The 275,291-nt window shown below is 36.7% G+C and overlaps 16 protein-coding genes and 11 long non-coding RNA genes across 38 annotated transcripts; 9 read left to right on the forward strand and 18 right to left on the reverse strand.

The window, feature by feature from the left end:
• Nucleotides 1-31,354: 31,354 nt before the first annotated feature.
• LOC142235461 (uncharacterized) lies at nucleotides 31,355-34,736 on the reverse strand. The gene is made up of 5 exons (XM_075306717.1): nucleotides 34,297-34,736; nucleotides 34,029-34,222; nucleotides 33,872-33,960; nucleotides 31,863-33,612; nucleotides 31,355-31,791 (listed from the first exon to the last, which is right to left on the reverse strand). The coding sequence occupies exons 1-5, from the start codon at nucleotides 34,734-34,736 to the stop codon at nucleotides 31,355-31,357; spliced, it is 2,910 nt and encodes a 969-aa protein (XP_075162832.1).
• A 5,407-nt stretch (nucleotides 34,737-40,143) lies between these two features.
• Nucleotides 40,144-45,044, reverse strand: LOC142235462 (uncharacterized). The gene is made up of 4 exons (XM_075306718.1): nucleotides 42,718-45,044; nucleotides 42,361-42,621; nucleotides 41,818-42,253; nucleotides 40,144-40,485 (listed from the first exon to the last, which is right to left on the reverse strand). Exons 1-4 carry the CDS (start codon nucleotides 45,042-45,044, stop codon nucleotides 40,144-40,146), a joined length of 3,366 nt encoding a protein of 1,121 aa, XP_075162833.1.
• A 27,858-nt stretch (nucleotides 45,045-72,902) lies between these two features.
• Nucleotides 72,903-169,791, reverse strand: Alg11 (ALG11 alpha-1,2-mannosyltransferase). 2 transcript variants are annotated; one of them, XM_075305222.1, is made up of 6 exons: nucleotides 169,692-169,791; nucleotides 169,427-169,631; nucleotides 110,196-110,654; nucleotides 109,464-110,140; nucleotides 76,592-76,689; nucleotides 72,903-73,011 (listed from the first exon to the last, which is right to left on the reverse strand). In XM_075305222.1, exons 1-5 carry the CDS (start codon nucleotides 169,703-169,705, stop codon nucleotides 76,602-76,604), a joined length of 1,443 nt encoding a protein of 480 aa, XP_075161337.1. In that variant the 5' UTR covers nucleotides 169,706-169,791; the 3' UTR covers nucleotides 72,903-73,011; nucleotides 76,592-76,601. The 2 variants fall into 2 exon arrangements, with proteins under 2 accessions (XP_075161337.1, XP_075161336.1); XM_075305221.1 differs by lacking the exon at nucleotides 72,903-73,011 and having other exon boundaries at nucleotides 76,522-76,689.
• On the reverse strand, nucleotides 168,532-169,420 carry LOC142234140 (uncharacterized). The gene is made up of 2 exons (XR_012721573.1): nucleotides 169,104-169,420; nucleotides 168,532-168,992 (listed from the first exon to the last, which is right to left on the reverse strand). It is a non-coding gene; the product is annotated as an uncharacterized LOC142234140 (long non-coding RNA).
• A 586-nt stretch (nucleotides 169,792-170,377) lies between the features above and the next one.
• Nucleotides 170,378-170,906, reverse strand: LOC142237051 (uncharacterized). Its single transcript, XR_012722312.1, has 2 exons — nucleotides 170,655-170,906; nucleotides 170,378-170,587 (listed from the first exon to the last, which is right to left on the reverse strand). It is a non-coding gene; the product is annotated as an uncharacterized LOC142237051 (long non-coding RNA).
• Nucleotides 170,907-171,333: 427 nt separating this feature from the next.
• LOC142236910 (uncharacterized) lies at nucleotides 171,334-172,181 on the forward strand. Its single transcript, XR_012722255.1, has 2 exons — nucleotides 171,334-171,904; nucleotides 171,972-172,181. It is a non-coding gene; the product is annotated as an uncharacterized LOC142236910 (long non-coding RNA).
• A 1,661-nt stretch (nucleotides 172,182-173,842) lies between these two features.
• LOC142232921 (uncharacterized) lies at nucleotides 173,843-175,978 on the reverse strand. Its single transcript, XM_075303639.1, has 2 exons — nucleotides 174,019-175,978; nucleotides 173,843-173,914 (listed from the first exon to the last, which is right to left on the reverse strand). Exon 1 carries the CDS (start codon nucleotides 175,237-175,239, stop codon nucleotides 174,172-174,174), a length of 1,068 nt encoding a protein of 355 aa, XP_075159754.1. The 5' UTR covers nucleotides 175,240-175,978; the 3' UTR covers nucleotides 173,843-173,914; nucleotides 174,019-174,171.
• On the reverse strand, nucleotides 175,590-178,091 carry LOC142232920 (uncharacterized). 4 transcript variants are annotated; one of them, XR_012721251.1, is made up of 4 exons: nucleotides 177,268-178,091; nucleotides 176,137-176,332; nucleotides 175,850-176,069; nucleotides 175,590-175,704 (listed from the first exon to the last, which is right to left on the reverse strand). XR_012721251.1 is itself a non-coding variant. In XM_075303637.1 (3 exons), the coding sequence occupies exons 1-3, from the start codon at nucleotides 178,089-178,091 to the stop codon at nucleotides 175,998-176,000; spliced, it is 987 nt and encodes a 328-aa protein (XP_075159752.1). In that variant the 3' UTR covers nucleotides 175,590-175,997. The 4 variants fall into 4 exon arrangements, 3 of the variants coding, with proteins under 3 accessions (XP_075159752.1, XP_075159751.1, XP_075159753.1); XM_075303637.1 differs by having other exon boundaries at nucleotides 175,590-176,069; nucleotides 176,242-176,332; XM_075303636.1 differs by having other exon boundaries at nucleotides 175,590-176,069.
• A 346-nt stretch (nucleotides 178,092-178,437) lies between these two features.
• LOC142232919 (uncharacterized) lies at nucleotides 178,438-181,460 on the reverse strand. 2 transcript variants are annotated; one of them, XM_075303635.1, is made up of 2 exons: nucleotides 180,197-181,460; nucleotides 178,438-178,574 (listed from the first exon to the last, which is right to left on the reverse strand). In XM_075303635.1, the coding sequence occupies exons 1-2, from the start codon at nucleotides 181,458-181,460 to the stop codon at nucleotides 178,528-178,530; spliced, it is 1,311 nt and encodes a 436-aa protein (XP_075159750.1). In that variant the 3' UTR covers nucleotides 178,438-178,527. The 2 variants fall into 2 exon arrangements, 1 of the variants encoding a protein (XP_075159750.1); XR_012721250.1 differs by lacking the exon at nucleotides 178,438-178,574 and adding an exon at nucleotides 179,211-179,424 and having other exon boundaries at nucleotides 179,481-181,460.
• A 1,630-nt stretch (nucleotides 181,461-183,090) lies between these two features.
• LOC142233883 (uncharacterized) lies at nucleotides 183,091-192,243 on the forward strand. Its single transcript, XR_012721506.1, has 4 exons — nucleotides 183,091-183,315; nucleotides 189,952-190,059; nucleotides 191,529-192,124; nucleotides 192,193-192,243. It is a non-coding gene; the product is annotated as an uncharacterized LOC142233883 (long non-coding RNA).
• LOC142233882 (uncharacterized) lies at nucleotides 183,746-186,516 on the forward strand. Of its 2 annotated transcripts, XR_012721505.1 has the most exons (6): nucleotides 183,746-184,124; nucleotides 184,208-184,317; nucleotides 184,370-184,607; nucleotides 184,662-184,791; nucleotides 184,857-185,042; nucleotides 186,490-186,516. XR_012721505.1 is itself a non-coding variant. In XM_075304944.1 (5 exons), the coding sequence occupies exons 1-5, from the start codon at nucleotides 184,050-184,052 to the stop codon at nucleotides 184,955-184,957; spliced, it is 654 nt and encodes a 217-aa protein (XP_075161059.1). In that variant the 5' UTR covers nucleotides 183,746-184,049; the 3' UTR covers nucleotides 184,958-186,516. The 2 variants fall into 2 exon arrangements, 1 of the variants encoding a protein (XP_075161059.1); XM_075304944.1 differs by having other exon boundaries at nucleotides 184,857-186,516.
• On the reverse strand, nucleotides 191,206-192,807 carry LOC142233880 (uncharacterized). Its single transcript, XM_075304943.1, has 2 exons — nucleotides 191,742-192,807; nucleotides 191,206-191,674 (listed from the first exon to the last, which is right to left on the reverse strand). The coding sequence occupies exon 1, from the start codon at nucleotides 192,733-192,735 to the stop codon at nucleotides 191,911-191,913; it is 825 nt and encodes a 274-aa protein (XP_075161058.1). The 5' UTR covers nucleotides 192,736-192,807; the 3' UTR covers nucleotides 191,206-191,674; nucleotides 191,742-191,910.
• A 261-nt stretch (nucleotides 192,808-193,068) lies between these two features.
• Nucleotides 193,069-193,502, reverse strand: LOC142233884 (uncharacterized). Its single transcript, XR_012721507.1, has 2 exons — nucleotides 193,223-193,502; nucleotides 193,069-193,168 (listed from the first exon to the last, which is right to left on the reverse strand). It is a non-coding gene; the product is annotated as an uncharacterized LOC142233884 (long non-coding RNA).
• Nucleotides 193,503-193,755: 253 nt separating this feature from the next.
• On the forward strand, nucleotides 193,756-204,417 carry LOC142233867 (uncharacterized). Of its 4 annotated transcripts, XM_075304935.1 has the most exons (5): nucleotides 193,756-193,922; nucleotides 194,355-194,462; nucleotides 200,826-201,112; nucleotides 203,399-203,558; nucleotides 203,616-204,217. In XM_075304935.1, exons 3-5 carry the CDS (start codon nucleotides 200,843-200,845, stop codon nucleotides 203,726-203,728), a joined length of 543 nt encoding a protein of 180 aa, XP_075161050.1. In that variant the 5' UTR covers nucleotides 193,756-193,922; nucleotides 194,355-194,462; nucleotides 200,826-200,842; the 3' UTR covers nucleotides 203,729-204,217. The 4 variants fall into 4 exon arrangements, with proteins under 4 accessions (XP_075161050.1, XP_075161049.1, XP_075161047.1 ...); XM_075304934.1 differs by lacking the exons at nucleotides 193,756-193,922; nucleotides 194,355-194,462; nucleotides 203,616-204,217 and adding exons at nucleotides 196,008-196,163; nucleotides 204,309-204,417; XM_075304932.1 differs by lacking the exons at nucleotides 193,756-193,922; nucleotides 194,355-194,462 and adding an exon at nucleotides 196,031-196,163.
• On the reverse strand, nucleotides 196,544-198,313 carry LOC142233866 (uncharacterized). Its single transcript, XM_075304931.1, has 3 exons — nucleotides 198,179-198,313; nucleotides 197,080-198,117; nucleotides 196,544-197,012 (listed from the first exon to the last, which is right to left on the reverse strand). The coding sequence occupies exons 1-2, from the start codon at nucleotides 198,279-198,281 to the stop codon at nucleotides 197,249-197,251; spliced, it is 972 nt and encodes a 323-aa protein (XP_075161046.1). The 5' UTR covers nucleotides 198,282-198,313; the 3' UTR covers nucleotides 196,544-197,012; nucleotides 197,080-197,248.
• Nucleotides 204,418-206,579: 2,162 nt separating the features above from the next.
• On the reverse strand, nucleotides 206,580-207,106 carry LOC142236731 (uncharacterized). The gene is made up of 2 exons (XR_012722171.1): nucleotides 206,857-207,106; nucleotides 206,580-206,789 (listed from the first exon to the last, which is right to left on the reverse strand). It is a non-coding gene; the product is annotated as an uncharacterized LOC142236731 (long non-coding RNA).
• Nucleotides 207,107-214,813: 7,707 nt separating this feature from the next.
• On the forward strand, nucleotides 214,814-215,141 carry LOC142233101 (uncharacterized). The gene is made up of 2 exons (XR_012721316.1): nucleotides 214,814-214,894; nucleotides 214,956-215,141. It is a non-coding gene; the product is annotated as an uncharacterized LOC142233101 (long non-coding RNA).
• A 4,560-nt stretch (nucleotides 215,142-219,701) lies between these two features.
• On the reverse strand, nucleotides 219,702-221,017 carry LOC142235463 (uncharacterized). The gene is made up of 2 exons (XM_075306719.1): nucleotides 220,369-221,017; nucleotides 219,702-219,979 (listed from the first exon to the last, which is right to left on the reverse strand). Exons 1-2 carry the CDS (start codon nucleotides 221,015-221,017, stop codon nucleotides 219,702-219,704), a joined length of 927 nt encoding a protein of 308 aa, XP_075162834.1.
• An 8,261-nt stretch (nucleotides 221,018-229,278) lies between these two features.
• Nucleotides 229,279-230,162, reverse strand: LOC142234053 (large ribosomal subunit protein mL64-like). Its single transcript, XM_075305124.1, has one exon. It carries the CDS (start codon nucleotides 230,055-230,057, stop codon nucleotides 229,356-229,358), a length of 702 nt encoding a protein of 233 aa, XP_075161239.1. The 5' UTR covers nucleotides 230,058-230,162; the 3' UTR covers nucleotides 229,279-229,355.
• Nucleotides 230,163-235,155: 4,993 nt separating this feature from the next.
• Nucleotides 235,156-235,726, reverse strand: LOC142234528 (uncharacterized). The gene is made up of 2 exons (XR_012721638.1): nucleotides 235,427-235,726; nucleotides 235,156-235,369 (listed from the first exon to the last, which is right to left on the reverse strand). It is a non-coding gene; the product is annotated as an uncharacterized LOC142234528 (long non-coding RNA).
• Nucleotides 235,727-236,405: 679 nt separating this feature from the next.
• Nucleotides 236,406-237,827, reverse strand: LOC142235464 (uncharacterized). The gene is made up of 2 exons (XM_075306720.1): nucleotides 237,824-237,827; nucleotides 236,406-237,775 (listed from the first exon to the last, which is right to left on the reverse strand). The coding sequence occupies exons 1-2, from the start codon at nucleotides 237,825-237,827 to the stop codon at nucleotides 236,406-236,408; spliced, it is 1,374 nt and encodes a 457-aa protein (XP_075162835.1).
• A 186-nt stretch (nucleotides 237,828-238,013) lies between these two features.
• Nucleotides 238,014-240,192, reverse strand: LOC142235466 (uncharacterized). The gene is made up of 2 exons (XM_075306721.1): nucleotides 238,690-240,192; nucleotides 238,014-238,586 (listed from the first exon to the last, which is right to left on the reverse strand). The coding sequence occupies exons 1-2, from the start codon at nucleotides 240,190-240,192 to the stop codon at nucleotides 238,014-238,016; spliced, it is 2,076 nt and encodes a 691-aa protein (XP_075162836.1).
• Nucleotides 240,193-244,644: 4,452 nt separating this feature from the next.
• Nucleotides 244,645-253,407, reverse strand: LOC142233612 (uncharacterized). 3 transcript variants are annotated; one of them, XR_012721452.1, is made up of 4 exons: nucleotides 252,948-253,407; nucleotides 252,139-252,887; nucleotides 250,617-250,856; nucleotides 244,645-244,901 (listed from the first exon to the last, which is right to left on the reverse strand). XR_012721452.1 is itself a non-coding variant. In XM_075304602.1 (4 exons), the coding sequence occupies exons 1-4, from the start codon at nucleotides 253,100-253,102 to the stop codon at nucleotides 244,864-244,866; spliced, it is 435 nt and encodes a 144-aa protein (XP_075160717.1). In that variant the 5' UTR covers nucleotides 253,103-253,404; the 3' UTR covers nucleotides 244,645-244,863. The 3 variants fall into 3 exon arrangements, 2 of the variants coding, with proteins under 2 accessions (XP_075160717.1, XP_075160716.1); XM_075304602.1 differs by having other exon boundaries at nucleotides 250,617-250,704; nucleotides 252,734-252,887; nucleotides 252,948-253,404; XM_075304601.1 differs by having other exon boundaries at nucleotides 250,608-250,704; nucleotides 252,734-252,887; nucleotides 252,948-253,404.
• Nucleotides 253,408-253,700: 293 nt separating this feature from the next.
• On the forward strand, nucleotides 253,701-254,049 carry LOC142233613 (uncharacterized). Its single transcript, XR_012721453.1, has 2 exons — nucleotides 253,701-253,778; nucleotides 253,836-254,049. It is a non-coding gene; the product is annotated as an uncharacterized LOC142233613 (long non-coding RNA).
• A 4,004-nt stretch (nucleotides 254,050-258,053) lies between these two features.
• On the forward strand, nucleotides 258,054-258,990 carry LOC142235013 (uncharacterized). The gene is made up of 2 exons (XR_012721766.1): nucleotides 258,054-258,408; nucleotides 258,473-258,990. It is a non-coding gene; the product is annotated as an uncharacterized LOC142235013 (long non-coding RNA).
• Nucleotides 258,991-259,316: 326 nt separating this feature from the next.
• On the forward strand, nucleotides 259,317-259,786 carry LOC142235011 (uncharacterized). The gene is made up of 3 exons (XR_012721765.1): nucleotides 259,317-259,404; nucleotides 259,469-259,574; nucleotides 259,640-259,786. It is a non-coding gene; the product is annotated as an uncharacterized LOC142235011 (long non-coding RNA).
• A 7,850-nt stretch (nucleotides 259,787-267,636) lies between these two features.
• Nucleotides 267,637-268,621, forward strand: LOC142233025 (sorting nexin-33-like). Its single transcript, XM_075303797.1, has 2 exons — nucleotides 267,637-268,501; nucleotides 268,559-268,621. The coding sequence occupies exons 1-2, from the start codon at nucleotides 267,773-267,775 to the stop codon at nucleotides 268,604-268,606; spliced, it is 777 nt and encodes a 258-aa protein (XP_075159912.1). The 5' UTR covers nucleotides 267,637-267,772; the 3' UTR covers nucleotides 268,607-268,621.
• The last annotated feature ends 6,670 nt before the right edge of the window (nucleotides 268,622-275,291 follow it).

Raw genomic sequence — 275,291 nt, forward strand, 5'->3', positions numbered from 1 at the left:
TCCCGTGGATGGATGGTAGAGAGGTTATCCCTACGATACCTGTAAGTATCCTTATACGTACCAAGCAACACTATATTGTTTTTGTAGTTGAATGTTCTTAACAAACTGGATTTTTTAAAGGAAAAACAATACGATTTTTTTAGTGGCGTTCGTTTTGCTCGCAGTATTATGTGCACAGTGGTTGTTTCAAACTTGGTCCAAATTGAGGCACATCTTCCCAAATTCCAGGAGCCGATAGGTCTGGAAAATGTGTAGAAATATAAAAACTTATTTCGACCACGAACTTCATGGAGTTCAAATAACTTTTTTGCACTTTTACTCTCACTATATTGGATATATCAACGGAAGACATTAAATTGTGTACTACCAAGCAACGAAACCAATGGAAACTTCAAAAATGACAAATTCTTCCAAATAACGGTATTTTCTGAAAGGATGTTAGTGTTATTAATTGTTCCAAATACGAAAATCGCAATATCTTTACACTGCTTTTTAAACTGTGCTAAAACCACTAATGTAATTAGTAATAGGTCCCATTGGACCTCATCACGCAGAATCGCACTAAACTTTTTCAAATACCTATAAAAACCGATTTAATGATTCAATCACATAAAAATTTAAAGTTTTCAACTTAAAACACTTCAGTACAAGAAGTTATAAACCATCAAGCTGAAATTCATATAAAAGATAAAGTTATGTATGAATAAAAATCAAAAAGGTCCAGCGGGACCTCATCACGCACAGAAGATATATATATATATATATATATATATATATATATATATATATATATATATATATATATATATATATATATATATATATATATATATATATATATATATATATATATATATATATATATATATATATATATATATATATATATATATATATATATATATATATATATATATATATATATATATATATATATATATATATATATAAAATTTAATTCACACCGGAAAGAAAAACAAATTTATAACGTTCTTAACCATATGTTATTGCTAAAGACTATGGAGATTTTAGCATTTCAGTTGAATATATTAACTACATTAAAATAAAATGCGAAGTTATTGTGTAAAATTGGATCAAAAGCGGGAAAAAGTTCGCAGACAACTCGACAGATTTAATTTTGACAATAATGCTTGGTTTCAGGTCCTATCTAATTCATCGTTGGAAAAGAATATTGGAAAGAAAATTAACTGAAATATACAAAAATACAATATATACATTTATTTTAATATGGGGGTTATACCAAAACATGGACCTATACTCACCGTATTCGGCACACATATTTGTAGTCCTAAATTACCTTTAGATTTTAAATTTCAAGCAAATCGGATAAAAATTACGGTTTCTAGAAGCCCACGACCCCAAATATAGGAGCTATACAAAACCTGGACTGATATAGCCTAACTTTGAACTTGACCGGTCTGCTGACAAAAAACGTATCTGTGCCAAATTTCATGACGATAGCACCATTATTGAAGGCTGTAGCGTAATTACAACAGTCAGACGGACATGGTTATATCCTAGAATTTCTATTTGATCAAGAATACATATACTGTATATAGTTTGATATATCGATGTGTCACATACGGAATGACAAACGTATTATACGCCATTCTATGGTGGTGGGTATAAAAATATGAAACAGTATATTTTGACACGCTGCCTCGCACCCTGTATTGGGCAGGCGAGTCCAAAAATGGATTAGTCTTAAAGGTTTTGTCCTTTTGAATCAATGTTTAGAATATTTTGTTGTGACCAGAACAACCGCTGAAGCACTATGATTTTTAGCCAAAAAATTGGGGCCGCTAGACCATAGTGCGGTGGACCGGGTTTTCGTTTTGCACCGATTGTCGGTTTTGCATAAAATCCCATTTACGGTGGACCGGTAGAACCGGTGTTTTTAATATCATAAAAACCGGTTTTCGTTTTTTTTAATGTAAACTGAAATATAAAAACATCCCGAATGTATTTTCTGCGCACTTCCAACTCGTTTCTGAACACTTCCAACATAATATTCGCCCAAGATGTAAAACAAATACGTTGGTTTTCTAAAGAAATCCCAGAGATATTTCAACGAATTAAGCAAATCGTCCTTGTTCAATTAGGATTGAAATGTTTTCCCTTTATAAGCATTTCAAATCGAGTCTTTCTTCCCATACAAAAAATCAAGTTCAAAATACAAGTTTTCCTCCAAAACACGTCAATTTTATAATGCAAACGCTCCTAATATTGGAATATGCTCCGACTGAACATACTCTTTTCAAAATGTATGTCAAATTCTTACAATAAATTTCATAAAAAAAAAAACGAAAATATCTTTCATAGAAAAAAGGCTTTGAAGAACATAGGGACGTGAAAATAACTTAAAAAAATGTTTCCCTTTACGATCGCGGTATTTATTTGAACAAACGGTGCGTATATTTGAATTTAGAGTAAATGGGAATTTCGACTTTCCATGGCAACTGTCAAACTAAAACATCTCAACTCGGTGTGAACGGTGAAATGTTTCAGAAAAACGAATGAGGAAAACGAGTCAGTGGGAACATAACATTAATTTGATGTACCTTTCTGTAGAAAGCTCTGTTTGTGAATATTTTGAAAAACAACAAGCCAAATGCAGATGTAGAAGAAAATTTTTAGTTGTCGAGATTCTTCAACACCGTATTTAATATAACATTTCAGAAATATTCACAAAATGCAAATGGAATAAAAAAATCCAACATTTTAATGTTTATCTACGATATTGTTATTTCTTCTCCCTCTCTTTGTTGTTTTTGTTGCGTATTCTCCTTCGTGCTGTCCACAGTAGTTTGTTTGCATATGTAAGTTTGATATCCATTGTTGGGCGATCTTACACGGGGTTTACATATATGTTACTTCCACTCAGTTTTTTTGTTTGCATTCATAGAGTAATAAGAGCTTTCAGAAATCACAGTGAGTGAGGGTGAGAAATGAAATTTTCTCTCACAAGTATGGCACAAAAAAAATTGTTTGTGTTATGGGTGCATGTCTCCCTCTGACCAATTCTGCGAAGCGTTGTTTCTTCGTACAACTAGGCGCAAAATGGAAGATACGTAGTTTCACTTTCGTTCAAAGATACACTGGTAGAAATACGTGGACATTACCGTTTGGTATTGATAGATTGGTTCACGTTACCTATTAATTATTAATACCACTTTATATCAAATGATTTACATCCGGTATTATTATGGTATTAACTATCACATCCTTGTAACATATGATATGTCTCCGTTGATAAAAACTAATTGGTCGCCTTTGTAGTTTATTTGCTGCACATAAAGCAACTACAACCATAGAAAAAGTATTACCATACGGGCTCAAATCGATACCGTACGTTATTGATAGTTAGCCAACCCCGTATGGTACAATATCAATACAGAATGGTACAGGCGGTACGCAAAGCATGAAAGTACCGTTCGGTATTATGAAAGTACCAATATGGTATTGAAAATAATACCTAAGCGGTACTATTATTTATACCATAAAGGTATTGATGTATAAACAGTGCGGTATTACCAAATAATACCTAAATGGTATTGGTTTATTAATATTTAGTTTAATAAAACACACGTAAAGTGTCTTTGTTACGTACTTCATTTAATACATAACATACATAAAAAACCTAATCATTTCTCCATGCAAAGTTTTTCTCCCAATTCAGCTCCATGTCGCACTTCAGGCACTGCATCCCTCAAGTCATTTCTCCATGCAAAGTTTTTCCCCCAATTCAGTTCCATGTAGCAATTCAGGCAATGCATCCCTCAAGTCGTCTGTTGTTGTATTTGGAAGGTTTTTGTATGTCAGTTGCGCATCTAATTAAAGGATGATCGAATTAGAAAAAATAAATAATGCTAAAAAATATTATACTTACCTATACTTCGCTATATTCACTGAATTCACTTAATTTTCGTCATCTTATCCCAAACTATTGTTATTTACAAGCCGCATGAAAAAAACTAAACTACACCCATAGAAAAATTATTACCATACGGGCTCAAATCGATACCGTACGTTATTGATAGTTAGCCAACCCCGTATGGTACAATATCAATACCGAACGGTACAGGCGGTACGCACAGTATGAAAGTACCATACGGTATTATGAAAATACCGAAATGGTATTAAAAATAATACCTAAGCGGTATTAATATTTATACCAGTAAGTTATTGATGTATAAACAGTGTGGTATTACCAAATAATACCAAAACGGTATTGGGTTTAATACAAACCCGGTATTTATTGTTATAATACATATTAGTTCAATAAAACACACGTAACAATGACTTTTCCTTTAATACATTTATAAAATACATAGTACATACACTTTACCACTTTTTTCATGCAAAATTAATCTTTGAATTTTATATCCCATCACAGACTCTGCATGCCTCAAGCTGTCTGTTGTGAGATTCGGAAAGCTTTTGTATGTCTCTTACGTATCTAATGAGAGAATGGTTCCGAATTAGTAAACATTAATAATACTAAAACATTTTATACTTACGAATACTTCGCTATATCCACAAATTTAGTTTTTCAGTTATCATGTTTTCCAAGAAATATTGCAATTAAAGGTGGGTACTATGTTCGGTTTTCGAGTTGAAAACCACTTTATTTTCGCGATTACTTTTCCTCAAATAATTAAAATTATAAATGAAAACAAACTTATTCCTGTAAAGTCTTGTCGAAATCTAGAGAAACAAGAAACAGCGCATCAATTGAGTTAATTTATCTGCTTTATATTGAACTGTTTTAATAAGGTAACCACGAAAATTTCAACGCGAAAAGCGAACATAGTACTTACCTTAACGCGCCTATTTACTTTATGTGAACAAAATAAACTACTAAGGCGACAACTTAGTTTTTAGCAACGGCGACATATCATATGCTACGGGTACGTGCTGGTTAATACCATAATAATACCGGATGTAAATGATTTGATAGAAAGTGGTATCAAAATTAGAAGGTTACGTGAACCAATCAATTAATACCAAACGGTAATGGCCACGTACCGCCTTTTTTCTACCAGTGTACCAAGGCGACCAATTACAATTGATCGCAACGTCTACATATCATGTCTTACGACGTTGTGATAGTTAATACCACAATAATACCGGATGTAAATGATTTGATACAAAGTGGTGCCAAAATTAAAAGGTAACGTGAATCAATTTATTAATACCAAACGGTAATGGCCACATAACGCATTTTTTCTACCAGTGTAGGTTAGTAAATTACAAAATTTTTGAGAAATCAACGTAAACGTAAATTTGTGAACATAGCGAAGCATCGGTAAGTATAACATGTTTTAGCATTATTAATGTTTGCTAATTAAGAACCCTTCTCTCATTAGATGCATGCGAGACATATATAAGCTTTCCAAATCTCACTACAAACAACTTTACTGCATGCCTCAGTGCCTGCGATGGGACATATAATTTAGAGAATACCTTTGCATGAAAAACTGATGAGGTATATGTGTGTATTATTAAACTAAAATTAATTAATAAATTCCGGATTTTTATTAACCTCATTACCGTTTTGGTATTATTTGGTAATACCGCACTGTTTATACATTAATATCTTTATGGTATAAATATTTACCGCTTAAGTATTATTTTCAATACCATATTGGTATTTTCATAATACCGTATGGTACTTTCATGCTTTGCGTACCGCCTGCACAGTTCGGTATTGATATTGTACCATACGGGGTTGGCTAACTATCAAAAACGTACGGTATCGATTTGAGCCCGTATGGTAATAATGTTTCTATGGGTGTAGCTTCTCGGAGTGGATAAATATAGGTACGATGTACGTGGATGATGCATTGGTGCCCAATCATAATGGACTGAATAATCTGAGTGAGCCTGAAATATCGGGCTATCACTAAACGTATGTGACCATGCTGTTTCTGATGCTAGATAACCCAGAGATCAGCTCGTAAGGGCCTTAGCATACGCAGGTTTTGAGATGAGGAAACGGATATCAAATTCCAGGGAATTACTATCTGACATTTTCAACGAAGATCTACTTTGCGATGACTTTCTACAATTCGACGATCGGAGTCCGGCGAAAATAATTGTTTCTCTTGTTACATTGTGTGGACGTGTTTCTAAGCTGTTCCAAATAAAATTAAAATTCTTTGTGGATACACCGCTTGGTTGGTACTAAAACTGTGATAATTTGTGAATTGAAGCTTTTGCAATCTAATCGTAATATTCGTTTCGAGGTATTTTGTGCTGAAAGTTGCATTTTTTGCTGTTTTATAAAATAGCAAAACATTGAAAGCTAAACAAGTGATTCCAGTTTTTTTGTTGTTTCGTCTTGGTAAACAAAGAGAAAAGCAAAAGTCATCTTACTGAACACTCAAATGTTTCGGCTCTGCCTTTGCTTTATGATTTGATTAAGTCTCATTTCAAAAATTTACATTTGAATTCAAGTCTCAAATTAGTATACACATTTTAGTAAATCTTCAAATTATCTTGGAATCCATAATCTATGTTTGATATATTAAATAAATTTTTGAGATGACTTGCCCAATATCATCGTGTCGTATAACTAAATTAGATGAACAAATGATTTCTTGCTGGATTTGTTCAACAAATTTCCATTCAAAGTGTGCGCAATTGGTAGCACGTACCATATATAACTTATGTGAAGATAAGGGTCTTCGGTGGTGCTGTGAAAAGGGCAAACTGATTGATGGAGAGTTTTTTAACTTTTTTAAGAACTGTAGAGCTAGACTTGATGACATTGCAAATGATTTTGATTTACTGTCGGATCGCTTTAAAAGATTTAAGAACATTCTGGATAATTCATCTAACTTGGATTTGGCTTTACAATCACCAAATGAAAATTCTAGAAAAAGGAAGAAATCTAAAACTAATAAAAATTCGTCGAAAAGCGAAACTGAGACAATTTCTCCAGCACCATTGGATTCTAATACTATAACGGATTCAGATATTACCACTCCGATTAACAATACTGAAATTAATCCCTTAGCTGTTCCACCCATTATTATTATGTTACCCCATCACATTCTTCCACACTGAATAGTGGAGCAGTCATGACGTCAGCTACTGTGCCCACTGATACTAATACTTTCTATTCCCCTTTCAATACGCCCACAAATCAGTTACATGCTGGTACTGCACCAAAACCATTAAGAGTCTTACCGCCAATGAAAACTGTTTTTGCTGCTTGTTTTGCTCCTTAAACAACTGAGGATGATATTCAATTCTATATTAAATCTAAACTGAATGCAAATGTTGATGTCAAAGTATCTAAACTGCAATTTATGGAGAGAAAGAACAAATCATCATTTAAAATTTCTGTGCCTGAGGACATGTTTGATACTGTGGTAAATCCGTATTTCTGGCCGTACAGAGCTGTAGTTCATGAATTTGTTTTCAAAGATAGAGTTGCCCGTTTACCTCACCGTACTGTCGAGCCATCAAAAAAAACTGAATACAACAAATACTGAATACAATTGCTGTCTCTACAAAGTATATTTCGTCTAAACTTGATATTCCTAACAAACATCAAATTGAGTATTTGGGAGTGAAATTAAGGGCTACACATTTTTGTTTGTAACTTGCTCCTATATTCCTCCAGGTTCTTGTCACGATGTTTACAATGCTCATGGCCACTGCAAGATCCTCTGCTTTGATCGTTGTGTCAGGCGGTTTTAATCTTCCAACTATGTTATTTCATGGATTTTTTGTAAGGATATGAATCACTCTGTACCAAATATAAGTAACGGATTTCATTCTGAGTTTATCGAAAATCTATTAAAGGATGGTTTTTTTTCAAGTCAACAACATTCTAAATTATAAGAATAAATTATTGGATTTGATTCTAATGAACAAGATGTATTCCATTCACGCATCAACGCTATTGTGGAGCAACTGCAGTTTATGGGCCCCTGAATATATGTTATGTAGGTTAGTATGGTGATTCTAACAAGGTAATTTTTTCCCGGAAATGCCCGGGTCTTGAGATATAGCCCTCCACAGGGTCAATAAAAACTTGATATATCTCCTCTGCTTATTGTCCAATCTAAACAAACTTGAAAGCTTATTTAATGCACTTTTATACGCAAAATATATTTTTTAGTTTGGCAGACATGTAGCGTGATCATTCACACATCCCATTCATTTTTGTTGTTGTACATAAAATTGCATGTTAACATTCTAAACATTTTTAACATACGCTGCATCTGCACTTAACATGTTTACTATGTTGGTTCATCGATATACTTTGATATTCTATGACTGCATCAACATATGCATATGTCCAACTGACCTATGTATTATTGCCGTTCTTGTTACTCTTAAATAGAACATTGAACTAAGCAAGAATATAGGCAAATGGGTTCAAAGCAGAGCAAAGCTGCGCAGTCAGCATAAATGCAATTGTAACGTAAAAAGTGAAAGTAAGAATGAGAAACACATGTGTGTAAAATGTGTGTATAAAATATTTTTGTTTAATACAAAAACAGTTGTGTTGCAAGACGCACAAAATGATGGAAGATACTGCCAATACTATCCAGGCGGTCCAACCCACGCCGAGGGTTGTCGATTGGAACGAAATAAGGATCCAAGGTCAGGAAATGATACCAGAAAAAGGCAAAGGGATCCAAATCGCTAAAATATTAAAAGAAGACGAGGATCAAAACTATCAACAGCCAACAAACATTACTTGGAGACCAGGAATCGGATCAGAAAAACCAAACAAATACACAAAAAAAGAATTCATTAATATAACAAAAATATATAAAAATAATTAGTAGTTAGCTAAAAAAAAGGTTTGCATTCATCTGCAACCCAAGCGGCTAGAAGGCATTGCTGCTCTTAGCCAAGTTAGCTTAAAATAATAACTAATATATAAATAATAATGACATACAACTAGAGCCAAACAAAATTTAACATATTTAAACGAAACATACAACAGAAAATGTTAAACTTAAAAAAAAATACACTAATAAATAATATCCTATTTATAATAATAGTTAATAATACTTATAGTACAAAAATAATAACTATAATATAATTTGTCTTAGATGGAAAACAATGTATCATAAAAAAAATAATAATAAATATAATATAAAGCGATAATTTGATTAAAGTATATTGTAACAAAATTTGTAACAGAAAAATAGATTTAAGAATTCGGGTCACATGTGTATGGCAGATGTTTCTGATAAAAAAAAAATATCTATATATATTTATTAAAGAAATGAAAATAAATTTTTCAAGCAAAAATTAGATAAGAACATATTTAATTTATCCATACAACTAATTAAAAAATAATATAAGCTATGTTTACTAACATGTTTACTATGTTGGTTCATCGATATACTTTGATATTCTATGACTGCATCAACATATGCATATGTCCAACTGACCTATGTATTATTGCCGTTCTTGTTACTCTTAAATAGAACATTGAACTAAGCAAGAATATAGGCAAATGGGTTCAAAGCAGAGCAAAGCTGCGCAGTCAGCATAAATGCAATTGTAACGTAAAAAGTGAAAGTAAGAATGAGAAACACATGTGTGTAAAATGTGTGTATAAAATATTTTTGTTTAATACAAAAACAGTTGTGTTGCAAGACGCACAAAATGATGGAAGATACTGCCAATACTATCCAGGCGGTCCAACCCACGCCGAGGGTTGTCGATTGGAACGAAATAAGGATCCAAGGTCAGGAAATGATACCAGAAAAAGGCAAAGGGATCCAAATCGCTAAAATATTAAAAGAAGACGAGGATCAAAACTATCAACAGCCAACAAACATTACTTGGAGACCAGGAATCGGATCAGAAAAACCAAACAAATACACAAAAAAAGAATTCATTAATATAACAAAAATATATAAAAATAATTAGTAGTTAGCTAAAAAAAAGGTTTGCATTCATCTGCAACCCAAGCGGCTAGAAGGCATTGCTGCTCTTAGCCAAGTTAGCTTAAAATAATAACTAATATATAAATAATAATGACATACAACTAGAGCCAAACAAAATTTAACATATTTAAACGAAACATACAACAGAAAATGTTAAATTTAAAAAAAATACACTAATAAATAATATCCTATTTATAATAATAGTTAATAATACTTATAGTACAAAAATAATAACTATAATATAATTTGTCTTAGATGGAAAACAATGTATCATAAAAAAAATAATAATAAATATAATATAAAGCGATAATTTGATTAAAGTATATTGTAACAAAATTTGTAACAGAAAAATAGATTTAAGAATTCGGGTCACATGTGTATGGCAGATGTTTCTGATAAAAAAAAATATCTATATATATTTATTAAAGAAATGAAAATAAATTTTTCAAGCAAAAATTAGATAAGAACATATTTAATTTATCCATACAACTAATTAAAAAATAATATAAGCTATAAAAAAATAACGTAGGAAGCATTAAATTGGACATATGGACAACATAGATAATTAATATAACAAATCAAATTTTCAAAAACTAGTATCTGAAATATGAATTTACAATCTAAATGTTTAATATTGTGTTGATAGCTACACAATATATAAATTTTTGGACATAAACTATATTGGCCAAATAAAATTTGGGAGCGAAAATAAGATTTCCAATAAATTATAAGTCTTTCGAAACTGATCAGAATTGATTTCGCATTAGGTGTTATGTTATCACAGGAAATGATCCATCAAACCTGTTATCAACATTTGGGAAATTCAGATCTTTCATCCCTATATTCATAATACTGGCACTAATGCTCAAGATCATTAATAGCATTATTTTCACACAAAAATCCAAGTTCTAAATTAACTCGAATAAGGTTAGAATTATCTGATTATGATTTTAATATTATTTACAAAAAAGGGATAAACAATACAAACGCTGACGCACTTTCACGCATGCACGCATTGTTTGTTATTGTTGGCTTCGTTATTGTTGTTTTTCTGATCTCAGCTTAAAGCCATGCATTGACAAAACTACAAGTGTAGCTTAACCAACAGAGGAAAAGTATGCTTGTCAAATTTATTTGGGCAAAGCCCTATAGACTGCAAGATGGTTGAATGTACAGCTGTTTCGGAATTACCACATTCCTCATCAGCATCCTCTACTTGCAGCAAAACTATCAACCAATTATCAGAATAAATTCGGGTAATTCACTCAACCCAAAGTGAACTACACTTGAACTTCCCGAAAAAAAAAAAAAAAATATATATATATATATATATATATATATATATATATATATATATATATATATATATATATATATATATATATATATATATATATATATATATATATATATATATATATATATATATATATATATATATATATATATATATATATATATATATATATATATATATATATATATATATATATATATATATATATATATATATATATATATATATATATATATATATATATATATATATATATATATTCGATGACTGCATCAACATATGCATATGTCCAACTGACCTATATATTATTGCCGTTCTTGTTACTCTTAAATAGAACATTGAACTAAGCAAGAATATGGGCAAATGGGTTCAAAGCAGAGCAATGCTGCGCAGTCAGCATAAATGCAATTGTAACGTAAAAAGTGAAAGTAAGAATGAGAAACACATGTGTGTAAGAATGTGTGTAATCCATGACTTATCATTGGTCAATTCATAAATGTAAATATGTATTAGTAAATTTAAGACTGAAAAATAGTTTTAAAAAGAAATTAGTATAAAAGAGGGACCTTGAGCCCACAATAAACAGAATTGACTTAGACACAAAGTAATTCAGTTGTGTTTAATTTAACAACTTGATCAATTCCTCTACAGACATAATTTTATGTTATTTTCGTTTTTTATACATAGTTTGAAAGCATATACTCTGGCCTTGCAATTGATGTACAACATGGCTTTATGGGTCCACTTTTAGGAAAGTTATTGAGCTTTTATTCTGAGTAGGAACAAAAAGAATTGATTATTACTGAAATAATTTTTTATGTTGTAAGTATTAACCCAAGGGGGAAGAGTGGCCGGCCTTCGGCATGGGTTTAAGACTTTCTCCTAACATATGGACAGAGTCCAAAATAATAATCTTTTTATTTGTTCCTACTCAGAATTAAAGCTCAATAACTTTGCTAAAAGTTGACCTATAAAGATATGTTGTACACTAATCGAAAGGTCAGAGTATAGGCTTACAAACTATGTATAAAATAATCGAAACATTTTGAGATATAATCATTGATCTTCTTGATGACTTTATATGGGCCTTCCCACTGTGTTTGTAGTTTAGGACATAATCCTTTCTTTCGTTGCGGGTTGAATAGCAGAATCATTTGTCCTTCCTTAAAGCCCTCAGTGTTTGCTGCACGATCATATCTCGCCTTCATTCTGTTGCTAACCATTTTTATTTTGTTTCGCACTGATTCGTGAACTTTACCAAATGTGTTTGGTATATCATTACTGGTTTCTTCCATGGCGAGCTCATTAGGTGTAGCGCCGAATATCAAATCTCCGGGCAACTTCAATTCCGTTCCGAATAGAGCCGGTGTTCGGGACGTAGAATCGTGTATGGCTGATCTATACGACAGCAAAAACTTGGGTATATGCTCGTCCCAGTCTCGTTGGCCGTTATCTACCACCTTTCGAAGATGTTTTTCCAGGGTGCGATTAAACCTTTCTATCATGCCATCAGACTGTGGATGCCTCTTGGTTAGGAATGACATAAACTTCTGGCCACTTGCTGAAGTATTCCACGACCACAAGGACATATCGATTTCCAGAATCACTTATTGGGAAAGGGCCTGCAACGTCCATTGCTATTCTTTCAAAAGGCGGTCCTGGCCTATACTCTTGAATAAGACCTCTACTTTTTTGTCTTGGCCCTTTCGCCTTTATGCATTTTTCACAATTTGCCACCCATTCAGCAATTGATTTCTGGCATCCAACCCAGTAGAATCGTTGCTTCACTTTCTCTGCTGTTTTGGTTATTCCTAAGTGACCTCCACTAGGTCCATTGTGGAATTCCGTCAAAACATCCTTTACCTTGGAATCTGGCACGATTATAAAGTTACGGCTATTCTTGCCATCTTCACTTTCCCACTTACGTTGTAGGGTTCCGTTGACTAGACATAGACTGTCCCATTGAGCCCAGTATGATTTCATTAGTGGACTTTCGGCTGCGATGTCTTTCTTGCTAGGTTTCTTATCTTCTCAAGGTTGGGTCTTTGCGCTGTTCTGTTGGCCAGTCCGCTCCAGATTCGACGTGCAACAGCCGGATATCAACGATTTCTTCCTTATGTTCAGCTTTCGAGCAGTGTTTGCATTCGACATTACAAGGCGTCCGTGTTGCCATGTTTGCAACCTTTCCTATGCTCGATACTGAATTCATAGCTTTGGAGTCTTTCGATCCACTGTGCCAGCTGAGCTTCCGGATTCTTGAATTGAAGCAACCATCGTAGAGCTGAATGGTCAGTTCTTAGCAAGAAATTCTGTCCATACAAGTATTTGTGGTAATGCTTTACGCTTTCTATGACAGCAAACAGCTCTCTTCTTGTTACGCAATAGTTCTTCTCGGGCTTGGATAACGTTCGGCTAAAATATCCGATGACTTTTTCTTTACCGTCTATCTGTTGAGATAGCACACCACCAATTCCGTACGCACTAGCATCTGTATCCAAAACAAATTTTTCGCCAGGAATATGATACGCCAGAACAGGAGTTGAACATAAAAGTTCTTTTAGATGATGAAATGACTCTTCCTGTTCTTCACTCCACTGGAACTTCTGACCTTTTTGCCTCAATTTATGGAGACTAGCGGGTATGCTAGTCTCCATGCCTCTGAGATCTCTACTTGCCAATATCCACTCTGCAAATCAAGCGTGGAAAACCATGTTGTTCCGGCTAGTGTGTCCAACGTGTCATCAATGCGTGGAAGCGGATAACTGTCCTTTTTGGTAACATCATTCAATTTTCTGTAGTCCACGCAAAATCGGGTACTTCCATCTTTCTTTTTGACCAGCACAACTGGCGAGTACCAAGGACTTGATGATGGTTCGATCACACCACTTTCCGCCATTTCCTTAACGAGCTTTTGAACCTCATCTCGTTTTGCTAGAGGGACACTTCGTGGTGCCTGTTTTATGGGTCTTTCTTCTGTGGTATTTATTTCATGCTTCACCACAGATGTTCTCCCTTGATTTTTCTTCTCAATAGCAAAGGCGGAGGCATTTTTCCATAACAATTTCTTGGCTTTATTTTTCTCGGATGGTGATAGATGACGTGTCCAAGTTTCCACTGGATATGTCAAAAGCACCAACCGCTCAACCTCTGTTGCAAAGTCTTGTAGAGTCTCATTTGACTTCTGGACTCTTCGTCTTAATTCCATTCTGAAGATGTCTTGCTTATGTTCTCCGCCGTACTTACGTTGAAATGCCGCTATTACTTCATTATAATTATTTCTAGAGGCAGCGGGAATGCTTTGTATCACATCAGCGGCATTGCCCTTTAATGCCAATAGAAGTTCAATTGCTTTGTCATTGTCGTTCCATAAATTTCTAGAAGCAACCATTTCGAATTGGAATTTGAATACATCAAATGAAGTTGAGCCATCGAAAACAGGAGGTTTGGTTTTCGAGCCCTCGATAACGCGCACTGGTCTACCTTTAATTTCCAGCTCTGACATTTTTCTTTCAATGTTTCTACACATTCTCATCATGAACCATAATTTTCTCATCCACAGAAATAATCTTCTTATCCAGCTCCCCAATTTGGCTTTCGATATGGTCCACACGTTTTTACGTGCCTTCAGCAATTTGTTGAAGATTCTCATTTAGAATTCTAGAATTTTCTTCCATCTTTTTTGAATTTTCGTCGAATTTTTCTTCCAATTTTCTAGAAATAGCTTCCATCATTTTTCTAGAATTCTCTTGCATTTTTAGAGAATTGTCTTCCATCATTTTGCTCAAAATATTGACCATCGATGTGTAATCAACAACGTTAGAAGCTACAGATGGAGTTTCCAAGGCGCTGGCTACTACTGATTCGTAAAGATCTTCCTTATAATCGAACTCATGTGTTTCGATATCAATACTGCGCCGCTCGAACTCTTCCAGTAGTTGCTTTTGCAATTGAGCCTTGTTTCCTGTAGTCGGCTGCTCCAGTTTCTCAATTCCTTCTTCAAGTCTTCTACTCGAAGTTCATTAAACTTCATTTTCGATTTTTTTCGTTATTTCACTTCCGAAACCAATTGTTACGTTTTTATATTGAGGCGTATTTAATTACCCGATAATTAAAACACAGTTCTTTTCAAATAACGGCAATCCACAATTTATTTGTTTAACGGATTGGTTTCACTTATTTGCTCTACGATGTGTACTGTATAAACTTTAGCTTACGACTGACTTGACAGCTCTCTCCGCTAGGGGTTTATATACCGAGATATGACGATTTCGAATGTTCTCGCCAATTGGCCTACAACCTTCTAGATTAATCTACTACTGTCTGGTACGCACATATTTATCGGCTTATGTTCATTGTCTTTGCTATTTAGGACATTCTATAGGGCGTTATTGTACAGGTGATATGGCACACATACTTTTAGGCTTATGCTCATTGTCTTGGCTAATAATCTAGTGCATTCTACTATCTGGTAGATGTCGTGCAGGCATAACATAAGTGATTATGGTCATATTACTACAATAATAACAATAACATAAGTAAAACATAAGGCGTTACTTTTACAATAAACGATTGGAAAACTAAGAACACAAAAGATGTTTAGGAAAGTACTAGAAAATAAAGAAATGACTCTAACAAACTATGACGCAATTCCATCGTTACTATTTTGAAATTTAAATTAACGGAAACTAATTTAAATAAACTTAAATCTAGAAATATCACATTCGTAACAATATATTAAATTCAACGTATTCGGTGAGGGGCCCATAAACTGCAGTTTAGCCTCAATGTTACTAATTACACTGGTCCGCCCTGGAACAACAACAAATTAAGTAACTTAAAGAACAGGAAGAATAAACTTTACAAAAAGTACAAAAAATCTGGCTCAGCTACTGATTACCCAAATTACTCAATCGCTAGTTCGGAATATAGCTTGTGGAATAGACAATCATACAACAATTATCTATCAAAAATCAAAAATGAAATGAAACTTAATCCAAAATCATTTTACAAATTTGTTAATTCCAAACGTCAATCGAATGTTTATCCAAGAAATCCTCACTATGGTACTGTTGAGGCGGATGATAATGTATCTATATGTAATATGTTTTCCAAGTTCTTTGCAACAACATACTCCCATAAGAAGTTCAAGCAATCTGATGTGTACCCATATTAGATAAAGGAACATTCTACACTCTCCGCTCCTTTTATATATCCTAATATTGTGCAAAGTTATATGGAAAAGATAAAATGTTCTTTTCGTCAGGGGCCTGATGGGATCCCCAGTAATATACTAAAGTATTGTGCTCATTCTCTATCGACTGCTCTTTCTATTCTATTTAACGAATCTTTGCGTACTGGTCTCTTTCCCACTCTGTGGAAGGATTCAATTATCATTCCACTATTTAAAAGTGGAAACATGTTTGATATTACTAACTACAGAGGCATTGCTAAACTGAGTGCTATTCCGAAACTAATTGAGAATATTATATCATATATTTTGGTTCATCAAGTCTCCGTTTTTCTATCACCCAAACAACATGGCTTCCGTAAATCTTTTTCAACCATAACAAATGTCTTGGAACTGACTACAATGATTAATGAACGCTTTAGAGATCGTTTACAGACTGATGTCGTTTATAATGATTTTAGTAAAGCGTTTGACAAAGTAAAACAATCACTTCTACTGTACAAATTACATCGCATGGGTTTCAGTGACCTAATGGTATCCTGGTTTGAAAGTTATCTGACAAATCGCACTCAATGTGTAGTATTTGATAACATTATTTCGGAATCGATACATGTGCCTTCTGGTGTTCCTCAAGGCAGTCATCTTGGACTTTTATTGTTCTGTTTATTTATAAATGACCTTCCATCAGCAATTCGATTTGGTAATACACTTATGTATGCTGACGATGTTAAAATTATGAAAATTATCCGGAATAGTGGTGACCAAGCATTACTTCAATATGATCTAAACATATGTTCCCTAAATATGATGGAACTGAAAATAAGAAAATGCAAGCACATCTCTTTTTATAAATTGAACCACGTTGATACAAATTACTATAATAATAATATGCTTGAAACTGTTGAATCCTTTAAGGATCTCGGTATACTGTTCGATCGGAGGCTAGATTTTAGATCTCATATATCTATGACTATCTATGACCGTCAATAAATCATATGGATCACTTGGATTTGTCAAACGCTGGAGTAAGGAGTTTGCTGACCCATTTGTAACAAGGAATTTGTACACTTCACTTGTGCGTCCAATCCTTGAATATGGATTTGTAATATGGGGCCCACAGTATCAAATTCATTGCAACCGTGTTGTACAAAAGCAATTTCTACTGTTTTGTTTACGTCGGAACAACTGGACTCCTCAAACCTTGCCATCTTACAAGGAAAGACTTTCACTTGTCAAATTGCCTACACTGAAATAGACGTACTATGCTGAAAATCTGTTTTATGGTTGATGTTATTAATGTTAGATTTAAATTCCTTCCTAACAGTATTTCATTCAATATGCCGTCAAGACCTACTCGTAATTTTGAACTGTTTCGTATTCAGTACTTTCGCACAAACTTTGAAAATCACGATCCTGTTCGCCGATTATGTGAAGAGTTTAATAAATGGTATACATATTTTGATCTTTCAGAAGATAAATATAACATAAAAAGAAATATAACACTATTATTAAATACTTAGGCATAAGATGCCATTTGTAAATATTTTAGTATAGCTTTGTTAGTCTGTAGATGAATAATAAAAAAAAAAAACTTTGGGCATCCATTGGAATGCTATGTCCGACTCTTTTTACATTTTTCTCGCTCACTTATCAAGTACCATAACCTTTACTAATCGTAATGTTCTTTCGCAAATTTCGAAATTATTTGCTGTTTGGCTTTCCCCTTTTGTTGTTATTGCTAAGATTATTATGCAACAAATCTGGTTGGAAAAGACCGATTGGGATGAACCTATTTCCGATAAGATTTTGACCCAGTAGAAAACTTTTCAAGCCCATTATTTATCCATAAATTCCATAAAGATTCCACGCTGGTTCGGTTATAGCCCATATTGTAACATTCAGTTTCAGGGATTCTGTGACGCTTCGGAGAAAGCGTATGCGGCTGTCCTTTATGTACGTGTCGAATCGAATGACCCTGTGTCAACATCGTTAGTATTGTCCAAAACCAGGATTGCCCCCATTAAGACGTTATCTATTCCACGTTTGGAGTCGTGTGGAGTAACTATGTTAGCGGATGATCATATAGCATTTTTTTACGAGATGACGCTAACAATCAATCAAATTCCATGGATGAATAAATCTGTATCCTTATACATTTTTTTGTTGATAATTAATATAGTTTGTGTACAATAGAATACTAGGATGTATACAAATTTAAAGAGATTAGTCTTAGCGTCTTTGCAACTTGAATATTTACAAAAGATTTTGATATTACAATCAATAGTTTATAAATGAATAAACAATCAAAGGAAAAAGCGCAAAAAACCTTACAAACAAAAAAAGAGAAAAAAAAACTAAAAACTATCCTTATACATTATATATAATCATTCGTATAAAATATTTGTTATTCGTATATTATTCCCTTTCGAGACTGAAATGCTTTTCTTCCTTCTAATGCAAATAATCATGATTACTCTTGAATCTACTCTTATTCTTATTATTTATGGTCCCATATATGACAACTAACAACACTGGAAGTAGAGACTGTAACTTTCACATGATAAGAGTTCTTGCTAAAACGATCAGGGGTTTAGTATGTGCCGCTTCAGAGCTTGTATAAAAAGATTAATGAATTTAAATACTTAATAGAATACTCAGGAATCGATGCAGCCTGTGTATCTGAAACCTGGTTTCACAAAGAAATTACTGACACTGCTTACCATGTGTATATAATCTATTTAGAGCAGACAGACATTCTCATGGCGGAGGAGTTGTCATATACATAAAAAACATGTTCAAAGCGAAAGTAGTGTGTAGATCTGAAACATCATACGTCATGGAATATATATTTATTGAGATTCAGGGCGCTACGGGGAAGATGTTACTAGGGTGTGTATATCGGCCAAACTATAGAGCCACCGTCGTTCAATGGTTAGCATGCCCGCCTTGCATACACAAGGTCGTGGGTTCGATGCCTGCTTCGACCGCACACCAAAAAGTTTTTCAGCGGTGGATTATCCCACCTCAGTAATGCTGGTGACATTTCTGAAGGTTTCAAAGCTTATCTAAGTGGTTTCAATGCAATGTGGAACGCCGTTCGGACTCGGCTATAAAAAGGAGGTCCCTTTCATTGGGCTTAACATGGAATCGGGCAGCACTCAGTGATAAGAGAGAAGTTCACCAATGTGGTATCACAATGGACTGAATAGTCTAATGCTATGTTCCCACTGACTCGTATTCCTCATTCGTTTTTTGTTTTAGTTTGACAGTTACCATAGAAACTAGAAATTAACATTTACTCGAAATTCACATATATGCAACGTATGTTCAACGTATGTTATTTGGGGTACATTTCAAATTAGGTGGGTTCACATTCTAAAATTGACGTGTTTTTGAGGAAAACTTGATTTTGGACTTGATTTTTTATATGGGGAAAACGACTTGTTTTGAAATGATTATAAAGGGAAAACATTTCAAACCCCAAAACATGCTTGGTGAGAACGCCGTCTAAGTGAGCCTGATACATCGGGCTGCCACCTAACCTATCTTAACCTTACTGTAGAGTCAATTATGAACCACTGTTATCGAAATTGGAGCAGATTGGCGTGCTCTATAAAGATGTCCTGGAGATTTTAGCTATAACCTTTTGGTAGACAACAGTCTTATTTCAAGCATGGAATCATTAAATATGGCACCAGTCAATAAGACAATTCTAAAGCACTTCTCATCCACTGTAAATACTCTCCTCGTGGTTTTTTTGAGTCAGTTATTTGAATGATGTGTTAACTAAAGGGTGATATGGTCAAAATTTGGTCAATATAAACTTGACGTATTTCTTTCAATTTTGCATTTAAAAAACCTGAACACCACTCATTTTGAAGGTGTATGTGTGTAGAATGTTGCTCCTACTTTGATTTTGGAATTCACTCTTCAGTTGTCAAAATGCCGTCCAAGCAAGAAGAGCAGCGTATCAAAATTTTGCTCGCGCATCGCGAAAATCCGAGCTACTCTCACGCAAAGTTGGCAAAATCGCTAAAAGTTGCCAAATCAACCATTACAAATGTAATTAAAGTGTTTGGGGAACGTTTGTCGACAGCCAAGAAGTCTGGATCGGGGGGAAATCGAAAACCACAAGCCGCTGAGACGACAAAGAGAGTTGCCGGTAGTTTCAAGCGAAACCCTAACCTCTCTCTACGAGATGCCGCAAATAAGCTGGGTGTATCGTCTACAACCGTGCATCGAGCCAAAAAACGAGCCGGACTATCGACTTACAAGAAGGTAGTGACTCCAAATCGCGATGATAAACAAAATACGACGGCCAAAGCGCGATCCCGGAGGCTGTACACGATGATGCTGACGAAGTTTGACTGCGTGGTAATGGACGACGAAACCTACGTCAAAGCCGACTACAAGCAGCTTCCGGGACAGGAGTTTTATACGGCAAAAGGAAGGGGAAAGGTAGCAGATATTTTCAAGCACATAAAACTGTCAAAGTTCGCAAAGAAATATCTGGTTTGGCAAGCCATCTGTACCTGTGGTTTGAAAAGCAGCATTTTCATAGCTTCCGGAACTGTCAACCAAGAAATTTACGTGAAAGAGTGTTTGAATAAACGTCTGCTGCCTTTCCTGAAGAAACACGGTTGTTCCGTGCTGTTTTGGCCGGATTTGGCACCTTGCCATTACGGTAAAAAGGCCATGGAGTGGTACGCCGCCAACAAAGTGCAGGTGGTTCCCAAGGACAAGAACCCTCCCAACACGCCAGAGCTCCACCCAACTGAGAAATACTGGGCTATTGTCAAGCGGAACCTAAAGAAGATCAAAAAAACTGCTAAGGACGAGCAGCAGTTCAAGGCAAACTGGCTTTCTGCGGCGAAGAAGGTGGACAAGGTGGCTGTACAAAATCTGATGGCAGGTGTCAAGCGTGAGGCCCGGCAATTCGGATTTGGAAAAGCGAAAGCCTAACTGAATATTTTTCCTGAATTTTATACTAATTGAACTTGAAAAACAAATTTAATTTGATTTTTTAAATAAACGATTTCACCGATTTACACGCGTTTTCCCTTGACCAAATTTTGACCGTATCACCCTTTATGTGGCTTAGCATTTTCCAAACATGACATTATATTCACATCATACAATTGGCATTTCCAATTCACACAATTACATTCAGGGACTTTTAAATACAGAGCTTTTAAGAATATTGACATCACACGCTTGAAATCTGACATTTCATTAATGAACTGGTATAGTATTTATTCACTTGTAACTGTAGACGAAAAATAACGCTTTCTGAACACAAACCTAAAATTCCTATACGATAAGCACGTGAAACTGAAGTGTAAGCGAATTAAACACGAATCAAAACCATGGATCAATTCTGAGACTAAAACATTAATATCACGTCGTAACCATGCATACAACCTATGGAAGCGATATAAAATGCCTGAACATTAATAAGGTTTTAAAGCTGCGCGGCGTGCAGTTGTTTCCAAAATACAGAATGATAAAAGAACTTACTATGAACTTAAATTTGACAATGCTTTTACAAGTAAACAAAAGTGGAATGAAATCAAAAAAAATGGTGTACATAAACTAGTAAAGCAGGGTGTTAACATAAATCTTGATACTCTGAATGCACAATTTGTTAGTCCCTTGATGACTTGTAATGTCCAATCCGAATTTTTCTGTAAATACCCTAACAGCAATTTAAATATTGCTTTGATATTGACTCAAGAGTATGAGCAAGTTCTGGGACATAAGTTGAACCTAAGGTGGAAAAAAATTAAACATTTTTCGATATTCGATAGAGTCGATTGGGAGCCTTTTAAAAGCTGGCTAAATTTCGGGCGGGGGAGTTCGTGTCTCCATGAATGCCAATCGATACAACTTTAGGACATAAATAACTAATTATTATAGACTTCCGGTATAAAATAAAAAGAATGATAACAATAACTATTTGCCTAAATTATTTAATGAGCCGGTGCTAACCAGATTCCAAAATATAAATGCCCATTCTGGTTAGAAGTGTGTATAAAAACAAAAAAACTCAAAAGAGTCAATCTGTAACGGGGTTTAGTCGTCGGCTGAGGTAGACCAGGATCAACTTTAAGGTCCTACAAATTAAATTAAGAATACAATAATAGTAGTACGAACTTTATTTATTTGACCTTATATACGTACAATGCTTATGTTTGCAAGGTATGATGGGAGTCGGTGATTTATTATGTACCTTCTTAGTAAACATGTTGACGATTTGGTTGTTGACGATTTGGTTCGGCTAAAGTCGTTGATACGGTGTCAGTGATTGTTCGGTGACGATCGGTTGGTGATTCGGTTGATGGTTCGGGATTGTCGTTGACGACTCGGCGTCGTTGACTATTCGGTTGATGATTTGGTGGTGGTGATGGTGGACAGCTGGTCAGCCGTCGGTGGCTGTCCGGTGTCGATGAGTCGAAGGTGTTGGTTTGGTCGGCTGTCGGTGGTTGGCCGACGTTTATGATTCGAGTGATGCGTTGGTAGGTTGATGTTTCGGCGATATGTTGATGATGCGGCGATATGTTGATGATTCGGGTGATGCGGCGATTCAGTGTTGATAGTGTATGTTGATAATCCTGGTGATGTGGCGATTCGGTGTTGATTCTTGATTTGTTATTAGGTTAGTAACAAAACTACAAACTACTTGCCGAACCTACTAGTGGAAGCAAGCTAATAGCCGGAGCTATTAGTGCGGAAGCAAACTAATAGCCGAAGCTATTAGTGCGGAAGCAAGCTAATTCCCGAAACAATTAGTGCGGAAGCAAGCTAATAGCCGAAACTATTAGTGCGGAAGCAAGTTAATAGCCGAAGCTATTAACGTGGAAGCAAGCTAATAGCCAAAGCTATTGGTGCAGAAGTAAGCTAATCGTCGGGAAACGATTAGTGCGGAAGCAAGCTAATAGCCGAAACTATTAGTGCGGAAGCAAGCTAATAGCCGAAGCTATTAGTGCGGAAACAAGCTAATAGCCGAAACGATTAGCGCGGAAGCAAGCTAATAGCCGATCTATTAACCCTCGCTGAGGCGTTAGCCTGCGGGGAATAGAGTGCCGTATATATTTGTTTAATTCCTAGAGAAGTTAGCAAGGCATCATTGGCTCTGAACTGAGAGCCATTGTCACTAACCAAATATTCAGGGGTGCCGTATACATGAAATATTTTCCAATAAGAACTTTTGAATAACTTGGGAAGTAAACTTCCGTAAAGGTCACAACCAATGGAAATTTGTTAGGTGATCTAACACAATTACAAGACCAATAAGGCCATTCTTGGATCTAGGGTAGGGTCCAAGAATGTCTACACATAGTCGTTGAAAGGGCGTGTCGAAATGAGCGGGTTTACAATCTCAGGCTTCAATATCACGTTAGGGTGTTTCGTACTTTTGCAAATATCACAGTCTCTAACAAAATTTCTGACGTCAGTCAACAAGGCCAGTAAAAACTGCGACGAAGGAGCTCCACAGTTTTTTCCATACCACCGTGAGCTGTTATTGGTGAACAGTGGGCTCGATTCATAACTGCTTTTCGGAGATTTAAGGGAACCCATAGTTTCCAACTTGCCTCTTGCTGATTCGAATCCCCCGAATAGTGATTAGTTCGAATATAGACATATTGGTATAAAACTTTCATATCTGGGTATTTAGAAGAATTCTCAGATATTTTCGAAATTAACCGCAAATAATCAGGGTCTCTAAAAGACGTTGAGTTATGTTGATTTCCGGTTCACTTGGCTTTTGGTGAAAGTATGGCTGTAATTTAAACACCCAGCGGGCTAGTCGTCCCGTCAAATCCGGTTATTTCATAAGCCACTGTAAACAAGAGTGATCTGTGATGACCTCGACGGGTTGCAATTACAAAGAGCACCGGAAGCGTTTTATATCCTCAATCGCAGCAACCGAGTCAATGCGTCGGGCACCACATGATCTCTTCCTTTACGGTGGCTTATGGTGAAAGTATACTGCTGTAATTTAAACACCCAGCGGGCTAGTCGTCCCGTCAAATCCAGTCATTTCATAAGCTACTGTAAAGAAGAGTGATCTGTGGTGACCTCGAAGGGTTGCAATTCCAAATAGCACCGGAAGCGTTTTATAGCCTCAATCGCAGCTAAGCATTCCCTTTCGGTTACGCTATAATTGCGTTGCGCCGTGTTCAATTTCTTTGACATAAAGGCTATGGGCCTTTCTTCCCCATGCTCATCGAATTGAACGAGCACTGTTCGGATACCGTAATTGGATGCGTCGCAGTGCAAATAAAATTTCTGGGAAAAGTTGGGATTGGCAAGGACTGGTGCAGTGGTAAGACGTATCTTCACCTCATCGAAAGCAAATTGTGCCACCTTTGTCCACAAAAACTTTTTCTTCGATGACAAAGTTTCTGTAATGGGAAATGTGAGCGAAGAAAAGTTTTCGATGAAGCGTCTCACTCAACCTCACTTGCCAATATGCATCCTTAAGGTCAAGTTTGGTAATTATATTGGCCCCGGGTAGACGAGCAAAAATACCTTCAATGCTTGGCAGGGGTTAAGCATATTTCACCGTCACCTGGTTCAGACTCCTAGCGTCGAGACAAAGACGCACTTTATCCGGTTTTAAAACGAAACGCATTGGAGAGCTCCACGCCGAAATAGACGGCTTTATTACCCCCATATCCAACATCCTATCTATTTCCTGATACATCAATTTTTCTACACCTGGGGAAATAGGATAGAAACGTTGTTTCACGGGCTTAGCCTCCCCAACATCTGTCTCATGCTCAATCAGACTTGTTCTACCCAGTCCCTGTTTAGCAAAGTAGGGAAACATTTCCTTTATCACTTCCAGTTGATGGAGGGTGATTGCGTAGCAATAGAAACACAAAGGATTTAGTTTTCTTTTCAATATTCTTTCAATAAAACGTAATTTTATTGAATTTTGGGAGATTGATATTTACCTTTTTTACAAAATCGTTGTTACAAGGATGTAATCCAATAACGAATAATAACAAAAGCTTAGACGCCGAAAGACGGTAATGGCGCGACTCGTTAGAAAAATGTAACGAATTGTGCTGAAAGCACAGAGCTGCATCCAGAGCTTAGGGTACATTTTCTAACGAAGGGGAAATTGTCATTTTACAATAGTTTAAGTCCCCATCTAACGAATAAATTTTGATCATACGAATTTGAACTTAAACAGAGGGTATTTGTGAGCTTCACCAAGGGAATCAGACCGATTAGAATCAAAAATGGATTTGTCATCCTGTGTTAATATATTTAACACAGATTGCTCATCAAAGTAATCGTAGGGGAGTTTATTCGAGATTAGAGGAGATTCGAAAATGTGTTATCGGTACCCAGACCAAACGTCTTCCAAAAATCTAAAAATTACCCTTTGGGTAATGGATGTCATCTGTTTTCGAAATTCAACACTAACATCTAAACATCCCAATGTCCGCTGACTAGAACCATCCGCGTTTTTGACAATCGATTTCGAAGGAATATATTCTTCGTTTTCTAGAGCCAATTCATGAGATATTAGCGCCACTATCTAATAGACCACATTTCTTAAAATCAAAAATGTGAACTCGTGCATAATATCGTCGATCATCCGCATTATTAATAATGGCTGATACAACATATTTCGAATATAACTTCCGTCTTTTATAAAAGATTCGTAGGCGAATAGTTGACCGTTTAGGCCGTTTTTGTGAACAATTGAGAGAATCAACAGTAAAAATTTGATCGCGTTTCTTAACATACTATTGATATCTTATATGGTACGGAAGTAATGGATATAAGTTAGTTGCCGGCAATGATTTCTTGTCTGTATTGCGCTGCAAAATAGTAATTCCTTGTGAACAATTTGTGGGATTTTTGACACCATAAGCGGCATCTACTTCGACGAGAAATTTCGGAGATAACTTTCCTCCGAGAATAATTTCTCCCTAAGCTGCACTAAATTACGAAGATGAGGGATTGTTCATGGCTAATGGCGAATTTCTGGTCTTAAATTTCTTACCAGAATTTCTACCAGCTCCTCTTCTGGCAGCGGCTGACTCAATCTATCCAATATCGAACATTCTGGTCTTAAATTTCTTACCAGAATTTCTACCAGCTCCTCTTCTGGCAGCGGCTGACTCAATCTATCCAATATCGAACATACCGAATCATAAAAAGGCTCAAATGTCTCGCCCGACTTCATCTTCCGATTTCTAACCTCCTCTTTAATGTCAAAGTCCGACCGCATATCTGAGATTTCAGAGCGGCACAAAATGATGTCCATTCTATGGAGTCCCCTTGCTTGTGGCATCTCCAATACCAATCTCTAGCCTTGCCTGAGAGTATAATGGGAAGATTTCTGCATATAACACTAAAGTCTTCACCAAAATTCTCTCGTGCCAAAGTCCTTATCCGATACAAAAATTGATCAATTGCCAATCCAGAACTGTAACTATCAAACTTGATATTCCAATTTTGTATAATGGAAGTAAACTTTTCTGGTCTGATAATCATCATATGCCCCGTATGGTCCTGTAAACCAGCACTATTAGTGGGATTATTCGTATAAGAGTTGTTCGGATTTAATGGTGGTGTATTTGAACCTAATAAGTCGTGAGTATGATTCTGAGACATGCGAGGATTTCCTTGTAAATTCATATTCTGAAAATATCTAGCAATACTATTTCCAATGATATTGTGGATGTATTGGTTTGAATTTGGTTGCCCTCACTGGCGCTGATACGAGTTTTTTTTTTTTTTTTATTTTTATTTTCTATAGTCTATAGATTACAATATCCTTACAGACTAAAATATAAACGTTATGGATACATATTTACAAATTCTAGATTTATTGATAACATAATTCATTCATTCAAATATAGTATAATTTTACGCTTTAAAGAGCATCTATTTTCAGAAAGATCAATAAGGTGGTAGTACTTGTTGAAATCATAAAAGAGAAGACGAAGAGAGTCATGGTTAGCATAGTCTCTCTGAAAGTATGGAATAGCCAATAACGTAAAGTTTCTTATTGGTCTTAATGGAATATTAAAATACATACGACTTAAAATGAATTCCGAGATAATCGTACCCTTTAAAATGTTCATGATAAAGGTTACATTTAACATTTTTCTTCGACTGCTTAATGTAGGTAGTTTAACGATGGCAAGCCTATCTTTATATGAGGGGAGATTGTGATAAGTCCAGCCATTGCTTCGCAGACAAAAGAGAAGAAATTGCTTCTGAACTGCTTCTATTTTATTCGAGTAGATATTATATACGGGGTCCCAAACCACGGATCCATATTCTAGCGTACTTCGAACTAGAGAGATATATAATTTTTTCGAAATGGAATGGTCAGAAAATTCCTTAGCCCATCTTTTCATAAAACCCAGAGAACTACACGCTTTGTTTATCATCATCAAAATATGTTGCTTAAAGTTCAATCTTGCATCTAGAAGTATACCTAGATCAAGAAATTGGTCAACACGCACAAGTTCCTTTCCATTTATATAATAACTTGAATCCAAACGTTTACGTCTATAGAAGGACATATGTTTGCACTTAAGTAAATATGTTCAATTGCATGAGGTTTACATCACACCATTTACTGAAGACATCCAAATCAGATTGTAACAGAGTCTGTTCCAAAGGATCGTCGAACGTATGAAAAATTTTTACATCATCAGCATACATTAAAATATGAGAATGAGTAAAGATTGATGGCAAATCATTTATATATAAACAAAAAAGAACTGGACCAAGATGACTTCCCTGGGGGACACCCGAAGTTACATTAATTCGCATAGAAATTGTATCTCCTAACTTGACTTTCTGAACACGACCACTTAAATAAGACTTTATCCAGTTAATTAAGGAGGGACAAAAACCAATTTTAGAAAGTTTCATTAATAGAAGGCTATGATTGACTTTATCAAACGCTTTACTGAAATCTGTGTATATCACATCAGTCTGTCTTCCCTGTCTAAAACCATCGTTAACGAGTGTTGTTAACTCTAGTAAATTAGTAACAGTAGAACGGGATTTTCGAAAACCATGTTGATAATTCGATAAAACTGATGAAACTTGATGTGAAACACTATCTGTCAATATTTTCTCGAGAAGTTTAGGGATTGCGCTAAGCATTGCAATGCCTCTATAATTGGACACCACGTGTCTACTACCAGATTTAAACAATGGCATAATATAAGATTCTTTCCATATATAAGGGACATAACCAAGTAATAAAGACTTATTAAAAAGCTTCGTGAGAGGAACTTTGAGAGAGTTTGCACACTGCTTTAAGATAATAGGGGGGACACCATCCGGACCGGGTACACAAGAATCTTTTAGAGATTTTAAATTTTGAAAAACGTTATCAATTGACAGGTGTGTCATAGTTATTGGAGAAGAACCACTAATTACGTAAGGATAATTCGATTCGGTATTATGACTGCAAGAATACGTGGAGGCAAAAAAGTCAGCAAACATATTACAGATATCGATATCATTCTCAGCCACAATAGACCCATTCTTGAGATAATTCGGTAACGAGTTTGTTCTCCGCTTTGAATTTACAAAGTTGAAAAATGATTTCGGATTATGTCTAACCTTCTCTTTCATTGAATCCAAATACTGCCGGTAAAGGTATTTATTTTCAATGTTGTAGCGTGATCTCATACTAACATAACGAGAGAAATCAATTGAGGAACCAGATTTTTTGTATTTCTTAAATAAATTATTCTTCCTATTTTTCATCCTAGAAAGCACTTGATTATTCCATGGAGGGCCTGAAGATATAACTGATTTAGTCCAAGGGATTGATTTCGAAAAACAGAGAAATAAAACATCATAAAACTTTACAACTAAGGTTTCTAAATCATTTGAATTGAGTTGGGGTACTCAATTCTAAGTTGCCAGTGGGTTTATCCAAAATTTGAATTGGGGTTCCTGGTAGGCCAACATTATTATTTTCCTGAAATACCATTTTGTTTACATTTCTGGTTATGGGACGATTCCACAATTTCCCTCTGCCCTTTCCCCGAAATGAAGAGTTCTGTTTCTTATTCGATTCCGTCTGAATAGCAACTGCTGTATTATTATGCCTGTTGGGGCGCACCCCCAACCCAACGGCCTTTTTTATCTTTTGGTGTAGGCAACGATGGAGCTAGCCTGTCGCGCACTTTTCTTTGGGTGTACACCTCTTTTGTTTATTCTTTTGTCACCCTTATTATAGAGACACTGTAGAACAGGCGTTGGATTCACTCGCTTTGGATGGGACAATATTGGGGTGACAACCTTGCCACGGACACTTTCACTTGGTTTCACCTATCTGCCTTAAGGGGGCACCGAAGTGCCGATTAATTAGAAGACTTTGATTTAGACGATATTCCATACAATTATTAGGATTTATTGAGGTTTAATTTTTATAAATAATATTCATGCTTCTAATTCAATGTATAATAAATGCCCGATTGCCGCCTTGAATCAGTTAATTACGGCCACTATAGGTTTTTTGATTCGCACTCGCGCCGTTTTAAAACAAACAATTTATCAATACGCCTTATTGGTGGCTAGTTTATTCGGTTTTCCTTTTCACGATTAAGCTGTGTTTTCTATGACGAGGAAATCTTGTTGCGCACTCGATGCTTGTTGGTATTAGACCGACCAAAGAAAAAACGACGTCTTCTCTTCTCTCATTAGATATCGATGCAAGATTTCTTGTATTTCAACGGCGACAATCGGATGTGTTAACGGCCATACGTTCACTCATGCAGGGATGCCATTATCCGTGTTTGTTTTCCGATTTACATATGGCATATTCGCACCCCCGCATGCGTGAACATACCGCCCCCTTGCACCGTCAGTGCTAAACGTAAACTAGTAAATACTTAAATAAAATATCAATTCATAGATACGGTTAAAATATGAGATCTCTAGCTACGAATACAATCCACACGCAGTTTTGGCATGCAATCAATTAGAATTCATTGTTACTAAGTAATATAATATATTTGAGTCCTATCCTGAGGCAGTACCATGGTATATGAAAAAATAAATAGCGCCCACTCAGGGCCACCTCAATGTAATTTATATTTAAGATACAAATGGGATTGTTTCATGGTCCACTTCCATGCTTCCAAAAAACGCCCATCCAAAAATGGTATTTTGTATGTAGGGCATACCCTCTGTCTTTTCTGGCAGGCCTAGGTAAAGTTTATGCGCCACATCTCTTCCTAAAACCACCGAGCAACTCATCGGTAAATAAAAGGAGCAGTCTGCAACGTCCTCTATATCAAATTTTTTCCACACGGATGACGGATGAACCGGGCGAAGGGGCGTATATGGGGACGCCGCTATCTTTGGTTCTAATGTAACGGTCAACGTACGGACCGCATTGTGACGATCAATGAGGATAAATTCCGTTGGATATTCTTTCTCTGCTTCGAATACGGTAGGCAAATAATGGTTTGTCACATGGAAATAACTTGTAGGCGTATTTGGGTCCATCAAAACTCTAACCACCCTTGGCTCCTCTTTGACACGAGTGCGTCGCATTGACACTAGAGCTGTAATTTCCATCCACTGAAATTTCCGTTCGTTCACGGGGTGTAATATGGTATGATGACCGAACCAGCAGGTACGGCAAGGCCCGCTCTTACACTTGTCTATTTGATGTGAGATAGCTAAACAGTTCTCGCATACCTCATTCTTCGCAGCATATCTTGCCTTTTCCGTCGGCGGCAACACCAAAAAGCGACGACACAATCTGAGAGAATGCCGAGTGTCACATAGGAGGCAGCGATAATCTTCCTGGTAGTAAGCCATATCTGCAGAGAGACAAAAAATCTATTTTAACCCGTTAGCGAAGTGAGTGTGGAATAGAGACAGAAGACTGGCATTGGAAATGTTGTAATTTTATTGGGAGAGAGGTAACAGTACGAGTTTGTGAATGGGACGAGTTATTACACCCGTAGCCGTTCTTAGGTCAACCACTCTAACATGACCATCTGAGCCCGAGTATAATTTTATAACTCTGCCCAGTCGCCATCCAGGTTCTTGCCGCAGAACCACCATATCACCTAACTTGAGATCTACGGAGGGCCTTTGCCACTTATTCCTCTTGTGTAGCTCTTTAAGGTAGTCCGATTTCCATCTTCTACAAAATTCTTGTTGTACTTGCTTTAATCTACGCCACCTATTTAGGAGAGAAGTTTTTATTGGCAATTCCTCAGGTTCGGCGGGGGACAGTAAAGAGGCACCAATTAAGAAATGACCTGGAGTCAAAACTGCGAAATCGTCGTGGCTCTCTGACATGGGTGTAAGAGGACGTGAGTTGAGGCAGGATTCAATCGCTGCCAGTATAATACAAAACTCCTCATAGGTATGACGGATTTGTCCTGCAATTTTTTTAAGTGAGTCTTGCAGTTTTTGACACCTGCCTCCCACAATCCTCCCATGTGGGGAGCATCTGCAGGGATGAAGTGCCATTCCAGGCTTTGGTGGCCGTAACGCAAAGTGGCTTCCGACTTAAGTTCTGCTAATGACTTCCTCAAGTTGGCTTTTATCTCTTTGGCGGCACCCACAACGTTGCGACCGTTGTCAGAGTATATCCTATTGGGACAACCTCGACGCGAGACAAATCGAGTCAACGCGGCCAAGAAATCAGGTGTGGACAGATCGCTAACGGCTTCCAGGTGAATCGCCTTCGTGGCGAAACAGACATAGAGACAGATGTAACCTTTGGTAATACGACAGCCTCTTCCCGCGAAGTTTTTCAGGTCAAATGGACCTGCGAAGTCAACCCCGGTATTTGCAAACGGGCGACTGAAAGTTGTCCGTTCTGGGGGAAGGGCAGCCATTATTTGGACCTGTTTGGACCGACGTGCCAATACGCATTCTTTGCAAGAACGGACACAGGACTTGATGACATTTTTTGCTTTCAGAATCCAGCACTCAAGTCGTATTGTTGCCAGCATAAGTTGAGGTCCCCCATGTAGAGTCAGTCTATGGATAAACCGAATATAAAGCTTAGCAAACCAGCTCGTAGGAGAAAGAATGAATGGGTGCAACTCGTTAGACGTCAGTCGCAAGGTATCGTACTTTATTCTTCCTCTAGAGGCAGGGTGTGTAGCGTGGAAAAATCTAAACATATACGCAATTACGTGTAATGCCCTTGAGAGACACGAAAAACGTTCAAGCATGTCGTCCAATTCCGCTAATCTATCGACATGAAACTGCAATGGCTTCGCTTCAATGTTTGTTTCAGGAATAGTCCTACTTCCGGACCACAATCTATCCTCGTCTTTTAACCACGACGGTCCTGACCACCAAAGTGCGTTGTCCTTCAATTCTGAAGGAGTTACCCTCCGGGTTGCTAGATCAGCGGGATTGTCGTAAGTGGAGACATGACGCCAACAGCCCCCTACTATGTCTTGAATTTTGGCAACCCTGTTCGCCACAAAGGTGGTCCACGTATGTGATGGCTTTTTAAGCCATGCAAGTACTATTGTTGAGTCCGACCATAAGTATAGTGGACGATTAGTTACATCCATTTGAGGCAAAAATACATTTATCAACTCTGCTAGAAGCAAAGCTCCGCACAATTCTAGCCTAGGCAGAGACAGTTTTTTAATAGGCGCCACCCTCGACTTAGAAACAAGTAAACTTGTGTGTATCTCACTACCCCACTTCACCCTCGCGTATAATACAGCCGCATACGCAAGTTCCGAAGAGTCACAGAACCCGTGAAACTCGATTTCGGAGTCGGCTGTGTATCGAATCCACCGTGGTATATTTATTTGATCAATATAAACATAACTTCTAATAAACTGTCTCCACTTTATCAGAGATAGTTGCTTTAGGGAATCATCCCATCCAGTTTTATCCAGCCATAGCTGTTGCATCAATATCTTTGCCGTAACTATGACTGGAGATAACCATCCCAAAGGGTCAAAGAGTCGGGCTATGATTGATAGAACTTCCCTCTTGGTGAACGTTTCCTTGTTTTTCAACTTCTCAGAGACAAAATAAAAGGAATCCGTTTTGGCGTTCCACCTAATTCCTAGGGTTTTTGCCGAACTTTTATCGTCGAAATCTAAAAAATCTTCGCATAAGAGATTATCTCTATATTCTTCGTTTTCTAGAGCCAATTCATGAGATATTGGCGCCACTATCTAATAGACCACATTTCTTAAAATCAAAAATGTGAACTCGTGCATAATATCGTCGATCATCCGCATTATTAATAATGGCTGATACAACATATTTCGAATATAACTTCCGTCTTTTATAAAAGATTCGTAGGCGAATAGTTGACCGTTTAGGCCGTTTTTGTGAACAATTGAGAGAATCAACAGAAAAAATTTGATCGCGTTTCTTAACATACTATTGATATCTTATATGGTACGGAAGTAATGGATATAAGTTAGTTGCCGGCAATGATTTCTTGTCTGTATTGCGCTGCAAAATAGTAATTCCTTGTGAACAATTTGTGGGATTTTTGACACCATAAGCGGCATCTACTTCGACGAGAAATTTCGGAGATAACTTTCCTCGGAGAATAATTTCTCCCTAAGCTGCACTAAATTACGAAGATGAGGGATTGTAAACACGGGTACGTACAAGAGCTCATGGCGAATTTCTGGTCTTAAATTTCTTACCAGAATTTCTACCAGCTCCTCTTCTGGCAGCGGCTGACTCAATCTATCCAATATCGAACATTCTGGTCTTAAATTTCTTACCAGAATTTCTACCAGCTCCTCTTCTGGCAGCGGCTGACTCAATCTATCCAATATCGAACATACCGAATCATAAAAAGGCTCAAATGTCTCGCCCGACTTCATCTTCCGATTTCTAACCTCCTCTTTAATGTCAAAGTCCGACCGCATATCTGAGATTTCAGAGCGGCACAAAATGATGTCCATTCTATGGAGTCCACTTGCTTGTGGCATCTCCAATACCAATCTCTAGCCTTGCCTGAGAGTATAATGGGAAGATTTCTGCATATAACACTAAAGTCTTCACCAAAATTCTCTCGTGCCAAAGTCCTTATCCGATACAAAAATTGATCAATTGCCAATCCAGAACTGTAACTATCAAACTTGATATTCCAATTTTGTATAATGGAAGTAAACTTTTCTGGTCTGATAATCATCATATGCCCCGTATGGTCCTGTAAACCAGCACTATTAGTGGGATTATTCGTATAAGAGTTGTTCGGATTTAATGGTGCTGTATTTGAACCTAATAAGTCGTGAGTATGATTCTGAGACATGCGAGGATTTCCTTGTAAATTCATATTCTGAAAATATCTAGCAATACTATTTCCAATGATATTGTGGATGTATTGGTTTGAATTTGGTTGCCCTCACTGGCGCTGATACGAGTTGGGGTACTCAATTCTAAGTTGCCAGTGGGTTTATCCAAAATTTGAATTGGGGTTCCTGGTAGGCCAACATTATTATTTTCCTGAAATACCATTTTGTTTACATTTCTGGTTATGGGACGATTCCACAATGTCCCTCTGCCCTTTCCCCGAAATGAAGAGTTCTGTTTCTTATTCGATTCCGTCTGAATAGCAACTGCTGTATTATTATGCCTGTTGGGGCGCACCCCCAACCCAACGGCCTTTTTTATCTTTTGGTGTAGGCAACGATGGAGCTAGCCTGTCGCGCACTTTTCTTTGGGTGTACACCTCTTTTGTTTATTCTTTTGTCACCCTTATTATAGAGACACTGTAGAACAGGCGTTGGATTCACTCGCCTTGGATGGGACAATATTGGGGTGACAACCTTGCCACGGACACTTTCACTTGGTTTCACCTATCTGCCTTAAGGGGGCACCGAAGTGCCGATTAATTAGAAGACTTTGATTTAGACGATATTCAATACAATTATTAGGATTTATTGAGGTTTAATTTTTATAAATAATATTCATGCTTCTAATTTAATGTATAATAAATGCCCGATTGCCGCCTTGAATCAGTTAATTGCGGCCACTAGGTTTTTTGATTCGCACTCGCGCCGTTTTAAAACAAACAATTTATCAATACGCCTTATTGGTGGCTAGTTTATTCGGTTTTCCTTTTCACGATTAAGCTGTGTTTTCTATGACAAGGAAATCTTGTTGCGCGCTCGATGCTTGTGGGTATTAGACCGACCAAAGAAAAAACGACGTCTTCTCTTCTCTCATTAGATATCGATGCAAGATTTCTTGTATTTCAACGGCGACAATCGGATGTGTTAACGGCCATACGTTCACTCATGCAGGGATGCCATTATCCGTGTTTGTTTTCCGATTTACATATGGCATATTCGCACCCCCGCATGCGTGAACATACCGCCCCCCTTGCACCGTCAGTGCTAAACGTAAACTAGTAAATACTTAAATAAAATATCAATTCATAGATACGGTTAAAATATGAGATCTCTAGCTACGAATACAATCCACACGCAGTTTTGGCATGCAATCAATTAGAATTCATTGTTACTAAGTAATATAATATATTTGAGTCCTATCCTGAGGCAGTACCATGGTATATGAAAAAATAAATAGCGCCCACTCAGGGCCACCTCAATGTAATTTATATTTAAGATACAAATGGGATTGTTTCATGGTCCACTTCCATGCTTCCAAAAAACGCCCATCCAAAAATGGTATTTTGTATGTAGGGCATACCCTCTGTCTTTTCTGGCAGGCCTAGGTAAAGTTTATGCGCCACATCTCTTCCTAAAACCACCGAGCAACTCATCGGTTTGTGTAGTTTTGGAATCCGTATATGGCTTTGCAGCTTGGATTCGCCAAGAGAAAATAAATAAATAAATAAATAAATAAAAGGAGCAGTCTGCAACGTCCTCTATATCAAATTTTTTCCACACGGATGACGGATGAACCGGGCGAAGGGGCGTATATGGGGACGCCGCTATCTTTGGTTATAATGTAACGGTCAACGTACGGACCGCATTGTGACGATCAATGAGGATAAATTCCGTTGGATATTCTTTCTCTGCTTCGAATACGGTAGGCAAATAATGGTTTGTCACATGGAAATAACTTGTAGGCGTATTTGGGTCCATCAAAACTCTAACCACCCTTGGCTCCTCTTTGATACGAGTGCGTCGCATTGACACTAGAGCTGTCATTTCCATCCACTGAAATTTCCGTTCGTCCACGGGGTGTAATATGGTATGATGACCGAACCAGCAGGTACGGCAAGGCCGGCTCTTACACTTGTCTATTTGATGTGAGATAGCTAAACAGTTCTCGCATACCTCATTTTTCGCAACATATCTTGCCTTTTCCGTCGGCGGCAACACCAAAAAGCGACGACACAATCTGAGAGAATGCCGAGTGTCCATAGGAGGCAGCGATAATCTTCCTGGTAGTAAGCCATATCTGCAGAGAGACAAAAAATCTATTTTAACCCGTTAGCGAAGTGAGTGTGGAATAGAGACAGAAGACTGGCATTGGAAATGTTGTAATTTTATTGGGAGACAGGTAACAGTACGAGTTTGTGAATGGGACGAGTTATTACACCCGTAGCCGTTCTTAGGTCAACCACTCTAACATGACCATCTGAGCCCGAGTATAATTTTATAACTCTGCCCAGTCGCCATCCAGGTTCTTGCCGCAGAACCACCATATCACCTAACTTGAGATCTACGGAGGGCCTTTGCCACTTATTCCTCTTGTGTAGCTCTTTAAGGTAGTCCGATTTCCATCTTCTACAAAATTCTTGTTGTACTTGCTTTAATCTACGCCACCTATTTAGGAGAGAAGTTTTTATTGGCAATTCCTCAGGTTCGGCGGGGGACAATTTTTTTAAGTGAGTCTTTCAGCTTTTGACACCTGCCTCCCACAATCCTCCCATGTGGGGAGCATCTGCAGGGATGAAGTGCCATTCCCGGCTTTGGTGGCCGTAACGCAAAGTGGCTTCCGACTTAAGTTCTGCTAATGACTTCCTCAAGTTGGCTTTTATCTCTTTGGCGGCACCCACAAAGTTGCGACCGTTGTCAGAGTATATCCTATTGGGACAACCTCGACGCGAGACAAATCGAGTCAACGCGGCCAAGAAATCAGGTGTGGACAGATCGCTAACGGCTTCCAGGTGAATCGCCTTCGTGGCGAAACAGACAGAGAGACAGATGTAACCTTTGGTAATACGACAGCCTCTTCCCGCGAAGTTTTTCAGGTCAAATGGACCTGCGAAGTCAACCCCGGTATTTGCAAACGGGCGACTGAAAGTTGTCCGTTCTGGGGGAAGGGCAGCCATTATTTGGACCTGTTTGGACCGACGTGCCAATACGCATTCTTTGCAAGATCGGACACAGGACTTGATGACATTTTTTGCTTTCAGAATCCAGCACTCAAGTCGTATTGTTGCCAGCATAAGTTGAGGTCCCCCATGTAGAGTCAGTCTATGGATAAACCGAATATAAAGCTTAGCAAACCAGCTCGTAGGAGAAAGAATGAATGGGTGCAACTCGTTAGACGTCAGTCGCAAGGTATCGTACTTTATTCTTCCTCTAGAGGCAGGGTGTGTAGCGTGGAAAAATCTAAACATATACGCAATTACGTGTAATGCCCTTGAGAGACACGAAAAACGTTCAAGCATGTCGTCCAATTCCGCTAATCTATCGACATGAAACTGCAATGGCTTCGCTTCAATGTTTGTTTCAGGAATAGTCCTACTTCCGGACCACAATCTATCCTCGTCTTTTAACCACGACGGTCCTGACCACCAAAGTGCGTTGTCCTTCAATTCTGAAGGAGTTACCCTCCGGGTTGCTAGATCAGCGGGATTGTCGTAAGTGGAGACATGACGCCAACAGCCCCCTACTATGTCTTGAATTTTGGCAACCCTGTTCGCCACAAAGGTGGTCCACGTATGTGATGGCTTTTTAAGCCATGCAAGTACTATTGTTGAGTCCGACCATAAGTATAGTGGACGATTAGTTACATCCATTTGAGGCAAAAATACATTTATCAACTCTGCTAGAAGCAAAGCTCCGCACAATTCTAGCCTAGGCAGAGACAGTTTTTTAATAGGCGCCACCCTCGACTTAGAAACAAGTAAACTTGTGTGTATCTCACTACCCCACTTCACCCTCGCGTATAATACAGCCGCATACGCAAGTTCCGAAGAGTCACAGAACCCGTGAAACTCGATTTCGGAGTCGGCTGTGTATCGAATCCACCGTGGTATATTTATTTGATCAATATAAACATAACTTCTAATAAACTGTCTCCACTTTATCAGAGATAGTTGCTTTAGGGAATCATCCCATCCAGTTTTATCCAGCCATAGCTGTTGCATCAATATCTTTGCCGTAACTATGACTGGAGATAACCATCCCAAAGGGTCAAAGAGTCGGGCTATGATTGATAGAACTTCCCTCTTGGTGAACGTTTCCTTGTTTTTCAACTTCTCAGAGACAAAATAAAAGGAATCCGTTTTGGCGTTCCACCTAATTCCTAGGGTTTTTGCCGAACTTTTATCGTCGAAATCTAAAAAATCTTCGCATAAGAGATTATCTCTATATTCTTCGTTTTCTAGAGCCAATTCATGAGATATTGGCGCCACTATCTAATAGACCACATTTCTTAAAATCAAAAATGTGAACTCGTGCATAATATCGTCGATCATCCGCATTATTAATAATGGCTGATACAACATATTTCGAATATAACTTCCGTCTTTTATAAAAGATTCGTAGGCGAATAGTTGACCGTTTAGGCCGTTTTTGTGAACAATTGAGAGAATCAACAGAAAAATTTTGATCGCGTTTCTTAACATACTATTGATATCTTATATGGTACGGAAGTAATGGATATAAGTTAGTTGCCGGCAATGATTTCTTGTCTGTATTGCGCTGCAAAATAGTAATTCCTTGTGAACAATTTGTGGGATTTTTGACACCATAAGCGGCATCTACTTCGACGAGAAATTTCGGAGATAACTTTCCTCCGAGAATAATTTCTCCCTAAGCTGCACTAAATTACGAAGATGAGGGATTGTAAACACGGGTACGTACAAGAGCTCATGGCGAATTTCTGGTCTTAAATTTCTTACCAGAATTTCTACCAGCTCCTCTTCTGGCAGCGGCTGACTCAATCTATCCAATATCGAACATTCTGGTCTTAAATTTCTTACCAGAATTTCTACCAGCTCCTCTTCTGGCAGCGGCTGACTCAATCTATCCAATATCGAACATACCGAATCATAAAAAGGCTCAAATGTCTCGCCCGACTTCATCTTCCGATTTCTAACCTCCTCTTTAATGTCAAAGTCCGACCGCATATCTGAGATTTCAGAGCGGCACAAAATGATGTCCATTCTATGGAGTCCACTTGCTTGTGGCATCTCCAATACCAATCTCTAGCCTTGCCTGAGAGTATAATGGGAAGATTTCTGCATATAACACTAAAGTCTTCACCAAAATTCTCTCGTGCCAAAGTCCTTATCCGATACAAAAATTGATCAATTGCCAATCCAGAACTGTAACTATCAAACTTGATATTCCAATTTTGTATAATGGAAGTAAACTTTTCTGGTCTGATAATCATCATATGCCCCGTATGGTCCTGTAAACCAGCACTATTAGTGGGATTATTCGTATAAGAGTTGTTCGGATTTAATGGTGCTGTATTTGAACCTAATAAGTCGTGAGTATGATTCTGAGACATGCGAGGATTTCCTTGTAAATTCATATTCTGAAAATATCTAGCAATACTATTTCCAATGATATTGTGGATGTATTGGTTTGAATTTGGTTGCCCTCACTGGCGCTGATACGAGTTGGGGTACTCAATTCTAAGTTGCCAGTGGGTTTATCCAAAATTTGAATTGGGGTTCCTGGTAGGCCAACATTATTATTTTCCTGAAATACCATTTTGTTTACATTTCTGGTTATGGGACGATTCCACAATGTCCCTCTGCCCTTTCCCCGAAATGAAGAGTTCTGTTTCTTATTCGATTCCGTCTGAATAGCAACTGCTGTATTATTATGCCTGTTGGGGCGCACCCCCAACCCAACGGCCTTTTTTATCTTTTGGTGTAGGCAACGATGGAGCTAGCCTGTCGCGCACTTTTCTTTGGGTGTACACCTCTTTTGTTTATTCTTTTGTCACCCTTATTATAGAGACACTGTAGAACAGGCGTTGGATTCACTCGCCTTGGATGGGACAATATTGGGGTGACAACCTTGCCACGGACACTTTCACTTGGTTTCACCTATCTGCCTTAAGGGGGCACCGAAGTGCCGATTAATTAGAAGACTTTGATTTAGACGATATTCAATACAATTATTAGGATTTATTGAGGTTTAATTTTTATAAATAATATTCATGCTTCTAATTTAATGTATAATAAATGCCCGATTGCCGCCTTGAATCAGTTAATTGCGGCCACTATAGGTTTTTTGATTCGCACTCGCGCCGTTTTAAAACAAACAATTTATCAATACGCCTTATTGGTGGCTAGTTTATTCGGTTTTCCTTTTCACGATTAAGCTGTGTTTTCTATGACAAGGAAATCTTGTTGCGCGCTCGATGCTTGTGGGTATTAGACCGACCAAAGAAAAAACGACGTCTTCTCTTCTCTCATTAGATATCGATGCAAGATTTCTTGTATTTCAACGGCGACAATCGGATGTGTTAACGGCCATACGTTCACTCATGCAGGGATGCCATTATCCGTGTTTGTTTTCCGATTTACATATGGCATATTCGCACCCCCGCATGCGTGAACATACCGCCCCCCTTGCACCGTCAGTGCTAAACGTAAACTAGTAAATACTTAAATAAAATATCAATTCATAGATACGGTTAAAATATGAGATCTCTAGCTACGAATACAATCCACACGCAGTTTTGGCATGCAATCAATTAGAATTCATTGTTACTAAGTAATATAATATATTTGAGTCCTATCCTGAGGCAGTACCATGGTATATGAAAAAATAAATAGCGCCCACTCAGGGCCACCTCAATGTAATTTATATTTAAGATACAAATGGGATTGTTTCATGGTCCACTTCCATGCTTCCAAAAAACGCCCATCCAAAAATGGTATTTTGTATGTAGGGCATACCCTCTGTCTTTTCTGGCAGGCCTAGGTAAAGTTTATGCGCCACATCTCTTCCTAAAACCACCGAGCAACTCATCGGTTTGTGTAGTTTTGGAATCCGTATATGGCTTTGCAGCTTGGATTCGCCAAGAGAAAATAAATAAATAAATAAATAAATAAATAAATAAAAGGAGCAGTCTGCAACGTCCTCTATATCAAATTTTTTCCACACGGATGACGGATGAACCGGGCGAAGGGGTGTATATGGGGACGCCGCTATCTTTGGTTCTAATGTAACGGTCAACGTACGGACCGCATTGTGACGATCAATGAGGATAAATTCCGTTGGATATTCTTTCTCTGCTTCGAATACGGTAGGCAAATAATGGTTTGTCACATGGAAATAACTTGTAGGCGTATTTGGGTCCATCAAAACTCTAACCACCCTTGGCTCCTCTTTGATACGAGTGCGTCGCATTGACACTAGAGCTGTCATTTCCATCCACTGAAATTTCCGTTCGTCCACGGGGTGTAATATGGTATGATGACCGAACCAGCAGGTACGGCAAGGCCGGCTCTTACACTTGTCTATTTGATATGAGATAGCTAAAAAGTTCTCGCATACCTCATTTTTCGCAACATATCTTGCCTTTTCCGTCGGCGGCAACACCAAAAAGCGACGACACAATCTGAGAGAATGCCGAGTGTCCATAGGAGGCAGCGATAATCTTCCTGGTAGTAAGCCATATCTGCAGAGAGACAAAAAATCTATTTTAACCCGTTAGCGAAGTGAGTGTGGAATAGAGACAGAAGACTGGCATTGGAAATGTTGTAATTTTATTGGGAGACAGGTAACAGTACGAGTTTGTGAATGGGACGAGTTATTACACCCGCAGCCGTTCTTAGGTCAACCACTCTAACATGACCATCTGAGCCCGAGTATAATTTTATAACTCTGCCCAGTCGCCATCCAGGTTCTTGCCGCAGAACCACCATATCACCTAACTTGAGATCTACGGAGGGCCTTTGCCACTTATTCCTCTTGTGTAGCTCTTTAAGGTAGTCCGATTTCCATCTTCTACAAAATTCTTGTTGTACTTGCTTTAATCTACGCCACCTATTTAGGAGAGAAGTTTTTATTGGCAATTCCTCAGGTTCGGCGGGGGACAATTTTTTTAAGTGAGTCTTTCAGCTTTTGACACCTGCCTCCCACAATCCTCCCATGTGGGGAGCATCTGCAGGGATGAAGTGCCATTCCAGGCTTTGGTGGCCGTAACGCAAAGTGGCTTCCGACTTAAGTTCTGCTAATGACTTCCTCAAGTTGGCTTTTATCTCTTTGGCGGCACCCACAAAGTTGCGACCGTTGTCAGAGTATATCCTATTGGGACAACCTCGACGCGAGACAAATCGAGTCAACGCGGCCAAGAAATCAGGTGTGGACAGATCGCTAACGGCTTCCAGGTGAATCGCCTTCGTGGCGAAACAGACATAGAGACAGATGTAACCTTTGGTAATACGACAGCCTCTTCCCGCGAAGTTTTTCAGGTCAAATGGACCTGCGAAGTCAACCCCGGTATTTGCAAACGGGCGACTGAAAGTTATCCGTTCTGGGGGAAGGGCAGCCATTATTTGGACCTGTTTGGACCGACGTGCCAATACGCATTCTTTGCAAGATCGGACACAGGACTTGATGACATGTTTTGCTTTCAGAATCCAGCACTCAAGTCGTATTGTTGCCAGCATAAGTTGAGGTCCCCCATGTAGAGTCAGTCTATGGATAAACCGAATATAAAGCTTAGCAAACCAGCTCGTAGGAGAAAGAATGAATGGGTGCAACTCGTTAGACGTCAGTCGCAAGGTATCGTACTTTATTCTTCCTCTAGAGGCAGGGTGTGTAGCGTGGAAAAATCTAAACATATACGCAATTACGTGTAATGCCCTCGAGAGACACGAAAAACGTTCAAGCATGTCGTCCAATTCCGCTAATCTATCGACATGAACCTGCAATGGCTTCGCTTCAATGTTTGTTTCAGGAATAGTCCTACTTCCGGGCCACAATCTATCCTCGTCTTTTAACCACGACTGTCCTGACCTCCAAAGTGCGTTGTCCTTCAATTCTGCAGGAGTTACCCTCCGGGTTGCTAGATCAGCGGGATTGTCGTAAGTGGAGACATGACGCCAACAGCCCCCTACTATGTCTTGAATTTTGGCAACCCTGTTCGCCACAAAGGTGGTCCACGTATGTGATGGCTTTTTAAGCCATGCAAGTACTATTGTTGAGTCCGACCATAAGTATAGTGGACGATTAGTTACATCCATTTGAGGCAAAAATACATTTATCAACTCTGCTAGAAGCAAAGCTCCGCACAATTCTAGCCTAGGCAGAGACAGTTTTTTAATAGGCGCCACCCTCGACTTAGAAACAAGTAAACTTGTGTGTATCTCACTACCCCACTTCACCCTCGCGTATAATACAGCCGCATACGCAAGTTCCGAAGAGTCACAGAACCCGTGAAACTCGATTTCGGAGTCGGCTGTGTATCGAATCCACCGTGGTATATTTATTTTATCAATATCAACATAACTTCTAATAAACTGTCTCCACTTTATCGGAGATAGTTGCTTTAGGGAATCATCCCATCCAGTTTTATCCAGCCATAGCTGTTGCATCAATATCTTTGCCGTAACTATGACTGGAGATAACCATCCCAAAGGGTCAAAGAGTCGGGCTATGATTGATAGAACTTCCCTCTTGGTGAACGTTTCCTTGTTTTTCAACTTCTCAGAGACAAAATAAAAGGAATCCGTTTTGGCGTTCCACCTAATTCCTAGGGTTTTTGCCGAACTTTTATCGTCGAAATCTAAAAAATCTTCGCATAAGAGATTATCTCGGGGCAAATCCTCTAGAATTTGCTTCGCATTAGAAGTCCACTTGCGAAGTTCAAACCCGCCAGACAAAAGAATTCCATCTAATTCTTTCCTCGCACAAATTGCCTCAGAGACCGAGTGTGCACCAGCCAGCGCATCTTCAACATACATATTGTTTCTCAGAACCCTTGACCCTAGTGGAAATTTCCGTTCCTCATCATCCGCCAACTGGAGCAGGGTACGCAATGCCAAGTATGGCGCGCAGTTAACGCCGAACGTCACAGTTTTCAACTGGCAATCCCTAATCTCACTATCCGGATCCGATCGGTATAAAATCTTTTGATATCTGGCATGTTCTGGATTCACCAAGATTTGGCGATACATCTTGGTGATATCCGCATTGAAGACAAACCTGTACAATCTCCAATTCAAAACCAATGTCACAATGTCTTTCTGCAAGACAGGGCCCACATACAACAAGTCATTTAGACGTTTACCATTCGCCGAGGGACACGACGCGCTAAAAACTACTCTCAATTTCGTGGATACGCTATCGGGCTTATACACACCATGATGAGGCAGATAAAAACAGCTTTCTGATCCTCCCTTAGGAGCAGGCACCAGATACATATGCCCCAGAGACAAGTATTCATTAATGCCGTCATCATACATGACCTTTAGTTAAGGCTTTCGAGCCAGTGACTGTTCATTTCTTAGAAATTGACTTAGAGCCACGTACCTAAATATTTGAACTATTAAATGCACCCACCTTTGGGTCTGCTTTGAATGGGAGATCGACTATATACCTTCCCGCCGAATCTCTTTTCACCGTCGAGCGATATATATTTTCGCAGATCATGTCATCTTCACATATTGGACCTTCCCTTGGTAGTTCCTCGATTTCCCAAAACCGAGACAGCTGCTCATTTATCGATACCCTCGCACAATGAGCGACTCGAGACACATTCGTCGAATTCCTACCGGAATTTGGGCTAGTCACGATCCACCCGAAGACTGTTTTTTTGGGCTACCAGCGATTAGAATTAGTGGATATAAATTCCCTCCTATAAGGATATCCACAGGTCCACTTGCATAAAAATGTGGGTCAGCAAAATCCAAATTAGGCAACTGAGACATATAAAAATTTTTAAACGAATGTGTAGGGACACTTCCTGTTACATCAGGAACTACAAGCGCATCTATATCTATTGAGATCTTCGGATCAAACAGGGAACCTATGGTGAAAACTGCCAACTTTGTGCATTTCGTAAGGTGTTCTCCACCCAACCCAGATATATCCGCCGAAATATCTTTTGTAGGTAACTTCAGCATTTTCCTCAATTTCTCAGAGACAAATGAATCATCTGCACATGGGTCAATCAGCGCTCGCGCTTTATGAGATTGCCCATCTTTGAGATCGGTAACCCATGCAGTCGCTAACATGGTTTTGGTAGAAACCGGTTTTGGTAGAAACCTGACGTTCGCCGACGTTGACGCTGAAGGTTGCTCCTCAGTGGGCTCACTATTGGCATTGGACAATGGTGCATTCGATTTGCCACCATTCTGGTTACTATTTCCCCGCTGGGGCAAATTTGGTCTGTGTAATAATGTGTGGTGTTTCAAATTACATTCAGAACAAGTTTTCTGACTATGGCATTCTGATGCCATGTGTCCCAAAGACAAACAATTTATACAATATTTGTCCCTTCTGACGATTGACATTCTGTTTCTATAATTCATATTCATGAACTTGGGACAGGAGCGTAAGAAGTGATTTCCCTTGCAAACATTACATTTCTGAGCGTTCACTTTCGTATGATGAATTCTCAGACTTTTTGACTTGTCTAAATGATTGTAATTCTGCCGCTGAGGCAGTGAAGAATTCGAAGAATGTGGACCATAAATATCTGATACACTTTCCAAAGCATGAAATCTCTCCGTTAGAAACTTATCAAGTTCCTCCCATTTAGGTATCTCTGTTTTCTGAGCTACCGATTGTTCCCATAACGAAAGTGTCAATTTCGGTAATTTCGAGGAACATTGATATATAAATATTGGGTCCCATGAACCAATATCTATTTTATACAGCTTAAGAACCGATATTGCATTGTTTATCTCTCGCTGTAGTTTCTTCAAACCGCTGGAAGATTCCTGCATACATTGAGGCAGATTGAAAATAGTACGCAATTGATTTTTAATTACTAATCGTTTATTTTCATATTGGCTTCGTAGGTTTTCCCACGCTATCTCAAATCCTTCGGAAGTTAGAGGAATATGCCTGTTTATTTCCCTGGCTTCTCCACTAGATTTTTGAAAGAGGTGATACAATTTTTCGACCGCGTTTAACTTCTTGTTGTTTACATAGATAGCCGTAAATAAATCCCTAAAACTGGGCCAATTCAAATAATCTCCGTGAAAAATCTCAGTGTCACATGGCGGAACAGCGATAGAACTACTTGATTTTTGTGTGGCAGGAAGCGCAACCTCTTTTATTTTTGACTTTATACCCCCAATAATCGCCATGCATCGTATGTAAGCACTATGAACTTCAATTTTCTTTTTTCTTATGGTAGTCTTCTCTTTTTTCTCGCAGTCTGAATCAGCAATGCATTTTTTATAACATTCTTTCCATTCTCCATACATATCCTGAACTTCTTGTTGTTCTGCATCAATTGAGATGTCATTGTGTTGCAACTTTTCTGACAGCTTCACCGTATGAATTCTTCGCTTAATACAAGATACTCTTCTAAAAGCCCCATTTCCGAACAGTGATCCTAGCGCTAATAAACTATTTTTCCCGTTGAGAAAGATAACTATCGCACAGATACGCTTTATGAGACAGATGAAACGATTTCTCCTTGCCTAATTGCCAATTTTTAACCAAAATTGGTGCAAGTAAAATTCTCAATATTTGAGAATCAAGTATATTTGATAATTCTCTTTTAGAATATCCTGTACTGCAGTTTGTATAAATTAATGAATCAATTTACGACATAATACACATTCGGCTGCTAGCTGAGAACAAAAAGATGTTTTTTTTTTCTCCTCCTGATGTGAGACAAGAAATCCAAATAGAGACAGGAAAAGCACAAATCCAAATACATAAAAAATGCAAATATTTTTCCTTGCTCAAATTTCTATACGAAGATTTTATGTCCGCGACCGTTCAGCAGATATACAGATACAAAAAACAAAGTTAGTGTACGTTCAATTTGAGACAGTGTTATACTTTAAAATAATCCTCAAACTATTTTCCAATTTGTACAACTTCTTCTCCCAATTTGGAAGACTAGGTCCACTGTACGCCTTATAAAACTCTCTTTTGTATTCGTATGCAATCCTCTGTTTACTAAATTCATGTAATCTTTCTTATATGTACGCAAATGAAGTTTTTTTTTCTGCCTTAGCACAATATGAAAATTCAAATCAAATCAGTTTTGTTATACCACAGTGCTTCGAGACCGTTCATCAGGAGGCAAATACAAATGCCACGAACACAGTGAAAGTAAAAATGTTATTTTGAGACCGTACGTTATAGATTCGCCGACTTACGCTTTACGAATGTGTGCATAATCATAATTCAAACTTGGGATTATAAAATAATCATTATATTATAGGACAATCATAATAATAAATATATTCAAAAAATAATCAAAACGGGCACAACACGCTTTGTTATTTATTTCATCAACTTTATTGTTGTTTGTTTCGTGACGTTCTAGAGCATAGAAACAATATTTCATATATACAAATCAAACAGGTGTGCTAAAAATATTTACTGTCTGCTCTAACATCAGGAAGTATTAAAATCCAATTCCACACAACTTGTCCCAACTCACTGTGCATCCTGCATACTATGTTCTATAATCCCATACTAATTCTATAATGCATACTAATTCTATAATCCCACGAAGCCTTAAGGCTTGTCTGCAGGTTAATTATATTTTAAGTCTAATTGTACATAACAAGATTATCTATATCATTCAGCTCAGCTGTTTAATTTTTGATTCCATAATGACCATTGTTTTTTTTTTTTTGGTTTGTTTGTTTTTTTTTTTCAAATAAAACTGTTTATAAATCTTATTTCGGTATTTATTGCATATTAACAAAAAATTTCTAATGTCTTTCTTTTTTGTTTTCTTATTACTAATGTTAAATAAGTTTATCGGCAGAGAGTTCAACGTTGCTGGTAACGCCACTGCTAAATATGATTTCTCATAATTGTTTTTACATCTGGGGACTATATCTTCCTTATCTTCTACTCCTTGTGTTATGTCCATGGTTTATTGGCGTTAACAGGTCGGCATTAGAAGAAAATTCGTTTATTATAGTTGTTCTGTACAAGCCATTAATATTGAAAATTTGTAACTCTCTATAAATTTGCCGTAAGTGCATTTTTGGTTCTGTTCGTTGTTCGGTTAGTATTTCTAGTGGGCTGAGTTTGTGCGTCTGAGGAGTATTGATAGCTTCGATATAATATTTAATTTTTCTTTATTAAGTCTATAGATTAAATAATCCTTACAGACTAATTATAAATATATATTTACAAATAACATTATGCATTTAAAAATAGTATTATTTTACGCTTAAGTGTGGTATGATTTTCAGATAGGTCCAGTAAGAAGAAATACTTATTGAATTGAGATAACAGACGAAGTATTGGGTCATTATTCTCATAATTTGAAGGAGAAAAAGGGAATTTGAGCAGCTGGTAGTTCCGTGACGGCCTCAGAGGAACATTCACAAGGATCTGATTCAAAATATAAACACAATCCGTTCGTCCGTGAATAACATTAGACAAGAAAATAATATTTAGCATTGTACGGCGACTCTTTAAAGTTGGGAATTTGATTATATATTTTTTTATCCCAGGAATCCCATCTGGACCACCACTAGTGGACGCTTTAACTGAGAGAATAAAAACACAAGAAAGTTTCTCTTCTACAAAAACAACAAATGTCAACCGTATAGGTGTCGCACAATGTCTGTCGGCAGTTATAATTTCAAATTGTCTGCCAAAAAATTAATGGAATGAAAACATTTATAAAAAAGAATATTTGTTACTACAAAGTAGGGTTTAAATCCTATTTTCTTTACGTTTCGTAAAGTCGGCAGAGAACTGAACTGGTTGACGCCGACGTAAACTGTATGATATTTGAGAGAAGTGCCGACAAAAACTGCATGATATTAGATATGAATCATCAGCATCATAAGTACTATTCCTATAAACAGATTCAAAATAGCCCGCGAAACAGTCCGAAATGGACTGGTCCCCATAAAAGTCAACACCATCCCTCCGGATCTTTGATGGCCTAGTCGAAGACTTACGTTCCATCCTAACAAAATCATAAAAAGACCTCGGGTTACAACCCGAGGTCTTTTTATGATTTTCTAACCTTCTCACCTAACCTTATCAATGTAACGAACACAACACGCCCTTGATTCCATATTATAAATAGACCAAGCGACAGAGTACCGAGCATAATCAAAATCAGATCCCGTCCTCTTATAACGTCTAAAACATCTATTCCCATCATTCCTGAGTCTCGTCAACTCAGGGGAATACCAATGGAATCCACCCTTCGTCTAGGAGCAGTCCGAGACACAAAACCGTCCTTGTAGAAATTATCAACAGCCACATCGAGATCGGACAACCTACACCTACAAACAGAGCCCCAGTCAACACCCGAAAGAAGCGAATTCAATACATCAAAATTCGTCTTCTTAAAATATAGCGAAAATACCGCATCACTAGCAGCAACCATTTGAGGCCCATGAGCAACCTCCAAGAGGGAAAGAGAGAAAGCAGGGTGATACCTATCTTCGGGATAAAAAACAGGATCACATCTGGACAAATCAAAATTATAAGCATCGCCTACAAAAACCAAATCAAGAATCTTCCCAAAGAAATTCAAAACTGCATTGATCTGACCCAAATCATTCCGATCCACCTGAAGTAGTAAGTGAAATCAACGCCTCCGTATCAGAAAAATTAAAATCGCCCAAAACCACGTTCCTATTGTCACAAAATGACGCTCATAGATAGAATATTCTGAAACCGGAGCATAACCTAAATCCCAGAACATCTACCCTTACCGCAAGGAATCCAATATTATTAACATCGTCAAGAACAATTCGCTCAGAGGGGAAGGTGTCAAGGACACCAATTAGTACTCCACCACCAATCCTATCCATATGATCCTTCCTGAACACCAAGTAACGACCACAAAGAATCTCAGAATCATATACCGATGGCTTGAGCCAAGTCTCAGTCATAACCAAAACCGCAAACTCAAAATCAAAACTATCAGTATACAGCCTCGATAATTTCGTATTCAGCCTTCTGAACTTCTGATAAACAATAGAAAAAGAACCACTCAGTTTTTTGGAGATGGAGGAGGCCAAATATCACGATTACACAGCGTATCGAAGAGATCAGCATCAACAATAATCTTAAATGAAGACCTATTCTCAGAGAATTGAGACTTCCTAGACCCTGAGACCCTAGCCTAATATATCAATCAACGTCCCCAGCCGTCGTCTCCGGGGAAAAACGAGAAACAAAACCTACCCTCTTTGAAGCAGCCATATTGAGTTTCCTCGAGCTTTTCCCTTTCGGTTGAGGCTGAGGGCAATCCGACAAAGTAGGCGTCGCGAAAGTTATGAGAGACAAACCTGAATCAACCCCACGACCCCCGAAAATCACGATATCGAGTCAGTCACCAAAGGAATCGGTACAGGAGCTTGTGTGGGCTGTTCAGCTACAATACCTGTAACAGGATGACAAGCAATAGGAGCAGTCACAGCCGTTCGGGGCAGTGATGATACGGCACCACCTTCCGACGTACCGGAAACACTATCGCATCTTTCGTACCCCTTACACCCGCGGACGCACCACCAACCGTTGATGATACCACACCAGACTTCGGCAGCTCCGACCCAGTCCCAACAACCTTAGTACGACCCTCCTTCGGCGAAGACTTCTTGGAAGACTCTTCCGTTTCGTCCCCGATACAGGAGAGGCAACAAATGACGAAAGATCCGGAAACTTATCAAACAACGTCGAAAATTTAGCAAAGTTCGAATAGAGCTCCCAGATGTCACGAGTCATCGTAGACACCTCAGATGTAGCCTCCCTAAAAAGTTATAGAACTCCACACTAATCTTCCTACATCTAAGACCGTTGTTACCAATGTACAACTCATCGACCACCCTTAGGTTAGGTTAAAGTGGCAGCCCAATTAAGATTCAGGCTCACTTAGACTATTCTTTCCATTGTGATACCACATTAACTAAAAGTACCTATTACATATGGGCACTTCTAGTTTTAACCGCTGAACCTTCTCGATTATTTTTCTTTGTTGAACCAACCAGATTGTTCCAAAAACATTAGCAGACTGCTTAAGTTAACGTTTTCCAGATCCGCCAGTAATCTGAAGCTATATGCTCCTAAACGTTGCTTACGCCTTACACAAAATGCAGGACACTCACACAAGAGGTGTTTTATTGATTCCTTTTCCTCCGCATCATGACAGCTCATACAATAGTCATTATACTTGGCACCAATAGTTTTTGCAAAATCGCCTATCAGGCAGCGACCCGTTATAGCAGATATCAGGAGTGATATCTGACGTCTCGAGAACATTAGCATATCTAGTGTGCGGTTTAAGTTGAAATGGGGCCATATGTGCTTGGTGTCGTTACAACCCTTGCAATTCTCCCATCGAACATTTGCCATCATAACAGCCTTCTCACGCAGTGTGACCTTGCAGGTAGCTAGGGGCATACCAACAAATTCTAGTTCCCCTGGAATATGTAAGGTAGTCCCTAGCCTTGCCAACTCATCCGCTTCGCAGTTCCCCGGTATGTTCCTATGCCCATATTAGGTGAATATTGTACTGCTCAGCCATCTCATTGAGAGATTTGCGGCAGTCGATGGCCGTTTTCGAGTTGAGGAACACAGAGTCAAGGATTTTATTGCAGGTTGACTGTCTGAGTATATATTAATGCCCAAATTTTTTGGAACATTACTTCTCAGCCAATTCGCCACCTCTCTTATTGCTAATATTTCAGCCTGAAAAACACTACAGTGATTAGGTAATCTTTTCGTTATTCGAAGTTCCAGATCATTAGAATATACTCCGAACCCTACTTGTCCATCCAATTTGGTGTCATCAGTGTAGAAATCTATATATTCTTCATTCCCCGGGGTCTGTGTGCACCACGCCTCACTGTTGGGGATTAGAGTCTCAAACTTTTTGTCGAAAAGTGGACTCGCCAAAGTGTAATCCTCTATGTTAGGCACATCTGGCATTATTTTGAGGACCGAACTGTGACCGTAACCTTTTTCCGACCACAGCGATAGCTCGCGCAACCGCACAGCCGTTGTTTGGCCAAAATGTCTAAAGGCAATAGATGCAGCATGACATTAAGGGAATTTATTCCTGTCTTGCTGAATGCGCCTGAGATACACAAACACGCCATACGCTGAACTTTGTTTAAACTTGTTGCTGGTGAAGTGCCGGCCACCAGACTACAACACCATATAGTATTATAGGTCTAACCACTGCCGTGTATAGCCAATGCACAATTTTTGGTTTTAGTCCCCACTTTTTTCCTATTGCCTTTTGCACGAGTACAAAGCTACAGTTGCTTTTCTCGCCCTTTCTTCAATATTAAGCTTAAAGTTCAGCTTCCTTTCCAAAATAACGCCAAGGTATTTTGCACACTAACCAAAGGGAATTTCAATACCCCCTAAGGAAATAGGCCTAACCGTGGGAGTTTTGCGATCTTTGCAGTACATGATTAATTCTGTCTTTGCAGGATTTACCCCAAGACCATTGTCTTTCACCCATTTCTCAGCCATCCGGAGGGCCCTCTGAATAATATCTCTGATTGTGGATGGGAATTTTCCCCTGACTGCCAGAGCCACATCATCTGCGCATGCCACCACTTTTATCCTTTCTTTTTCTAGGGTAACCAGAAGGTTATTTATAGCAACATTCCAAAGAAGAGGTGATAGAACTCCTCCTTGGGGAGTGCTTCTGTTCACATACCTTTGTATGTTTGCTTGTCCTAGTGTGGCTGAAATACGTCTCTTCATTAGCAGTTCGTCTAACAGCCGGAGTATACATGGATCAACATTCAGAGTTGTCAGTCCATTTAATATGGAGCTCGGATGGACATTATTGAACGCCCCTTCGATGTCTAGAAACGCCACGATTGTGTATTCTTTGACAGATAGTGAGCTTTCAATAAAGCTGACTAGTTCATGTAGTGCGGTCTCAGTAGACCTGCCCTTCGACTATGCATGCTGTCGTTTCGAGAACAAACTTGAATCGATGCTAGTTCTAAGATAAATATCTATCATCCTCTCCAGAGTCTTAAGTAGGAATGAGGATAAGCTGATTGGTCGGAAATCCTTCGCCCTCGAGTGAGAGGCTTTTCCCGCTTTAGGTATGAAAACGACTTTTGTTTCCCTCCACTTTCCTGGAATATATGATAAGTTGATACATCCTTTATATATCGCCGACAACCATGGGATAATTTTGTCGGTCACTGCTTGTAACTCCGCCGGAGTAATTCCATCAGGTCCGGGAGATTTGAATGGTCCAAAGCTATTTAACGTTCATCTTATTCTAGATTCCGATACAATTTCCTCGATAGGAAACGACCGCTGAGCCACTGTGGCACCGCCAGAACCTGGTTCAACCGTCTGATTTCCAGGAAAATGTGTGTCCAACAGTACCTCTAGCGTCTCCTCACTGGACGTTGTCCAATTGCCCTTCGATGTTTTAATGAAACCTAGAGCGGAGTTGGTGGTTGCTACAACCTTCCGTAGTCTGGAAGCCTCGGGCGTATTCTCAATACTGCTGCAGTAATCATTCCAAGAGTTATGCTGAGGATTTCTCAGTTCTCGCTTGTATCCTCTCAGATTCTTCTTGTAAGCGTCCCAATCCTCAGGGGCTCTAGTGGACTTTGCCTTGTTAAAGAGCTTCCCGCAGGATTTCCTCATATTACTTAATTCAGTAGACCACCATGGTGGTCGATTTTTCCCCCTTGGCTTCCCTCTCGGGCATGCAGCTTTCAGTGAGATGTTGAAGGCCTTAGTAATCCGCTCCACTGCGTGTTCGATATCTTGCATATTTATCATATTTGTGTCTGTTATTTCCGGTATCATCATATTGAACGATTCCCTATACCTATTCCAGTCAGCTTTCCTAACATTTGGCGGAAATATGGTCTTGGTGGTATGAACATCAAATTTGAAACTGCTGTAGCGATGATCTGAGAAGCTGTGTTCACTTAAAACCTGCCACTCAGATATCATTTCATTCAGTTCTTGCGAGGCCAAGGTGATGTCCAGAACCTCTTGCCTATTTTTAGTGACAAAGGTTGGGGCATCTCCCTTGTTGCAGACTACCAGATTAGTACGCAAAATAAACTCTATTAGCGACTCTCCCCTTGTATTAGTATCACTACTTCCCCATATACTATGATGCGCATTCGCAACGCATCCCATAATGAGTTTCGCCTTTGTTTTCAGTGACTCCTCAACTAAGGTCTTAACGGCACATGGAGGCATCTCCCTGTCATGTCCCATATAGACCGAAGATGCCCAATATTTGCATTTGGTTATTTCTAAATTGGCAACGACAGTGTCTGCATTGCACATTGAAGGAAGCAGAAACAAGTTAAGATCGTTTTTAGCAATTATACAGGCTCGAATTACATCATTACCAGTATACTGCAATAGTTTGAACCCCGGAATACTTAATTCACATATTTTGTTTCTATAAACATATGGTTCTTGAATAAGAACTATGTCTATGTCCCCTTTCATCAGGAGAACTTTTAAGGCAGCACATGCAACCTTACAATGATGAAGATTTATCTGGAGGATCCGTAGGACCATCGAGATTTTCAACAACCGTCACATCAGCCGCTTCAATCGAGTCATCAAGAATGTCCTCTTCAGAGATATCGGTGACTCTCGCAATAACCATAGGTTCAACTTTGGTGAGTTCTGAGGCAGTAGAAGCTTCCTCGCGCATACGGTATCTATCCATGTCTTCAACTTTGGTATCCCCCTCGACTTCGCAAGAGGATCCGCTTACTTCTGATTCAGACAGAGGCTTATCCATTTCTGAATCCTTTAGCTGATCGTTTTTATACACCTTCATTTGGATATAATGAAAGTCATAACATACACGGCCCTGAGACTTTGCTAGATGTGGCAAAGACTGAGTGTTCAATATAAACACTGCATGCCGTCTTGGCCCATCCACTTCATCCAAACGGCCAACCTTCCAATCAGCTGTTGTAAGATCTGGATTGCATTGCTTCAGTCTATTTAAAATAGATTCAGGGTCAGGAGGGTTTGCAGGTATCCACGCATGTGCTCTTGGTCTAGCCGGTATGTCTTTCTTCTCGACTAACTCTAGAGCAGCTTCTTCCCAAACTTCACCAATTAGTATCAGAGCAGCTTTAAAACATTCTATAGACCTCTGGTCCTCAAATGCGACTAGCTTAAATCGTCCTTGATACCAACCAGCCTCTTGGTGTCGAGGATCTGGGCCGGGAAACTTTTCCAGCACCTGTGAGTAGACGCCAGACAAAGCATTCTCAATTTCCCCCCATTTTTGCTTTGGAACCATACCGTCCAATGCTCCTTTATTTATGATAGCCATCACAAGGCTGTCTTTAGCAACTGAGGCAAACGATCGTTGATCCCTTTTGGAGGATGGCTGCTCATCCGGTGATCGTTCCCTTTTTCCAGCCTCAAGAATTCCTTGAGCCCATTTTAAGGAATCGTTTTGTTTAGCCGACAATGTGCTTGGGTCGACTGATCCTAATTTCTTTAGGATAAACAAAGCATTTCTGCGTTCCTTGAATCTCTTTCGTGAGGGATTACCTCCTTTTGATGCCGTTACCTTGGAAAAGGTTCGACTTGTCAAATTGTCACCACCTGTCGACCCGTCTACAGGTCGACTAATTGGGCCTAACTCTTGGTCATTGCCCAAATTAATAACTCCAGTCGATACCCGTCCACTGGGCCCTGCAGTTAGCAACCCAGTCGATGTCTTTGAATTTCTCTGAATGGTGGCCTAGTATCCCACCACACTTGATATTCGTAGTAGGTACTTATTACGATTTTATCCGCTATTAAAAAACACGTCCGTTCCGTTCGACGGTTGAAATAAGGTTCATCTGGAACTTCGAATAGCGAAAAGATTACCTGAGCACTGTAGTGTTTTACAGGCTGAAATATTAGCAATAAGAGAAGTGGTGAATTGGTTGAGAAGTAATGCTCCAAGCAATATTGGCATTATTATATACTCAGACAGTCAACCTACAATAAAATCCTTGGACTCTGTGTTCCTCAACTCGAAGACGGCCATCGACTGCCGCAAATCTCTCAATGAGATGGCTGAGCAGTACAATATTCACCTAATATGGGTGTCTGGCCATAGGAACATACCGGGGAACATCGAAGCAGATGAGCTAGCAAGGCTAGGAACTACCTTACATATTGCTACCTGTTGGTATGCCTCTGGCTACCTGCAAGCTCTTACTGCGTGAGAAGGCTGTCATGATGGGAGAATTGCAAGGGTAACGACACCAAGCAAATATGGCCCCATTTAAACTTAAATCGCACACTAGATATGCTAGTGTTCTCGAGAACTATTGGAGACTATTGGTGCGAAGTATAATGACTATTGTATGAGCTGTCATCAATAAAACACCTCTTGTGTGAGTGTCCTGCATTTTGTGTAAGGCGTAAGCAAATTTTAGGGGCATATAACTTCAGGTTACTGGCGGACCTGGAAAACGTTAACTTAATCAGTCTGCTAATGTTTTTGGAACAATCTGGTTGGGCTGCCACTTTAATCTAACCTAACCTAAGGACACTCACACAAGAGGTGTTTAATTGATTCCTTTTCCACCGCATCATGATTTACAATTATTCTACAAAAGTTTCTGAATAATACAAAATTTCTTTTATTTCTCCTTCTGCACTCTGAATTTGTACTATTGGTAATCTAAAATCAATGGGGTAGAAAATATCTGCACAATTCAAAGAAGACAAACTTTTCTAAGCCCCACGTTGGGCATCATTTATTTATGCAATGTCCAATCCGAATTTTTCTGTAAATACAACTTTAGGACATAAATAACTAATTATTATAGACTCCCGGTATAAAATAAAAAGAATGATAATAATAACTATTTGCCTAAATTATTTAATGAGCCGGTGCTAACCAGATTCCAAAATATAAATGCCCATTCTGGTTAGAAATACGCACAAAAACAAAAAAACGAATCAAAAGAGTCAATCACACCACAACTTATCATCAACATAAACCCCCAAGATGACATTGGAATCTAATGCCCTTCCCTACTATGATCTTGTAGGCTTAACGTCTTGAAAGATCCCATACACACTGTTAACTTACATTTCTTATTCCTACCTCTGTGCAATATTAAGTTGTTATATAACGGCAAATATAATTACTTTTCTACTTAGAGCTTAAGAGAGGTGTTAATCGTACAAAGGTAAAGAAGAATATGAAAATAAAGTTCTAAAAGTTAAATGTAAATTTCCCAGCTCTATCACTTTCAGCCACTTAAATGTTGCCGTTTTTTTCTTTAGCACTGCTCTCCGCATTGTCCGAAATGAAATGAACGAACGAAAAAATAAAAAAACTGGATCATGAATAATGAAAAAAATAATTATTAAAAAAAATCCCTAACCCGTGCTCGAACCGTGGATTATTGTCATGACAGACACGAACGTTTCCACTAGGCTATGTCAAGCTTGGCTCAAACCTAACGCAACATATACGCATTTATGTGGTCGAGTGATAATGGATTAGCACTCATTTAATGAGAAACCGAAATGAGAGGCTTAAAACCCTCACTGTTAGGTTAGGTTAGGTTAAAGTGGCAGGCTCACTTAGACTATTCAGTCCATTGTGATACCACATTAACTAAAAGTACCTATTACATATGGGCACTTCTACTTTTAACCGCTGAACCTTCTTGATTATTTTTCTTTGTTGAACCAACCAGATTGTTCCAAAAACATTAGCAGACTGCTTAAGTTAACGTTTTCCAGATACGCCAGTAATCTGAAGCTATATGTTCCTAAAAGTTGCTTGCGCTTTACACAAAATGCAGGACACTCACACAAGAGGTGTTTAATTGATTCTTTTTCCTCCGCATCATGACAGCTCATACAATAGTCATTATACTTCGCGCCTATAGTTTTTGCAAAATCACCTATCAGGCAGCGACCCGTTATAGCAGATATCAGGAGTGATATCTGACGTCTCGAGAACACTAGCATATCTAGTGTACGGTTTAAGTTTAAATGGGCCATATTTGCTTGGTGTCGTTACAGCCCTTGCAATTCTCCCATCGAACATTTGCCATCATAACAGCCTTCTCACGCAGCATGAGCTTGCAGGTAGCCAGGGGCATACCAGCAGATTCTAGTTCCCCTGGAATATGTAAGGTAGTCCCTAGCCTTGCCAACTCATCCGCTTCGCAGTTCCCGGTATGTTCCTATGGCCAGGCACCCACATTAGGTGAATATTGTACTGCTCAGCCATCTCATTGAGAGAGTTGCGGCAGTCGATGGCCATTTTCGAGTTGAGGAACACAGACTCCAAGGATTTTATTGCAGGTAGACTGTCTGAGTATATATTAATGCCCAAATTTTTTGGAACATTACTTCTCAGCTAATTCGCCACCTCTCTTATTGCTAATATTTCAGCCTGAAAAACACTACAGTGATTAGGTAATCTTTTCGATATTCGAAGTTACAGATCATTAGAGTATACTCCGAAACACAATTGTCCATCCAATTTGGAGCCATCAGTGTAGAAATCTATATATTCTTTATTCCCCGGGGTCTGTGTGCACCACGCCTCACTGTTGGGGGTTAGAGTCTCAAACTTTTTGTCGAAAAGTGGACTCGCCAAAGTGTAATCCACTACATTAGGCACATCTGGCATTGTTTTGTTTGTCGAACTGTGACCGTAACCTTTTTCCGACCACAGCGATAGCTCGCGCAACCGCACAGCCGTTGTTGCAGCTGACCGTTTGGCCAAAATGTCTAAAGGCAATAGATGCAGCATGACATTAAGGGAATTTGTTCCTGTCTTGCTGAATCACCTGATATACACAAACACGCCATACGCTGGACTTTGCCTAAACTTGTTGGCTGGTGAAGTGCCAACCACCAGACTACAACACCATATAGCATTATAGATCTAACCACTGACGTGTATAGCCAATGCACAATTTTTGGTTTTAGTCCCCACTTTTTTCCTATTGCCTTTTTGCACGAGTACAAAGCTACCGTTGCCCTTTCTTCAATATTAAGCTTAAAGTTCAGCTTCCTGTCCAAGGTATTTTGCACACTCACCAAAGGGAATTTCAATACCCCCTAAGGAAATGGGCCTAACCGTGAGAGTTTTGCGATCTTTGCAGTACATGACTAGTTCTGTCTTTGCAGGATTTACCCCAAGACCATTGTCTTTCGCCCATTTCTCAGTCATCCGGAGGGCCCTCTGAATAATATCTCCGATTGTGGATGGGAATTTTCCCCTGACTGCTAGAGCCACATCATCTGCGTATGCCACCACTTTTATCCTTTCTTTTTCTAGGATAACCAGAAGGTTATTTATAGCAACATTCCAAAGAAGAGGTGATAGAACTCCTCCTTGGGGAGTGCCTCTGTTCACATACCTTTGTATGTTTGCTTGTCCTAGTGTGGCTGAAATACGTCTCTTCATTAGAAGTTCGTCCAATCAACATTCAGAGTTGTCAGTCCATTTAATATCGAGCTCGGATGGACATTATTGAACGCCCCTTCGATTTCTAGAAACGCCACGATTGTGCATTCTTTGACAGATAGTGAGCTTTCAATAAAGCTGACTAGTTCATGTAGTGCGGTCTCAGTAGACCTGCCCTTCGAGTATGCATGCTGTCGTTTCGAGAACAAACTAGAATCGATGCTAGTTCTAAGATAAATATCTATCATCCTCTCCAGAGTCTTAAGTAGGAATGAGGATAAGCTGATTGGTCGGAAATCCTTCGCCCTCGAGTGAGAGGCTTTCCCCGCTTTAGGTATGAAAACGACTTTTGTTTCCCTCCACTTTCCTGGGATATATGATAAGTTGATACATCCTTTATATATCGCCGACAACCAGGCTTGTAACTCCGCCGGAGTAATTTCATCAGGTCCGGGGGATTTGAATGATCCAAAGCTATTTAGCGCCCATCTTATTCTAGTTTCCGATACAATTTCCTCGACAGGAAACGACCGCTGAGCAACTGTGGCACCGCCAGTACATGGTTCAACCGTCTGGTTTCCAGGAAAATATGTGTCCAATAGTACCTCCAGCGTCTCCTCACTGGACGTTGTCGAACTGCCCTCTGATGTTTTAATGAAACCTGGAGCGGAGTTGGTGGATGCTAGAACCTTCCGTAGTCTGGAAGCCTCGGACGTATTCTCAATACTGCTGCAGTAATCATTCCAAGAGTTATGCTGAGCCTTTCTCAGTTCTCGCTTGTATCCTCTCAGATTCTTCTTGTAAGCGTCCCAATCCTCAGGGGCTCTGGTGGACTTTGCCTTGTTAAAGAGCTTTCTGCAGGATTTCCTCATATTACTTAATTCCGTAGACCACCATGGTGGTCGATTTTTTCTCCTTGGCTTCCCTCTAGGGCATGCAGCTTTCAGTGAATTTATAATGCAGTGAATTTATAATGCAAAAGTGGATCGGATTATTATTTAAAAATGTAATCTGATCGATTGATAAAACAAAGTATAAAACATGAAATTTAAACACAAATGTTAACAAAATAAAAGCTTTATTTGCTGAGTTATATTTCACAATCGTTTCATTTGTACTGGGCATCGAGATAATAAACGCAAAACAAAATGTTAATAAAAGGAGCACAGCAATTGATGTTGCAAAACAAGCATTAGCACTTCAACCAACATGTATAGTACCGGGGTAGCAATGAATGGAATCACAAGAATTAATTGCTATGTTCCAAAAAATAAAATGCAGCATTGTAAAATTCGATTTTTTAAATCCAAAGTTATTTGTAAAATAACTTCTGCTTCTTCTTTTTCAATTTAATTATTCGTGTCTGTTCTGGTACACACATGTACAATTTTCGTGTGGTGTCACACTTAAAAGGTGTTCTGGCCAACACTATACACCGTCATAGACCTGAAAAATGTACACGAACATTTATTTTGTGTAGGCTTAGTGTACAGCCATCGTATGCAAAGTTAGAAGTTTTTATAACTAATAAATAACAGAATCTGAAACTTTCATATGTTTTTTTATAAATATTTGCAAATTTTATTGAGAAAGTCACTTATATATGGCAGAAACCACGATTTTAAAAATCCATCTAAAATTTGAACCGAAATTTCCTCTGATTGGTGCATAAATTTCGGGGTTGTTTTAATCAGCTGATTTTCAGTGTGTTCGAAAGTATAATGTTGCCACAATTTTTAAAAGTTAAAAAAAAAAGTTTTAAGCGAAATTATCTTTGATATTATTGAATACTATCCGCTTTCCTAAACAAATCAAAGGTCTTTTTGAAAATATAAGGTAATTAAATTATAACTTTTACAAAATCAATGGGCTAAGAAAAGTGAATTTTACCAAATTTATTGCATGAAAAATATGGCATCTTCAATTCTGCAAAGTGTTCTTGGTGCACAAATCACTGAACAATTAAAAAAAACTAACGCCGCCAATATCTTTCTGCACATGGAGGCCGCCACGATAGAAAATTTGTTTGAAATATTATTGTAAATATTTAAGCTATACAAATGAGAAAAACCTTAACAGAATAGTTAATTATGCTCACTATAATTAAATTTGCTTTAATGTATGGATGTTAAAAACTGTTTGACCAAAACCAAAATAAAAACTTCTCCGCCGTCAAAAACAAAAAAGAGAACGACCTGGCGATCGTTTGTTCATGAGTAACATTGAGGAGGGATAGAAAAAAAACAAATCAAAACAGATTTGAAGCATCACGCAATTGTCGGCTTCTTATTTGTTCTTGATAAATTGCTCTTGTCCTTACATTATTCACTGCTAACAAAAATCCGGCAGGCATTTTATGGCATTGAATTACGCACTTACTTTTAATTTTTTATGTTTATACCGGCAAAATATGTTTTGTTTATAATTTCTGTCTGCAAATAATATGGCTTGCAGAAAAAATCAGCTGTCACATTTTTCGATTAGAAGTCCGAAAAAAGTGTTCACACGTGTGACTCAGAACAACTAACTTTGTGTGTGGTGTGTAGAAAGTGTATAGTGTGGTGCACAATGCGGTGTGAGCCAGAACAGGCATGATTATGTATGCGTGTGTGTGTAAATCGAGCCACTAGTTGCCTATGTATATGTAATCATTTCGTGACATTTTGCGATGTTGTCAATACATTTCGATGAAATAAACGCGAAAAACTTCCAAAATGGCTGTTTTTTTCATTCAAAATATATTGTCAACACTATCATTTTTCAACGCGAAACAATGATTGAGGGGAACTTTTTTCTCACCAACAAACAGAGTACCGGCCTTAAGGCTATAAATTTAGAGGCAACTATCCACATCAGCGTTCTTGACACCCTTTTACAACATTCGTAGGTGCATCCAAGACATTGCGAAAGAATTTATTCAGACTTCTCAGCAAGCTGTCGTCCCAAATTATTCCCATTAAAACATATCCTGGCACTTTATTCCACCCGGGGTACTCATATGGGAGGCCTCTGAGAAGCGTAGAATTTTAAAACTAACTTCAGAAAAGTTGCTATTAATTTTAAATATACTTTTGAAGAGTTTCAAACTTTGCTGGCAAGAATAGAATCGTGCCTCAATTCCCGACCTCTCTCTCCCATGTCCCAGGACCCTTCCGATTTGCTGTACAAAAGTATGGGTATTGTAAGAATTGTTTGGCCCAAACACATTAAGAAGGGACATTTCTAAAACCAGTTGCAGGATCTGTCACTCAAAACATCACACTTTCCTACACTATCACCAATGTGATATCACAATGGACAGAATAGTCTAAGTGAGCCTCATACATTGGGCTGCCACCTAAACTAACCTACACTATCATCCCCGCATACAGTCCAAACAATCGCAACTTCGACGAAGTACGTGTGATGATAATACACCTAAAGCCAGAAAACGTGTAAAAAAGAAGCTTCACCAAAGCCGTCCACATCAACTTTAGAACAACACGACCTCGCTTTCATCCATACTCAAACAGGGGGCTAATCACGGCATTTGATATCGAGAACTTTTGATCGAAATCTACATTTTTTTAGTTTGTTCGAGTTTTTTTGATCGACAATTTTTTCGTTTGGCAAATTGCAATCGTAAAACATTTTTTACATTGTTTTCGCCATATGGGATAGTAAATATATTAGTTTTAGTTCGAATTGTTGCTAATATGTAGTAAATTTACATATAATGAACATATTTTGAATATTTAGGTCTAATGCAACTCCAATAAAAGTTAAACAAAAATTTGTCATAGTCGAGTTCGGAAGCGAGCATCCTAGCTTGGCAAAGAACCATATATAAAGTGCACATGCTAGATCGATATCCAAGAGATTGTGATCAACCAATTACCGTACCATTCCGTGACAACATAACGCTTCTGGACAACCTTGTAAAAATAGTGAATGATGAAGGCTTCCACTGGCAAAAAGTTTTAAGACGACAGACAATTGTAAAGCGATAGAATTTACGTTGATATGCCACCAAAAATTATTTTCCATTTGAACGCCTCCTTCGTCAGCCGAAATCGTCCATTGAGCCTGCAAAAAGTGACTTTCTAAGAGTGCACACCATTTCCAACCCATGTACTTACACCAATAACAATGTGCACTTTTATTCCTTATTTGACGCCGAATTATTTTATATTCATCTCATCCTCCAATTAGGAAAGAATTCAGAGGAATGTAAAAAGAGATATGGGTCCATAAGATATAATGCAATACAATTTACTTTTTACTTTGAAGTCTTCAAAAACATGTGATTTTCTACATTCCATTTTGTGCCGCTAACTTAATTTAGTCATTTCATTTTGTTCTGCTTCGTTTTTTGATGTTGGCAATGCTAGATAAATTGCATCAAATTTCGATCGAACGCCGTGATCCAAACTTTTAATCGTATCGACATTCTTTCGATACGATTATGAATTCGATATCGAATCCCGTGATTAGCCCCCAGAATTCAGTTACACTTCTTCCGACAATCCCAGTCAAAGTTCCTTGTAAAAGTGGACTCAGCGGCTAAGGCGAGTTACATTAACTCTCGAATGGTTGATTAGTTGGGTTTTACCCCATTAGCTCTTGATAAGGAAAAAAATTGTCCACTTCCTCTTAGATCTGTCCATGAATCTAATATCAGAATCCAAGCAATTCTGAAACTCCAGAACAGATTATCCATCAATACTTCCACGGAGACAATATCTGAATCTCTGAGGGAAAATTTCTGCACCATCATATTGGCCGATCGACACTTTTATAAGACATCGTCCATCCATAATAGGAATCTATATTTATTGTAATATAATCTGTGAAGGCATTCTTGTTCATCCTGGCCATCAAACCGCCTAAAACACCATATTTGGGTAAACACTTTATAGATATTATTAGATATTTATTCAACCGTCGAACGGAACGGACGTGTTTTTCAATAGCGGATAAACTCATCGTAATAGGTACCTACTAAGAATTTCAAGTGTGGTGGGATATTAAGCCGCCATGCAGCGAAATTCCAAGTCATCCACTGGATTGCTAACTTCAGGGCCCAGTGGACGGGTATCGACCTGTAGACGGGTCGACAGGTGGCGACACTTTGACAAGTCGTACTTTTTCTAAGGTAACGACATCAAAAGGAGGTAATCCCTCACGAAAGAGATTCAAGGAACGCAGAAATGCTTTGTTTATCCTACAGAAGTCAGGATCAGTCGACCCAAACACGCTGTCGGCTAAACAAAACGATTCCTTAAAATGGGCAAAAGGAATTCTTGAGGCTGGAAAAAGGGAACGATCACCGGATGAGCTGCCATCCTCCAAAAGAAATAAACAATCGTTTGCCTCAGTTGCTAAAGACAGCCTTGTGATGGCTATTATTAATAAAGGAGCATTGGACGGTATGGTTCCAAAGCAAAAATCTGTCGTCTACTTACACATTTTCCTGGAAATCAGACGGTTTAACCAGGTTCTGGCGGTGCCACAGTGGCTCAGCGGTCCTTTCCTATCGAGGAAATTGTATCGGAATCTAGAATAAGATGGGCGCTAAATAGCTTTGGACCATTCAAATCCCCCGGACCTGACGGAATTACTCCAGCGGAGTTACAAGCAATGACTGACGAAATTATCCCATGGTTGTCGGCGATATATAAAGGATGTATCAACCTATCATATCGTTTTCATACCTAAAGCGGGAAAAGCCTCTCACTCGAGGGCGAAGGATTTCCGACCAATCAGCTTATCCTCATTCCTACTTAAGACTCTGGAGAGGATGATAGATATTTATCTTAGAACTAGCATCGATTCAAGCTTGTTCTCGAAACGACAGCATGCATACTCGAAGGGCAAGTGTACTAAGACCGCATAACATGAACTAGTCAGTCTTATTGAAAGCTCACTATCTGTCAAAGAATACACAATCGTGTCGTTTCTAGACATCGAAGGGGCGTTCAAAAATGTCCATCCGAGCTCGATATTAAATGGACTGACAACTCTGAATGTTGATCCATGTATACTTAGGCTATTAGACGAACTTCTAATGAAGAGACGTATTTCAGCCACACTAGGACAAGCAAACATACAAAGGTATGTGAACAGAGGCACTCCCCAAGTAGGAGTTCTATCACCTCTTCTTTTAAATGTTGCTATAAATAACCTTCTGGTTACCCTAGAAAAAGAAAGGATAAAAGTGGTGGCATACGCAGATGATGTGGCTATAGCAGTCAGGGGAAAATTCCCATCCACAATCAGAGATATTATTCAGAGGGCCCTCCAGATGACTGAGAAATGGGCGAAAGACAATGGTCTTGGGGTAAATCCTGCAAAGACAGAACTAGTCATGTACTGCAAAGATCGCAAAACTCCCACGGTTAGGCCCATTTCCTTAGGGGGTATTGAAATTCCCTTTGGTGAGTGTGCAAAATACCTTGGCGTTATTTTGGACAGGAAGCTTAACTTTAAGCTTAATATTGAAGAAAGGGCGAGAAAAGCAACGGTAGCTTTGTACTCGTGCAAAAAGGCAATAGGAAAAAAGTGGGGACTAAAACCAAAAATTGTGCATTGGCTATACACGGCAGTGGTTAGACCTATAATGGTATATGGTGTTGTAGTCTGGTGGTTGGCATTTCACCAGCCAACAAGTTTAGACAAAGTTCAGCGTATGGCGTGTTGGTGTATCTCAGGCGCATTCAGCAAGACAGGAACAAATTCCCTTAATGTCATGCTGCATCTATTGCCTTTAGACATTTTGGCCAAACAGTCAGCTGCAACAACGGCTGTGCGGTTGCGCGAGCTATCGCTGTCGTCGGAAAAAAGTTACGGTCACAGTTCGGTCCTCAAAATAATGCCAGATGTGCCTAACGTAGTGGATTACACTTTGGCGAGTCCACTTTTCGACAAAAAGTTTGAGACTCTAACCCCCAACAGTGAGGCGTGGTGCACACAGACCCCGGGGAATAAAGAATATATAGATTTCTACACTGATGGCTCCAAATTGGATGGACAATTGGGTTTTGGAGCATATTCTAATGATCTGGAACTTCGAATAGCGAAAAGATTACCTAATCACTGTAATGTTTTTTCAGCCTGAAATATTAGCAATAAGAGAGGTGGCGAATTGGCTTAGAAGTGATGTTCCAAAAAATGTGGGCATTAATATATACTCAGACAGTCAACCTGCAATAAAATCCTTGGACTCTGTGTTCCTCAACTCGAAAACGGCCATCGACTGCCGCAAATCTCTCAATGAGATGGCTGAGCAGTACAATATTCACCTAATATGGGTGTCTGACCATAGGAACATACCGGGGAACTGCGAAGCGGATGAGTTGGCAAGGCTAGGGACTACCTTACATATTCCAGGGGAACTAGAATCTGTTGGTATGCCCCTGGCTACCTGCAAGCTCATGCTGCGTGAGAAGGCTGTTATGATGGCAAATGTTCGATGGGAGAATTGCAAGGGCTGTAACGACACCAAGCAAATATGGCCCCATTTAAACTTAAACCGCACACTAGATATGCTAGTGTTCTCGAGACGTCAGATATCACTCCTGATATCTGCTATAACGGGTCGCTGCCTAATAGGCGATTTTGCAAAAACTATAGGCGCGAAGTATAATGACTATTGTATGAGCTGTCATGATGCGGAGGAAAAAGAATCAATTAAACACCTCTTGTGTGAGTGTCCTGCATTTTGTGTAAAGCGCAAGCAACTTTTAGGAACATATAGCTTCAGATTACTGGCGGATCTGGAAAACGTTAACTTAAGCAGTCTGCTAATGTTTTTGGAACAATCTGGTTGGTTCAACAAAGAAAAATAATCAAGAAGGTTCAGCGGTTAAAACTAGAAGTGCCCATATGTAATAGGTACTTTTAGTTAATGTGGTATCACAATGAATAGTCTAAGTGAGCCTGAATCATAATCGGGCTGCCACTTTAATCTAACCTAACCTAAACACTTTATGGTCTTTGTCCACACTAACTTCTTGATATTGGCAATTAGTTTCATTAAAAAACTAATATATGCGCACCCAAAATCTTCACAGACACGTATTTTTATTTATTTCAATCTAAATGAAATAAAATTTTGGGTGCGCAATATATTATTTTTTGATTGAAATTAATTGCAAATATTAATTAATTATTTAATTGAGTCAATCAAATAGTTGATTGGTTAAAAAATTGATTGAATTTGTGTCAAAATCCAATCATGTTTTTAATTGATTCAATCACAATTTATTGGTTCCGTGACAAAAGTCAATTAAATTTTTAATTGAAAATCGTGTTGGTTTTCAATCAAAATGGGTGATTGATATTATCATTTTCGTGAATGAATATATTTCAATTAACAAACTGGTTGAATTCGCGATTTTCGTGATTGAAATAAAAAATAAAATGTGTGTAGGGTTATAACAGGTTGGCTGATAAGTACCCGGTCTGACACATAGATGGCGTCGCTAGTATTAAATGCATATTATTTTTAAATAGTACCAACCTTCAAATGATTCGTGTCAAAATTTGACGTCTGTAAGTCAATTAGTTTGTGAGATAGAGCGTCTTTTGTGAAGCAACTTTTGTTATTGTGAAAAAACATGGAAAAAAAGGAATTTCGTGTTTTGATAAAATACTGTTTTCTGAAGGGAAAAAATACGGTGGAAGCAAAAACTTGGCTTGATAATGAGTTTCCGGACTCTGCCCCAGGGAAATCAACAATATTTGATTGGTATGCAAAATTCAAGCGTGGTGAAATGAGCACGGAGGACGGTGAACGCAGTGGACGCCCGAAAGAGGTGGTTACCGACGAAAACATCAAAAAAATCCACAAAATGATTTTGAATGACCGTAAAATGAAGTTGATCGAGATAGCAGAGGCCTTAAAGATATCAAAGGAACGTGTTGGTCATATCATTCATCAATATTTGGATATGCGGAAGCTCTGTCGTTATAATCGTTGTATCGCTCTTGAAGGGAACTATGTTGAATAATAAAAACGGATTTTGTCAAAAAAATGTGTTTTTCTTTGTTAGACCGGGGACTTATCAGCCAACCTGTTATTTATAAGCAGCCCAGTAAAGAATTGCAGATATTATATAATTGGTTACTTTTCAGTATTTATTTTAAATTTCATAAATTCTTTTAATTATAATGCGTGTTCTTTATTAAAAATTAATGAAACGAACTATTGAAAAGTGGTATTATTGCACGGAGAAAATTCGCTTCAAACTCCTTTTCCGAAAATCTCTCGACGGAAGACCTGTAAAAGATTAATTTAAATATGTCAGTTCTGTGAGAATCGTAATAGAATCAATATATAAAAATAAGAACAGTGGTTTTAATTACAGAACATGCTTTACGCTATTACAAAAATTTGGACGAGATATTACACTTTGCCAAATTTTAAAACCAAAACCATTTTACAAAGCTCGGTGTTCAGCTAGTAAAACAAGTATATGCCACAAGTTCGGCCTGGCCGAATTTTAAATACCACCATGGAACGCATACAATTATTTACTTTGAAAACATCTTCTCGTAACTTTGGCTACAGCTAAAAAAAAATGTTCATATTCGGTTAATATCGGGTATGTAGTAAATTTTATGTCCTTAGGGACTTGTTTATGGACAGTTGAGGCCATGAATGTAATATGAAGATTTTCAAGTAAATTTGATCGAACATACCCCTCTCTAAAGACAATAGGTTCAAATGGTAGATTTATACCGTGGATTGTTATTGCTCGAAATGGATAATTTAATTAATGGATAAAAGCAAATAAATTGTGGACGTCAATTACAAATTGCTGTTTCTATTGCTCCAATCGGGAAATCGGGAAATTGGTCTATAAAGGAGTTATACCCAAACAGTGGTCGATATAGACTATATTTGGCATTGTTGAAATGAACCTGTAATATTTCTACTTGTACTGAAATATAATAAATGGTATATAGTAGGCGTTGATTTATACATTGAATTGTTATATACTGAAAATTGTTTTACAATTAAAATTGTTTTATATTCGACCACTTACACTTTTACATCAGGCATAGCTCCTATTGGATCTAAAATAGCTCCTGAATAAAAAAAAATTAGCTTCCATGTCATCAAATTGGGAGAATTGTGTAGGTTTGGTTAGGTTATGTGGCAGCCCGATATATCAGGCTCACTTAGACTGTTCAGTCCATTGTGATACCACAGTGGTGAATTTATCTCTTATCACTGAGTGCTGCCCGATTCCATGTTAAGCTCAATGACAAGGGAACTCATTTCACCAGCCAACAAGTTTAGACAAAGTTTAGCGTATGGCGTGTTGGTGTATCTCAGGCGCATTCAGCAAGACAGGAACAAATTCCCTTAATGTCATGCTGCATCTATTGCCTTTAGACATTTTGGCCAAACAGTCAGCTGCAACAACGGCTGTGCGGTTGCGCGAGCTATCGCTGTCGTCGGAAAAAAGTTACGGTCACAGTTCGGTCCTCAAAATAATGCCAGATGTGCCTAACGTAGTGTATTACACTTTGGCGAGTCCACTTTTCGACAAAAAGTTTGAGACTCTAACCCCCAACAGTGAGGCGTGGTGCACACAGACCCCGGGGAATAAAGAATATATAGATTTCTACACTGATGGCTCCAAATTGGATGGACAATTGGGTTTTGGAGCATATTCTAATGATCTGGAACTTCGAATAGCGAAAAGATTACCTAATCACTGTAATGTTTTTCAGCCTGAAATATTAGCAATAAGAGAGGTGGCGAATTGGCTTAGAAGTGATGTTCCAAAAAATGTGGGCATTAATATATACTCAGACAGTCAACCTGCAATAAAATCCTTGGACTCTGTGTTCCTCAACTCGAAAACGGCCATCGACTGCCGCAAATCTCTCAATGAGATGGCTGAGCAGTACAATATTCACCTAATATGGGTGTCTGACCATAGGAACATACCGGGGAACTGCGAAGCGGATGAGTTGGCAAGGCTAGGGACTACCTCACATATTCCAGGGGAACTAGAATCTGTTGGTATGCCCCTGGCTACCTGCAAGCTCATGCTGCGTGAGAAGGCTGTTATGATGGCAAATGTTCGATGGGAGAATTGCAAGGGCTGTAACGACACCAAGCAAATATGGCCCCATTTAAACTTAAACCGCACACTAGATATGCTAGTGTTCTCGAGACGTCAGATATCACTCCTGATATCTGCTATAACGGGTCGCTGCCTAATAGGCGATTTTGCAAAAACTATAGGCGCGAAGTATAATGACTATTGTATGAGCTGTCATGATGCGGAGGAAAAAGAATCAATTAAACACCTCTTGTGTGAGTGTCCTGCATTTTGTGTAAAGCGCAAGCAACTTTTAGGAACATATAGCTTCAGATTACTGGCGGATCTGGAAAACGTTAACTTAATCAGTCTGCTAATGTTTTTGGAACAATCTGGTTGGTTCAACAAAGAAAAATAATCAAGAAGGTTCAGCGGTTAAAACTAGAAGTGCCCATATGTAATAGGTACTTTTAGTTAATGTGGTATCACAATGGACTGAATAGTCTAAGTGAGCCTGAATCATAATCGGGCTGCCACTTTAATCTAACCTAACCTAAACACTTTATGGTCTTTGTCCACACTAACTTCTTGATATTGGCAATTAGTTTCATTAAAAAACAAATATATGCGCACCCAAAATCTTCACAGACACGTATTTTTATTTATTTCAATCTAAATTAAATAAAATTTTGGGTGCGCAATATATTATTTTTTGATTGAAATTAATTGCAAATATTAATTAATTATTTAATTGAGTCAATCAAATAGTTGATTGGTTAAAAAATTGATTGAATTTGTGTCAAAATCCAATCATGTTTTTAATTGATTCAATCACAATTTATTGGTTCCGTGACAAAAGTCAATTAAATTTTTAATTGAAAATCGTGTTGGTTTTCAATCAAAATGGGTGATTGATATTATCATTTTCGTGAATGAATATATTTCAATTAACAAACTGGTTGAATTCGCGATTTTCGTGATTGAAATAAAAAATAAAATGTGTGTAGGGTTATAACAGGTTGGCTGATAAGTACCCGGTCTGACACATAGATGGCGTCGCTAGTATTAAATGCATATTATTTTTAAATAGTAACAACCTTCAAATGATTCGTGTCAAAATTTGACGTCTGTAAGTCAATTAGTTTGTGAGATAGAGCGTCTTTTGTGAAGCAACTTTTGTTATTGTGAAAAAACATGGAAAAAAAGGAATTTCGTGTTTTGATAAAATACTGTTTTCTGAAGGGAAAAAATACGGTGGAAGCAAAAACTTGGCTTGATAATGAGTTTCCGGACTCTGCCCCAGGGAAATCAACAATATTTGATTGGTATGCAAAATTCAAGCGTGGTGAAATGAGCACGGAGGACGGTGAACGCAGTGGACGCCCGAAAGAGGTGGTTACCGACGAAAACATCAAAAAAATCCACAAAATGATTTTGAATGACCGTAAAATGAAGTTGATCGAGATAGCAGAGGCCTTAAATATATCAAAGGAACGTGTTGGTCATATCATTCATCAATATTTGGATATGCGGAAGCTCTGTCGTTATAATCGTTGTATCGCTCTTGAAGGGAACTATGTTGAATAATAAAAACGGATTTTGTCAAAAAAATGTGTTTTTCTTTGTTAGACCGGGGACTTATCAGCCAACCTGTTATTTATAAGCAGCCCAGTAAAGAATTGCAGATATTATATAATTGGTTACTTTTCAGTATTTATTTTAAATTTCATAAATTCTTTTAATTATAATGCGTGTTCTTTATTAAAAATTAATGAAACGAACTATTGAAAAGTGGTATTATTGCACGGAGAAAATTCGCTTCAAACTCCTTTTCCGAAAATCTCTCGACGGAAGACCTGTAAAAGATTAATTTAAATATGTCAGTTCTGTGAGAATCGTAATAGAATCAATATATAAAAATAAGAACAGTGGTTTTAATTACAGAACATGCTTTACGCTATTACAAAAATTTGGACGAGATATTACACTTTGCCAAATTTTAATACCAAAACCATTTTACAAAGCTCGGTGTTCAGCTAGTAAAACAAGTATATGCCACAAGTTCGGCCTGGCCGAATTTTAAATACCACCATGGAACGCATACAATTATTTACTTTGAAAACATCTTCTCGTAACTTTGGCTACAGCTAAAAAAAAATGTTCATATTCGGTTAATATCGGGTATGTAGTAAATTTTATGTCCTTAGGGACTTGTTTATGGATAGTTGAGGCCATGAATGTAATATGAAGATTTTCAAGTAAATTTGATCGAACATACCCCTCTCTAAAGACAATAGATTCAAATGGTAGATTTATACCGTGGATTGTTATTGCTCGAAATGGATAATTTAATTAATGGATAAAAGCAAATAAATTGTGGACGTCAATTACAAATTGCTGTTTCTATTGCTCCAATCGGGAAATTGGTCTATAAAGGAGTTATACCCAAACAGTGGTCGATATAGACTATATTTGGCATTGTTGAAATGAACCTGTAATATTTCTACTTGTACTGAAATATAATAAATGGTATATAGTAGGCGTTGATTTATACATTGAATTGTTATATACTGAAAATTGTTTTACAATTAAAATTGTTTTATATTCGACCACTTACACTTTTACATCAGGCATAGCTCCTATTGGATCTAAAATAGCTCCTGAATAAAAAAAAATTAGCTTCCATGTCATCAAATTGGGAGAATTGTGTAGGTTTGGTTAGGTTATGTGGCAGCCCAATATATCAGGCTCACTTAGACTGTTCAGTCCATTGTGATACCACAGTGGTGAATTTATCTCTTATCACTGAGTGCTGCCCGATTCCATGTTAAGCTCAATGACAAGGGAACTCATTTCACCAGCCAACAAGTTTAGACAAAGTTTAGCGTATGGCGTGTTGGTGTATCTCAGGCGCATTCAGCAAGACAGGAACAAATTCCCTTAATGTCATGCTGCATCTATTGCCTTTAGACATTTTGGCCAAACAGTCAGCTGCAACAACGGCTGTGCGGTTGCGCGAGCTATCGCTGTCGTCGGAAAAAAGTTACGGTCACAGTTCGGTCCTCAAAATAATGCCAGATGTGCCTAACGTAGTGTATTACACTTTGGCGAGTCCACTTTTCGACAAAAAGTTTGAGACTCTAACCCCCAACAGTGAGGCGTGGTGCACACAGACCCCGGGGAATAAAGAATATATAGATTTCTACACTGATGGCTCCAAATTGGATGGACAATTGGGTTTTGGAGCATATTCTAATGATCTGGAACTTCGAATAGCGAAAAGATTACCTAATCACTGTAATGTTTTTCAGCCTGAAATATTAGCAATAAGAGAGGTGGCGAATTGGCTTAGAAGTGATGTTCCAAAAAATGTGGGCATTAATATATACTCCGACAGTCAACCTGCAATAAAATCCTTGGACTCTGTGTTCCTCAACTCGAAAACGGCCATCGACTGCCGCAAATCTCTCAATGAGATGGCTGAGCAGTACAATATTCACCTAATATGGGTGTCTGACCATAGGAACATACCGGGGAACTGCGAAGCGGATGAGTTGGCAAGGCTAGGGACTACCTCACATATTCCAGGGGAACTAGAATCTGTTGGTATGCCCCTGGCTACCTGCAAGCTCATGCTGCGTGAGAAGGCTGTTATGATGGCAAATGTTCGATGGGAGAATTGCAAGGGCTGTAACGACACCAAGCAAATATGGCCCCATTTAAACTTAAACCGCACACTAGATATGCTAGTGTTCTCGAGACGTCAGATATCACTCCTGATATCTGCTATAACGGGTCGCTGCCTAATAGGCGATTTTGCAAAAACTATAGGCGCGAAGTATAATGACTATTGTATGAGCTGTCATGATGCGGAGGAAAAAGAATCAATTAAACACCTCTTGTGTGAGTGTCCTGCATTTTGTGTAAAGCGCAAGCAACTTTTAGGAACATATAGCTTCAGATTACTGGCGGATCTGGAAAACGTTAACTTAATCAGTCTGCTAATGTTTTTGGAACAATCTGGTTGGTTCAACAAAGAAAAATAATCAAGAAGGTTCAGCGGTTAAAACTAGAAGTGCCCATATGTAATAGGTACTTTTAGTTAATGTGGTATCACAATGGACTGAATAGTCTAAGTGAGCCTGAATCATAATCGGGCTGCCACTTTAATCTAACCTAACCTAAACACTTTATGGTCTTTGTCCACACTAACTTCTTGATATTGGCAATTAGTTTCATTAAAAAACAAATATATGCGCACCCAAAATCTTCACAGACACGTATTTTTATTTATTTCAATCTAAATTAAATAAAATTTTGGGTGCGCAATATATTATTTTTTGATTGAAATTAATTGCAAATATTAATTAATTATTTAATTGAGTCAATCAAATAGTTGATTGGTTAAAAAATTGATTGAATTTGTGTCAAAATCCAATCATGTTTTTAATTGATTCAATCACAATTTATTGGTTCCGTGACAAAAGTCAATTAAATTTTTAATTGAAAATCGTGTTGGTTTTCAATCAAAATGGGTGATTGATATTATCATTTTCGTGAATGAATATATTTCAATTAACAAACTGGTTGAATTCGCGATTTTCGTGATTGAAATAAAAAATAAAATGTGTGTAGGGTTATAACAGGTTGGCTGATAAGTACCCGGTCTGACACATAGATGGCGTCGCTAGTATTAAATGCATATTATTTTTAAATAGTACCAACCTTCAAATGATTCGTGTCAAAATTTGACGTCTGTAAGTCAATTAGTTTGTGAGATAGAGCGTCTTTTGTGAAGCAACTTTTGTTATTGTGAAAAAACATGGAAAAAAAGGAATTTCGTGTTTTGATAAAATACTGTTTTCTGAAGGGAAAAAATACGGTGGAAGCAAAAACTTGGCTTGATAATGAGTTTCCGGACTCTGCCCCAGGGAAATCAACAATATTTGATTGGTATGCAAAATTCAAGCGTGGTGAAATGAGCACGGAGGACGGTGGACGCCCGAAAGAGGTGGTTACCGACGAAAACATCAAAAAAATCCACAAAATGATTTTGAATGACCGTAAAATGAAGTTGATCGAGATAGCAGAGGCCTTAAAGATATCAAAGGAACGTGTTGGTCATATCATTCATCAATATTTGGATATGCGGAAGCTCTGTCGTTATAATCGTTGTATCGCTCTTGAAGGGAACTATGTTGAATAATAAAAACGGATTTTGTCAAAAAAATGTGTTTTTCTTTGTTAGACCGGGGACTTATCAGCCAACCTGTTATTTATTAGCAGCCCAGTAAAGAATTGCAGATATTATATAATTGGTTACTTTTCAGTATTTATTTTAAATTTCATAAATTCTTTTAATTATAATGCGTGTTCTTTATTAAAAATTAATGAAACGAACTATTGAAAAGTGGTATTATTGCACGGAGAAAATTCGCTTCAAACTCCTTTTCCGAAAATCTCTCGACGGAAGACCTGTAAAAGATTAATTTAAATATGTCAGTTCTGTGAGAATCGTAATAGAATCAATATATAAAAATAAGAACAGTGGTTTTAATTACAGAACATGCTTTACGCTATTACAAAAATTTGGACGAGATATTACACTTTGCCAAATTTTAATACCAAAACCATTTTACAAAGCTCGGTGTTCAGCTAGTAAAACAAGTATATGCCACAAGTTCGGCCTGGCCGAATTTTAAATACCACCATGGAACGCAATTATTTACTTTGAAAACATCTTCTCGTAACTTTGGCTACAGCTAAAAAAAAATGTTCATATTCGGTTAATATCGGGTATGTAGTAAATTTTATGTCCTTAGGGACTTGTTTATGGACAGTTGAGGCCATGAATGTAATATGAAGATTTTCAAGTAAATTTGATCGAACATACCCCTCTCTAAAGACAATAGGTTCAAATGGTAGATTTATACCGTGAATTGTTATTGCTCGAAATGGATAATTTAATTAATGGATAAAAGCAAACAAATTGTGGACGTCAATTACAAATTGCTGTTTCTATTGCTCCAATCGGGAAATCGGGAAATTGGTCTATAAAGGAGTTATACCCAAACAGTGGTCGATATAGACTATATTTGGCATTGTTGAAATGAACCTGTAATATTTCTACTTGTACTGAAATATAATAAATGGTATATAGTAGGCGTTGATTTATACATTGAATTGTTATATACTGAAAATTGTTTTACATTTAAAATTGTTTTATATTCGACCACTTACACTTTTACATCAGGCATAGCTCCTATTGGATCTAAAATAGCTCCTGAATAAAAAAAAATTAGCTTCCATGTCATCAAATTGGAAGAATTGTGTAGGTTTGGTTAGGTTATGTGGCAGCCCGATATATCAGGCTCACTTAGACTGTTCAGTCCATTGTGATACCACAGTGGTGAATATATCTCTTATCACTGAGTGCTGCCCGATTCCATGTTAAGCTCAATGACAAGGGAACTCCTTTTTATAGCCGAGTCCGAACGGCGTTCCACATTGCAGTGAAACCACTTAGAGAAGCGTCAAAACACTCAGAAATATCACCATCATTACTGACGGATAATCCACCGCTGAAAAACTTTTTGGTGTTCGGTCGTAGCAGAAATCGAACCCACGACCTTGTGTATGCAAGGCGCGCATGCTAACCATTGCACCAAGGTGGCAATGGTTAGCATGTCTATATGGGAGCTTCATTAAAACACAGCCCAATATATACTAAATTTGGTAAATATAGCTATTTACGACAAAATATGGACCGCTATATACTAAATTTGGCACAACTCTTTATGAACCTAAAATACCCCTAGATTTCAAAGTGCAAGCAAGTCGGATGAAAATGGGGCCTCTATGGCCTCAAGAAATCAAATCGGTATGGCTATATCCGTCTGTCTGTAGACATCACGCTCGAAGATAGGTCACACCCGTAAATTTTGTGATATAACACATAAATTTTGTGATATACTTAGCTTCTTGAGCCTAATCGGAAGATCGGAAGTCGAAAGTCTGGTCTTACCAAAAAGTCTAGCATTCTTTGCCAACCTTAAATTTTCATACGATTCACCTATATGTAATAGGTATTTTTTAGTTGATGTGGTATCATAATGAACTATATTGGGATTATACTATCATGTAATCTACATATCCTATTATATCCCTATTTGTATATATTTATGTATGATGACATTTATTGTATTCCTTATGTTATTGACATTTAGTAATAAGTATACTTCTTCCGCTGTAACCGTGCGCTCTGCTATAGGTTATGTTCCCAGATTAGAAATAAAATTGTAATTTATCCTAAATCGACATGTCGAAGCTGGAAAGTAATACAGGAGGATTGTCTATCGACAGACTTTTAGGGAGAGAAAATTATCCCACCTTATTTGGATTTAGATAATCTTTGGACTACCACGATCGACTATGAAGTCAATGAACAGGGAAATCCAAAAAAAGATGTGTCTCCAGATCAAGACAGGAGAGCGAGAAGTAAGCTGACGTCGATAATCGACCCGGTATGTTATGTTCACATACAAAATGTAAAAACAGCGAAAGAACTTTGGAACCAGCTAGCAAAAGCATACGAAGATTCTGGACTGACTCGACGCGTAGCATTATTGCGAGAGCTGATCCACAGCTTGCAACGTCTCTTGCAAAGCTGTGGATCGATGGAAGTATATGTAACAGAAATTGTTACGACTGCACAATCTTTGAACGGTATTGGTTTCAATATAAGTGAAGAGTGGGTTGGCCCATTGTTACTTGCTGGACTACCCGATAGGTTAGGTTAAAGTGGCAGCCCAATTAAGATTCAGGCTCACTTAGACTATTCAGTCCATTGTGATACCACATTAACTAAAAGTACCTATTACATATGGGCACTTCTGGTTTTAACCGCTGAACCTTCTTGATTATTTTTCTTTGTTGAACCAACCAGATTATTCCAAAAATATTAGCAGACTGCTTAAGTTAACGTTTTTCAGATCCGCCAGTAATCTGAAGCTATATGCTCCTAAAAGTTGCTTGCGCTTTACACAAAATGCAGGACACTCACACAAGAGGTGTTTTATTGATTCCTTTTCCTCCGCATCATGACTCATACAATAGTCATTATACTTCGCGCCTATAGTTTTTGCAAAATCGCCTATCAGGCAGCGACCCGTTATAGCAGATATCAGGAGGATATCTGACGTCTCGAGAACACTAGCATATCTAGTGTGCGGTTTAAGTTTAAATGGGGCCATATTTGCTTGGTGTCGTTACAGCCCTTGCAATTCTCCCATCGAACATTTGACATCATAACAGCCTTCTCACGCAGCATAAGCTTGCAGGTAGCCAGGGGCATACCAACAGATTCTAGTTCCCCTGGAATATGTAAGGTAGTCCCTAGCCTTGCCAACTCATCTGCTTCGCAGTTCCCCGGTATGTTCCTATGGCCAGGCACCCATATTAGGTGAATATTGTACTGCTCAGCCATCTCATTGAGAGGTTTGCGACAGTCGATGGCTGTTTTCGAGTTGAGGAACACAGAGTCCAAGGATTTTATTGCAGGTTGACTGTCTGAGTATATATTAATGCCCACATTTTTTGGAACATTACTTCTCAGCCAATTCGCCACCTCTCTTATTGCTAATATTTCAGCCTGAAAAACATTACAGTGATTAGGTAATATTTTCGCTATTCGAAGTTCCACATCATTAGAATATACTCCGAAACCCAATTGTCCATCCAATTTGGAGCCATCAGTGTAGAAATCTATATATTCTTTATTCCCCGGGGTCTGTGTGCACCACGCCTCACTGTTGGGGATTAGAGTCTCAAACTTTTTGTCGAAAAGTGGACTCGCCAAAGTGTAATCCACTACGTTAGGCACATCTGGCATTATTTTGAGGACCGAAATGTGACCGTAACTTTTTTCCGACGACAGCGATAGCTCGCGCAACCGCACAACCGTTGTTGCAGCTGATTGTTTGGCCAAAATATCTAAAGGCAATAGATGCAGCATGACATTAAGGGAATTTGTTCCAGTCTTGCTGAATGCGCCTGAGATACACAAACACGCCATACGCTGAACTTTGTCTAAACTTGTTGGCTGGTGAAGTGCCGACCACCAGACTACAACACCATATAGTATTATAGGTCTAACCACTGCCGTGTATAGCCAATGCACAATTTTTGGTTTTAGTCCCCACTTTTTTCCTATTGCCTTTTTGCACGAGTACAAAGCTACCGTTGCTTTTCTCGCCCTTTCTTCAATATTAAGCTTAAAATTCAGCTTCCTGTCCAAAATAACGCCGAGGTATTTTATACACTCACCAAAGGGAATTTCAATACCCCCTAAGGATATGGGCCTAACCGTAGGAGTTTTGCGATATTTGCAGTACATGACTAGTTCTGTCTTTGCAGGATTTACCCTAAGACCATTGTCTTTCGCCATTTCTCAGTCATCTGGAGGGCCCTTTGAATAATATCTCTGATTGTGGATGGGAATTTACCCCTGACTGCTAGAGCCACATCATCTGCGTATGCCACCACTTTTATCCTTTCTTTTTCAAGGGTAACCAGAAGGTTATTTATAGCAACATTCCAAAGAAGAGGTGATAGAACTCCTACTTGGGGAGTGCCTCTGTTCACATACCTTTGAATGTTTGCTTGTCCTAGTGTGGCTGAAATAAAGGGTGATTTGTTAAGAGCTTGATAACTTTAAAAAAAAAAAAAACGCATAAAATTTGCAAAATCTCATCGGTTCTTTATTTGAAACGTTAGATTGGTCCATGACATTTACTTTTTGAAGATAATTTCATTTAAATGTTGACCGCGGCTGCGTCTTAGGTGGTCCATTCGGAAAGTCCAATTTTGGGCAACTTTTTCGAGCATTTCGGCCGGAATAGCCCGAATTTCTTCGGAAATGTTGTCTTCCAAAGCTGGAATAGTTGCTGGCTTATTTCTGTAGATTTTAGACTTGACGTAGCCCCACAAAAAATAGTCTAAAGGCGTCAAATCGCATGATCTTGGTGGCCAACTTACCGGTCCATTTCTTGAGATGAATTGTTCTCCGAAGTTTTCCCTCAAAATGGCCATAGAATCGCGAGCTGTGTGGCATGTAGCGCCATCTTGTTGAAACCACATGTCAACCAAGTTCAGTTCTTCCATTTTTGGCAACAAAAAGTTTGTTAGCATCGAACGATAGCGATCGCCATTCACCGTAACGTTGCGTCCAACAGCATCTTTGAAAAAATACGGTCCAATGATTCCACCAGCGTACAAACCACACCAAACAGTGCATTTTTCGGGATGCATGGGCAGTTCTTGAACGGCTTCTGGTTGCTCTTCACTCCAAATGCGGCAATTTTGCTTATTTACGTAGCCATTCAACCAGAAATGAGCCTCATCGCTGAACAAAATTTGTCGATAAAAAAGCGGATTTTCTGCCAACTTTTCTAGGGCCCATTCACTGAAAATTCGACGTTGTGGCTCGTTAGTAAGTCTATTCATGATGAAATGTCAAAGCATACTGAGCATCTTTCTCTTTGACACCATGTCTGAAATCCCACGTGATCTGTCAAATACTAATGCATGAAAATCCTAACCTCAAAAGAATCACCCTTTACGTCTCTTCATTAGAAGTTCGTCTAATAGCCTAAGTATACATGGATCAACATTCAGAGTTGTCAGTCCATTTAATATCGAGCTCGGATGGACATTTTTGAACGCCCCTTCGATGTCTAGAAACGACACGATTGTGTATTCTTTGACAGATAGTGAGCTTTCAATAAGGCTGACTAGTTCATGTAGTGCGGTCTCAGTAGACCAGCCCTTCAAGTATGCATGCTGTCGTTTCGAGAACAAACTTGAATCGATGCTAGTTCTAGGATAAATATCTATCATCCTCTCCAGAGTCTTAAGTAGGAATGAGGATAAGCTGATTGGTCGGAAATCCTTCGCCCTCGAGTGAGAGGCTTTTCCCGCTTTAGGTATGAAAACGATATGATAGGTTGATACATCCTTTATATATCGCCGACAACCATGGGATAATTTCGTCAGTCATTGCTTGTAACTCCGCTGGAGTAATTCCATCAGGTCCGGGGGATTTGAATGGTCCAAAGCTATTTAGCGCCCATCTTATTCTAGATTCCGATACAATTTCCTCGATAGGAAAGGACCGCTGAGCCACTGTGGCACCGCCAGAACATGGTTCAACCATCTGATTTCCAGGAAAATGTGTGTCCAACAGTACCTCTAGCGTCTCCTCACTGGACGTTGTCCAATTGCCCTCCGATGTTTTAATGAAACCTAGAGCGGAGTTGGTGGTTGCTACAACCTTCCGTAGTCTGGAAGCCTCGGGCGTATTCTCAATACTGCTGCAGTAATCATTCCAAGAGTTATGCTGAGCATTTCTCAGTTCTCGCTTGTATCCTCTCAGATTCTTCTTGTAAGCGTCCCAATCCTCAGGGGCTCTAGTGGACTTTGCCTTGTTAAAGAGCTTCCTGCAGGATTTCCTCATATTACTTAATTCAGTAGACCACCATGGTGGTCGATTTTTCCCCCTTGGCTTCCCTCTCGAGCATGCAGCTTTCAGTGAGATGTTGAAGGCCTTAGTAATCCGCTCCACTGCGTGTTCGATATCTTGCATATTTATCATATTTGTGTCTGTTATTTCCGGTATCATCATATTGAACGATTCCCTATACCTATTCCAGTCAGTTTTCCTAACATTTGGCGGAAATATGGTCTTGGTGGTATGAACATCAAATTTGAAACTGATGTAGCGATGATCTGAGAAGCTGTGTTCACTTAAAACCTGCCACTCAGATATCATTTCATTCAGTTCTTGCGAGGCCAGGGTGATGTCCAAAACCTCTTGCCTGTTTTTATTGACAAAGGTTGGGGCATCTCCCTTGTTGCAAACTATCAGATTAGTACGCAAAATAAACTCTATTAGCGACTCTCCTCTTGCATTAGTATCACTACTTCCCCATATACTATGATGCTCATTCGCATCGCATCCCATAATGAGTTTCGTCTTTGTTTTCAGTGACTCCTCAACTAAGGTCTTAACGGCACATGGAGGTACCTCCCTGCCATGTCCCATGTAGACCGAAGATACCCAATATTTGCATTTGGTTATTTCTAAATTGGCCACGACAGTGTCTGCATTGCACATTGAAGGAAGCAGAAACAAGTTAAGATCGTTTTTAGCAAATATACAGGCTCGATTTACATCATTACCAGTATACTGCAATAGTTTGAACCCCGGATTACTTAATTCACATATTTTGTTTCTATAAACATATGGTTCTTGAATAAGAACTATATCTATGTCCCCTTTCATCAGGAGAACTTTTAAGGCAGCACTTGCAGCCTTACAATGATGAAGATTTATCTGGAGGATCCGTAGGACCATCGAGATTTTCAACAACATCAGCCGCTTCAATCGAGTCATCAAGAATGTCCTCTTCAGAGATCTCGGTGACTCTCGCAATAACCATAGGTTCAACTTTGGTGAGTTCTGAGGCAGTAGAAACCTCCTCACGCATACGGTATCTATCCATGTCTTCAACTTTGGTATCTCCCTCGACTTCGCAAGAGGACCCGCTTTCTTCTGATTCAGACAGAGGCTTGTTCATTTCTGAATTCATTTGGATATAATGAAAGCCATAACATACACTCCCTGAGACTTTGCTAGGTGTGGCAAAGACTGAGTGTTCAATATAAACACTGCATGCCGTCTTGGTCCATCCACTTCATCCAAACGGCCAACCTTCCAATCAGCTGTTGGAAGATCTGGATTGCATCGTTTCAGTCTATTTAAAATAGATTCAGGGTCAGAAGGGTTTGCAGGTATCCACGCATGTGCTCTAGGTCTAGCCGGTATGTCTTTCTTCTCGACTAAATCTAGAGCAGCTCCTTCCCAAACTTCACCAATTAGTATCAGAGCAGCTTTAAAACATTCTATAGACCTCTGGTCCTCAAATGCGACTAGCTTAAATCATCCTTGATACCAACCAGCCTCTTGGTGTCGAGGATCTGGGCCGGGAAACTTTTCCAGACGTAGACGACAGACAGAGCATTCTCAATTTCCCCCCATTTTTGCTTTGGAACCATACCGTCCAATGCTCCTTTATTAATGATAGCCATCATAAGGCTGTTTTTAGCAACTGAGGCAAACGATCTTTGATCCCTTTTGGAGGATGGCAGCTCATCCGGCATTTGTTCCCTTTTTCCAGTCTCAAGAATTCCTTGAACCCATTTTAAGGAATCGCTTTGTTTAGCCGACAGCGTGCTTGGGTCGACTGATCCTAACATCTTTAGGATAAACAAAGCATTTCTGCGTTCCTTGAATCTCTTTCGTGAGGGATTACCTCCTTTTGATGTCGTTACCTTAGAAAAAGTTCGACTTGTCAGATTGTCGCCACCTGTCGACCCGTCTACAGGTCGACTAATTGGGCCTAACTCTTTGTCATTGCCCAAATTTATAACTCCAGTCGATACCCGTCCACTGGACCCTGAAGTTAGCAACCCAGTGGATGACTTCGAATTTCGCTGCATGGTGGCTTAATATCCCACCACACTTGAAATTCTTAGTAGGTACCTATTACGATGAGTTTATCCGCTATTGAAAAACACGTCCGTTCCGTTCGACGGTTGAATAGAGAATCCTACCCGATGAATACCGACCAATGATTATGGCTTTGGAAAACTCAGGAATTAGCATCACTGGGGACAGAATAAAGGTAAGACTTCTGCAAGAAATACCAAGTGCATGCGAATTATCCGCATTTAAAGTTTCACAAGGAAAGTTCAAACAAGTAAACAACAAAAAAGGCCCGAAATGTCGGAAATGCCAGAAATATGGACATATAGCAAAATACTGTCGCACGAAAGTCCCAACATCTGACAGCAGTGATAGAAAATATGATGCGTACTCAGCCGTTGCTCTTTCGACGTTATGCACCACCAACAACAACGATTGGTACTTTGACTCTGGTGCTACATCACATATGACGTTCAATTCGGATTTGTTGACAAACATTAATTCAAAAACTGGAACAGTTTCAACAGCAAATAAGGGGATAATGCAAATAAAAGCGTGTGGTACATCAACAATACGTCCTGATTGTCATGACACAGACATAGTAATAAATAATGTATTGCACATTCCTGATTTGTCAACTAATTTACTCTCGGTAAGTCAAATTGTGAAGAGATGTCATTGTGTTATATTTAGTAAAAACGGTGTTGAGGTGTTGAACCCGGACAACAAAGTAAATTCTACAGGAAAACATATAAACGGTCTGTTTAAATTGGAGTGTAAAACCACTAATAAAGCATTTGCATGTGGGGCAACTGCAAGTTACAATTTATGCCACAGACGTATGGGTCATCTTAACCTCAAAAGTTTACAACAACTAAAAAACGGTTTAGCAACTGACATAGATTTTATTGTTGTTGACAGTTTAAGAAAATTTTATTTAATGATATAGATATTTCTTTACAAAACATAAAAACAATTTCTCAAAGCCTACTTATTTAAATAACATTTTCTTGGTTACATTTATAAACAAAGTACATGATATTTAACACTCCTCCTCTTTGTTTATAAGCCCAACTAAATTTCTCAAATATTCAAAACGACCTTTTGTCAAGGGTTTTGTCAATAAGTCTGCTATCATAATATGAGTTGGGCAATATGTAAGATTTACAAAATTTTGTGCACAATAATTTTTTACAAAATTATACCTAATGTCAATATGTTTAGACCTTGCATTAAATTTTTCATTTTGTACCATCTTAATGCAACTTTGATTATCTTCGTATATTGTTATTGGTATGTCAGCATTGCAACACATATCAGTCAATAGCTCATTTATCCACTTAGCTTCTTTAAATCCTTCTACTAAAGCTACAAACTCAGCTTCTGCTGTTGAAAGTGATACACATGTTTGTTTTCGACATGACCAACTTATTACCCCTCCATTGAGGTAAAAAATATATCCGCTGTTTGATTTTCGGTCTACTTTGTTTTCGCCCCAATCTGCATCAACGTAGCCATATAATTTGTCACTTGCTTTCTTGTTGCTAAGCTTTAGCGCAAGATTTGACGTTCCTTTCAAATACTTTATTAGACGTTTTATTTCATTCCAATCTTCTACGCTGGGGTTCTCAGTTTTTTGGGATAAAATTGATACACTTGCTGTTATATCTGGTCTTGTATGTGTTGACAAGTACAGTAGACACCCTATTGCCCGTTGGTATAAACTGTTGCTTAATAATTTTTCAGACTCTGGTGTCCTATTATATCCAGGGCTTAATGGTATATCTGATGCCTTTGCATCATTTAGTCCAAACATGTCAACGACCTTTTTTATATAACTTTCTTGCTTCAACATGTAATTGCCTTCACTGTCACGCTCCACTTCCATACCTAGATAATATTTAACTGGACCCAGATTTTCAATTGAAAATTTTTTACTCAAAGCAGTGAATGATTCCTCAATAAATTGATTACTTTTACTGGCAAGAATGATGTCATCAACATACACTAAAAGATAATGCAATTCGCTATTGGAAGTACAAATGTAGAGACATGGGTCAATTTCACTCTGCCTAAAATTACATTCAATTAGTGCATTATGAATACATTGATTCCACGACCGTGCCGCTTGCTTTAAACCATATAAACTTTTCTTTAATAAGCACACTTTATCAGCTGTTTCGTTTGATTGAAACCCTGGTGGTTGTTTCATATATATGGTTTCCTTCAAATCTCCGTTTAGGAAAGCTGTTTTTACATCAAAATGGTAGAGGTGCATTTTCTCCTTTCCTGCGATAGAAAACAATGTCCTTGTTGTCGTTTGCCTTACAACTGGCGCAAAAACTTCATCATAGTCCACACCAAACTTCTGATTGTATCCTTGGGCCACTAATCTCGCCTTATATCTTATAATTTGACCCTTTTCGTTAGTTTTTTTCTTGAACACCCATTTACAACCAATCGCTTTCCTACCTTCAGGGAGATCTACGAGTTCCCATGTTTTATTATCAATTATCGATTTTAATTCATCATTCATTGCAGAGATCCATAAATTCTTCTCCTCCTTAATTGAAATTGCTTCATTGAAATTACTCGGGTCTTTAAACAGAGTGATAGAATTCGCTTCATATCGCTGTGGTGCGATGCCTTTATTGGATCGATTTGATGTTCTTCGTTCTGCAATTGGACTTTGAATAGCATCCTCATAAAATTCATTTGAGTCCGAAATATGTTCAGTATCTGATAGCAGATTTTCCAAAATTGAACTTTCATTTAAATTATCTGAATTCTGAGAAGTAGTGCAATCACTTCCTTTAGTGTATCCTGAGTTATTTTCCATGACTGCGTCTTCTTTTCTTAAGCTGAATGGGAATTCAATTATGTTGCTTCGTTTTTCTGCAACTATGTCATTAGAATATTCACAATCTATAAAAACAACATCTCTAGAAATTTCTATTTTTCTATTAATCGGATCGAAAACACGAAATCCTTTTGAATTTTTGTCATAGCCAACAAATATTCCTTTCTTTGAGGTAACATCGAGTTTTTTTCTTTTTTCTGTAGGTATACGCACAAAGCAAACACACCCAAACGTGTGAATGTTTTCCAAATTGGGTTTTATCCTATACATCGCCTCGAAAGGAGTTTTATTTGACAAGCTTCTTGTTGGCAATCTGTTTTGAATAAAGTTGGCTGTTACTAAGGCCTCTCCCCAGAGAGCTTTATTGAGACATGATTCTACCAGCATACATTTCACCATTTCAATCAAAGTTCGATTTTTTCGCTCTGCCACGCCATTCTGCTGTGGGCTGTAAGGAACAGTATATTGAATTTTTGTCCCACAAGAAGCTAAAAATTGCTTAATATCATGATTAACGTACTCGCCACCTCTATCTGATCTGATTATCTTGGGGTAATGTCCAAATTGGTTCTTCACTTCTTTCCAAAATTCAATGACTTTTGAACAAACCTCATTTTTTGTCCGTAATAAGTATACAGTGCAATATCTAGTATGATCATCAATAAAAGTTACAAAATATTTGAATCCACTGTACGTTGACGGCGAAATGGGGCCACAAACATCTGAATGAATTAAGTCGAAGCAATTTTTGGATCTGTTGAAACTTTGCGTTGGAAATGGTGCTCTAGCAAATTTTCCTTGTAAACATACTTCGCATGGCCTGTTGTCTTTATTACAACCAGCAATAGTAAAATTATCCACCAATTTTTCCGTTTGTAGCCTTTCAATGTCTTGTTTGTTGTAATGACCAAGAACTCTATGCCAATAGTGTATGCAACCTTTATTACAAATATCAATACACAAAGCCTTATCGTTAGTTACATTAAGAACATACAACCCATTTTTAAGAAAAGCCTTGCAAACTATAGTCCCATCTTTCTCTATAAAACACTCATTTTTATAAAAACTTACTTTATAACCTTTCTCGGTCATCTTCCTAACTGAAAGCAGGTTTGAATTGAAGTCAGGAACAAAATAAACATCCATCACACATAAGTTGGTAAATGCTGTCTTAATTTTACATACGCCCTTTCCTTTAGACATAGAAGTGTTTCCATTTGCAACACTTATGATACTGGATGCGATGTTCGTATCAATACTATGAAACAATTTTGAGTCTTGAGCAATGTGGCAGCTTGCACCAGAGTCTATTATCCAAACGGATTCCTCCCCTCCTCCTGAAGCAGTCATAAGCACGAATTCATTACACTGATTTGAGTTTCCATCTACATTGCTTTCCGTAATATTGGCAACTATTTTATTCCTCTTACACCAGTCCTGATATTTTTGCAACTATTTTATTCCTCTTACACCAGTCCTGATATTTTTGGTAATTGATTTTAATGTGACCAGGTCTTTTGCAAAAATAGCAACATTGTAGATCCTTTTTTTTAGGATTTTGAAATGTATTTAAAACGGGTATTTCCGATACAGATTCTCTAACGTTTCTTTTAAAGTATTCTTCCATCAATTTGGCTTTTACCATATCGAGGGTGAGATCCTTATCTGGTCTTACTTCGAGGGCCGTAATTAAACTGTCGTAACTAGCTGGCAAGCTACTCAAAAGCATAGAAACTTGCCAATCTTCCGTGAAATTTGTATATCCTGTTGCAGCTAACTTATCGAATAATTCCATCATTGTATTAATATGCGTTTGCATATCACCACCATCACTCATATGCATATTGCATATTTTTCGCATTAGAGTTACCTTCGAGGTAAGAGTAATTCTTTCATGTTGACTTTGAAGGCTGTTCCAAGCTTCCTTTGATGTTTCTTGATTCCTTATATGGATCAGCTGAGAATCCTCCACACATAAACTTATAAGCGCAAAGGCTTCCTTATCTTTCTTTATCCAAGCCTGATTACGTTCAGCCGGAGACGATTCCACAACATCCCACAGACTTTCCTTTATAAGATACATCTTCATCTTGAATTTCCAATTGTAGTAATTGTCCTGATTGAGCTTTTCAATGCCAAAATATCTGTTAGTATCGCTCATGGTTGCTTGCTTTTGTTTCTTTTATTATTATTTTTTTTTAAGCTTATAGGCCCATAACCTATTGTTGTTGACAGTTTAAGAAAATTTTATTTAATGATATAGATATTTCTTTACAAAACATAAAAACAATTTCTCAAAGCCTACTTATTTAAATAACATTTTCTTGGTTACATTTATAAACAAAGTACATGATATTTAACAGATTTTTCGAATGACAACGCGAATGATTGTAAAATTTGTCCAATGGGTAAGCAAATTAGATTACCATTCAACAAAAATGCACATAGAGCTTCGGAGATACTCGAGGTGGTACATTGTGACGTTTGCGGCCCAATGGAAGAACATTCTCTTGGTGGAAGCCGATATTTTCTAACACTTATCGACGACAAAACACGAAAAATTTTTATTCATTTTCTTACAACGAAAAGTGAAAGTGAAGTTGCTGCCAAATTTAAAGAATTTTTGTGTTTTGCGGAGGCAAATTGTGATTTTTAGAGGACAAAATAAATTTGTCGACACTGAATATGTAAATACTCTTGGTTATTTTAATATTTACAGGGATTCCATTACTTATTCTAATGACATTTTTATTAAGCTCAGATGTTTTACACTCGTTGAAGGGCTTTTCAAAAGGATTCCTAAATAACAATATTGATTTATAACAAGATCAAGAGAGCCACCGTGGTGCAATGGATAGCATGCCCGCCTTGCATACACAAGGTCGTGGGTTCGATTCCTGCTTCGGCCGACCACCAAAAAGGTTTTCAGCGGTGGATTATCCCACCTCAGTAATGCTTGTGACATTTCTGAGGGTTTAAAAGCTTCTCTAAGTGGTTTCACTGCAATGTGGAACGCCGTTCGGACTCGGCTATAAAACATGGAATCGGGCAGCACTCAGTGATAAGAGAGAAGTTCACCAATGTGGTATCACAATGGACTGAATAGTCTAAGTAAGCCTGATACATCGGGCTGCCAACAAAACCTTTCGCAAACAAAACCTTTCGGCGCATAGTAAAAGAGAATGGGATAAATCACCAAACAACAAATGTACACACACCTGAGCAAAATGGAGTTGCCGAACGCAACAACGGATCAATTGTTGAAAAAGCGAGATGTATGTTAGCAAATGCAAATTTGCCAAAAATATTTTGGGCAGAAGCTGTAGCGTATTCGGTTTATTTACTGAACCGTCGAAAGGCACTGGCATCACTCCTGAAGAGGCATGGAATGGCAGGAAATCTGATTTGTCACATATAAAAGTTTTCGGAAAACAACTGCTATGGTCCACATACCCAGTGCAAATGGTAAAAAGTGGGATGTAAAAGCAAAAGAATGTGTTTTAGTAGGCTTTGATGAGCACACAAAAGGTTACCGTTTTTATGATCCGGATAAAAACATGGTGTACAAAAGTCGAAATGTATCATTCATTGATGAAGCAAAGTCAGCCTGGAAAATGTACTAGAAGAACAAAGTCAAACTGAAATTATAAACAGAAATGAAGTGGCAGAACAACAACAAATTGAAATTATCCCAACTGATTCAACGGACGACATAAGCAAAATCAATCAACAAGTTTCTCAGCAGCAGCATACTGCAACACAGTCAAGATGGAGTGGAAGAAACCGAAAGAAACCCGTTAGATTATATGAATACGTCACTAACAATGAAAGTACATCTTCATCAGATGAGTATGAAACAGATGTTTTGCGAAATGATGAACAAGGAGATGATAACTCAACATGTAATTCTGAAGACAACTTTATTGGATTTTCTGGATTGGCGGCGCCTCCATCGCAACCAAATAGCCGAAAATCGTTTCCTCAACAAAAGGTTAAGCACGGCGATGAGGGGCGCATATTTAAAGGCAAGTATTTTGAAACTAATTTTAAAAATAAACAAAGTACTGCATCACATTTGTTTCAGACATACATGAATGATCCGGCGACGCTAGAAGAAGAATTGGCACGGCCAGATGCGAATCACTGGAAGCTGGCAATGGAAGAGGAATATCAATCTCTGATACAAAACAATACCTGGTCAATGTCAGAATTGCCTCCAAACCGTAAGGCAATCAAATGTAAATGGATTTTTCGAACTAAATGTGACGTCACTGGTAGCATTGATCGTTATAAAGCGCGATTGGTCATAAAAGGATACTCGCAGCGAAAGGGGGTGGATTATGATGCAACGTACTCGTCAGTTATACGTCATAGTTCCCAACGATACCTTTTTGCAATCGCGGCAAAACTAAAGCTACAAGTTGAACAAATGGATGCCATTGAAGAGGAGATCTACATGGAACAGCCACCGCTACACATGGATCATCAAAATGCGTCAAAAGTATGTCGTCTAAATAAAGTATTGTATGGATTAGAACAGTCAAGCAGAGTTTGGAACAAAGAATTAAACAAAGTACTAGAGGCTAGTGGACTGCAAATGTCAAAATATGATCCATGTGTATTTTACAAACTCGAAGACAAACTTCTTATAGTAGCTATATATGTGGATGACATCTTACTTTTCTGTAACGATGATAATTGGCTCAAGAGTATAAAATGTCACCTTAACCGTAAATTTCACATGAAAGACCTTGGAGCCGCGAAACAAAACTTGGAATGAGAATCACTCGTGAAGAAGGTAAAATTTCTCTTGATCAAGAAAACTATATTGAGAGCATTCTTGAAAAATTTGGAATGAAGAATGCAAAACCGGTCAGCACACCTATGAATGCAAGTGAAAAATATTCAAAGGATGACTGTCCTACCACATCCGAGGAAATGAAGAAAATGGAAAATATTCCGTACCAGGAAGCTATCGGATGTCTTATGTATTTGTCTCAATGCACTAGACCAGACATTACATTCGCTGTAAATAAATGAGTTGCTTCAACGCAAATCCTGGAACCCATCATTGGTTAGCAGTAAAACATATTTTAAGGTATTTGCGTGGCACCTCAAAATTAAAATTGAATTTCGTGAAAGATGAGAAAAGTGATATCATCGGATACACTGACGCAGACTGGGCTAGTAGTGTTGATGATAGGAAATCTACGACAGGTTATGTCTTTATCGCTCAAGGAGGAGCCATATCCTGGTGCTCAAAATGGCAACAAACCGTAGCCCTCTCATCGTGTGAAGCTGAATACAATGCTCTTTCAGCAACTGTTCAAGAAGCAATATGGTGGAGTGGTATAGAATCACATTTTTGCCCGAGTCCAAAATCGATGCAAATAGCTTGCGATAATCAAAGTGCCATATCGATTGCATATGCAAGTGGAGACCATTCTAGAACTAAACACATTGATGTTCGTCATCACTTTGTGCAAGATCAATTACAAAACGGAAAGTTCAAGGTGAACTACATAAGCACAAACGAACAAGTTGCTGATATCCTAACGAAACCGTTTGAGAAGAATAAATTGGAATTACTCAGAAAGGCAATGTGGCTTCAATAGAAAATCCAGATTAAGGAGGAGTATTGGGATTATACTATCATGTAATCTACGTATCCTATTATATCCCTATTTGTATATATTTATGTATTATGACATTTATTGTATTCCTTATGTTATTGACATTTAGTAATAAATAAAGTATACTTCTTCCGCTGTAACCGTGCGCTCTGCTATAAACTATTCAGAGGTATTTTGGATCCATGGTTAGGTAAGGATAGGTTTAAGTATCAGTCCGATTTAATTCAGGCTCACATATATACTATTATTGAAATACATTAACTAAAAATACATATTACATATCGATATACGCTAAGTCTAAAAAGTGAATTTTGCAGGAAACAAGTTCAAAGTTTTCTTTTTTTTTTGAATTTCTCAAAAACCGTGTAAGATATAAATTCATTTTTTTCGGTCTTAAAATCATGTTTATTGTAGATTTTTTTAGTATGTATGAATTCAAAATAGTTACAATAGCACATGGCTAAAATGACTTAGACCGCTTTAGACCAAACAAAACCTTTTGCCCTTTTTGGATTGGAAATTTTGAAAACTTGAATCACAATATTAACCATAACTTTTGATAGAAGTGTCCAATAAATTCGAACTATTGACAGGGTGAAATTCACATCAATCCGAATAAAAAAACAATGAATCCATCAAAACACGCTAAGTCGACATAACGTACTCTGGAATGGGGACATAGGTATATGTACTTCGATATGTAATCAAAGATTTACTAAATTCGTGTCTCACACCAAATAGTTCAGAATTTCATAAAATGTGTAAATTTTACCACCTTAAATAAAAAAGCAGTTTTGTCCAAATTTCAATAGAAACATTTCGAAAATAAAAAGGCCAAGAACCGCTAAAATAATCAGAAGAAATATTAAAGCTAAATGATTTTTTTCCGCTATACGCAAAGAAAAAAAATATCACCAAAATATTTCCAATTAAAAAGAATTAACTTTTTAATTAAGAAAGACATAGAAAGTTAATTAAGTCAATGATGTTTAAAGTTTTAATTAAAAAATTAATTGATACCATCAACCTTTTAATCAAACTCGGAAGACTAAGTAACTGACAAAAGAGATGGAACTGTTTTTGTTTTTTTAATTAAACATTTATTTCAAACAATTAATTTTTTAATCAAACTAAAAACAAAGAAAGTAATTGAAAATAGTTACGTTTTTAATGAAAAGATTAACTGAGTTTCGCCCTATTAAAACTGTGATTGATTTCGTGATTGAAGAAATTTCTGTTAAAAAATTATTTGGATCAATTAATTTCGCTATTGAATATTGAGACAGTGGGATATTTTCATTTGATTTTTTGTTTTTGTTATAGTTTGTTTTATAATTTGTATTTGGATTTCAATTTAATTTTATTTTGTTACTGAACTCACCATGATGATGAGATTGTTGTTGTATGCTGGCTTTGTATTGGGCACTGGCATTCGAAATGTGCTGGACTGGCTGCAAGGGTGGTGATTATTCAACCGTCGAACGGAACGGACGTGTTTTTCAATAGCGGATAAACTCATCGTAATAGGTACCTACTAAGAATTTCAAGCGTGGTGGGATATTAAGCCACCATGCAGCGAAAATCAAAGTCATCCACTGGGTTGCTAACTTCAGGGCCCAGTGGACGGGTATCGACTGGAGTTATAAATTTGGGCAATGACCAAGAGTTAGGCCCAATTAGTCGACCTCTAGACGGGTCGACAGGTGGCGACACTTTGACAAGTCGTACTTTTTCTAAGGTAACGACATCAAAAGGAGGTAATCCCTCACGAAAGAGATTCAAGGAACGCAGAAATGCTTTGTTTATCCTAAAGAAGTTAGGATCAGTCGACCCAAACACGCTGTCGGCTAAACAAAACGATTCATTAAAATGGGCAAAAGGAATTCTTGAGGCTGGAAAAAGGGAACGATCACCGGATGAGCTGCCATCCTCCAAAAGAAATAAACAATCGTTTGCCTCAGTTGCTAAAGACAGCCTTGTGATGGCTATTATTAATAAAGGAGCATTGGACGGTATGGTTCCAAAGCAAAAATGGGGGAAATTGAGAATGCTCTGTCTGTCGTCTACTTACAGGTGCTGGAAAAGTTTCCCGGTCCAGATCCTCGATACCAAGAGGCTGGTTGGTATCAAGGACGATTTAAGCTAGTCGCATTTGAGGACCAGAGGTCTATAGAATGTTTTAAAGCTGCTCTGATACTAATTGGTGAAGTTTGGGAAGGAGCTGCTCTGGAGTTAGTCGAGAAGAAAGGCATACCGGCTAGGCTGGTTGGCATCAAGGACGATTTAAGCTAGTCGCATTTGAGGACCAGAGGTCTATAGAATGTTTTAAAGGTGCTCTGATACTAATTGGTGAAGTTTGGGAAGGAGCTGCTCTAGAGTTAGTCGAGAAGAAAGACATACCGGCTAGACCTAGAGCACATGCGTGGATACCTGCAAACCCTTCTGACCCTGAATCTATTTTAAATAGACTGAAACGATGCAATCCAGATCTTCCAACAGCTGATTGGTAGGTTGGCCGTTTGGATGAAGTGGATGGACCAAGACGGCATGCAGTGCTTATATTGAACACTCAGTCTTTGCCACATCTAGCAGAGTCCCAGGGCCGTGTATGTTATGGCTTTCATTATATCCAAATGAAGGTATATAAAAACGATCAGCTAAAGGATTCAGAAATGGACATGCCTCTGTCTGAATCAGAAGTAAGCAGATCCTCTTGCGAAGTCGAGGGAGATACCAAAGTTGAAGACATGGATAGACACCGTATGCGAGAGGAGGTTTCTATTGCCTCAGAACTCACCAAAGTTGAACCTATGGTTATTGCGAGAGTCACCGAGATATCTGCAGAGGACATTCTTGATGACTCGATTGAAGCGGCTGATGTGACGGTTGTTGAAAATCTCGATGGTCCTACGGATCCTCCAGATAAACCTTCACCATTGTAAGGCTGCATGTGCTGCCTTAAAAGTTCTCCTGATGAAAGGGGACAGAGATATAGTTTTTATTCAAGAACCATATATTTATAGAAACAAAATATGTGAATTAAGTACTCCGGGGTTCAAACTATTGCAGTGTACTGGTAATGATGTAAATCGAGCCTGTATAATTGCTATAAACGATCTTAACTTGTTTCTGCTTCCTTCAATGTGCAATGCAGACACTGTCGTTGCCAATTTAGAAATAGCCAAATGCAAATATTGGGTATCTTCGGTCTACATGGGACATGACAGGGAGATGCCTCCATGTGCCTTTAAGACCTTAGTGGAGGAGTCACTGAAAACAAAGACGAAGCTCATTATGGGATGCGATGCGAATGCGCATCATAGTATATGGGGAAGTAGTGATACTAATGCAAGGCGAGAGTCGCTAATAGAGTTTATTTTGCGTACTAATCTGGTAGTTTGCAACAAGGGAGATGCCCCAAACTTTGTCACTAAAAACAGGCAAGAGGTTTCGGACGTCACCTTGGCCTCACAAGAACTGAATGAAATGATATCTGAGTGACAGGTTTTAAGTGAACACAGCATCTCAGATCATCGCTACATCAGTTTCAAATTTGATGTTCATACCACCAAGACCACATTTCCGCCAAATGTTAGGAAAGCTGACTGGAATAGGTATAGGGAATCGTTCAATATGATGATACCGGAAATACCAGAGATAAATATGAGCACTGTGCATGATATCGAACACGCAGTGGTGCGGATTACTAAGGCCTTCAACATCTCACTGAAAGCTGCATGCCCTAGAGGGAAGCCAAGGAGGAAAAATCGACCACCATGGTGGTCTACGGAATTAAGTAATATGAGAAAATCCTGCAGGAAGCTCTTTAACAAGGCAAAGTCCACCAGAGCCCCTGAGGATTGGGACGCTTACAAGAAGAATCTGAGAGGATACAAGCGAGAACTGAGAAAGGCTCAGCAAAACTCTTAGAATGATTACTGCAGCAGTATTGAGAATACGTCCGAGGCTTCCAGACTACGGAAGGTTCTAGCATCCACCAACTCCGCTCCAGGTTTCATTAAAACATCAGAGGGCAGTTGGACAACGTCCAGTGAGGAGACGCTGGAGGTACTATTGGACACACATTTTCCTGGAAATCAGACGGTTGAACCATGTACTGGCGGTGCTACAGTTGCTCAGCGGTCGTTTCCTGTCGAGGAAATTGTATCGGAAACTAGAATAAGATGGGCGCTAAATAGCTTTGGACCATTCAAATCCCCCGGTTGTCGGCGATATATAAAGGATGTATCAACTTATCATATATTCCAGGAATGTGGAGGGAAACAAAAGTCCTTTTCATACCTAAAGCGGGAAAAGCCTCTCACTCAAGGGCGAAGGATTTCCGACCAATCAGCTTATCCTCATTCCTACTTAAGACTCTGGAGAGGATGATAGATATTTATCTTAGAACTAGCATCGATTCAAGTTTGTTCTCGAAACGGCAGCATGCATAGTCGAAGGGCAGGTCTACTGAGACCGCACTACATGAACTAGTCAGCTTTATTGAAAGCTCACTATCTGTCAAAGAATACACAATCGTGGCGTTTCTAGACATCGAAGGGGCGTTCAATAATGTCCATCCGAGCTCCATATTAAATGGACTGACAACTCTGAATGTTGATCCATGTATACTCCGGCTGTTAGACGAACTGCTAATGAAGAGACGTATTTCAGCCACACTAGGACAAGCAAACATACAAAGGTATGTGAACAGAGGCACTCCCCAAGGAGGAGTTCTATCACCTCTTCTTTGGAATGTTGCTATAAATAACCTTCTGGTTACTCTAGAAAAAGAAAGGATAAAAGTGGTGGCATACGCAGATGATGTGGCTCTGGCAGTCAGGGGAAAATTCCCATCCACAATCAGAGATATTATTCAGAGGGCCCTCCGGATGGCTGAGAAATGGGTGAAAGACAATGGTCTTGGGGAAATCCTGCAAAGACAGAATTAATCATGTACTGCAAAGATCGCAAAACTCCCACGGTTAGGCCTATTTCCTTAGGGGGTATTGAAATTCCCTTTGGTTAGTGTGCAAAATACCTTGGCGTTATTTTGGAAAGGAAGCTGAACTTTAAGCTTAATATTGAAGAAAGGGCGAGAAAAGCAACTGTAGCTTTGTACTCGTGCAAAAGGCAATAGGAAAAAAGTGGGGACTAAAACCAAAAATTGTGCATTGGCTATACAGGCAGTGGTTAGACCTATAATACTATATGGTGTTGTAGTCTGGTGGCCGGCACTTCACCAGCAACAAGTTTAAACAAAGTTCAGCGTATGGCGTGTTTGTGTATCTCAGGCGCATTCAGCAAGACAGGAATAAATTCCCTTAATGTCATGCTGCATCTATTGCCTTTAGACATTTTGGCCAAACAACGGCTGTGCGGTTGCGCGAGCTATCGCTGTGGTCGGAAAAAGGTTACGGTCACAGTTCGGTCCTCAAAATAATGCCAGATGTGCCTAACATAGAGGATTACACTTTGGCGAGTCCACTTTTCGACAAAAAGTTTGAGACTCTAATCCCCAACAGTGAGGCGTGGTGCACACAGACCCCGGGGAATAAAGAATATATAGATTTCTACACTGATGACACCAAATTTGATGGACAAGTAGGGTTCGGAGTATATTCTAATGATCTGGAACTTCGAATAGAGAAAAGATTACCTAATCACTGTAGTGTTTTTCAGGCTGAAATATTAGCAATAAGAGAGGTGGCGAATTGGCTGAGAAGTAATGTTCCAAAAAATTTGGGCATTAATATATACTCAGACAGTCAACCTGCAATAAAATCCTTGACTCTGTGTTCCTCAACTCGAAAACGGCCATCGACTGCCGCAAATCTCTCAATGAGATGGCTGAGCAGTACAATATTCACCTAATATGGGCATAGGAACATACCGGGGAACTGCGAAGCGGATGAGTTGGCAAGGCTAGGGACTACCTTACATATTCAAGGGGAACTAGAATTTGTTGGTATGCCCCTAGCTACCTGCAAGGTCACACTGCGTGAGAAGGCTGTTATGATGGCAAATGTTCGATGGGAGAATTGCAAGGGTTGTAACGACACCAAGCACATATGGCCCCATTTCAACTTAAACCGCACACTAGATATGCTAATGTTCTCGAGACGTCAGATATCACTCCTGATATCTGCTATAACGGGTCGCTGCCTGATAGGCGATTTTGCAAAAACTATTGGCGCGAAGTATAATGACTATTGTATGAGCTGTCATGATGCGGAGGAAAAAGAATCAATTAAACACCTCTTGTGTGAATGTCCTCCATTTTGTGTAAAGCGCAAGCAACTTTTAGGAGCATATAGCTTCAGATTACTGACGGATCTGGAAAACGTTAACTTAAGCAGTCTGCTAATGTTTTTGGAACAATCTGGTAGGTTCAGCGAAGAAAAATAATCGAGAAGGTTCAGCGGTTAAAACTAGAAGTGCCATAGGTACTTTTAGTTAATGTGGTATCACAATGGACTGAATAGTCTAAGTGAGCCTGAATCTTAATCGGGCTGCCACTTTAACCTAACCTAAAACTCCCACGGTTAGGCCTATTTCCTTAGGGGGTATTGAAATTCCCTTTGGTGAGTGTGCAAAATACCTTGGCGTTATTTTGGAAAGGAAGCTGAACTTTAAGCTTAATATTGAAGAAAGGGCGAGAAAAGCAACGGTAGCTTTGTACTCGTGCAAAAAGGCAATAGGAAAAAAGTGGGGACTAAAACCAAAAATTGTGCATTGGCTATACACGGCAGTGGTTAGACCTATAATGCTATATGGTGTTGTAGTCTGGTGGTCGGCACTTCACCAGCCAACAAGTTTAGACAAAGTTCAGCGTATGGCGTGTTTGTGTATCTCAGGCGCATTCAGCAAGACAGGAACAAATTCCCTTAATGTCATGCTGCATCTATTGCCTTTAGACATTTTGACCAAACAGTCAGCTGCAACAACGGCTGTGCGGTTGCGCGAGCTATCGCTGTGGTCGGAAAAGAGTTACGGTCACAGTTCAGTCCTCAAAATAATGCCATATGTGCCTAACGTAGTGGATTACACTTTGGCGAGTCCACTTTTCAACAAAAAGTTTGACTCTAATCCCCAAGAGTGAGGCGTGGCACGGTGGTCCCAAACACTAATCTAGTCGGAAAAAAAGTATATTTTTCGACTTTGTTGGAATCAAAAATTTTGTTTGATAATAAGTGAGCAAGAGTCCACTGTGCATAACGGTATATTTGTTTTGCTTCAATTTGCGATTATAGTTTCGCTTTATTGTTTTAAAAACATGTGATTACGTTGGCGCTATAATATTGACACACACTCGTTTTCTAATTACACAATTAGAGCGATTGTAAAACAAATAAAAAAAGTTTTAATAATATTTTTTGTTGACAAAGTGAATTAAGGTGAAGGTGTGAATAAATATTACTCGAAATTTATGTTCAATGTGGTATTTTGTTTAGATAAAAAATCATTCTTGTATATAAGTGTCAAGTCCGTGAAAATTTCTTCAATGTCCAAGTTCCATGAAGGTTTTAAGTAGGACTTTACGCGACTTATGCTATAGTTTATGGCTTTTTGTAAAGTGTGTGATGTCTACGTGTCAATGTTTGCAAAATCAGCCGCCAGTTTTTGCCTAAACGTTTTTTTTTTACAGTGAAAAATTTCGATTTTAAGGAAGGAACTGTACAATGTTTGGTACAAAGAGAAACAGTTTTCTCTAAGATTGGACTTGAAAGTGAAGGAGACGGCCTGCTGAACCTTCATCAACAGATCTTGAAGAAGGAACATTAGAGGGACCGTCACATCTAAGCATGGAAGACCTTTGAAGGAATTTTCAAATCAAGGAGACACCCAGAGAAGGAATATGATCACCTCAAACATGTTTCAAGAGCAAAACGTTATTTTTGGATGGTGACCATGTAACATGCTCGCTGCAACCATGTTATTTTCTGCGAAATTATGTATCTGTTTTCGGAAAGCATGTTATGTTTGCCGAGAAAACAACATTTTTGCGACAAACATGTTACATGGTCACCATCCAAAAATAATATTTTGCTCTTGAAACATGTTTGAGGTGATCATATTCCTTCTCTGGGTGGAGAGGGCAAAAAGAATGAAAGTAGCGCATTTATTGGAGAGTTGGTCGCCGGAAGAATTAACCTTTGCTGCTGGAACAAGCCTTTATAAATCTGGAAAGAGACAAGCTGCGAGCATTGTCAAATGCGTAGGTTCTTCTCCGTGGAAAGCGTCAGCAATGACAAAAAAAATTAATTTTTCTTGTAAAGGACCTGATACCTTTCACGAACGAAGAGGCTTTAGTGTTGTATATCGATGGTGATTTCAGATATTATTCAATATGCCGCACTACCTATTGGAATCTTGTCCGAAGAAGCTCTGGAATCCCGAAATAAGGATTTCAGGAATATACGAGAGAATCACACAAGAAAAATGTCGCGGGAAAAAACAATGTATGATCTATTTCACTACCTCCTTTTGTCCTCAGATCCTCTTATATCATCTTTATCAACAAAGGCATTATCGGAGTGCAAAACCTTTATCTGTAGAAGTACTAGCATTGCTTTCGGATGCGCCTGACGCATTAATGTCCGAGCCGCAAGTCGATTCAGAAAGTGAAGTAGATTCTGCATAAAATATTCAAACCTATTATTGGTCATATTTTTATTATGCTCGTTTGTGCTTCTAAATAAAAGATAAAGTTATATCAAATCGAATGATTATTGTTTCTAGCTAGAACTATCCCACGCCCATTAATGGATTCCGCCCATTTCTGGTGCGAACCTCTATTGTAATAAAAACATGCAAAGTTTCACCTCGATAAGTCTTCTCAAACGCAAGTTATGACTTTTTTCCGGCTAAATTGATGGTTTGGACCACTGTGCGTGGTGCACACAGACCCCGGGGAATAAATAATATATAGATTTTTACACTGATGGCTCCAAATTGGATGGACAAGTGGGGTTCGGAGTATATTCTAATGATCTGGAACTTCGAATAGCGAAAAGATTACCTAATCACTGTAGTGTTTTTCAGGCTGAAATATTAGCAATAAGAGAGGTGGCGAATTGGCTGAGAAGTAATGTTCCAAAAAATGTGGACATTAATATATACTCAGACAGTCAACCTGCAATAAAATCCTTGGACTCTGTGTTCCTCAACTCGAAAACGGTCATCGACTGCCGCAAATCTCTCAATGAGATGGCTGAGCAGTACAATATTCACCTAATGTGGGTGCCTGGCCATAGGAACATACCGGGGAACTGCGAAGCGGATGAGTTGGCAAGGCTAGGGACTACCTTACATATTCCAGAGGAACTAGAATTTGTTGGTATGCCCCTAGCTACCTGTAAGCTCATGCTGCGTGAGAAGGCTGTTATGATGGCAAATGTTCGATGGGAGAATTGCATGGGTTGTAACGACACCAAGCAAATATGGCCCCATTTCAACTTAAACCGCACACTAGATATACTAATGTTCTCGAGACGTCAGATATCACTCCTGATATCTGCTATAACGGGTCGCTGCCTGATAGGCGATTTTGCAAAAACTATTGGTGCCAAGTATAATGACTATTGTATGAGCTGTCATGATGCGGAGGAAAAGGAATCAATAAAACACCTCTTGTGTGAGTGTCCTGCATTTTGTGTAAGGCGTAAGCAACGTTTAGGAGCATATAGCTTCAGATTACTGGCGGATCTGGAAAACGTTAACTTAAGCAGTCTGCTAATGTTTTTGGAACAATCTGGTTGGTTCAACAAAGAAAAATAATCGAGAAGGTTCAGCGGTTAAAACTAGAAGTGCCCATATGTAATAGGTACTTTTAGTTAATGTGGTATCACAATGGAAAGAATAGTCTAAGTGAGCCTGAATCTTAATCGGGCTGCCACTTTAACCTAACCTAAGGGTGGTCGATGAGTTGTACATTGGTAACAACGGTCTTAGATGTAGGAAGATTAGTGTGGAGTTCTATAACTTTTTTAGGGAGGCTACATCTGAGGTGTCTACGATGACGCGTGACATCTGGGAGCTCTATTCGAACTTTGCTAAATTTTCGACGTTGTTTGATAAGTTTCCGGATCTTTCGTCATTTGTTGCCTCTCCTGTATCGGGAACGAAACGGAAGAGTCTTCCAAGAAGTCTTCGCCGAAGGAGGGTCGTACTAAGGTTGTTGGGACTGGGTCCGAAGTCTGGTGTGGTATCATCAACGGTTGGTGGTGCGTCCGCGGGTGTAAGGGGTACGAAGGATGCGATAGTGTTTCCGGTACGTCGGAAGGTGGTGCCGTATCATCACTGCCCCGAACGGCTGTGACTGCTCCTATTGCTTGTCATCCTGTTACAGGTATTGTAGCTGAACAGCCCACACAAGCTCCTGTACCGATTCCTTTGGTGACTGACTCGATATCGTGATTTTCGGGGGTCGTGGGGTTGATTCAGGTTTGTCTCTCATAACTTTCGCGACGCCTACTTTGTCGGATTGCCCTCAGCCTCAACCGAAAGGGAAAAGCTCGAGGAAACTCAATATGGCTGCTTCAAAGAGGGTAGGTTTTGTTTCTCGTTTTTCCCCGGGTCTAGGAAGTCTCAATTCTCTGAGAATAGGTCTTCATTTAAGATTATTGTTGATGCTGATCTCTTCGATACGCTGTGTAATCGTGATATTTGGCCTCCTCCATCTCCAAAAAACTGAGTGGTTCTTTTTCTATTGTTTATCAGAAGTTCAGAGGGCTGAATACGAAACTATCGAGGCTGTATACTGATAGTTTTGATTTTGAGTTTGCGGTTTTGGTTATGACTGAGACTTGGCTCAAGCCATCGGTATATGATTCTGAGATTCTTTGTGGTCGTTACTTGGTGTTCAGGAAGGATCATATGGATAGGATTGGTGGTGGAGTACTAATTGGTGTCCTTGACACCTTCCCCTCTGAGCGAATTGTTCTTGACGATGTTAATAATATTGGATTCCTTGCGGTAAGGGTAGATGTTCTGGGATTTAGGTTATGCTCCGGTTTCAGAATATTCTATCTATGAGCGTCATTTTGTGACAATAAATAGAATTATGTCTGGAATGAGTGATTTGGACAGGAACGTGGTTTTGGGCGATTTTAATTTTTCTGATACGGAGGCGTTGATTCCACTTACTACTTCAGGTGGATCGGAATGGGTGACGACTTTTTTGGATCTTTTTCTTGATGCTGATTTGGGTCAGATCAATGCAGTTTTGAATTTCTTTGGGAAGATTCTTGATTTGGTTTTTGTAGGCGATGCTTATAATTTTGATTTGTCCAGATGTGATCCTGTTTTTTATCCCGAAGATAGGTATCACCCTGCTTTCTCTCTTTCCCTCTTGGAGGTTGCTCATGGGCCTCAAATGGTTGCTGCTAGTGATGCGGTATTTTCGCTATATTTTAAGAAGACGAATTTTGATGTATTGAATTCGCTTCTTTCGGGTGTTGACTGGGGCTCTGTTTGTAGGTGTAGGTTGTCCGATCTCGATGTGGCTGTTGATAATTTCTACAAGGACGGTTTTGTGTCTCGGACTGCTCCTAGACGAAGGGTGGATTCCATTGGTATTCCCCTGAGTTGACGAGACTCAGGAATGATGGGAATATATGTTTTAGACGTTATAAGAGGACGGGATCTGATTTTGATTATGCTCGGTACTCTGTCGCTTGGTCTATTTATAATATGGAATCAAGGGCGTGTTGTGTTCGTTACATTGATAAGGTTAGGTGAGAAGGTTAGAAAATCATAAAAAGACCTCGGGTTGCAACCCGAGGTCTTTTTATGATTTTGTTAGGATGGAACGTAAGTCTTCGACTAGGCCATCAAAGATCCGGAGGGATGGTGTTGACTTTTATGGGGACCAGTCCATTTCGGACTGTTTCGCGGGCTATTTTGAATCTGTTTATAGGAATAGTACTTATGATGCTGATGATTCATATCTAATATCATGCAGTTTTTGTCGGCACTTCTCTCAAATATCATACAGTTTACGTCGGCGTCAACCAGTTCAGTTCTCTGCCGACTTTACGAAACGTAAAGAAAATAGGATTTAAACCCTACTTTGTAGTAACAAATATTCTTTTTTATAAATGTTTTCATTCCATTAATTTTTTGGCAGACAATTTGAAATTATAACTGCCGACAGACATTGTGCGACACCTATACGGTTGACATTTGTTGTTTTTGTAGAAGAGAAACTTTCTTGTGTTTTTATTCTCTCAGTTAAGGCGTCCACTAGTGGTGGTCCAGATGGGATTCCTGGGATAAAAAATATATAATCAAATTCCCAACTTTAAAGAGTCGCCGTACAATGCTAAATATTATTTTCTTGTCTAATGTTATTCACGGACGAACGGATTGTGTTTATATTTTGAATCAGATCCTTGTGAATGTTCCTCTGAGGCCGTCACGGAACTACCAGCTGCTCAAATTCCCTTTTTCTCCTTCAAATTATGAGAATAATGACCCAATACTTCGTCTGTTATCTCAATTCAATAAGTATTTCTTCTTACTGGACCTATCTGAAAATCATACCACACTTAAGCGTAAAATAATACTATTTTTAAATGCATAATGTTATTTGTAAATATGTATTTATAATTAGTCTGTAAGGATTATTTAATCTATAGACTTAATAAAGAAAAATTAAATATTATATCGAATGGGTGACGACTTTTTTGGATCTTTTTCTTGATGCTGATTTGGGTCAGATCAATGCAGTTTTGAATTTCTTTGGGAAGATTCTTGATTTGGTTTTTGTAGGCGATGCTTATAATTTTGATTTGTCCAGATGTGATCCTGTTTTTTATCCCGAAGATAGGTATCACCTTGCTTTCTCTCTTTCCCTCTTGGAGGTTGCTCATGGGCCTCAAATGGTTGCTGCTAGTGATGCGGTATTTTCGCTATATTTTAAGAAGACGAATTTTGATGTATTGAATTCGCTTCTTTCGGGTGTTGACTGGGGCTCTGTTTGTAGGTGTAGGTTGTCCGATCTCGATGTGGCTGTTGATAATTTCTACAAGGACGGTTTTGTGTCTCGGACTGCTCCTAGACGAAGGGTGGATTCCATTGGTATTCCCCTGAGTTGACGAGACTCAGGAATGATGGGAATATATGTTTTAGACGTTATAAGAGGACGGGATCTGATTTTGATTATGCTCGGTACTCTGTCGCTTGGTCTATTTATAATATGGAATCAAGGGCGTGTTGTGTTCGTTACATTGATAAGGTTAGGTGAGAAGGTTAGAAAATCATAAAAAGACCTCGGGTTGCAACCCGAGGTCTTTTTATGATTTTGTTAGGATGGAACGTAAGTCTTCGACTAGGCCATCAAAGATCCGGAGGGATGGTGTTGACTTTTATGGGGACCAGTCCATTTCGGACTGTTTCGCGGGCTATTTTGAATCTGTTTATAGGAATAGTACTTATGATGCTGATGATTCATATCTAATATCATGCAGTTTTTGTCGGCACTTCTCTCAAATATCATACAGTTTACGTCGGCGTCAACCAGTTCAGTTCTCTGCCGACTTTACGAAACGTAAAGAAAATAGGATTTAAACCCTACTTTGTAGTAACAAATATTCTTTTTTATAAATGTTTTCATTCCATTAATTTTTTGGCAGACAATTTGAAATTATAACTGCCGACAGACATTGTGCGACACCTATACGGTTGACATTTGTTGTTTTTGTAGAAGAGAAACTTTCTTGTGTTTTTATTCTCTCAGTTAAGGCGTCCACTAGTGGTGGTCCAGATGGGATTCCTGGGATAAAAAATATATAATCAAATTCCCAACTTTAAAGAGTCGCCGTACAATGCTAAATATTATTTTCTTGTCTAATGTTATTCACGGACGAACGGATTGTGTTTATATTTTGAATCAGATCCTTGTGAATGTTCCTCTGAGGCCGTCACGGAACTACCAGCTGCTCAAATTCCCTTTTTCTCCTTCAAATTATGAGAATAATGACCCAATACTTCGTCTGTTATCTCAATTCAATAAGTATTTCTTCTTACTGGACCTATCTGAAAATCATACCACACTTAAGCGTAAAATAATACTATTTTTAAATGCATAATGTTATTTGTAAATATGTATTTATAATTAGTCTGTAAGGATTATTTAATCTATAGACTTAATAAAGAAAAATTAAATATTATATCGAAGCTATCAATACTCCTCAGACGCACAAACTCAGCCCACTAGAAATACTAACCGAACAACGAACAGAACCAAAAATGCACTTACGGCAAATTTATAGAGAGTTACAAATTTTCAATATTAATGGCTTGTACAGAACAACTATAATAAACGAATTTTCTTCTAATGCCGACCTGTTAACGCCAATAAACCATGGACATAACACAAGGAGTAGAAGATAAGGAAGATATAGTCCCCAGATGTAAAAACAATTATGAGAAATCATATTTAGCAGTGGCGTTACCAGCAACGTTGAACTCTCTGCCGATAAACTTATTTAACATTAATAATAAGAAAACAAAAAAGAAAGACATTAGAAATTTTTTGTTAATATGCAATAAATACCGAAATAAGACTTATAAACAGTTTTATTTGAAAAAAAAAAAAAAAAACAATGGTCATTATGGAATCAAAAATTAAACAGCTGAGCTGAATGATATAGATAATCTTGTTATGTACAATTAGACTTAAAATATAATTAACCTGCAGACAAGCCTTAAGGCTTCGTGGGATTATAGAATTAGTATGCATTGTTAACGATATATTTCTCATCAATAAATAAATTGAATTGACAAAAAAAGATTAGCAATTATAAAGTCTCGATTTATGTTACCTCTGCATACTGGAATAGTTTGAAACCCACTCCGGCTTAATTCATATAATTTTTTCTTATATACATATGGTTCTTTAATAAGAACGATATCTGTGTCCCCTTTCGATAGAAACCCAAATATACAAAAAGGTAAATAGGAAAAGAGATATGTTTGTACGAATTTATTTCGGCATAAGCTTGCTATCATGCAAAACTTTTTTTCGGAAGGTTCAAGTGTGGTTCATTGTTGGGTTTAATGAACTGCCTGAATTTATTCTGATAATTGGTTGATAGTTTTGCTGCAAGTAGATGATGCTGAAGAGCAATATGGTAATTCCGAAACGTGCGTCCATCCAACCATCTTGCAGTCTATAGGGCTTTATCCAAATAAATTTGACAAACATTATTTTCCTCTGTTGGTTAAGCTACACTTGTAGTTTAGTCAATGCATGGTTTTAAGGTGAATTCAAAAAACAACAACAATGCTTGAAGAACAAAACTAACAATAACAAAACAAAACGAATGAAAAAAAGAGGAAGCACGCTCAAAATAAACCCAGCCAAAAGCACTCAAATCGATGATTTGACAGTGGCATAGGAAAAGAGATATGTTTGTACGAATTTATTTCGGCATAAGCCGGCTATAATGCAAAACCTTTTTTCGGAAGGTTCAAGTGTGGTTCATTGTTGGGTTTAATGAACTGCCTGAATTTATTCTGATAATTGGTTGATAGTTTTGCTGCAAGTAGAGGATGCTGATGAGGAATGTGGTAATTCCGAAACGTGCGTCCATCCAACCATCTTGCAGTCTATAGGGCTTTGCCCAAATAAATTTGACAAACATTCTTTTCATTTGTTGGTTAAGCTACACTTGTAGTTTAGTCAATGCATGGTTTTAAGCTGAAATCAAAAAACAACAACAATGCAAAAAGGTAAATTTTAAACCTATTCTATTTATAGAGCATGTATAAATTATTTTTGAGTATTTTTTAAATAAAATAGTAAAGAAATAGATGGGCATTTCCATCATCCACACATTTCACAGCGTTCTCACTAATTATCACATAGAAGCCGGTACTAAGTTCGTGTTTAACAGGAGAAAATCAAAAATTCTCACTGTTACGTTTTTTTAAATGAAGAAAATTTACTGAATTGATGGTTTGGGCAAAACCTCCATCGTTTTCATCGGTTTCCAAATTTGAGCTAAATAAAAGACCGAAACCTTTTGAAACAACGCTATTATTTCAAATGAATAGAGTCTTTCCTGTGTAAATTAATTAACTTTGGAAAGCGAACTTCACTGTATACCGGGGCCGACACAAGAAGTCTCGTTACTAAAGAATTCTGATATTATTAAAACATTGTAAGTCCGTAACAAAAACCACAGTTCTAAGGAATATTACTTACCTAGCAGCAATCCTTATATTATCATTACCCTCTTCAGAATTGTATATTATTCTCAATATGCAGTTAGCATATTCAACGGCATCAGATGCTAAGAATCCGTTCTGTGAACCATCAGCCGTTTCGATAATATCCAACAATGGGCCTCCAGACTTATGGGCCACCATTATTATACCAGCAGCCATGCATTCTACTATTCCTATACCAAAGTGTTCATTCCACATAGTATGAATACCAATGCTTGCCGTTTTGTATAGTTGCAAGAGTTCTGAATAAGAGACATTTACTCTAAATTCAACACTGTTTTCAAGCGACAAATGTTTGGTAAGATCCAGCATATTTTTCAAGCGGTCGTAATCAGATTCATTTCTACACGATCCCACAATAATGAGTTTAATTTTATTCCAAAGATCTTCATTTCTACTTAATTGTGTGCGCAGCTCATACATAGCTTGTAGTTGGAGAGGGTGATCCTTCTCTGGTCGAAATTGGCCCACAGACAAAATTATTATCTCATCAGAATTTTGAGTACGCTTCAAATTTTTAATATGTTTTACTTCGCATGGAGGATACACTCGATGTGTTTTGAAGGGCGCATCCCACAAATTCAATATGTGGTTTTCTGTCCAAGATGAGTTTACCATTATTGTCTCAGAGCTCCGACCAACTAAACTATACAGCTATAATATACATTTATTAATCCTCAGTTTGTTACTTCATGTACATTAAACTAACCTTTGCAAAAAGCTTATAGTATGTGACTTTAAGCCATGTTAGAAATGGATTACGTACAACGTAGTTGTGATTATTATGCGAATACTCTCTTTGCTGAACTCTTCGCAGCATTTCGGTGCTGATAGTGGGATAATGAACATAACAACCAACTTTACAACATCCCACAAATCGAAATAAGGGTAATGTAAAAGCGTAACCCATTGTATCTATATAAATATCAGGTGGAAATTTACACAACGCTTCCAGTCCTAAAATTAAAGAACCGATACTTTGGCCGAGGAGTGTGAAGCATGGATATTTCTTTGCTTCAACCCAATGACGACACTTCAAATACACGAATGAGACACTGTCCTTTTCTATACAGATATTAAATATGGTCTGTGCTTTTTCCAGTATTGTATTAGGTGAACTCTCGATATCGCCAGTGTATATTATGATTTTGATATTGTCATATTTAGCCTGAAAGGAAAACAATTAAAATAGGTATATTATATAACGCTTTGATATTTCAATGTCATGTACTAGTTGGTATCCGACTTATCGGTTATAATTTTTTTTTCGACATCAATAACGTTGATTAGATAGATCGATAATCACTTAGGGTTAATCGCTTCCATATGTTCAATTCCATTTTATTTCTCATTGCGGTGCCTTTTTATTGATAGCCTCGAGAGAGCCGAAGCCACACTGATAGAAAAATGCTTCGTAATATTAATGAATGGGCTTCGTTAATACACCATTTTCTGCTAACCGACTACAACTGCAAAAGAAGATTTTAAATCTGCAACCTGGACTTGATTTTGTTAAACATTCCCTGCATAGAATAGCAGGGAATGTTTAACAAAATTAACTTTTAATTGAACAAAATTAAATTCGAATTATTATATTTTCTTTCAGAAAAACTAAATAAGCTTACAAGCTGCTGATTTATTGGAAATATAGGCGCATCTAAATATTAGAAGGAACATGCTGACATCGTTAATATGATAAGGAAGATAATGATTTATATAGTTTATTTTTTTAACCCTTTAGATGTTATTGATCATAATTATATGTCTAAGTTATGTTAGAACAAAACACACAAATAACAAAAACCAAATTCTTTAGTCTATAGCATAATTCAGAAAAAATATTGAAGATTTTTTATAAGAAACTGTTGTTTCAGTTTTCACTAAGAAAATCCTCCTAGGTGTTATAGGACACGGTGGCTGAGCCGGCTACTCGTCAGCAAAAGGGCAGGTTCACTTTTGGTTTAGTATATTTCATAAATCATTTGAGGTTATGTAGGGAGAAAACAAAAATCTCGAGTCATATTTGTAATATTTTTTTGTCACAAAATCCATAAATGATTTGTATGTTCCGGTTCAACATATCCACATTATTTTATTTAATTCTTTGATATGACATAGTAATCCACTTCTACTATATTTTTTTTTTTTGTTGTGGGTACTTGTGCGTAAAAAAGGACAATTATTAACAATAAACATTACGATGCACTCATAGATACAGGAACAAGTTTTAGTTTAATTAGTAGTGAAATTGAGGATTTCCCTAAAGTAAAATTGAAAAAACCAATAAATTACGAAGTATGCACGGAAGCACCCGACGAATTTAATTTACTTAATAATGCAAGAGTGAAATGGAAAGCAGCACCACTCACATGAAGAAATTATGATTTTATAATTGGTATGGATATTTTAAAATTTTTAAATGCTCAAATAACGTAGAGAAAGGAAAAATAATTTTAAATCAAAAAGAAACAAATTTTACAAATAATTAATAATTAGGGGTACCGAAAAAGATAGATAATTCAGGACAAAGGAAATTCCGATTAGTTGTAGATTATAGAAAGTTAAATGAAGTAACAATTGATGATAAATATCATCTGCCGAACATCGATTCAATTTTAGACAAACTTCTTCTTTATTGCATATTCGATATTCGAATGTTAGCGACCATATTACATTTCATGTAGAGTTTCCTTTTATATATTATTGACAAAACAAGAAAAATAATTCTCTGTTTCTAGCTACACTTATTAAATTTTCTGCATTTCGGAATTCTGTCCATTGTTGAATATTTTGAATCCAGGTCATCTCTTGTCTTCCTCTACTACGTTTTCCTACTATATTGGCTTGTAAAATTGTCTGTAGGATACGGTATTTTGGGTTTCGCATTATATGACCAAGATATGAAATTTTTCTTCTCTTTATGTGAGTGAATAGTTCTCTAGTTCTGTTCAATCTCCGTAGAATTTCGTCATTTGACACATGATCTATCCATGGAATTTTAAGAATTCTTCGATATATCCACATTTCGAATGCTTCTAATCGCTTGACATCTACTGCTTTTAATGTCCATACTTCCACTGAGTATAACAATTTTGGCCATATGTAGGCTTTTATGAACCTTGTCTTTGTTGTGATATTAATATCATGGCTGGTTAATACTTTCTTGTATTTGTGGAATGCTTCTCTTGCCATTTCTATCCGGCACTTAATTTCTTTGGAGTTATCCCACTGATCATTTATTGAGAACCCGAGATATTTGAAGCTCGACACTCTCTCGAGTGGAGTGTTGTGAATTGTTAAATTCAAATTTTCATTGATGTTTCTTTTGCTGATTGCCATATATTTAGTTTTGTTGATATTTAATCTTAACCCATATAGTACACGTAGTTACCATTGTTATAAGATTTTGTAGGCCTGATAAGCTGTCCGCTATTAGTGTAGTATCGTCTGCGTATCTGATATTGTTTATATATACATTGTTTATTAGGATTCCTTCTTGTGCGTTATTTATGGATTCTTTGAATATTCTTTCGGAATAAATATTAAACAATAGTGGGGACAGTGTACAGCCCTGTCTTACTCCTTTGGATATATATATTTCTTCCGTCCTATCTCCGTTGATATTCACGTGTGCGGTTTGTTGCCAGTATAGACTTTTAATACATCTAATTTCTTTCTGTCCTATTCCAATTGACGTCAGAATATCCATGAGCTTGTCATGTTGTACGGTGTCAAATGCCTTCTCGTAGTCTATATAGCACATAAAACCATCTTTGTGGACATTTCTACATTTTTGGACCAACACTTGTACACAGAATAGTGCTTCACGCGTTCCTTTTGCTTCTTTAAACCCAAATTGTGTTTCTCCCATTTCCTTTTCGCATTTTTCATATATCCGTTTATGAATAATTTTCAGAAAAATTTTTAGGGCGTGACTCATTAAGTCGGTAGTCGTTGCATCTTTTCGGGTGAGATTTTTTTGGGATGGTTATAAAAGTTGACCTCAGCCATTCCTGGGGGTATTGTCCGGTATCATAAACGTGGTTAAATAGTTTCGTCATTAGATCAATATTGCTATTATTTATCAATTTTAGTATTTCGGCAGGTATTTCATCAGGACCCGTGGCTTTCCGTTCTCGGAGGGATCTTATTGCGTCTTCAACTTCACTGTTTGTGATTGCTTCTCCTGTCATTTGCTGTGGTATCCGGTAGTCATAATCAAATCTAGTAGAATCTTTGAATAAATTTTGAATGTATTCTTTCCAGATGTTTTTCTTCTCATCGGTCTCAAAAACGGGTTCATCATTATTATTGTAAAGGATTGATGAATTTGTGTTTCTGTATATTCCGGCTGCTTCTTTCAGTTTCTTGTGTAAGTGGAAGTCGTCGTGTAGTGTCATCAGATGTTCAATTTCTTGACATTGACTGTTAAGGTGGTTATTTTTTGCAATACGCACTTCTCTTTGGGGAAATCCCTGTTGATTTCCCAATACATCTCGTAGTTATTATTTTTATATTTTCGTCGCTCGTCCATCAGTTGAAGTATCTCTTCAGTCATCAAGCTTTTGCTTTTTGGTTTAGTGTAGTTTCCACGATTGTTACGTGTGATTGAATTGATTGTGGTCTTCACACTATTCCATATATTTTCCACATCATCCCTGTCGATATTGTTTAGTTCAGTGTTGATTTGAGATGAAACTTCCGATTTAATTATAGGATTTTCGAGTTTTCCAATGTCAATTTTTCGATGTCTTGTTTTATTTGATTGATGTGTTAGTTTTAGACGTAGTTTTGCCATCAGAAGATTGTGATCAGACGGTACATCTGCGCTAGGATATGTTGTGACCTTTCTTACAGACGAGCAATGTCGTCTGTTTATGAGTATGAAATCTATTTGGTTCCTTACCAAATTGTCTACTCTATCTTGGGGGGATTTCCAAGTATATAGCCTTCTTGGTGGTAGGCTGAGTAGGGTATTGGTAATTTTCAGTTTAAATTCTTGACAAAATTCGATGAGCCTGTCGCCTCTTTCATTTCTATCTCCTAGTCCATATCTTCCGTTTACTCCTGCAACTACGTCCCTTCCTATTTTCGCATTAAAATCGCCTTGGATTATGGTTATTTCATGTGGTTTTGTTATTTTAATAAGTTCCTCGACTTCAGTATAAAAGGTTTCAATCTCATCATTACTTTTGTCTGCAGTAGGGGCATAGACTTGTATTATATTAACGTTGACTGGTTTTGACGATATTTTTATCATCATAGTTCTGTCAGATTTTGGAATGAATCCGATAACACTTTTGGCTATATGATCCTTCACTATAACACCAACACCGTTCCGATGATTCCTATTCGAATTCCCTGAAAAGTATATTTTGGCCACCAGGTTTCGCACACTCCCAGTATATCCACATTGAATCTGCCCATTTCCGCTATGGTATTACTCAGCTTGCCTGCTTCATATAAACTTCGGATATTCCATGTGCCAATATTCAGTGTTTTTTTGGTTTTACCTCCGGGGATTCTTAGCACCCTCGTATTACCGGAGATTGAGGGCCGTGTGTTTTGTTCTGCATTCATTGTTATATGGTTTTCAAGGGATAATTACATCAGTGGTTTCCCGTTGCCTTCTGATGGGTTTTAAGTTTCCGTCTTCGTTTCAGCCGCTCTTCTTAGAGTACAGACGCTGTTTGCAGCCGCCCACTGTGGAAACAGACACTGCTAGGAAGACAAACTAGGAAGAGCTTAATATTTTACAACTTTAGATTTGGCAAAAGGTTACCATCAAATTTTAGTAAAGAAGATAGGGAGAAAACAGCTTTTGTTACACCTCGTGGTTTATATGATTTTGTAAGGATGCCATTTTGGTTGAAAAATGCACCCGACACTTTACAACGCCTTATGAATGAAATTTTGAGAGATTTTATAAATAAAACATGCGTAGTATATCTAGACGATATATTAATTTTTAGTACCACTTTACAAGAACATGTGAATGCAATTAGAGATATTTTTAAAGTTTTGGAAAGTAAAAATTTAAAAATTCAAATAGATAAATTTAATTTCATGAGAAAACAGACAGAATTTTTAGGACACATTTTAACAAAATACGGCATAAAACCAAACCCTAATAAAATTGAAGTTATTCAAAAAATAGAATTACAAAAACGGAAAAACGGACTAACAGGGTATTATCGGAAATTCGTTAAGAATTACGCTAAAATAGCACAACCTATTACTAAATATTTAAAGAAAGGTGTTAAAATCAATCTGTAGGATCCAACTTACATAGGAGCATTCGAAAAATTAAAAATATTGATAAATTCCCATCCAATATTACGTTACCCAAATTTTGAAAAACAATTCACTTTGACTACAGATCAGTGATGCCAATTTGGTGCAAAAAAAAACACCAACTTGGTGCTTTCTGGCATTTTCATTTAGTGCTTTTGGTGCTTTTTTTATACCCTCCACCATAGGATGGAGGTATATTAACTTTGTCATTCCGTTTGTAACACATAGAAATATTGCTCTAAGACCCCATAAAGTATATATATTCTGGGTCGTGGTGAAATTCTGAGTCGATCTGAGCATGTCCGTCCGTCTGTTGAAACCACGCTAACTTCCGAACGAAACAAGCTATCGACTTGAAACTTGGCACAAGTAGTTGTTATTGATGTAGGTCGGATGGTATTGCAAATGGGCCATATCGGTCCACTTTTACGTATAGCCCCCATATAAACGGACCCACAAATTTAGCTTGCAGACGCTCTAAGAGAAGCAACTTTCATCAGATCCGGCTGAAATTTGGTACATGGTGTTAGTATATGGTCTCTAACAACCATGCAAAAATTGGTCCGCATCGGTCCATAATTATATATAGCCCCCATATAAACCGATCCCCCGATTTGGCTTTCGGAGCCTCTAAGAGAAGCAAATTTCATCCGATCCGGCTGAAATTTGGTACATGGTGTTATTAAATATATGGTCTTTAAACTGGTCCACATCGGTCCATAATTATATATAGCCCCCTGTATAAACCTGAGGGTTTATACTTAATATATTTGAATTTATAATTTGTAACGTTTTTTGAATTAAGTTAACTTGAAGTATACAGTTTGAAAATTATTATTACCAATCGTTAAGTTTGACAACGAATGTCATCAAAATGAATTTTTATGTACTAAAAGATAAAAATATAAATCATTAGTTTTCTTGGTAGGTAGTGACCTACATTTTATCTCTTTTGTATCAACCTTACACGAAACTGCATTTTATAATGGTGAGGAACATCAACCCTAATAAATCTGCTACCTTGAACTGACTTCACTTGGTTTTATTTTATCTCTTCTCTATCTCCTCCACTCGGGTAAACATACTTGTGTGGATTAAACTCCCTGAGAGATCCTATCCCACAAGTAACTCTTCTCATCTCCTCTTGCCCAGAAACTCCTTGCTCTGGTGAGATTAGCCTATCTCTGTAACCGAATATACAGTCTACAACAACAACAGGCAATCGGTCATATCGCTCCACTCGCCCAACTCCAACACCAGTGCGTTAGACTGCCCCTTTTACCTGCCCCAAAAATATTCATGGTCCTTCGAGCCAGATTCTTCATTAAAGTTTGATCTATTCTTTTAAGCTGACCTAGAGCAAAAAATCGGGAAGATCCCAGATATACCGATTCTGAAAAATCTTTATTGAAAGGTAGTCTTACTATGTACCTTCCATCTTCGTGACGTGTAGTCTTACTCGCATAAAGCCCTCTTTCGGAACATGAGAGATATTGTGAGGATCTCTCATGTTCCGAAAGAGGGCGTGACAAAGTTTCGTAAAACTTTGTCAAGAGAGGGAGAGTCGTTCGGAGCAACATTAGTCGTGAACGAATGAATTTGCTCCGATTTTATAGGACCACTAAGAACCCAACCGAAAACCGTATTGTAGGCGTTTCCTGACGTTTTTCCTGACACCTTCCATATTTATAAACCGTTCTTAGTCGTTCCCCAAAACGAGATCAATTTGAGCCGATTTATTAAAATTCGGATCAGCTAAGTCGATTTCCCGCAGTCGGTGGGAGTTGGGAATCGTGAAAGACATAGCTGGTAAATGTTGAGTTACCTTGGGTAAAACGATAGCGTTCACCGAGAACTTTAAATCATATCGATAGGAATATAAACAAATCTCACATTCCCTGTTGGATGTCTGATTTTTACCCCCAATACCAAAGATCTCAAACTGTGCCACTCTTGACGGAATTCGTAAAAGTTTCATGAGCTTTTCCGTAGGTTCGCTGCGAGCCAGGGTCGATGTGTGCACGTGCAGTAAATAATTCTCCCCTAATGTCAATTTGAACCAACGCAGTTCTAAGTAAGATTACCTCGACGTTAGAGGCAAAATTGGAATGTACCTGTGAACTCTGGTTCGAAGAGGATGGAATATTGTCCAAGGCTCGCCTGTCGGGTTTATTCCACGGCCTATTTTCTACCACATTACTACTTTGGTGTTTGCTCTCAGACCGATCCAAATGTAGCAAAGAGTGATGCATTTTGTGACAGATAATGCATGTACTTTTACTCGTGCATTTCTGTTTAGAATGATTGGAAGAGAGATAATTGTTACATAACTTGTTCTTAAAAGCGAAATCAATTCTCTCTTGTTCCGAGAATCCTCTGAATTTCGAACAAATGCGTATGGAATGATCGGAGTTGCATAGTGGACATGAAGAGTTCAATCTCTCCTGTGAAGAGTAAGTCTGAGCTTTCTGAATGCCACTACTGTATTTGTCTTTAGTGGATCTTATGCTAGATAACCTTTCAACGATCTCAAATCGATTAATTAAGAATGCATCTAGCTGAGACCACATCGGTAGCTCATTGTGGGTCTTTAGGGACTCCTCCCATAGGGAGGGAGTTTTATGGGGAAGCTTAGTGGAAATCAAATATATTAGAATTGGATCCCAATGATCCACTTTGACTGATAGTGTTCCCAGAGTCGCTAAACAATCGTTCACTGTAGATTGGATTCTTTGTATAGCTTCACTAGTTTCCACTGCGGAGGGACCTTGATACATATACCAGAATAATCAGTGTACTGATCGGATAAGCTTTGACGAGGACTTGGTAAGTCATTCGGGGATATAGCCAATCTGGATGCTTCATTCCTAGGATTAGGGAAAGCTCCGACCTTCATCAAGTTCACCAGCCGAGATTTCGCAACATAGTATGTTTCCAAGCAAACATTATAATTTACACTTGCCTTGTCTTTAAGTGTTTTGGGAACATCTGATGCTGGCGATAACATCACAGTTTCATATGATGTTTGAACCTTTCGCCATCTTTGCTCCAGATCCTCCACTCTGACCTGAAGCAATGATTCTGTCTGTTCCAGAACGTTGAGCTTCTCGATTGCACTACATAATATTAGTAATTGATCACAATCGAACAAAAATCTGTCCTGTATTATAGGGGATTCGTCCGAAACAGACCCATTCTCACCCATTGGTTCAGTCATTTTCCGAAAAATACCCTTGAATACCCAGACAGGCTAAACGAGACGTAAAACAAACGATTTACAACTCAATCAGATTGTTTGTGAACTAATGTTCAGAAGAAAATAGTGAATGGCAGTAATCAACAGAATTACTGTGAAATCTCGATGACTATCAATCCGACGATATCAAATTCATTACATTTGATAAAATCAGAATGAAGTGAATACAAAGAGTGAGATATTAAAAAGAGATATTAGTGTAAGTCCAAGGAACATAAATATTCAAAATATAATTGCAACTGTCCCAAGATAAAAAGGGTTGCGTTCCCTTACATGAAGAGCTTTCATACAAAATGATAAGATTTTAAAGCAGATATTCTGCCTCTAAGACGAATTGAATTCCAAATGGGTATGTTTGCGCGAAAGACTCGTCCAACATAAAAACCAAGCAATGCAAATGCGTACAGTTTCCACGGGGTTACTATATAACCCTTGGTATAAATCCCAGAAAAATAAAAGTGTATAGTTTTTACTGGGTTACTATACAACTATCGGTAAAAGCTTTCAGAAAAAATAAGAGCGTATAGTTTTTACAGGGTTAAGGTGAGTATTAAGTTCGAGTTTAGCCGCTAAAATCGCGAAAGTGAAAACTAAATAAGTAAGAAAAATGCATGAAATTATACATATTTGTTGCAAATTTTATTATAACTTGATGGGGAAAAGCCCAAAGCAAATTTTCACAAAGTTTGTATTCCTTAAAATGTATTATAAACGAAAAGTAATCGTGAACAAGTATATACGGCCGTAAGTTCGGCCAGGCCGAAACTTATGTACCCTCCATCATGGATTGCGTAGAAACTTCTTCTAAACACTGCCATCCACAATCGAATTACTTAAGTTGCGGTAACGCTTGCCGATGGCAAGGTATCTTAAAACCTCCTAACACCGTCTTCTAAATTGTATGTAAGTCCACACGTGGTATATATTAAATCAAAAAAGATCGATCCAATACGTATATAATTCAGTTTGACAAAGTAGACATAAAATTTTGACAAAATTTTCTACAGAAATAAAATTTTAATAAAATTGTCTATAGAAATAAAATGTTCACAAAATTTTCTATAGAAATAAAAAATTTCACAAAATTTTCTATAGAAAGAAAATTTTCACAAAATTTCTACAAAAATAAAATTTTGACAAAAATTTTTATAGAAATAAACTTTTGACAAAATTTTCTATAGAAATAAAATCTTGGTATATTATTTTTGGCTTGAGTGGCAACCATGACTATGAACCGAATAAAATTTGAAAAAAAAATTTCTATAGAAATAAAATTTTGACAATGATGAAAATTTTGTTATGAACCGAATAAAATTTTAACAAAATTTTCTCTAGAAATAAAATTTTGACAAAATTTTCTATAGAAATAAAATTTTGGTAGATTATTTTTGGCTCTAGTGGCAACCATGATTATGAACCGATATGGACCAATTTTTGTGTGATTGGACCTATTTTGGTATGGTTGTTAGCGACCATATACTAACACCACGTTCCTAATTTGAACCGGATCGAATGAATTTTGCTCCTCCAAGAGGCTCCGGAGGTCAAATCTGGAGAACGTTTTATATGGGGGCTATATATAATTATGGACCGATATGGACCAATTCTGGCACGGTTGTTAAATATCATATACTAACATCATGTTCCAAATTACAAACGGATTGGATGAAATTTGCTTCTCTTGGAGACTTCGCAAGCCAATTTTTGGAAATTTTTGGAAGAATTTGCCATCTACACAGCTGAGAAAAAAAACCACAGTGCTACAATTATAGTTAAACGAAGCATTAGTACTTTTTAAAAATTTTGTTTAAGAAATCATTTCCCTGATCAGAAGAAGAAAATTTTAATTTTGAGCTTATTAAAAATCAATAATCTAAACCAATAATTTAATCTAATTTTTTTTTGCATTTCCGTAATGGACAAAAATCTAACAACTTAATTTAATTGCTTAATTCCGTCCACAACTAAATTATTTTGTATTAAATCAATTGAAGTTTGATTCGAACATTTTCGTGTTCTTTAACTTAGTTGTTAAAATAATTAATTATAAAATAAGTATATCTTAAATGCTTAATCCCAAAAGCTTATTAGCTAATTTGGTTATAATTATCGATTTTTATAATTTTAGTTTTACAAATGAACGAACATGGTAATTCTTTTCATGATCTTGTAGAATAGTGTAACTGAGAATATTTCTTGAATACTCTACAAACCAAAAACAACTATAGTAAGTCTTAAACCATAAACAACACGTTGCGTCAAGCCAAAGCTAAACTCTTTAAAATAACATAATTTATCATTAGCACGATTCCACATCGAACTTGCTGGAGGCCTTCAACAAACGTCGATGGAGCGTTAAATAAAGTGAGTACTAATGATCATTAGCCCTTTAGAGAAAAGCAAACATAAAAAAAAACATAATTCGCGAAAGAGATTTCGTAATCGTTGTTAATGGTAAATTTTTTTTTTTTTTGCAATGTTACATGTTTCATTTGTCCTTTCATTCGTAAACAAGCCTGTAGAATATTAAATGATTCTGTTGTATGCTTATTGCGCTACCATTTTAAAATAAACATATTTTGGCTTTAGACTAAGATTGATACATACTCGTATATATATTTTTTTTCATTAATTAAATTCTAGTTTGAATCCATTAAATACTTAATTAGAAAAATATATGTAAGATAAGATCAGAGCTTGAATCATTATCTTATAATTGAAATTCTTATTAATAAAATCTAAATATGAATTTTGAAATGAAATTCTTTTGAATTTGAGAAAGAGACTACATGATGGTTTGGTAATTTTTTTTATTGTATTTTCTTGGCAAATATGTGGTAAGGCTGTGATAGAACATCAGAGTAGGGGTTCTGGAATGAATGCCTGCGGGACCAGGACAATGGTTAGGGAGGGATATCCCGCATATATCTCGAGACATCTTAGAGATAATTAGGATATGAATGAGCCATTTTTTTATTTTTGTCATACAAATGTAGTTTAACATTTCGGGTAGTTTTTTCAGAAATAGTCTTACAATATTCTATGCCATAATAGTTATACTAAATAGGGAGTCAAAATATATATATACACTTTTTTTGTAATTTACCTAAACCTTGTACAGGAAGAACTAACACACATTCTATAGACAAGTCTTGATTATTACTCATTTATTCCTATTAATTTTAATCTATCCAGCACCCACTGCTAAAGAAAATACATTTTTGATGAACATTGTGTCGAAAATAAACATAAAAAAATAATAATAATAATAAAAAAAAAAAAAAACAAATATTATATATAAAGAATACATTTTGCGATTTTTTTTTTTGTTACAAATACAAAATGTCTATACCCCGATCTCCCATTAACCCATCAGGGGATATGAACGATACATCCAATATAATTTTTGCGATATGTTCCAATAGTATGTCAGAAGAGCAGGAGTGTATAGTTTTGGCTCAATGTAGTCATAGCTTTCATCGGAATTGCATTGAGAATCTCCTTTCTCATTCCGCTGAATGCCCTATATGTAAACGGCCGTGTGAGTTGTCCGAACTTTGCAGTATGCCCGTATCTTCTCAGTTAACTCATTCCCTGCAAAATGAATCGGAAAAGACAATCGATGCTACATCTCATCAGCACACAAAGATATCGAAAACGGCCTATAGAGGCAAGAGTCGAGGTGCCATATCTAAACAATACAATACGCGAAGTTCCAAAAACTTCTTTCAGGATCAAAACCAGCTTATTGACTGGCCTTCGGCAAATAATTCTGGCATAGGCTTATTGAACGAGGTAGACCCATCCTTGATTGGGGATGCCAGGACTGATCATCGAACTCAAAATAAGATTTATACTCCGATCAGGGCAACAAATTTTGACCCAATGGTACTGAACCAGATGATTGAGAGTACTGTTACACGTATTTTGAGTAATTTGAATATCAATAAGGAAACCCCTGACAACCGAAATAGTACCGGAGGTACAAATATTATTCGACCTGATACGGGTGATAATGTTTGTAACCATGGGACATCGGATTCCCCACGGTTATCCACACAGGGTGGACCGCCACCGATGTATAATTCGAACTTTGCCGCGAATCCTGTCACCGGCAGCCACGAACATTTTTCTTTAAGGGCGGATAAGATCACATCCATTATAAGAAATTGGAACCTTAGGTTCGATGGGTCGGCCCAAGGTCTAAGTGTCGACGAATTCTTATACAGGGTTAGGTCATTAACAGCCGATAATTTTGATAATGATTTTTCCGTCATATGTAGGAATATTACCATACTTTTGGCGGGAAAAGCACAGGCCTGGTTTTGGAGATACAACAAACAGGTCGAATCGGTTGTATGGGACGATTTTTGTGTTGCTATAAGATACCAATTTAAAGATTTTAGAACCGATTTTGACATCCGCGAGGAACTTCGCAGCCGGAAACAAAAGTCAGGCGAGAGTTTTGAGACCTTTTACGAATCGATTTCTAGTATGCTAGACCGGTTGAGTTGTCCGATTTCGGAGGAGGATTTGATAGAGATCATTACAAGAAATTTACGTCCGGAGATACGTCATGAACTTTTATATGTTCCCATACTATCAATGGCCCATCTTCGCAAACTGGTACAGATGAGGGAGAATTTATTATGTAATGATCTCCTTCGAAGTACATCTCACAGATTCTCGAACGCCCCTCAGCGAAGAAATGTGGCGGAGTTGAATTTCGGCGGAGAATCCGAATTAAAGTTAGGCGAAGAAGATTTATCAATTGAAGCTGTTCACCTAAGTGGCAACCCACCAAAGTGCTGGACTTGCAAGGGATCCGGACACTTTTGGGAGGACTGTTTAGGGGATAGAAATATTTTTTGCTACGGTTGTGGAGCAAAAAATACTTATAAACCAAATTGTGTGACCTGTTCTTCAAGACGAATCTCCAAGAATTTTCATAACCCGAATCTGACAAAAAATCAATAGAAGCTCAAAATTTTAATTATGAACATGATCACAATATATTTCAGCATGGGAATAAAAATGTTAGGAATGAAAGTGATGAAGTTAAAGATGACAGAAATAATAATGTTTCGATTTTAAGACGTGAAAATGTTGGGGACAAGACTTTGCCAACATTACATCCTATTTTGCCTTATCATCAGAAGTGGGCGCAATATATTACTAAACGCAACCAAATTTTCGAAGTTCCTGTAAGTTCTTCTGCCATTTCAGTCCCAAAGCGATCAACCGTTAGGTTACGTCGATATTACAGAAATAGGAAACAATCGTCAAAATATATTATCTCGACTATAATGAATGACCCTAAGGACCACCGATATTACGCTAAGGTTACTTTTCTTAATTTTTCGGAACATGGCCTCCTAGACACCGGTGCCAACGTAACTTGTATAGGCTCCGATTTAGCGAAACATGATTTTTCGAAGTACCATGAATACCAACTATGGAAATCTTCAGTGAGTACGGCAGATGGTAGTTTTCAGAAAGTTTCAGGGTATCTTGATGTGGATATTATTTTTAGAGATAAATCCAGAAGACTCAGGATATTGATTGTCCCCACTCTTTGTCAAAGACTGATTTTAGGTTTGGATTTTTGGAAGGAATTCCAATTAGCCCCTGACATATTTGAGTCAGTAATGGTCTCACGTCCATCCGTTAGCGAAGAAATGTCCAATGTCCTGTCAGATTTGTCCGTTAACCAAGAGTCCGTCAAGTCCGCCAGCTGTATGGATTTGAACGAATCAAATGATTCAATCAATAGTCAGTACCCCCTCACTCAAAGCCAACTCATCCAGTTAGAAGCTGTCAAGCAGCTTTTCCCAAATTTTGAAAAACAAGGGTTGGGAAGGACCTGCTTAATTAAGCATGAGATTGACGTTGGAACTGCCAAGCCAATCAAACAAAGGTTCTATCCAGTCTCTCCAGCTGTTGAGAAACTGATGTTTCAAGAGATCGATAGGATGTTGGCGATGGGAGTGATAGAGCCATCAACATCGGCATGGAGTTCTCCCATGCGTTTGGTTATCAAACCAAATAAAGTCCGTCTATGCCTCGACGCCAGAAAATTAAACGCGGTTACAAAAAAAGACGCTTATCCATTACCCAGCATTGAAGGGATATTCGCACGCCTTCCAAAAGCAAACCTAATCTCAAAACTAGACTTAAAGGACGCTTTCTGGCAAATCGGCCTAGCCGATGACGCGAAACCACTTACAGCGTTCACAGTCCCGGGCCGGCCATTATACCAATTTGTGGTTATGCCGTTCGGGCTGTGCAACGCTCCACAAACAATGTGTCGTTTGATGGACGAACTGATACCAGCAGATCTACGACACTCTGTTTTCGGCTACCTCGATGATCTGATAGTAGTTTCAGAGGATTTTCCTACCCATTTGGCTGCTCTGGTTAGAATAGCGGACCAATTTCGAAAAGCCAATTTAACTTTGAACATTTCGAAAAGCCATTTTTATGTGACGGAGGTTAGATATTTAGGTTTCGTAATAGGGCATGGGGGTCTGAAAACAGATCCTGGGAAAATCGATGCCATCCTGGCATGGCCCATACCTAAAAACCTTAAGCAGGTTAGAGGGTTTTTGGGTCTGACAGGCTGGTATCGTCGATTTATCAATAATTTTTCCACGGTGGTTTTTCCAATTACAGAACTTTTGAAAACGAAGAGTAGGTTAGGTTAGGTTAAAGTGGCAGCCCGATTAAATTTCAGGCTCACTTAGACTATTCAGTCCATTGTGATACCACGAAGAGTAAATTTACATGGACACCGGAGGCTGACCTGGCATTTCTCCATATTAAACGATTATTAACCACAGCTCCTGTCCTTATAAATCCTGATTTCACAAAGAAATTTTTTATTCATTGTGATGCTAGTGATTTTGGGATTGGAGCTGTGTTAGTGCAGCTCGACGTGGATGGAAACGAAAGACCAGTGGCATATATGTCGAAAAAATTGAACTCTTCCCAAAGGAATTATAGTGTGACAGAGCGGGAATGCTTAGCCGCACTTGAAGCTGTCAAGCGATTCCGATGCTACATTGAACTTCAAGAATTCGAGATCATAACAGATCACTCGAGTCTTGTGGTTGATGGGACAATCGGATTTAACAGGGAGACTCGCACGATGGGCGTTCAAATTACAAGGTTATAGGTTCTCAGTCAGTCACCGAAAGGGTAAAGAAAATATTGTACCTGACGCCTTGTCGCGCATGCACTGTGATGGCATTTCTTCTTCCGATCTCTCGGAGCCAGAAATAGACTTGAGTTCGGTCCACTTCTTAGATCCTGACTATAGAGCTTTGAAGGATAAGATTTCTTCAAGTCCTTCCCAATATCCCGATATACGAGTTGTCGACGGCTTTGTCTACATTAGAACAGATCACTATGAAGGATATCGGGATCAAGAAATTAGAGCATGGAAACTTTGGATTCCATTACAACTTCGAACTGGTTTAATTTGCAGGTTTCATAACACCAGTATGACATGTCATGGAGGCATGGCTAAGACTTCAGAACTTATCCGAAGAAAGTTTTATTGGCCTGGCCTCATAAAGGATGTCAGGGACTACATTAGTCGGTGCGAAGTTTGTAAAGCCACGAAGGCTCCGAACCAGGTTATGCGTCCCGAGATTGGAAAGGCTATATTGTCAGAGCGTCCCTTTCAAAGAATATACGTGGATATCCTAGGTCCTTATCCTGGAAGTAGAAGCGGGCATATTGGCCTTTTGATTGTCCTGGACCATCTATCGAAATTTCATTGGCTTTGCTCTTTGCGAAAATTTACGGCTACTGCCATTAAAGATTTCTTATTGAAACATATATTCCACATTTACGGCGTGCCGGAATTTTTAGTCAGTGATAATGGGTCGCAATTTAAAGCCAATTAATTCAACGCTTTTCTTACAACTTTAGGCATTAAACATGTGTATACCGCGCTCTATTCCCCACAATCGAATGCGTCAGAACGGGTGAATCGCTCAATAATTGCGGGGATTAGAACCTTTTTAAAGTCAGATCAGAAGCTGTGGGATGAGAACCTCAGTTTAATTAGTTGTGCTCTCAGAAGTTCCATGCATCAGGCGATACAGGTATCTCCATACCACGCCCTATTCGGGTTCGATATGGTGACACATGGTAGTTCATATCAACTCTTGAGGAATATTGAACACCTAGATGAGCCTATGTTCCCTTTGGAACGCGACGACAAGCTTAAACTTTTACGATCAAATATTCGAAAGCATATTGAGGAGGCGTATAACAAGAATAAGACCCAATACAATCTACGAGCTAGACCAATTTCGTTTTCGGTAGGCCAAGAGGTATTTCGAAGAAATTTCGCTCAAAGTTCAGCCGCGAAGAACTTTAATTCTAAGTTAGCTCCCCTTTTTCTAAAGGCCAAAATCAAGGAAAAAGTTGGCACAAATTATTAAATCCTTGAAGATTTGGAGGGCAAGGTAATAGGGACTTTTCATGGTAAAGATTTACGCCCATGACAACATATTTCCAATTAATATTGTCACCAATTGGTCAATATTACTTGGTTTTGTAATAATATTTTTTTTTCACAAACACTAAAAAAAAAATCAAAATCGATTAATTCACAAATGTTAAACTTTACAAAATGTCATATTCTATTGCTAATTTTATTGATTTGTATACAATTTCCAATAACTAGTCCTATTCCATTTATTATTATTTCTCTACTGCGATTAAATAATTTTTTTTAAAGTTGAAATTAACGTTATAAATTTTTCGATTTACTCCGAATTTTATAATCAGATGAATGTGGCAATACCATTCCTTTGCAAGCTTTTTATGCATTTTTGTTCCTCTCGCTTTCGTACTGTGCTAGCTGTCAAGCAAGATCACATTTTTTCAGTGGTATCGTTCGACCATATAGTATAGAGAAAATTCTTTCTTCGACGGAGATTCGAGCAATAAAGTCACATAAAATCTCATAAATTGCCATAAATCGGTTCGAACGGGATCATTTTTTTTATTTAAAAGTACAGTCTAGAAATTAGACTTAACTTAAGAAAACGAAAATTTTAAACATAAAATTATATATATTTTTAACTCTATAAATCGGCTTTAATTATAAGAAAACTCTATTGGCAGGTAATTATAGCAGTGATTTGGTGAATAAATAAAGAAGTTTCAAAAAAATATAATTCTAATAAATTTTAGAAATCAAATGCGAAACCATCAGTGAATTTGATATAAATTTACATACCCCCCGTGGTAGTCCCACAAATTCACATGGCTACAACTCCCATTCTGACGAGGGGAGACTACGCGGGGGACACACATTTTAATCAACCAACTCTTTATTTGGTGCTTATTTGGCGGTCCGCATAGAAAACGAGAGAGACAATTTTATAGTGCCCATTTAATGCCTGAAAATTTTTGGAAGAATTTGCCATCTACATAGCTGAGAAAAAAAACCACAGTGCTACAATTATAGTTAAACGAAGCATTAGTACTTTTTAAACATTTTGTTTAAGAAATCATTTCCCTGATCAGAAGAAGAAAATTTTAATTTTGAGCTTATTAAAATTTTTTTTTGCATTTCCGTAATGGACAAAAATCTAACAACTTAATTTAATTGCTTAATTCCGTCCACAACTAAATTATTTTGTATTAAATCAATTGAAGTTTGATTCGAACATTTTCGTGTTCTTTAACTTAGTTGTTAAAATAATTAATTATAAAATAAGTATATCTTAAATGCTTAATCCCAAAAGCTTATTAGCTAATTTGGTTATAATTATCGATTTTTATAATTTTAGTTTTACAAATGAACGAACATGGTAATTCTTTTCATGATCTTGTAGCATACTGTAACTGAGAATATTTCTTGAATACTCTACAAACCAAAAACAACTATAGTAAGTCTTAAACCATAAACAACACGTTGCGTCAAGCCAAAGCTAAACTCTTTAAAATAACATAATTTATCATTAGCACGATTCCACATCGAACTTGCTGGAGGCCTTCAACAAACGTCGATGGAGCGTTAAATAAGGTGAGTACTAATGATCATTAGCCCTTTAGAGAAAAGCAAACATAAAAAAAAAACATAATTCGCGAAAGAGATTTCGTAATCGTTGTTAATGGTAAATTTTTTTTTTTTTGCAATGTTACATGTTTCATTTGTCCTTTCATTCGTAAACAAGCCTGTAGAATATTAAATGATTCTGTTGTATGCTTATTGCGCTACCATTTTAAAATAAACATATTTTGGCTTTAGACTAAGATTGATACATACTCGTATATATATTTTTTTTTTCATTAATTAAATTCTAGTTTGAATCCATTCAATACTTAATTAGAAAAATATATGTAAGATAAGATCAGAGCTTGAATCATTATCTTATAATTGAAATTCTTATTAATAAAATCTAAATAAGAATTTTGAAATGAAATTCTTTTGAATTTGAGAAAGAGACTACATGATGGTTTGGTAATTTTTTTTTATTGTATTTTCTTAGCAAATATGTGGTAAGGCTGTGATAGAACATCAGAGTAGGGGTTCTGGAATGAATGCCTGCGGGACCAGGACAATGGTTAGGGAGGGATATCCCGCATATATCTCGAGACATCTTAGAGATAATTAGGATATGAATGAGCCATTTTTTTATTTTTGTCATACATATGTAGTTTAACATTTCGGGTAGTTTTTTCAGAAATAGCCTTACAATATTCTATGCCATAATAGTTATACTAAATAGGGAGTCTAAAATATATATACTTTTTTTGTAATTTACTATTCTTTCCTAAGAAGGACGCGAACCCCCCACCCGACTGAAGTTAGTTACAGAAGGCTCCCGTAGTCCCTCTCAGGTCAGAACATTGTGGTATCGACACCCTACCACCGGCAATGATTCAATTTTCGAAACTTGATATTTTTTTATGCTATGCTTTCATATTATATCTACATGTCCTTGCCGATCCTTTGGATATTTACATTACAACCAATTTTTGCATGGTTGTTAGGGACCATATACCAACACCATATACCAAATTTCAGCCGGATCGGATGAAATATGCTTCTGTTAGAGGCTCCACAAGCCAAATCTAAGGGTCCCTTTATATGGGGGCTATACGTAAAAGTGGACCGATATGGCCCATTTTCAATACCCATTTCGATAACAACTACTTGTGCCAAGTTTCAAGTCGATAGCTTGTTTCGTTCGGAAGTTAGCGTGATTTCAACAGACGGACGGACGGACGGACGGACGGACGGACGGACGGACATGCTTAGATCGACTCAGAATTTCACCACGACCCAGAATATATATACTTTATGGGGTCTTAGAGCAATATTTCGATGTGTTACAAACGGAATGACAAAGTTAATATACCCCCATCCTATGATGGAGGGTATAAAAAATGGCGTTTTTAGCGGCTAAACTCGAACTTAATACCCACCTTTACTATAAACCTTTGGTACAAACATTAAAACAATGAAATCGTATAGTTTTCACAGGGTTACTATACAACCTTTTGTACAATTTGTAGAAAATTAAAATTTGGTCAATATAAACTTGACGTATTTCTTTCAATTTTGCATTTAAAAAACATGAAGAATGTTGCTCCTATTTTGATTTTGGAATTCACTCTTCAGTTGTCAAAATGCCGTCCAAGCAAGAAGAGCAGCGTATCAAAATTTTGCTCGCGCATCGCGAAAATCCGAGTTACTCGCACGCAAAGCTGGCAAAATCGATAAAAGTTGCCAAATCAACCGTTACAAATGTAATTAAAGTGTTTGGGGAACGTTTGTCGACAGCCAGGAAGTCTGGATCGGGGGGAAATCGAAAACCGGAAGCCGCTGAGACGACAGAGAGAGAGTTGCCGGTAGTTTCAAGCGAAACCCTAACCTCTCTCTCCGAGATGCCGCAAATAAGCTGGGTGTATCGTCTACAACCGTGCATCGAGCCAAAAAACGAGCCGGACTATCGACTTACAAGAAGGTAGTGACTCCAAATCGCGATGATAAACAAAATACGACGGCCAAAGCGCGATCCCGGAGGCTGTACACGACGATGCTGACGAAGTTTGACTGCGTGGTAATGGACGACGAAACCTACGTCAAAGCCGACTACAAGCAGCTTCCGGGACAGGAGTTTTATACGGCAAAAGGAAGGGGAAAGGTAGCAGATATTTTCAAGCACATAAAACTGTCAAAGTTCGCAAAGAAATATCTGGTTTGGCAAGCCATCTGTACCTGTGGTTTGAAAAGCAGCATTTTCATAGCTTCCGGAACTGTCAACCAAGAAATTTACGTGAAAGAGTGTTTGAATAAACGTCTGCTGCCTTTCCTGAAGAAACACGGTTGTTCCGTGCTGTTTTGGCCGGATTTGGCACCTTGCCATTACGGTAAAAAGGCCATGGAGTGGTACGCCGCCAACAAAGTGCAGGTGGTTCCCAAGGACAAGAACCCTCCCAACACGCCAGAGCTCCGCCCAATTGAGAAATACTGGGCTATTGTCAAGCGGAACCTAAAGAAGACCAAAAAACCTGCTAAGGACGAGCAGCAGTTCAAGGCAAACTGGCTTTCTGCGGCGAAGAAGGTGGACAAGGTGGCTGTACAAAATCTGATGGCAGGTGTCAAGCGTGAGGCCCGGCAATTCGGATTTGGAAAAGCGAAAGCCTAACTGAAGATTTTTCCTGAATTTTATACTAATTGAAATTGAAAAAGAAATTTAATTTGATTTTCTAAATAAACGATTTCACCCATTTACACGCGTTTTCCCTTGACCAAATTTTGACCGTATCACCCTTTATACAACCATTGGTACAAACATTAGAACAATCAAATCGAATAGTTTTCACAGGGTTACTATAAAACCTTTCGTAAAAAACCAGAAAATTAAGAGTGTATAGTTTTTACAGGGTTACTATACAACCATTGATACAATTTTTTTTTGAAAAAAATGAAATTTTTTTTGAATTTGAAAATGAAATTCAGCGATATAAGAGAGTATAGTCTTTACAGGATTACTACAAAACCTTTGGCATAATATTAAATTTTTGCAACATAGCAGAAATAAAATAACGGTTCAAATAATATAACACATTTTAAATCAAATTTTTATGATTCGCCTATAGCCCCATAAGTTAACTATAAAATCGTATGATATTTACTAAAATGATTTGAAATCAAGATGTTCAAGCATAATAGCCAGGGTAACTAAATATAACCGTTTGATCAAAACTAAAAATCGGTTGAACCATATGGAGAACTAAAAAATTTGATTTTAGTTTCTCTATTTCGGGAGGAAAATCACTCCTTATTCAATACGAACAGAAATGGAACGTGTATGATATTCGTCAAGAACATGTACAAGAACAAGAACATGTAAAAATTGAATGAACTCTCAGGCCAAAAATGTAAGAATTATCAAACGAAACATCAATGTATTCTCATATAAATGAGATAAGCTTCCCAAATCGAAAAACTCAAAATGGCTTGAATTCACTTGACTGCATCTCCTTTGAATGTATTGCCGTATTATTCATCGGAGTAGGGCATATAAATGCGAAATGAAAACAATCGAAGTATATTCAAATTAAGGGGGTTTTAAAACTTTTCCGACCGTTAAATAAACTGCCGTCAGATTTGCCTAAATATATCATTAAATAATCGTTTGAACATTTCCTGCTGAAACAGAATGTTATAATATGTTCCTTTTCCACGTATGTATTTAAAAATTTCAACGTCAACGTTTTTTCCCCGTTTTTCAAAGAATATGATTTTCAAAATATATTTAAGGATTTGAAAATAGGGTTAGTACTGTTATTGTATAACTATATATAAAATATGTAGAAATATCTATTTTCAAATAAATGTTCCAATCTTTGAATATTGCTAGATCAATTTATTGGTAATTTTTCCAAGTGTGTGCTTCTTCTTTCTGTAATTCCGAGTGATGCATGTGTACGTAATGTTAATTTGTAAGAGATTTATTATGGAATGTATGGTGATACTTTTAAGAGAATATTCTATTCATACACATACTATTCTATAGTATGTGTGGATGTAAAGTGAGTATAACAGTATGTTGTACAGTATGAATGCTGAAAGAGTACTAATTTGGTTGTTCCAAGAGAATGTTGTGTGGTATGTGTGAAGTGAGTGTAACAGAATGTTGCACTGTATGCGTGATGAAAGAGCAATAATTTGTATGTGTGAAGTGAGTGTAACAGAATGTTGCACTGTATGCGTGATGAAAGAGCAATAATTTGATCACTCTTTATTAATCGTCTTTATTGTTCGTTTACTCTGGTTTATGTTATGGGATGGAACTTGTGAGAGATTATATGCGTATTCGATTTTCTGCTTATTTTCAAAATTTATTTATATTTATTAGGGTGGAGATTAGTATAATTAAAAAGGGAAAAAAGCGTAATTACCTTTTTCCATAAATATTTGATAATGAGGCAATTTTATTTTATTTAGCTTCAGGTTTTTTTAGAACGATCGATATACGTTAGTTAAGAAGCTTCCTTTTTTTTAATTAATTATATGTTATTAATTCCACAATAATGTTTTCCCAAGCTTGATATAGGAAAACTCTCTCTGTCTCTCTCTCTCTCTTAACCAGATACATGCATTCACATTCAAAATACAAATTGTAATGATGAAGATGTTGACATTTTCTTGAACACTGAAAATACTATTGGTTGTCTTGTATGATTCGTGTAGAATTATTTCATTACTCCTCTCCTATGCAAATAACTCCCTTTGAGGTACAAGTATACATACATAGGAACGGTGGAATGAAATTTGAAATACAACATAAAGATCATGAAACCAAGATGAAAAAGGCGCGACAAGAAAGATAATGAAAATTTAAAGATGGAGGAATGACAAAGGCTAGATAATCAGAACCCGTTGTTCATGTATCGATAGATATATATGTACGTGCATTCTTTTCTTCTCCTTTTTGTTTCTTTATTTTTCCATATATATATATATATATATATATATATATATATATATATATATATATATATATATATATATATATATATATATATATATATATATATATATATATATATATATATATATATATATATATATATATATATATATATATATATATATATATATATATATATATATATATATATATATATATATATATATATATATATATATATATATATATATATATATATATATATATATATATATATAATAAAAAAAAAATTATTTTTTTTTTCCTTTTTTTACACATATGCTTAAAAGCACATATATAGCTAACAAACGTATGCGGTATATAGGATACGGACGGACTTTATTTTTCGCACTTCTCCAACGAGTTACGTAAATCTCAGTATTCTTTCCGTGTTAGAAATTAACATTTGCACTTAATAATTTCATTATTATTATTTCTTTTTTCACAGCAATTGACAGTGTTTATTAACTTTTAAGATTTTTTATAAGTTTGACACCATTAACAAACTTTTTCGAATATTTGCCACCTATCTTTTTCTTGGCCCACAAACTTGGGGTTTCAAAACTTTGCTTCCTGTAATAATTTTCAACAATTTATTTTTCGTTACACACTTAACATATTTTTACCACACTTTTATGTCGTCGTAAAAATTATCCGTATTAAATTATAATAAGCATGGCTTACCGAAACCGAGAATTGACTGACATGATAATGGATTTTATCACTCTCGTTTACCTCATTTCTTCTCGTTGTGAGATTTGTATCTCTGCTGCTGAATTCCTTCTTACTCTCTTGGAGAGGACCATGAATATTTTTGGGGGTTTGCTGTAGGCAATGGGGCTCCTGCAGGTAAAAGGGACACTGTAACGCACTGGTGTTGGACCGGACCTCCAAACTCAATACAATGCTGTTCTAGAAGAGTATCTCTCCTTAGGGCATATGGAAGAAACATCGGATGTAGAAATTTCTTCAAATGGGAAATATAATTCATTCTATCTTCCACACCACGCTGTTGTGCGACCCGAACACAAGTCCACGAAAGTGAGGATTGTGTTTAATGCCTCCCGAAAATCCAAATCCGGATTTTCTTTAAATGATGTTTTATTAGCCGGGCCCACTCTTCAGACCGAATTAATTTCAACGGTTCTGAATTGGAGAAAATACAAATATGTTTTTTGTGGCGGTATACAAAAAATGTACAGGCAAATACTTGTACATCCCGACGACCGCTGCTTTCAAAGAATTTTATATCAACGAAACGCCAATAGCCCGGTTAAAGACTACCAGCTTAAAACCGTGACTTTCGGTTTAAATTGCGCTCCATATCTGCTTCTGACTGTGAGCGGCAGTTCCCAAAGGTAGCATCAGTATTACGAAACGAAGCAAATTCTCGAACACTTACCACCCGAGGACTTATATGATACAGATTTTTTGCGCCTCGATGAGGCAAGTTCAACCAAAACACTTGGTATCAAGTGGAATGCGTTGACAGATTCCTTTACATACGTTATGAATCCAGTTCAAAGTCCATCAAGCCTGACCAAGAGGCACATTTTATCAATGGTGGCACAGCTCTTTGACCCAGCTGGGTGGATAACACATATTTGCAATAAGGGCCAAAATATTAATGCAGCAACTGTGGCTAGAAGGTTGTGGTTGGGATGATATAATCAGCGAGAATTCTCGTCGGTCATGGGAACAATTGTATTTCGACTTCTCGCATATAAGTTCTATTCGGATTCCTCGTTGGATCCAATACATGCTTTCCGATCAAATCCAAATTCATGGATTCTCAGACGCGTCTAAGGCAGCTTATTGTGCCTGCGTCTATATAAGAGTGCAAGCTTCCGGTTATGTTGTGTATTCGAATCTTCTAGTCGCAAAAAGGTTGCGCCACTGCAAACAGTATGTTTGCCACGGTTGGAGCTTAATGGAGCAGAATTGCTTGCGAAGCTGGTAAACTATATAGTCCATCTTTTTGATTTCAAGGACTCTGATATGATTCTATGGACTGATTCTTCCATCGTTCTCGGATGGCTCTCAAAGCCTCCGTGGTCTTGGGAAACATATGTTGCAAACCGCACGTCCAAGATTCACACCCTTGTTCCACGAGCACAGTGGCGACACGACAATCCTGCCGATTTGGGTACAAGGGGTTGCAGGCCGCAAGAACTTCAAAATAACTTACTTTGGTGGAACGGTCCATCATGGTTAACAAATCCACCAGCAACCTGGTCCAAGAGCAATCCAATTACCACTCCCAAAACAGGAAGAAACTTCCTTTATCGTTAATTCAGAAACTTCAGACATACTACACAGATTCTCGTCATATACAAAAGCTTTAAGAGTTGTATCTTATATTTTCCGATTTTACAACCGACTGCGTCGCAACGTCGATATTGTCACCCACTTCTTTGCGAAATAACATTCGCAAAGAAGATATTGATTTGTGTGATTCAGAAACAATATTTCAAAAAGGAATATGATGCTATTTTACAAAAGAGTCCATTACCGAAAGACAGCCCATTGAACCCAATGAATCCCTTCATAGACCAAGATGACATCCTTCGGGTAAACGGCCGTCTAACGCATTCGGCATTACCACCCATAATTCTTCCCGGAAATTCTAGGCTCTGTACTCTGTTTCTTTCACACCTACATGTGTCGGATGGTGCAAAGATTTAAAGATTGAAACCAAGAGATTTTTAAACAAAAATCATGTTCACAAATCATGGCACCTTTACCCCCTTTCATGTAACCGGACTCGATTTCGCTGGTCCGTTTGAGCTCAGAACATTCCACTTACGAAAGGCCCCCATTGTAAAAGGTTACGTATCAGTATTTGTATGTTTCTCGACAAAGGTCATCCATTTAGAACCTTGCTCCGACTTATCGTCGCCGGCCTTTGAGGCCACATTCGCTCGCTTTGTTGGGAGGCGAGGACTACCCAGAAGTGTAGTATCGGATAGTGGGCGTAATTTTGTTGGTGCCAGCAGGATACTTTTGAGAGAATTTTCCAAATTTATAAAATCTGCCACGAAGGATATATCGGACAAGTATGGCACTCATGGATTTGAGTGGAATTTCATTCCACCTCATGCCCCACATATGGGCGGGCTCTGGGAAGCAGCCGTTAAAAGTTTTAAGCACCATTTCAAGAGAGTGGTTGGGTCCCATAAATTTACTTACGAACAACTGGCGACAGTTTTGGCTCGAATAGAGGGAGTTCTTAACTCTCGTCCGATTAGCGCAATATCCGAGGATCCATAGGATCTAACAGCCCTCACACCAGGTCATTTTTTAAAAGGAGCTCCCATGTTGTCTTTGCCGGAACCACTCACCCAAAATATATCTGTAGTTAATCGATGGACTAAGCTAAAAGCTTTGCATCATCAGTTTGCAATACAATTTAAAGATGATTATCTCAAGTCCCTACAAAAGCGATATAAATGGAAGCAATCAAATCGAAATGTCCAAATTGGAGATTTGGTAGTCTTAATCGACGATTTGATGCCTCCAAATGAATGGCGAATAGGACGCATAGAGCAAACTCATTGTGGGCCAGATGGTAATATACGAATAGTTGATGTTCGAACTGCGACCGGGCTCGTTAATCGTCCCATTGTAAAGTTGTGTCATTTACACTTTCCAGACGCCGAAAATTCACCACGCTCTTCACGGTCGTGAAGAAGGTATTTACACTAACAAATCTCTGAATTTATACTCTTACAGCGCCATCCGTAGGTCAAATTTGTATCGGTGCATGGTATGCAAAGGCTTCCACAGCATTCCTGTGTGCCCCAGATTCGCAAAAATAACGCCGCTGGAAAGAAGTAAGGCTACACAAATACTGCATCAATTGTTAGGCGAAAAGTCATACTGTAGCAAAATGCACATCTAAGAACAAATGTCGGAAATGCCAAAACTACCACCACACGATGTTGCATCCACATCGAAAAAATTCATCATCGCACCATCAAACTGAGCGAAGAGGTACACAGCACATTCAAAACGAAATTATAAACGCAAGCAACAAAAACTCACGGCCGATTGCAACCAACAATAACAGCCGCGACCAACAGCCAACAATAGATAGTCATGTCCTATCGGATGCAATCCTTTCATTTGCGTCTGTGCTTTGCGCAAGCCACAGACCAGCCACATTCTAGACCGGGCGCCATGTATAAACCTGATAAACCCTAATAAATCTGCTACCTTGAACTGACTTCACTTGGTTTTATTTTATCTCTTCTCTATATCCTCCACTCGGGTAAACATACTTGTGTGGATTAAGCTCCCTGAGAGATTCTATCCCACAAGTAACTCTTCTCATCTCCTCTTGCCCAGGAACTCCTTGCCCTGGTGAAATTAGCCGATCTCTGTAACCGAATATACAGTCCACAACAACAACAGGCAATCGGCCATATCGCTCCACTCGCCCAACTCCAACACCAGTGCGTTAGAGTGCCCTTTTACCTGCAGGAGCCCCCTTGCCTACAGCAAATCCCCAGATTTGGCTTGCGGAGCCTCTAAGAGAAGCAAATTTCATCCGATCTGGCTGAAATTTGGTACATGGTGTTAGTATATGGTCTCTAATGACTATGCAAAAATTGGTCTACATCGGTGCATAATTATATATAGCCCCCATATAAACCGATCACCAGATTTGACCTCCGGAGCCTCTTGGAAGACCAAAATTCATCTGATTCAGTTGATATTTGGTACGTGGAGTTAATATATGGCCTCAAACACCCATGCTAAAATCGGTCGAAATCGGTCCATAATTATATGTAGCCCCCATATAAACCGATCCCCAGATTTGACCTCCGGTGCCTTTTGGAGAAGCAAAATTTATCCGATCTGGTTGAAATTTGGTACGTGGTGGTAGTATATGATATTTAACAACCATGCCAAAAGTGGTCCATATTAGTCCATAATCATATATAGCCCCCATATAAACCGATCCCGAGATTTGGTTTTGGAGCCTCGTGGAGGAGCAAATTTCATCCGTGTCAGTTGAAATTTGGTACATTGTGCAAGTATATGGCCGTTAACAACCATGTCTAACTAGGTCCATATCGGTCTATAGTTATATATAGCCCTCAGATAAATCGATCTACAATCACACAAAAATTGGTCATTATCAAGTTCATAATTGTATATAGCCCCCATATAAGCGACCCCCATATTTCAAGTCTGGCTCCCTACGTACCGTGCAAAAGTCCATATCGATTCGTAATTATTTGTAGACTTACCTACACATACCTTTTTTGTCTAATATATACCACGTATGGACTAACTCGCAATTTAGAAAACGATTTAAGATACCACAACCCAAGTAATTCGATTGTGGATGACAGTCTTTCGTAGAAGTTTCTACGCAAACCATGGTGGAGGGTACATAAGATTCGGCCTGGCCGAACTTATGGCCATATATACTTGTTTTCAATTTGAACAGTATTAAGTTTAAGTGACGATATCTTTATTTTAGATCATATGTCTATGGTAAACGGTTCAAAATTCTGACCACCAACCTATTAAATTTCTTCATTCAAAATATAAAGATAAGGACATGCCACCACGGCATCAAGATGATTTCTCAACCGTCGAACTGAACGGACGAGTTTTTTAATAGCGGATTATTTCATAGTAATAGGAACCTACCACGAATTTCACGTGTGGTGGAAAATTAAACCACCATGCAGCGAAATTCAAAGTCATCCACTGGGTTGCTAACTTCAGGGCCCAGTGGACGGGTATCGACTGAAGTTATAAATTTGGGCAGTGACCAAGAGTCAGGTGCAATGAGTCGACCTGTAGACGGGTCGACAGGTGGCGCCACATTGGAAAGTCGAACCTTTTCTAAGGTAACGGCATCAAAAGGAGGTAATCCCTCACGAAAGAGATTCAAAGAACGCAGAAATGCTTTGTTTATCCTAAAAAATTAGGATCTGTCGGCCCAAGCACGTTGTCGGCTAAGCAAAGCGATTCCTTAAAATGGGCTCAAGGAATTCTTGAACCTGGCAAAAGGGAGCGTTCACCGGATGAACTTCCGTCCTCTAATCGGGATCAAAGATCGTTTGCCTCAGTTGCAAAAGACAGCTTTGTGATGGCTATCATTAATAAAGGAGCATTGGACGGTACACACAAAAAATTATCACCAACATTTTTTCAATTAAACACTTAATTGAATTTGGAAACGGATTCAATTAATATGTTAATTGATTCAATTAATTATTTAATCAAATCCGAATAAAACCCAATTAAAAACATGATTGATATTTGTTACGTTTCCAATTAAAACATTAATTGATTCAATCAATTTGTTAATCAATTCGGAAATAATTTTCAATTACAAACGTGATTGAAATTTTGTCCGTTTCCAATTACACATGTGATTGATCCAATCACTTTTGTGATTGAAATTGAATAATTTTGAGCAATGGAAAGAACGAAAAGAGAACAAGAGAATGGGTATTTATTCAACATTGTATGATGGAGAGATCAGTCTGTAGAAGTAACTTATAACGAACGGTTGGGTTTTTGTTTTTCGCGTAAATTGAAAAACATGATTGGCGACATTCTGTCTGCTGCATTGAAAATGTGTACATAAATATTTTGAACACAACAACAAATCATAGCAAAGGGTTGAAATAAATAAAGTGTGCAACAACAAATGGATTCTTATTTCAACCGTCGAACGGAACGGACGTGTTTTTTAATAGCGGATAAAATCATCGTAATAAGTACCTACTACGAATTTCAAGTGTGGTGGGATATTAGGCCACCATGCAGAGAAATTCAAAGACATCCACTGGGTTGCTAACTTCAGGGCCCAGTGGACGAGTATCGACTGGAGTTATAGATTTGGGCAATGACCAAGAGTTAGGCCCAATTAGTCGACCTGTAGACGGGTCGACAGGTGGCGACAATTTGACAAGTCGCACCTTTTCCAAGGTAACGGCATCAAAAGGAGGTAATCCCTCACGAAAGAGATTCAAAGAACGCAGAAATGCTTTGTTTATCCTAAAGAAATTAGGATCAGTCGACCCAAGAACGTTGTCGGCTAAACAAAGCGATTCCTTAAAATGGGCTCAAGGAATTCTTGAGGCTGGAAAAAGGGAACGATCACCGGATGAGCTGCCATCCTCCAAAAGGGATCAACGATCGTTTGCCTCAGTTGCTAAAGACAGCCTTGTGATGGCTATCATTAATAAAGGAGCATTGGACGGTATGGTTCCAAAGCAAAAATGGGGGGAAATTGAGAATGCTTTGTCTGGCGTCTACTCACAGGTGCTGGAAAAGTTTCCCGGCCCAGATCCTCGACACCAAGAGGCTGGTTGGTATCAAGGACGATTTAAGCTAGTCGCATTTGAGGACCAGAGGTCTATAGAATGTTTTAAAGCTGCTCTGATACTAATTGGTGAAGTTTGGGAAGGAGCTGCTCTAGAGTTAGTCGAGAAGAAAGACATACCGGCTAGACCAAGAGCACATGTGTGGATACCTGCAAACCCTCCTGACCCTGAATCTATTTTAAATAGACTGAAACAATGCAATCCAGATCTTCCAACAGCTGATTGGAAGGTTGGCCGTTTGGATGAAGTGGATGGGCCAAGACGGCATGCAGTGTTTATATTGAACACTCAGTCTTTGCCACATCTAGAAAAGTCCCAGGGCCGTGTATGTTATGGCTTTCATTATATCCAAATGAAGGTGTATAAAAACGATCAGCTAAAGGATTCAGAAATGGACAAGCCTCTGTCTGAATCAGAAGTAAGTGGATCCTCTTGCGAAGTCGAGGGGGATACCAAGACATTTAAAGACATGGATAGATACCGTATGCGTGAGGAGGCTTCTACTACCTCAGAACTCACCAAAGTTGAACCTATGGTTATTGCGAGAGTCACCGATATCTCTGAAGAGGACATTCTTGATGACTCGATTGAAGCGGCTGATGTGACGGTTGTTGAAAATCTCGATGGTCCTACGGATCCTCCAGATAAATCTTCATCATTGTAAGGCTGCATGTGCTGCCTTAAAAGTTCTCCTGATGAAAGGGGACATAGATATAATTCTTATTCAAGAAACATATGTTTATAAAAACAAAATATGTGAATTAAGTACTCCGGGGTTCAAACTATTGCAGTATAGTGGTAATGATGTAAATCGAGCCTGTATAATTGCTAAAAACGAGCTCAACTTGTTTCTGCTTCCTTCAATGTGCAATACAGACACTGTCGTTGCCAGTTTAGAAATAGCCAAATGCAAATATTGGGTATCTTCGGTCTACATGGGACATGACAGGGAGATGCCTCCATATGCCGTTAAGACTTTAGTGGAGGAGTCACGGAAAACAAAGACGAAACTCATTATGGGATGCGATGCGAATGCACATCATAGTATATGGGGAAGTAGTGATACTAATGCAAGGGGAGAGTCGCTAATAGAGTTTATTTTGCGTACTAATCTGGTAGTTTGCAACAAGGGAGATGTCCGAACCTTTGTCACTAAAAACAGGCAAGAGGTTTTGGACATCACCTTGGCCTCGCAAGAACTGAATGAAATGATATCTGAGTGGCATGTTTTAAGTGACACAGCTTCTCAGATCATCGCTACATCAGTTTCAAATTTGATGTTCATACCACCAAGACCATACTTCCGCCAAATGCAAGGAAAGCTGACTGGAATAGGTATAGGGAATCGTTCAATATGATGATACCGGAAATACCAGAGACAAATATGAGAAATGTGCAAGATATCGAATACGCAGTGGAGCGGATTACTAAGGCCTTCAACATCTCACTGAAAGCTGCATGCCCTAGAGGAAAGCCAAGGGGGAAACATCGACCACCATGGTGGTCTACGGAATTAAGTAATATGAGGAAATCTTGCAGGAAGCTCTTTAACAAGGCAAAGTCCACCAGAGCTTCTGAGGACTGGGACGCTTACAAGCAGATTCTGAGAGGATACAAGCGAGAACTGAGAAAGGCTCAGCATAACTCTTGGAATGCTTACTGCAGCAGTATTGAGAATACGTCCGAGGCTTCCAGACTACGGAAGGTTCTAGCATCCACCAACTCCGCTCCAGGTTTCATTAAAACATCGGAGGGCAATTGGACAACGTCCAGTGAGGAGACGCTGGAGGTACTATTGGACACACATTTTCCTGGAAATCAGACGGTTGAACCATGTACTGGCGGTGCCACAGTTGCTCAGCGGTCGTTTCCTGTCGAGGAAATTGTATCGGAAACTAGAATAAGATGGGCGCTAAATAGCTTTGGACCATTCAAATCCCCTGGACATGATGGAATTACTCCGGCGGAGTTACAAGCTGTAACTGACAAAATTATCCCCTGGTTGTCGGTGATATATAAAGGATGTATCAACTTATCATATATCCCAGGAAAGTGGAGGGAAACAAAAGTCGTCTTCATACCTAAAGCGGGAAAAGCCTCTCACTCGAGGGCGAAGGATTTCCAACCAATCAGCTTATCCTCATTCCTACTTAAGACTCTGGAGAGGATGATAGATATTTATCTTAGAACTAGCATCGATTCAAGTTTGTTCTCGAAACGACAGCATGCATACTCGAAGGGCAGGTCTACTGAGACCGCACTACATGAACTAGTCAGCTTTATTGAAAGCTCACTATCTGTCAAAGAATACACAATCGTGGCGTTTCTAGACATCGAAGGGGCGTTCAATAATGTCCATCCGAGCTCGATATTAAATGGACTGACAACTCTGAATGTTGATCCATGTATACTCAGGCTGTTAGACGAACTGCTAATGAAGAGACGTATTTCAGCCACACTAGGACAAGCAAACATACAAAAGTATGTGAACAGAGGCACCCCCAAGGAGGAGTTCTATCACCTCTTCTTTGGAATGTTGCTATAAATAGCCTTCTGGTTACTCTAGAAAAAGAAAGGATAAAAGTGGTGGCATACGCAGATGATGTAGCTCTGGCAGTCAGGGGAAAATTCCCATCCACAATCAGAGATATTATTCAGAGGGCCCTCCGGATGACTGAAAAATGGGCGAAAGACAACGGTCTTGGGGTAAATCCCGCAAAGACAGAATTAGTCATGTACTGCAAAGATCGCAAAACTCCCACGGTTAGGCCTATTTCCTTAGGGGGTATTGAAATTCCCTTTGGTGATTGTGCAAAATACCTTGGCGTTATTTTGGACAGAAAGCTGAACTTTAAGCTTAATATTGAAGAAAGGGCGAGGAAGGCAACTGTAGCTTTGTACTCGTGCAAAAAGGCAATAGGAAAAAAGTGGGGACTAAAACCAAAAATTGTGCATTGGCTATACACGGCAGTGGTTAGACCTATAATGCTATATGGTGTTGTAGTCTGGTGGCCGGCACTTCAGAAACCGACTGGTTTAGATAAAGTTCAGCGTATGGCGTGTTTGTGTATTTCAGGCGCATTCAGCAAGACAGGAACAAATTCCCTTAATGTCATGCTGCATCTATTGCCTTTAGACATTTTGGCCAAACAGTCAGCTGCAACAACGGCTGTGCGGTTGCGCGAACTATCGCTGTGGTCGGAAAAAGGTTACGGTCACAGTTCTGTCCTCAAAACAATGTCAGATGTGCCTAACGTAGTGGATTACACTTTGGCGAGTCCACTTTTCGACAAAAAGTTTGAGACTCTAATCCCCAACAGTGAGGCGTGGTGCACACAGACCCCGGGGAATAAAGAATATATAGATTTCTACACTGATGGCTCCAAATTGGATGGACAAGTGGGTTTCGGAGTATATTCTAATGATTTGGAACTTCAAATAGCGAAAAGATTACCTAATCACTGTAGTGTTTTTCAGGCTGAAATATTAGCAATAAGAGAGGTGGCGAATTGGCTGAGAAGTAATGTTCCAAAAAATGTGGGCATTAATATATACTCAGGCAGTCAACCTGCAATAAAATCCTTGGACTCTGAGTTCCTCAACTCGAAAACGGCCATCGATTGCCGCAAATCTCTCAATGAGATGGCTGAGCAGTACAATATTCACCTAATATGGGTGCCTGGCCATAGGAACATACCGGGGAACTGCGAAGCCGATGAGTTGGCAAGGCTAGGGACTACCTTACATATTCCAGGGGAACTAGAATTTGTTGGTACGCCCCTAGCTACCTGCAAGCTCATGCTGCGTGAGAAGGCTGTTATGATGGCAAATGTTCGATGGGAGAATTGCAAGGGTTGTAACGACACCAAGCTGCCTGATAGGAGATTTTGCAAAAACTATTGGCGTGAAGTATAATGACTATTGTATGAGCTGTCATGATGCGGAGGAAAAAGAATCAATTAAACACCTCTTGTGTGAGTGTCCTGCATTTTGTGTAAAGCGCAAGCAACTTTTAGGAGCATATAGCTTCAGATTACTGGCGGATCTGGAAAACGTTAACTTAAGCAGTCTGCTAATGTTTTTGGAACAATCTGGTTGGTTCAACAAAGAAAAATAATCAAGAAGGTTCAGCGGTTAAAACTAGAAGTAATAGGTACTTTTAGTTAATGTGGTATCACAATGGACTGAATAGTCTAAGTGAGCCTGAATCTTAATCGGGCTGCCACTTTAACCCAACCTAACAAATGGCCACGTGGTAAAGGTTTGAAAAATATATGAGAGAACGCATTTGAAATTACCTGTGTTTGTGTTTTGTGGTATTGTAAAAATGGAAAACAATCTACGTTTATTGAAGGTAAGAAATTGTGAAATGTGAATACCGTTTTCCATTGAAGCCTGTTTACATTAAACGGACTAAAATAATATATTTTTTATTCATTTCTTTCAGTAACCAATTTTATTTCGTGAAATTGACCAATCAATCCCATCATTTTATCAAATATGTAAGAATATGTTTGCAACAAAAAAGTGGGTACCGTATTGATCTTTTAAAATTATAATTTTTTTCACTCCTAGTTTTCTTAAAACCAAGAGCGGTATGGGTTTGTTGGAAGATTCACCTTGAAGTTGCGAAGTGGCGTTGGCATTAAATTGTATTTTTGTTTTACCTGCCTTTTTCAGTTTGAACCCAAGTAGAGAGCAGTATATCTGATATATAAACTAATGAGCTGAATTATGTAATGGTAAAAAAGTTCTTTCTTTTGGATTTAAAAATATGAAAAATATCCGAAAATAATAAAAATATGTATTTCCCATTTATATATTTTTTGCAAAGTATCATCAATATAATACCAAATATTACATTGCTTTCCCATTATTTTTGTCTATGATTGGTTCAAATTTTAATAGACGATTTCAATGTGCGGAAATTTTGGAAAGGAATTGTTACTAAAATTAAATTACCGAGCTCCTTAATACACCTTTTTATGCTAAAAGACTACAACTGCAAAAGAAGATTATAAATATGCAACCTGGAACTAAGAATTGAACTTGATATTCTATGCAGGTAATGTTTAACAAAATTAACTTTTAATTTAACAAAATTAAATTCGAATTATTCTGTTTACTTTCAGAAAAACTAATTTAGCTTATAGGCTGCTGATTTATTGGAAATCTAGGCGCATCTACATATTAGAAGGACCATGCTAACATGGTTATTATTATAAGGAAGATAATGATTTATATAATTTATGTAATTGTATTTGTAAGTTATGTTAGAACAAACCACAAATGACAAGAACCAAATTTATTTGTCTATTGCATAATTCAAAAAATAATAAAATATTAAATATGTTTTATAAGAAACACATATTTTCTTTTATTTCAAATAAAATTAAATACGATTTTGGGGTCGCAATATATAAATTTTTTGATTGAAATTTATAGCCAATTTCAATTAATTAATTGAATGAATCAAATAGTTGATTGATTTTTGTCGCGAAATTAATTAAAATTTTAATTGATTCAATTAAAACTGTGATTGAATTTTATGTTAAAAATCAATCACGTTTTTAATTGATTCAATCACACAATTAATTGATTCCGTGACAAAAGTCAATTACATTTTTAATTGAAAATCGTGTTGGTTTTCAATCAAAATGGGTGATTGATACTATCATTTTCGTGATTGAAGACATTTCAATTAAAAAAATGATTGAAACCGCGATTTTCGTGATTGAAATCAAAAAAATTTTTTTTGTGTGTATGGTTCCAAAGCAAAAATGGGGGGAAATTGAGAATGCTGTCTGTCGTCTACTCACAGGTGCTGGAAAAGTTTCCCAGACCAAGGTCTCGACGGCAAGATGCTGGATGGTATCAAGGACGATATAAGTTAATAGCATTTGCGGACCAGAGGTCTATGGATTGCTTTAAATCTGCTTTGATGCTAATTGGTGAAGTTTGGGAAGGAGCAGCTTTGGAGTTAATTGATAGAAAAATACATACCGGCTAAACCTAGAGCACATGTATGGATACCTGTAAATCCTCCTGATCCTGAGTCAATGCTAAACAGACTAAAGGAATGTAACCCAGATCTTCCAACCGCCGAAGGTTGGTCGTTTGGATGAGGTGGATGGACCAAGACGACATGCGGTGTTTATATTGAACATTGAGTCGCTGCCACATCTAGCCCAGACCCAAGGACGTGTACGTTATGGCTTTCATGATATCCATATGAAGGTATACAAAAGCGATCACCCAAAGGATTCCGAAACGAACAAGCCTCCGGTAGAGTTAGAAGAAGAAAAATCTTGCGAAGCCGAAGGAGACATAAAAACTGCAGACATTGACGAACATCGTATGCGGAAGTCCCTATAGGCTCAAACCTCACCAAAGCTGAACCGCGTGTTGTTTCGAGAGTCAACGAAGAGGAAACCCTTGATGACTCAATTGAAGCGGCTGATGTGACAGTGCTTGAAAATTTGGATGGTTCTACGGTTCCTCCAGATAAATATTCACCATTGTAAGGCCACTTGTGCTGCCTTAAAAGTTCTCCTGATGAAAGGAGACATAGATATAGTTCTTATTCAAGAACCATACATATATAAGAACAAGATCTGTGAATTAAGCACTCCGGGTTCCAAACTTTTGCATAATACCGGTAAAGATATAAATCGAGCATGTATAATTGCTAAAAACGAACTAAACTTTTTTCTGCTTCCTTCATTGAGCAATGCAGACACTGTCGTAGCCCGTCTGGAGATATCCAAATGCAATTCTAATTCAACCGTCGAACAGAACGGACGTGTTTTTTTAATAGCGGATAAACTCATCGTAATAGGTACCTACTAAGAATTTCAAGTGTGGTGGGATATTAAACCTCCATGCAGCGAAATTCAAAGTCATCCACTGGGTTGCTAACTTCAGGGCCCAGTGGACGGGTATCGACTGGAGTTATAAATTTGGGCAATGACCAAGAGTTAGGCCCAATTAGTCGACCTGTAGACGGGTCGACAGGTGGCGACACTCTGACAAGTCGAACTTTTTCTAAGGTAACGACATTAAAAGGAGGTAATCCCTCAAGAAAGAGATTCAAGGAACGCAGAAAGAAGTTAGGATCAGTCGACCCAAGCACGCTGTCGGCTAAACAAAGCGATTCCTTAAAATGGGCTCAAGGAATTCTTGAGACTGGAAAAAGGGAACGATCACCGGATGAGCTGCCGTCCTCCAAAAGGGATTAAAGATCGTTTGCCTCAGTTGCTAAAGACAGCCTTGTGATGGCTATCATTAATAAAGGAGCATTGGACGGTATGGTTCCAAAGCAAAAATGGGGGGAAATTGAGAATGCTGTCTGTCGTCTACTCACAGGTGCTGGAAAAGTTTCCCGGTCCAGATCCTCGACACCAAGAGGCTGGTTGGTATCAAGGACGATTTAAGCTAGTCGGATTTGAGGACCAGAGGTCTATAGAATGTTTTAAAGCTGCTCTGATACTAATTGGTGAAGTTTGGGAAGGAGCTGCTCTAGAGTTAGTCGAGAAGAAAGACATACCGGCTAGACCTAGAGCACATGCGTGAATACCTGCAAACCCTTCAGACCCTGAATCTATTTGAAATAGGCTGAAACGATGCAATCCAGATCTTCCAACAGCTGATCGGAAGGTTGGCCGTTTGGATGAAGTGGATGGACCAAGACGGCATGCTGTGTTTATATTGAACACTCAGTCTTTGCCACATCTAGCAAAGTCTCAGGGCCGTGTATGTTATGGCTTTCATTATATCCAAATGAAGATATATAAAAACGACCAGCTAAAGGATTCAGAAATGGACAAACCTCTGTCGGAATCAGAAGTTGTTGTTGTTGTTGTTGTAACAGTTTGTGATTTCATCCACTTTTATGTTATACGCTTTGGTACTTCAGCTTGTGGCCAGATCGAGGAACTCTGCGACTAAGGTGGGGTGCGTCCAGAGTGACCTGGCGGTAAGTTGGATTGATTTAGCTGGGCAAGAGAAAACATGACGCGTGTCGTGTGGCCCTTGGTTACAAATTGGACATACGTCAGCTACGCTGCTATCAATCACTGATAAATAGGAATTGAGGCGGCTGCACTTGCCTGATCTTAACTGGGCTAAAACTACTCTAGTCTGTCGTGGGAGGTCTCTTTCCTCCAGTGCTATGGGCGGTGGACGGACTCCGAGAACAGGATTAACCTTGTAGCTTCTCACCGATTCACCTACAGTATCCTCATGAATCCTGTTCAAACCTGCCTGGTACGCTGCTTGATCTAGAGGTTCTCTTTTGTAGCGCTGGATCTCGCGCTCTAGATTATGTATATCAACCCTTACGTTCCAGGGTGTGGTTGTGCATCCATGAGATGGTGGTTTGGATGGTTACTGCGATAACAACCCAGGAGATACTGCTTCGACAACATGTAGTTGTGTCGTCGCACAGGGATGATCTTTGTCTCCACATAAAGATGATCCAGGGGTATGCTGCGGAGACACCCAGTCGCAGTTCTAAGGGCAGCGTTCTGACAGGTTTGAATGTTATTCCACTGCGTATCACTAGCCTGCGGTGTCCACACTGGCGCTGCATAGTTTACCACTGACCGGCCAATTGCCTTATAGGTAGTTAACAAGGTTTCTTTGTCCGCACCCCAAGTACTGCCGGCAAGTGACTTGAGGACCTTGTTTCTACCACGGAGCTTATTACAAATTGCAGTGGCATGGGCAGATGACCTGAACAGGCTGTCGAATGTGACCCCAAGAATCTTGTCGTCGGCTTGGAGACCACGTATGCGACGTGTGGCTCTCCTTTTCGCTCTATCACTCTCGGGATGCTCGACAAACTGTCGGTTGAAGTATTTGGCGCATCTCTTCGGATCAGTCTCAGTCACGTCGCCAAAGGTGACTGAAATCCCATCATCCCTTGTAGTGGGGTTCGAGAGGGCTCTAACTGTTGACCACAATTTACCAGTCCCTGTGCCTAAGTTACATTGCTTCAGGTGCTCTAACCAAGTGTTCCGCTTGTGCTCGTCGACTATCTTACTAATCTCTGGATTTAGTTCTCTGATTCTAGGATCAGCAGGGTTAGCACGACGGCGTTCATCACGCTCGTCTGCGAGTCCCGCCTCTTCGGCTGGGAAGTTGGACCTCACTTGGGCAATTCGACCAGCGGGTATGGAGCGAGCGGCTGCTGCGTTGATGATATCCCGGAACGCCCTCTGGGCAACATAAACATGAGAGGGGGACGGGAGCTCACTGAAGCGGCGATCGGTGTATTCTCTGAAGCCTTCCCAGTTGGCTTTCGTTTGATTAATAAACGTCCGGCGTTCAGAGGTTATGAAATCGGAGGGTCGGTTGATGGTCAGAATTATGGGGAGGTGGACCGATCCCAATGAAATGACGGGTTGCCAGGAGACGTCATTTATCAGACCAGGCGACGCTAAAGATAAATCTGGCGAACTGCTGCAGTCACCCATAATCCTCGTGGGGGCCTCTTCGTTCACCGTGCAAAATGTGGAGTCATCTATCTGCTCTGACAAAGCTCTGGTCATTACATAGGAGAGAATGCCAAAGTTCATGGTGGGCATTAAAGTCTCCTAGAACCAATCGGTTATGCCCGCACAATAGCCACTCAATGTTTGGGCTATAACTTGGAGCACAGCTACCAATCGGCGGTATATACACATTGTATAGCTCTATCTCGGCAGCCCCAGACTTGACTGCTACCCCAATACATTCCATATACGGGTCACTAGTGTCTGGCACAAGCGGGGCAGGTAGTCACTAGCCTTGCCAACTCATCCGCGAAGTATGAGAAGTTTCTTAATTCGAGGGAAAGACGATTCCAAGCTCGAATCATCCTCACCAGAAAAGAACGTTCGTAAAATTGGGTTACCATATGGGGATTCCTAGCAGTCCTGGAAAAAAATAAACTTGTCTCTCAATCACAATTCTATAGAATAACACCAACACTCGTACGTCATATATAAATCTAAATGGAAATCCCAAAAACCGAATCGCATAACCTGAGATACTTTCGTGCCGCCTTATACCGAAGACATATCGAACGATCATATTAAACGTACGCCCAATCCTGACTAAATTGGTATTGTACGTTCCGGAGACTACCTCTAGACAGTAATAAATATGTGACATCAACGCTCCCGCACGTGGCGCGGCAAAAAGGTGTTTAAGGAATACAATCTACGAAGCGTGAAAATAATCCTGGACCTAATACAGTTGATGTGAGCACCGAAATCAAGACGACCATCAAGAACTACTCCCAAACACTTCATCTCATCAACAATACCAATTCTTACACCACCAAAAACTATCTCTGGCTCGCGTTGAACACCCCGACCAGTAAAAAAAAAACACATAGCTTTGCTCTTAGATGAATTAACAACAAGTCCATTCAAAGTCACCCAATTCTCAACATCGACCAACACTCTATTCGCCAGCGCAGATACAGAAACACTGCATGCCGTCTTGGTCCATCCACTTCATCCAAACGGCCAACCTTCCAATCAGCTATTGGAAGATCTGGATTGCATTGTTTCAGTCTATTTAAAATAGATTCAGGGTCAGGAGGGTTTGCAAGTATCCACGCATGTGCTCTTGGTCTAGCCGGTATGTCTTTCTTCTCGACTAGCTCCTTCCCAAACTTCGCCTATTAGTATCACAGCAGCTTTAGAACATTCTATAGACCTCTGGTCCTCAAATGCGACTAGCTTGATACCAACCAGCCTCTTGGTGTCGAGGATCTGGCCCGGGAAACGTTTCCAGCACCTGTGAGTAGACGCCAGACACAGCATTCTCAATTCCCCCCTTTTTTTTGCTTTGGAAACATACCGTCCATTGCTCCATCACAAGGCTGTCTTTAGCAACTGAGGCAAACGATCTTTGAACCCTTTTGGAGGATGGCAGCCCATCTGGTGATCGTTCCCTTTTTCCAGCTTCAAGAATTCCTTGAGCCCATTTTAAGGAATCGTTTTGTTTATTTATTTTTTATTATTTTTTATTTTATTTATTTACACGGCTAGTAGCAGCCGGGACATTACAAAATATAACATTTCAATTCAATTAAATACAATTCTATATTCCAAGTGGGCCAGAAGGGACCCTATAGGTCAGTAAGGACCACAGCGAGTCAGAAGGGACTCCTAAGTTAGTTATTCGAGATGGGTCAGTAGGGACCCCGTTGAGCCAGTAGGGGCTCCGCGGAACTCCATAAAGGTTCAACATATATCAACAGATTGGTCAGAAGTTACCCCGATACCCCGCTGAGCCAAACAAGGCTAAAAATTCCAGATGTCAGAGTATGAGCGCATCGTGTGTTTGAAAATTGGCCAGAAAGGACCCCCTGAGCCTTTAGGTCAGTAGGGGCCACCGCAAGACAATAGGGACTCCCGCAGTCAGACTCAAATGTATAGCAATCTACCTGAAACCTTATTGTCCAACTTAAGTATAGTTTCCTTTATGGCAGACATCGATTCAGATAACGAGAGCAATGTATACACCGAGTTATAGTTTCTACACAAAACGTTAAGCGGATTAAATAATTCATAGTTATGTCTACAAAAGTCGGTATTTAAGAGTACAAAGTTCCTTGTTAAACGATTAGGAACATTATAGCAAATTTTCGAGGTTAGGTAGTGCGAATCAATATCTCCATTAATAAGATTAGTGAGAAATACAATACCATGCATGAACCTTCTACGCTCAAGAGAAGGAAGATCAATTAATAAAAGACGGCTAGAATAAGGAGGCAAGTCATATAAATTATTCCAGCCAAAGCAAAAATAAGAAAATGCTTCTGGACAGATTCAACACGATCAATAGAATAGCGATAACTTGGTGACCAGACAACACACGCATACTCCAATATCGGCCTAACCCAAAACACCCTTAGCCTTATTCACACATTACTCAATATGACGACCGAATTCAAGCCTGGAATCAAACAAAATGCCTAAATCATTAAATCTCAACACATTTTCCAGCTTATAGTTCTCAATATAGTACTCAGTCTGTTCACAAACTCTACGGGAAAAAGTCATTTTCTTAATGAATTCCTTTGCCAAAACACCTGAGGGCCAAAACTCACCAGCAAGAATAGTATCAAACAATAATTGTGGAACGGTAATTTTAAACGATGCGATATCCCTGGGAGAATTAAAATTAAATTTAAACACATTACAATCCTTTTCATTAAATATAACACCTTTAGAACGAATGTAGGAAATAATATCAGACTCAGATGTAACAGACGAAAGTCCAGAAATAAAGACTGATCTACGCGGGGGAGCAACAACTAACTTGTGTAGTTGATTGCTGGGGCCACTCACATTCAAATCAGCTAAAGGAGTACAATGGCTACCCGGAGAGGGTATATTAACCGGGCGAGTTACAGATGCTGAAGAGTGAGAATTGCTAGGAATTAAGGAAGTCCGTGTGTGGGAATCAAGATCCCGACCAGATACACATTCGTTAATAGAAGGAGTCTTCGGCGAGGGCACAACAGTGGTGTCGCGAGCGCTAGGCAATGAAAGTGTAACCTGTACAAGGGATGTAGGAGAAAGGAAAGACCCGAGCAAGTCACGCGACTCGAGCGAGTGAATATTCTCGTCAGATGGGGCAGAAAAAGATGAGGGCTTCTTCCTCTTACTTTGGGGAGACGCCAAGAGATGGTCAGGCCATTTCAAATCAGAAAATGTCTTCTCAAAATTCCTAAATCTCGTAAGAATAGATGATAAATCAAGAGAAATCTGCGAGAACCCTTTCTTCGATTCCCCATACAATCTATAAAAATCAACATCAATTTTTCTACAATTAATACATGACCAACGTAATGCACTTGAGACATCAGTAATCTTATCGTAATCCTTTCCATTAAATCCAGCACACTTAAAATGAGATGTACCTTCACATAACCAGCAAGGTATAAAACGTTCATTTACATTTGATACCTTGCAATTAGCAAAGCTACACTCCATTTGAAACAAGCGCCTCACAGTAAACTTCGAAAATTGAGGAAAATAGAGAATTTCAACCAATATTAATTGAGATCCTAAAAATATGCCTTATATGTCGTGTATAATACGCGTAAAATATCCGTACTAATATTACGTCAGATCCTAAAAATATGCTTCAGATTCTGTATATATCACGGGGGAATAAAGCAAAACCAAAATGAAGAAAACAAAGCAAAAACAATACAACGTAAATAAAGTATAACTCACTGGGAGACTAAAGTTAGAATCACCAAAAAACAACGAAAATCGCACACAAGCGCAAAGAACTCGACTTATCTCGAATAGACACTGATTCACACTATATAAATGCACTAATATAAATGCTTAACACTCAATTATTCACTAGATATATGAATAATTTTAAAATATATACGATATATATGAGGGATTACCTCCTTTTGATGTCGTTACCTTAGAATAGGTTCGACTTGTCAAAGTGTCGCCACCTGTCGACCCGTCTACAGGTCTAATTGGGACTAACTCTTGGTCATTCCCCAAATTTATAAATCCAGTCGATACCCTCCACTGGGCCCTGAAGTTAGCAACCCAGTGGATGACTTTGAATTTCAGTGCATGGTGGCTTAATATCCCACCACACTTGAAATTCGTAGTAGATACTTAATACGATGAGTTAATCCGCTATTAAAAAAAACATGTCCGTTCCGTTCGATGGTTGAATGACGAATCTCTGATCTTGAAATATTAGTTTATTATCCCACTATTTCCAATTTCCATGTAATGTTACCAGCTGCAAAACGTAATGGTTTTCTTCTTCTTGTTCCTTTAACTTTTAATAAGATGCTGCGTAACGATTTTGTCCTCCTTTTACAATTTCATATATAAAAAATCATAAACCAATTTTTTCACCAAAGGTTAGCGTCACTGTATGAATGTTACCTGATAATTGAAGATTCAAAAAATGAAGACGAATGAAGTGGTTGCTATTCTGTTGGAGTTTTCTTTCTTTATACACCATCACGAACATTGTTATTTATGTTCAATAATTTTGAAAAAACGACTAATTTTCTCACTAATTAAAAAAAAAAACAAATATTTTATATATTTTATTTGTTATTTATTATATTATTTTATTATATTATTTTTTAACAATCTCTCCTTATACCATAACAACGCGATTCCAACTAAAAAAACAACCCACGCGCAAAAATATCGATTACATCGATGACAGGTATCGACAAGTGTGTTTCCTTAAGTTGTGAAAGGATTGAATACTTCTTAGTTCGAATGAACTAAAATATTTTTCTATGCTAACATAAGTGTTATTCGTATGTATGACAAGCTTTCTATAATAAAGGAAGTCAGATTTATAAGAATTTTATAAGAAATTTTACTAAATTTGACGAAACTTGGCTGTAGTTCGGGTTTTGTTTATTTTTACGAATGCTTGTTATCAGTGAATAAAATTTTCTTGTTCAGTAGTAAATTCTTATACCCAGCGAAGAAAAAATAGTATTAGTAAAATTCCATGCCTTATTCTAGTTAATGAACTATTCCTAATTGCTTTCAGTTTAGAATTTTTTTTATTGAAACAAGTAAATTTTATTATTTCACACAAAAATTTAACTTAATGGAAATAAAATGCCTAAACATTTTTTCCTTTAGTTTCGAAGGCACTTTTTTCTGGGTGTAGCAATAAGTCAAATCAAAAACATAATTAAGAATGATAGAAAAATTATGGAAAAAAACATTAACATTATAAATAAAATGGAAAATTAAGACTATAAACAACATATGTACATGCAACAAATGATACAAATTCAATTGTTAAAAAGTAAAACAGAGCAAATTCAAGATAATGTAGTTTCTGCAAAGTATGGAATAATTCACCCAAATAGTTTAACTAATAACGAGATCACAAAATATAATATCGATTTTAACAAATTAAAGTATTTGCAAATAGGAATAGCAACCTATAATAACTCCTATTTAATATTAAGAGTACAAATTCCAAAAATGTTTATAACAACCAAAATAAGAAAAACTGTTCCATTACCCAATAAGGAAAACAAAGAAATAGATGAAAAAATACAAGAAGTGTTCACGTATAAAAATAAAACTATACAATTCGACGAAAATAAATATTTTAGACAACTAAAAGAAAGTACTCATTGTATATTAAAACAAAATTGTAAACTTATAACAAATAAAGATTTGGAAATTATAACTCTAGATGAAAAGACAGTAATGATCAAAAACTCTGTAAATTTAACACATGTAACAAAAACTATCACAATTTAAATGGAAATTACATATGTAGACCCCCATACATACCTAGGAAACAACAAATTAGACAAAATTGATGATTTGCTAAATGAAATAAAAAAGAAAACAAAACGGTAACCCAATACCATATCCGGTATTGGGCAAACCATGATATTTATGCAAACTATTTCATTTTTTAATTTGGTTTTCCACCTGTTTATATTTTTTGTTTGTTCGTCTTTCCTATAGTCAGCAAAAATGAAACAATTATTGTATTCAGGTGCATAATATGAAATAAAGATAAAATCAGTCTGAAACAAGAATTCTTACTGTCAAGTGATTTTATTTTCCGTTCGATTCAATTAAAAATTTTTGCCTTTTTAAAAATGATAATTCCTAGAAGCCCTGAGAGGGACATTTATCCTAATCCTAGATACCAATTCCGAGCAAGGAATGTTACCACTAATTAATCTATACATCATCATCATAGAGCTCAACATCGTCCGACGGCTCTTGAGAGTAAGTAAATGAATCAGACTCAATCTAGAAGTGTAAGGAGGAAGAACAAAGTCACTGTTCCAATGAAGATGCCTCAAAGCGAACAACAAGAACTGCTTCTGCACCGATTCTATCCTATCAATGGAAACATCATATTTAGGATCCCATACGATAAAGCCATACTCCAGGATGGGTCTAACGAGGGCAGTAAAAAGCCTCTTGGTAACATAAGGGTCCGAAAGCCCCTTCGCCCAACGATGAATCCAGAAGCCCAGATGCCTTATCCACCATCGAATTGACATGATCATTAAAATTAAGCTACCTCAACCTCGTCCAATAAGGAGTCTCGTATACTATACCGAATATCGATAGACTTAGCCATGAAGAATTGCATAAACTTGTATTTCTTCAAATTTAAATCCAGTCACAAAAGCTTCCAAATCATCCTGTAATAAATTCGCTCGATCCGAATTATCGAACGAGGAGAATAACTTAACATCATCAGCATACATCAAAACTCTAGAGTTAACTATTTTTTTATTTCAAATTTTTGATGCCTACTATCACTATTTTGTTATTTACATCATTCTGGATGTCATTCCTATAATACATTTTTACAATTGTGCTCACACATTGGTGAGCCCACATTTACCTATTTACAGGTTACAATTTATTGAGTTTGTAAAACAAAATAGATTTACATTTTAAACGATAGTGCTCTTCTTCGAAGCCGTGTAAAAGTAGCCGGATCAGGCCTGCTGCAAGAGAATTTGAGTGTGCTTCTATTCTTAATTTGTAGTTTCGTAATTGGTGCACTATTTCTTCCTTAACTGTTCTCATATTCAGTTCCTCTACTAGTTGCTTGTTTGTTATGTATTGAGGTGCTCCGGATATTTTTGTTTGACAGAAATTGTTCCAGTATTTTTATTGTAGTATGTGGAGCAGTTCCCCATAATTGGATTCCATACGTCCAAATAGGTTTTGTGATATATTTGTATATTAGCAATTTATTTTCAAATGAAATTTTGGATACCGGCCCAATAAGAAACTGCATCTTATTGACCTGAATATCTTTCCTTTTTGTGTTAATGTGGGTAGTCCGTTTCAGTTTTTTGTCTAAGTGCAAACCAAGGTATTTGACATCATCGCCCATAGGTAGCTCTATTTGTTTCATGTAAACTCTGGGACAATTTCCGTGATTAAGTGTGCTTGTTACATGGGTAGATTTTCATTCATTTGTTTTAATACGCCAGCGTTTTAACCACATCGACAGTTCGTTCAAATAGTTTTGCAGCAAATTGCCTGCAGCAGTACAGTTTTTATTTGTGTCTAAAACAGCTGTGTCGTCAGCAAATGTTCCAATGACAGCTGTCTCTGCTTGAGGAAGGTCAGACGTGAACAGAAGGCATAAGATCGGGCCTATTACACTACCCTGGGGGACGCCAGCTCTTATACGTTACAAGTCACCGTGATGCAAAGGTTAGCATGCCCGCCTTGCATACACAAGGTCGTGGGTTCGATTCTTGCTTCGACCGAACACCAAAAACTTTTTCAGTGGTGGATTATCCCACCCCAGTAATGCTGGTGACATTTCTGAGGGTTTCAAAGCTTCTCTACGTGGAAGAAGTCTCTTAATTTTGCACAATATGCCATCATGCCAAACTTTATCAAAAATCTGAGAAATATCTAGAAATACCGAGGTGCAATAGCTTTTAGATTCAAAAGATTTTCTTGAAACCAAATTGGTGATTCGGAATAATGTGTTCAGTTTCAATAATAGGCATTAACCTGCTAATAAAGAGTGTTTCCAAAAGTTTGGATAGTATGGGTAGTAGACTTATTGGTCTATACGATTTCACTTGATGTACCTGTTTTCCGGGTTTTTGTATCATTATAATTTTGCGACTTTTCACTGTGGAGGGATTTCGAATTGAACAAGTATTAAAGATAAAAATGATGCAGTCTATGCCTCCATTGGGTAGTTCTTTTAATATTTTTGGGGTGATTAAATCATATCTTGGTGCTTTACCAGATTTTAAATACTTTATTGCTTGTAAAACTTCTTTTTTGGTGAATTTGGTGAATCAAGTTGGTGTGTTTCAGATAGGTAAGATTGAATATAGTATGGCGATTCTTCGGAACTGATAGGAGAAAACACATCGTGTGATTGGCAAAAGACATGGCTTTTGGTCCAGGAATTGTCAGGTTTACGGATGGTATAATTTGTGTTTGGTTGGTTTTTTACATTTCTAGTGATTTTCCACAAATAAAAATCGCTTGCCATTGTTGGACCAAGATTAGTAATTTCTTGTTCAATCTTTTTATCATTTAATTTTCTCAGTAATTGTTTAAGTTCGAAACTTGCTTTATTCAGTATACGTTTATCTTCAGGTAGTTTTGTTCGTTTCTTTGCCTTTCTCTTTTCCGGTAGTTTCCTTAACACTGAATTGGAGACTTTTGGAGGGTTTTCAAAACTGTTCCTTGGTATGGAATTCCATGATGCGTTTTGAATGACACTTATAAGGTGCTCTACGCCTCTTGTTATGTCTTTTTCTGTTTTTAATGATATATTTTTGTTTATGGTATTACTAACTAGGTAATGAAAATTGTCCCAATTTGTTTTCTTATTGTGAAGTTTGCATTTCTGATGCTCCTTGTGTTTCTGAGAATACAAGGTAAGGAAACCCGGTGAATAAGATGACAAGTCATGAGTACATTCCCACGGCGGCAAGTTCTGTGTACCGGATTGACCCGATGGACCCCATCCATTGGCCAGCGGCTGCCACATCAGTGTACGTATTGTTTCGTCCGTCTTTTTGTGTTGGAGAAGGTGCATCCCGGGGAGCCTTCTCCGTTTGCTGTTGGTCCGAGCCGGGATAGAGGAGAACCCCGGACCATGGTATTGTTCAGTCTGCCGAAACCTGATCCACCACCGTTCGGTTTCGGTCAGGTGTAACCGGTGCTTGGAGTGGGTGCATTACCGGAACTGCTCCGACTTAACATCGCTGCGGGAGTATAGTCATACTGACTACGTGGCAGGTTGCTGTCCCAGCGATAGCAGCAGTGGGTCGTCTGACAATGCGATGGATTCAATGTGCTTCGAAAGGATCGCACAAGAAGTAGAGGTGGTGGCCTGGCTTTCATAATACACCGTTCCGTGCAGTATAGACCTATCCCGCTTGTGCCAGACACTAGTGACATGGAAGAGCTATACAATGTGTATATACCGCCGGTTGGTAGCTGTGCTCCAGGCTATAGCCCAAACATTGAGTGGCTGTTGTGCGAGCATAACCGATTGGTTCTAGGAGACTTTAATGCCCACCATGAGGCATAGCTTTGGCAGAGCAGATAGATGACTCCACATTTTGCACGGTGAACGAAGAGGCCCCCACGAGAATTATGGGTGACTGGAGCAGTTCGCCAGATTTATCTTTAGCGACGCCTGGTCTGATAAATGACGTTTCCTGGCAACCCGTCATTTCATTGGGATCAGACCACCTCCCTATAATTCTCACCATTAACCGACCCTCCGATTTCATAACCTCTGAACGCCGGACGTATATCAATCAAAAGAAAGCCAACTGGGAAGGCTTCAGAGAATACACCGATCGCCGCTTCAGAGAGGTCCCGTCCCCCTCTCATATTCATGTTGCCCAGAGGGCGTTCCGGGACATCATCAACGCAGCAGCCGCTCGCTTCATACCCGCTGGTGGTCAACAGTGAGAGCCCTCTCGAAACCCCGTTACAAGGGATGATGGGATTTCAGTCACCTTTGGCGACGTGACTGATCCGAAGAGATGCGCCAAATATTTCAACCGACAGTTTGTCGAGCATCCCGAGAGTGATAGAGCGAAAAGGAGAGCCACTCGTCGCATACGTGGTCTCCGAGCCGACGACACTCCACAATTCACCGAAGCCGAAGTTACAAATGTCATCACAGCGCGAAACCATCCAAGGCGCTGGGCCCCGACGGAATTTCAATGCTAATTCTGAACCATCTGGGAATACTGGGAGTTGAGTACCTGACCAGACTCCTCAATTTGTCCTTGGAATCACTCATTATACCCGATGTCTGGAAGATGGGAAGAGTGATTCCACTACTGAAGCCAGGCAAAGATTCGAGTAACGGTGAATCGTACAGACCGATATCCCTTCTCTCGCCAGTAGCCAAGACACTTGAGGCATTACTCCTCCCCAACCTCGTGGAGAATTTTCCAGCTGCCCACCATCAACATGGATTCCGTAAGGTACACAGTACGACGATAGCCTTACATGCCATTTCGACACATATCAATAGGGGACTTAATCAGCCCAAGCCGTATCAAAGGACGGTCCTCGTCGCGCTTGACCTATCGAAAACGTTCGATACGGTCAACCATGCCACATTATTCGAGGACATCGAGAATACGTCCCTACCGGCAGGAACGAATCGTTGGGTTCTGAATTATATGTGTGGACGCCAGTCGTGCGTGGAATTCAGGGACAAGAAGTCAACACCCCGTAGAGTTAAACAGGGAGTTCCCCAGGGCGGGGTGATATCTCCGGCACTGTTTAACTTCTACCTGTCCTCGATTCCACCCCCTCCTGACGGCGTCGAGATTGTGTGTTATGCGGACGATTGCACAATCATGGCATCCGGGCCCATTGTTGATGACATTTGCGATCGATTGAATGTATACCTCGCTGATCTTACCAGGGCCCATTGTTGATGACATTTGCGATCGATTGAATGTCTACCTCGCTGATCTTACCAGTTATTTCACTGCAAGAAATTTGAGAATATCTCCCACCAAATCCTCAGCCACACTATTCACTACATGGACGGCGGAAGTACGCAGGCAGTTGAATGTCAGAGTCGATGGCGAAACAATTCCGACAACAAATTATTCTCTGGGTCACATTCGACGGCCTTTATAAGTCGTCCGCCCATGCCACTGCAATTTGTGATAAGCTCCGCGGTAGAAACAAGGTCCTCAAGTTAACTTGTTAACTACATATAACTTGTTAACTACATGCGGAGACCAAGATCATCCTAGTGCGTCGACACAACTACATGTTGTCAAAGCAGTACCTCTTGGGTTGCCATCGAAGTTGTCATCCGAATCACCATCTTGTGGATAGACAACCTCCACCCAGGAATGTAAGGGTTGATCTTCACCTTCTAGAGCCCGAGATCCAGCGTTACAAAAGAGAGCCTCTAGATCAGGCAGCATACCAGACAGGTCTGAACAGGATTCATGAGGATACTGTAGCTGAAGCGGTGAGAAGCTATAAGGTTAATCCTGTTCTCGGAGTCCGACCGCCACCCATAGCACCGGAGGAGAGAGACCTCCTACACCCGTTTGAGAACCCAGTGGAATACCTTTTGCGACACAGAAATAAGATCTGGAGACTTGTTTAGGACAGAGGGCCAGTAAATCGGGGAATCAGGTTATATGGCCTTTAAATTGAATTCCTTTGTAACCCAATATAGCTGTCTTCCTTTTGGAGTTGTTAGGCGAGACCCCCACTGAATATGCACGGCATTGTAATTTCCGCATGCCACCAATTTATTTCCCAGAGTTTTGAAGTAACTAATATATAGCTCTTTTTTAATGTTATGCCGACAGTTAAGGAGCGTTAACTATTGACTGAGGTAAATCGTTTATAAATAACAAAAAGAGAACAGGCCCCAAATTACTACCCTGTGGCAAACCCGATAGGACATCAAATCGCCTCAAATAGGAGTCCCCAAAAAATAGAATCTGCGTATAACACTTAAGATACAATGAAATCAAATCCAAAATAGTACTGGTCAAACCAATCTTGCCCAGCTTATATAACAACATCTTGTGATACACCCGGTCAAAAGCCTTACTAAAATCGGTATAAATAACATGTCTTATTCCCAAGAACAAACTGACTAATAACATGAAAAGTAAACTCCACTAAGTTCGTAGTAGTTGATAGGCCCTTACGAAAACCATGTTACACTCATTGACTTTACTTTCCTCTTAGGCATTTAGAAATGGGTTTATATAAATAGAAAAAAACGTTCATAATATACATTGTTCCTGCCTTATAAAATATAAATTTGGAGGAATGTGCTCCATAGTAATTAATATCTCTTAAGAAGGCAACAATAATACATGCTATTTAGAAGTAGGATATTTGAAAATTATGCATTCGAAAATGCAAAAGAAATTTGTATCTTATCTTATATTTGAAAATTATGCATTTGAAAAGGCAAAAGAAATTTGTATCTTATGAATAGAAAATTGTGACAAACCAAAATTTAAATTTACCAAATTGCACGACGCAATCGATTGGTATGTAGCAATGCATACCATATAGTAGCTCAAAGCAATAGCTTGCTCAGGAGCCCCATGTTGAGAACCACGTCGTGCGCCTTACGGGGGATCCACCGTGGTGCAATGGCCCGTCTTGCATAGACTGGGGCATGGATTCAACACCAGTTTCGACCAAAAAGTTTTCCATAGGTGGATCATCACCTCTCAGTGATGCTGGTGGCATTGCTGAGTTTTTAAAAGCTTCTCTAAGTTTCACCGAGCTACCGCGGTGCAATGGTTAGCATGCCCGCCTTGCATACACAAGGTCGTGGGCATTAGCGTAGCTTGACAATTTTCCTAGGGGGGGCTATAGCCCTCCTAGCTAAAAATTTATATTTCATTTATTTATATTTCAATTAATGTTTTATTTCATAAAAATGAATAAAAAAAATTAGACATCAAAATAACTCGAAAATTAATTTATAATAAAGCAACTAAAAGTAGTTCCACACATTTCCCAGCAACAAAATTTGGAAGTTCTTCCAAAGGCACAACTTTAAAAGCACTTCCAGAAGATTTACTCCCAATGATGTTCTTTATTTTAACTACTCAGGAAGTTCTTTAAATGCAATTTTTTATAATTTGGTTTTTTCATACTTTTAATGGGAAATTTTAACTTTTTTGTTTCAAATACCTTAAAAACGAAGTAAGAATTCATAAAATGGTACAAATAATTTAAATTTTGTCGAAAAAAAATTCTAAATCCAATCTGAAAAACTTGTGAATTTTTAAAAATATTTGAGGTCAAACGTTCCGACAAGCATTAGAATCCATTAAAAATTATAAAAATTATTTATTTGACAAAATATAACAGAATTTTTTAATATACATTCAAAACATTGAATTCGGATCAAACCTAAAGAAGTGATGCAAATTCAGTACAACGGCTGTTGGAATGGAGGACTTCCGTCCTCTGACAAGCCCATGTTAAATTCATCGCTTCTTCGCCAAATTTGCACCACTTCCGGACCCAAAAAATCATTTTCATTACTTTTTTGGCGACGCTTTTTTGCTGGGCTTGTTTATTTTTTATAAAAATGGAAAATCGTAAATAGGTTTTCAAATTCTGGGGGGGCTACAATTTTTTGGGGGGTCTAAGCCCCGTCCCCAGAGGCCTTCCTACGCTTATGGTCGTGGGTTCGATTCCTGCTTCGACCGAACACCAAAAACTTTTTCAGCGGTGGAGTATCCCACCTCAGTAATGCTGGTGACATTTCTGAGGGTTTCAAAGCTTCTCTAAGTGGTTTCACTGCAATGTGGAACGCCGTTCGGACTCGGCTATAAAAAGGAGGTCCCTTGTCATTGAGCTTAACATGGAATCGGGCAGCACTCAGTGATAAGAGAGAAGTTCACCAATGTGGTACAACAATGGACTGAATAGTCTAAGTGAGCCTGATACATCGGGCTGCCACCTAACCTAACCTAACCTAAGTTTCACCGCAATGTGAAACGCCGTTCGGACTCGGCTATAAAATACCTAACCTACGCGGTATACAAGTTTGTTCAGTTGTTATTTTTCTCCATACTATTCAATCATTGGCAATTTAGCTTCTGTCGTCAAATGATTTTTTACAGAACAAATTTGTTTACAAACTTTCTGCAGTAAAAATACATATATTTCAAGTTAGACATTTGTGACACAAAAAAGTTGTACTCGAAACTCTTTAGAAGAACTTTATCCACATCTATTTGAATTTGCAGCATTTGTACTAGCACTACATAATAGCAGTACTTGCGCTGAAAGAACTTGTTTTGATGAATTAACGAATATATTAACTATAAAAAAATATATTTAATGAAATGTTTCTGTTTTACTGGATTTTATATTACAATAAGTTGACAAAAAAATCTTTTATGATATTGAACTGTTACTTTTTGTGTTGTTTTATTAAACATTTTGTGCATTAACGTTTTTATCCGACCTTTTTTGAAAAATGCGACGTTTTTCAAAATTTTCAACGTATACTAGCTACTAAAAGTTAACTGAAGCAATTAGGCAGAATATTTCTAATAGTGAACTATGTTCACATTAGTTTAGCAATGTAGCGTGTAAATTATTACTATCGTGCCTGACTGGAAGAAATCAATTTATTCATTTAACCCTGGACAGTCATCCTTCGTCAAAATGACGACGGGTAATTTCATTTTCTATTTAAAATGCATTTTAGTCCATTGGGAAATCATAAATTTAAGTTATACTATTTCAACCATTTTAATTGTTGTTTTATACTAATTAAAAACAAATTGAATAAGAAAATAAACTCAACTTTGGCTCGCAATTTTTTTTACGATGCAAATTATAGCGTCTTGAAATAAGCCGTTATCAAAATGACGAAGGATGACGTTAGTGTACAAAAAATAAGGATGACTTTCCAAGGTTAAAGAGCAAATGTTTGAAAATCATGTAGTTCTGAAGTGGTGTACCCTAAGGATCTGTCCTTGGACCTCTATTGTTTATATTCATGCCTGTTCTGGGTCGCACCGCATTGTGCACCACACCATACACTTTCTACACACCACACAGAAAGTTAGTTGTTCTGGCTCGCACGTGAGACCACTTTTTTCGGACTTCTGACAGCTGACCTTTTCTGCAATGCATTTTATTTGCAGACAGAAACTATAAACTAAACCTATTTTACTGATAATCTATACAAAATAATAACACAATTATTCTACACTGTGGAATTAAGTGTAAAACAACCACCAGAATTTTTGTTACCAGTTTAAATCGTGTTTTATGCCATATATAAGTGATTTTGCTCAAAAAAATTGCACATTATATACAAAAAGACATTAAATTTAAGAATATGTTACTTATTTTCCATAAAAATTTTCTAAATTTGCATACGATCGCCGTACAATAAGCCTACACATAACAAATGTTCGTGTACATTTTTCATTTTTATAAATCCCGGGATTCGGGATTTCAAAATATAGAATCCCGGGCTTTTCCGGGATTTTTTCGGGATCCCGAATGTTCGGGATTCTTTAAATATTTTATGTAATACCAATCTACAGCGCCAAGAAATATTGTACATTAAAGCAATATAGTTTAATCTAATTTTATTAACAAAAAATAACAAAAGAACATACGAGTTAATTAAAAACCAATTACAAATGCTATCATACTTAACGAACATTTAGTCTAACTGAACAATATGAAGAAAAGAAAAAAAAAATTATGACAAAAATAAATTAAAAACCAATTTCATATCACTATCTTATTACCATAAATGTTTATTAACCCAATTTCTCGGGAATAAAATCTATGGGCCGTTTGCACTGAATGAAGACTCCAATTTATTAATAAATAATGATAAAAGCCACCAATTAAACAAAATGGAATTAGTTTTTCGGGATCCCGAAAATCCCAGCCCTAGACACCACACAAAAATTATACATGTGTGTACCAGAACAGGCACGATTGTTTCTAGATGACTTGTTCAGTAAAATAAATGATTTTTGTTTGTCTTTTTCTTATGCTGACTATATCCAACTGTTTTTCCTGGAAAAATACCAAATCTGCATGACCTTCAGGCTAAAATGAACTTTGTCATGAAATCTCTATAGAGTTGGATGAATTCATGTTTAATGTTTCCGTCGCAATCAAGTAATTATTCCAAGTGCTAGTCGATACATAAATCATTTCATGTGATAAATGGTAGACCGTACAATCATCTGCCGAATACATTGAAGCATTTTGATCTCTCCAATAGAGGTGTGCGCGTGAGTGAAATTTCACGCACATTCACGGAGTCAAATATTTATTCACGCACGCTCATGCACGATAAATGTCGTATCCACTCACACTCACGCACATTCACGAGATGAAAAGCAGTATTCACGCACGCTCACGCACGAACTACTTTCACAGACTCACGCTCACGCACGATTCACGACAATTCCCGTGACTCACGACAAATTCACGAGACTCACGACATTTTCCAACCGGGAATGAGCAAAGGTAACAAAATTTATAAATAAAATATTGTTCGAGAGCTAAATCAATTTCATTTAACATAAGTAAGAATTAAATATTTATTTTTTAAGAATTAAATCTTTTTTTTATCGTGAGCGTGATTTTGCAGAAATTGTATTCACGCACATTCACGAACCGATTTTATTACTCACGCACGCTCACGCACGACATATTTTTTTTAGTCCCATTCACGCACATTCACGAGAGTTGCTTCTGATTTTATTCACGACTCACGTGATACACGCGTGAATCACGCGTGTCACGACAATTTCGTGTCACGCGCACACCTCTACTCTCTACTACACCTACCAAAATAACATTCTTCAATATTCTATGCCAGCTGGATGATTTAAAGATAAATGATACAAATATTGTATAATGAGTCCCTCGACTTATTTTCAATAGGATCTAAGAATATTATTAGGAGCCACCGTGGTGCAATTGTTGCCCGCCTTCATACACACAAAAAAAATGTCTTCTATTAATTGATCCAATTAATTTTTAATTGATACGTCTTCAATCACAGAAATGATAGTATCAATTAAAAAATGAATTGAAGTCAATTAATTGATAATTGATTTTTGTGATTGATATTTGTATCAATTACAAAATTTGTTGAATCAATTAAATTTTTAATTGAATATTTTTAAAACTCAATTAAAACTTTAATTGAAAAATTGTCGTGACATTTTTTTCATGGTTTAAATCCCAGTTTCGACCAAACAGAAAAAATTTGATCAGCGGTGTATTATAGCCTCTCAGTAACGCCGGTGACATTCCTGAGTGTTTCTCTAAGCGATTTCACCGCAATGTGGAACAGTACTCAGTGATAAAAAGAGAAGTGAGCCTAAAATATCGGAGCTTAGTTGGGGATCATGTGTTTTCCAGAACAGTAGAACTTCTTCTATGTATTCACAATCGACCAAATTTTGGCAAAAATGTATAGTATTCCATTACAAGCATCCTGTATTAGATTTCTAAGCTCATAGCAATTTGCTGGACACTTTCCCCTGATTGCCTTTTAACTTCGTTCCACAAATTTTCTATTGAGTGGGACGCGGTTATAAGAAAGTCGAAAAAATACACATTTGTTGTTTCTTATATGCGTTTTTTTAAGAAAAAGCAAGTATGGTCTTTTTTTATTAACTTTTTCTTATATGAGATGATCTTATATCCGTTACCTACTGTACCGGCCATTCTAATACATTGATTTTATTGTCCTGGAATCACATTTTTTGTGTACCTTGCCGTGTCATTGTCCTGCTGGAAGACCTAATGTAGTGGCATATTTTCTTCGGCATAAGGCAACATTGTTTTTTGCAAAATATCTTTGTAATCAGCTGATTTCCATGATGATGTCACCACCGTTTTGGAGGTCTTTAAAGTATATTTGGGATTGAATTGTTGATGGATAGGTCTTCTTACATGGTGTGCACCTCTATCAGAAGAAAACAAGTTTACTTTTGTTTCAATGGACTACAAAATGTTACGCCATTTTTGCTTAGGGCCTAAGTCAAAGCTTCGCAAATGGTGAGCCTTCAACCGGTACTACGGTCGTGTTCCATTATATGGTGAAAACGAAAAGTGAAAGTGCAAAAAATAATAATCGGATTTGCTTTACAAACGTAACGTAATTTGGATTATACAAATATAACATACATAGTAAAGTGGCAGTGAAAACCTTTGATTTTCGCCCGAGACACGAACTTGGCACCGGCCTTAAGGTATAATATGCCTTCATATTTCAAGTTTTAAACAAGTTTGAATTCAGCTCGTAATGATTCTTTATAGAGAAATTCGACTGTATAATAAAAAATATATAATACTCGCCGAATTTTGAACCTCATATATCAGGACTCCAGCCATCTCGGAGAATGGCCTTTTTTGAAATATCGCACTACATTGTGTATAATAGTATATGGTAAGCCAAATTAGCAAGTTGCTGCAATGGTCATTTAAATTTACTTCCTTTTATATTTTACCTGCAATGCTCGCACCGCACACCATAGAACTCGCTCTCCACCTCCTCCGGCATTACAATATGGATGGAATATTCCAACGTTAACAATATTCACGTTTCTGGTCTCCAATTTAGACTTTCTTGACTTTAAAAATTGTCGGAGACAATAAAGCGAGAGTCCTAAGCATGCCACAAAGCATAACAATATGACATTTGCAATAAAAAAACTATAGAAAGGAAAATGCTATTTATTATTATATTTTTCATAGAATTTTATTTCTACTTGCACTGTAAAGAACATCGTTCTAATGTTCCGATGGTGTTTTTCCAATATTTACAAATAATCAGAGTTGCCACGACGACCAATTCGGATAGGTACGAATAACTGAGAACAAATTAAAGATAATAGAAGTAGGAAGATGGGAAATTGGCATGCGTCACACCAAATGTTGCATTGACGGTGTTAGTTCCATATATGTGTGTAAATATAACCATAGCGATAGGCGGTAGGCGAAACATTTTTGCCGCAACGGCAAATACAATAAGCTTGACGGCGAATAGTTCCCTTTTTCACGTTTCCTAGCGTTTTTGTTGTCAATACAGCATGCTTTGACAATATTAAACAATGAAGTTGAATAAAAACATATAATGGCTTGTTATTTGTTGAGTTATTTCAAGAAAAAATAATCTACACGTGTCCAGGCAACAGCAATTCCTATCCTGCCAACATTTTTTGAATTTGGGGGCGCTTCTGAGAATCCCCACTACGTCGAAAACAATCATATACGACATCAAAAACTCGTCGGAAAAGCACCGTCACTATTGAGAAGTTGTACCACGCCAAGTTACTACGAAAAAGATTCTCATCAGTGCAATTATTACGTGCCTATTTAGATCAGTTTCGAAGGACGCCAATAAGAACCCCTGCAAACTATCAGAAAAAGTGCATTTTAAGGTAATTGTAGAAGAATCATTGTGGTCAAGTAAAACACGATTGTGTAGATGTTTATTGATTTGATTAAACATTTATAATTTCTTATAAATATACCATTTTTCGGTTTATCTCATCACATTTAACATAATTTTTTGCATTAATAAAAGAATGATGCTGAGTTTTAAGTAGCAAGTTACATATTGCAGCGTCTATCAGCCAGTTTGTTTATTTTCGATGGAGACAGCGTGCCTGGAAAAATATTTGAAAAACGATCACATTATTCTATTTGGAAAGTCGAAAATTGTTCACCATATACCTTTCACAATTTTAAGCGTAATATCTATGTTTTCAGAACTTTATTTTCGTTTTTATTTAAATAAAATATAACAAGCTGGTTGCGCTTGGCGTTTCACAAAAAATAAAATGGCTTTTCTAACAGTAGTGATGGCAAAATACTTTCATGTACATTTTGTACTTTTTGATATGCTTCCCCCATCACAGTTCGCGATGGTTGTGGTGACATTTACGAGTCTGTGGTAGCGATGAGGATGAAATGGAACTTTGAATTGCTGGCAGGGTAGTGGTGAGTTGAAAAAATTGATAAGCGATGGCAACACTATACCAGTTTTCGCCAAGGAGTTAGAATAAGTTTTAATTTAGCGACACGCCGCTAGCCATCACGGTATTCCGTCGCGGATTTTGGGCTTCCCATAAGAAATACACGTAAATAAGTGTTCGCCTACCGCCTATCGCTATGGTTATATTTACACACTATGTTTGTAATTTTTTGTTTGTTTTTCGTTTTTATTTTTTAAATGAAAAACTTAATTTTCTTAATGAAACAATGTTAGATTTTAGACAATAACAAAAAAATTACATTTCCCCCTTAATGGAAATTTATTTCCTGCTCTTAATTTCTTTTATTTGCATTTTAATGCTATATCAATACTTGTCGAATACGCGTTTGGTTCGATAAACGAAAAGTATGGACCTTAAACCGTAAATGGTTTGATGTGCTCAGTAGCCAATTGCCCATCTTCCTACGTTTATTATCTTTGGAACAAATTTAAAAACATTTTTCTCACCCTTATTAAAATGAAATAGATAAAGGCACTTCAACAAACACAACGGAAAAACAAAACACATCCCAATAAACACAAACGTTTGAAAAATGCTTAATTTGAACAATCTTTCAAATATTTTTTCAAAGGATTATGGTAATATTCTAGCTGAGAAAATCGCGTTCTCCACAAAAACAGACATTACCCTCAACGGTAAAATTCAACACATTATGTGGGTATTAACCCTGCCAGCATTTCAAAGTCCCATTTCATCCTCATCGCTACCACAGACTCGTAAATGTCACCACAACCATCGCGAACTGTCATGGGGGAAGCATATCAAAAAGTACAAAATGTACATGAAAGTTTTTTGCCATCACTACTGTTAGAAGAGCCATTTTATTTTTTGTGAATCGTCAAGCGCAACCAGCTTGTTATATTTTATTTAAATAAAAACGAAAATAAAGTTCTGAAAACATAGATATTACGCTTAAAATTGTGAAAGGTATATGGTGAACAATTTTCGACTTTCCAAATAGAATAAAGTGATCGTTTTTCAAATATTTTTCCAGGCACGCTGTATCCATCGAAAATAAACAAACTGGCTGATAGACGCTGCAATATGTAACTTGCTATTTAAAACTCAACATCATTCTTTTATTAATGCAAAACATTATGTTAAATGTGATGAGATAAACCGAAAAATTTTATATTTATAAGAAATTATAAATGTTTAATCAAATCAATAAACATCTACACAATCGTGTTTTACTTGACCACAATGATTCTTCTACAATTACCTTAAAATTCACTTTTTCTGATAGTTTGCACGGGTTCTTATTGGCGTCCTTCGAAATTGATCTAAATAGGCACCTAATAATTGCACTGATGAGAAACTTTTTCGTAGTAACTTGGCGTGGTACAACTTCTCAACAGTGACGGCGCTTTTCCGGCGAGTTTTTGATGTCGTATATGATTGTTTTCGACCTAGTGGGGATTCTCAGAAGCGCCCCCAAATTCAAAAAATGTTGGCAGGGAAGTTCGAGTTTATTTTGTGAAACGCCAGGCGCTACTAGCTTATCATAATTTATTTAAATAAAAACGCAAATGAAGTGCTGAAAACATATGTAGTTACTCTTAAATTGTGAAAGGTATATGGTGGACAATTTTCGACTTTCCAAATGGAATAAAGTGATTTTTTTTCAGACACGCTGCCTCCATCGAGAATAAACAAACGGCTGATAGACGCTGCAGCATGTGACTTGATACGTGTAAATCAACATCATTCTTTTATTAATGAAAAAAGTTTTGTTAAATGTGATGAGATAAACGGAAAAATGTTATATTTATAATACTACGTTCGCACTAGACACGAAATCTCGCTATTTAGAACCAAAATCTCTTTACAAATCTCAAGTGTTCGAATTGGCAAAATAACGAGATTTCGTAGATTTGAGGAGTTAACAGCTGTTTGTAAATATATCAATACAAACACAAACCCGTGTGTGCACACGCACACACATATTCATCTACAAATTGGGGCAGGGTTGCAAAAAGCGCATTTTTATTACTAAAACCACGGTTGTACAAGGCAGTATAGGGGATTTCGATAGAGATTTTGTTGCAATCCTCTACGAGCCAGCTGATATTTGCCTATTGCAAACCTACTGAAATCTAGGAGGATTTCGGCCAAAATCCTCGTTTACGAGGACTTCATGTCTAGTGCGAATGTAGTATAAGAACTTTTAAATGTTTAATCAAATTAATAAACATCTACACAATCGTGTTTTACTTGACCACACCCTGCCAACATTTTTTGAATTTGGGGGCGCTTCAGAGAATCCCCACTACGTCGAAAACAGTCGTATACGATATCCAAAACTCCTCGGAAAAGCGCCGTCACTATTGAGAAGTTGTACCACGCCAAGTTACTACAAAAAAGTATCGCATGAGTGCAATTATTAGGAGCCCTTCTGGATACATTTAGAAGGACCCCAATAAGAGCCCCTTCAAACAATGAGACAACGTGCATTTTAAGATAGTTGTAAAAGAATCATTGTGGTCAAGTAAAACACGATTGTTTATATGTTTATTAATTTTATGAAACATTTATAAATTCTCATAAATATAACATTTATACGGCTATCACATCACATTTAACACATTTTTATGTATTAATAAGAGATTGATGTTGAGTTACAAGTTGTAAGTTAAATGTTGTAGCGTCTATCAGCCAGTACTTTTATTCCCAATGGAGGCAGCGTGTCTGGAAAAATATTTGAAAAACTATCACTTTATTCCATTTGGAAAGTCAAAAATTGTTCACCAATTTACTTTTCACAATTTTAAGCGTAATAACTATGTTTTCTGCATGTTCTCTTGCCACCGTTCCAGAATAAACTTCACCCACAACCGGCAGATCCAAATGACAACACAACCAGACTAGTGTTTGATTATAATAAGAAGTGTTTATTTGTTTGATTGGTGAGTGAATAATTATATGTGTGTTTATTCTCTTACAAGAAAAAAAGGAGAAAAGGAAATAAATAAATATAATGTCAACACTTTGAAATTACATGAATATAATGCAAATAAAGTATTACAAAACAATCGACTCACTTATTTTTTACTTTGGCGACAAAAGAGGATAAGTAAATGGACAACAGTTCTATTTATACTAATGACATGGCTATAAATCTCAACAATAATAAATCAAAATGAAGTTGGTAGCTGGGGAAATTTTCTCCATTTCTCCGAAAAGTGACAGCGGCCTTAGTTTTTGGTAATACCAGTGTTACCCTCTCCAACATCCCCACCCCCGTGAACTGACCCGGAGGGGGAAGCTTCACCGGCATTTGCTCCAACTTCGACATCAAGTACAGCCAGCTTGGACACAGGACGACGATATTCACCTGCACTTGTACGGACAATAGCTGATCGAGCCACACCATCTCTACCACCGAACAGTTGAATTATACGCCCTCGTTTCCATTGACTTCTCGGCAGATCAACATCACACAGAAAGACTAGACAGCCCACCTTTAATGGTTGAGAAGGCAAACACCATTTTGTGCGTCGAGTCAAATCTGGTAGGTATTCACGCACCCACTGCTGCCACAAACCATTCTTCATATTCTGCAAAACTCGCCATTGTTTTCTCAAACACATCAGTCTTGGCTCGAACGGTGCTGGTGTATGAGTAGAAATAGGGCATCCAAGGATGAAGTGATTGGGTGTCAATGGCTCTGAATCCTCAGGAGAAACGGGAAGATGCGTCAGAGGCCTCGCATTTACCATATTTTCCGCCTCTATCAACAAGGATTGCAGTGTTTCCAATTTCGGCGCCTGTTCCTTCAACATTGCATATAAAGCCTTCTTCACTGATTGGACTAAGCGTTCCCAAACGCCGCCTTCACTTGGATTGCTCGGTGTATTATACAGCCATTTAATGCCAAGAGCCGTCAAACTTGAATGAAACGAGTCATTATTATCAATAAAATTGGACATACCTTGAAGTTCTTTAGCGATGCCAACGAAATTTGTTCCGTTGTCACTTCGAATCGTTACTGGAACTCCTCTTCTGTTTACAAAATTCTTTATACAAAGCAGGCATGCATCGCTGGATAGATCAGTGGCGATTTCAAGATGAACGGCTCGGATGGTAAGACAGGTAAATAGGGCTACCCATCTCTTTTCCTTTCGGCGGCGAATGGTAACGTTGACAGGACCAAAATAGTCAAGGCCTGTATATGAAAAGGGCCTAACATATGGAGTAATACGGTCCACAGGTAATGGAGCCATTTGTGGCCGTATCGGCTTAGCTCTTCGAATTTTACACATAGGACATCTCAGCTTAATTTTGTTCAAAAGTTGGCGAAGTGATGGCACCCAGAATTTTTGACGAACTTCGCTTATGACTGTGGCAACATTGATGTGACAAAAGCGAACATGGTATGATTCCACTAATATTCTTGTAAACGGATGACTTTTAGGAAGAATTATTGGTCTTCTGGCGTCCAGAGACAGAAAGGTAGCGTTTTCAATTCTTCCACACACACGTAACAGCCCATCTGAAGCAATAAACGGATTTAAAGTTTTGAGTTCACTTTTCTGTGATAAATTTCGTTTTGCAGCAAGATCTTCCACGTCATCCCCGAACGTCTGTTTTTGCACTTGCTTACAAAGATAGATTTCTGCTTCTGCTTCCTCTTCTACTGACAGCTCCCCCGTTTTACCAGCACTTTTTTCGTCTTGGAGATCAAATTATACATGTACCGAAGCACCCACGCCATACATCTTTTCAATCTGTTGTATTTGGAAAAACGATGAAAATCTGGCATAATTATTTCTACTTGCCTTGCCATCAACACTCTGTATTTCGAACGAAGTTCAATCTTGCTTGGTTCTGCACTTGAGTCCGTCCTCGTTTCACTAGGCCACTCAGCCTTACCTTTAATCAAAAAAATCTGGACCATTTTTCCACCTTCCATTAGGGTCGTAATCTTTGGTTAGATTTGCCCTTGTAGCCTCATCTGCTGGATTCCTCGTACCTGGACACCATCTCCACTGCTCCACATCACTGCCATCCAAAATCTCTGCTACTCGATTAGCCACGTATTGTTTGTACATTCTGTGGTCCGACCTGATCCACTGCAACACCGTCGTAGAATCTGTCCAAAAAACAATATTTTTAACAACTTTAACATGATTTTTTATTATTAATTCTTTAAGCCGTACTCCCATGACGGCGGCATGCAATTCCAATTTGGGGGTTGTGTGGAAACGAGTTGGGGCACAACTTGTCTTGCCCATAACAAAAGCCACTTTGATATCACTACTTACCACACGCCAATAACCCACCGCAACCATAGCATCTTCACTAGCATCCGTAAATATGTGGAGTTGTACGTCATTATTATTGTATGCTGGATTATAAAGGGTGATTCTTTTGAGGTTAGGATTTTCATGCATTAGTATTTGACAGATCACGTGGGATTTCAGACATGGTGTCAAAGAGAAAGATGCTCAGTATGCTTTGACATTTCATCATGAATAGACTTACTAACGAGCAACGCTTGCAAATCATTGAATTTTATTACCAAAATCAGTGGCAGAAAATCCGCTTTTTTATCGACAAATTTTGTTCAGCGATGAGGCTCATTTCTGGTTGAATGGCTACGTAAATAAGCAAAATTGCCGAATTTGGAGTGAAGAGCAACCAGAAGCCGTTCAAGAACTGCCCATGCATCCCGAAAAATGCACTATTTGGTGTGGTTTGTACGCTGGTGGAATCATTGGACCGTATTTTTTCAAAGATGCTGTTGGACGCAACGTTACGGTGAATGGCGATCGCTATCGTTCGATGCTAACAAACTTTTTGTTGCCAAAAATGGAAGAACTGAACTTGGTTGACATGTGGTTTCAACAAGATGGCGCTACATGCCACACAGCTCGCGATTCTATGGCCATTTTGAGGGAAAACTTCGGAGAACAATTCATCTCAAGAAATGGACCGGTAAGTTGGCCACCAAGATCATGCGATTTGACGCCTTTAGACTATTTTTTGTGGGGCTACGTCAAGTCTAAAGTCTACAGAAATAAGCCAGCAACTATTCCAGCTTTGGAAGACAACATTTCCGAAGAAATTCGGGCTATTCCGGCCGAAATGCTCGAAAAAGTTGCCCAAAATTGGACTTTCCGAATGGACCACCTAAGACGCAGCCGCGGTCAACATTTAAATGAAATTATCTTCAAAAAGTAAATGTCATGGACCAATCTAACGTTTCAAATAAAGAACCGATGAGATTTTGCAAATTTTATGCGTTTTTTTTTTTAAAAAAGTTATCAAGCTCTTAACAAATCACCCTTTAATACCTAGGCACATTGAATTTCACAATATTCGGCAACTGTGCCAACCAGAACTTCCAGCGGCCATATATTTCTGCAGGGAGCTCATCATCCCACTGTACACCGGACTTCCATAAACTTTGCATTATAATTTTTGACGTTATCGTAAAATCACTCACAAAACCAAACGGGTCGTAGATGGACATATTTAAACACAACATTTCCCGTTTGGTTGGAATTTTTTCACCTTTTAATACTCGTCCGTCCACTTTATTTAACTTTAGTTCAAAACAGAAAACATCTGTTGCAGGTACCCACTGAATACCGAGTACTCGCTCCACTCCATCATAGCACAAAGTGTTGCCACTCTTACCCGTTTGCCCATCAAGGTTACCGCACTCGTTCAGCACCTTTTTCGAGTTGGATTTTATACCATGCAATTGGAATCCCGCAACTTTATGAATTTTAATGACATCTTTTAATACTTTGATCGCCTCCTCTTCGGACTGAAAGCAGTCGACATAGTCATCCACATAATGACGATCGATGATACCATGAACGGCTCTAGGGTACAAATCCATAAATTTTCTGGCATTCAAATTTTTAACAAACTGGGCAATTGTGGGGGAACAAGTGGCACCAAATATCAAGCGCTCCATCACATATGTGTCCACTGGCAAATTCACGTCTCCATTCCTCCATAAGAATCTCTGACAGTTCTGATCCATTTTCGCCACACCAATTTGGTGAAACATTTCTTGAATGTCACCACACACAGCGATGGGGCCTTCTCTAAATTTTAAAAGAATAGTGATTAGTGGATTATTTATGTCTGGTCCTGACATTAGGGCCTTATTCAAAGAAAATTCGTTAATTTCAGCGGCAGCATCGAACACCAGTCGTATACACTGTTTATTTGGATTCTTTACTCCGAAATGTGGAATATAAAAACACGGTCGTATTGGGCTTCTTTTTCTTCTAGTGAGAGTTTTCGACAGTAACCTTTCTTGATATAATCCTGAATTTTGGCTTTATATTCCATTCCATACTCACAATTTTTTAACATTTTTTGTTCCACATTATACAGACGCCTTAATGCCATGTCGTACGAATCTGGTATTGGTGGGATGTTCTCTTTCCATAGAAGTGGACATTCGTATCTGCCATTTACCCATATTGTACTTTGATACAACAAATTCATTGCCCTTTCATTTTCCTTTGAGGTAAGTGGTTTTGTATCGACTTTTATACCCAATGTTTCCACATCAAAATATCCGCTCATCATTCTGCTAATTTCTTCAAGCGGGTCATCTTCTGTTCCTGAACACCTACGAAAATGAAAAACATGTTTATTAGAGTTATTTTTATAACCTGATATCGGACCATATACAATAGCACCCAATCTCGTTATCGTAACAATTGGGCCAAATTCGTTCATAAGGTGTGGAATTTCCAAAGGAACTGTCAAGAATGAATGTTGCAAGCTCAAAATCATCATTGGTCGTACGTTGAAATAATCGTGCACTGGAATTTTGGAGATTTTTTCATATTCCTGGGATTTTAAGAAGCTTCCCATATGGCAACTCTGTTTTGGCAATGACAGATCTGTTGATACATAAACATTGGAAATTGAATACTTTTCCTTGTATTGTCCGATTCCGCTAATTGTAATATTAATTTTCTCGGTATTTTGTGAAGTGCGATAATTACCCTGCCAACATTTTTTGAATTTGGGGACTCTTTTGAGAATCCCCACTACGTCGAAAACAATCATATACGACATCAAAAACTCGTCGGAAAAGCGCCGTCACTATTGAGAAGTTGTACCACGCCAAGTTACTACAAAAAGGTTTCGCATGAGTGCAATTATTAGGTGCCTTTATAGATCAATTTAGAACGACGCCAATAAGAGACCCTCCAAACAATCAGAAAAAGTGCATTTTAAGATAGTTGTAAAAGAATCATTGTGGTCGAGTAAAACACGTTTGTTTAGATATTTATTAATTTGATTAAACATTTACAAATTCTTAAAAATATAACATTTATACCACTATCACATTACATTTAACATAATTTTTGGCATTAATGATGATGTTGAGTTACAAGTAGCGAGTTACATGTTGCTGCGTCTATCAACCAGTGTTTTTATTCCATGGAGGCAGCGTGTCTGTAAAATATCTGAAAAACAATCACTTTATTCCATTTGGAAAATCACCAAATTGTTCACCAATAACCTTTCACAATTTTAAGCGTATAATCTATGTTTTCAGAACTTTATTTTCGTTTTTATTTAATTAAAATATAACAAGCTGGTTGCGCTTGGCGTTTCACAAAAAAAATGGCTTTTTTTACAGTAGGGATGGCAAATTACTTGCATGTACTTTTTGATGTACCTTTTCATGATGGTTGAAGTGACATTTACGAGTCTGTGGTAACGATGAGGTTGAAATGGAACTTTGAAATGCTGGCAGGGTATTTAGCCACTGAAGTTCCAAAAAATCATTTTCTCCGTGTAAATCGAGCTCGTTTGCTATGTCCCTATGTAGCATGGAAACATTTGCTCCATCGTCGACAAACGCGTATATCGTGAGTTGTTTTTTCTTACCATATATGGTTACGGACAGAATTTGGAACAATACGTTTTCGGTGTGGCTTGTTGCGTGGCATTTTCTTCTCTCCGGTAATGGCGGTTCGGTTCCTTCTGTATTCGTGTTGATTTGTGGCAAAATTGCGGTTACAGTTTCTGTTGTTGGAAGTGTTTTGTGTAATAGTGAATGATGTGGTTTTGGACAGTCATTTATTCCACAACGGCGCTTTGGATGACAGTTTTTTACTTGGTGTCCCCTTTTTAAGCAACTAAAACATGTTTTAATTTGCTTAACTTTACTCCAGCGATCATCGAGTGACATCTGCAAAAAGGTTGGACAATTTTTAATAGCTTTACACTCACCATTGCAGACAGGACATTGGTGACTCGAAGAAACACCAACGCATGCAAATTTTCGATTGGAAACTTGTGCAGTTGTGGGCATATGACGGCGATTGGAAGACGTGCTTGCGATTGGTAAGGTGTCATTGACCATGTTGGCCAGTCGGCGCACTGATGAAAGCCAATTTGCAAAATCGATTACGGTGGCTGGTTCCTGAAGTTGCAGACATTTTTCGGCCCACTGCATTTGACGATTTGTGGACAATTTGCAAACTAATTCACTGAGAAGCGACGGGTTCATTAAATGATGCTCACCCTTGGCATTCTTCAAAAATGTTGCCATGTTGGATACCTTGTTCGCATAGTTGATGAGTGCTTCCAAATTATCATTGGCTATAGGGGGAATTGCTCTTACTTTTTCAACTTGGCTCCTGATTAACTGTTCTGGTCGGCCGAAGGTTTCACGGAGCAATTCCAAAATAGCGGTGACATTGTTTGAGCTGCCCAAGAGTGACTCTACGGATTCTTTTGCTCGACCTTTTAGTGAATCCCTCAGGCGCATGATATTGTGCAAATTAGTATAACCAAATTCGGTGGTAGTGCTTTCAAATGATTCAAAAAATGTCTGCCATTCTTCTGGAAGACCTGTAAAAATAGGTAATGGATAAATTTTCTTCTGTGGCAAAGGTAATGTATTTTGTGAATATGAGCTGTGGACGGACATATTTGAGGTTATGGACGATACCGGTGGCTGATGATTGTTTGATATGATGTTTTGAGAATTCCGTGGCTCTTGAGACTCGTTCGTTGGCATTTGTAAACTTTGTTGCATATGACTTACTTGTGGCGGTGGTGTTTGGCTGTGTGTTTGTTGTAATTGTGATATCAAAGCAGGCAATGCAGTCAGTGGTTGTAAATTTGCAAATTGTTCTTGCATTTGCTTTTGCATTTGTTGTGTTTTGGCGATATAATCTGCCTGCATTGCTTGCATCTGACATTGCAATTGTTGCATTTGCATATTTACGTGCTTTTTAAACTCAATTATTTCTTTTGAAGGTGTCCCGAGTTGACCTAGTGAATTGGCTGGTGCTTTTTGAGAAGATTTAACATTGTTCTGGTCGGTTGCAGTGTTCGAAGCGGCATTGACAGGTTCATTTGGTAATGGTGCTTTTGATTTCGGCGAATGGGTAAGCGACATATCGTATATCTCAGAATCAAAACGTGCTGGAGGAATTCCTTGGGTGCTTCGGCCACTGGTTCTTCTCGTCGTTTCTTTCTCAGACATAAAAACAAAAATGGTATAACACTTAAAACAATTTCCACGACATAAAACAACCAAAAATAAAGAATAAAAATGTTCTCTTACCACCGTTCCAGAATAAACTTCACCCACAACCGGCAGATCCAAATGACAACACAACCAGACTAGTGTTTGATTATAATAAGAAGTGTTTATTTGTTTGATTGGTGAGTGAATAATTATATGTGTGTTTATTCTCTTACAAGAAAAAAAGGAGAAAAGGAAATAAATAAATATAATGTCAACACTTTGAAATTACATGAATATAATGCAAATAAAGTATTACAAAACAATCGACTCACTTATTTTTTACTTTGGCGACAAAAGAGGATAAGTAAATGGACAACAGTTCTACTTATACTAATGACATGGCTATAAATCACAACAATAATAAATCAAAATGAAGTTGGTAGCTGGGGAAATTTTCTCCATTTCTCCGAAAAGTGACAGCGGCCTTAGTTTTTGGTAATACCAGTGTTACCCTCTCCAACACTGCACTTTATTTTCGTTTTCATTGAAATAAATTATAATAAGCCAGTTGCGCTAGGTGTTTCACAAAATATAAAATGGCTCTTGTAACAATAGTGATGGCAAAATACTTTCATGCGAATAGTGATGGCAAAATACTATCACAGTTGGCGATTGTTGCAGTGTCACTTACGAGTCTGTGGTAGCGATGAGGATGAAATGGAACATTGAAATGCTGGCAGGGCAATGATTCTTTTATACTACGTTCGCATTAGGATTTTTGACGAATTCCTCCTAGATCTCAGTAGATTTGCAATAAGGCCGGTATGCACCTCTAGCGAAAAATTTCATTCCCATAAGAAATGCATTGCTATTTATGCTAACGAAATAACAGGGTTATCGAAAAAATAACAAGGTGACACAGAGTCGACAAAACTGAATTACTATAAGACGGACAGACAGAATATTTAATGAAATTTTAGTATTTCCGTGCTTAAAAACAACGATTTATACACAGAAAATGGTAGAGAACACCTTTACCTACAATTTGGTGTGCGACATGTGCCTGTTCAATGTTATTTAGCTTGGTTATTACTGGTTACTGGTGGTCAGGACACTATTTCCCATGTGGAGTCCAGGAATGGACTTCGTACACAAAAATGACAACGGAACTTGGTAGAGGACATCAATACCTACAATTTGGTATACCACATGTATCTGGGAAACGCCGAGTGTAGAACAAAATTTTCCAGAAACTGTTGGACGCACTGGTGGTCAGGACACTATTTCCAGCGCTGAGGCCAGGAAAGGACTTCGTACACAAAAGTGACAACGGATATTGATAGAGGACATCAATACCTACAATTTGGTATACCACATGTATCTGGTAAACACCGAGTGTAGAACAAAATTTTCCAGAAACTGTTGGACGCACTGGTGGTCAGGACACTATTTCCAGCGCTGAGGCCAGGAAAGGACTTCGTACACAAAAGTGACAACGGATATTGATAGAGGGCATCAATACCTACAATTTGGTATACCACATGTATCTGGGAAACGCCGAGTGTAGAACAAAATTTTCATGAAACTGTTGGACGCACTGCCCTGCCAGCATTTCAAGGTTTGTTTTCATCGCTATCCTTTTCACGGACGCCCAACAGAAACGTTTGTCAAGATAATTCGCGATAATTCGAAAATTACAAAAACAAAATGTTTACAATCGTTATGGCGACTCATGTATGTATGTTTTCAGCACTGTCATTCCAGTAACTGTTATGTTCCCATTAATGTAATAAAGTATTTGGTTAGTGTTTCGATTTCATAGTGCACGATTTCTTTTATAAACGATTTCTTTTATAAACCAAAACCAACTGTAAGTATATTGTGAATATTGAAGTGTTTATTTTATACAAGTATAAGCAAACAAAGCAATCTGGTGATATTTTAAACTAAAATTACAAAATTTGTGATGTGCGTGTTCCAAAGAATAAAATTAAAAGAAATATCTTCCAGATGGAATTTACCTTTTCACCGTATTGTGTTCAAAGGTATTTTATTAAGTGCCAATTGTTCATGGAAACAAAAGTTATAAAAAGTAAAAGACTAACGGCCGTATTCATAAAAAAATCCTAATACGCGCTTACAGCGTACTTTAGTTATCAAACACATCTGGTTTTATAAACTTCTGTTAAGTATTTGCATTCATAACCATTTAATTGGGACTTGATAACTATTGTACGTTTCTGCTGTTAATATTGGCAACCCTTAACATTTTCAGACTGACGGATGATGTTAGTGATGGAAATCAATTGAATCGGATTTCTCGTTAAGAAAATTAAATCATCAATTTCGTTAAATTTTTAAAATAAACAAAATTGTGTCGCTCGTAAATATTACGGGGTATAAGGAACCAACCCATTAAGACGAATTTTAGGTGTCCACATATCATTTTGTTTAAATACAACTAAAAAAGAACCGGAGAATAACCGAGTATACGAACCAACTGTTATGTTTACGCATCACTACAGCGTTGTTTTTCATTCATTGGCGCTACCGGCAAACAGTATTTCACAATTATAAAAAGTTTTATTAAAAATTATAAAAGAAATGGAGGAGAGTGTTCAGAAAACAGAAAGCCGCAGCAAGCGCCCACGTTCTGAAAACTGGAGTGAAGATGATAAGGTATGTATCTATTTTACGGGCTTTATAATAGTAGTGTTGGTCATTCGGTTCTTACATTTTCCAAATTTCCAATTCTTTTACAGGAACTATTAAAGGAGCTCGTAAAAATGAGGGTGAAAGCCATTGAAAATAAAAATACGTACACAAATACAAATCAGGCGAAAAAGAAAGCTTGGCTGGAGCTCGAGAAAGAGTAAGTTCATCATGAAGTATACATTGCCCAGGATAAAGTGTTATTTTTGTAGCTTTAACAACATGACATCTTGTGGACATCGAACTGTTCCACAATTAAAATCCCAATGGACTACAATTAAAATACAAGCTAAAAAAGAGATGTCGGAATATCGATCACAAATAAGAAAGACAGGTGGAGGTCAGGCTCCCCTGGGCGCCCCATTACAGGGTAATGACATAGCGATCTGGCTACCAAACGAATTCGTGGTAGACGAGAACGAATTCGACTCCGATATTACTTTTTCTAAGGTAAGAATATTTAATTTTATCAAAAGACCCCTTCAAAATGTATATACTCCCCAGAACGATGATACTTTGGATGAAAATACGTTTCTCGAGGTTGAGATGCTGTCAGATATTGAGGAGGAAGTGAAAGAAGAAATTAAACTCAACTCAGATACACTGAAAACAGTCAAATCTTTAAAAAAAAAAGGTTGTACCTATATAAATCTAGAATTCGAGAAGTCGCAATCTATCTTTTTTATATTTTGAATGTAGAAACCTTCCGCGGAGAAATCGAGTGTGGCAGAAAACAATATAATAAAAATTGTAACAACGGAGGTGGAATGCCAAATGGAACTCCACAAACTTCAAGTTGAAGTCGAGAAAAAGAAACTCCGTAACTTGGATCTTGAGTACGACATTCTTCAGGCAAAACTCAATTTTTACACAAAGGAACAGTTGGTAAGCACTTCGTACGAAAACGTAGTTTAGAATTTGAGGTGAGTATTAAGTTCGAGTTTAGCGGCTGAAACTGCAATTTTTTCACGATTACTTTAATAATCCATTTTAAAGAATATAAACTTTATAAAAAGTTGCTTAGTAGCCCATTAAGTTATATTAAAATTTGCCTCAAAGAGGTACAATTTTATATTGTTTTCGATTTTAGCGGCTAAAATCGGACTTAGTACCCACCTTTAGAAAGAAAATTCACCCGTATCGAGAATCAGAATTAAGGCCGTTACAAAGTTCATTGAATGAAAAGAATCAAAGATGAACTTATCGACTTTTTAAAGTTTGAAGAAGTCAAAATTTAAGCTATGAGTTTTGACCTTTTCAAAAAAGCCGATATTAGCAAAGATCTTCAAAATCGAGTTATTGACTTATTTTAGAGATAATTACATTTCTCAAAGTTGTTTAGAAATTCCACTTTCGCTTTAATGTTGTGTGATCGACTAATTAAAAAGTTATTTGAAGTTGAAAATGTTATCAATTAAAAAATTTACTGATACAATTAAAATTTTAATTAAATTAAAAAATTAAGTAAAGGCCAGTACAAAGTTGGCATTATCGCGCTAAAATAGCCATTTTTCGCGATTACTTTTCTCTAATAATTCATTTTAGAGAAAATAAACTTTTTCAATTGTTCTTTGGATCATTCCCCAACAAGTTATATCAAAATTAGTCCAAAATTATGAAGTTAATATGCTTTTGCAGATTTATTTTTGATTTTAGCGGCAAAACTCGAACTTAGTACCACCTTAAGTTAAAAAAATGATTGTAAATTGTTATGCTTTCGATTTTTATATTTAAAAAAAATATTTTTTTTCTTTAATTAACATTTTAATTAAATAACAAGTATATACGGCCATAAGTTCGGCCTGGCCGAACTTACGGCCGTATATTTTTAAATATATATTTAAAATATATTAAAATATAATTGCAAATTTCCTTCCGAAATAATTAGTTTTATACTATTCACTATTCTAAAAAATCCAATTAGAATTATAATAGGAAAGTACATTATACTATTCTATTTAATTCTGGGGTTGATGATTTTCGTCATTGAAGCAATTTTAAATAAAAAATTAATTGTTTCAATTAATTTCGTGATTCAATTAGAAAAAAATGTTTGTGTAATTTCATTAGGGACAATTTATGAGAACAAATGCAGTCGACTAATTAAAATTTCATAACTTGCTCATTAGTCAACTACATGTCAGTTTGTATTCGGAAAGGTCTTCTAAAATAGTTATGACATTTTTATTAACTAGCTTCACTTGCTGTCATAAATTGTGATCATAAAAAATGTTAATACAATCAACCACTTGATATTGCTTAACACCGTTCTGTTTCCAAAACAAGTAGTATGATCTGTTCGTTTGCATTCAAATTAAATTTCTTTTTACAGACAATATATAATTGCAAATAATTTCAATCTGGAAATTTTAGGGATGAAAATGCTATCACTTGTTTAGTGTTCGGAAACAAAATATATTTATTCATTACTACGCGAAGCGTGTGTATATAACTCGTTGGTTAATTACTTTTTAATAAAACGCATGAAATGTGTCTTAAGTTTTTTATTGAATGTTATAAAATGAATTTTAATCTTATTTCGAGTTAATAATTATTTTGTATGTAAGAGTTTTATAAGCTTATTAGTTTCCCATTAAAACTTAATAATTTTTCTTTTATAATTATAATATGCATAAAATAAACATTGTCCAATTTATGTTCATTTCAATTACTAATTTCATTTTTTATTATTAATATTGTTCACTATATATATTGTTTCACTTTTTGTAAGTAAAATACAAAATTTTATTTCAAAGACATACAATTTTTTATTTGGTAATTTGAAAAATTTGTAAGTATTTGGTTATTAAGAAATATCTAAAATTGACAGAAAACTTTATATATGATATGATAAATATATACAACTGCTTATGTCCTTCACTACTACTGCGGTACAGGGTACTACTTTGGGCATTTATATGTAACGCCAAGAAGGTGCTGAAACAATTGCACGATGTTGGTCTGTTTTTAGTTGGACACATCGGCTTGAATATAGGTCCCTACACAGAAAAAATATGTTGTTAAATGCAAATTAACTTATGTTTATTGCAAATTATTTTTTTTTATTTACACAAAAAAGAAAACTGCCAGAATTTACTGACATTTTGCGATTTTGACTTTCCGAAATCATTTCATTAATTTCTGCAGCTTATTTATTTGTATGTTCATTGAAATTAATACCCGCGGTTAGTTCATATTTTTTTTAGACATACATGGAAAAAAATGTTATTGGTTTGAGAAAATGTACAAATAAACTAAAACAAAATATTCGTTTTGCAATAAACATACCATATTTTAACATTAATTTAATATTTTAATAACAGCAAATTTGAACGGTTTTAGATTGGAATTACTGTGTTGGTCTACAAATTGGTGGAAGGTAGAATATAGTCCGTTTTAAAAATGACGTTGTATAAATGATTTAAGCAGAGCTTTTACTCTTCCTTCTGATGCTCCCGCATACGTTTGGGGTTCGGTGACATGCGTTGGACATTGGAACTCCTCAGTGATATCATCTACTAATTTAATTTTTTGTTATCACATATTCTTGCATAATGTTTCGTAAATAGTAACGTATACTTCACCTGGCAGTTCATCATTCTCTTCAATTGCTATATTATGGAGAACGGCAAGTGCTACTATGACCGTTTTACCATTGGAAAGGCAGACTGTCAAACCGTCAAGGAGACAACGAAACCTCTGCTTCCAAACTCCAAAACACCGTTCAACAGTGTTCCTAGTTGAAATGTGAGATTTATTGTATTTTACTTCCTTCTCTGTTTGTGGGTTTTGCAATGGAGTAAATAAATACGGAGTTAATTTATATCCAGAGTCCCCGAGTAAACGTCCTTTGAACTCTTTCTTTTCAAACCGTTCTTTGATTGTGGACTCATTAAAAATTCTACAGTCGTGCGTACTTCCCCTCCATCTTGCTACTATATCTCGAATTGTTAGTTTTGCGTCACAAATTACCTTGAAATTTAAATTAAAATATAATCGAAATTACATGATGCAATAAATTTTGCTTTTTACCTGTACATTCAGCGAATAATAGCCTTTTCTATTTATATAGTACTGGGCCAGGTCGCCACCAGTCTTTTTTATTTTAATATGAGTGCCGTCTATAGCCCCAATTATGCCTGGAAAATTTTGAATCCGCTGAAAATCCCGCATAATTATTGTTTCCTCTGCAATACATTCAGGCATTTTAATATAGCTTCTCGCATGCTTTGCTATAGCACGAGCCACTCTTGCACATATTCTGCATACCGTTGGTTGTGAGAGACCATGAAGGTCACCAGCATCGTCTTGATACTGAAATATATCGATTATTCATATAATAGCACAATTTCTCCAGATGAAACCAACAACTTATCTCTCTTCGTCCCCAACAACGCAAAGCAACCATTACCTGTAGTTCAGGAGAAGTGCCGCAACCTCTTTTATCCAGCTGTATGTCTTCCTTGACCAATTCAACGATTTTTTTTACCGTGTTTTTTGTGAAACGATACTTTCTTTTGAATAATTGGTCATCTTCCAGTAAGAAAGGGTCGATTCGTTCCTTATAATTTTTTGGGGAATGGTAATTTACAATCCTATTAATTAGCTCTGTGGGGAAGGAAGAAATTAATATATGTTAAATTTTTGCAATGCAAAACTCACCAATTCTCCTTATCTTATTAATTTTATGCACTTTATCCATTTTATTATTTGTTTTAAGGAAAATCTGCTACACAAACAATCTATAATCAACGGTCAATTGTCAAAAAGTGTCAAATGTCAAATTAAAGTAGTGATAAAGAAGGGTAAGACCTACAATAAATTTTTGTAACTTATGAAGAGGTTATTAAACATATGATAGGCTATTTTATGTTTATGAATGAGGTTACAGCAAAGATAGCCTATTTTCTTTTGATAAACCTTTGTTAAAAATTTATGAATACGGCTGTAAAAATACAGCTTATAACATGAACTGATACACATCCAATACTTTCCCTTGTTTTATAAGTTAACACAAATTAAAAAGTTTGCATATTTCTTGTTGTTGTTATTTCATCAATTTCATGGAATACGCTTTGGTACATCAGCTTGTAGCCAGATCAAGGAACTCTGTGACTAAGGTGGGTGTGTCCAGAGCGATCTGGCGGTAAGTCGGGTTGGTTTAGCCGGACAAGAGAAAAGAAAACCTGCCAGCGTTCTGGCAGGTTTTTATGTTATTCCACTGCGTATCACTAGTTTGCGGTGTCCACACTGGCGCTGTATAGTTTACCACTGACCGGCCAATTGCCTTATAGGTAGCATAGTAAATTCAGTCTCTCTTTTGTTGGAGGTTTGGTCAATGGTGTGGCAGTAAGGACCTAAGGTTAATTTCATTTACATTTGACTTGACCCATAACAAGTTGTAGTAATCACACTTAATACTAGCCATGATAAAATTTAAAAGATATCAGTTTATCATAACATACCTGATCCCTCACCAACCTCTTTTAATAGTCCCATAGAAAAGGACCTATAACCTAAAATTTTGTAAATTAATAGTAATTTTGTTTTACTTAGAGCATGTGTTAAACCCTTTTCGTTTTAAGGCTTTCGTTGTTGTTAATAAAGTCAATAGATGGACAAAATTTCTAGTTTTTAAAATGTTTAAAAACCTAAAAACTAACTATATTGCAGTTCTCTAATATAATTAAAATACTCTGAATGCGACTAGCCAACAAAATGTTTGCAAAAATTTTGCTTGCTGTTATAACTTAATTTGAGAAAGTTTTTAACAAATTGTTTTCTTATATTACAGATTAAGTTGTTCGCTTCATCCAAACTAAAGCATATTTTAGCGCAATTTCCTTGTTGTCATAACTTTATTAAAATATTAAATTCGAAAGCCGTTAATTTTACACAATTGGTAAGTACGATGTTTTTCATTTAGATTTTGTAAAGACTTAAGGTGTGTATTAAGGTCGAATTTAGCCGCTAAAAGCAAAAATAAATCTATAAAACAGAATAACATAACTTGTTTTTCAAATTTGATAATAACTTCAAGGTGAATGATATGAGGAAAAATTCATTTAGCGCGATAAAGCGAACTTAATACCGGCCTTTAAGTTGAACATGTTTGTATTCATGTATGTATGTATATATACATACCTATGAATATTGACAGTGGCAGCGAGAAGATATCAAATTTGTTTTGCCCAAAATGCAAGAGTTTGGCAAGCATGGCATGTGGTTTAAACAAGACGATATATATATAACAAGACGATATATATATCGTCTTGTTTAAACCACATGTCATGCTTGTTAAGCTCTTGCTTTTTGGGTAAAAAAATTGGATATCTTCTCGCTGCCACTGCCAATATTCATAGGTATGTCCTGGCATTTGTAGCTTTTGCAATATGTCTGGTATTGTTTTCACTCGTTTTCACACATGTTTCGTTGACGAAAAATGAGCTTTGTGCTGAACACAAATTTGAACTTCCTTACTTACTTTAATGAAGGTCGACATATAAAAAGTTAGTAAATTAATTTTCCATTTATACATATATATTAAAAAATGATAAGTTTCATAAAACACGTGAAATTTATTATTTTGAAAGTTGCGGTAGCTTGGATTAACAAATACTATTTACAAAGTAATACATTAAAGCATCAACATTGGGATTCGTATTTAGGTAAGGTGTGTGTGTAAAGTACATTATATATAATTTAACAGAGATATATCAACTTAAAAAGTATAGAAAATATTAACCCCCATATTCATAAAAGTTAACGTAAACTTTAAACCTACTATTACCATACAAATTCCTTCCATAAACTTTCAATAAATTATTATGAATACAGGCATAAGTGTATAATTAAGGAAGCATTTCGATTAATAAACGAATAACTAAAATCTATATAATTTATTATTATTATTATGCATTAAAGTTCAAGTTTTCAATTCCGCCAAAATTAATCTATCAAAATAAGCAATGAAGCAAGAAACCAACATAAAACTATTCATTAGCCTGGTTGGATCTAATACGCCAATTATATTCGACCAATTATACAATTATATTGTGCCCTTATTTTACTAGGCTATGCCATCAAATGCATACTTGAACAAAGTAAATAAAAATAGGATTTGCGAAAGATTCGAGGCATCCAAAGAGTGAGAGTTACGATGTATGACCGTAGCCGCTGGGGGATTGTTTGTTGCAATTGTTGGCCACATTTGTTAGGCATAACATTCGATTGCTGTTGTATGTGATTAGCATAAATAGCGCGTAATGTAGAATCAATTGAAGTCGTGAACTGTTAAAAGCAAAAAAAATTAGTTTATAAAATCAAAATATTTTTACATTTACTTTTCTAAAGATGGTCTTTCTTTTGCAGTTTTTATGCGTTGAGAACCGTAGCCCGCTTGCGGTGGCTGCTGGTGTTGGACTTTAGCTATAGATGATTCATCTTTATTTTCATTATGAATACGGTTGCGATCATTGGGGGTGTTTTGCAAAATTTGACTGGGACAAGAGCCGGACCTGAAGATGTAACAAAAAGAAAAATTAAAGATTGTAATATTAACTTTATATGGGTAGAGAAAGTTACCTAACATGCACTGGAGTAATTGTTGATGTGAGTTGTTGTGTTCCGCTTTGTGATTGTTGGTGTTGCTGCTGCGTAGGTTTACTTGTGTTTGCTGTGGAATGCTGAAGCAGCCACTATTGCTGCCCCTGGCGAGTTTGATCTTGATTTTATGTGCGTTAAAAAGTTTTTTTCAATCCCGCCGAAGCGGATGATGTTGATGTCGATGATGATGATGAGGATGAAATACAACCTGTAGTTGTTGGCTTCTCTTTGAGGGCTTCTTTATCCGTGTTTCCTTTGAAGACAAATTTTGTTGTGGAATGTTTGAATTTCCAGTGCTTGCCCCCATATGATGTGGTGGTAGATCAGGCGGCAATGCTTGGGGAGGTGTTAAATTTGCCAAGGTAAGGCGGGCGTTTATATTCTCCAAATCGTGACGCATTGAAGATGAATAATTTGATTGTTGTTGTAGTGTTGGATTACCGCTAAATGTGTGATTACTCATTTGCATATGGCTCGATATGTTGGCACAATTTGCAGGTGGAATTAAATTCCAACTATGCATTAGTTGCTGTTGATCCCTGGCTCTTAAGGGTGTCACATAGTTTCCCGGAAATATTCCACTCACTTCTTTCCAATTCTTGCCTTTAAAGCAGCCATCCAAACATCTTTCAGTTACCATATAAACACAACCTTTTTTCAATTCCAATTCATCGTTCTTTCGTGGTTTGTATGGGTACAAAGCCAAATAGCCCCAAGGCAAAGAAGGTGGGATGTTCTGTTGCACACACAAAACATTATGGCGCGGTGTTGATGCCGCAGTGTTTGATGCCTGCTGAGATTGATTTTGTTGCGGCGAAGTGTTTTGACTAATGTTAGCAGCTGATAAATGATGTTGTTGCTCTTGGGCTGCTGTAGTTTGACCTGTAGCCATTGAAGTACTTGGTCCCATTTCGGGTTCAAAGTCATTTGGAACACTTAAGATTTCAGCTGAATGTCGATTTGTGCTTTGCATAATATTTAAGGCACTGCCATTATTTAATAAAGCATTTAGTGAACCTAATGAAAGAAATGGAAGCTTGTTAGATAAAATTTCTTCTAAGCCTTGCCGTTGGTTGTGAGAGACCATGAAGGTCACCAGCATCGTCTTGATACTGAAATATATCGATTATTCATATAATAGCACAATTTCTCCAGATGAAACCAACAACTTATCTCTCTTCGTCCCCAACAACGCAAAGCAACCATTACCTGTAGTTCAGGAGAAGTGCCGCAACCTCTTTTATCCAGCTGTATGTCTTCCTTGACCAATTCAACGATTTTTTTTACCGTGTTTTTTGTGAAACGATACTTTCTTTTGAATAATTGGTCATCTTCCAGTAAGAAAGGGTCGATTCGTTCCTTATAATTTTTTGGGGAATGGTAATTTACAATCCTATTAATTAGCTCTGTGGGGAAGGAAGAAATTAATATATGTTAAATTTTTGCAATGCAAAACTCACCAATTCTCCTTATCTTATTAATTTTATGCACTTTATCCATTTTATTATTTGTTTTAAGGAAAATCTGCTACACAAACAATCTATAATCAACGGTCAATTGTCAAAAAGTGTCAAATGTCAAATTAAAGTAGTGATAAAGAAGGGTAAGACCTACAATAAATTTTTGTAACTTATGAAGAGGTTATTAAACATATGATAGGCTATTTTATGTTTATGAATGAGGTTACAGCAAAGATAGCCTATTTTCTTTTGATAAACCTTTGTTAAAAATTTATGAATACGGCTGTAAAAATACAGCTTATAACATGAACTGATACACATCCAATACTTTCCCTTGTTTTATAAGTTAACACAAATTAAAAAGTTTGCATATTTCTTGTTGTTGTTATTTCATCAATTTCATGGAATACGCTTTGGTACATCAGCTTGTAGCCAGATCAAGGAACTCTGTGACTAAGGTGGGTGTGTCCAGAGCGATCTGGCGGTAAGTCGGGTTGGTTTAGCCGGACAAGAGAAAAGAAAACCTGCCAGCGTTCTGGCAGGTTTTTATGTTATTCCACTGCGTATCACTAGTTTGCGGTGTCCACACTGGCGCTGTATAGTTTACCACTGACCGGCCAATTGCCTTATAGGTAGCATAGTAAATTCAGTCTCTCTTTTGTTGGAGGTTTGGTCAATGGTGTGGCAGTAAGGACCTAAGGTTAATTTCATTTACATTTGACTTGACCCATAACAAGTTGTAGTAATCACACTTAATACTAGCCATGATAAAATTTAAATGATATCAGTTTATCATAACATACCTGATCCCTCACCAACCTCTTTTAATAGTCCCATAGAAAAGGACCTATAACCTAAAATTTTGTAAATTAATAGTAATTTTGTTTTACTTAGAGCATGTGTTAAACCCTTTTCGTTTTAAGGCTTTCGTTGTTGTTAATAAAGTCAATAGATGGACAAAATTTCTAGTTTTTAAAATGTTTAAAAACCTAAAAACTAACTATATTGCAGTTCTCTAATATAATTAAAATACTCTGAATGCGACTAGCCAACAAAATGTTTGCAAAAATTTTGCTTGCTGTTATAACTTAATTTGAGAAAGTTTTTAACAAATTGTTTTCTTATATTACAGATTAAGTTGTTCGCTTCATCCAAACTAAAGCATATTTTAGCGCAATTTCCTTGTTGTCATAACTTTATTAAAATATTAAATTCGAAAGCCGTTAATTTTACACAATTGGTAAGTACGATGTTTTTCATTTAGATTTTGTAAAGACTTAAGGTGTGTATTAAGGTCGAATTTAGCCGCTAAAAGCAAAAATAAATCTATAAAACAGAATAACATAACTTGTTTTTCAAATTTGATAATAACTTCAAGGTGAATGATATGAGGAAAAATTCATTTAGCGCGATAAAGCGAACTTAATACCGGCCTTTAAGTTGAACATGTTTGTATTCATGTATGTATGTATATAAAGGGTGATTCTTTTGAGGTTAGGATTTTCATGCATTAGTATTTGACAGATCACGTGGGATTTCAGACATGGTGTCAAAGAGAAAGATGCTCAGTATGCTTTGACATTTCATCATGAATAGACTTACTAACGAGCCACAACGTCGAATTTTCAGTGAATGGGCCCTAGAAAAGTTGGCAGAAAATCCGCTTTTTTATCGACAAATTTTGTTCAGCGATGAGGCTCATTTCTGGTTGAATGGCTACGTAAATAAGCAAAATTGCCGCATTTGGAGTGAAGAGCAACCAGAAGCCGTTCAAGAACTGCCCATGCATCCCGAAAAATGCACTGTTGGTGTGGTTTGTACGCTGGTGGAATCATTGGACCGTATTTTTTCAAAGATGCTGTTGGACGCAACGTTACGGTGAATGGCGATCGCTATCGTTCGATGCTAACAAACTTTTTGTTGCCAAAAATGGAAGAACTGAACTTGGTTGACATGTGGTTTCAACAAGATGGCGCTACATGCCACACAGCTCGCGATTCTATGGCCATTTTGAGGGAAAACTTCGGAGAACAATTCATCTCAAGAAATGGACCGGTAAGTTGGCCACCAAGATCATGCGATTTGACGCCTTTAGACTATTTTTTGTGGGGCTACGTCAAGTCTAAAATCTACAGAAATAAGCCAGCAACTATTCCAGCTTTGGAAGACAACATTTCCGAAGAAATTCGGGCTATTCCGGCCGAAATGCTCGAAAAAGTTGCCCAAAATTGGACTTTCCGAATGGACCACCTAAGACGCAGCCGCGGTCAACATTTAAATGAAATTATCTTCAAAAAGTAAATGTCATGGACCAATCTAACGTTTCAAATAAAGAACCGATGAGATTTTGCAAATTTTATGCGTTTTTTTTTTAAAAAAAGTTATCAAGCTCTTAACAAATCACCCTTTATACATACCTATGAATATTGACAGTGGCAGCGAGAAGATATCAAATTTGTTTTGCCCAAAATGCAAGAGTTTGGCAAGCATGGCATGTGGTTTAAACAAGACGATATATATATAACAAGACGATATATATATCGTCTTGTTTAAACCACATGTCATGCTTGTTAAGCTCTTGCTTTTTGGGTAAAAAAATTGGATATCTTCTCGCTGCCACTGCCAATATTCATAGGTATGTCCTGGCATTTGTAGCTTTTGCAATATGTCTGGTATTGTTTTCACTCGTTTTCACACATGTTTCGTTGACGAAAAATGAGCTTTGTGCTGAACACAAATTTGAACTTCCTTACTTACTTTAATGAAGGTCGACATATAAAAAGTTAGTAAATTAATTTTCCATTTATACATATATATTAAAAAATGATAAGTTTCATAAAACACGTGAAATTTATTATTTTGAAAGTTGCGGTAGCTTGGATTAACAAATACTATTTACAAAGTAATACATTAAAGCATCAACATTGGGATTCGTATTTAGGTAAGGTGTGTGTGTAAAGTACATTATATATAATTTAACAGAGATATATCAACTTAAAAAGTATAGAAAATATTAACCCCCATATTCATAAAAGTTAACGTAAACTTTAAACCTACTATTACCATACAAATTCCTTCCATAAACTTTCAATAAATTATTATGAATACAGGCATAAGTGTATAATTAAGGAAGCATTTCGATTAATAAACGAATAACTAAAATCTATATAATTTATTATTATTATTATGCATTAAAGTTCAAGTTTTCAATTCCGCCAAAATTAATCTATCAAAATAAGCAATGAAGCAAGAAACCAACATAAAACTATTCATTAGCCTGGTTGGATCTAATACGCCAATTATATTCGACCAATTATACAATTATATTGTGCCCTTATTTTACTAGGCTATGCCATCAAATGCATACTTGAACAAAGTAAATAAAAATAGGATTTGCGAAAGATTCGAGGCATCCAAAGAGTGAGAGTTACGATGTATGACCGTAGCCGCTGGGGGATTGTTTGTTGCAATTGTTGGCCACATTTGTTAGGCATAACATTCGATTGCTGTTGTATGTGATTAGCATAAATAGCGCGTAATGTAGAATCAATTGAAGTCGTGAACTGTTAAAAGCAAAAAAAATTAGTTTATAAAATCAAAATATTTTTACATTTACTTTTCTAAAGATGGTCTTTCTTTTGCAGTTTTTATGCGTTGAGAACCGTAGCCCGCTTGCGGTGGCTGCTGGTGTTGGACTTTAGCTATAGATGATTCATCTTTATTTTCATTATGAATACGGTTGCGATCATTGGGGGTGTTTTGCAAAATTTGACTGGGACAAGAGCCGGACCTGAAGATGTAACAAAAAGAAAAATTAAAGATTGTAATATTAACTTTATATGGGTAGAGAAAGTTACCTAACATGCACTGGAGTAATTGTTGATGTGAGTTGTTGTGTTCCGCTTTGTGATTGTTGGTGTTGCTGCTGCGTAGGTTTACTTGTGTTTGCTGTGGAATGCTGAAGCAGCCACTATTGCTGCCCCTGGCGAGTTTGATCTTGATTTTATGTGCGTTAAAAAGTTTTTTTCAATCCCGCCGAAGCGGATGATGTTGATGTCGATGATGATGATGAGGATGAAATACAACCTGTAGTTGTTGGCTTCTCTTTGAGGGCTTCTTTATCCGTGTTTCCTTTGAAGACAAATTTTGTTGTGGAATGTTTGAATTTCCAGTGCTTGCCCCCATATGATGTGGTGGTAGATCAGGCGGCAATGCTTGGGGAGGTGTTAAATTTGCCAAGGTAAGGCGGGCGTTTATATTCTCCAAATCGTGACGCATTGAAGATGAATAATTTGATTGTTGTTGTAGTGTTGGATTACCGCTAAATGTGTGATTACTCATTTGCATATGGCTCGATATGTTGGCACAATTTGCAGGTGGAATTAAATTCCAACTATGCATTAGTTGCTGTTGATCCCTGGCTCTTAAGGGTGTCACATAGTTTCCCGGAAATATTCCACTCACTTCTTTCCAATTCTTGCCTTTAAAGCAGCCATCCAAACATCTTTCAGTTACCATATAAACACAACCTTTTTTCAATTCCAATTCATCGTTCTTTCGTGGTTTGTATGGGTACAAAGCCAAATAGCCCCAAGGCAAAGAAGGTGGGATGTTCTGTTGCACACACAAAACATTATGGCGCGGTGTTGATGCCGCAGTGTTTGATGCCTGCTGAGATTGATTTTGTTGCGGCGAAGTGTTTTGACTAATGTTAGCAGCTGATAAATGATGTTGTTGCTCTTGGGCTGCTGTAGTTTGACCTGTAGCCATTGAAGTACTTGGTCCCATTTCGGGTTCAAAGTCATTTGGAACACTTAAGATTTCAGCTGAATGTCGATTTGTGCTTTGCATAATATTTAAGGCACTGCCATTATTTAATAAAGCATTTAGTGAACCTAATGAAAGAAATGGAAGCTTGTTAGATAAAATTTCTTCTAAGCCTTGGTGTCAACTTACCTGTACATAATTGATGGGAAAATTTCCTTCCACACCAACTTTCAATTGACCAACATTGGGGAACAGACCTACTTATTAAATTTAACCATCGACAAATTTTCATAACTTTTGCTTCCTCCTTTCTTTCGTAAACATCATACCGAAATCCAAATAAATACTTTCATACATGTTTGAACCAAACATAATCAAAGAAGAAGACGTGAAATGGGCAAGTTGTTATTCTTTTTTCTAAGCTAATTCAAAATGTAATTAACAATAGTAACCTTTTTAAATTTAAAAATTAATTGTGTTTTTCAGTCAACATCAATTAAATTTTTAATTGAATCAATTAAAAAATTAATTGAATTTTGCTAATGACATCAATTAATTTTTTAATCAAGAATTTTTCTATGCCCAATTAAAACTTTGATTGATACTATCATTTTCGTGATTGAAGACATTTCAATTAAAAAATTAATGGGATCAATTAATTTCGTGATTGAATCAGAAAAATATTTTTTGCGTGCAAATAAACCTGAATTTATGGCAAGGATGTCACTTGCCATGTTCTTTCTAATTTTTTGTATTTGCTTTAAAAGACATTTCTTTAGCGCCAAAGGACAATCAAAATTTCATTTCTTTCAGTGTATCCGCTTATTGATCAATTAGTACTTAAAAATTACGATTTCTTATATTTACTTGAACATAACAAATCATTTCGTTTAATATATATTCTTCATTCGTATAGATCGGTATAGGGATCAGCGTTGCCGTTTTGGTCCGATCGGACCAAAATTGGTCCAAAAAATTTCTAATTTTTAAATTTGGTCCGATGGTCGGACCAAACGGAATTTGGTCCAAAAGATTTTTAATTTTTCAATTTATGAAATAAATTTGATAAAATTTATAAATATTGTCGTGAGGCCAAAAATTACATGTGCTTAAAATACGAATGCAAAGTTTGACTAGCATAGAAGACATATTTCTCTAAAATAAAGTTTTTTTCCTTGTCAGTAATGCTGGTGGCTTTTCTGAGAGTTTCAATGCTTCTCTAAGTGGTTACACTGCAATGTGGAACGCCGTTCGCACTCGGCTTAAAAAAGGAGGTAAGAGAGAGGTTCACCAATATGGTATCATAATGGACTGAAAAGCCTAAGTGAGTCTGATACATCGGGCTGCCACCTAACCTAACCTAACCTTGTACTAAAGTCTATAAATTTTTGCAATGAAGTCGGTTTGTCCTTATTGGACATAAAATTGGGTATCCTAACATGAAAGAAAATTTCCTTTTTCCTAAAGTCAAAATGGCTTTAATATTTCTGAAAAATGTTTTCAATTAATTACATCGTCTTTAATATTATTGACAGTTTAGTAAAAGATATTTGTGACGTCAATGTGTCCTCACTTCAATTTTCTGCTTCTTTGGTTGGGAATCAATATCAAAATCATTGAGGACATACGATTAATAATGCAAATTAGAACAGAAACAACAATTTTAAATGGCAACAGGTTCAATAACAATGGGTCAAAAATGTGTTCGCTGTGCAACACACAAGAGAACGAAAATGTTCAGCACTTTATAGGCAGATGTCCAATTTTGAGGGAAATAAGAAAAACCTATTTTAAAAAAGAGATTTTATCAGATGATTGATGTCAACAAAAATTGACAACTAAAATTGACTTTAAAATTAGACCTTTTCAAAAAGTCAATTTTTTCATATCAATCCTTTCTGATTTACTTTATTTTTTTAATAAAATCACTATGTACAACAATAAAATATTTTTTAAAGCAGGTTTCTTCGAAATTGGAAATTTGGTCCGCGGAAGGGAATTTTGGTCCGATTATGGAAAAATTTTGGTCCAAAATAAAAATTCGTAGTGGCAACGCTGATAGGGATATAAATGACGATCAAATGGAAACGGAGTACATTACACTCTCTTCCGGAAACGATGGTAAGATATGATAGAAATAATTATTATTATTAATAACAATAGTATAATAGTACTAATTTCGGCTTTAAGGCCGAGATCAAATTATCGCGCTAAAACACTATTTGTTCACGGTTACCTTTCTTTAATAATTCATTTTGGAAAAAATAAACATTTTCAATTGTTATTCTAGATTATTTCTTACCATGTTTTAATAAAATTTGACAAAAACAGTTATGCTTTTATTCTGCTTTTATAGAATATTTTCGAGTTTAGCGGCTAAACTAGAACTTAATACCTAGCTTAACGGTGAAAATAGAAAATAATATACAAACGAAAATTTCTAAATAAAGGTACTTTTCTTTAATAACTCCGAAAATTAAATATTATAAATGTTTTCATTGGATCAATTCCAATCAGGTTATGAAACAAGAAGAAATAACTTTTTTCAGTTTTTGCAGAATTGATTCCTTTTCGGACAAAAGGTTAGCCTTCATTTTGTGATTGAAGTATGCATAGATTTTAAATACTGCCAATAAATGCATAAATACACCTTTCACAACCGATTCCTCAACAGAAGTCATGCTATAATGATCTTAGTTAAAACTCCAATTGAGTTTCGATTCATATATGACTTTTTATAAACTGGATGCTGAGTTGAATTTTTATAAACATGCTTACCACAAATTGCTTCCAAAATTGTTTCACTAATAATTTAAAAAACAAATTCTGATTTTAGATATCGTGTTAGATGAAATGGAAGACCAGACCTCACAACAGCTATTAATACATGAGTTGCGGACTATGAAAATAGAGTTTAAAAAATTGGAAGAGACCAATAGAAAAATAATTGGAGTTTTAACCGAGGAAATTATTGCTCTTAAGCATGAGGTGAAGCAAAATCGATTGTCCCGACCTGGGAGCTCGGATACCTCTCTCCTCCCGACACTTCCAATTTGTTCGTTAAACCTACTAAAAGAGTTCGATGACCAACTTCTCTTAGATGAGGACGTTAAATCCCAATTGGTAAGATTCAATAGAATTATTTTTAATAAGTAGTACCTTCAAAAAATTTCAACGAATTACATTTAACTTAAATTTAATTCATAAAATTGTTGATTTTAGTTAAATTTCGCCAAATGAGGGAAAATTTTCCTTAATTGAATTGCATGAACTAAAAATCAGAAAAATTTCAATAAAAATTAAGTACTCAATTGCACTACATTTCACATTCGCACAAAGGAGTTCATACATTTTTGAAAATTATGGAATTTAATTTAAATTTTGCATTTTAAACTCCAATTTCTGCTTCGAAATATGACATTTTCTAAAACAAAAGAAAACACAGTGTTAAGGTGAGTATTAAGTTTGAGTTGAGCCACTGAAATCGGTTACTTTTCTCTAATATTACATTGTATTTACTGATTCGTTTTCGATTTTAGCGGCTAAACTCGAACTTAAACTCGAAAATGTTGGTATTTTGACCCTTTTTACCTAAATCAGAAAAACATATATGTACATGGAAGCTATATCTAAATCCAAACCGATTTCAGTCAAATTTGGCACACATAGTTACAAAGCTAATTCTACTCCCTGTGCAAAAATTCAAATTAATCGGAGAAAAAAAATTGTCTCTGTTGTCATATGACTGCAAATCGTGTGAAAGCTATATATGGGAGCTATATCTAAATCTGAACCGATTTCAATAAAATTTAGCACACTTGACTTAACTATTAATTGTACTCCTAGTGCAAAATTTCAACCAAATTGCGGTAAAACTCTGGCTTCAAGGTCCATATAAATGCATATCGGGCGAAAGATATATATGGGAGCTATATCTAAATCTGAACCGATTTCAATCAAATTTTGCACTCGTGACTATACTACCAATTGTACTCCTAGTGCAAATTTCAACCAAATTGGGGTAAAACACTGGCTTTAATGGCCGTATAAGTTCATATGGGACGAAAGATATATATGGGAGTTATATCTAACTCTGAACCGATTTCAAAAAAAATTGGCACACTAGACTATACTACCAATTGTACTCCTAGTGCAAAATTTCAACCAAATTGGGGTAAAACTCTGGCTTCTAAGCCGCATAAGTTCATATCGGACGGAATATATATATATGGGAGTTATATCTAAATCTGAACCGATTTCAAAAAAAATTGGCACACTAGACTATACTACCAATTGTACTCCTAGTGCAAAATTTCAACCAAATTGGGGTAAAACTCTATCTTCTAAGCCGCATAAGTTCATATCGGACGAAATATATATATATATATATATATATATATATATATATATATATATATATATATATATATATATATATATATATATATATATATATATATATATATATATATATATATATATATATATATATATATATATATATATATATATATATGGGAGCTATATCTAAATCTGAACCGATTTCAATAAAATTTTGCACATTTCACTATACTACCGACTGTACTCCTAGTGCAAAATTTCAACCAAATTGGGGTAAAACTCTGGCTTCTAAGCCGCATAAGTTCATATCGGACGAAATATATATATGGGAGTTATATCTAAATCTGAACCGATTTCAAAAAAAAAAAAATTGGCACGCTAGACTATACTACCAATTGTACTCCTAGTGCAAAATTTCAACCAAATTGGGGTAAAACTCTGTCTTCTAAGCCGCATAAGTTCATATCGGACGAAATATATATATGGGAGCTATATCTAAATCTGAACCGATTTCAATAAAATTTTGCACATTTCACTATACTACCGATTGTACTCCTAGTGCAAAATTTCAACCAAATTGGGGTAAAACTCTGGCTTCTAGGGCCGTATAAGTGCATATCGGGCGAAATATATATATGGGAGCTATATCTAAATCTGAACCGATTCCTTCCAAAATCAATAGGGTTCTATTCTGACCAAAAACACATACTTGTGCCAAATTTGAAGTCGATTGGGCTTAAACTGCGACCTAATCCTTTGATTACAAAAATGTGTTCACGGATAGACGGACATGGCTATATCGACTCAGAAGCCCACCCTAAGCATTTTTGTCAACGACGCCATGTGTCTATCTCGTCTCCTTCTGGGTGTTGCAAACATATGCACTAACTTATAATACCCTGTTCCACAGTGTGACGCAGGGTATAAAAATTTAAATTTGTTTAATCATATCATGTGGAATTGCTAAAATATTTTAGTAAAACTTTTCTACTATAAACCTACATTCTCTTTTTAGGTGTAGTTTTTGTAGCGATAATATTAATTTATTTAATATTTATGCATTTTCAGAAAAATTTAATACAACATGTTGGGGGAAGTGATATGCCTTCCTTTATGCGAGCCGCAATTAAATCTGTGATAAGCGACAAACTAGCAGTAAATCTAACATGGCGTGGAACGCCAACTAAACCAAGTATACAAAATTTCGTTTCATTCAAAATAATTAAAGGTTTGTTGATTACTCTTTTTACTTAAAAACGTACTAATGTTTTACTTTCTTACTTAGATACCTGCAACTTAAAATATACACATTGTACAATCACGGACATCAACAGAGTATGTCAGCAGCATGTTCTTCATGCGAGAGATCGCTTAATTAGCCGTAAAAACAAAAATTAAAGCAAATTTTTCAAAACGTCAAATCATGGTCCATTTCGATTCGTATATTTAGCAGCATCAATACAACGATAAATTCGTTTTTAAAAATTATATACATTTCAATAAAAATCTCATTATCATATTATATGCTACAGCCTTAACGTGAGTATTAAGTTCGAGTTTAGCCGTTCTGCCATTAGCCATTTTGTCAAATGACTTTTCTTTAATAACCAATTTTAAAGAATATAAACTTTACGAAAAGTTGTTTTGGACTGTTCCCCATCAAGTTATAATAAGATTTGCATCTAATAGTTATAACTTTATTATTTTTTACTGATTTGCTTTTGATTTTAGCGGCTAAACTTGAACTTAATACCCATATTTAGAAGAAATCTAGAAGTACAAATAATATTTAATTTAAGTACTGGTACACCGTTATGTTCAATGTGAGTTTATTCGTATAAATTGCAATAAATCTATTTTTATTCAAATTAATAAAAATCAAAACAATCGTTTTACTTGACCATAACGACTCCTTTTCAATTCCCCTAAAATTCACTTTTTAGACCCTTTTTAAACTCACCTAAACGATCCTTTCTAGCGGACCTTGTCTAACACTTTGAAGGGGCTCCTGTTGGCGTCGTTATAAATTGATTAAAAAAGACACCTAATAATTGCACTCATGCGAAACCTTTTTGTAGTAACTTTTACGTGGAACAACTTCTCAATAGTGACGGCGCTTTTCCGACGAGTTTTTGATATCGTATACGATTGTTTTCGACGTGGTGGAGATTCCCAGAAGTGTCGTCAAATTCCGAAAATGTTGGCAGGGTGGTGGTCAGGACACTATTTCCAGCGCTGAGGCCAGGAATGGACTTCGTACACAAAAGTGACAACGGATATTGATAGAGGACATCAATACCTACAATTTGGTGTACCACATCTGGGAAACACCGAGTGTAGAACAAAATTTTCCAGAAACTGTTGGATGCACTGGTGGTCAGGACAGTATTTCAAACGTTAAAGCCAAAAATAAACATTAAACACGAAAAGGAAAACATAACTTAAAATGGGATTTAATAACTTAAATTCTTTCATATGTACAAAGATCATTTATTACATATTTATAATTAATATCATGTTTTTTCTTTTCAATAATTATTGTGATGACATGTCGATCGTGCAAAGGGTGCATATTTAAAGTACGTGTTTCGTAAGTTATCTTGGTAACTCTGCTAAAAGTGTTATAACACATAACAAAATGGCGGACTGGTGTATAACAGATTCCATGGCATATGTGTGTAAGGTAGTTGCACTTAAAGAACTCATTACACATATTTTTGTTTTCATTAAAAATGTAGATTATTAATTGCACATAAAATAATAAATTGATTTATGGGTAGAATAAACTACATTCATTAAAAATGTAGATTATTAATCATACATAAAATAAATAAATTGATTTATAGGAAGAATAAAATACTTCCTGCGAAAATTGAACAAAATTGTACTTCACATTTTGAGATTTGGACAAAGCGTTGTTAAAACTAGGAAAATTTATTGCCTTGGTGTACTTTATAACTACAACTCAAGAAATTGTACTCTCTCATAGAAGAAAAACTGAACCAAATGTAAAGGAAAAACTATTAGCGCCAAATCATTACCATTTTTACCATACAGTAGTTCTTTTTGACAACTTTTGGGAACCGTACTAAAAAATTCTTTTGCTTTAGTTCATATTGAACTTATATGTACGGTCATTGAACTGTATATCCACGTTTGGTTCATGAAATGTTTGATACATACTTAAAACAAGTAAAAAATCATTGGGCTGTGGAAAATTTCAAAAAACATAATAAAATTTAACTACAAACAAATAATTTCTTTGCACTACAAATAAGTTAAAAATAAGTTGTTTTGCTAAGACAGCTTAAATTTACAAATAAAAAAATATTAACAATGTGAACGTAGTATGATCCTACGTTCACATTGTAATTGAAATCTTTCGTTTTCGAGAATTTTGCCTTTCAATACAAAAGAGAGATATCAAATTATATAAACATTCACATCTAGTGTGAACATAGTACAGTAGTACGCCCTCATTGTAATTTTACTTTTTCGAGATTTGCAAATAGCATTTTCATATTAATACTATGTTCACATTATATGTCTACTTACAATGGATTTCAGTTGAAATATCTACGGATTTCAGTAGTTTTGCAATTGGATTTCAACAAAATCCACTGCACTGTCATGCACAATTGGTGCATTATCGTCAATTTATTAGAGAAAACAAACAACCCAAAAATCTTCGTTTTTAGTTAACGATGTATTTATTGTTATATGCACAGAAAACAACACAGCTGATTTTAACGATTGTAAATGTAGTTTAAAACGTCTACCGAATAGCTTTGATGTTATTTTTCTTGTTATCCCATCTTAACGATGCGATTCATCGTTAAAAAAAAAACAGAATCCCACTACAGACGACAGTAATCGAGTCAAAAATATTGACCACATATTAGAGAAATTTTCCTCATGACTGCCACCTACTGACGAAGTTTCGCTTCGCAGTGTCGTTCTCTCTGGTAGTATCAGACATAGACAATAGATGTTACCCTGCCAACATTTTTTGAATTTTGGGGCGCTTCTGAGAATCCCCACTATGTCGAAAACAATCATATACGACATCAAAAACTCGTCGGAAAAGCGCCGTCACTATTGAGAAGTTGTACCACGCCAAGTTACTATGAAAAAGTTTCTCATCAGTGCAATTATTAGGTGCCTATTTAGATCAATTTCGAAGGACGCCAATAAGAACCCCTGCAAACTATCAGAAAAAGTGCATTTTAAGGTAATTGTAGAAGAATCATTGTGGTCAAGTAAAGCACGATTGTGTAGATGTTTATTGATTTGATTAAACATTTATAATTTCTTATAAATATAAAATTTTTCGGTTTATCTCATCACATTTAACATAATTTTTTGCATTAATAAAAGAATGATGTTGAGTTTTAAGTAGCAAGTTACATATTGCAGCGTCTATCAGCCAGTTTGTTTATTTTCGATGGAGACAGCGTGCCTGGAAAAATATTTGAAAAACGATCACTTTATTCTATTTGGAAAGTCGAAAATTTTTCACCATATACCTTTCACAATTTTAAGCGTAATATCTATGTTTTCAGAACTTTATTTTCGTTTTTATTTAAATAAAATATAACAAGCTGGTTGCACTTGACGTTTCACAAAAAATAAAATGGCTCTTCTAACAGTAGTGATGGCAAAATACTTTCATGTACATTTTGTACTTTTCGATATGCTTCCCCCATCACAGTTCGCGATGGTTGTGGTGACATTTACGAGTCTGTGGTAGCGATGAGGATGAAATGGAACTTTGAAATGCTGGCAGGGTATATAGATAGGCCATGTTTCTCTTTAAAAAAATGTGCCAGTTCCAAAAATTAATGTTCTGACATTTCGTTTTGATTTTTTCGTAAAGAGTCAGTCCAAAACATTAATTTTCGCGTATTTGCTTTTGTGTTGTTCGTAAAGAGCAATGCTGCTCAAAATTAAATTTCGTATTTTCGCGGTTTTGGTCACAATTTTTTGTTCAAATATGAACTTGTGGTATTAACGGTGGCACTATGAATTTAAGCTGCGGCTGTAGCTCGCCGGAAATGTGGGTTTCTATCCGTTATTATCCATCCATTGAAATATGAAGTGCCTGGTGTTGATAATAATTTCTCATCTTCCTAATTTCACAACAATGGACAAGTAGAAATTTAAATTTTCATAACAGAAAAACGGACGGACGGACATTCTTTAAACGTTTTTATAAAATCTAGGATATGAAAATTGTTTTATTAATGATTTACCGAACCTGTTGGATGTGGTTCGTCAGGCTACCCCCCCTTAACATGACCCTTATATAGATCATCCTTGAGATCCTTTCAGCCCATTATTCATATAAAGAATCTCCCAAGAAATTGCCGCGACACTTCTCTTACAAACCAGCTACATCCTCAATCCTTTAATTAAATACTCAGCACATTTTTAATTTCATAAATCGATTCACATTTCAATATATTGTTTCGAATTCATTATAATGGGTTTCGCGAAATTTTTCATAAATAAAATTGTATATAAACTTATTGCTATATATCACTTAGAAATAGAAATATATAATAATATACAAATTAATAATGGAATGCTAATAATAAAATCCAAATTGTATTAACTTTTTCTTATCAACATCATTCGTTACGTGATTTTCCAGTTACGTAACAAATTTTATGCAAAAATTTACGTCTTCTTTTTACTTTCTTGTAACTTTCAATTTCTTGTTTTTTTGAATATTGTTTTTTTTATGTATTTATTTGGAGTGGTCAATTTTTAAAGAATTTGCTCATATGTATGTCTGCAACATGTTGTTATATTACATGTACTCACTCAACATTGTTTTCATAGTAGAGGTTATTAACCTCGGGATTTCTTGTGTCTCTAGGGATGATATGTCCCAAATTGTCATTAGCCAAATCACAGATGAATTTCCAACTGATGAGACCAGTACCTTCATAGGGTTTCCAAATCCCAAACGTCTTGACAGAAATCCTACAATCCCCAATATACCACATACAACAAATTAGATATGAAAAAAAAATGTAACATTTGTGCTGGTGCACTTTGTTCATTTTTCTTACCCGAGGTGTATTTTACAAAATGAGCAATAGTTTCACAAATCCAATCAATTGCTGTAGTACTGTCGCCAACAATATCTACATTCGAAACAAAGAACACTATAATCTCGTTCGGAGTATTTTATACTTTCTAAAGGCCGGTACTATGTTCATTCTTGCGAAAAATTTTTATAGAAACCATTATTTCGCACATAGAAAGCGGTGGTTATTTAGGTAACTTGGAGCGCTATTTTACAGGGAGCAATAATGAATTAAGTTGGTGGTTGCTGTTTGTTATTACAAAATTAACATTTTATTTTCCTTGGGCAATTGATCTGCTGCTCCTTTGATCCTTTGTATAGTTTCGGAACAAAAATATAATCCGTGTTTGTGTTATAAACCCACACAAATAGTTTTAATAAATAAATTATTTCTTAATTCACATTGCAAATGGCGCCATGCTATAAACGTCAGTTTTTCAACTCGAAAAAACAAAGTACCACAAATGGAAAAATTTCGCTAGTTTTTCGCATTTTTTAATTTTGTATGGAGTTTCAACGCGAAAACCGAACAGAGTACCGGCCTTAAAACTTTACCGAAACAAGTATTATATTTCAAATTTACAGGTTATTTCGCACTAACAACAATAACGCCACATAAACTCCTATATGGGAGTACCTTATTTGCACACACTGGCTTTGACTTCAACTTCACTAATGACAAGCGTGAGTTGCTATCAGTAGTGCTATGCCTGTCTCACGACTTTGTGAAAGGTCAGTCTCCACAACTCTCTTTTTCATCACAACTCTGCATTCGCTACTCCCCTTTCTATACAACCATGTATGATATGTGCGTTGCCCATTCTAACCAATAGATGGCACTCATGTGTACACAATGGTATTTTTAGACGTGATGTCTGGTAAGGTATAGGGTAGGTTAGGTTAGGTTAAAGTGGCAGCCCGATTAAGATTCAGGCTCACTTAGACTATTCAGTCCATTGTGATACCACATTAACTAAAAGTACCTATTACATATGGGCACTTCTAGTTTTAACCGCTGAACCTTCTTGATTATTTTTCTTTGTTGAACCAACCAGATTGTTCCAAAAATATTAGCAGACTGCTTAAGTTAACGTTTTCCAGATCCGCCAGTAATCTGAAGCTATATGCTCCTAAAAGTTGCTTGCGCTTTACACAAAATGCAGGACACTCACACAAGAGGTGTTTAATTGATTCTTTTTCCTCCGCATCATGACAGCTCATACAATAGTCATTATACTTCGCGCCAATAGTTTTTGCAAAATCTCCTATCAGGCAGCGACCCGTTATAGCAGATATCAGGAGTGATACCTGACGTCTCGAGAACATTAGCATATCTAGTGTGCGGTTTAAGTTGAAATGGGGCCATATTTGCTTGGTGTCGTTACAACCCTTGCAATTCTCCCATCGAACATTTGCCATCATAACAGCCTTCTCACGCAGCATGAGCTTGCAGGTAGCTAGGGGCATACCAACAAATTCTAGTTCCCCTGGAATATGTAAGGTAGTCCCTAGCCTTGCCAACTCATCCGCTTCGCAGTTCCCCAGAATGTTCCTATGGCCAGGCACCCATATTAGGTGAATATTGTACTGCTCAGCCATCTCATTGAGAGATTTGCGGCAATCGATGGCCGTTTTCGAGTTGAGGAACACAGAGTCCAAGGATTTTATTGCAGGTTGACTGTCTGAGTATATATTAATGCCCACATTTTTTGGAACATTACTTCTCAGCCAATTCGCCACCTCTCTTATTGCTAATATTTCAGCCTGAAAAACACTACAGTGATTAGGTAATCTTTTCGCTATTTGAAGTTCCAGATCATTAGAATATACTCCGAAACCCACTTGTCCATCCAATTTGGAGCCATCAGTGTAGAAATCTATATATTCTTTATTCCCCGGGGTATGTGTGCACCACGCCTCACTGTTGGGGATTAGAGTCTCAAACTTTTTGTCGAAAAGTGGACTCGCCAAAGTGTAATCCACTACGTTAGGCACATCTGACATTATTTTGAGGACAGAACTGTGACCGTAACCATTTTCCGACCACAGCGATAGTTCGCGCAACCGCACAGCCGTTGTTGCAGCTGACTGTTTGGCCAAAATGTCTAAAGGCAATAGATGCATCATGACATTAAGGGAATTTGTTCCTGTCTTGCTGAATGCGCCTGAAATACACAAACACGCCATACGCTGAACTTTATCTAAACCAGTCGGTTTCTGAAGTGCCGGCCACCAGTCTACAACACCATATAGCATTATAGGTCTAACCACTGCCGTGTATAGCCAATGCACAATTTTTGGTTTTAGTCCCCACTTTTTTCCTATTGCCTTTTTGCACGAGTACAAAGCTACAGTTGCCTTCCTCGCCCTTTCTTCAATATTAAGCTTAAAGTTCAGCTTCCTGTCCAAAATAACGCCAAGGTATTTTGCACAATCACCAAAGGGAATTTCAATACCCCCTAAGGAAATAGGCCTAACCGTGGGAGTTTTGCGATCTTTGCAGTACATGACTAATTCTGTCTTTGCAGGATTTACCCCAAGACCATTGTCTTTCGCCCATTGTTCAGTCATCCGGAGGGCCCTCTGAATAATATCTCTGATTGTGGATGGGAATTTTCCCCTGACTGCCAGAGCTACATCATCTGCGTATGCCACCACTTTTATCCTTTCTTTTTCTAGAGTAACCAGAAGGCTATTTATAGCAACATTCCAAAGAAGAGGTGATAGAACTCCTCCTTGGGGAGTGCCTCTGTTCACATACTTTTGTATGTTTGCTTGTCCTAGTGTGGCTGAAATACGTCTCTTCATTAGCAGTTCGTCTAACAGCCTGAGTATACATGGATCAACATTCAGAGTTGTCAGTCCATTTAATATCGAGCTCGGATGGACATTATTTAACGCCCCTTCGATGTCTAGAAACGCCACGATTGTGTATTCTTTGACAGATAGTGAGCTTTCAATAAAGCTGACTAGTTCATGTAGTGCGGTCTCAGTAGACCTGCCCTTCGAGTATGCATGCTGTCGTTTCGAGAACAAACTTGAATCGATGCTAGTTCTAAGATAAATATCTATCATCCTCTCCAGAGTCTTAAGTAGGAATGAGGATAAGCTGATTGGTCGGAAATCCTTCGCCCTCGAGTGAGAGGCTTTTCCCGCTTTAGGTATGAAGACGACTTTTGTTTCCCTCCACTTTCCTGGGATATATGATAAGTTGATACATCCTTTATATATCACCGACAACCAGGGGATAATTTTGTCAGTTACAGCTTGTAACTCCGCCGGAGTAATTCCATCAGGTCCAGGGGATTTGAATGGTCCAAAGCTATTTAGCGCCCATCTTATTCTAGTTTCCGATACAATTTCCTCGACAGGAAACGACCGCTGAGCAACTGTGGCACCGCCAGTACATGGTTCAACCGTCTGATTTCCAGGAAAATGTGTGTCCAATAGTACCTCCAGCGTCTCCTCACTGGACGTTGTCCAATTGCCCTCCGATGTTTTAATGAAACCTGGAGCGGAGTTGGTGGATGCTAGAACCTTCCGTAGTCTGGAAGCCTCGGACGTATTCTCAATACTGCTGCAGTAAGCATTCCAAGAGTTATGCTGAGCCTTTCTCAGTTCTCGCTTGTATCCTCTCAGATTCTTCTTGTAAGCGTCCCAGTCCTCAGGGGCTCTGGTGGACTTTGCCTTGTTAAAGAGCTTCCTGCAGGATTTCCTCATATTACTTATTTCCGTAGACCACCATGGTGGTCGATGTTTCCCCCTTGGCTTTCCTCTAGGGCATGCAGCTTTCAGTGAGATGTTGAAGGCCTTAGTAATCCGCTCCACTGCGTGTTCGATATCTTGCACATTTCTCATATTTGTCTCTGTTATTTCCGGTATCATCATATTGAACGATTCCCTATACCTATTCCAGTCAGCTTTCCTAACATTTGGCGGAAATATGATCTTGGTGATATGAACATCAAATTTGAAACTGATGTAGCGATGATCTGAGAAGCTGTGTTCACTTAAAACCTGCCACTCAGATATCATTTCATTCAGTTCTTGCGAGGCCAAGGTGATGTCCAAAACCTCTTGCCTGTTTTTAGTGACAAAGGTTGGGACATCTCCCTTGTTGCAAACTACCAGATTAGTACGCAAAATAAACTCTATTAGCGACTCTCCCCTTGCATTAGTATCACTACTTCCCTATATACTATGATGTGCATTCGCATCGCATCCCATAATGAGTTTCGTCTTTGTTTTCAGTGACTCCTCCACTAAGATCTTAACGGCATATGGAGGCATCTCCCTGTCATGTCCCATGTAGACCGAAGATACCCAATATTTGCATTTGGCTATTTCTAAACTTGCAACGACAGTGTCTGTATTGCACATTGAAGGAAGCAGAAACAAGTTGAGCTCGTTTTTAGCAATTATACAGGCTCGATTTACGTCATTACCAGTATACTGCAATAGTTTGAACCCCGGAGTACTTAATTCACATATATAGGGTATAGGGTAATTCTACCGAAACCTTCTTATCAAATCATGATGATGGCAACAGTTAATAAAGGGAAATGGCGAATCAGCCTTAATATAGACGTGTTGCGCAAAGAATATGAGACATGCCAGAAATTCCCCAGTAGGCAATGAAATACTTCATATATTTACAAGTTGTACAATAAATCATATGAATGGTAAAATTGTACGAAATGTATTTCATATGTTATATGGTGGCCGTCACAAATTATATTTTACAATCGTTTCATTAGTACTGGGCATCGGGATAATAAACACAAAACATAATTTAAACAAAAGGAGACACAGCAATTGATGTTCCAAAACAAGCATTAGCACTTCAACCAACATGTATAGTTCCGAGGTAGCAATGAATGGAATCACAAGAATTAATTGCTATGTTCCAAAAAATAAAATTCAGCACTGTAAAATTTATTTTTATAATTCCAAAGATATTTGTAAAATAACTTCGCCTGCTTCTTCTTTTTCAAATTATTTATTTTGCATGCGTGTGTGTGTAATTCGAGCCACTAGTTGCCTATGTATATGTAATCATTTCGTGACATTTTGCGATATTGTCAATACATTTCGATGAAATAAACGCGAAAAATTCCAAAATGGATGTTTTTTTCCTTCAAAATATATTGTCAACACTATCATTTTTCAACGCGAAACAATGATTGAGTGGAACTTTTTTCGCACCAACAAACAGAGTACCGGCCTTAAAATTGTAAAAGGTATATTGGTGAGCAATTTTTGACTTTCCAAATGGAATAAAGTGATTGTTTTTCAGATATTTTACAGACACGTTGCCTCCATAAGAGAATAAAAACACTGGCTGATAGACGCTGCAACATGTAACTTGCCACTTGTAATTCAACATCATTCTATTATTAATGAAAAAATTATTTTAAATGTGTTGTGATAGTGGTATAAATGTTATGTTTATAAGAATTTATAAATGTTTAATCAAATTAATAAACATCTAAACAATCGTGTTTTACTTGAACACAATGATTCTTTTACAACTACCTTAATAATCAATTTTTCTGATTGTTTGAAGGGGCTCTTATTGGCGTCGTTCTAAATTTATTAAAAAAAGGCACCTAATAATTGCACTCATGCGATAGTGCAATTTGTAGTAACTTGGCGTGGAACAACTTCACAGTTTCGTTCTCTCTGGTAGTATCAGAGAGTATTAAGAAAACAAGAGGACGAAAATTTCTCTTCTACACTGGTAGAAAAGTGGCGATACGTTTAGTATTGATAGACTGGTTCACGTTAACTACACCCAAAGAAATTTGTTAGTAGGGACAGCAGAAAAGTCTGCTAAAACAGCAGAAAGTCTGCTGAAAAAGGGACAGCAGTCACTGTTTGCTGAAATAGAAATATAATTACACTAAAACATGTTTTATTTTGGCTAAAACAAATAAAAATGTCATCTTAGGAGCTACCCTAACATAATTAAAACAATATTTTATGAACATCTATAGTATTTGACCAAAAATCTGAATATTTATCGAATTGAGACATAACAGCAAACAAAATGTTTGCTGATCGTATTTAGGAGCTTGTAAGTATATTACAGTGCAAAAATATACCAAAAACTACTTTTAGTTTTTAAATATGCTTTGGGGAAAAATTTATAACCTAAAAATTTTATAAATTGTTGTTCATTAGGCCCTGAAGTACAAAAATATAACAGCAGACGTCGACTGCTGTTTTTAGCAGACTTTTTTTCTATGAGTGTATTAATTTTAATACCAATTTATATTAAATGATTTACATCCGGTATTATTATGGTATTAACTTTCACATCCCCGTAACATATGATATGTCGCCGTTGATAAAAACTAATTGGTCGCCTTTGTAGTTTATTTTCTGCACATAAAGCAACTAGGCTAGTAAATTACAACATTCCTGGGAAATCAAGGTAAACGTAAATTTGTGAACATAACGAAGCATCTGTAAGTATAATATGTTTTAGCATTATTAATGTTTGCTAATTCAGAATCCTTCTCTCACTAGATGCGTGCGAGACATACATAAGCTTCCCAAATCTCACCACAGACAACTTTACTGCATGCTTCAGTGCCTGCGATGGGACATAGAATTTAGAGAATAACTTTGCATGAAAAACTGATGAGGAAGGAAAAAGTCTTTGTGTGTTTTATTAAAATAAATTGAATGAATTAACTCCGGATTTGTATTAAACTCATTACCGTTTTGGTATTATATGGTAATACCGCACTGTTTATACCTCAATACTTTTATGGTATAAATATTAATACCGCTTAAGTATTATTTTTAATACCATATTGGTATTTTCATAATACCGTATGATACTTTCATGCTTTGCGTACCGCCTGCACCGTTCGGTATTGATATTGTACCATACGGGGTTGGCTAACTATCAATAACGTACGGTATTGATCTGAGCCCGCATGGTAATAATTTTTCTATGGGGTGTACAAAAATAAAATAAATGTCAACCGTATAGATGTCGCAAAATGTCTGCAGCTTTTGTATATATTTATAAGAATTTATAAATGTTTAGTAAAATTAATAAACATCTACACAATCGTGTTTTACTTCACCACAATGATTCTTATACATCTACCTTAAAATTCACTTTTTTGATAGTTTGCAGCGGCTCTTATTGGCGTCGTTCTAAATTGATCTAAAAATGCACCTATTAATTGCACTGATGAGAAACTTTTTTGTAGTAACTTGGCGTGGTACAACTTCTCAATAGTACTTTACTTTTTGACAGGTTGCCGGAAATGTTCGGAAGAACATACGCTGTAGTCTGCAGTAGGAGCGACTCATCCAAGGGGGTACCAATGCAAAGTGAACAATGTTCTCTCGACGTGATCGAAACACTTTGATTCACACCAGAAATTGTTGCCGGATTCGACAAGTCGGTTCCTTCCGTAATGAAGGAGGATTCCGAAGCTGGATCTATTAAAGCCCTAGCGGGATACGTCATACCCTGGTGACGATATTCACCATTGCAGTGAAAAATCTTTATTTGGAAAATATTATAAAATTTTTTCCAGTGTACTGTTTGTACCAAAAGATTTTTGCGATTGTATCGTGAATACACAAAATATTTTCAGTGTATCGTAGAATACCACGAATGAATTATCGTGTGATGAATTATCGAAAATTTTAAAAATTTCTTGATACTCTCTCGTAATATCAAGAAATTTTTAAAATTTTCGATAATTCATCACACGATAATTCATTCGTTCATTCTCTCAGTGTATATATTATTCAAAATTTCTCCTAATGTACGTAGATACACAAATTTTGTGCAAGTGTATCGTGACTATCACTTGGCAAATGGAAAAATTAAAAAAAATAATAAAAGTCGTGAACTTTAAACTTCAAAATGTCAACTTGAACGATTGTAGGCGCGCGGACTGTAAGATGCACACTACGAAACGGTAGGGACCAACAACAACAATAATATAAAAATCCAATAAGCCTCGTCGAAACTCAAATATATCAATATTAAAATAATATAGTATTTTAGATTGCGACAACCAATGCAAAGTTGATCCAACATACTACCATGCAGTTACAATTGCTAAATGTTAGTTGTGCTGACAGATATCATTGATAGTTGATGGAACCACCTGCTTTCGGTTGGCAAATAATTCGGTTGAGGCAACAAATTTGTTTTCTGGGTGTACGTGTGCATAGACCAATTAAGATATAGACATCTCAAGTGAATTCACAGCGCTGTAGTAAAAAAATTATTGAGCTAAACCGTTTAAGGAAAAGTCTAACACGAACTAACACATACATTTCGAATGAAACACTCATTAAAAGGAGAACTGAACTGTAATTATTCTCTCTTCGCGTTCTAATTTGTTAAAAAAATATTGAGCTAAACCAAATATCAGAAGCGGGAAAAGCTTGCCAAATGAACGGCGATGCCACATTGAATTTTATGGAAAATAATTTTTAAAATGTATGGGCCTTGTTCTAGAAATTGAAATAATTGAGATCTGGTAATACCAGCATTTGACAGTAACGTAAGCCATGCGAATGACCGAAAGGAAGTTAGAGAAACCCAAATTTAAACGAAAGTGAGTGTCTACCGTTCGTTCGCAATTGCTTTCGCTCGGATATCAGAAATAGGCTGTAAAAGTCCTGGATAGTATTTTGCAGAGAATATCTGAATTGTATTCAATGCACAAAAGTCTGGGACGGGTCAACTCGTATGTCATTGAGCTTAACATGGAATCGGGCAGCACTCAGTGATAAGAGAGAAGTTCACCACTGTGGTATCACAATGGACTGAATAGTCTAAGTGAGCTTGATAAATCGGGCTGCTACATAACCTAACCTAACCTAACTCGTATGGCGATACATATGTGTGATGTCGCAATTGTACACGAATTTGTACACCCTCAACCTCAAAACTAAGAGAAACAAGTCTGATTGTTGAGTCGGACCGGCGTGTAGAAATGTCTTTCGAGGCAGTGAAACCACTCAGCGTCTAGTAGTCTTTGTGTTGGCGTTTGTCACATGAGATGAGGCAGATAACAAACCTCTGTATGTGTAGGCGTAACCTAATCCGGCCTCAGTCGTCATAAAACGTCTTAATGAGTGGTTTTCGCAAGAGGGGAGCCTCATTTGGAAGAAATTGTCTCAGGCAATCCGTCCTTGATTTCCGATTTGTCCGGAGAAACAAGTTTTGAGAGGAAGATTATCTTCACTCAGAATTCCGTCTGGTTGTCTTTCCGCTAAATTATCTGAATCAGATAAGAGAGGGCGACGGGGAACTCTTCTAGTTCCCCAAGAGCGGAGAAGTGTCTCGTCAAGACTATTTTCCTCGGGGAGGTCCGTAGTAGTCGTGTAGACTGAAATATTCGAAGAAGGGTAGGACCCGTGACAAACCATCCGAAGACTGTTTTGCGCTAGTAGCGATCTCAAAATATTCGTTAGCGTACCTTGCAATAAAACCTTCGGATAAAGATCCGCGCCCAACAGCAGTTCAGCGGGACGACAAACAAATAAATTGGGGTCAGCCAAACGTAGATTTGACATACTAGACACAATGTCACGATCTAGAGAAAAAGATGGCAGGTTGCCGGAAATATTCGGAAGAACATACGCCGTAGTCGACGTGACTTTGATTCACACCAGAAATTGTTGCCGAAGACGAAGACGCACTTAGTCCAAATCGGTTCCGCAATCCTTCCGTAATGAAGGAGGATTCCGAAGCTGAATCTATTAATGCGCTTTACATACTATCAGTTATTCCGGACGACAGTGCTCGTGTCGAACATATCCCATACATTGTGCACATTATAAGTTAAGTCCGAAGGCATAATCGATACTGCTGAATGTTTATGGGATCGATAACACATTTACCGATTATTTAGTCATCGCCGACCAGTCGTATCGATCCGACACACTATAAGATTCTTTACAAACACCGACATTCCGTCCGGAATAACTGATAGTCTGTAAAGCGCATAAGGCCCTAGCAGGATACTTCATACCCTGGTGAACGATATTCACCATTGAGAAGTGGGGAATGCCTGTCTACTCGACGTCCCTGAAACAATGCCAATCGACGTAGAAGGCCGATCGACATCCAATGATGCTACTTCGGTATTTCGTGCAACCGGTGCTGAAACGACAAGAGTAGTCCTAGGGCTAGTCGATGTTTCCCTGTGTAGAAGATACCAGAAGTCTTTGAAATTTAGTGCACGTCCTGACGTGATGCTGTCGTCGAAAGAGAACGCATAATCTGTCAGGAGAGGATCGGGAGGAACAAGGCGTACTTGTTGGGAAACGAGTTGTTCTCGCATTCGTGAAATGTGAGCGAATTCTTTTGTTGGCCGGAGACCTGGCGTCAATGCCGCGGATATCGCGAAGACATGCCAATGTCTGGATTCTTTCAGTGAGAAAGAAGTCCAAATCTGACCAAGAGGACAACGCAGACTTGTCCTTAATACTATGTTTCCAAAGTGTGACAGTACATTTCGGCAATCTTTGAAGACATAAAAAGACGAGGATGAGATCCCAATCGTCAGTGGCTACATCGTAGATGGACATTATCAAAATTCATGTGAATATGCCTCGTTGTAACTTCTTCAGTCCTGAACTGGTCTCAGACTCCAAGGCTGGTAAAGCAAATAATAATTTGAGTTGGTGTTTCACCAATAGGCGGGTATTATCATAAGTACCCCTTAGTGCTTTCCACTCAAGAGCAAAATTAGCATCAGACATAAAGTTGGCCAAGAATTCACACTTTCTGTCGTCCTCACTATTACCCCATTAGGTTGATTTGGCGTTGACATCCCCCGCAAAAATTATGGGATTACAAATGTTCGTCGTCGCTTTTATCAGATATTCAACGGAAGACCGAAAATCCGCAAAGCACATATCAGGTGAAAAGTCTACCAGTATGAAAGTGATGTTCTTCTTGAGATTCAGTGTCGATAATGCAATTGCCTCACCTATGCAGTCGAGGTCCATGATCGAGAAGCGGATGCACCGCTTGATGAAGGCGTCGACACCAACCCTGATGAAGGCGCCATCAACCCTATTTCTCCCTGTGAAGCTGTATTCAGATATGCTAGAACTTGAATTATCGCGAAGCCAAGTTTCGCTTAATAAGACAATATCAATTCCATGACGATTCATATACATCTCCAAAACATCCTTATTATTAGCATTATTTACACTTTGTATATTAAATTGTAATATCTTCATATTATAACGTAACATTTTTTTTCGCCAAGCTTGAAACTACGGTCTGGATGTGTCCCCAGGACCTATATTATTGTTATTCATCGCCATTATATCCAAATCAATAAATTCCTCATTAATACTCTGGCGAATTTCGCCCAAAAACTTCTTTTGCTCAGTCTTCAAAGATTCTGCTACCATATACTGTGTTACCTCTTGTGATAACACGGTTAGCACTTTCTTATACTCCGTAACTTTGTTTTCATTGGCGGCAATCAGCGTCGACCCATTGGCAGACACGAAACTTTCTTCCGAAAGTACTGTCCTTTGTTCCTCTACTGTTGGCGCAAATAAAAAGAGGGTAGCGAATTTAAAGTCGACAGAATTTATTTCTATTGGAAAAAATAGTTACATAAGTATAAAAAATATTTAGAATGCAAAATTAAGCCTTACTGCAGTTTTTTACTCCTCTCAGTTCAAGCGCCAAATAATTACTCCATTCTTTTTATGCAAGTCAGCTTATATGAATTAGTGTGAGGCAAGAACAAGAGAGAATGAAGAACTGCGGTAAGGAGACAATGATTATCGAACAACGGAGATGCGGATGAGTGATCGATAAATTGTAATAGGGCTTTTCATCACATCCCCTCCTCCGTGGAGCGCTCCGCTTCACCATCAACCAGATCCAGAATCGCTAACTTGGAGACCGGACGCTGAAGTAACCCACTCGCCGTTTTGACATCCGCCCGTCTTGCCACGCCATCAGCACCTGTATAAACCTTTGCCACTATGCCACGACACCATCGACTCCTTTGTAAGCTTGGGTCACACACAAACACAACGTCGTTTTGCTTAATAGGTGTAGCCCTTTCGCACCACTTCACCCTTCTAGTAAGTGTAGGTAGGTACTCTAACACCCAACGCTTCCAGAAGCGATCACGAAGAGATTTCAAAATCCGCCATTGCTTTCGAAGAGCAAACAACTTTTCATCTGGTTCATCGATCGTTGGAGTTTGTGCCACATTGCCATAGCCTATTAAAAAATGATTTGGTGTCAAAGGCTCTTCACTGTCGACGACCACAGGCAAATGTGTGAGAGGGCGAGAGTTAATGATGTTCTGCGCTTCAATCAATAACGAGTGCAGGATGTGTTCTTTTGGTGAAGTTTCTTTTAAGGTGATTCGTAGCACTTTCTTCACGCATTGAACCATGCGCTCCCACACACCACCTTCTGAAGGATTTATAGGGCAGTTAAAAAGCCACTGAATGCCTTTCGCCGATAGCTCATCCTGTATCCGACCAACCTCAAACACGTCGCCAAACCGCTTTGCCTCCTCATTTGCCCCTACAAAATTCTTTCCGTTGTCTGACCGCATTATATGAGGTACACCGCGCCGATTTATGAAATTTTTCAAAGCTATTATAAACGAGTCTGTTGATAAATCATGAGCCAACTCGAGATGTATGGCACGAACGGACAAACACGTAAAAAGAGCGACTCACCGTTTTTCTGTTCTTCGCCCAATTGTCACTGTGAGCGGGCCGAAATAGTCAACGCCGGTATTTTGAAATGGCCTATCACAAGGCACTAATCTGTCTTTTGGGAGCTGACCCATCAGTGGCGCGTTAGGCTCAGCCTTCAATAGTCGGCACAACATACATCTCGAAACAACGGCTCTAAGCACACGACGAATATGAGGCACCCAATATTTTTACGATCTCACAAATTGTGGCCTCTTGGTTTTGGTGTTTCATGTTGCAATGAAAGAAACGAACAACCAATGTAGTATAGAAGTGCTTTTGAGGCAAAATAATGGGACGCTTTGCACTATATGGTAAATAGCTTGCACCATCAATACGGCCATATACACGCAGCAACCCATCATCGTCCACATAAGGTGTCAATTGTTTTAAACTGCTGTCTTTTGGCAATGTGTGATGGACTAGTTTTGTGGAATTAGCGGTGGCACTCTCGGCTTTTTGTTGCGGCTATAGCTCGCCGGAAACTGGGGGTTCATTCCGCTATAATCCATACATTTGAATTTGAAGTGCCTGGTGTTATAAGATTTTTAAATGATTTGATTTGGAACATAACAATGGACAGTTACATTTTTGAATTTGAATATATAAAGGAAACGGACGGACGGACATCCTTCAGCTGACCAAACCAATGTTCCAACAAGAGTATTGTTTCTCGAACCAGGTGTAAGTGGTCCGATGGGCTACCCCCCCCTTAACATGATCCTTAGATTGACCATCCTTGAGTTTCCTTTTTAGCCCTTTTTTGCAACTTCTTAAAGAAACTGCCAAAAATATGCTACACAAAATTTCCTTTCACATCAGCTACATCCTCGACCCTTAGACAAAAACTCAACACATGATAGAATCAAATATTCTTTCAAACTTCAACATATATTGATTTAAATTCCATATTGAAAAATTAATTTGTAAGTAAATTTCTAGTAATAAATAAAGGTAGCATAATATCATATAAATATAAATAATAATTTAAACTACAAAGAAAATAATAACAAAATCCAATCTTTGTTATGTCATAAATTTCAATATTTGCTCATTCCTTTTTTTTACAGATCCGGTACCTTGAATATTTTTTTTTACGATTTAGATGTGGTTATTATTCCCTTTTTACAAAACCATTAATTCATTTTGTTTGAGAATCGTTTTTTTTCTGTCACTTCAACATAACATCAAAATTTCCTTTTCATTTAATTTTTTTTTAATAATGACATTTTTTGTTCATCTTATTAATTTTGTTTTGTTGTTTTTTTTACATACATTTTATTTTAATAATTAATTTACAAAAAAAAAAATTGAAGTCATACGCATTTCACGATTGCGTAACAGGCTGACACGTGTCTTTTCATGAAAATTATATATATATATTACTTTCTTCAATCTTCTTAATTCTTTAACATTTTTACTACCTTTAAGAAGGTTTTTTTTATATTCAGATGATTATTCTGCCACTATGCCTACTATGTTACTTTATACTCTCTGCAACATGTTCCTTAATTTTATGTACTCACTCAACATTTGCTATTATGTTCAAATCTGAATTCCTCGGGATACTTTGTTGCCTGAGCGTTTGGATGATTGATGCCAGTGGCCAACAGGTGGGTCTGCCTATCTAATTGAGACGGCTAGATGGTTCAGAGTATTCTTCTACCAAATCGCTGCTTTGCTGCCAACACAATATCCCGAGGTTCAAATTAAAAAAAAAAAACACAAAAACAGTATTGATATGAAACGCAGTTTCTAGTACTATGAAGAATAGCCAATCGTGATGAAAGCAAATTAAAATGTTTTATAAGGGACAAAGTTTACAATGTAACTGTGAAACAGCAATCTTATCACTTCGACTTCAACAGCAATAATGAACAATAGCAGTGGCCAACAGGTGGATCTGCCTATCTAATTGTAACTGCTAGATGCTCCGGAGTATTCTTCTATCAAAACGCCGCTTTGTTGCCAACACAAGATCCTAAACGGGTTATTGTCGAAATACCACAAAATAAAACCAGGAATTATTTCATTGTTTCATAATGTGATAGAAATCATGCTTCTAACTTCTTACCCGAGGTTCAAATTAACAAAAAAACACAAAAAAACAGTATCAATATGAAACACAGTTTCTGGTACTATCAAGAATAGGCAACCTAAACATTAAAACGTAGTGAAATTGAAGTTTAACATTAACATTTATAACGCGGTTTCAAACTTTGTAATAGTTACCGTGATTAGTTACCAAATTAAAATATAGTACAAGGAACAAAGTTTACAACACAACTGTGAAACAGCTATCTTATCACTTCGACTTCAACATCAATAATGATCAATAGCAGTTAACCATGGGGTTCATACACCACCATGTTGTTGCCCTCATCTCACGACTTTGAGAAAGGTTAAACCCTATCCTGCCTCCGTATCCTCAACAACCATGGTCTATCTACTCCTTTTTTGTCCAAATGTTGGTTGAATCGCAAATTGCCTCTGATTACCCATAGATGGCGTGTTTGTCGACATACGTTATGACTGGGGAATTCAAATACCCTTTCCAATACAAATGAACATGGCAACTATCAACATTTGTTCCGCCTATAAATTCTACTTCGTCACCTAATATGTAAGTCCGCCGTAGTCTCGTCTCCCAATACCGCACTGAATTATTCCAAATGATAACCGTTGGCAGATCACTCATGAAAGAAATCTTGCTAAAACAAAATAATCCTTAGGCATTGCAAACAAAAAATTTCAATTAGATACATTTTGCTATATCTCAAAAAAAAACGAAACATGTATCCAAAATCATTTTAAAAAAACTGCTTCAAGTTTCAGTCATCCCCCATCATAACTGTAATAGAGTGGCCGTCACAAAGCCAAATTTTGTGTTCGTAAGCCATGAAGAAACAAAATTTGGGAAATACGAAGTCGGACACAATGTAGGAGAAATGTAAATCACTAATTCCCCATATCTGAGTATTGTAATTATAAATTCCCATAAAGCTACGTTCGTATAAACGTTCTCTATTAGGTGACACTCACGCGTAAGATAATAAAAAGCTAAAAAATACGAAACCTTTTCATAACTTTCAGCTATACCCATAACTCTAGCCATTGCATCATACGCCATAACCTGCGTGAAGATAGCGACGTCGCTAACTTTCGATAACAGGGTTATCGAAAAAATAAAAGGGTGACACAGAGACGACAAAAACTGAATTAATATAAGACGGACAGGCAGAATATTTAATGAAATTTATGTATTTCCGTGCCTAAAAACAACGATTTATACACAGAATATGATAGAGAACACCTTTACCTACAATTTGGTGTGCCACATGTGCCTGTTCAATGTTATTTAGCTTGGTTATTATTGGGTACTGGTGGTCAGGACACTATTTCCCACGTGGAGTCCAGGAATGGACTTCGTACACAAAAGTGACAACGGATATTGATAGAGGGCATCAATACCTACAATTTGGTATACCACATGTATCTGGGAAACGCCGAGTGTAGAACAAAATTTTCCAGAAACTGTTGGACGCACTGGTGGTCAGGACAGTATTTCCAGCGCTGAGGCCAGGAATGGACTTCGTACACAAAAGTGACAACGGATATTGATAGAGGGCATCAATACCTACAATTTGGTATACCACATGTATCTGGGAAACGCCGAGTGTAGAACAAAATTTTCCAGAAACTGTTGGACGCACTGGTGGTCAGGACAGTATTTCCAGCGCTGAGTCCATGAATGGACTTCGTACACAAAAATGACAACGGAACTTGGTAGAGGGCATCAATACCTACAACTTGGTATACCACACGTATCTGGGAAACGCCGAGTGTAGAACAAAATTTTCCAGAAACTGTTGGACGCACTGGTGGTCAGTACAATATTTCCAGCGCTGAGGCCAGGAATGGACTTCGTACACAAAAGTGACAACGGATATTGATAGAGGGCATCAATACCTACAATTTGGTATACCACATGTATCTGGGAAACGCCGAGTGTTGAACAAAATTTTCCAGAAACTGTTGGACGCACTGGTGGTCAGGACAGTATTTCCAGCGCTGAGGCCATGAATGGACTTCGTACACAAAAATGACAACGGAACTTGGTAGAGGGCATCAATACCTACAATTTGGTATACCACACGTATCTGGGAAACGCCGAGTGTAGAACAAAATTTTCCAGAAACTGTTGGACGCACTGGTGGTCAGTACAATATTTCCAGCGCTGAGGCCAGGAATGGACTTCGTACACAAAAGTGACAACGGATATTGATAGAGGGCATCAATACCTACAATTTGGTATACCACATGTATCTGGGAAACGCCGAGTGTAGAACAAAATTTTCCAGAAACTGTTGGACGCACTGGTGGTCAGGACAGTATTTCCAGCGCTGAGGCCAGGAATGAACTTCGTACACAAAAGTGACAACGGATATTGATAGAGGGCATCAATACCTACAATTTGGTATACCACATGTATCTGGGAAACGCCGAGTGTAGAACAAAATTTTCCAGAAACTGTTGGACGCACTGGTGGTCAGGACAGTATTTCCAGCGCTGAGGCCAGGAATGGACTTCGTACACAAAAGTGACAACGGATATTGATAGAGGGCATCAATACCTACAATTTGGTATACCACATGTATCTGGGAAACGCCGAGTGTAGAACAAAATTTTCCAGAAACTGTTGGACGCACTGGTGGTCAGGACAGTATTTCCAGCGCTGAGGCCAGGAATGGACTTCGTACAGAAAAATTACAACGGAACTTGGTAGAGGGCATCAATACCTACAATTTGGTATACCACATGTATCTGGGAAACGCCGAGTGTAGAACAAAAATTTCCAGAAACTGTTGGACGCACTGGTGGTCGGGACAGTATTTCCAGCGCTGATGCCAGGAATGGACTTCGTACACAAAAATGACAACGGATATTGATAGAGGGCATCAATACCTACAATTTGGTATACCACATGTATCTGGGAAACGCCGAGTGTAGAACAAAATTTTCCAGAAACTGTTGGACGCACTGGTGGTCAGGACAGTATTTCCAGCGCTGAGGCCAGGAATGGACTTCGTACACAAAAGTGACAACGGATATTGATAGAGGGCATCAATACCTACAATTTGGTATACCACATGTATCTGGGAAACGCAGAGTGTAGAACAAAATTTTCCAGAAACTGTTGCGAATACTTTCAAACCACAATTTGTATGAAAGTCAATCCTAGTTCTAACTGAAAGTCAATACTAAATTTCTAGAGATTTTGTAAATTTTATTATTTTTTTCGTTAACAAATATAATAATCTTAAAAATAACATTAATAATATATAAAAATAATAATATAATACCAATCAAAATGTAATTATCTTATTAAACGTATTAATAAATAAAACTATGAATACAACTTTAAATATCTTAAACATTTTTACATGTATAATTCCATTTCCTCCATAATGTTGGTGTCAAATAACTATTAATTAATATCCTGGCAATTTGAAAAAATTACTATCGAGGAACTTGCTGGCTTGTGTGTTAGAATAGATTCCAGCAAGAGGAAATCACAAAATATCAAACTGATGACGGGATGTAAATTTATGTAATGCACATTTTCATCCAGAAGTTCTTGATATAGGAATTGTTGCACTTTGTTTTAATTGGTTGCACCTTGTAAGTTTTCTGAAAACTTTTCTTTGTTGTTCCCTTCATCGGTTTTTCATCGGCCAACATCTTCCAAGAATATAGCATCCAATGATTTTAGTTTTCTGCAAACAATCGAGTTTAGTGATTTCCATTAAGTTTTCATTTCACTTTTTATTTTGACTTACCAATTATAGTTAGCTTTTTGGATTAATTCCAGTCTATTGTCCAAAATATTTCGTATTTTTGTATTTCTTCCAACTGACCCACAAAATTCGATTTCCTCAAGATCGTTGGTGTCGCAAAATGGTTATAAAATTCATTAAAATTCCGGCAATTTGCAACTAACGTGCTGGCCAGAGAGTTAGAATAAATTTCTAGCAATATTAATTCACAAAATAACAAATTGAACCGATGATGCGATGTAAATTAAACTATCGATGTGATTTATCATCCAGTTGGTATGGGAAAGCATAACCAGCCTCTTAATTTTTCCAAGCAGCAGCATCCAAAGATTTTAGTTGTCTGCAAAGAGATTTGAGTTTAGTGACTTCCTTAAAGTTTTCATTTCGTGTTTTATTTTTACTTACCAATTAATATAAAATATTTTAAGAAATTTCAGTTGATTATTGATTATCAAAAAATTTCCACATTTTTTTATTTCTTCCACGAACTTCGTTGCACAAAGTAGTATTGAAAACCATGTGGTTTTTTCGTTGCATTTCATGGTAGTGTTTTGTCAAAGTTTTCTCCAATTATCTTCAACACATTTTCAAAGTTTTCGTCAATATTTTGGCGGTTTGGAAGTGATCCGCAAACAATTTGAAAATGTATTGAAGATGACTTGTTTCAAGTCAAGTTGAATTTATGTTGAAAATGATATTTATCCTCAAACTGAAAAGGTGTTGTATTTGAAAAACGCTCATCCTGTGTTTATTGGGATGTAATTGAACGTACGACGTAAATACGCCAATACGTTGTCGTCGTCAATTGGGGGCGAGATCAAAGGAACATGTGTGTTTTATTTTTGACAGCGCATTTTTGAATTTATTCTGTTTATTTTTTAAGAAAATGTGATTCTTTTTGTTTTTTATTATTTATTTATTTCGTTGTTTCTGTCATTAGAAACTATTATTATTATTTTCATTTTAACATCAATAAAATTATTAATTATTTAATAAAGAATGGAGCAACTGCAGTTTATGGGCCCCTCACCGATTTGCTTGAAATATATGTTATGTAACTTAGTATGCTGATTCTAACAAGGTAAAATTTTTGTCCCGGAAATACCCGGGTCTTGAGATATAGCCTTCCAAAGGGTCAGCAAAAAATTGAAAGCTTATTTTATGCACTTTTATACGCAAAATATATTTTTTAAATATTTAATTTAGTTTGGGAGATATAAATAAAAATAAGAAATTTTTACCCTAATTTTTTGTTATTTTCGTTATATAATTTTTTGTATATTTCGTTATATCGTTATACAAAAAAAAAAGATTATTACTGAAATATTTACCCTTTGGACTCTGTCCATAGGAGAAAGTCTTAAGACTTTCTCCTATGGATAGAGTCCAAAGTGGGCTATCGCAATCCCAAGGGGGGAAAAGTAGCCGGCCTTCGGCCGGGGTTTAAGACTTTCTCCTATGGACAGAGTCCAAAGGGTAAATATTTCAGTAATAATCTTTTTTTTTGTTCCTACTCAGAATAAAAGCTCAATAACTTTGTTAAGAGTGGACCTATAAAGACATGTTATACATCAAACAAAAGGCCAGAGTTTAGGCTTTCAAACTGCGTATAAAAAAACCTAGGTGTAATCGAAGACTTTTTGAGATATAACGAAAATAAAAAAAAATTTGGGTAAAATTTTCTTATTTTTATTTATATCTCCCAAAATAAATTAAATATTTAAAAAATATATTTTGCGTATGAAAGTGCGTAAAATAAGCTTTCATATGACACCAAGTTTGTTTAGATTGGACCAAAAACAAAGGTCCAATTTCCGGGACAAAAATTGTACCTTGTTAGAATCAGCACACTAAGTTACATAACATATATTAATTTCAAGCAAATCGGTGAGGGGCCCATAAACTGCAGTTTAGCCATGGAAACCCTATTTGATGGAATTACCACATTCCTCCCCAGCATCCTAATTGCAGCAAAACTATCAACCAATAATGAGAATAAATTCGGTTAATTACTAAACCCAAAGTGAATTACACTTGAATCTTCGGAAAAAGGATTATGATAGACGTGTTTTCCCTAAATAAGTTTCTATTATTACTTTTATATTTAGTATAAGATCAATAAATAAAAATCGTGATAAACTGGAGCATCGATACCAGTCCTGTGATAAATCCACTAGTGTCAATTCGCACCAATTTTCCGTCGTGTAGATCTCGTATTTCGATCTAAATCTTGAGAACTACAAATTTCTTGATCGATAAGAGAATTGGAAATGTCCATCTCATTTTTAAAATCATTTATTAAAATACCCAAACAGATAAATTATTTTTGAAAGTATTTGATCACTACTATTAATGTTTAAGATTTTGTTACTAATTTTGACAGCAACTTCTGTTCCTTAGCTTGCCTTTTTGCCTCCTTTTGAATTTTTTTATCTTCTCTTTCCTTCTGTTCCAAAACCTCTTTAAAACGATCGTCACGTGGATCAACTTTGTATCCAAAATGTCTCCGAACCTCTTCCACAAGTCTCTCCTTTCTCTGTTTTGCAGCCAAAGCATCCGCTTCTTTCTTTGCGATTTTACTTTGCAATTCCTTCTTCCATGCGTCAAGCCTCTCCATATTTTTGGTAATTAATTCTTCCCTTTTTCGCATTCCTTCGTTTTTTTGTTTAATATTCAACATTGCATTCTCAATCAATGTGTTAACAGATTTTGGTTCCATTAAGGATTCATAAACCTGCTGCTGTATATCCGATTTGTTGTGAAAACATATACGTGGATTTACTCCGCTTTCTACACCAAAACGAGCAAATGCTTTTCTCTGGTATTTTTCACTTAAATGAATCCACGAACTTGGTTCTTTATAAGGTATCCGATCAAATAATATATGTAGGTGCTGTTGGAGGAGTCCAGATTTGTTACGGCTAACTTCTATATTTGTCCGCTCAGTTTCTGCAAAGTTTTCTAACGAAGTGGGCCGTGTATCTGATGAACACCAGAAGCGACATTGATTGCCAATAGGTTTTCTATGAAGTATTCTCCTAAATTTGATGCAGGACATTTTTGAAATCCACGAAATAGTTGTAGAACTTCACAAATTATTAGGTTATTACAATTATTCAACCTGCGTGAAGGTAGCGACGTCGCTAACTTTCGATAACATAATTATCGAAAAAATAATAGGGTGTCATAGAGACGTAAGAAATTGAATTAATGTAGGACGGACAGACAGGTTATGTAATGAAATTTATGTTTTTTCGTACTCAAAAACAATGATTATAAATACACTAGGGCTGTCACCCGGGATGTATTATTTTGAATCCCGAGACTTTTCGGGATCCCGAAAAATAATTCCAATTTGTTAAAATTGTGGCTTTTTATGACATTTTATTAGGGTTGTCCCCCGCACTCAGAGAAATGGTTGGTTGCAATTCGATCATTACAATAAGGAGATAACGACAGTAACTTATATTTTGTTACAACAACAATATTTTGCTTATTTCCCCCACTATATATACAACACAACGGTAAACAAGTTCACAAAAGCAAATAGGAATTCCCATTCGATTGGTTAGGTTACGTTAGATTAGGTGACAGCCCTATGTATCGGGCTCACTTATGGCGTTTTCTTTTCTTGTAAAAAATGCGCACTTTTTTGCATTTTACCCGGAAAATGTACTTTTTAGGTTCTTTTCTAAAAAAACAGGCAAAAGTGCGAAAAGGCTTTGAATTCTGTTGTGAAAATAGCGCCACGCATAGAGGCAAATTACGGGCATTTTCAGCACTGCCAACAAACGAGAGTGCTGCGATTGCCCTGCCTCCTTCTTTGAATTCTTTTCTGCCCGCTGATGATAGCATTTTTTTAGGTTGCTGGTAACATTTTAAAAATGCGCATTCTGTACAGACAAAATGAAGGCAAAGCACTTTTTTCAGAAAAGAAAACACCATTAGACTATTCAGTCCATTGTGATACCACATTGGTGAACTTCTCTCTTATCACTGAGTGATGACCGATTCCATCCCTGCCAACATTTCAAAGTTCCATTTCATCCTCATCGCTACCACAGACTCGTAAGTGACACTGCAACAATCGCCAACTGTGATAGTATTTTGCCATCACTATTCGCATGAAAGTATTTTGCCATCACTATTGTTACAAGAGTCATTTTATATTTTGTGAAACACCAAGCACAACTAGCTTCTTATAATTTATTTAAATAAAAATGATAATGAAGTGCTGAAAACATAGTTATTTCGCTTAAAATTGTGAAAGGTACATCGGTGAACAATTTTTGACTTTCCAAATGGAATAAAGTGATAGTTTTTCAAATATTTTCCAGACACGCTGCCTCCATTCGGAATAAAAGCACTCGCTGATAGACGCTACAACATGTAATTTGCAACTTGTATCTCAACATCAATCTTTTATTAATGCATAAAAATATGTTAAATGTGATGTGATAGTCGTATAAATGTTATATTTATGAGAATTTATAAATGTTTAATAAAATTAATAAACATCTAAACAATCGTGTTTTACTTGACCACAATGATTCTTTTACAACTATCTTACAATGCACTTTTTCTGATTGTTTGAAGGGGCTCTTATTGGGGTCGTTCTAAATTTATTAAAAAAGGCACCTAATAATTGCACTCATGCGATACTTTTTTGTAGTAACTTGGCGTGGTACAACTTCTCAATAGTGATGGCGCTTTTCCGACGAGTTTTGGATATCGTATACGACTGTTTTCGACGTAGTGGGGATTCTCAGAAGCGCCCCCAAATTCAAAAAATGTTGGCAGGGATGTTAAGCTCAATGACAAGGGACCTCCTTTTTATAGCCGAGTCCGAACGGCGTTCCACATTGCAGTGAAACCACTTAGAGAAGCTTTGAAACCCTCAGAAATGTCTCCAGCATTACTGAGGTGGGATAATCCACCGCTGAAAAACTTTTTGGTGTTCGGTCGAAGCAGGAATCGAACCCACGACCTTGTGTATGCAAGGTTACAATAACCAATGCCGATCAATTTAGTTTTATCCCTGCCAGCATTTCAAAGTTCAATTTCATTCTCATCGCTACCACAGTTTCGTGACACTGCAACAATCGCCAACTGTGATGGGGGAAGCGAATGAAAAAGTATGAAATGTACATGAAAGTAGTTTGCCATCACTATTGTTACAAGAGCCATTTTATATTTTGTGAAACACTAAGCGTAAATAGCTTATTATAATTGATTTAAATAAAATCGATGATTAAGTGCTGAAAACATAGTTATTTCGCTTATAATTGTGAAAACTACATTGGTGAACAATTGTTGACTTTCCAAATGGAATAAAGTGATAGTTTTTCAGATATTTTTCCAGACATGCTGTCTCCATCGGGAATAAAAACACTGGCTGATAGACGCTGCAACAGGTAACTTGCTACTGGTAACTCAACATCATTATTTTATTAATGCAAAAAATTATGTTAAATGTGATGTGATAGTCGTATAAATGTTATATTTATAAGAATTTATAAATGTTTAATCAAATTAATAATCATCTAAGCAATCGTGTTTTACTTGACCACAATGATTCTTTAATAAAAGAAAGACATGAAATTCTCCTAAACGAGGATTTTGGCCGAAATCCTCCTAGATCTCAGTAGATTTGCAATAGGCAAATGCAGTTGGCTCGTAGAGGATTTCAACAAAATCTCTTTCAAAATCTCCTATACTGCCTTTTACAACTGTGGTTTTAGTACTAAAAATGCGCTTTTGCAACCCTGCTCCAATTTTCCTTGTGGATGAGCGTGTGTGCGTGTGCACAAACGGGTTTGTGTTTGTGTTGATATATTTACAAACAGCTGTTAAATCTTCAAATCTACGAAATCTCGTTATTTTGCCAGTCCGAACACTTGAGATTTGTAAAGAGATTTTGGTTCTAAATAGCGAGATTTCGTGTCTAGTGCGAACGTAGTATTAGTTTTCACTTTAAAATGAGTATTAAGTTCGAGTTTAGCCGCTAAAGTGAAAACTAAATCAGCAAGAAAAGTCATAAAATTATACATAGTTGTTGCAAATTTTATTATAACTTGATGGGGAATAGCCCAAAGCAAATGTTCGTAAAGTTTGTTTTCCTTAAAGTGGATTAATTCAGAAAAGTAATCGTAAAAAATTGCGATTTTAGCAGCTAAACTCGAACTTAATACCCACCTTTAGTGAAAAATGACGATTTTAGCCGCTAAACCCGAACTTAAAAAAAGGCATAAAACCAACTTAATGGTGGGTATTAAGTTCGAGTTTAGCCGCTAAAATCATTATTTTTTCACGATTACTTTTCTTTAATAATCTATTTTAACGAATACAAAATTTGTGAAAATATGCTTTGGACCTTTCTCCATCAAGTTATAATAAAATCTGCAACAAATATGTATAATTTTATGCCTTTTTTACTGATTTAGTTTTCACTTTAAGGTGGGTACTATGTTCGGTTTTCGAGTTGAAAACCACTTTATTTTCGCGATTACTTTTCCTCAAATAATCAAAATTATAAATGAAAACAAACTTATTCCTGTAAAGTCTTTTCGAAATCTAGAGAAACAAGAAACAGCGCATCAATTGAGTTAATTTATCTGTTTTATATTGAACTGTTTTAATAAAGTAACCACGAAAATTTCAACGCGAAAAGCGGACATAGTACTTACCTTTAGCGGCTAAACTCGAACTTAGTACTCACCTTAAACTCGAACTTAATACCCACCGTTAGTTTTCACTTTAAGCTGAGTACTATGTTCAGTTTTCAAGCTCAAAACCAGCTTTTTTTCACGGTTACTTTTTTTAATTAATTAATTTAGAAATATAAAATTATTTACAATCAATTCCTTGGACTTTTTCAATCCATTATTTGGCAAGACTTGATCAATATATAATCGTCTTCATAAATATATTTGTACTTTTAATTTAGTGTTTTGGTGGAAAAACCGAACATAGTACTCACCTTAAAGGTGGGTATTAAGTTCGAGTTTAGCCGCTAAAAACGTTATTTTTTCACGATTACTTTTCTTTAATAATCCATTTTAAGGAATACAAACTTTGTGAAAATTTGCTTTGGGCTTTTCCCCATCAAGTTATAATAAAATTTGCAACAAATACGTATAATTTCATGCCTTTTTCTTACTGATTTAGTTTTCACTTTAGCAATTTTAGCGGCTAAACTCGAACTTAATACTCACCTTAAGGCCGGTACTATGTTCATTCTTGCGAAAAATTTTTATGGAAACCATTATTTCGCACATAGAAAGCGGCGTTTTTTTAGATAGCTTGGAGCGCTATTTTACAGGGAGCGATATTGGATTAAGTTGGTGGTTGTTGCTTGTTTTTACAAAATAACATTTTATTTTTCCTTGGGCAATTGATCTGCCATTCCTTTGATCCTTCGTATAGTTTCGGAACAAAAATATGGTCCGTGTTTGATTTATAAACCCGCACAAATAGTTTTTAATAAATAAATTATTTCTTAATTCACATTGCAAATGGCGCCGTGCTATAAACGTCAGTTTTTCAACACGAAAAAACAAAGTATCACAAATGGAAACAATTTCGCAAATTTATCGCATTTTTTGGTTTTGTATGGAGTTTCAACGCGAAAACCAACAGAGTACCGGCCTTTAAAGATCAAAACATTTAAGGTTGTGACCATTGTCTTTTCATTCAAACAAAATTCTTTTTGTAAATATAATAACATTTTAGATGAGGACAATTATATTTCGCCGCAAAAATAGTTCCTATCATATTATTTTGCTCTTCAAATATGATTGTGACAATCATGTTTCTTTTCTGCGTGTAATTTTAATACCACTTTATATCAAATGATTTACATCCGGTATTGTTGTGGTATTAACTATCACATCCCCTAACATCCCTGCCAACATTTTTTGAATTTGGGGACTCTTTTGAGAATCCCCACTACGTCGAAAACAATCATATACGACATCAAAAACTCGTCGGAAAAGCGCCGTCACTATTGAGAAGTTGTACCACGCCAAGTTACTACAAAAATGTTTCGCATGAGTGCAATTATTAGGTGCCTTTATAGATCAATTTAGAACGACGCCAATAAGGGACCCTCCAAACAATCAGAAAAAGTGAATTTTAAGATAGTTGTAAAAGAATCATTGTGGTCGAGTAAAACACGTTTGTTTAGATATTTATTAATTTGATTAAACATTTACAAATTCTTAAAAATATAACATTTATACCACTATCACATTACATTTAACATAATTTTTGGCATTAATGATGATGTTGAGTTACAAGTAGCGAGTTACATGTTGCTGCGTCTATCAACCAGTGTTTTTATTCCATGGAGGCAGCGTGTCTGTAAAATATCTGAAAAACAATCACTTTATTCCATTTGGAAAATCACCAAATTGTTCACCAATATACCTTTCACAATTTTAAGCGTATAATCTATGTTTTCAGAACTTTATTTTCGTTTTTATTTAATTAAAATATAACAAGCTGGTTGCGCTTGGCTTTTTTAACAGTAGGGATGGCAAATTACTTGCATGTACTTTTTGATGTACCTTTTCATGATGGTTGAAGTGACATTTACGAGTCTGTGGTAACGATGAGGTTGAAATGGAACTTTGAAATGCTGGCAGGGATATGATATGTCGTCGTTGATAAAAACTAATTGGTCGCCTTTGTAGTTTATTTTCTGCACATAAAGACTTGCGTGAAGATACCGACGTAGGTAACTTTTTAAATTACAACAAACACCGAAATGACAGGGTGACACAGAGTTGCAAAAACCATATAAAATGCAAATAGTACGGAATTTATCAACTGTGGTGGCCACAAAAATTATGGAAAAACAAAATATGACCACAAATTTTGTGAATATAATGAATAAAGATATGTTTAACAAAATTGTTAATGTTTAGCTGTGAAGGTATTACTACCACAAATTTTTTAAACTGTGATTTAAAACGGTATGAGCACCCTTTCCTCGTAAAACAAGAGGACAACCTCAAGCACCAACTTCGATCCTGGGGCCAAAATAATAGCTTCGTTCAAAATTCCGCTAATGGGACATCAAAGTGGAGGTCATTACCTACATTTTGAGGTATGTCATGTGTTCCAACAGTGTTTTTGAACGAAGATATCCCTGATTCCAAGTTTTCCACTGGGGGTGTTGAAAAAAACCAATCTTGATTTAAACTTGTGAAACCGTTTATTCAAATTTTGGTATCTTTTGGTAGAAGTTTTTCAACAATTAAATTATTTTTATGTATACTGACAATATGTGAAAAGTTATACAAATTTCAATGATATTTTGATTTATATAAAATCTGGTATGCACAAGTAACAATTATTAACATATTCTCCCCCACGTAAATTGACTTGGGAAATTTTCATAAATTTATGTGGATTCGACATCAATTAAGGCCAGTTTAGATATAGGTCGTTTGAGGATGCCGACACTTGTTCTAACATCTGCTGATCTTGATATGCCGTCTTTTCCTTTGTACAAATGGACTATTCGACCAAGTCCCCATTTTGATCTAGGAGCGTTCGTATCACATATGAGGACCAAACATCCCACATTCATGTCTTTAGTTGGTAGGCACCATTTCACGCGACGAGTGAGATCGGGGAGATATTCTCTTATCCATCTTGACCAAAATCCATTTTTTAAGTTTTGAGCCACTCTCCATTGTTTTCTCAAACTATTGAGTTTTGGATCGTAAGTTGCAGGTACTTGATTTGAGTTTGTAGTTCCTAGCAGGAAGTGGTTTGGTGTTAAAGGTTCCGGGTCGTGGGGAGTTACTGGAGTATGCGTAAGAGGTCTTGAATTTACTATATTTTCAGCTTCTAGTAGGAGACTGTAAAACACTTCGTATTTTGGGATCATATCTCTCATCAGTACATGTAGTGCTTTTTTAACTGACTGTATTAGTCGTTCCCATGCTCCTCCTGAAGCTGGGTCGAATGGCGTATTGAAAAGCCATTTTATTCCCCAAAAACATGACGATCTTTTAATTTGGTCAAAGTCTAAAAATTCAAGTTCATTTCGAAGCTCTTTTTTTATACCAACGAAATTTTTTCCATTATCGCTTCTTATTTGAGTGGGAATACCTCGTCTGTTTATAAAATTTCTTAAAGCAATTAGAAAGGCATCCGTGGACAAATCGGTTACAATTTCCAAGTGTATTGCCCTTACTGTGAGACACGTAAATAATGCTACCCATCGTTTTTCGTGTCGGCGGTGGAAAGACACATTAAATGGCCCAAATATATCTACTCCTGCATATGTAAAGGGACGAATAAATGGTGTTACCCTATCTGCTGGTAGTATCCCCATTTGTGGTTGAGTTGCGTTTGCCTTCCTTATTTTGCAAAGCACGCACTGATTTTCAATTCTTTTCACTAATACCCTAAGGGAAGGTATCCAATACTTTTGTCTCACCATTCCTATAACAGTCTCTGTGTTTTGATGGCATGTTTTCTTGTGATAGTATTCAACAAGTAAAAACGAAAATCTATGGTCTTTCGGGAGAATAATAGGTTTCTTAGCATAGTCAGACAGTATTTCGGCATTACCTAGTCTTCCTCCGACCCTTATTAGTCTTTGCTCCTCTATGTATGGACTAAGAGACACCATGGAACTGGATTTATCAATTGTCGTTCCTTCTAGCAGCTTTGAATATTCCTCCTGGAAATTTTCTTTTTGAATCTCTCTTACCAAGAAGAATTCTGCATGTTGTATTTCATCGGAATCCAATTCGTTTCCTTTTGTTGAATTTCTTCATATAATAGAAGCGAATCTCAAAATCCAACCCATGACGCGTATTACTTTAGTGTATTTGGATGACCGATTTATGATGGAATTAACAAATTCGACATTTTGTATTATTATTAATGAAAATTTCGACTTTAAGAATTCATCACTTCTATCTTTCATGTTCAACATCAAATTGTCTTTTGGCCAGTGCTTTTCATCTTGTTTTAGAAAGTCTGGACCAGTTTTTCAACGTCCCTGTGGTTCGTAATTGTATGAAAATCCTCTTGTAGCGGTATCGGCTGGGTTCAAGGCCGTGGGGCACCAACGCCAGTCTGTGATTTCGGAATCCTCTAAGATTTCCGAAACCCTATTTGCAACATACTGCTTATACTTTCTATGGTCTGCTCTGATCCACTTTATTACTGTGTGTGAATCACTCCAAAAGAAAACTTCGTTAACCTTTATACGGTCGTGACATGTTGTTATTGTTTGCTTCAATCTTGTTGCCATTACAGCGGATTGTAACTCTAATTTCGGTATCGAATGATAACGTATAGGAGCGCAACTCGTTTTCCCGGCTACGAATACGACGTCTGTCTTTTCTTTGTAAAGAACTCTCCAATAGGCCACAGTTGCCATTGCGTCTTCGCTTGCGTCGCAGAACATATGTAGCTCGATTTTCACTGCTGGGTCAATTGAAAAATAATACCTGGGTATTGCATATTGAGCGACTTTGTCCAAATTTTGAAGCCATTTTTTCCATTTCTCATTTATTTCTTCAGGCAAACTATCGTCCCATTCGACTCCACATTGCCATGCCTGTTGCATCAAAATTTTCACCGATATCATATAATCGGCAACAAATCCGAAGGGATCGAAAACGGACATTGAAGCACTGAGAAGTTCTCTTTGTAGGGATTACTTTCATTTCTAAAACTTCCTTTGGAACTTTGTGAAATTGAAGTTTGAAAAGAAATACGTCCAAGCGTGGGTCCCAATTCATTCCCAGAATTCGTTCAATGTGATCTTTACCAATATGTACAGTGTTATCGTTTGATATACCTAGGGTTAGCGCTACGGTTTTCGAATTTGTAACGAGATTATGCATAGTAAACCCCCCCGCTTGGTGAATATGTTTTATATTTTGAACAACCCTAATGGCTTCTTCGTTTGTCTCAAAACAGTCAACATAATCGTCGACATAGTGATTATTTATAACACTATACGAAGCTCGCGGGAACATTTCAGAAAACTCGGCCGCGTTAGTATTCTTAACATACTGTGCAGTACATGGGGAGCATGTAGCTCCAAAAATCATTCTCTGCATCACGTATGTCTTTGGCGGCTTGGAAGGATCTCCGTCTCTCCACAGGAATCTCTGAGCATCTTGGTCCGGGGTTACTATCTTCACTTGATGGAACATTTCTTTTAAATCGCCGCACACTGCAATTGGAGCTTGTCGAAATTGAAATAATACTTTAATCAACGGCTGATTTAAATCAGGGCCTGGAAGTAGAGCCTTATTCAATGAAATTTTGTCTACTTCTGCTGCGGCATCAAATACAAGTCGAAGCTTTTTTTTGGTTTCAGTTTTTACGCCAAAATGTGGCAAGTAAAAACATTTCCCGTTTCTTGTGGATGCTTCTTCTTCAGATAGAATTCTTGCGTATCCTTTGTCAATATATTCTTGTATTTTGTTCCTATATTCTTCAGCGTATTGGGCGTCTTTTCCCATTTTCTTTTCTACGAGTTTAAGGCGGTTGAAGGCCATGGCATACGTGTTTGGGAATCTTTCAAATTCATTTCTCCATAAGAGTCCAGCCTCAAATCTATCCCCTTCTTTTTTTACCGTTTGTCTAAGAAGCTCTAAAGCCCTTTTATCATTTGGGGATATAGTCGGCTCTGTATGGCGTATACCGAAAGTTTCAATACCAAAATATTCCTTCATTAGACTTTCTAGTTTTTCAAATTTATCAGGCTCGTCGAACGTATTTAGTGGCCGTAAGTGACAAGAAACAAAGTCCTTCTTGATATTTTCTTCCACTGGTCCATATACTAGCCAACCAAGTCTCGTTTTAGTTTCAATAGGTTCAGAAGGTGATCTCATCTTGGGTGTTTCAATCGGAACGGTTAGGAAGGCATGAGCAAGGCTGATAATCATCTTTGGCTTCACGTCATTATAGCTGGAAAAGGGACATTCGACTTTAGTTATCTTGTTATCAAATTTTTGCAGCGGCAAATCAATTTTATCTGTAGAATAGACATTTTTCATATTATAACGCTCGCAATCTGGACCTCTTCCACTTATTGTGATATCCACGATTTCAACACTTTCCCGCGATACCTGGCGATTAATCCATTGAATTTCTAAGACGTCTTTTCTACCTTTCAATCCCAACAGATTTTTTACTTCCTCGTCAATCATCGAAACATTTGCTCCGTCGTCTATAAATGCATATATTTCAACGGTCCGGTTTGAGCCATATAAACGCACCGGAATTATCTGAAACAATACTGATTTTGCGTTTACCTCTGCTAGACAACTTCGGGCTTGAGTTTCAACTACTTCGGTTTTACCTTGCTCCTTCGTTCAAAATTCCGCTAATGGGACATCAAAGTGGTGGTCATTACCTTCATTTTGATGTATGTCATGTGTTCCAACAGTGTTTTTGAACGAAGATATCCCTGATTCCAAGTTTTCCACTGGGGGCAGAACATAGATTCTACCATGGAAGCCAGGAACGGACTTCGTTCAAAATTCCGCTAATGGGACATCAAAGTGGAGGTCAATACCTACATTTTGATGTATGCCATGAGTTCCAACAGTGTTTTTGGACGAAGATATCTCTGATTCCAAGTTTTCCACTGGGGGGCAGAACATAGATTCTACCATGGAAGCCAGGAACGGACTTCGTTCAAAATTCCGCTAATGGGATATCAAAGTGGAGGTCAATACCTACATTTTGATGTATGCCATGAGTTCCAACAGTGTTTTTGGACGAAGATATCCCTGATTCCAAGTTTTCCACTGGGGGGCAAAACATAGATTCTACCATGGAAGCCAGGAACGGACTTCGTTCAAAATTCCGCTAATGGGACATCAAAGTGGAGGTCAATACCTACATTTTGATGTATGCCATGGGTTCCAACAGTGTTTTTGGACGAAGATATCCCTGATTCCAAGTTTTCCACTGGGGGCAGAACATAGATTCTACCATGGAAGCCAGGAACGGACTTCGTTCAAAATTCCGCTAATGGGACATCAAAGTGGAGGTCATTACCTACATTTTGATATATGTCATGTGTTCCAACAGTGTTTTTGAACGAAGATATCCCTGATTCCAAGTTTTCCACTGGGGGCAGAACATAGATTCTACCATGGAAGCCAGGAACGGACTTCGTTCAAAATTCCGCTAATGGGACATCAAAGTGGAGGTCAGTACCTACATTTTGATGTATGTCATGTGTTCCAACAGTGTTTTTGAACGAAGATATCCCTGATTCCAAGTTTTCCACTGGGGGGCAGAACATAGCTTCTATCATGGAAGCCAGGAACGGACTTCGTTCAAAATTCCGCTAATGGGACATCAAAGTGGAGGTCATTACCTACATTTTGATGTATGTCATGTGTTCCAACAGTGTTTTTGAACGAAGATATCCCTGATTCCAAGTTTTCCACTGGGGGCAGAACATAGATTCTACCATGGAAGCCAGGACCGGACTTCGTTCAAAATTCCGCTAATGGGACATCAAAGTGGAGGTCATTACCTACATTTTGATGTATGTCATGTGTTCCAACAGTGTTTTTGAACGAAGATATCCCTGATTCCAAGTTTTCCACTGGGGGGCAGAACATAGATTCTACCATGGAAGCCAGGAACGGACTTCGTTCAAAATTCCGCTAATGGGACATCAAAGTGGTGTGACGGCCACCATATAACATATGAAATACATTCCGTACAATTTTACCATTCATATGATTTATTGTACAACTTATAAACATTTGAAGTATTTCATTGGCTACCAGGGAATTTCTGACATGTCTCATATTCAGCGACGGTTCTTGGCGCAACACGCCTATATTAAGGCTGATTCGCCATTTTCCTTTATTAACTGTTGCCATCATCACGATTTGATAGGAAGGTTTCGGTAGAATTACCCTATACCTTACCAGACATCACGTCTAAAAATACCATTGTGTACACATGAGTGCCATCTATTGGTTAGAATGGGCAACGCACATATCATACATGGTTGTATAGAAAGGGGAGTAGCGAATGCAGAGTTGTGATGAAAAAAGAGAGTTGTGGAGACTGACCTTTCACAAAGTCGTGAGACAGGCATAGCACTACTGATAGCAACTCACGCTTGTCATTGGTGAAGTTGAAGTCAAAGCCAGTGTGTGCGAATAAGGTACTCCCACATAGGAGTTGAATTGGCAGTATTGTTGTTAGTGCGAAATAACCTGCAAATTTGAAATCGGCGTCGGTATATGGAAATATTAATTTTTTTCGGTAAAGTTTTGCAAATTATAGAACACTCTGGACGGGATTATAGTGTTTTATTTTTTTTTAATATAGATATTATTGCGACATTAATAAGTGGACTTATTGGATTTATGAGAACTTTTCGTCATTTTATGAAATACACCTCGGGTAAGAATAAATGAACAATGTGCGCCAGCACAAATGTTACATTTCTTTTTATCTACTTATTTGTATATGGTATATTGGGAATTATAGGATTTGTGTCGAGACTAAGGGAGTTTGGGATTAAGAAACCCTGTGCCACTACTGGTTTCACTAATTGGGGATTCACCTGCAAGTTGGTCTATGACGTTTTGGGACATATCTACCCTGAAGGCACTCGAAATCCCGAGGTTAATAACCTCTACTACACGGAAACAATGTTAAGTGAGTAGAAATATTCCAACATGCAGAAACAATATTCATATGAGCAAATTCATTAAAAATTTACCGCTCAAAATTAATAAACTATAAAAAATATTCGGGAAAAAAAGAGAACGTACATTTTGCATAAACCTTCTTACGTAACTTGAAATTCACGTGGCTTCACTATTTTTACGTCGCGATTTTGTAAAAACGGAACAGAAAATAAAACAACAAAAAAAAAGAAAAATCAGTAAAACTTCAAAATTTATTAAAAACGAAAATAATCTAATTAAATAAAAAAATTAGAAAAAAATTAATACAAATACAAAAATTAAAAAGTAAATTTTTTGTTGAAAATAAATATGTTACTAAAATTAGAAAAAAAATCAAATCTTTGAAACATATTTGGAATCGTATGTAATGAATTAAATCCTAAAAATCAATAAGCCAAATTTCTTGAAAACAATTTGAAAGCTTATATTGTGAAATTATATACAAAAGCAAAAAGGAAAAATCTTTAAGAAAATATTTGAAATATTATTTAAACATTTTTTTTTAAAGAAAACGAACAAAAATAAAATAAAAACAATTATGTACAAATAAATCGAAAAATTGCTACTTATAAAAATTTAAATAAAAAAAAAGCAAAAAAGCTCATATGAAAACCTGTAATCGATAAAAATCATTTTTGTATTAAAATAATAATAATAACATCCAAATACATTCTCAATATTTTGTAAAAAAAAAAAAAAGGATAAGTTTAGCGAAATAAAAAGTTTAAAGAATGATTTTGATAACATAAAAACTTAACACAATTTGGATTTTATTATTATCATTTCATTATTAATTTTTTTTATTATTATGTATTTATATTTATATTTCTAATTGATATCTAGAAGTAAGTTTATATACAAATTTATTTATACAAATTTTCACGAAACCCTTTATAACGAATTCGAAACAATATATTGAAATGTGAATCGATTTTTGAAATTAAAATGTGCTGAGTTTTTAATTAAAGGATTGAGGATGTAGCCGGTTTGTAAGAGAAGTGTCGCGTCAATTTCTTGGGAGATTCTTTATATAAATCAATGGCTAAAAAGGATCTCAAGGATGATCTATAAAAGGGTCATGTTAAGGGGGGGTAGCCTAACGAACCACATCCAACAGGTTCGATAAATCATTAATAAAATTCATTTTCATTTCCGGAATTGTATAAAAACATTTAAAGAATGTCCGTCTGTCCGTCTTTCTGTAATAAGAAATTCATATTTGAATTTCTACTTGTTCACAGTTAAGAAAAATTAAAAGAGAAATTATTATCAACACCTGGCACTTATTTTTAAATGGATGGATAATAACGGATCGAAACCCACATTTCCGGCGAGCTACAGCCGCAGCTTAAATTCATAGTGCCACCGTTATCACCACAAATCTTGTCCATCACATTTTGGCGCCCAGCAACGTGGGACAGTAGTATGGTTCTAGCTTGCTACGCTGTGCAAGTCTATATCATTTGAATTCTAAATAAAAAGGTATTAGTCTGTATAGTGCATTCGAACCATTTACTGTCTGCCTAAAGGAAGTGGAGTCTTAAATTTTTGCTACTAGGCATGGTTTTCGTAAACCCACTTTCTCCCATGTTTGAGTATACTAGATATGTTTGTAAGTCCCGGGAAACAAGTGTCTTTTGTTATACCAGTGTAGCGACATACATTGATAGATATTCATACATGGCTAACTATTTAACTTTTGACTATGTATAACTAATATAGTAAGTCATAATTAAATAATTAATTTTGTTTTGATTATTTGCTACTATATTTTTATACATAGATTGATGGTTAGATAGTTAACAATATATGTTTATATGTGTTGTAATTTGTGAAACCGAATTCTTTAAAATGTTTTTATACAGAAATTATAAAACAGATAACAATCCAATAAAAGAATAATCAAGAGAAAAGTTATAAAAAGTAATACGATTGTAGTTTCTGAAAATTCTAGAAAATGGAACTATTTATTTTAATGATTTAATAAATATAAAATGAATTTGAGAAAAATATGAAAAATTTCTTATATTATTATGGGAAATTAGACAAAACTTATTTACAAAAATATACAAATAAAAAAATAATAGAATAATAGAACAAATAAATTTTCCAAATTCATTGATTTTTTTTCGCCACTTCTCGAGCAGGCAGCTACAAAAACACCTCAATCTGATGAATCCTTGAATTATCTGAAAAAAAAAGAAAACTAATTTTAGAAAATTTTGAAGTTTGTTTTTTTTTTTAATTAACCAATTAATTCAAAAACTAAAAACAAAAAAGAAATGAATTGTTAAAAAAAACGTCTACGAATTCTAAAAGTTGAAAATAGTTGGTTAAACAAAAATTAAAACAAAATCTTATTGGGCCACTTTTACCGGTATTTTCGATTAACGTGAAAAAACGTTTTCTTTTAATTTTCAATTTGAAATTTACGTTAAACTTCGTCACTTTCAATATCAATACAAAGTGAGAATTTTGAGTTATACATAATGAAGCTTAGATCAAAATCGGCCAGTGATACCATGTCGAACATGACGAGAACTACGACAACAAATACAACAACAACTACTGCTACTGTGACTGCAACGACAGCCACTGCAACCACCACTGTTACGACGTTTACTACAACTGCTACTACATCGGCAAATGCTACCACTGGATTAGATATTGATCAAGACTTAACATTGGGTCCTAATAGTTTTTCGTCTACAGGGAGAGATAGTACATTTCCATCTCCCACATTCAGTAGCCTTACGGCGATTGGAATTAGAAATGATTTTCAGTCACAAAATCGTGAGATGCCAAATTCCAATTCAGTACAACAGAACTTCAACGGACTGTCAATTCAGGATTATGTTGCAGCCTCAGTAGGTGCTGCTCAGGCAGGTTCGATGAGGGAATTACAGGAAAGTCTTAGGAGATTAATACCGGAAATAGTAAGGGAGACCATAAGGTCTGAACGAGCATTGTCAGAATCGGACAGGAATCAGGCAGATCCAATATCGACGAACAATGTTCCACCACAACAAGTACGAGGACGAAATCAGCAGATTTCGAATGCACCAATAACGCACACTCCTCAACAACAACATAATTTGCCACCGACTAATTTTCCTCCGGGGTCACATAATGCTAGTTACCAAGGGGTTAATAGGACACCACAACAGGGACTAGGGCCAAAGTCAACAAATTCGTAATCCGTCGAATACTAACACATTTCAACAACAGCAACATAATTTGCCACCACCTCCCGTTTCTAACAATTTCCGAACTGGTAATAACCAGAACTACCAATTTCCATCTGATAGATTTAGTTATCCACCACCACCGATTTCTAATCACTGTCAGTCGAACCATAACCAGAACTATCAAATTCCAACAAATGGACCTATTTATCCACCACCACGTCAACAAAATGTGATTTCATCTTCTGCCTTTGGATTTGTCCCAAGGACACAACATACCCTTGATATTGATAAATGGGGAATACAATTTGACGGCAGTAGTAAATCTGTTAGCGTAGAAGATTTTTTGTTTCGTGTGGAAACTATCAGGGCTGATACTGATTGCCCATGGCCAGTCCTTATGAAAGGTTTTCACCGGTTGCTATCTGGAAACGCTTTCGAGTGGTTCTGGAATTTTCGAAGACAAAATCCGAATTGCGACTGGGATAACCTAAGATATTATTTCAGACGAAAATTCCAGAGATTCGAGAGCGATTTCGAAATACAACGCAGGATCATGGAGAGGAGGCAACATTTTAATGAAAGTGCGGATAATTTTCTTCAGGATATTTTGACACTAAATAATCAGATGAGAGTATCCATCCCAGAAAATGAATTGGTTAAGATTGTCAAAGACAATCTGAAGGATGGACTGGCTCAGCTGATATTTCCAATGAATATTGTCAACATGGACCATCTGTTAGAAGAGTGCAGGCGCGCGGAAAGAAATCTTTCCAAACGAAGCTCTTTTAGACCACAACAACAACAACAACAATTTCGTAGAGTGAATGAATTAGAATATTCTAATGATTTTCACTATGAACAACCACATGATTTCGGTCAAGACCACCATATTGAAGCATTAAGGCTAAGTAACCAGCCTGTGAAACAGCTTATATGCTGGAATTGTAGGCATTCAGGCCACACATTTGTTGAATGCGAATCCGAGAAACGCAACCTGTTCTGCTACAAATGTGGGTTCGAGAATGTTATTACACCGAACTGCCCAAGATGTATGGGAAAAGAACAGAAGAGCATGATGAGGACGGGGCCATCATGTTCGGATGCCAACCCGCCCCAATAAGTATTTCGGACTGTAACATTTCGTTACACGTTCCACACTCAGATTTTACAATTTACCCAAATGAGTCGTCAAATGAATTTATTAGACCAGCACAAAACAATCTAAACATTATCAAAGGAGATGAGTACAATTCTCAGAGCGTAGATATCACCCCTGAGAATCGGAAACCAAAACTGAAAGTTTTGACTCCATATGAAGATAGACTTTTGAATTACGAACGAGTTAGAGAAGAAATCTTCAAAGATTTCAAAGAAGGGCCGTCGGAAAGAATAATGAAAGCTAGGACGCGATACAACAATAGAAAAAATGAAAGAAAATTGTTATCCATTTCGAGCTTATGTTCAGATAATGATATAAGACCATATTTAGACGTCTTAATAAACAATGTCCCTATGAGAGGTTTAATGGACAGTGGTGCCAATGTTTCTTGTCTAGGGAAAGATTGTTTGGAAGTCGTTGATGAATTGGGTATTGAAATTTTTGATTTTAAATCCATAATTCGAACAGCAGATGGAAGAGGAAAATCTCATATCTCATATCATGACATTTTATTTGGTTCCTTCGCTGTCGCAGAAACTTATTTTAGGCTGTGATTTTTGGAACACGTTTGGGATCACAATTTCGTTTAAATATCCGAAAATCAATGAATTACATGTAACGGAAGGAAGCGGACCTAAGATACATGAGCTAAGCTATGAACAACAGATCCAACTTGAAAGTGCGAAACTAGAATTCAAATGTTTTAGTAAATTTGGTTTGGGAAAAACGCATTTGGAAAGTCACATAATCGATACTGGCGACTCTGAACCTAGGAAAATGAGATATTTTCCCATATCACCAGCTGTTCAGAAGTTGACATACGCCGAAATCGACCGTATGTTGGCTTTGGACGTTATTGAACCAGCTACAAACGCAGCCTGGAACAATAGAGTAACTCTAGTCATCAAACCAAATAAGAATAGGCTATGTTTAGATGCTAGAGAACTTAATAAAGTGACAAAGAAAGATGCCTACCCGTTACCAAATATTGATGGTCTTTTGAGCCGGTTGGGAGAAACTTTTTTCATTTCCGCCATCGACTTAAAGGACGCTTTTTGGCAAATTCCTTTAGAGGAATCGAGTCGGCCAAAAACAGCTTTCACAGTCCAAGGGAGACCACATTACCAGTTCAAAGTAATGCCCTTTGGACTGTGTAATGCTGCTCAGCGTATGTGCCGACTCATGGATAAAGTTATCCCATCCGAGCTCAAAGACAGAGTATTTGTGTACTTAGACGACTTGCTGGTAGTGTCATCGAATTTTCAAGACCATGTGGAGATGTTGAAGATTGTGGGTAGACGATTATCTGACGCCGGCCTTACGATAAACTTAGAGAAATCTAAGTTCTGCTACAAAGAACTTCGGTATCTAGGATACATCGTAGGCGACGGAAAATTGAAGACTGATCCCAGCAAGGTTGAAGCAATCACCAACATAAAGCCACCAAAAACTCCTAAAGATGTCCGCAAATTTTTAGGGAGCGTTGGTTGGTATAGGCGGTTTATACCGGATTATTCAACCTTGACTGCACCGATCACTGACACGTTGAGAAAGTCAACTAAATTTAATTTCACCCCAGAGGCTCACAAATCATTTGAATTGCTGAAGGTGAGATTAGTTTCGAGTCCTGTTTTGCGAAGTCCTGACTTTAGCAAACCATTTTTTGTTCAGTGCGACGCATCAAATGTGGGAGTTGGAGCTGTCTTGTTCCAGAAAGATTCGGAAGGTGAAGAACATCCTATCGAATATTTCTCAAAAAAGCTTAACCCTGCTCAAAAAAATTATTCAACAACGGAGAAAGAGTGTTTAGCAGTGGTTTTAGCTATTGAGAAATTTCGACAGTATATTGAATTGATGGAATTCACAGTCATCACAGACCACTCCAGTCTGCGATGGCTGATGAAACAACAGGATCTCCATGGAAGACTCGCACGTTGGAGTTTAAAACTTCAGGGTTATCAATTCAATATAATACATAGGAAAGGTTCGAAAAATGTTGTCCCTGACATGCTTTCGCGTCTAGATATGGAGGAGCTCAGTTTTGAGAACAATGTTTTTATAGACTTGAGCTCACCTGAATTCAGTTGCCCCAAATATGAGGAGTTGAAAGAGACTGTAAGACAGAACGAAGGACAATTACCGGATTTGAAAATTGAAGACGATATTGTTATGAAGAGGACGAATTTTAACCGTGGAGATATTGTGGATGAAAACGATTGTTGGAGAATCTGGTTACCAGATGGTCTCACTGAAAGTGTTGTCAAACGTTCACATGAGATAAATACATGTCATGGTGGAATAGGGAAGACGATCTACAACGTGAGGGAGTTTTTCTATTGGCCAACATTAGCAACCGACGTCAGAGATTTTGTGAAAGATTGTCAGAACTGTAAGGAGAACAAGAATCCAAAGCAAATTCTCAGACCAACCATGGGTCAAGAAGTAAGGACTGAACGTCCATTCCAAAAAATATATGTGGACTTCCTTGGACCGTATCCCAGGACACGTAGTGGTAACACACATATATTCATTGTCCTGGACCACAGAACAAAGTTTGTTTTACTTAAGGCTATGCCTAAAGCAACTTCTAAAGCCATCATAAAATTTCTAACCGCCGAGGTATTCCATAAGTTTGGAGTTCCAGAAACTCTGCATTCCGACAACGGAAAGCAATTTACTTGCGGATCATTCAAGGAACTCTTAAACTTATATGGAATTCATCATATGCACACCGCTATTCATGCACCTCAATCTAATGCCAGCGAAAGGGTTAACCAAAGCATCCTGAGTAGCATAAGGGCATCATTGGAAAAGGAACAGAACAAATGGGATGAGGATTTGTCACAAATAGAGTGTGCATTGCGGTCGACTATTCATTCTTCGACTGGCGAGACACCCTATTGTGCGCTTTTTGGTTACAATATGGTAACACATGCACAAGCTTACAAAATTTTGAAAAAATTAGGAGCTTTGTCTGACGGCGAGATCATAGTGTTACCGCAGTCGTCAAGAATGCAAATTATTCAAAAGAGAATATCTAAGAAACTTCATGACGCATATGTAAGAAATGAGAAGTATTATAATAAACGAGCGCGAGAGATTAGATTTAGAGAAGGTCAGGAAGTTTATCGGAAAAACTTTGTACAAAGTAATTTTTCTAAGGGTATCAATGCCAAATTATGTAAGCAATGGCTCAAGTGCAGGATAAGAAGACGCATTGGGAAGAATATGTATGAAGTGGAGAACTTGAATGGGAAACTGATAGGTACAGTTCATGCTCAGCACCTAAAGGTATGATATGTTCATGAAATACTTGCCTGGGTCATGACGAAACTTTATTTGAATTTTAGGTGAAATACCACTATTGAATGTGTACAAGGCATAGTGGAAGTATTTTTTTTTTATATCAGGGTATATGATCGACAATGAAATGTAAGGAATGAGAATAGACATACGCGTCGATGTACCAAAAGGGACAAAGGAAAAAGGCTACCTAATGTTCCAACTGTAACTACATTTAAGGGCTAGAACTACAAGTGATCACTTACTGTACTTACAACACAATAGTAATCCAATGGCTGGGGATTGACTGACATCTAGGAGTATTTGACACCTGCAAACATTGCCGTATATTCCACTATTTATCTGAAATAAAGAATAAACATATTAATGAAAGTACAAATAGTTAGCGATAGATACCAGGACACGATTCTTTTTTTTTTTTTTTGAAATTGTCTCGGAGAGTGAGGTATTGGGCCTGAATGAATCTACAACCGGTCAGCAATCAGTCTATGTGCCTATATGTAAATGTTATAAAAAGGTTTTTATTCAGAAGTTTGACACAATTCAAAGAAAAGTTAGAAAGGAAAAAAAATAAAATAAAAGTGTTTGATTTTATATTGATAATATTTATCGATAGCATGCACAAAAAAAAATCTCGAAAACTTTTCCAAGTAGAATCGTAGTCGAGTTTTGGAAAATGTTCAATTAAAATTTAATTGATTCAACAAATTCATTTAAAAAAAAAAAAAAACATTCACAAAAATCTATAGTAAAGATTACTATTTTCAATTGGATCAAATTATCTTCTTTGACCTTCCATTAATTGTTTTTTAATTGATACTGTCATTTTTGTGATTGGTTATGTTTAAATTTAAAAATTAATTGGATCAACTGATTTTCATAATTGAAGCAGATTTTTTTTTTGTGTGGTTGGACCTTAAGATCCATCGTGCATGAAAAAGGTATCACAAGTTTAGCTTGAGGAGCTGCTGGCTCAAAAAGGAATTTTGCCAACATTCTATTTATAGGATTTTTGTCAAAGTTTCATTTCAATAGGAGTTTTTCTCTGAGTTTGTTTCTACAGGAAATTACTTTTCAATTTTTTTGCTGTCAAAGTTTCAGTTCTGTACGAAATTATGACAATTTTCATCTTCATACGAGATTTTATCAAGATTTTATTTCTATAGGAAGATTCAGGGAATGGTTGAAAGAAATTTTGTGAAAATTCCATTTTTACAAAATTTTCTCTGGATGCAAAATTTTGAAGTATTTGTATTTATTTTGAGAAAATTTCCTATGGAAAGAAAATTTTGACAAAACAGAAATTGAAAACATTTTCTATAAAATTTTGAGAAAACACAATGTACAGCATTTCAATAAAAATAAAATATTGAGAAAATTTACAGTAGAAATAAATTTTTGAGAAGGTTTCCTACAGAAACAAAAATATCCATGGAAAATTTTCTGTAGAAATAAATTTTGACAAAGCTTTCTATAGAAGTGAGATTTTGACAAAAAGTTTCTATAGAAATAAGATTCTAAATTTTCTATAGAAATTTGATTTCATTTCTATAGGAAATTAAGTTCTATTGCTACACAATTTTTCTGTGAACTTCAAAATGTTAGAAGTATTATTTTCCAGGTTTTCATGGGATTAGATAACTGGGCAGAAATGTTTTTATATAAAAATTTTGTTATAATGTTAGTGCTAAAAAAATTGTGCATAATTTAACTTCTATAGCAAATTTTCCCTATAATATAATTTTGTTTAGTATCTTTGCAAAATTTTATGCACACCTTTTTTGCAACTTTTAGTTTCTATAGTTCTTCGTTTTTGTTTGATTTCGGTAGAAAATTTTGGTGAGATATATTACGTAGGCTGGATATTCCACAATCAGTAAATCATCACTAGATCAGATATTTGCAAGTTTTACTTGATTGGCTGATGCTATAATATAAACATCTGGTTTCACAGTTTTGTAGATGGGTGCAGACGACCGAATCCTAAATTATTTATTGCCACACATATACAGAAACACAGAGGAAAGTCTAAATTATGTTAGTCATAGTTAATTTTATTTTGAAGCAATTGTGTTATTGCCTAGTTTTGTATAGTAAATTTTCTGCTAATCAGATTAACATAATTGTAATTTCACAAAGGTTCATACTCATTAGTGTTTCGGTTAGTAAATTGTTTATTTAGGGCTGCGTCACTACTTCGTGAACAGATGAATAGTTCCAATTATCATTTTCAATTATTTTCAAGTCTTATATGTACTAAAAGTTTTCTTTATTTAATAAAAATTTTAATTGGAATAGTTAATATTTTCATTAAATATGTTAGCATTTGCAAACTTTTTTTAATTGGAAACTATTTTACCCAATCGGTTACCTTGATGTTTGTTCCCAAACAGTATTTGTACCAATCATTGGTAACTCTGAATAGTGTTCCAATTATGGGTATGTTTTTTGTAAAGCAAAAGTTTTGGATTTCTTTCTTTCCTCCTCCCGTAGGGCACTTGGGTGGTGGTAGTCCCGTACAAACACTACAGATAGGTATTTATTAATATAGGTATGATATGATAACATCTGAATTATATAATTACTCCAAATGTAGTTGATGGCCATTCGGCTGTGTGTTACATTTGCCATATGGTATACGATCCGACTGAAACTTGATGCCAGGGAATGGCCATTTATCAGCTTTACGGCCGAGCAGGGATATAGGCATTCGTATGATGGAGACCGTCCAACAGTCCATGAAATGTTTTCCAACGAAGCCATTTAACACAACTCTTTCACATGGACACGTTTGTTGGTTGGAAAATGGTCAGCATTTACGCCGTTTAGTGTAGGCTGTATTTCTACATGTATGTAAATGCACAAAATGGCATTTGTATTTTTTAGAAAAGAATTTAGCCCGTGTGCTAAGTGATTATATTTGCAATTAATTTTTAGGCTTAGTATCGTAGTGTTTGCAGAATTATTATATTTGTGGATGCCAGAGACGCTATGTAATATGATGCAAACCTTTTAATTTCTTCTTGGCTTCTGGTAATTCCGATTAGTGCCAACAATGTATTACTTTACGATACGTCTTGGAAACGCGTAGACGATACCTAAATGAATGCGTTATGGGACAGCGAATACTGACATTAGGTCTGTTCGCGCGATTTTGTTAATAGGATCCGGGTAGTTACCCTGCCAGCATTTCAAAGTTCCATTTCAACCTCATCGTTACCACAGACTCTTAAATGTCACTTCAACCATCATGAAAAGGTACATCAAAAAGTACATGCAAGTAATTTGCCATCCCTACTGTTAAAAAAGCCACTTTTTTGTGAAACGCCAAGCGCAACCAGCTTGTTATATTTTAATTAAATAAAAACGAAAATAAAGTTCTGAAAACATAGATTATACGCTTAAAATTGTGAAAGGTATATTGGTGAACAATTTGGTGATTTTCCAAATGGAATAAAGTGATTGTTTTTCAGATATTTTAGAGACACGCTGCCTCCATGGAATAAAAACACTGGTTGATAGACGCAGCAACATGTAACTCGCTACTTGTAACTCAACATCATCATTAATGCCAAAAATTATGTTAAATGTAATGCGATAGTGGTATAAATGTTATATTTTTAAGAATTTGTAAATGTTTAATCAAATTAATAAATATCTAAACAAACGTGTTTTACTCGACCACAATGATTCTTTTACAACTATCTTAAAATGCACTTTTTCTGATTGTTTGGAGGGTCCCTTATTGGCGTCGTTCTAAATTGATCTATAAAGGCACCTAATAATTGCACTCATGCGAAACATTTTTGTAGTAACTTGGCGTGGTACAACTTCTCAATAGTGACGGCGCTTTTCCGACGAGTTTTTGATGTCGTATATGATTGTTTTCGACGTAGTGGGGATTCTCAAAAGAGTCCCCAAATTCAAAAAATGTTGGCAGGGTAATAGACAACTTTATCATTTAGATGTGTATGTAGGCTTGTAGAATACTTCTGGTGAGGTTATTAGACATAGTATCAGTTTCTTAATTAACTAACAAGGAAATAAAACCATATTCAAACGTTACTTGGTGTCCGACTTCGTACTTCCCAAATTTTGTTTCTTCATTGCTTCCGAACACAAAAATTTGGCTTTGTGACGGCCACCATATAACATATGAAATACATTCCGTACAATTTTACCATTCATATGATTTATTGTACAACTTATAAACATTTGAAGTATTTCATTGGCTACCAGTAGTGGGATTCTGTATTTTTTCACGATAATCGCATCGTTTACGTTGTCTACGAAAAAACGTGTTTGCACTAACGATCTTGTCATTCTGTACCTAATCTGTAGCAACTGTTGTTTAAGCTGCGTTGTGCTTGGCAACCCTGCTACGAAAAACGGTGGAATGACAAAACCAGTTTGCAAATTTATATGAAATACACAAAGCCGGAAGAGAAAAATGGTCGATATTCTCAATCTATATGAAATTCCCTTTAGTTTAAGACCATTTAAGGCAGTTCCGACCGACAAAATTCTTAGAACGGTTTAGAACCTTCGGATTTTTAAAATATTGCAGAAAACTCTTTTGTAATAGAGAAGGGATCCATTTTTTCCTATTAAAAGTAAAATACATTATTAAAGACCCTAGTTTACATGAATGAAATTTCTGCTGATAACGTCAATTCATTATAGAAAGTAAACAACCAAAAAATCTTCGTTGTTTACTTAACGACGTATTTATTGTTATCTGCCCAGAAAACAACACAGCCGATTTTAAACGATTGTAAATGTAGTTTAAAAAGACTACCGAATAGCTTAGTTGTTATTTTTCTTGTTATCCCTTCTTAACGATGCGATTAATCGTTAAAATTGAATACAGAATCCCACTACTGATAGTCTGTAAAGCGCATTAGAGAAATGCTTATACACAATACGCTTTCAAAAATTTTTTCAAAGAATTAGCTTAGAATTCAATTTGAGAAATTGTTGAGAAAATGGCGTTCTCAACAAAAAACGGATATTACCCTCAATAGTAGAATTCAACACGTTAGCAATAATTTCTCAACATATTAGCAACAACTTTTCAAACTAAATTTCATTTTAAAGGCCGGTATGCACCTCTAGCGAAAAATTTCAGTCCCATAAGAAATACATTGCTATTTATGCTAACGAAATTTTCGGTAGCGTTCAATTTCGTAAGCTGGTACGCACCTCTAATGAAAATAACAGGGTTGTCAAAAGCATATTTTGGCAGCAAACATTTAATTTATTACAATCATTGTGTGCGTAAAAGTTTTAAAAGGTCTGTAAATAATAAACAATTTATTTGAAGAATATTTGGAACATATATTAACAATTTTTAAATGCGATTAGCTGGTTTAAAATTTGTGTACACAGCCCTGTTTTTTTGTTGTAGACTTAAATAAATTTTTGCTACCGAAAATTTCGCTAGAGGTGCATACCGGCCTTAATGCTTCAAACCTATTGGAAAATGTGTTGAAGGCAAGCAATTTGCGAGGCTATTTGAATTAACAGGTTGACTGATAAGTCCCCGGTCTAACTAAGAAAAACACATTTTTTTTGTCAAAATTCGTTTTTATAATTCAACATAGTTCCATTCAAGAGCGATACAACGATTATAACGACCTTCCAATTTTTTGATACCATTTTGGTAGTACTCCTTCGGTTTTGCCTCAAAATAGGCCTCAGTTTCGGCGATCACCTCTTCATTGCAGCCAATTTTTTTCCCTGCGAGCATCTTTTTGAGGTCTGAGAGTTGATGGTTTTCCCTTCTCAAGATAATCGATAAAAATTATTCCATGCGCATCCCAAAAAACAGAGGCGATTACTTTGCCAGCGGACTTTTGAGTCCTTCAACGCTTCGGAGACGGTTCACCGGTCGCTGTCCACTCAGCCGACTGTCGATTGGACTCAGTGGTGTAGTGATGGAGCCATGTTTCATCCATTGTCACATATCGACGGAAAAACTCGGGTGTATTACGAGTTAACAGCTGCAAACACCGCTCAGACTCATCAACACATTGTTGTTTTTGGTCAAATGTGAGCTCGCGCGGCACCCATTTTGCACAGAGCTTCCGCATAACCAAATATTGATGAATGATATGACCAACACGTTCCTTTGATATATTTAGGGCCTCTGCTATCTCGATCAACTTCATTTTACGGTCATTCAAAATCATGTTGTGGATTTTTTTATGTTTTCGTCGGTAACCACCTCTTTCGGGCATCCACTGCGTTCACCGTCCTCCGTGCTCATTTCACCACGCTTGAATTTTGCATACCAATCAATTATTGTTGATTTCCCCGGGGCAGAGTCCGGAAACTCATTATCAAGCCAAGTTTTTGCTTCCACCGTATTTTTCCCCTTCAGAAAACAGTATTTTATCAAAACACGAAATTCCTTTTTTCCCATTTTTTTTTTTTCACAATAACAAAAGTTGATTCACAAAAGACGCTCTATCTCACAAACTAATGGACTTACAGACGTCAAATTTTGACACGAATCATTTGAAGGTTGGTACTATATAAAAATAATATGCATTTAATACTAGCGACGCCATCTATGTGTCAGACCGGGGACTTATCAGCCAACCTGTTAAAGTTGAATATGGGATTCACCATGGCTGAACAAGAAGGTTAAATCATGGGCCCATATGATTACAAGTTTTTTTATTTCGACAAAATTGTAAGATGTCAAAATTATGTTTATGGTGATTGCAGCTATCCAAATGACACTGCATAGCAAATGCATCTCAAACAAACTCGCGCATTCATAGCTGGAGAATTGTTCAAAGATGACTTGAGTATCTTGATAACTTATTCCAGACCCAAAATACCACGCACATCAGTTTTTAAACTGCATCATAAACTGTTTTTGATAATAGATGGCGAAGATCCATTTGACTGACTTCCGTTCTTAACTTTGGTGGGTATTATAGTCTTATTTGTCTCATATCGGCGTTCCTCGGATGAATTATCCACTTCACAATCACTCATAGGTGACACAATTAAATTTGAACCTCCCAATAAACACAGTATGAGCGTTTTTCAAATGCAACAACTTTTCAGTTTGAGGGTAAATATAATTTTCAACATAAATTCAACTTGACTTGAAATAGCTCATCTTCAATACATCTTCAAATTGTTTGCGAATTACTTCCAATTTGCCAAAATGTTGACGAAATCTTTGAAAAGTTGTTGAAGATAATATGAGAAAACTTTGACAAAACACTACCCTAAAATGCAACGAAAAAACCATGTGGTTTTCAATACTTCCCAATAAACACAGGATGAGCGTTTTTCAAATGCAACACCTCTTCAGTTTGAGGGTAAATATAATTTTCAACATAAATTCAACTTGACTTGAAAAAGCTCATCGTCAATACATCTTCAAGTTGTTTGCGAATTACAACCAATTTGGCAAAATGTTGACGAAAACTTTGAAAATGTGTTGAAGATAATTAGAGAAAACTTTGACAAAACACTACCCTGAAATGCAACGAAAAAACCATATGATTTCAATACTACATTGGACAACAAAGTTCGTGGCAGAAATACAAAAATGGAAATTTTTTAATAATCAATTGAAAATGCTTATAATAATTGGTAAGTAAAACTAAAACACGAAATGAAAACTTTAAGGAAGTAACTAAACTCAAATCTCTTTGCAGAAGACTAAAATATTTGGATGCTGATTCTTGGACACATTAAGAGGCCGGCCGATGAACAATGGTAGTGGCTTATCGAGAAGAGAAAGTTTCCATAAATCAAAGTCCAACCAAAAAAACTTGGTATTTATGCTTTTCCATATCAACAACTACTGGATGATAATTCGCATCACATCGATAGTTTAATTTACATCGCATCATCGGTTTAATTTGTTATTTTGTGAATTGAAATTGCTGGAAATTTATTCCAATTATCTGGTCATCAAGTTCCTGAAAATTGCCAGTATTTTAATAACAACAATTTTGTAACACCAACGTTCTTGAGGAAATCACGAAGTACGTTCTCAGTTGGAAGAAATACAAATTGGTAAGTCAAAATAAAAAGTGAAATGAAAACATAATGGAAATCACAAAACTCGATTGTTTTGCAGAAAACTAATATCATTGGATGGTATATTCTTGGAAGATGTTGGCCGATGAAAAACCAATGAAAAACCAATGAAGGAAACAACAAAGAAAAGTTTTCAGAAAACTTACAAAGTGCAACCAATTAAAACAAAGTGCAGTCCTATATCAAGAACTTCTGGATGAAAATGTGCATTACATTAATTTACATCCCGTCATCAGGTTGATATTTTGTGATTTCCTCTTGCTGGAATCTATTCTAACACACAAGCTAGCAAGTTCCTCGATAGTAATTATTTTAAATTGCCAGCATATTAATTAATAGTTATTTGACACCAACATTATGGAGGAAATGGAATTATACATGTAAAAATGTTTAAGATATTTAAAGTTGTATTCATAGTTTTATTTATTAATACGTTTAATAAGATAATTACATTTTGATTGGTATTATATTATTATTTTTATATATTATTAATGTTATTTTTAAGATTATTATATTTGTTAACGAAAAAAATAATAAAATTTACAAAATCCCTAGAAATTTAGTATCGACTTTCAGTTAGAACTAGGATTGACTTTCATACAAATTGTGGTTTGAAAGTATTCGCAACAATGCTAATTTTTTATTTTTCTCACGTTGAAAACTGTTTGAGAAATTATTGAGTAGCGATGCATTTTAATTTGAGGATTACAATTGAGAAATTATTGCTATTGTGTTGAATTTTACTGTTGAGGGTAATGTCTGTTTTTTGTTGAGAACGCGATTTTCTCAACAATTTCTCAACTTGAATATTACCCTAATCCTTTGAAAAAATGTTTGAAAAATTATTGAATTTTAGTATTTTTCAAACGTTTGTGTTTATTGGGTTATTTGTGCAACGAAGTTCGTGGTCAATTGCAAGAAATAAAAAAATGGAAAATTTTAGACAAATAACCAAATAGTTTATAAAAATAGGTAAGTGAAAATAAAAAATGAAATAAAACTTTAAGGAAGTCACTAAATGTATATCTCTTTGCAGAAAACTAAAATTATGGATTCTACGTTCTTGAAAACATTAAAAAGCTGACCGATGAAAAAATGGTGGACAATTAACTGGAACTGCTTCAAATAGTTTATAATAATTGGTACGTCAATATGAAAAATTAAATCAACACTTTAGAGAAGTCACTAAATTTAAATCTCTTTGCAGAAAACCAAAATCTTTGGATGCTACATTCTTGCAAACATTAAGAAGCTGACCAATGAAAAATGAGTGGCTTATCGACAAGAAAAAGTTTCCAGAAACATTACAAGTGAAACCAATTAAAATTGTTAAAAACAACAAATTGTTGACATCAACAACTTCTGGATGAAAATGGGCATCACATCGTCAGTTTAATTCATATGCTATTATCAGTTTAAAATTGATATTTTGTGAATTCCTTCTGCTGGAAATCAATTCTAACACGCGGTCCAGTACGTTCCTAATTTCAAATTGCCCGCTTGTTAATAAATTTTAATGCTGTTTTATGACACCAAAAGGAAGGAAAACGAATTATCAATGCAAAAGTGTTTACTAATAATGTTTAAGATATTTAAAGTTTTGTTGTTTTTTTTTGTTCTTATTTGTTGATATGTTTAATAAGATTATTATTTATCAATTGGTATTGTAGTGTATTATGTAGTGTAGTGTATTATTATATATTTTATTTTGATGAAAATGAATAAATTATACAAAATTCATAGAATTTTGGCTTTGACTTTCAATTTGAATTGGGGATATCATTCATACAAATTTAGGTTGAAAAGTATTTGCAACGATGTTAATTTTGAATTTGACTCGCATCGAAAATTGTTTGACAAATTATTGAGTAGCGATGCATTTCAATTTGAGGATAACACTTGAGATATTATTGCTAATGTGTTGAATTTCACTGTTGAGGGTAATGTCTGTTTTTTGTTGAGAACGCGATTTTCTCAACAATTTTTCAACTTTAATATTACCCTAATCCTTTGAAAAAATGTTTGAAAAATTGTTGAAATTTAGCATTTTTCAAACGTTTGTGTTTATTGGGCTTTATTTTTCTCTGGATTTTAATTATTTTTTTCAGGACAATTGAAGGAATAAGTAATTGTCACTTTTACCAATGCCATACGATTCTTTTATCAGCTGATTTTGACTTCTTAAAATTGTAAACAACATATTGAAATTTGTTGTTTTTGTTATCGTGATTCAACCTCCTTATTCAGCCATGGGATTCACTATCAAATTGATATGGTGTTAAGGTTGGTATTAAGTTTATCCGCTAAAATCGTCATTGTTTCAGTAAAAAAGGCATAAAATTATACACATTTGTTGCAGATTTCGTTATAACTTGATGGGGAATAGCCCAAAGCAAATTTTCACAAAGTTTGTATTCCTTAAAATGGATTATTAAAGAAAAGTAATCGTGAAAAATTTACATTTTTAGCGGCTAATGCTTAGTACTAAGTTCGTATCTGCGAAAAACGAATATCTTCATCTATCTCCGTATATAGGATCTCAAACCCAGGGATGTTACCTTATTTATGCGAAATAATATGCCTGCCTATTTTTTCGTGCGAAAAATCCAGGGTTGTATAAATATGTGCTTTAAAATGCTTAAAACAAAGATTTCGCATTTATTCCGCGCTAACCTTTTTTTATAGGGAGTATAACAGTTTTTCGTGCGAAAACGTGATCTTCGTACTAGGCTTAAACTCGAACTTAATACCCACCTTTAAAGCTGAGTACTATGTTCCGATTTCATGCTGAAAAACAGCTTGTTTTCACGGTTACTTTTTTTAATTAACTAATTTAGAAATATAAAATTTTTTGCAATCAATTCCTTGGATCTTTTCCATCCATTATTCGGCAAGACTCGATCAAAATATAATCGTCTTCATAAATATATTTGTTCTTTTAATTTATTGTTTTGGTGAAAAACCCGAACATAGTACTCACCTTAAGGTGGGTATTAAGTTCGAGTTTAGCCGCTAAAATCGTAATTTTTTCACTAAAGGCCGGTATGCACCTCTAGCGAAATTTTCGGTTGCAAACATTTATTTAAGTCTACAACAAAAAAACAGGGCTGTGTACACAAATTTTAAACCAGCTAATCACCCAGAAAAAAGTGCCTTTGAAACTAAAGGAAAAAATTTTCATCAATATAGTTTATCCATTTTATTTCCATTAAGGCAAATTTTTGTGAAAAATAATAAAATTTACTCGTTTCAGTAAAAAAATCCTAAACTGTAAGCAGTTAGGAATAGTTCATTAACTAGAATAAGGCATGGAATTTTACTCATACTATTTTCTTCGCTGGGTATAAGAATTTACTACTGAAAAAGAAAATTTTATTCACCGATAACAAAGCATTCGTAAAAATAAAAAAAAACCGAACTAAACCCAAGTTTCCTCAAAATTAGTAAAATTTCTTATAAAATGATAATTGCGACTTCCTTTATAAAAGAAAGTTTTTCATACATAAGAACAACACTTGGCATAGAAAAATATTTTAGTTCATTCGTACTAAGAAGTATGCAATCCTTTCAAAACTTAAGGAAACACACTTGTTAGAATATAGGAAATTTCCTAAATTTCTATTGTCTACCTGTAATCGATACCTGTCATCGTAATCGATGTGTTTGCGCGTGGGTGTAATCGATATATTTGCGCGTCGGTTGTTTTTTAGTTGGAATCGCGTTGTTTCGGAGAGATTGCTAAAAAATAATATAGTAAAATAATATAATAAATAACAAATAAAATATATAAAATATTTGTTATTTTAAATTAGTGAAAAAAATTTTCGTTTTTTTAAATAAATCTATCAATGCTCGTGATGGTGTATAAAGAAAGAAAACACCAGCAGAATAACAACCCTTTCATTTGTCTTCATTTTGGAATCTTCAATTATCAGGTAATATTCAGTGACGCTAACCTTTTGCAACAAAAATGTTTTATGATTTTTTATATTTGTAGGTATTGAAATTGTAAAAGGAGGACAAAATCGTTGGGCAGCAACTTATTAAAAGTGAAAAGTACAAGAAGAAGAAAAAGTGCGTTTTACAGTTGATAATATCACACGGAAATTGGAAATAGTGGAATAATAAACTAATATTTCAAAGAGATTCGATTCTGTTGATTCTTAATAAATATATTCAATATATTAATAAAACATGTCTTTTATTGAAGATAAAATTGCTTATAGAAATAAATAAAATTGTATTTAAAAACTAAGGTAAGCAGTTCTAATTATGAAGTAAAAGTTTTACCACAAATGTGTAAGATTTGTCGAAATGAATGAAAAAATTTCAATAAAATCATTCCATATATGAATTCAAATTAGTTAAATTTTTTCATTCTGTAGTATAGTGGTATATAAATATAGGAAAATTTTATTAATATATGGAATGCATTATTCCTAATTTCTACGAAAATCACATCGTTCAAACAATTAAAAATGTCTTTGGTTTAATCTTGTCTTTAATTAATTAAGAAAGGTAACCGTGAAAAAAGCTGGTTTTCAGCTTGAAAACTGAACATAGTACTCAGCTTAAAGGTGGTAAAGTTCGAGTTTAGCCGCTAAAGCTGAGTACTATGTTCAGTTTTCAAGCTGAAAACCAGCTTTTTTCACGGTTACTTTTCTTAATTAATTAATTTAGAAATATAAAATGATTATCAATCAATTCATTGGATCTTTTCCATCCATTATTTGATAAGACTTGATAAAAATATAATAGTCTTCATAAATATTTTTGTACTTTTAATTTAGTGTTTTGGTGAAAAAACCGAACATAGTACTCACCTTTAAGGTGAGTACTAAGTTCGGTGTGTACTATGTTCCTTTTTCGAGTTGTACACCACTTTATTTTCGCGATTACTTTTCCTTAAATAATCAAAATTATAAATTAAAACAAACTTATTCCTGTAAAGTCTTGCCAACATCTAGAGGAACAAGAAACTGTGCATAAATTGAGTTAATTTATCTGATTTATATTGAACTGTTTTAATAAAGTAACCGCGAAAATTTCAACGCGAAAAGCGGACATAGTACTTACCTTAAGGTGAGTATTAAGTTCGAGTTTAGCCGCTAAAACGTAATTTTTTCACGATTACTTTTCTTTAATAATCCATTTTAAGGAATACAAACTTTGTGAAAATTTGCTTTGGGCTTTTCCCCATGAAGTTATAATAAAATTTGCAACAGATACGTATAATTTCATGCATTTTTCTTACTGATTTAGTTTTCACTTTAGCGATTTTAGCGGTTAAACTCGAACTTAATACTCACCTTAAAGGTGAGTATTAAGTTCGAGTTTAAGCCTAGTACTACGATCGCGGAATAAATGCGAAATCTTTGTTTTGAATATTTTCAAATACATACAATCCTGGATTTTTCACACGAAAAAATAGGCCGGTATATTATTTCGCAAAAATAAGTTAACATCCCTGGGTTTGAGACCCTATTTACGGAGATAGATGAAGATATTCGTTTTTCGCAGAAACGAACTTAGTACTAAGCATTAGCCGCTAAAATCGCCATTTTTTCACGATTACATTTCTATACTAATATTTTTTAAGGAATACAAAATTTGTGAACACTTGCTTTGGGCTATTCCCCATCAAGTTATAATAAAATCTGCAAGAAATATGTATAATTGTATGCCTTTTTTACTGATTTAGTTTTCACTTTAAGGTGAGTACTATGTTCGGTTTTTTCACCAAAACACTAAATTAAAAGTACAAAAATATTTATGAAGACTATTATATATTTATCAAGTCTTATCAAATAATGGGTGGAAAAGATCCAATGAATTGATTGATAATCATTTTATATTTCTAAATTAATTAATTAAGGAAAGTAACCGTGAAAAAAGATGGTTTTCAGCTTGAAAACTGAACATAGTACTCAGCTTTAGTGAAAAAAGTCGAACTTAGTACCCACCTTAAACTCGAACTTAGTACCCACCTTTAAGGTGGGTATTAAGTTCGAGTTTAAGGTGAGTATTAAGTTCGAGTTTAGCCGCTAATTTTCACTAAAGGTGGGTATTAAGTTCGAGTTTAGCCGCTAAAATCCTCATTTTTTCACGATTACTTTTTTTTAGTAATCCATTTTAATGAATACAAACTTTGTGCAAATTTACTTTGGGATATTCCCCATCAAGTTATAATGAAATCTGCAACAAATATGTATAATTTTATGACTTTTTACTGATTTAGTTTTCACTTTAGTGAAAATTAGCTGCTAAACTCGAACTTAATACTCACCTTAAAGGTGAGTACTATGTTCGGTTTTTACACCAAAGCACTAAATTAAAAGTACAAAAATATTTATGAAGACTATTATATTTTTATCAAGTCTTATCAAATAATGGATGGAAAAGATCCAATGAATTGATTGATAATCATTTTATATATCTAAATTAAATAATTAAGAAAAGTAACCGTGAAAAAAGCTGGTTTTCAGCTTGAAAACTGAACATAGTACTCAGCTTAAAGTGAAAACGAAATCAGTAAAAAAAAGGCATAAATTTATACATATTTGTTGCAGATTTTATTATAACTTGATGAGGAATTTCCCAAAGCAAGTTTTCACAAAGTTTGTATTCCTTAAAAAACATTAGTAAAGTAATCGTGAAAAGTGGCGATTTTAGCGGCTAAACTAAATATGGTAACTTAATACCCACCTTTAAGGTGAGTATTAAGTTCGAGTTTAAGGTGAGTATTAAGTTCGAGTTTAGCCGCTAAAATCGCTAAAGTGAAAACTAAATCAGAAAGAAAAATGCATGAAATTATACATATTTGTTGCAAATTTTATTATAACTTGATGGGGAAAACCCCAAAGCAAATTTTCACAAAGTTTGTGTTCCTTAAAATGGATTATTAAAGAAAAGTAATCGTGAAAAAATGACGTTTTTAGCGGCTAAACTCGAACTTAATACCCACCTTTAAGGTGAGTACTATGTTCGGTTTTTTCACCAAAAAGGCCGGTATGCACCTCTAGCGAAAAATTTCATTCCCATAAGAAATGCATTGCTATTTATGCTAACGAAATTTTCGGTAGCGTTCAATTTCGTAAGCTGGTACGCACCTCTAATGAAAATAACAGGGTTGTCAAAAGCATATTTTGGCAGCAAACATTTAATTTATTACAATCATAGTGTGCGTAAAAGTTTTAAAAGGTCTGTAAATAATAAACACTTTATTTGAGGAATATTTGGAACATATATTAACAATTTTTAAAAGCGATTAGCTGGTTTAAAATTTGTATACACAGCCCTGTTTTTTTGTTGTAGACTTAAATAAATTTTTGCTACCGAAAATTTCGCTAGAGGTGCATACCGGCCTAAACACCAAAGTACAAATATATTTATGAAGACGATTATATTTTGATCGAGTCTTGCCAAATAATGGATGGAAAAGATCCAAGGAATTGATTGCAAATTATTTTATATTTCTAAATTAGTTAATTAAAAAAAGTAACCGTGAAAACAAGTTGGTTTTCAGCTTGAAAACTGAACATAGTACTCAGCTTTAGCCGCTAAAATCGCTAAAGTGAAAACTAAATCAGTAAGAAAAATGTTCATGCATTACACATATTTGTTGCAAATTTTATTATAACATGATGGGGAAAAGCCCAAAGCAAATTTTCACAAAGTTTGTATTCCTTAAAATGGATTATTAAAGAAAAGTAATCGTGAAAAAATTACGTTTTTAGCGGCTAAACTCGAACTTAATACCTACCTTTAAGGTGAGTACTAAGTTCGAGTTTTTTCACTAAAGTGAAAACTAAATCAGTAAAAAAGGCATAAAATTATACATATTTGTTGCATATTTTATTATAACTTGATGGGGAATAGCCCAAAGCAAGTTTTCAAAAAGTTTGTATTCCTTAAAAAGTATTATTAGAGAAAAGTAATCGTGAAAAATGGCGATTTTAGCGGCTAAACTCGAACTTAATACTCACCTTAAACTCGAACTTAATACTCACCTTTAAAGCTGAGTACTATGTTCACTTTTCAAGCTGAAAACCAGCTTGTTTTCACGGTTACTTTTTTTAATTAATTAATATAGAAATATAAAATTATTTGCAAACAATTCCTTGGATCTTTTCCATCCTATATTTGGCAAGACTTGATCAAAATATAATCGTCTTCATAAATATATTTGTACTTTTAATTTAGTGTTTTGGTGAAAAAGCCGAACATAGTACTCACCTTAAGGTGGGTATTAAGTTCGAGTTTAAGGTGAGTATTAAGTTCGAGTTTAGCCGCTAAAATCGCCATTTTTTCACGATTACGTTTCTTTAATAAAACTTTTTAAGGAATACAAACTCTGTGAAAACTTGCTTTGGGCTATTCCCCATCAAGTTATAATAAAATCTGCAACAAATATGTATAATTTCATTCCTTTTTTTACTGATTTAGTTTTCACTTTAGTGAAAAAACTCGAACTTAATACCCACCTTTAGCCGCTAAAATCCTCATTTTTTCACGATTACTTTTCTTTAGTAATCCATTTTAATGAATACAAACTTTGTGCAAATTTACTTTGGGATATTCCCCATCAAGTTGTAATGAAATCTGCAACAAATATGTATAATTTTATGACTTTTTTACTGATTTAGTTTTCACTTTAGTGAAAATTAGCGGCTAAACTCGAACTTAATACTCACCTTTAGCCGCTAAAATCTTCATTTTTTCAAGATTACTTTTCTTTAATAATCCATTTTAAAGAATACAAACTTTGTGAAAATTTGCTCTGGGCTATTCCCCATCAATTTATAATAAAATTTGCAACAAATTTGTATAATATTATGCCTTTTTCTTACTGATTTAGTTTTACCTATGAAAAATGCTCATCCTTGTGTTTGTTGGGATCAGACAAGTTTAGCTGTTTTAATGCCGCTACCGTTATGCGCTTTACAGACTATCAGTTATTCCGGACGGAATGTCGGTGTTTGTAAAGAATCTTACAGTGTGTCGGATCGATACGACTTGTCGGCGATGACTAAATAATCGGTAAATGTGTTATCGACCCCATAAACATGCAGCAGTATCGATTATGCCTTCGGACTTAACTTATAATGTGCACAATATATGGGATATGTTCGACACGAGCACTGTCGTCCGGAATAACTGATAGTCTGTAAAGCGCATTAGACAAGTGTATATGATCACTTCCATGTTTTTATCAGGTTTCATTGATATGTGGTAACCCTGTCGTAAAGTTATTAATCATTCGTTTAAACCATTTGCACTATTTTCAAGTTTCTTTGTGCATAATACTGGTAGTTTATTGTCTGTGAATTATTGTAAGGAAATGACATCACATGTACGTGCATTATATGAATTTTCTGGAGAACCTGGAACGTCTGAAATTTCGATAGCTGTGGGCGATATTTTGGAAGTAATTCGAACTGATGTCGGTGAAGGATGGTGGGAAGGTAAAAACTCAAGAGGTGATGTAGGTTTGTTTCCAGCGGCCTATGTGGAAGTTATGCCAATGGGCATAAATGACATAAAACAGCGGCAACATATCCAAGTTTCACAAAATGCTGTAGCATTCGAAAGTAACACGAACGCATCCAGATATGACTCAATGACTGATGACTTTAATGATGGCGATGACTGGGAAGATGATTGGGATGACGATACTTATTCAGAAATTGGACCAAGTAACAATAGTTCGAAGACAAATGAGAAGCATATTCAGCACTCATCAAGTAATTACGATAAAAATTTGCCTCCAACGCCCTCCGAGGACGTTCTTCAATCGACTTTCTTGCCAGGAAATAACAATACAGCAACACTTAAGAAGTCGGGCATGTTTGGGAAGAGTTCGGATTCGTTCATCCTTGGCCTTGGAAACAAAGATAAGCTACCAGAGAATGAACTAATTCACATAGTGCCTTGTGAGAACTTTTACCAGTGGCAACCGAATTATCAATCTTATTCTGTTGTTGTCGCCAGTCCTAAGAAAGAAACTAAATTTAAAGGCATGAAGACATTTATAGCTTACCAGTTGACTCCAAGTTTCAACAATATATCAGTAAGTATAACTTAAAATATAAATCAAACATTGATAAAAAAATAGAATAAAATTAAGCCATTAAAATTTTCGAGAGACAATGTACACTCATCGAAAAAATTATAACCGCAAAAAGCAGCTGCTGTCGTGTTTCCTACAGACCGACGAAAAAACGTAGACAGCGAAATTTAAAAGATCACCTTTTGCCCTGTGATATGTCGTATACTTCTTAACCCTTTGTTGCATTTAATTTAATTTGAGCAAGTATAATTTTTTGGGTATGTATGACTTGGAGGTATGATACTGAAAACCTTTTTTCGTTCAATTCTGATATGTATATAGCATATACCCAAATTCATGCAGATAATCAATGATGCTCACGATGTTATATCACACGCAGAGAAAGAATATGCTTAGTTTAGGTATTGTGGCAGCCCTTTATACAAGACTCAGTCTAAGTGAACTTCTTCCTTATCAATGATTGCTGTCCGTCTCTATGTTTTGTACGATGACAAGGGACCTACTTTTTATAGCCGATTCCAAACGGCGTTTCACATTACCATGAAGGAATATGATCACATCAAACATGTTTCAAGAGCAGTTGAAGCGTTTGAAAAATTCCTAAACACATAACTCAATTTTTTGCGAAAATTGATTTATACAAAGGATATAAGACCACCAAAACATACATTTAATAAATATTAAGAATTTGTAACGTAACCATTATAAGGTAATGCATATTAAAAAAATAGATAAACTCAATTTTAAATTTTCAAAATCTCGAATACAAAACCAGGGCTGTGGAGTCGAGCCAATTTTGCTCGACTCCGACTCCGACTCCAGCATTTTTCATCAGCTCGACTCCGACTCCGACTCCGGAGTCGACTCCGGGTAATATAACTAAATCGCATTTTAGTACCACTAATTTGTAGTTCTATTGAGGGGATATATATGGGGTATATATATGGATCGATATAAAGTATCGTATTTATTTATGTGTGCAAGAAAGGTCTTAATTTCGCATTTATACCAATTAAACTCTTTATTTCAAATTTAGGGCAATGTTTAATAAATAAAATAATGATATAAATACCCATCATAATATGAGAAGATACCGACAGTATATGTATTTGTGGACGAAAATTATTATAAAGGGTTATATTCCCATATGCATGAATTTGAATCTGAATCGATTTAGACAAAATTGTATATACTTCTAGAAAATCTCTGTACCTAAAATTTAAATCTAACGTTATGAGACGTAACACAATTATAGCAAAAAATAAAAATGCAAAGAAAGTCTAAAGTCGGGCGGGCCGATTGTAACATACTCTGCACAACTTTGTATTTAGATCAACATTTTGATAAAATCTGAAATCAGACTTCTACAAAATCTCGTGCAATATTTGGGAAACATTCATAATTTTTTATATAGCAAAATTTGAGTCACTTTTACCATTTAGAAAATTTAGACTACATTTTCTATAAAAATAAAATGTTGACTAAATTTCCTATCGACATAAAATGTTGTATAAATTTTGTATAAAAAAATCTATAGTAACAAAATTTTGGCACAATTTTCTATGGAAAAAAATTTGAAAAAATTATTAATAGAAATTTTGGAAAATTTTTTGTGTAAATAAAATTTTGCACAATTTTCTATAGAAGCAAAATTTTGGCTAAATTTTCTATAGAAATAAATTTTTGACAAAATTTTCTACATAAAAATATTTTTATACCCACCACCATAGAATGGTGGCAGGGGTATAATAAGTTTGTCATGTCGAAGATGAGCTAGATCGGTCCAGGTTTTGATATAGCTCCCATATCAACCGATCGCCCGATTTGGGGTCTTGGGCTTATAAAAACCGTAGTTTTTATCCAATTTGCCAGAAATTGGAAACCTAGAGGTATTCTAGGGCTATAAGGAGGAGTGCTGAAAATGGTGATTATCGGACCATGTTTTAATATAGCTCCCATATAGACAGAACTCCCGATTTTATTTCTTGAGCTTCTAGAATCCGTAGTTTTTATCCAATTTGTCTGAAGTTGGAAATCTAGAGGTATTATAGGACCATTACAAGGCGTGCCGAAGATGGTCACTATCGGACGAAGTTTTGATATAGCCCCCTTTTAGACCGATGTTACGAGTTTACTTCTTGGACTTCTACAATCCGTAGTTTTTATCCAATTTGCCTGAAATTTGAAATCTGGAGGTATTCTAGGACCATTAAGAGGTGTGCCGAATATATTGTGTATCGGTCCAGTTTTTGATATAGTCCCCTTATAAACCGGCCCTCCGTTTTGGGGTCTATATTCTAGAACTACAATAGATGTGCTGAATACTGTACGTATCCTTCCATGTTTTTGGCGTAGCCCCATTAGTCCGATTGACCAAAATAGACCCAAAAAATTATTGAAGTTGGTCCGATGGTCAGACCAAATGGAATTTTTCTGCAGAAATAACATTTGGACAAAATTTTCATAGAAATAAAATTTTAACAAAATTTTCATAGAAATAAAATTTTAACAAAATTTTGTATAGAAATAAGCTTCTTAAAAAATTTTGGGATACAATATTATGCAAAAATTTTGTACAAATTTCTGCTAAATATGTAATAGAAATAAACTTATGGCTAAATTTTTTACAGAAATTAAATTTTGGCTAAATTTTCAATAGAATTAAACTTTGGCTACATTTTCTATAGAAATTAAATTTTGGCTAAAATGAAATCTATTGAAATAAAATTTGGACCAAATTTTCTATAGAAATAAAACATGGACAAAATTTTCGATAGAAATAGAATGAGGTCAACATTTTATATAGAAATAAAATTTTGAAAAAATTTTCTTTCGAAGAAAAATTTTAGAAAAAATGTAACTTTTAAATTATTTTAATTTAAATTAGAAAACTGGTCCCCTGGTACGAATTTTGGAAAAATTTGGTCCAAAATAAAAATTCGTTGTTGCAACGCTGGTAAGGCCTCCATATAGACCGATTTCAGATATTGAGGGTACAGAAGGTGCATTTACCATAAATGTAAATTTGCCAGATATTACTTCTCGTAATCATAAAACAGTTGGTGTACTATAGATTTTAGATTTCAAATCAAGGTATTGTTTCTTAATTTTCTTGCACATTTACAGGATATGTTTATGATTCCTTTAAAACTCAAACAAAAATAGTTCTTATAAATCCGGAATCTGATAGGTAAAATCTTTGCATTTATTTTCGGGATGCGAACTGGTTAAACTGATCTGTCATCAAACCCCCATGAAATTTTCTAAGGAAATTAGTATATTTGATTCATGGTGGTGGGTATTTATGATTTGGCCCGAACGAACATACTGCTGTATATACTTGTTTTATTTTTTATTTTCTATAGAAATAAATGTTGACTTAATTTTCTATAGTAATAATATTTCGAATAATTTTTTTATAGAAATTAAATTTTGACAAAACATTCCATATAAATACAATAGTGACAAAATTTTCTATAAAAAACAGCTTTGACAATTTTTTCTGTCATATGTGTGTAGGTATATAGCCTTAAAATAAAATTAAAAACAATAAATTCGAATTATTTCAAATAAATTGATATGGGGATTAAAATGGATCGATCCAGCCCATTTGCTAGTCTAACATTCTAGGAAACATAAAATGATAGCCGTAATTGGAAGTTGATTTTTATTTCCAATCGTGGTGTACATTGATCGAATGCATAACGCATTGGAAACCAATTTGCGTAAAAACTTGTTTAGTTACAAAAACGTGAAGTGTTTTAAAAAATTTGGTTTAGCCGGAGTCGGAGTCGAGCAAAATTTTTACGACTCCGACTCCGACTCCGACTCCAGCCAAATCTTCAGACTCCGACTCCAAGACTCCGACTCCGACTCCGACTCCACAGCAAAACAAAACTACGGTTAGTAGATAATAACCTAATAAGAAATGTTTCCAGACCGTAACACACATAAGCCTACCAAAACCCATAAGCATGCTTTCTTCGCCCGGCTCTAGAATACCGATTCCCCTACAGTATAATTTGAAATGCATTTGTTTCTACTACCCTCAATAGTGTTGCCCGAGAGGCAAATTGCTGTTGGATAAAAAAAATCTATTTATATGGACAATATAGCTGGGAAATCGTATGGCGTTTTTCTTTTATGTATTGAAATAACTCTATGGCGTCCTCCATGTAATCATAGGCACTACGGCATGCTGTACCCAATATGAAAGCAGATATTTATTTATTTATTTATTTATTTATATATTTACAATCATAATGAATTATGAAAATAAACAGGTAATATAGGTGCTAACAACATAGGTTTTCGACCTGAATTATGTATAAGTTCGGAGAAATTAGATTATGTAGATATTACGTTATTTTCGAAGAGAGAAGTTTAAATGAGATGATAGATGTTACAATGTTTTAGAAGGGTAAGTAAGTTTTCAATGTTTTTAGAAGTGATTGTACATAGGAGTTGAGGAAGAACTTTGCCGCCGAATAGTATTTGCTCTGCTTCATTAATAGAGGAACAGTAGAAAATAATATGGTTGATATCAATTGGTTCGTTATGACATAGATGACATGTTTCAGACATTGATTGTTCGAAAATATGTTGATGAGTGATTAGAGTGTGTCCCAATCTTAATCTGATGTATTTCTGTAGATGAATTCTGGAAACGTCCTCGGGGAAAACGGGCGTAGATTTATTTGGATTTATATATTTGTAATAGTGTTGATAATTATCCCATGAAACTATTTCCGATTGCTTCAGATAATCTCTTTCTGTTTTTTTAATGTCTTTGATATTGAAGATGTTGTATCGAAAAACTGGTGCATAGGATGCAAATTTTGCGGCTTCATCAGCAATGGAGTTTCCATGTATTCCTATATGACCGGGAACCCACATAATTTTAAATTTTGTATGGTATTTGATGAGAATATCTCTGATTTTATAGATGATGAAGCACTTATTCTTGACATTCCTTATACCGGTTACGGCCGATTTAGAATCTGTACATAGTAAGAATTTGCCACGACAGTTTTTGTACTTGTTGAGAGCCCAATATATTGCGGCTGATTCAGCCGCAAAAGTAGTAGAATTCTCATCAAGAATGGCAAGGAAATCGATATCTAGGTTTTGGTTTACTACGGCTAGAGAGGTGGAAGAAGTTGTTTTAGAACCGTCGGTGAATATAAAGTTCCATTTTTTGTTTCTGTAGGAAGACGATATTTCGTGGAAGATGGACAAAATTTTTTGGTTTGGAGTGTATTGTTTAGAGAGCTCCATTAGGTCATCGACGAAACTGCTAGGTTTTAAATTCCAGGGAGGTTCTAATGGGTAATAAGCAGGTAGCGGTTTTGGATCTATGCCCATTTCAATTGCAAGTTTTGAGGCTAGATATAATGATGAAGGAAATCTTAGTGTTGTTAAAGTGTGAATATTCGATATCCGTTTGATAAGGTGTTGTTCCGCAGGGAATTTGTTATTAATGATTAAATTGGTCATTAGGCTTTTAAATCTGTGTTGCAAAGGCATTAAGCCAGCTTCAGCAAGTAAATTTTGTGTAGGGGTACATCTCATTGCACCCAGGGCTATTCTTATAGAAGAATAATATGTCGAAAATAATTTTTTTAGTTGTGTCTTTGAGGTTTTTCCGTATATTACCAGACCATAGTCTATTTTTGATAATATAAGGCTCCGAGCAGTATTAAGTATTATGTTAGGGTGAGCATTACTCCTTTTTGATGTAAGACATTTTAAGATGTTGATGCGGGATTGTAGTGATATATTTAATTGGTCGATATGAGAGGACCATAAATGGTTTTGGTTAAATATTACTCCAAGAATCTTTAGCTTGTCTACTGTTTCTATTTCATTGCCAAGAATGAAAAAGTTTTCCCTGTGACAATTGTGTTTTTTACATATGTGTAAGCACTTGGTTTTGGCAAAAGAAATTCTGCTACCTGTTGTATTACACCAATTATTTATGGATCGGAAAAGGTCTTCGATTTCATCTTGAATATTATAATTTGCCCGGTGTTTAGCCATGATATATAAATCATCGGCGTAGATAACATGCTTGAAGAACTGGTGTTCTGCTATAATTCGATTGAGTTTGTCTGTTGCAATTTGAAACAATACTACCGATAACGGCGATCCTTGAGGAATTCCATTATTGAGAGGTTTATTTTTTATTTTATTTATTTATTTCACAAAGAGTCAAGTCGCTAGACCATATATAACCCAAAGAATCACCGGCTACTCTATAGTCTCGATTAATTGATATTACAAACAAATTTACTAAAATAATAGAATATAAATAGAATTGCAATGATATAAAAAAAGTAATAAAATAATGACAATAATAACCATTCAACATTACCTAGCTTATAGTCTAGAAATGAGAATATAGGACTAAATGATTATAAATGTGTGTAAATGAGCATTAAATAAATAATAGGAAAACTAATACTGAGAAATTACTTACAAAAATGTATAATACAGAAAAGAACTAAAGAATTATAGAATTATATCTACTTCATATTAGAGTTCATCATTGTCTATTAGTAAAAATAGGCATGAGAACCAGTTCATATTTTGGTTCATTTATTAATATAATTATATATATATATATATATATATATATATATATATATATATATATATATATATATATATATATATATATATATATATATATATATATATATATATATATATATATATATATATATATATATATATATATATATATATATATATATATATATATATATATATATATTATATATATATATAT

Source organism: Haematobia irritans, chromosome 4 (genome assembly GCF_050003625.1).
Source record: "Haematobia irritans isolate KBUSLIRL chromosome 4, ASM5000362v1, whole genome shotgun sequence".
Lineage (NCBI taxonomy): Eukaryota > Metazoa > Arthropoda > Insecta > Diptera > Muscidae > Haematobia > Haematobia irritans.

Bases quoted from the DNA above. Each gene is read 5' to 3' on its own strand.
- LOC142235461 (XM_075306717.1), bottom strand. From the start codon at position 34,736: ATGAATTTACAAGGAAATCCTCGCATGTCTCAGAATCATACTCACGAC. The intron at 34,223-34,296 runs GTTAGAAATCGG...GATATTGGATAG, and splicing joins ACTTTGACATTAAAGAGGAG to ATTGAGTCAGCCGCTGCCAG. The intron at 33,961-34,028 runs GTAATTTAGTGC...TTCTCGTCGAAG, and splicing joins GTTTACAATCCCTCATCTTC to TAGATGCCGCTTATGGTGTC.
- LOC142235462 (XM_075306718.1), bottom strand. From the start codon at position 45,044: ATGTATGATGACGGCATTAATGAATACTTGTCTCTGGGGCATATGTAT. The intron at 42,254-42,360 runs GTTACCTGTCTC...GTCTCTCTGCAG, and splicing joins CCCATTCACAAACTCGTACT to ATATGGCTTACTACCAGGAA. The intron at 40,486-41,817 runs GTCCGTACGTTG...CTACACCAAAAG, and splicing joins TCATTGATCGTCACAATGCG to ATAAAAAAGGCCGTTGGGTT.
- Alg11 (XM_075305222.1), bottom strand. The intron at 110,141-110,195 runs GTTAGTTTAATG...TGTATATTATAG, and splicing joins ACTATAAGCTTTTTGCAAAG to CTGTATAGTTTAGTTGGTCG. The intron at 76,690-109,463 runs GTAAGTAATATT...AATCTTTTACAG, and splicing joins AATATAAGGATTGCTGCTAG to GTCTTCCGTCGAGAGATTTT.
- LOC142232921 (XM_075303639.1), bottom strand. From the start codon at position 175,239: ATGTGTAAAATTCGAAGAGCTAAGCCGATACGGCCACAAATGGCTCCA.
- LOC142232920 (XM_075303636.1), bottom strand. From the start codon at position 178,091: ATGTCAGGACCAGACATAAATAATCCACTAATCACTATTCTTTTAAAA. The intron at 176,333-177,267 runs AAGGGTGATTTG...AATCACCCTTTA, and splicing joins TTCAATGTGCCTAGGTATTA to TAATCCAGCATACAATAATA. The intron at 176,070-176,136 runs GTACGGCTTAAA...TTTTTTGGACAG, and splicing joins TGCATGCCGCCGTCATGGGA to ATTCTACGACGGTGTTGCAG.
- LOC142232919 (XM_075303635.1), bottom strand. From the start codon at position 181,460: ATGTCTGAGAAAGAAACGACGAGAAGAACCAGTGGCCGAAGCACCCAA. The intron at 178,575-180,196 runs GTGAGTGTAAAG...TCATTTTCGTAG, and splicing joins CCAATGTCCTGTCTGCAATG to GTGTTCAGGAACAGAAGATG.
- LOC142233882 (XM_075304944.1), top strand. From the start codon at position 184,050: ATGGAGGAGAGTGTTCAGAAAACAGAAAGCCGCAGCAAGCGCCCACGT. The intron at 184,125-184,207 runs GTATGTATCTAT...ATTCTTTTACAG, and splicing joins ACTGGAGTGAAGATGATAAG to GAACTATTAAAGGAGCTCGT. The intron at 184,318-184,369 runs GTAAGTTCATCA...TTATTTTTGTAG, and splicing joins TGGCTGGAGCTCGAGAAAGA to CTTTAACAACATGACATCTT.
- LOC142233880 (XM_075304943.1), bottom strand. From the start codon at position 192,735: ATGCAAAGCACAAATCGACATTCAGCTGAAATCTTAAGTGTTCCAAAT.
- LOC142233867 (XM_075304932.1), top strand. From the start codon at position 196,046: ATGATAAGTTTCATAAAACACGTGAAATTTATTATTTTGAAAGTTGCG. The intron at 196,164-200,825 runs GTAAGGTGTGTG...TTCTGATTTTAG, and splicing joins ACATTGGGATTCGTATTTAG to ATATCGTGTTAGATGAAATG. The intron at 201,113-203,398 runs GTAAGATTCAAT...ATGCATTTTCAG, and splicing joins AGGACGTTAAATCCCAATTG to AAAAATTTAATACAACATGT.
- LOC142233866 (XM_075304931.1), bottom strand. From the start codon at position 198,281: ATGAAAATTTGTCGATGGTTAAATTTAATAAGTAGGTCTGTTCCCCAA. The intron at 198,118-198,178 runs GTAAGTTGACAC...TTCTTTCATTAG, and splicing joins TTCCCATCAATTATGTACAG to GTTCACTAAATGCTTTATTA.
- LOC142235463 (XM_075306719.1), bottom strand. From the start codon at position 221,017: ATGCGGTCAGACAACGGAAAGAATTTTGTAGGGGCAAATGAGGAGGCA. The intron at 219,980-220,368 runs GTGGGTTACTTC...TTGCGCCAACAG, and splicing joins GGCGGATGTCAAAACGGCGA to TAGAGGAACAAAGGACAGTA.
- LOC142234053 (XM_075305124.1), bottom strand. From the start codon at position 230,057: ATGTCCTGCATCAAATTTAGGAGAATACTTCATAGAAAACCTATTGGC.
- LOC142235466 (XM_075306721.1), bottom strand. From the start codon at position 240,192: ATGATTGACGAGGAAGTAAAAAATCTGTTGGGATTGAAAGGTAGAAAA. The intron at 238,587-238,689 runs GTAATCCCTACA...TTGATGCAACAG, and splicing joins AGGAAGTTTTAGAAATGAAA to GCATGGCAATGTGGAGTCGA.
- LOC142233612 (XM_075304601.1), bottom strand. From the start codon at position 253,102: ATGGACTGTTGGACGGTCTCCATCATACGAATGCCTATATCCCTGCTC. The intron at 250,705-252,733 runs GTAACCGATTGG...TCTTTATTTCAG, and splicing joins GTTTGGGAACAAACATCAAG to ATAAATAGTGGAATATACGG. The intron at 244,902-250,607 runs GTAAGTGATCAC...TTTTTTTTTCAG, and splicing joins ACTATTGTGTTGTAAGTACA to ATAATTCAAGGATTCATCAG.
- LOC142233025 (XM_075303797.1), top strand. From the start codon at position 267,773: ATGACATCACATGTACGTGCATTATATGAATTTTCTGGAGAACCTGGA. The intron at 268,502-268,558 runs GTAAGTATAACT...AATAAAATTAAG, and splicing joins CAAGTTTCAACAATATATCA to CCATTAAAATTTTCGAGAGA.